We start from the raw sequence: 227500 nt of genomic DNA, 5'->3' as shown, positions 1-227500 counted from the left end.
GGGTGGTGACGGTCTGGAATGCACTGCCTGGGAGGTTGGTGGAGGCGGGTTGCCTCACATCCTTTAAAAAGTACCTGGATGAGCACTTGGCACGTCATAACATTCAAGGCTATGGGCTATGGTAAATGGGATTAGGTAGGTAGGTCAGATGTTTCTCACGTGTCGGTGCAGACTTGATGGGCTGAAGGGCCTCCTCTGCACTGTGAGATTCTGTGATTCACTGCTCTGTATTTCCTGCTTCTTTGTCAGTATTTGCAGGGGGTCCCTGGGGAGTGTCAGTATTTACAGGGTGTCCCCGGGGAGTGTGTCAGTATTTACAGGGGGTCCCCGGGGTGTGTGTCTGTATTTACAGGGGGATCCCCGGGGTGTGTGTCAGTATTTACAGGGGGTCCCCGGGGGAGTGTGTCAGTATTTACAGGGGGTCCCCGGGGTGTGTGTCAGTATTTACAGGGGGTCCCCGGGGTGTGTGTCAGTATTTACAGGGGGTCCCCGGGGTGTGTGTCAGTATTTACAGGGGGTCCCCGGGGTGTGTGTCAGTATTTACAGGGGGTCCCCGGGGTGTGTGTCAGTATTTACAGGGTGTCCCCGGGGAGTGTGTCTGTATTTACAGGGGGTCCCCGGGGTGTGTGTCTGTATTTACAGGGGGATCCCCGGGGAGTGTGTCTGTATTTACAATGGGTCCCCGGGGAGTGTGTCTGTATTTACAGGGGGTCCCCGGGGAGTGTGTCTGTATTTACAGGGGGTCCCCGGGGTGTGTGTCTGTATTTACAGGAGATTCCCGGGGTGTGTGTCAGTATTTACAGGGGGTCCCCGGGGAGTGTGTGTCTGTATTTACAGGGGGTTCCTGGGGTGTGTGTCAGTATTTACAGGGGGTTCCCGGGGAGTGTGTCAGTATTTACAGGGGGTCCCCGGGGAGTGTGTCAGTATTTACAGGGGGTTCCTGGGGTGTGTGTCAGTATTTACAGGGGGTTCCTGGGGTGTGTGTCAGTATTTACAGGGGGTCCCCGGGGAGTGTGTCAGTATTTACAAGGGGTTCCTGGGGTGTGTGTCAGTATTTACAGGGGGTCCCCGGGGAGTGTGTCAGTATTTACAGGGGGTTCCTGGGGTGTGTGTCAGTATTTACAGGGTGTTCCCCAACAGAAGGTTTCAAAAAGCTATTACCTGATGCTATTTGCTGGTGATTCCTGTGAGAATATATACAGTTAAGAAATAAGTTTCAACAAGCCCCATAATTAAATGGTGACATGGTCATTCAGTGCTTGTTGTTCCTGTGACAGGGATCGACAGTCTGTGATTACTTGCACACGTTGAACATTATTAAATCCTTCCTTCTTCATTCTTGGAAAAACTGTAACTGGCAGGCCTATTAATTTAAAGAAATATTTAGATTGTGTTTGGATATCTTAATTAGCAAGAATACACAAACAGCGCAGGGTATTTTATTCCAATGCATTCCTGGCTGGCCTCCCACAGTTTAACATTCAGCAAACTTATACTCACCAAACCTCTGCTCTCTGTATTCTAACCCATACAAGTCCTGTTGACCCATCAACCCTGCACTTGCTGACCTGCACCAGCTCCCAGCTGAGCAGCACCTCGATTTTTAAAATTCTCCTCTGTGTTTTCAAGTCCCTCTGTGCCCTCGCCCCCCTCCCTATCCCTGTAATCTTCTGCAGCCCCAGCACCTTCTGAGATCCCTGCGCTCCCCTGATTCTGACCTCTTGAACATCCCCCAGTTTCCATCGCTCCACCATTGGCGGCTGTGCCTTCAGCTGCCTGGGGCCCTAAGCTCAGGACTTCCCTCCCTTAATCTCTTCACCTCTCTTTCCTCTTTTAAGTCGCTCCTTAAAACCCGCCCCTTTGACCAAGCTTTTGGTCACTGCCCTAATATCTCCTTATGTGGCTTGGAGTCAAATTTTGTCTGATAAGCAGCTGTGAAGCACCTTGGGATGCTTAACGACATTAAAGTCGCTATATAAATGCAAATGTTGTTGTACTGAACATGGTTTCTATCTCAGTGGTCGTCATGTGAAGCTGCAACAAGGGTTTCAGGGACAGTATTCAAACCCTTACTGATATAGAATGTAGAATGATACAGCACAGAATGAGGCCATTCAGGCCCCCTTGTCAATGCCAGCTCTTTAAAAGAGCTATCCCATTGATCCAACTCCCCCCTGACTTTTCCACATAAACTGCATTTTTATAAAAGAAGTTTTCAGAAACAGAGTGGTCTTTTTACATTTTTATTCCATTTAATTGGTAATTAATTCTGTGGATGCCTAGCCCAAGTCAGGATTGGTGAGAATCGTAATCTGCAGGATTCACACTTCAGCGTGGGGACCCCAGTGGGTTTCTAATACATTGTCTTAACCACTTGGCCCTCACAACGCATGATGTTGTATTACAGATCACTCAGGGAGCCCAAGCTGCTGTGGTAAAGCGCATGTTATAGTCCAGAGCAATGGTTAGGGCTGGTAGAGGCTCCGACTTTCGTTCCCATCTTTCCTGGCCGACCAGGAATCTCTCCTGCTCTTACCGCCTGCCGCTGGCGTGTGCTGGAAGGATTTACAAGTTGATGTTTAACCTGTTTGGCCACTTTATGAGCGCACTTTCCTTGGCCATCGAGTCCTGGGAGGGACTTAGACCCAGAGCTCCTGGTTCAGAGGCACAGACACTGCTCCACAAGACCCTAGAGTGGATTTTTTTTTAGAATAAGTGAGTGAGTAAGTCTTCGGCTGATCCGGACGTGGTAATACAATTGTTATGGCCTGAATTTTACATGCGCGATTGACGGGCCTGGGAGTGGCCGGGAAACGGACCCCTGGTTGCGATTGGCCCCTGGCCGCGGTTCCACACCAGCTGACCAATTTACGGTCAGCCAGCGTGAATCGCGCGCTGAAATGTTCGGCGCTGCCGGGGTGGGCGGTGGGAGGTGGGAAGAGGGTGGGCAATGACATCACCGTGGGCGAGGGTGAGCGCTCCCGAGAGAGCTCGCTGAAGGCAGACAGCTGCCTCAGGGAGCTGCGGACCTGCCAACGACGAAATAAAGGTGTAAAAAGCTGCAAGGAAACGTCCATACATCACCACCAAGCACCTGAGAGCGTACCTCATAGAAACGCTGTCCGCAGATTATTTATTTTAATTTTAATTTCCTAACGGAGATTTCATCCCCGCTCTTGGTTGAGGTTTGATGAGAAATGTAAAGGCGGCCTGGCAAGATTCGCCCGTCTGCCGTCTGTAAGGTGGACGGGCCACGAAAGATCGGAGATAATTGCGCCTGTTAATTTGGGCTTAATTGCCCGGTTAATTGTCGATGGACACGCTTCCAGCTTCTGCCCACACCCGTTGAGTGAAATATTGTGTGTGCGCGCGATGACATCAGGGCCTTCACCCGAAATCTCGCGTGAATTTACACCTGATCGGGTCAGGTGCGCACCCTCCTGTGGAAGGTAAAATTCTGCCCATTCTGTTACCAGGTTAATAAACTTGTAACCCATTAGAATGTGACTTCATCTCCCACCAGGGCAGTTTGTGAATCTGATTTCAGTTTCTTTTTTAAAATTTGGAGTTATGAATCTAGTCTTGGTAAAAGTGACCGTGAAGCTGTAGGATCATCACCTGGTTCACTAATGTCCTTTGGGGAAGGAAATCTGCCATCCTTACCTGGTCTGGCCTAAGTGTGACTCCAATCCCATATCAGCGCAATTAATTTTTAACTGCCCTCTGAAGTGAGCTAGCAAGACGCTCGCTTGCATCAAATTTCCACAAAGAATGCAGTGGTTCAAGAAGGCAGCTCACCACCTTCTCAGGGTACCTAGGGAAGGGGCAACAAACGCTGGTCTTGCCAGCGATGCTCTTATCCTATAAATGAATGGAAGAGAATGGTCATGCTCTACTTAATACGAATCATTCAGGCTACAGTGGTGTTTTGCTGTCTCTCTTGTTGATTTTGTGTGACCTGCTATTTTTAATTTCATTGCTGAAGGGAGGGCACAATACCAGCTTGAAGCATTCTCAAACACTTTCACCCACCAAAACTTCAAACCCTTTGTTTAAAAAGGGGCCAAGTGGGATGTCAGAGCCCATGAGAGAAGTGACAGTTTTTTTTAGAAGAAGTGCTTAATCAAAACAATCTGGTTGGAAGTCCTGTGAAGTACTCATATCCAGCAGAAGCTGCGTGCTGTAAATGACACAGCCGATTTGGAATAGAAGATTTCGGACAAGATGCCCCAAGACAAATGAGCATAAAGAGTTTAGAGAGAATAGGGAATTGGGAATTTTCAGAGCCAGCGAGACACGTGCAGGGCTCGTTTTGTGACCTGGTGCATTAGTTAGTATAAGTTGGGCTCGCCACATTTTTATCTCCACAATGGAATGAGGAGAAATGTAAAGAGGTTCCCGATTGACTAGTGCACGAATTACACTATTACACAAAGTTTACTCTCCCAGAGAGGGAAAGAAAGAAAGGCTGACATTTAAGTTATCACCTTTCATGGCATCATGATTCCCCAAAGTGCTTTACAGCCAATGAAAGCCTTCACAGCTGCAGTCACTGTTCGTGCTGTGGGAAACGTGCAACCAATTTGCACAGAGCAAGCTCCCACAAACTGCATTGTGACAATCTATTTTTGGTTGAGGGATAAACATTGGACAGGACACCAGGGAGAATTCCCTTCTGTTCTACAAGCTGATGCAGTGAAACATTCTACGTCCACCTCAGGGGGCACATAGGACCTTGGTTTTACATCTTATCTGCAAGACAGCACCTCTGACAGTGCAGCAGTCCCTTAGCACTGCACTGGCAGTGTCAGCCTCAATTATGCTCTTAAACCACTGCAGTGTGACTTGAACTCACAACCTTCTGACTCAAAGACTAGAGTGCTACCCACTGTGCCACAGACAGAAGACTCAGTTTTATATTTGTAAACCTCACTCTGTAACAGCATGGGTAGAATTTCCCCCCCCCCATTGTGTTGGGGTTGGGGGGGGGGGCGGTTGTGTGGGGACAGGCAGCTTCCTCAATAGGCTTAATTAGTTCATTAATGGCCTTAAGAAGCCTTTGACTGTTTGGTGGTGGTTCAGCCAAGTTGGCTGTGTGCCCGCTGAACTGAAAGTCTGAATGACGCGCGGTGACTTCGGGACACACGCCCGACATCACCCCGCGTCATTTTACACCTCGGCGAACAGGCCCCGCCCCCGCTCGCCGAGCCGAAGATTCAGCCCCATCTGTATCTGCTTCACATTTTGTGTTGCGTGTGCTTGTTTTATGCTAACATGAGTTGCCATGTGTTTTCAGTTTGCGGAGGATTGCTTGGGGGCAAGTTATTATGGACAAGTTACAATGTGCCCTTGGATTTGATGTGGTTTGGTTTTCACATTCTGTTCACACACAGAATCACTGGGGAGCGAAGCTGCTGAACTGATCATGGTTCTGTAGCTGGACGAATAATCCAGAGCTTGTGAATTCAAAACAAAAACAGAATTACCTGGAAAAACTCAGCAAGTCTGGCAGCATCGGCGGAGAAGAAATCAGTTAACGTTTCGAGCCTTCATGGCCCTTCGGCAGAACCTGGTTTTTCCAGGTAATTCTGTTTTTGTTTTGGATTTCCAGCATCCGCAGTAGCTTTTAGCTTTTTGTTTTTATCTTTGTGAATTCAAATCCCACTTTGAAAATTTGAATTCAATTTTCAAGTTCTGGAAATACAATTCAGGGCTTGGTAAAAGTGACTGATTTTTTTTTTGAAAAATATACTTTATTCATAAAATATCTGGAAAAACATTCCAAACCATTTCAAAATCACCATCACAAAAGTACAATCAGATTCAACTTTTACACATGGATCACAAGGTGCATCAATACAATCAATGAATATTACAATCATTTCAAATGGTCAATGCAGACAATCAGACAATGGGATTGGAGTTATCAACATACATCATGTTGCACTCTGAGGTGCTTCAATACAATTATAATACAATTATTATTCACTGCATATATTCATTTTGAGCTGTACAGCCCGAGGGGTCTATACAATTCCCAGTCCCTAGGTGCACTGTGGCAGAAAGGTCTTAGACAGCGACCTTTCCCCATTGCGCCTTTGCGGCGGCTGCCCCAAGCTTTAGTGCGTCCCTCAGCATGTAGTCCTGGACCTTGGAATGTGCCAGTCTGCAACACTCGGCCGGGGACAACTCTTTGCGCTGGAAGACCAACAAGTTTCGGGCAGACCAAAGAGCGTCTTTCACCGAGTTGATGATCCTCCAGCTGCAGTTGATGTTTGTCTCGGTGTGTGTCCCTGGGAACAGCCCGTAGAGCACAGAGTCCTGTGTCACAGAACTGCTCGGGATGAACCTCGACAGAAACCACTGCATCTCTCTCCAGACCTTTGCAAAGGCACAATCCACAAGGAGCTGAACAACGGTCTCTTCCCCACCACAGCCACCTCGAGGGCAACGTGCAGAGGGAGTGAGACTCCTGGCGTGTTGGAAGGATCTGACGGGGAGAGCCTTTCTCACCACCAGCCAAGATACATCTTGGTGCTTGTTGGAAAGTTCTGGGAATGAGGCATTCTGCCAAATGACTTTGACAGTCTGCTCGGGGAACCATCCCACAGGATCCACCCTCTCCTTTTCCCTCAGGGCCTCTAAGATGTTACGTGCCGACCACTGCCTGATGGACTTGTGGTCAAAGGTGTTTCTCTGCATAAATTTTTCCACCAGGGACAGGTGGTACGGCACGGTCCAACTACTTGGAGTGTTCCTCGGCAGCGTGGCCAGACCCATCCTTCGCAACACCGGGGACAGGTAGAACCTCAGCACGTAGTGACACTTGGTGTTTGCGTACCGAGGGTCTACGCACAGCTTGATGCAGCCACACACAAAGGTGGCCATCAGTATGAGGGCGATGTTGGGCACGTTTTTTCCCCCTTTATCCAGAGGCTTGTACATCGCGACCCTGCGAACATGATCCATTTTTGACCTCCAGATAAAGCGAAAGATGGCTCGGGTGATCGCCATCGCGCCAGACCTGTGCCACGTACAGCAACAGCGAGAGTGCCTCACTCCTGATGACCAGGTTCTTACCCGCAATGGAGAGGGAGCATCGCTCCCACATGCCCAGTTTCCTTTTCACCATAGACACTCGCTCCTTCCAGTTTCTAACGCATGCCCCGGTCCCTCCGAACCATATCCCCAGCACCTTCAGGCCGTCAGCCCTGACAGTGAAGGGGACAAAGGATCGGTCAGCCCAGTTCCCAAAGAACATGGCCTCGCTCTTCCCAGGATTTACCTTGGCTCCCGAGACCAGTTCGATGTGGATCAGTCTGCGCACCGACAGCGGATCCGAGCAGAAGACGGCGACATCGTCCATGTACAGGGAGGCTTTGACCTGAGTGCCTCCACTGCCTGGGATCGTCACTCCTCTTATGCCTGGATCCTTCCTGATGGACTCAGCAAAGGGTTCTATGCAACACACAAACAGGACAGGGGAGAGAGGGCAGCCCTGCCTGACTCCAGATTTAATAGGAAAGCTATCTGATTCCCAACCATTGATTGAGACTGCGCTACTGATGTTAGTGTAGAGCAGTTGGATCCATTTGTGAATTCCCTCCCCAAACCCCATTTTGGAGAGCACATCCACCATGTAGGTGTGCGATATTCTGTCAAAGGCCTTCTCCTGATCCAGGCTGATGAGGCAGGTGTCCACACCCCTGTCCTGTACATAGGCAATCGTATCCCTGAGCAGCGCCAGGCTGTCAGAGATCTTCCTGCCCGGCACAGTGCAGGTCTGGTCAGGGTGGATCACCAATTCCAGAGCGGACTTGACCCGATTGGCGATGACCTTGGACAGAATCTTATAGTCCACGTTCAACAGTGAAATGGGTCGCCAATTTCTAATTTCCTCCCTTTCCTCCCTCCGCTTGTAGATGAGGGTGATGATGACTTTCCTCATGGATTCTGACATGCTGCCGGCCAGAAACATACTCTCGTACACTTCTAGCAGGTCTGGGCCCATCCAGTCCCACAGAGCCGAATACAACTCCGCCGGCAAGCCGTCGCTTCCGGGAGTTTTACTCTTCGCGAAGGACTCAAGGGCCTTAGTCAGTTTGTCAGGAGTTAGCGGTTTGTCCAGGCTCTCCCGTGTACTGCCGTCTAAGACCTCTGTGATAGAGGACAGGAAGGACTGGGAGGCCGTGCTGTCTGTGGACTTCACGTCATACAATCCGGCATAAAAGGATTTGCTGATCCTCAAAATGTCGGACTGCGATGACTTTACTGAGCCGTCTTCTTCCTTCAGGCTGCTGATCAGAGCTCTCTCTCTGTACCTTTTGGAAGAAGAAACGTGAGCACGTCTCATCCTGCTCCACGGAGCGGACTCTGGAACGGAAGATGATCTTGGAGGTCTCCGAGGCAAAGAGCGAGGCTTGCTGGCTCTTCACCTCTTGGAGTTCCTCCTTGACATCGACCCCCATCGACTGCAGCCGGAGCAGATTCTGCATGTTTTTCTGGAATCGGGACATTTCCCTCTGTTCCTTTCTAGCTTTCTGGGTGCCTTTGAGGATGAAAAACCTCTTGATGTTTCCCTTGATCACTTCCCACCAGTGTGTCAGGGACTCAAAGAGGGGTTTCACGGTTCTCCAACCTTTGTAATCCCTCTTGAGCTCCTCAATGTTCTCTGGGGTCAGCAGTTGCACGTTTAGCTTCCATGCCCCCCTGCCCACCCTCTGGTCTTCCTCTAAGTGACAGTCAGCCAGTAGGAGGCAGTGGTCAGAGAAGAACACTGGCTTGACGTCGGTGGATCTGACTGTGAACACACGGGACACAAACAGGAAGTCTATCCTGGAACGGATGGACCCGTCTGGCCGCGACCAGGTGTATCTACGCTGCGCTCCGTCTGCAGGGTTGCTGAAGACGTCGCGCAGCTTGGCATCCTTAACTGTTTCCATCAGGGATCTGGATGTAGCGTCCAATCTGCTGTCGGCCCTGCCGGATCGTCCAGCCGCATCGATGATGCAGTTGAAGTCACCGCCCAGAATGACCGGCCTGGAGGTCGCCAGCAGCAGTGGGAGCTGCTGAAAAACCTCCAGCCGCTCGCCCTTTTGTGCCGGGGCGTACACGTTAATTAACCGGAGTGGAGCATTCTTGTACATTACGTCTGCTACGAGGAGGCGCCCGCCCACCACCTCCTTAACCTCGGAGACGGTGAAGTTGCCTCCCCGCAGCAGAATACCCAGGCCGGAGAAACGAGAGTTGTTTCCGCCCGACCAGATCGATGGCCCGTGGGACCACCATGGTGACCATTGCCTGTAGGAGCTGAGGTGCGGTATCGCACACTCCTGCAGAAACAACAGGTCAGCTTTGACCTTGGCAAGGTAGTCCAAGGTCGCAACACATCGCGTAGTAGATTTAATGCTACGCATATTTATGGATACAATCTTTACACCCATTTTAAAGCATTTAGTCTCTTACCAAACCTGTTGCCTCTGAGAGTCCCAGACCTTTGGTCTGCTCCTGCATACACATAGTGTTCACAAATTGCCTCACTTTGGATGGGCTGAGGAAACTGTCCTGAACCTCCCCATTGGAGATGTTCTGCTCAGGTGGCATCTGGGGGTTCGTGCAGAGGACGGTATTTGAAATGTCCTCTGTTGGAGAAGCATCTCCAATCCTCTCCCCCTCTGGGGCATTGCTGCTCCCGGCTTCCCGGAGCTGGGGTGTGCTGAGTGCCTCACTGCTCCCAGATTCCTGGAGCTGGGGTGTGCTGAGTGCCTCACTGCTCCCAGATTCCTGGGGCTGGGGTGCGCTGGCCTCATCGGGTTGTGGGCAAAGTTGGGGTGCGCTGGTCTCCTCATTGTCTCCAATGTTCTGGACCTCGGGTGTCTCATCCTCCAAGTCCCTAGATCTTTGCCGCTTCTTCTGTAGGTGCTGCCCTGGCCCTTCTTCATCTGAAGAACAGCTGCCCTTGTCATCCGTGTTGGATGGGAGACGCCTCTTGCCACTTGACTGGGAAGTGGCTTGGTCCCTTCTTAGTCCCTTCTTCCTTTTGGCTTTCTTCACCAGCTGCCACTCCCCCTGCTGATTTTCCGCTGCTTCCTCCTCCTCCATTGATTCACTCTCCTGAGGAGTGGGAGGTTCAGGGGGCAGTGCTGTTGACTGGCTGTCTGTTGCCTCAATCTTTTCCTCCACCTTGTCTCTCTCTGTGTCCTCCTTTGTCCCGTTGTTCACACTGGGGGCCATGGTGGTTGGAGTGTTGCAAGTGTCCTTGGTAGTAGTGACACGAAGCATTTCCTCTGCTTCCCCCTCGTTGGCTTTGGCTGCCTGTGCGTAAGTGAGGCAGCGTTTGGGGCAGGTCCTGTAGAGGTGACCTGCCTCGCCACACAGGTTGCAGCACTTAGTATGTTTGCAGTCCTTTGTCTGGTGCCCTTCCTGTTTGCAGTTCTTGCAGAGGGAGGCGCTGCAGTTGGCTGCCACATGACCAGACTTGCTGCATGAGCAACAAAATTTGGGTTGCCCAGCATAGACAAGGTAGCCACGGCTTCCCCCGATAGCGAAGCTGGAAGGAGGGTGGAAGATGGCTCCCTTACCATCGGTCTTGAATGTGACCTTAACCTGGCGTTTGCATGTCCAAATCCCGAAGGCGTCTCTAACCTCGGTGCATCTCCCAACCTTGTCGACGTACCTGGCGAGGAAGGTGAACACGTCGGCGACAGGGACGTAGGCGTTGTAGAGATGCACAGTCACCACACGGTCCCATTGCAACTGCAGAGCAAAGAGCGACTCCACCGTCAGGATCTTCGTCTCCGGCTGGTCTCTCTTCTCCTCGAACACCTTCAGGAACTTGACGCAAGCAGCCACACGCTTGAAAGTCACATCGAAATATCCAGCGCTGGGGAAGTCTTGCAGGGAGTAGATCTCCACTTCGAATCCACACGCCTTCAACAGGATCCGCTTGATGAGGAAGGCCCGATCCATGGGTGCTCCTCCTTCGCTGTCCTTCACCCTCACCCGGACGGTGTTAGGTACCCCATGGTGTGGGGCTCGACTGGTTATAGCCATCGCTTCACGACTACGCTTGATCTTAGCCAAAAGGCTGAGAAGTGACTGATAGTCATAGTTCACTAATGGCCCTTTAGGGGAGGAAATCTACTGTCCTTATCCGGTCTGGGCCTGTGTATGTCCCCAGACCCACCACAATGTGCAATTGACTCTCAAATACCATTTGTGGCAGCCTCGCTCAGTTATACCAAACAGGAATAAAACCCTCCGCCACCCTCTTAAAGATAACCAGGGATGGGCAATAATATCAGCCTTACCGCTGATGCCACATGCCAGGGATGAATTTAAATAATGTAACTTTACAGATAAGCTACAGCCATCTCTTGGATCGGGAAACTCACTTCTCTGGGTCACATCTGCTGTAATATAACTGTAACTGTAACTGCAGCTGCAGCAAAACAAGCTCAGGAGGTTTTTAAAAACTTTATTTTGCGCGGTAAGTGTTATGAGCGGAGGGTCCTGTCAGCCATTTTGAGTTTGTTGATGGTGACAGGGCAGGTATAAGAAGCCACCTTGCAGAGTTTGACTTGCTTGGCGCTGTTTAACTTCACACCTCTCTAAATAAGGGCAATTGGATCAATATTTGAAGGGGGGCATTTTTGCAGAGCTCTGGGGGAGGGGAAAGGGCAGGGGGGATAGTCGGATAGCTCTTCCACAGAGCCGACATGGGCGCGATGGGCCGAATTGCCCCCCTTCTGTGCTGTACCATTGAATGTTTCTACAACCCTATCGCTAGATCTATCCCTGGAAGTCTCAACGCATGAATTCCCACCTCTGAAAGCCCTGCCCAACTCTCCTGCCATTGGTCACCTGACATGTCCATCATGATCATGCCCCACTTTCCCCCTGGCCAACTAGAAGGCAAACTGACACTTGAAGGCGAAAACCTCACCTAATTCCTGACTTGTTAGTCAAGGCGGCCTTTTGCACCCCATCTCCAACATGTCTCTAACTAATTAACTAAAATATTCAGAGAAATTGGAAACAAAATAAAAGCCCACACCATTTATTTTAATGCCTTGATGAACCTGAAGATTAACCTTCAGTTCCCAGAGAATACAGACCAATCTTGGAGAGCTAGCAAGGAGAGCTCTAAGTGCCAAATCAGCCCCATTTTATTTTAGGTAGTGCGTGAATACAATCACTACACCAGACTAAATACCCCACATCCGAATGGCTCAAAGCCAGAGAATTTATTTTAAGCGGCAATGACTCTCACACAATTGACCTCCTCGTGTCTGGAATTCCAAACAGACTTGTGGCTTTCTTAATAAATAAATAAATAAATCCTCATTACTAATCCTTGATATATTTAATTTCAATCCCTGAGCCAGGCAGAATTCAAGGATATGGAGGCGTAAGCACGCTGTGTGCTCCTTTAATTTGATTTAATTCATTGGTGGGTCAAGTAACTTGTTCAGCTTTGCTCCGCTCAGATGTAAGACGGGACATTGTGAATTCGAGGTCTCCTCATAATCTGGGCTGACACCCCAGTGCAGTACTGAGGGAGTGCTGCACTCTCAGAGGTGCCCCCTCTCAGATGAGACGTTAAATTGAGGTCCCATCTGCCCCATTAGGTGGGTGTTAAAGATCCCATGGCACTATTTCAATGAAGAGCTGGGAAGATCTCCCCAGTGCCCCCAGGCCCACATTTAGCACTCAACCAGCTGAAAGTCACTCAAATACAGATCGCCTGACCATTTATCTCATTGTTGTTCATGGCCGCTTGCTGTGCACAAGTTGGTTGCCCGCAAAACCTTTCAACATTAGCGAAAGCTTGTATTTATATTGCACTGTTAACAGAACAAGATGTCCATGACGATTTACTGGAGTCTTATCAGACAAAAAAATTGATAGAAGATATATGAACATACAAAACAGGAGCAGGAGTAGGCTATTCGGCCCCTCGAGCCTGCTCCGCCATTCAATAAGATCGTGGCTGATCTGTTTGTGTTTCGATTTCCACATCCCCATCTAACCCCGATATCCGTTGATTCTCTTGCCTAACAAGAATCTATCCGCCTCTGCCTTAAAAATATTCAATGACTTCACCACCTTCTGAGGCAGAGAGTTCCAAAGTCGCACAAACCTCAGAGAAAAAAATTCTCCTCATCTCTGTCCTAAAAGGGTGACCCCTAATTTTAAAACAATGCCCCCTAGTTCTGGACTCACCCACAAGAGGAAACATCCTTTCCACATCCATCTTGTCAAGGCCGTTCAGGATCTTATACACTTCAATCAAATCACCCCTCACTCTCCTAAACTCCAGTGGAAACAAACCCAGTCTGTCCAACCTTTCCTCATAAGACAACCCACTCATTCTAGGTATCAATCTAGTAAACCTCCTCTGAACCGCCTCCAACGCATTTACATCCTTCCTTAAATAAGGAGACCAGAGCTGCACACAGTTTTGGACAGTTCAGGGCAGATGACAAAATGCTTGGCTAAAGAGGTAGGTTTAAGGAGGCCTTATAGGAGAAGAGAGAGGTAGAGAATTGGAGAGGTTTAGGGAGAGAATTTCAGAGCTTGGGGCCTTGGCAGCTCAAGACATGGCCGGAAATTGTAACTGGGCATGTGCATGCGACCAAAATTAGAGGAGTGCAGATATCTTGGAGGGTTGTGGGGCTGGGAGAGATGACAGAGGTGGGGAGGTGGAGGCCAAAAGTACTCCATGAGACAGTGCCACATTCTGAGGGGCTGGAGGGCGCTGAGGAAATGCGTGTTCTCGGTTCCTTTCTCTTTCTTTGATGGTGGATTACTGGTTGCACCATTCCATCTGGCAGAGCTGTTGATACTGAGCACATGTCAGGTAAATTGAGACAGAGAAAATCAGCTTGAAGATCTTCACCAGGCCACTCTCGTGTGTAACATGGGTGGCAGCAGGTGAGCTGAGGTGGCAGTGGGAGGGGGTGGGGTTGAAGGGGGACGTGAACTCAGGCAATGCTACAAAATGGAAGCCCAGTATTTGATGGGGCGGACACGAGGTCAGAAGCTCATTTCCGGATTAAATCCGACACCGAGGATGTGAACAGCTTCAGACTATTGCCAGGGACAGGGATGGAGTCGGTAGCTAGGGAATGGAGCACGTGGCTGGGTCTGAACACGTTGGCTTTGATCTTCCCAATATTTATTAGTTGGAAAAAAATTTCTGCTCATCCAGAACTGAATGTTTGACAAATAATCTGACAAATCAAGGGCAGTGGGAGAGAGCTGGTAGACTTCACTCTGTGTCGTGCTCTTGGATTCCCTACTGGAATTGTCTGAACAAGGCACAGGGGAGGGTACCCAAATGTTAGGGAGAGATTAAGAAAATGCGTGACACTGGGTGTGTTTAGCATCAAAACCACTCACACATCCTGTAAATATCTTTCATTTGCCTCATTATGATTCCTATTACATCATTTTAACATCTATTCAAGTTATTTAGCAACCAACCCCCCAAGTCCTGCACTGGAGCGTCCGCCTGGATTTCAAACTCAAGTCTCTTCGAGTGGGATTTGAACCCGCGACCACCTGACTCAGCGGTGAGAGTGCTGTCCCCTGAGCCGCGGCCGAAGCTGGTCGACCGTGTGTGGAATGGTAAGTTGTGTGCCAGCAGCAAGGAGCTGAAAACAAAAGCTGGAATAAGCCGCTGAGCAGAGTGAGTCAGTGCAGCTGTAGCCAGTGAAGTTTTACCAGCTCCACACGGAGAGAACCACAAGAGAAAGATTCTGTTCCGGGTGACATCAGCAGAGTCAGCTCTGAGACACAGTCTGGAAGCCAGACTGACAACGTGGATTTCCAAACATCCTCAGCTCTTGTAGCAGCCCCAGGATGTGGTGGAACCCAGCTGACAGCTTGAGTGACAGAAAGATCCCATTTGCTTCTCTGTCCCGGCCAATCTTCCCTCCTCCTCACTGGCTTGCATTTCTATAGCACCTCTGGTGGCCTCAGGATGTCCCGAGCAGCTCTAAAGCCAATGAAGTACTTTGTGAGGCAGAGTCGCTGTTGTAACGTAGGAAACACAGCACACAGCAAGCTCCCACAAACAGCAATGTGATAATGGACAGGTCAGTTTGTCAGGTCTCCCAGTTTTTGGATGGGGGTTTAATATTGGCCAGGGCACTGGGGGGGAACCCACTGCTCTTCTTCCAAACAAATGGAACCTTTTTTACGTCCACCTGGGAGGGCAGACGGTGCCTTGGTTTAACATCTCATCTGAAAGACTGCACCTCTGACAATGCAGTGTTCCCTCAGTGCTGCATTGGAATGTCAGCCTGGATTATGTCCAAGAGCCTCTGGAGTTGCGCTTGAATCCACAACCTTTCAAACTGAGAGGTGGGAACACTCCCCACACCAGTCAACCAAATCCCTCCTTCCTTCCAGTATCTCACCCAGCCGCCCATTGCCAAGCAAGTTTACTCAGGAGGGTTCCACTGACGTGTAGGGTTGCCAACTCTGATTGGACACATGCCTGGAGGTTTAATCACATGACCTTGTGCCTCCAACCCAACCCACCCACTCAAATATCCTTGTTCAATATTTTTATAACTTAATAAACAAAATTTATCAAAGAAAATCGGCAAAAACACAAAAATATTTTTAAAGCCCCTTTGGCATTTCTTCTAGTTGTGCCTGGGAGATCGCAGAATCTTTACAGAGCAGAAGGAGGCCATTTGGCCCATCGAGTCTGCACTGGCTGTCTGAAAGACCATTCCACCTAGTCCCACTCCCCTGCCTTATCCCCGTAACCTTGCACATTCTCTCTTTTCAGGTAGCAATCCAATTCCCTTTTGAATACCTCGATTGAACCTGCCTCCACCACCCTCTCAGGAAGTTCGTTCCAGACTCCAACCACCCTCTGGGTGATAAAACTTTTCCTCACGTCACTTCTACTCCTTTTGTCAATTACTTTGAATCTGTGTCCTCTCGTTCCTGATGCTCTCTCGAGTGGGAACAGTTTCTCACTATTTACCCTGTCCATACCTCCCAGGATCTTGAATACCTCTATCAAGTCTCCTCTCAGATCTTCTTTTCTCTAAGGAAAATAGTCCTAACCTCTCCAATCTACCCTAATAGCTACCGTTATTTATCCTGGAAATCATTCTTGTGAATCTCCTCTGCACTTATCCCTGTATTTATTAATCTTCAACATCTGGAGACTCCAGGGCGTTCCTGGAGGAGTTGGCAACTCAACAGCTGAGTCCAACCCTATGGCAGTGTCTACCCAATAGGACAGAGATTGAACCTGTATGTCCCCGTCAGTGATCACCGTAACCGACTGGCCATTAGCTTATTAACAACAACAACAACTTATATTTATATAGGATCTTTAATGTCATGTAACATCCCAAGATACTTTGCAAGGGCATTATATAACAAGGGTTGAATTTGCTGCCAATGGGGAATGAGCAGTTGTACCTATGTGATGCCATTGCGAGAGATTGGTTCCATTTGCCGGTGATGTCCGTGTACACCAAACTCCTGATTTCACTGCTTCTCAGCAGTACTATTGTACTTGCAGCCATTCACATTTAAGTTGTCTAAACTTGGTTCAAAAGTTCATACAATTCCCTTATGGGATTCTAATTTTAATCTGATTCTCCACAGCAGTGCAGTAGCAAGCTGCCCTCTTATGCATCATAGGAAGCTGATAAAGAAAATGCAAACAAAGACAGAACGCAATGTTATTTCCCCCACACACAAACTCCAAAATGCCTCATTTTCTTTCTCACTAAACGTGATAATAAGATCGAGTTGATAATTTAAGGTTGGATAGTTGTCCGAAGTTGGTGACAATGTGAAAAATGGATTATTCCAGAAAGTGATGAAGTTCTGGCGTAACTAGATTGTGAAGCAGTGCTCGGAGGTTTGTGTGGCACTGCACTACTCTCCTTCTGCTACGTATGCAGTTGCATTGAGAGTTTCTATCTCTTCAGTATTCAAAAGGGAAATAAGGCATAAAAAGTGGTATATAAGGTGGTTTGGGAGCTGGACTGGTTTCTATGTATATATGGCAAAGTACAGATTTAATCACCCTGATACAGAATGTGCAAATACTCAGAATACGCAATAAATCCACACTGTGTCTCCTGTACTATGAGTATTAACCAAAGCCACACACTGGGGCGCAGCATCATTGGTTTTCTGCACATGCACGGGCATGTATCGGCGGCCATCTTTGTGGCCAACTTGGGTTGGCAGGAGACACAGCGTTAAACAAAATGTGACTCTGAGCCACAAACGGAGGTACAAAAGCTTGGCCAAAGCGGTTGGTTTTATGGAGTGTATTAAAGGAGGAAAGCAGGGTAGCGAAGTGAGAGGTGTAGTGAGGGAGTTCCAGAGCTTGGGCCCAGGCAACTGAAGGCACGGCTGCCAATAGTGGAGCAACTCAAACTGGGGGATGCTCAAAAGGCCAGAATTAGAGGGGCGCAGATATCTGGGTGGGTTGTGGGGCTGGGGGAGATTACAGAGATAGGGAGGGGCGAGGCCATGAAGGGATTTAAAAACAAGGATGAGAATTTTAAAATCAAAGCGTTGCTTGATCAGAAGCCAATGTGGGCCAGCGAGCACAGGGGTGATAGGGAACTGGACTTAATGTGAGTTAAGATACACGCAGTGCAGTGTTTCGAATGACTTAAGTTTACAGAGGGTAGAATGTGGGCAACCAGCCAGAAGTGTGTTGGAATAGTGAAGTCTACAGGTAACAGAGGCATGAATGAGGGTTTCAGCAGGTGAGCTGAGATGGGTGAAGTTAGGAGATGTGATGGAGGTGGAAATCGGCCATCTTAGCAATGGCGTGAATATACGGTCGGTAGCTCATCTCAGAATCTAATGTGACACCAAGATTCCGAAAGACTGGTTTAAGCTCAGACTGTTACCAGGGAGAGGGTTAACCAGCTCATCACAGGACCCAGCTATTAGTCCATCGACTGTCCATTTTAGGTAATGGGATTGCCACTCAAATTAGACCTGTGAGAAAAGAGAAAGTGAAGGGGATTTAGCAACCGTAGTGTCTTTAACATTCCTCCTAGAGAGTGGGAGGTGTTATACTTCACTCGTACAGCACAAGAAATAAATTATAATGAAACCTTCATTGTGCCTCAGCTTGAGATGGGTATATTTTGGGGTTTACTGTGTACCGCCTATTGTCAATAACACCCTTTACCTTCAGTGAATAAACTAGAGCAATAGTTACCGCGTAAACTGTTTGCAAGGTGTCGAAACTATCACAGGCTGAATGTTGTCCGTTAGCTAACACTTGTTTGACTGAATCCACTTTCTGAGGAAGCCATTTAAACTGACACCTCCATGTTATTTTTAACTCCTGAAATTGTTAAGAGCTGGGCAGCCAGTCATGGGAGAGAATGCGATAAGGTGGGAATGGGTTCAACACCTTTCACCAGCATTACTCTATCTGTCTGCTGACGGGATCTCCCTGACAAGACTAACCTTCATAGCACAGCTGGCACCTTTTTTTCTAGATTGCTCATCCTATGATTTGATCGGGAAATAACCAGGAATAAGGGAAGTTGGGAATTTCAGAGTCGGGGTGTCACTGGATTGGATGGCTTTCACCTCACCACCCTCTCCAATGTCAAGTGGCGTCAGAGTGGAAGAATTCAATCGGAGATTCAGCCAGTCCGGGAGGTAACCCAGGCTGCATCTGATCGGAGTGGGCTTCTGCGCGTGGGCCTGAATGGATGCTGGGTGTTTGAGAAAGAAAGTCTTGCATTTCTATAGTGCCTTTCACAACCTCAGGATGTCCCAAAGTGCCAGTGAAGTACTTAAGGCGTGTAGTTACTGTTGTAATGTAGGAAACACGGCAGCTAATTTGTGCACAGCAAGATCCCGCAAATTGCAATGTGATAATGAACAGATAATCTGCTTTAGTGATGTTGACTGAGGGATAAATCATTGGCCAAAATAGTGCAATGGGATATTTTACTTTCTCCCATTCACTGAGTCATAACTGATACTTAAACTTGCATTGTGAGTGCAAAACTAGAAACTACAGAACAACAGGAATAGTCTTATTCTGAAATAGTAATGATATGGAATCTGGCCAGAGGAGCATTTGTTATCATTGTGACACTAACTCCTTTAAAATGTATCTCACAGGGCTATAACCATGAAAATTGACACACACACATGCATTCTCACACACACACTCGCATTCTCACATAAACACTCAGACACACACACACACACACACACACACTCATACACACACATTCTCACGCACACATTTTTACATAAATACACACACATTCTCACACACACACATTCTTACACAAACACACATTCTCACACACACACACTCACTCATTCACTCTCAAACACACACACCCACACACTCAAATACACTCTCATAAGAACATAAGAAATAGGAACAGGAGTAGACCATTCGGCCCCTCGAGCCTGCTCTGCCATTCAATACGATCATGGCTGATCTTCTTGTGTTTCGATTTCCACATTCCCACCTAACCCCGATATCCTTTGATTCCCTTGCCTAACAAGAATTTATCTACCTCTGCCTTAAAAATATTCAATGGCCCCACCTCCACCAGCTTCTGAGGCAGAGAGTTCCAAAGTCGCACAACCTTCAGAGAGGAAAAAAATCTCCTCATCTCTGTCCCAGAAGGGTGACCCCTAATTATAAAACAGTGCCCCTAGTTCTGGACTCACCCACAAGAGGAAACATCCTTTCCACGTCCACCTTGTCAAGACCGTTCAGGATCTTATATACTTCAATCAAATCACCCCTCACTCTCCTAAACTCCAGTGGAAACAAGCCCAGTCTGTCCAACCTTTCCTCATAAGACAACCCACTCATTCCAGGTATCAATCTAGTAAACCTCCTCTGAACCACCTCCAATGCATTTACATCCTTCCTTAAATAAAGAGACCAAAACTGCGCACAACATTCGGGGTGCGGCCTCACCAATGCCCTGTATAACTGAAGCATAACATTCTTACTTTTATGTTCAATCCTTCTTGTAATAAAGGATAGCATTCCATTAGCCTTCTTACTCACTCAGTCACTCACTCACACATGCACACACTCATACACACATTCACTCACACATACACACACAAGACACATGAACACAAGATATAGGAGCAGGAGTGGACCACACGGCCCATTGAGCCTGCTCCACTATTCACAATGATCATGGCTGATCTTGGGCTTCAACTCCATTTTCCCGCCCGCTCCCCATATCCCTTAATTCTCTGAGAGACCAAAAATCTGTCTACCCTGGCCTTAAATGTATTCAACGATGGAGCACCCACCACCCTCTGGGGTAGAGAATTCCAAAGATTCACAACCCTTTGAGTGAGAAATTTCTCCTTATCTCTGTCCTAAAAGATTGACCCCTTATCCTGAGACTGAGGCCCCGTGTTTTAGATTCCACAATCTCTGAGCGTCTACCCTATCAAGCCCCTTTCAAGATCTTGAATGTTTCAATGAGATCACCTTTCATTCTTCTAAACTCTAGACAGTATAAACCCAGTTTACTCAGCCCCTCATCACAGGACAGCCCCCTTATCCCAGGGACCAATCTAGTGAACCTTCACTGTACTGCTTTCAATGCAAATATATCCTTCCTTAAGTGTGGAGACCAAAATTGCACACAGTATTCCAGATGTGGCCTCACCAAAACCCTGCACAACTGTAGCAAGGCTTCTTTATTCTTGTACTCGAATCCCCTTGCAATAAAGGCCAACATGTCATTTGCCTTCCTAATCGCTTGCTGCACCTGCATGCTAACTTTCTGTGTTTCTTCTATGGACACACCCAAATCTCTTGGAACATCAACCCTTACAACACACAAATACACTCACTCAAACACTCACTCACTAACTCACACACTCACACATTCACTCACTCGGACACACACTCACTCACTCACTCACTCACACACACTCACTCGCACACACATTCACTCACTCAAACACTCACTCACTCACTCACACACACATTCACTCACTCGCACACACTCACTCACTCACACATTCACTCACTCGGACACACACTCACTCACTCACACACACACTCACACATTCACTCAGGCACACAGTCACACTCACACTCACTACACACATTCATTCACTCACTCACTCACTCACTCACTCACTCACTCACTCACTCACTCACTCACTCACTCACTCACTCACTCACACATTCACTCATTCGCATACACACTCACTCACTCACTCACTCACTCACACATTCTCACTCACTCGCACACACACTCACTCACTCATTCACACATTCACTCACTCGCACACACTCATTCACTCACTCACTCACACATTCACTCACTCGCACACACTCACTCACTCACTCACTCACACATTCACTCACTCGCACACACTCACTCACTCACTCACTCAGGCACACAGTCACACAGTCACACTCACACTCACTACACACATTCACTCACACATTCACTCACTCACTCACACACAGACACCCACGCACACTCACAAACTCACTCACACACATTCACTCACTCAAACAGACACACACGCTCACACACTGACACACACATTCACTCACTCACTCACTCTTACACCTGTATTATGTGTTCAAACATAGAAAAATTTACCATACAGAAAGAGGCCATTCAACCCGTCTGTACTCGTCAAAAAGAGTAATCCAGCCCAATCCGCTCTGCAGCCCTTGGTCATGTGACTTTCGACACTTCCGGTGCAGATTCACAAATCTGATTCAATGCGCGTCTCTGCCTCTAGCACTCATTCAGAAAGAGTTCCCCAGGTCCCTGCTACCCTCTGGGTGAAAAGATTTCTAATCTAATCCTCCCACCAATGACTTTAAATCTATGCCCCTTACCTCTCTGGTGCAGGAAATAGGCCTGACTCTATCCAAGGATCCTCAGAATTGTATTCACCTCAATTAAATTTCTCCTCGCCTCAAAAAAAAACAACCCCAGCCTATCCAACCCTTCCTCATAGCTAAAATTCTTCATTCCTGGCAACATCCTCGTAGATCTCCTCTGTACCCTCTCGAATACAATCACCTTCTTTGCATAATGTGGTGACTAGAACTGTATCAAAGGAAAGTATCACTCATGACATTTACTGATACTTGGAGGATCTATATGAAGGAAATCATTGAACTGAAAATGAAACAGCGCTGTTGGAGATGCTGCCCTTCAGATGAAACATTAAACTGAGGCCCTGCCTGCCCTCTCAGGTCGATGTAAAAGATCCAGTGGCGACACCAGGTTGAAGAAGAGCAGGGGATTTCTCATTGCGATGTCCTGACCAATATTTATCCCTCAATCAACATCACCAAAGCAGATTGTCTGGCCATTTTCACATTGCTGTTTGTGGGATCTTGCTGTGTGTAAATTGGCCGCTGTGTTTCCTACATTACAACAGTGACTACACATAAAAAGTACTTCACTGGGTGTGAAGCACTTTGGGATGTCTTGAGGATGTGAAAAGCGCTGTAGAAACGCAAATCTTCCTTTCGTTCCAGCTGAATGAAAAGGTTATAAAATTTGATTCCTCCGCCCAGTAGCTGTATCACTGGTGTGTCTGTGTGTTGTCAAGTTAATCTTCCAACTCTGACTAACGTGCAAATCACTGCAATGTGTCTTGCCAGCTGTTGGTAGCTTAAAGAGACAGGGACAGATCCCACCTGAACAGCCTGTCATCACACTGTGTCCTTGACATCTCACAATAGGGAGCAGAATTCTTCACGTTAAATCAGGCATCATTTCAGCTGGGTGAGTGCTTGAAGATGGCAGAAGTAGAACATTTATTCCAGACTCATTCAATCGCTGGACAAGTTAATCCATTAGTCCCGCTAATCTGTACCCTGTGTGGACGAGCCAGTCCATTAGTGACCCTGGGTATCACACTCGTTAGGGTCAGTTTACTGCTTAAACCGCTTATTTAAGATTCTTGGAGGGTAAACGCAGATGTGGAGCCCCTGAGTGACGGCTTGTGGATAAGCAAGTCCATTAATAAACCCCAAAGTGACAGTGCCCCTGGTTAAAGAGTCCCATCACTGAGCTGGCTACAGGTGACAGGGTCTCCAGATAAGATTGCTCTTCACCCTAGGTGTCAACCCAGGAAATATAAAGTCATTGAGTTATTTAGAGCACAGAAGGCCAATTAGCCCATCGAGCCCATTACTTCAAAGTATCGATTGATGGAGGACAACGTCACTCACAACTGATGTGGCAAAGACAAAACCTCTGTGGGTCAGCCTGCCAGATCTCCCATTAGTAGCTAGACCTCAATGGAAAGCTGGATCAGGGAATTTGTCAAAGATCTGTTCTCTAAGCTGCTGTCCCTTTGACTAGAGTCCTGTGCTGAGGGCTCAGTGTTGCTGAATTTACTGTTTGTTTTAAGGGAAGAAAGCCTTGCATTTATAGAACACCATTCATGACCTCTGGATGTGCCTTATCGCTTCCTGTCCAATGGAGAATTGTTGAAATGTAGTCACTGCCGGAGTGTAGGGAACAGTGAGATAGATACAAACTGAACTTGAGAGATAGAATAGGGCCCAGATCCATAAAGATGTGTGCGGTCATTGTCCTGTTACACCTCTTTATACCCTGGTGACCATATTCTTAAGGTGTTATTAATATCTGTTAGGATACATTTACTATTATGCCTGTCGGAGCACCGATTTCATTCAGCTGATCCTCCTCAGCCTGTCTCACTGAGGGCAGCAATCTGGATGTTGTACTGAACCAGCCCTCTACCAACCAGAGCAGCTCTTCCCTCAGCTCTGTCCACTGTGGTGCTGTCCATGAGGGTGTGTACGTTCCATGCACCGATCGTGGACCAGCGTCAACCTCACTTTCTTTTTTGAGGTTGACTTACTAATACCTGCCAGGCTGCAGCCTGCGGGCCAGGGAGGTGAAGCAGGCGATGCTGAGGGCCATTTCCAGCCATTTCCTCATGCTGGGGAGTTTGAACAGTGCGGCCCTGTAAAGGGCTTGCTCATTCGCTCGTGGGCTGCTGAGTTCTGCTTCTGCTTCCTCCCCGCGTAAAACCACCCTCTGGGCCTCAGCTGCCTGTGTGCAGGTTCATGGCAGCAGCTTCAAGCACCTGCTGCTACATCGCTCACGTAACTGGTGGTGGGGTGAGAGGGTTGTCCACGGGCCTTGCCCCCATCGACTTAATCGAGTCAGTGTTGGGAAGGCGGTCCCCACCCACCACCTTCCCCAACCCCCCTCAACCTCCGGCCTGATTAAATGCACCCCCTCCCTCCGCCCTGCCACCAAACCCTGGCAAGGGGAGGGAATTACCTTCTGCCCAGTGAGTGGTAGAAGTTTGGAATTCTCTTCTGCGAAGGGAAATTGACAATAGATCAATTGTTAATTTTAAATTTGAGACTGATAGATTTTTCCTGATCAAAGGGACAAGGCGGGAATGTGGAGTGAGATCACAGATCAGCCATACGAACATACGAACAAGGAGCAGGAGAAGGCCATTCGGCCCCTCGAGCCTGCTCCGCCATTTAATAAGGTCATGGCTGATCTGACAGTAACCTCAAATCTGCATCCCACCTACCCCCGATAACCTTTCACCCCCTTGTTAATCAAGAATCTATCCACCTCTGCCCTAAAAATATTCAAAGACTCTGCTTCCACCACCTTTTTAGGAAGAGAGTTCCAAACACTCACCGCCCTCTGAGAAAACATTTTGCCTCATCTCTGTTTTTAAGTGGGCGACCCCTTACATTTAAACAGTGAAAATGATCTCATTGGATGGTGGAAACACCACCACCTGGAAGTTCCCCTCCAAGTCACTCACCATCCTGACTTGGAAATATATCACTGTTCCTTCACTGTCACTGAGTCAAAATCCTGGAACTCCCTTCCTAACAGCACTGTGGGTGTACCTACACCACATGGACTGCAGCAGCTCAAGAAGGCGGCTCACCACCACCTTCTCAAGGGGCAACTAGGGATGGGCAATAAATGCTGGCCCAGCCAGTGACGCCCACATCCCGTGAATGAATAAAAAAATAGGCTCAAGGGGCTGAATGGCTTCTTCCTGTTCCTGCTTCCGAAGTGGCTCTCCTGTTATCCTGACTGGAGTTAGCAATTCGTGTCAAATAACTCCTTGGAGGTGAGACAAATCTGGAGAATCCTGAGAGGTGGGAGGGTGGGCTGCAGAAACACAAGGCCCCTCTTTCTCTGGAGTGATATCAGAATGATCTAAAAATAAGAAGGCCAAAAATGAAAACAACATCCCAAAGACAGACACCACCAACATTGCCTTATCAGAGTGTCAGTAATAATGATGTATTAGTGCTGCCAATTTACTGATACAGTGAATACACAAATCACACACAGCCTACAGGCTCATGCTGTTGGTGTCTGTTGCTGCTGCTTGTGGTGTTTTGTCTAGGTCGAACTGTGTTATGAAGTATAGGCCATAGCTCCTCTGCAGGATTTAATTAAGCGCAGATTGGTCTCTGTGAGCATCAGTCTTGTTTCCAAACAAATGCTGACCCTTGCGATATGGGCAGCCAGGGTGAAACCATGCTTCATCATTATGCTTTGAGGATCCAGCCTCACCATCTTGTCTTGCACTTAATCAAACATTTCTTGTAGTTTAAACGTCCGGTTCAAACACTGTCCTAGACCTGGACCAATTGACCCCACTATAAATAATTTCCAGAAAGCTGCAGGCAATTGAAGCGACAATTCTTTCCTGACTCGGACACCAGACAAGGATAGTACTATCACGTTAATTATCCCAGGAGCGCTATCTCTGAGTCACAAGGACATGAGTTTAAGCCCACTGCAGACTTGGGAGCATAATCTAGACTGTCGGAGGGTCAGTACTGAGGGAGTGCTGCACTGTCAGAGGGTCAGTACTGAGGGAGTGCTGCACTGTCAGAGGGTCAGTACTGAGGGAGTGCTCCTGTGTTGGAGGGTCAGTACTGAGGGAGTGCTGCTGTGTCGGAGGGTCAGTACTGAAGGAGTGCTGCACTGTCAGAGGGTCAGTACTGAGGGAGTGCTGCACTGTCAGAGGGTCAGTACTGAGGGAGTGCTGCACTGTTGGAGGGTCAGTACTGAGGGAGTGCTGCACTGTCAGAGAGTCAGTACTGAGGGAGTGCTGCACTGTCAGAGGGTCAGTACTGAGGGAGTGCTGCACTGTCAGAGGGTCAGTACTGAGGGAGTGCTGCACTGTCAGAGGAGCAGTACTGAGGGAGTGCTGCACTGTCAGAGGGTCAGTACTGAGGGAGTGCTGCACTGTCAGAGGGTCAGTACTGAGGGAGTGCTGCTGTGTTGGAGGGTCAGTACTGAGGGAGTGCTGCTGTGTCGGAGGGTCAGTACTGAGGGAGTGCGGCACTTCGGAGAAGAAGACGAGGGTGGAAAATCCTCAGTTTTCTGGTCAGTATTTATCCCCTGACCAGCTTCACTAAAACAGCTTACCTAGTCATTCCCTGTCTGTGGGAGCTTGCTATGCACAAATTGTCTGCTGCGTTTCCTACATTACAACAGTGATTAAACTTCAAGAAGTACCTGCATTGGCTGTAAAACGCTTTATGATGTCCTGTGTGTGTGTGGAAGAGCAGAAAGGCTGAATGAGTAGCTGAGAGGGATAAGTTGATGTGCGCTGAGTCCAGTCTGGGTCAGCACAGGGAGAACCTTGTGGCAATCTGGGCTGAGTGATCTGGGTATGTTTGTGCTCCAGTCTAGCTGCCGTTATAAGTGAACATTTGCTCATCTTTCTTTCCCAAACTCCACGATAAAGTTTCCTGGATAGCCAATGAGTTATCAATCACGCTTTCTGGTGACAACGCTTATTTGTCTTGGTTCTGTAAACAAACTCCCGGGCTGTTTGCTTCGCACCTTTTAGAACCGAAGCGATGAACGTTTCAGATTAAAATTTTGGGAGATTAAAGGGATGGGGGCAGTTGGTGGGGAATTAACACTCGTTTTACCTCACACCTCGATTTTCCTTCCCACTGACTTTGTTCAGTGGCACCTCTCCAAGGTCAAATGTCACACCAACTTCCCTTTTGGGATAAAGCAAAATACTGTCCTGTAACCTTATCTGTTACAAGCTGAGTTGAAACTTTTCAGATCCTGTTATGCTTTGAGATTTTCTCTCTCTCTGTGTCTGTCTCTCCCTCTCTCTGTTCCTCTGTATCTGTCCCTGCCTTTCTGTCTATTTGTCTCTTTCTGTTTTTCTCTTTCTAGCTCTCTCTGTTTCTCTATCTGTATGTCTCTGCCTCTTTCTCTCCCTCTCTTGCGCTCTCTCTGTCTGTCTCACTCTCTCCCTCTCTTTGTCCAATTTGCCCTCTCTGTGTCTCTCTCTGTCTCTCTCTCTGTCTGTCTGTCTCTGCCTCTTTCTCTCCCTCTGTGGTGCTCTCTCTGTCTGTCTCTGTCTCTCTCTCCCTCTCTCTGTCCGTCTCACCCTCTCTCCCATCTCTCTCCCTTCCATGCCCGTGTTTTCCTGGCCTTTCGATTTGAGTTCAGGTATTTGAAGCAATGGGTTAGAGAGGTTGCAATGAGTGGGGAAAAGGGAACAGTTGTCCTTACTCTGAAGCACTGGTTCAGAGGTTTGAGTGAGAGTGGGCTCTTGCTTTTATTTTGCTTGCGCAGTTGTATACTTGTGTTGCTCAGAAAGCCATAATGAGCCATTCTCCAAACCACTGTAACTCTCTCAATAACGTTACAGAGTTTGTGTAGCAGTAAATTAACCTGGTGACTGACTGGTAGCAGAATTACACACAATGCTTGAATTTGGGCTATTAATGTGACTGAAAACACATAGAACCAGAAGCATCGCACAGCGCAGAAGGAGGCTATTCTTACCCATCGTGTCTGTGCTGGCTCTTTGGAAGAGCTATCCAATTACCCCCACTCCTCGTCTCTTTGCAAATCTTTTCCATTTCCAGTAGGAAGAAAGATTGGATCATTTTTTTTTACTGTCTGGTCCAGCAGCCTGTTTTCGAAAGCCTCATCCCTGATACTTCCACAACACATTAAATAAAAGCGTGAAGTGAAAATGAAAACAAACACACAATTTGCTTTAACTCCTCGATGATCTTCCGCCTGGGTCTTTGCTCTCAGCGAGGCCAATTCCCAGAGGCTCCAGGGAATTCCAGGCGGTTTGCTGACCCTCTACCCGGGGTGGGTTCATCACCCAACATCTGCTGGTTTTGGCGGCAGAGTATTGCACTGACGGTCTTGTGTCTCACGTTATCACTGGAACAGCCTTGGAGTGCCAGACTGAGACAAGATGCAACAGCGCCAGAACCAGGCTGGTATTTCTGAACTGTCCCATTGGATGTGCATAAATATTGAACCTTCTAACACAAGCTGTAATGTATTATTTAGCCTGATGTGTTTACATTCAAGTGGGGAAATGTGATCACAGAATTGTTACAGCACAGAGGGAGGCCATTCAGCCCATCGTTTCTGCACCAGCTCTCCGAATTCACTTAGCGCTATACCCCTCCTCCCACCCTGCTTCTCCCTGAAGACCCACATGCTCTTCCTTTTCAAATAATCATCCAATTCCCTCTTGAATGCCTCAACTGAATCTGCCTCCACCGCACTCTCAGGCAGCGCACGCCACTCGCGGGGTAAAAAAAAAAAGCTTATCCTTCAAAGATAAGCATCCATAATTATTTAAGGAAAATAATTGACCTCGAACTAAGCTTTTACCTCCTGGGTTATTGCGTGCTGCTCTGATCCTCGTTCTGACTGGCTAGCAGGAATATTGGTTCCAAAATTGACAACGGTGCAACTAAAGAAAATATCATAGAATGAAGTAGCTGAGAAGGAGGCCATTCAGCCCATTTGGCCTGTGCCGGCTCTCTTTGAAAGACCTGTCCAATTAGCCCTACCCCCACCACCCCCACCCTGTTCTTTCCCCATAGTCCTGCAAATTCTGCCACTAAACTAAATGTTTGCCACCATGTTTGTTTCAACATCCTTGTGGTAGATTTTTTATTGTGCGGCTCAAATTGTTCCAGCCGCGTGGACGACCACTGAGAGGGTCGTGGGGCTGGAGCAGGGCAGGTAACATTGTGCCGTGTCTCACTGGCAGTCTTAGTTTGCTGTCAGTTCCTGGTTTAGGTGACATAAAGTGAACCACATCTTTCTATTGGGCCTAATACAGGTGCTTAAAGCGCGATCCCTCAATCATTACACAAACCTGAGGGTACCCATGAGGACGTCACCATGTGTGTATAGTCATACAAAGATCTAAAGGGACTGCGCATTTCAATAAATCACCCGCAACACTTCCAAGGAACAACTAAGAGGGTATGTCGCTTCCAAACATTTCTATAGCACTTTTCACAACCTCAGGACGTTCCAAAGTGCTTTCCACCCAATGAAGTTTATTTTGAACCATTGTAATGTAGGAAATGTAGTAGCTGATTTGCGCATAGCAAATTCCCACAAACAGATAATGTTGTGTATTTATCCAGGACAAAGCAGCCCGCTTGACTGGCACCCCATCCACCACCATCAACATTCACTCCCTCCACCACTGACGCACAGTGGCAGCAGTGTGTGTACCATCTACAAGATGCACTGAAGCAACTCACCAAGGCTCCTTCAACAGCACCTTCCAAACCCATGACCACTACCATCAGGACAAGGACAGCAGACAGATGGGAACAGCACCACCTGGAAGGTCCCCTTCAAGCCACTCACCATCCTCACTTGGAAATATATCGGCCGTTCCTTCACTGTCGCTGGGTCAACATCCTAGAACTCTCTCCCTAACAGCACTGTGGGTGTACCTACACCACATGGACTGCAGCGGTTCAAGAACACAGCTCACCACCACCTTCTCAAGGGCAACTAGGGATGGACAACAAATGCTGGCCTAGCCAGTGAAGCCCACATCCCATGAAAGGATAAATTTAAAAACAAGCTGGTTGAGGGATAAGTATTGTCTTCAGGGAGAACTCTCTCCACAGTCATGCCCTGGAATCTTTTAAATCTACCTGAGAGGGCAGATAGGGCCTTGGCTTAATGTCTTATCTGCAAGATGGCAACTCTGACAGTGCAGCACTCCCTCAGTACTGAGTGACTGCAGTGTCAGTCTAGAATTTATGCTCAAGTCTCTGGAGTGGTACTTGAACCCTGAACAATCTGACTCAGAGGGAAGAATGCTACCCACTGAGGAATAGTGACACCAGCCCAGCTCCATTCTGGACTAGTGTCTGTGCTGAGTTTGTTGGTGAGAGGTAGCAGTCATGGTGGAACAATTAACCTCAGCATCTCCAAGGGGAAAGTGAAAGGCGCTATTAAAATGCACGTTCTTTCTTTCCTTTAAAGTCGTGTTACCAAAGAGAAATGAATGCCATTCCTATAATTGCTGTATGTGGGATCTTGTTTGACTAATATGGCTGCTTATTTACATAGTAAGGTTTGATGACTGTGAACACTTCTGGCCGCAGTATTACACGAAGGATATCGAGGTGCAGCATGGATTTACACAGTAATATCACTGCAGAACTGGGAGGCTAGTCATAAAAGACTGAACAGGCTGGGGCTGCTCAACCTGGGAAAAGAGAAGGCTGAAAGGTGACCTGACTCTTTAAGCTCTTTAAGATTATAGAGTTACAGATCCTTACAGCACAGAAGGAAGCCATTCAGCCCATCGTGTCTGTGCTGCCTCTTTGGAAAAGCTGTCATGCTTAGCCCTGTATTTCTATCTGGAACCCTCATCCTCAAGTTCGTGTGCAACACCCTTTTCAAATTATTTGTGGAATCCGCGTCCACCACCTTTTCAGACGGAATTTTCTAGATCACACTATGAAAGGGGTTTGACTGGGTATCTGCAGAGAAGATGTTTTCACTTGTGGGCAAGACCAGAACTAGGGGCCATATATATAAGGTAGTCAGGAAGAAATCCAATGAGGATTCGGGAGAGAATTCTTTCCCCAGAGAGTGGTGAGAATGTGGAGCTCGTTACCACAGGGATTGGCTGAGGCCAATAGCATAGATACATTTAAGGGGAAGCTGGATAAACACATACGGGAGAAAGGGATAGAAGGATGTGGTGATGGGATGAGATGAAGGGGGGCTGCCAAGAGGCTCATGTGGAGCCTAAATGCCAGCATGGAGCAGGCTGAATGGCCTTTTGTGTTGTAAGCTTTGTGTAACAGTCCTCCAGCATTTGCAGCTCATTCAGACGTTACAGAGAGTTGTGATAGTGGGATGTAACAGTAATAGTGCACCTCACAAACAGTCCATAGTTTGAACTCAGGTGTCGGAGGTGAGAGGTGAGCACATTCACTCCCAACACCAACCCAAAAATCGAGAAAATGGTCAAAAAAAACGGTTATTGGCTGCAACTGCTCTGAGTGCTTGGGGTTTGGATATTCCACAATCCCAGGCAGCGATTGGTGGGACACGGGCCACTCAGAACTTGTGGGATTGATTCCAATGTTTTCTGAATTGCAATGAAACACATAACATGTGGGTTCTCCAGCTGCACAGGCCCATGTGTCTCAGAGCCAGGAGGAGGTTTATGTAGTGCAGTTCATCACCAAAACGCTAGAGGCATTTACACACTTTGTGCTGAGTCCGATAATGGTGAGCCTTTGACTGCTTAATATGGTCCGATAGCCCTGATTGATGAGGAGCGAGCGAGAGAATGTGTGTGAGAGAGAGAGAGACAGAGAGAGAGAGAATGTGAGAGAGAGAGAGAGAGAGAAAGAGAGAAATGAGACTGACAATAAGAGAGAAAGAGAGAATAAGAGAGAATGTGCAGGAAAGAGAAAGAACGTGAGAGAGAAAAGGTAAGAGGGATTTTAGAGAATGTGAAAGTGAGAATGAAAGCAAATGAGAGAGAGAATTAGAGGGTGAGAAGAGGAATGCGAGAGTGAGAGGGAATGAGAGAGGGATTGAGGGTGAATGTGAGAGCATGAGAGAGAGAATGTGAGTGAAAATGGAAGAGAATGAGAGAGGGGGAATGTGAATGGGAAGATGAGGAGAGTGAGAGAGAAAGTGAGAGAGAGATTGAGAGAGAGTGTGTTTTTGTGTGTGTGAGGGAGAGGGAGTGAAGGATGTTAAGCTACAGATCTGAAAGTGTAAAAAAGCAGAAGTTGACAAGCCTGTCAGCAATTGGCAGAGATTCAAAATGAGAGGAAAGCAGTGAAATAAAAAGGAATTCAACGTAATCTCTGACTGTGCTCTGCTTTTATTAAATCAGCTGGGTACAGAACAGTTCACAGAGCTATGTAATTTATTCTAATTGCCTCCAGTGACTTTGCTGTTCGCTACAACATAAGGATCACCGAGCTGCAGTCGGCAGCTTCTGAACAGAGACTCTGGACTCTGAGATTCTTCACGTCCAAAGGAAACTCAGTTTTCACTGGTGGATTATCAAAAGGAAGCTGAAAGGTGGACAGAAGCAGATAAGGACGAGAGGGGGGGGGGTGGGGTGGGGGGGTTGGGGGGGTGGGGGGTGGGTGGGGGGCTGCTGGTCTGCTCCATGTGTTGGAGGTCAGATGTAAGCAGTGTTTTTTTTTTGTAAGATGATCCCTGTGCAACTGGGGTATCAGACATCCTTAGCATAGTGGCGCACGCATTCCTATCAAAGTCTTTTGGACGTCTCCCTCCAGCCTGAACTTAACGCTGTGTTCTTCAGTCAGGATTCAGTGAGGAGTACACAGTCTAGAGCTTGGTACGTTAGCTGAAGGAGCTGTAAACTACAACAGACTGAGAAACAGCTGAGTGCTTTCATTGAGGATTGGTGCTGAAGTGAGTGAGACACTTTCTGAGAGAGAGAGAGAGGGGAGAGACTTCCACTTGTTCAATCTTCTTTATTTTAGAAGAAATTTGTTTTAATCACCTGCGCTGTCTAACTCAAAATTACTATTGGCTGTAGTCGCTGAGCTGAAGTAGTTGCCCATTGCTTCCTGAATTTTATTAGTTTGCACTGAGAAGTTTGAAGAGGAAAGCTAAAGGAAGGAGTGACAGAGAGGCGGAGAGGGAATGTGGGCAATGGATTCTCTCTCAGTGGCTCTGCTGTGTGCTGCCCTGGTTCATGCTGGCTGTAGCGGTCAATCGAGAGGGATGGAGGGAGGCCACAGGAGGCTCAGCAGGGTCCAGAACGGGGCGTGCAGCTACACTTTCGTCCTGCCCGAGCCCGAGGGGGGCTGCCGTGGGTCTCCCGAGCAGCACAGCAGCAATTCCCTGCAGCGGGATGCGCCTCAGGAAGATCAAGAGTGGCCCTCGCAGAAGCTGCAGCAGCTGGAGAGCAGGTCGGACAACAATACGCAGTGGCTGCGGAAGGTAAGATCTTGTTCTGTATTGTCGGTGCCTCAGCCTCCTGCTGTCAGCGCTTCGACTCACACTGGGTACCAGGCCACGTAGAGCCTGTCGCGAGCATCCATCTTGGCCAACGATGGAAGAACTCGCGTCAGTAGTCATGCCTTTGTTATCTCCACACTTGACTGTTCCAACGCTTTCCTGGCCAGATTCCAATCGTCACTCTTCATAAACCTCAGTTTATCTAAAATTCTGCTGCCCTGTCCTAACTTGCAGCCTGACCTGTTCATCCATCGCCCCCCTCTGTGCTCGTTGACCTACATTGGGCTGACAATGCCTCAACTTCAAAATCCTCATCCCTGTTTGCAAACTCTTCCATGGTCTCATTGACTCCCTATCTCTGTAATCCCCCTCCAGCCTTGCAATCATCTGAAATATCTGTGCTCCTCTAATTCTGGCCTCTTGCTCATCCTCGGTTTTAATTGCTCCGCCATTGGCGGCCGTGCCTTCAGCTGCCTGGGCTCTAAGCTCTGGAATTCCCTCCCTAAACCTCTCCACCTCCCTCTCCTCCTTTAAGACACTCCTTAAAACCTACCTCTTTGACCAAGGTTTTGGTCACCTGTCCTCATATCCCCTTATGTAACTTGGTGCCAATGGTTTGTTTGATAATGTCCCTGTGAAGCACCTTGGACTGTTTTGCTATGTTAAAGGTGCTACATAAATACAATTTGCTGTTGTTGTGTTGGATGATCATCATACGGTTAGCACAAAGCAATCTCCGGTGAGATGGATGTGACAGCTCGACCCACACCCCCACCCCACAGCGACCCCCCAGAGTGGTTTTGAACTTTGACACTTTTGATCAGCTTAGTTGAGTTTTAAATCTTGCTGGTAAATAGATAGGAGTTGAGGTTAACCCACACTGGAGTTGTACTCAATGATACCATCAGCCTGGTGAACCTTGACAAGATTTGCTGATGTTAGTCAGAAGCTCACTAGCTCCTGCTGCATTTACAATCCTGCAATTGTTCAGCGCATTCTTACAGCTGATCTAATAGAGATGTGTTGTTATGAGAGCTGTTCGCAAACCAACTCTGCTGTATGATTGTATAGGCTGCGTATATTTTATATGCTGCGTATATTTTATATGCTGCGTATATTTTATAGGCTGCGTATATTTTATAAGCTGGGTATATTTTATACGCTGGGTATATTTTATACGCTGCGTATATTTTATACGCTGGGTATATTTTATAGGCTGCGTTTATTTTATACGCTGGGTATATTTTATACGCTGGGTATATTTTATACGCTGCGTATATTTTATACGCTGGGTATATTTTATACGCTGGGTATATTTTATACGCTGCGTATATTTTATAGGCTGCGTATATTTTATATGCTGGGTATATTTTATACGCTGGGTATATTTTATACGCTGCGTATATTTTATAGGCTGCGTATATTTTATATGCTGGGTATATTTTATAGGCTGCGTATATTTTATATGCTGGGTATATTTTATAGGCTGGGTATATTTTATATGCTGGGTATATTTTATAGGCTGCGTATATTTTATATGCTGGGTATATTTTATAGGCTGCGTATATTTTATATGCTGGGTATATTTTATACGCTGGGTATATTTTATATATGGGGTGGGATTTTTTGCCGGTGGGATTTTATGGTCTCACTGAGGTCAATGGGCTTTTGAACGGCTCGCTGCATTTTATAGCCCCCACCCCCACCGCGATGGGGCTGTAAAAACTCCGCCCCTGGTGTGTGTGTTTTTTTTTTAGACGCTGCTCGTACTTTTCATAAATGTACCGTTTCTATTTGATGACCCATGGGGCACCATTTCACCCTTGTTGGGTGGGCTCAGCGGGGGTCGGTCAGGAAGCTGGTGGGCCAATTAGGGCCCGTTTGGTGTGAAAGGTCAGTGGCAGAGCTCGGCGCTGCCTGTGCGGGCGGGCGGGGGAGGGGGAGGGGGAGGGGGAGGAGGGGCCAGCGGGGTGAGAGCGAACTTCACACTTCAGGATCTCCCCGAGGCACGGAAGCTGCCCCAGGAAGATGAAGAGCGTTTAAAAAAAAAAATACGGACATGAAAAAGGTAATAAACCACGTCCCCGGCATGTGACTCTGTCACGTGAACAAGGGGTATGTGGTTCATTAAATTTTAAAACTTTTATTTTATTTGTGTTTGCTTTCTCGAAACCTCACCCCGCCCGTGGATGAGGCTCCCAAAAAAATTCACAGGCTGCTTGGCCTTTTCGCCCGCTGGCCAACCGTGAGGTTGGACGGGCAGCGAAAAGTTTAACTGAATTGATTCTTTAATGGCCTTAACGGGCCTTTTCATTGCCGGTGGGAGAGCTGGTGACTCCGGCACATGCCCACCGACTGAACTATTGCGCTACTGCACGTTGATGTCGGGAAGCTCGCCCGATGTCATTTTATGCTCGAGCGGGTCGGACCCGCGCCCACCCACCGAGCTAAAAACTTTGGCCACGAAGTTGTGGCTTGTTAGATTGCGAATGTCGGGATGTTATGGTTTACGAAGGAATGTGGCTTAAATAACTCGCACAGGTTCTGAATTGTGTTCCACTGATATCCTGAAGCAGGGTCCTTTGAGTTGGCTGCGCAGGTTAAAGCAGGCGGTCGTTTTGACCTTGGGCTAGAATGGAACGCAGCGAGTGGTTAGGGTCTGGAATGCTCAGCCTGACAGTGTGGTGGAGTCAGGGTCAATCGTGGCTTTCCATAAGGAGTTGGATAAACATCTGAAGGGAAGAGTCATTGGAGGGCCTGTGAGGAAAGGTGGGAGAGTGGGATTAGCTGAGTTACTCTTGCAGAGACCCGGCACAGATACAATGGGCCAAATGGCCTCCTCCTGTGCTGTATCTGTTCTAGGATTCTATAGCTGGAGCGATAGCAACTCATCAGCTCTGCTTGACATCTCATTTCAGTCATTGCAATGGGAATAAAGTCGGGGAGAGATGTAAAAATGAGAGCAACAATTTGCTACGGATCAGATCACACAATCACACAAAGTCAAAATTCACCCCATGACGGTTCAGTTTGATTTGTAAAAATTGTGGTTTAATTGCCATGTGCAGGTTGTGTCGAATGTTCAGTCTGTATTCTGTATTTAGTCCATGTTTACCTGGGTTAAGGGGAAGCCTTTCCTTAATACACAGGTGTTTAACAGCTGTCATTCACCCGGCCTGCACAAATCGATTTTGCTCAGTGGTAGTAAACGCACCTAAAGCCCAGAGCTGCACCATGGCGAAAGCATTGCGAGTGTTTAGAACAGACAGAGAGAAGCTCAGTCTCCAACAGTCGCCTTTCAATCTGGCCTCTCTTCAGTCCATTAGAGGGAAAGGCCGCTCTATGTATAAACAAGTCTGTAAACATGGGGCCAGATCCAACACTCTGATCATAGCAAGCAACAGAACCTAGCGACACCGTTACACACTCGTGACTGAATGGATACAGGTCCTGATTGTTCCATTTTTTTGGAAGCGATGAAGGGGTTACCCCCCACAGCGGTCTTCTGTTTGCAGCTGGGGACTGTATGAATACATAAACCATCGTTAGAAACAGTGCGAAGCTTTGAGGGTGGGGGGGTGCGGGGGGTGGGGGCGGCAAGTCGCATTCTTCAAATGCTTTTGTACAGAAGAAGCAGAGCAGAATCCTCAGTATCTGTTGCCTTGGTGAGCCCTCGCAATAGACTGTGGGGCAAGCGGCAAGCTTTTGTGTTAACTTACTTTGAGTTCTAGAAGTGTTAATGTAGCATCAACAAAGAGTTACGCGTCATTTCTCTGTCAGTGTTCCATTGCTCTGTGTAATGCAGCGTCTGTAACTGAAAATGCGCTGCTTTGGGTCACCCTAACTTTGGGCACTAGTTTGAAATGGAATGATACAGAACTGGTTGTCCATCGTGCACACACCTCTTCCCAAGCTCCCTCACTCCGTTAACCGAAAGCTAACTAACTTCCACTGCTTTAATTTTTTTGTAGTTTTGCACTTGGAAATAAGTAAAGCCAGAATAATGATTCAAACTGGCTGAGCCTCTCTTCTGCCTTGTACTGTCCAAAGCCAACACCATCCCATTCCTCTCACTCAAAATAAAACTCCAGCCAGTGTCTGACTCAGCCCCTGTCACTCCGAACCTCCAATCAAGCTGCACAAGCCTCCAGTGTTCATGGTACTGCTCATATTCTGTACTGTACAGATAGAGGCATTGGAGATGGTGGAATAGAAGTTTATAAGGAAGATGCCAGAACTGGAAAGACTGAACACGTGGAGCTTTATTTTCTAGAAAAGTGAAGACTGAGGACTGACCCGATAGATAATCTTAAAGATTATGAAGGTGGTTTGATAGGTTAGATGTGGAGATGTTTCCACTCGTGGGGGTCAAGGCGCGATTCATATAAGATAGTGACTAATAAATCCAATGGGGAATTCCGGAGAAACTTCTTTACCCAGCGAGCGGTGAGAATGTGGAAGTCACTCCCACAGGAAGAGGTGAGAAATGAATAACACTGATGTACTTAAGGGGGAGGCTGGATAAACACATGAGAAAGAAATGAACAGAAGGATTTGCTGATAGGGTGAGATGAAAGGGGGTGGGGGGGGCGGGGGGGTGGGGGGGGTGGGGGGGGTTGGGAGGAGGCTTGTGTGCAGCATAAACAGCTGAATGGCCTCTTTCTGTGCAGCACGTTTTATACAATTCTTTGTAATGCCACGTTTCACAAAGTGTGAAAAAACTGGCGCTACCCATCGCAGCGAAAAATTAGCCCTTATTGGCTGGTGTCTGAGACTGAAGCCCTGACTGTGTTAATTCAGACCTTAAACCCCCTCCCAAACCAGGGCAGCGTGGGGCCTGGCTGATTCCTTTACTCCCAGTGCTTATCTGCCCCTCCCCCTCTTGTCAGTTGCCCACCTCGAGCTGGTGGGAAGTGGCAACTGGGTGGGGGTGGGGGGAGGGGTGAGTTCAGGATGAAGGAAGGGACCCCGTAGCCTCAGCTAAATCCCTGGGCAGGACAGGGAGAGAGAAAGCAGGTCATTACAGACCTGCCAGTTCAGTGTCGGCACTGGAGAAGGTTCTGGAAAGCATGGGTGAGCAGTCGGACAAGTAGGAGTTGATCAGAGAGTCGGCATGGATTGTGAAGGGTAGGTAGTTTCTGACTAAATGAGATGAATATTTCTGAAGATGTCATTACCATAGTGGTAGGGGAGTGTGTATGGATGCTGTCTATACAGACTTCCAAAAGGCACAGGATAAAGTTGCACACAAGTGATTATTGGAAAAAATAAAATGCAACGGAATTGGAAGTAACCTTGTAACATGTGTTGGTAATTGGTAGGAGACAGAGGACAGTGATAAAGGGAATTTATTCTGATTAATGGGATGTGAGGAGTGGTTTTCCCCAGGGATCTGTGCAGACATCTCCGTTTTTTACCATATATGTTAATGACTTGGATAAAGAAATCAAGAGTTCCTTATCCAAGTATACAGATGACACTAAGTAGTTTGGAGCAGAAAGTTGCAAAGGGACATAGACAGACTGAAAGGGAGTAATTATGCCGTTGGGCGATTCTAAGCAATATTATCATCCCTAATTGTCCTTTACATTAAATTAGCTGCATTGCCTGGGCAAATCTGTGACAGATGAAGTTCAGAGTGGACAAGTGCGGAATCATCCACTAGGGATCCAAGAGAGACAAATTGGAATATTGCCTTTCTTGTGAGAGAGGGTCAAAGACATGGAGGAGCAAAGAGATTTGGGTGTCCTCGTGTTGTAACTTCCATGGTTATGGATAAAGAGCAGGAAAGTGGGATTAAGCTGGATAGCTCCTTTTTTTTTGCCTGGCACAGACTAGATGGGCCAAATGGCCTCTTTCTGTACTGTAAATTTTAAAAAATTTTATTTTCAAGTACACGTCACTTACAGCTGGTGCACAAGGACACCAAATAAATGGAATTTCGGCCTTTGCCCGGAGGAAACTGAAATACCAAGTGGAGGAATTGATGCTTCATTTAAACAGAGTCCTGGTCAGACTCCATCTGGAGTAAACTGGTTTCAGCTTCGGGCCCCACACCCCAGGAAGGTGATATTGGTCTTGGAGTGGGTGCAGCGCAGATTCACCACAATGATACCAGATCTGAAAGGGTTAAATTATAAGGAGAGGTTGCATAGACATGGGTAGCATTCATCTGAGTTTAGAGGATTGAGTAATGATCTAGTTGAAGGTGTTTAAAACGTTAATTTGATTCAATAAGAGCGAGAAACTATGTCCCCTGGTTAAGGTACATAGAACAAGACAGCAAAGCCCCTTAAAATTAGAGCCAGTCTGTTTAAGATTAAAATAAGGTAGCATTTCTTCACACAAAAATTATTTGAAATCTGGAACTTTCTGTGTGTGTGTATGTGCGTGCGTATATCTACGTGTGTGTGTGTGTGTGAGCCTGTGAGTGTGTATGTGTGTGTGTGTGAGCCTGTGAGTGTGTATATGTGTGTGTGAGCCTGTGAGTGTGTATGTGTGTGTGTGTGAGCCTGTGAGTGTGTATATGCATGTGTATGTGTGTGTGTGTGAGCCTGTGCATGTGTATATGTGTGTGTGTGAGCCTGTGAGTGTGTATATGTGTGTGTGTGAGCCTGTGAGTGTGTATATGTGTGTGTACACTTTAAGAATAATTTGAGCCAGTTCTCTTTAATAACTATCGGAGCTTAGGGAGTTCCTGTGCAGTTACTCTTCCAGTTCATTGCTGCCTGCTTATGGCAGGTGCTTTTTTTCAGCGCGAGATCATATCCCTTTGGTAAGATTGTTCAACGTTTATGTCTTATTGAAGCTGCACATTCCTGTTAGACACAGAAGGTGAGATGGAAAAGCTCAGGATGGGATCAGCTACCTGTTAAAGGTGGGACAGTAAGATACAGAACTTCCTGTTGGACTAAACCTAGTCTGATTGCTGTACCCACATCTCAAATACTCTTAAATCAAATCTTTCCCACCTTTGACATTGCTGCAGTTCTCCCACTTCATCTCTGGGGGTTGTAATGTGAGGCTTTTTAAAATCATACATTCCAACAGCAAATAGAGTTTTACAGTGGAGGAATAGACCAGTCCTAAATGATCCAAATTGTTTTATACTGCTGGGACTGAATCCTGCTGCAGTTTTAACGATACACAGTATTATTAAAGTAGGAATGAGCCAGCGAGTTCAGGGGATGAAGAGATACACAGTGAGCTGTGAATCTCCAGAACTTGTTGTTTGATTTACACCACTCCGCCATTAACTTCACACAAACAGCCTCTCACCCTCAGCATCCCCAAAACTTTTAAGAACTTGCTGGTTTCGCATGTTAATTGCCCACTAAACTCACTGCAGAAAGTTAGCGCTGGTAATTAACAGCATAAGCACCCTTTAACAATCGGATCATTGTTAATGCAATGCCAATCAACCTCTCCGGCCCAGAAAGAGAGCAATTTAAACTTTTCAGTCACGTTCCCTCAAATAGTGAATTGTTAGAGATTTTAAAAATGTGAATTTTTAATTTTTTTTCTTACTTTGCCTTTCTCTCTTTCCTCTCTCTCTTAATCCAATCTCTCTTTCCCTCTCTTTATTTCTCTTTCTGTACCTATTTTGATTCTAATTCACTTGATTTCCTTCTCTATCATCCCTCTGTTTCTTTCTCTTAATTTAAGATTCCTTAAATCTCATCGGTTAAGAAAACAGGCCATTGGTCCCATTGTCCACTGGTGTCCCAGATGCCCCAGTGCCCGTCTTCATATCGTTGTGAGTTCACACTCCCAGCAAGTTACAGGGCGAGAGGTCTTTGTGCTGAAGGGTTAGGGTTGGTGTAAATAACAGGGCATGTTGTGAGATTCTCCACACCAGCCTTGGAAGCAGTAAGAACTCAAACAGATTCTGAATTTGGTTGATCAGTTTATAACTCCACATTTTCCTGATATCTATCACTGGGCTGGCGTTCCCCATTCCCCAGGATGAGACACAGTGAACCCTTCCTTCCGTGTGTTTCTGTATTGCCTCGTCACTGTGAGTAGTGGCTGAGTTGTTGCAAAGATCAAAGAATCCAGGTATTGTTGAAGATCTGAATTAAGAATGCACGGCTGGTGTGGTCAGCGTCTGTAAAAAAGGTGGGTCGGTTAATGTTTCTGGTGGGAATTCTCATCCGTGTTCACACTTGTGGTTGGTGCCAGTCATTATGGCACAGAAGGAGGCCATTTAGCCCATCAAGTTAATTTCAGCTCTCTGTAGGACAATCCAGTCAGTCCCATTCCCCCGCTCCATCCACATAGCCCTACAACTTTATTTCCTTCGAGTGCCTATCCAATTACCTTTTGAAATCATTCACCATCTCCGCTTCTACCACCCTCGTGGGCAGCAAGTTCCAGGTCAATACCACCAGCTGCTTAAAAAGGTTCTTCCTTACATTCACCCTTGCAAGTCTTACAATACAAGTAAAAAAAATGAGTAAAATGAATCTTAAGACTGAAAAGCATGCAGGCAGCTGATAGTCCTGTGAGTGTGTCTGAGTGTGAGTGTGAGGGAGTCAGTGTGCATGTGTCTGAGTGTGAGTGTGAGGGAGTCAGTGTGCATGTGTCTGAGTGTGAGTGTGAGGGAGTCAGTGTGCATGTGTCTGAGTGTGAGTGTGAGGGAGTCAGTGTGCATGTGTCTGAGTGTGAGTGTGAGGGAGTCAGTGTGCATGTGTCTGAGTGTGAGTGTGAAGGAGTCAGTGTGCATGTGTCTGAGTGTGAGTGTGAGGGAGTCAGTGTGCATGTGTCTGAGTGTGAGTGTGAGTGAGTCAGTGTGCATGTGTCTGAGTGTGAGTGTGAGGGAGTCAGTGTGCATGTGTCTGAGTGTGAGTGTGAGTGAGTCAGTGTGCATGTGTCTGAGTGTGAGTGTGAGGGAGTCAGTGTGCATGTGTCTGAATGTGAGTCTGTGTGAGTCAGTGTGCATGCGCCTGAATATGAGTGTGTGTGAGTTAGTGTGAATGTGTCTGAGTGTGAGTGTGTGTGAGTCACTGTGCATGTGTCTGAATGTGAGTGTGCGTGAGTCAATGTGCATGTGTCTGAGTGTGAGTGTGCGTGAGTCAGTGTGAATGTGTCTGAGTGTGAGTGTGCGTGAGTCAGTGTGCTTGTGTCTGAGTGTGCGTGAGTCAGTGTGAATGTGTCTGAGTGTGAGTGTGCGTGAGTCAGTGTGCATGTGTCTGAGTGTGTGTGTGCGTGAGTAGGTGTGCATGTGTCTGAGTGTGAGTGTGCGTGAGTCAGTGTGCATGTGTCTGAGTGTGAGTGTACGTGAGTCAATGTGCATGTGTCTGAGTGTGAGTGAGTCAGTGTGCATGTGTCTGAGTGTGTGTGAGTGAGTCAGTGTGTATATGTCTGAATATGAGTCTGTGTGAGTCAGTGTGCATGTATCTGAATGTGAGTGTGCGTGAGTCAATGTGGAGGTGTCTGGGTGTGTGAATGAGTCAGTGTGAATGTGTCTGAGTGTGAGTGTACGTGAGTCAGTGTGCATGTGTCTGAGCGTGAGTCTGCGTGAGTCACTGTGCATGTGTCTGAGTGTGTGTTTGTCAATGTGAATGTGTCTGAGTGTGAGTGTGCATAAGTCAGTGTGCATGTGTCTGAGTGTGTGTGCGTGAGTCAGTGTGAATGTGTCTGAATATGAGTGTGCGTGAGTCAGTGTGCATGTGTCTGAGTGTGAGTGTGCGTGAGTCAGTGTGCATGTGTCTGAGTGTGAGTGTGCGTGAGTCAGTGTGCATGTGTCTGAGTGTGAGTGTGCGTGAATGTGTCTGAATATGAGTGTGCATGAGTCAGTGTGCATGTGTCTGAGTGAGTGCGTGTGACTCAGTGTGAATGTGTCTGAGTGTGAGTGTGCGTGGGTCTGTGTGAATGTGTCTGAATGTGAATGTGCGTGAGTCAGTGTGCATGTGTCTGAGTGTGCGTGAATGTGTCTGAATATGAGTGTGCATGAGTCAGTGTGCATGTGTCTGAGTGAGTGTGCGTGAGTCAGTGTGAATGTGTCTGAATATGAGTGTGCATGAGTCAGTGTGCATGTGTCTGAGTGAGTGTGCGTGAGTCAGTGTGAATGTGTCTGAATATGAGTGTGCATGAGTCAGTGTGCATGTGTCTGAGTGTGCGTGAGTCAGTGTGCATGTGTCTGAGTGTGCGTGAGTCAGTGTGCATGTGTCTGAGTGTGAGTGTGCATGAGTCAGTGTGCATGTGTCTGAGTGTGTGTGAGTTAGTGTGCATGTGTCTGAGTGTGAGTGTGCATGAGTCAGTGTGCATGTGTCTGAGTGTGAGTGAGTCAGCGTGCATGTGTCTGAGTGTGAGTGTGCATAAGTCAGTGTGAATGTGTCTGAATGTGAGTGCCTGAGTCAGTGTGCATGTGTCTGAGTGTGAGTGTGCGTGAGTCACTGTGCATGTGTCTGAGTGTGTGAGTCAGTGTGAATGTGCCTGAGTGTGCGTGTGCATGAGTCAGTGTGAATGTGTCTGAATGTGAGTGTGCATGAATCAGTGTGCATGTGTCTGAGTGTGAGTGTGCATGAATCAGTGTGAATGTGTCTGAATGAGTGTGCATGAATCAGTGTGCATGTGTCTGAGTGTGAGTGTGTCAGTGTGAATATGTCTGAATGTGAGTGTGCATGAATCAGTGTGCATGTGTCTGAGTGTGAGTGTGCATGAATCAGTGTGCATGTGTCTGAGTGTGAGTGTGCATGAGTCAGTGTGAATGTGTCTGAATGTGAGTGTGCATGAATCAGTGTGCATGTGTCTGAATGTGAGTGTGCATGAATCAGTGTGCATGTGTCTGAATGTGAGTGTGCATGAATCAGTGTGCATGTGTCTGAGTGTGAGTGTGCATGAGTCAGTGTGAATGTGTCTGAATGTGAGTGTGCATGAATCAGTGTGCATGTGTCTGAGTGTGAGTGTGAGTGAGTCAGTGTGCATGTATCTGAGTGTGAGTGTGAGGGAGTCAGTGTGCATGTGTCTGAGTGTGAGTGTGAGGGAGTCAGTGTGCATGTATCTAAGTGTGAGTGTGAGTGAGTCAGTGTGAATGTGTCTGAATGTGAGTGTGCATGAATCAGTGTGCATGTGTCTGAGTGTGAGTGTGAGGGAGTCAGTGTGCATGTGTCTGAGTGTGAGTGTGAGGGAGTCAGTGTGCATGTGTCTGAGTGTGAGTGTGAGGGAGTCAGTGTGCATGTGTCTGAGTGTGAGTGTGAGGGAGTCAGTGTGCATGTGTCTGAATGTGAGTGTGAGGGAGTCAGTGTGCATGTATCTAAGTGTGAGTGTGAGTGAGTCAGTGTGCATGTATCTGAGTGTGAGTGTGAGGGAGTCAGTGTGCATGTATCTAAGTGTGAGTGTGAGTGAGTCAGTGTGCATGTATCTGAGTGTGAGTGTGAGGGAGTCAGTGTGCATGTATCTGAGTGTGAGTGTGAGGGAGTCAGTGTGCATGTATCTAAGTGTGAGTGTGAGTGAGTCAGTGTGCATGTATCTGAGTGTGAGTGTGAGGGAGTCAGTGTGCATGTATCTAAGTGTGAGTGCGAGTGTCTGACCTGGATCAGTAGGTCAGGATCCAGAACACATGGAGCCAAAGCCCACCTGGAACTTGCAGGGTTGTGGAAGAAGAGCTGGAGAAGTGAGACTAATTGGATCGTTCTTTCAGTAAGCTGGTACAGCCATAATGGGCCAAATGCTATCCTCCCGTGCTGTATGATTGTATGAATTTGAATGAATTGGAATATTTGATGGATGGACCATCATGTGTTACTGATTAGGCCCGTGTTCCAGCTCTTTGAAACATTGCACATTTATTAGTGAGCGGGATCTTCACTTGTTCCCTGAACCTCTTCACTTGAGGAATAACGGAGTTCTGTGAGAGGTTACCCGTTAAGCAGAGGGACAGCTCACATACAGACCAGAGCTGTCAGTAAAGGTGGAGGAACTGTGCAGGAATAGATATGTCCAATAAATATCCTACTGATTGTTGGCACAGGGTGAAATTCTTCCTGTCATTAATTTTAAACTAGCATTGAGTGTGCACAAAACAGAATCAGCAACAGGTTCTCAGCCAGTCCCATACAACCATAGAAAAGTTACAGCACAGAAGGAGACCATTCGGCCCATCTTGTCCATGCCAGCCCGAAGACACCCAGGTGCCCTTTCTAATCCCACCTTCCTGCACTCGGCCCATAGCCCTGCAGCTTACAGCACTTTAGGTGCAGATCCAGGTACTTTTTCAAAGAGTTTAAAGTTTCTGCCTCTACCACCAACTTGGGCAGCGAATTCCAGACACCCACTACCCTCTGCATAAAAAAGTTCTTCCTCATGTCCCCCCTACACCTTCTGCCACTCACCTTGAATCTATGTCCCCTGGTTCTAGAATTCTCCATCGAGGGAAACAATTTTATCCTGTCCACTCTGTCTATTCCCCTCATAATTTTGTCAATCAAGTCACCTCTCAGCCTTCTTTGTTCCAGGGAAAATAACCCCAACCTATCCAATCTCTCCTCATAGCTACACTTTCTTTCCCCTTTTTACCCCTTACTTTCTCTCAGCCAGCCAAATCAGAAGTGTAATTTTACTTGGATTCGTTGATGAGTTGTGAGGGATTTGTGGTATATTTTGCCACATAAATTAAAATAACAAGATGCCACTTGCACTTCAGTCGGAAGAGGATTTGCACCGTGGTTTGACAGATATTTCAGATTCTGTGTTAGAAGTTTACAAAGAAAGAATCACAGGTTGGTGGTGATTTTGGAAGGGTAGGAAATGTTGTGCTCTTGCTACGTCTTATGGGTAGCTCTCTCATGTCTGGGTAAAAGATTGTAGGCTTAAGACCCACTGCAAGACTTGTGCACAAATATCCAGGCTGACACTCCCAGTGCGGTACTGAGGGAGGGCTGCACTGCCAGAAGTGCAGTCTTTCAGGTGAGATGTTAAACTGAGGTCCCGTCTGCCATCTTGAGTAGATGTGAAATATGCTATGGGCCTGTTTCAAAGAACAGCAGGGGTGGTCTCCCTGGGGTACTGACTGATATTTATCCCACGGCTGAAAAACTTGATCTAATCCTTTATCACATTGCTGATTAGTGGGAGCTTGCTGTGCACAAACTGGCTGCTGCCTTTCCCATATGACAGTAGTGACTACACTTCAGAAATATGAAAGTGAAGTGCTGGGGCTGCTGTGTCAGGGCGCGCACCTGACCCGAATGGACGTGGAGATAGTGTGAGATGATACCAGGCAAGCGTCCCGACGTCACCGTGCACTCGCGCGATATTTCGCTTGGCAAGCGCGTGGGGAGGTCGGAAGCATACCCGCCGACAGTTAAGCGGGCGAGAAGCCCGTTAATGATGCAATTAGCAGCGATTTCACGTGGCCCCGTCCACGTTGACGGTTGGCGGATGGACCATTCTCCCAGGCGGCATTCACGCATTTGCTCAAACCTCGATCCGGGGAGGGATGAAATCTCCGTGGGGAAATAAAGAAGAGATATCGGTGGGGGTGGGTGGGGGCTGTTTTTTTTTTTATGAGGTATTGCTTTCAGCTGCTTGATTGTGCTGTTTGGAGATATCGTGCAGCATTTTTTGACGTTTCCTTTAGCCTGTGGAGGGTCTGCAGCTCTCCCTGGGGCAGCCGCAGGGGCCTTCAGGGGGCTCTCTCGAAGAGCTCACCCCAGCACCCTCAGCTATGTCGGCGCCCACCCTCTCCCAGCCCCACCACGCCCACCAGGGTTACAACGCATTTCCCATGTATCTATGAATAGCAGAAATGTTTTTAACATCCTGTCTCATTCCAAGCAAGCAGACAGACTAGTTTCACTTTTAGCAAATAAATTAAATATAAGAACGCAGAATAGAAATTGCAAATAATTTGGCTGTATTGACTCACCACATTCACATTCTGTTATCAGCCATTTTTGCACCTTGACATTAACTAGTTCAGTAATTAAATCATGCACTTTCCATTGACTACTCAAGGAATATGCTGACTCCGGGTTGATTGTCGCAATTTCAATTATTCTTATCACAAACTGCTTAATAAGCCGCAGAATTGGTGACCTGGGGAGTGATCCGTGTAGTATGGTCAGGATCATCGGAGGCATCCTCGATGGAAGGAAATGCAGTTTGTATCTTAAAAACATTCAATACTCTGGAAATTGTCACTGTAGGAGCTGGAATGGTTAAAAAAATGATTTGCTCTTTATATAAAAGCGACCACTCTCCTACAACAATAGAATCACAATAGTTCGATAAGGCACCAGCACAGTGTCAAAACCATGGAACTGCCATCTCACAGGGCTTAAATATAAGCCACATGAGACATTAAACTGAGACCCTGTCTGCCTCTCAGTGTGTAAAAGATCCCGTGGTACCAAATGGGAGAAGAGTGGGGGGAGTGTCCTGGCCAGCATTCGTCCCTCAGTCAACATCACTCAAAACAGATTATTTGGCCATTTATCATGTTGCTCTTTGTGGGGGCTTGCTGTGCGCAAATTGGCTGCCACGTTTCCTACATTGCAGCAGTGACTACACTTAATGCAGAAGCACTTCATTGGCTGTGACACCCTGAGGTTGTGAAAAACACTATAAAAATGCCAGTTTTTTTTCATAGTTGTGGAAAGTTAACCACCAACAATTCCAGAACAATACATTTAGCACAACATCCTCCAGGGAGTCATTAGCAAACGATCCCAGTGGATTGAAGCCTAAACAAAGCTGACTGATCGCTGAGCAGACAGATGAGTTTAAAAGGGTAATACCCATGATGAATTGTACAGCTTGGCAGTTTCAGCAAGGACTCTGGAACTGTAATTTCTGATGGAATTGTGTTCATCAACCAGAAATGCCAAACTTTCGTTGAACCGGAAACATTTCCGATTTCGACTCGGTCTCCAGTTATTGCACTATCCTGGTTACGTGATCCATTCTTGGCATCAAATAGGTCCGTGTGGGCCTGGGACCTGGCATGTGCACAGTGACATTTTGAAAATTAGCATTTTGGAGGCTATGGGGTTGGGTTGACACTGCACAGGCCAATTTCCTTGTTACTGAGTTAATCATCTGGGGCCTAGGTTGCCCCTTGTGGGTCCATGTCTTGTGTCAGCTTGTGTTATTATTGGACAATGAGCACAGCCAATAGCTGTATGGTTGGTCAACCATCACAATCCAATTCAGCTACATTTGGAGTTAATTCATGATTAACTACCTTACTAATTTTTGCAGAATATTTAGACTGCCTCTTCCTAGGCCATGAGGGTGTGGAATTATTTGCTTCTTAGCTTTCAAAGTGCCCCCCCCTTGAAAATGTTTAAGAGGAGAATGCTATGGGTCAGGGTGTGCCTCATATTAACACGTGATTGTCATGACCTGATGCACAATCACTGCCAGGTTGTGTGAATGATCACACCTCCTGCTCATGTGACTCTTATTTCCTATAAACTGAGATTGATGGATTTTTTGTGAGCTGAGGTATTCAGGGTTACAGAACGGAGGTGTGTAGATGACGTTAAGACACAGATAGTCTGTGATCTAACTGAATGATGGAACAGGCTCGAGGGGCTGAATAGGAACATACACAGGAGCAGGAGGGGAACAAACAACTTTCTCCACCATTCAATATGATCATGGCTGACCCTTTGCCTCAACCCCACTTTCCCATCTTCTTGCCATATCCCTTCATCACCTGAAAGATCAAAAATCTATCGATCCTAACCTTGAATATACTCAATGGCCTCCTCATGTTCCCATGTTCATGTACAATCCAAACCCCCCAGACTCTCAGTGACCTCCCTTACGAGACTGCCAGAACGAAGGAAAGCACTTGCATTTATATAGCATCTTTCATGACTCAGGCCATCCCAAAATGTTTGGAGCCAGTGAAGTAGTACTCTTGCAGTGTAGTCATTGTTGTAATGTAAGAAACATGGCAGCCCATTTACACATAGCAAGATCCCACAAACAGCAGAGAGATAAATGATCAGACAATCTGTTGGTTGGTGAATAAATAGCAATCCTGTTTTGAAAATGAACCAAGAGGTTCTTGCAGGTATCTTGGGCCAACGCCTCACCCTCAACTTCCATCATTTCTAAATATAAGCACTATGCTCCTAACCCAAGAAATGAAGATTGGTGCTTTCATTTCCATTACAGTTTCACAATTTTATTCCATCGAGGCAGCTCCAAATGTAATGCAGCTCCTGATTTACAGGAAGTTGACTCCGTGAAGATCTCAATCTGTCAGTTCTTCACAGGTTTTCGAAGTGGCCCAGAAAGGAAATCTCTTTGTGTGATCCCAGCACTTTTGGAGATGAAGAATTGCCATCATTGCAATATAATTCAACTCATTGTACAAATGCTGAGGAGTGAAGATAAGCATCAAAGTCTGTTTAAGCTGCAACTGAAGAAGGTTCAGTAGTCCCACACATCCCGGGAGGCCTGGATGACATGCCAACTACATGACAAATCCAAGGTCATTTGGAGTCATGTGTTCTGCTGGAATGTGGAAATTTCTAGCCCCTTTAGCAGACAATCTGCTTCAGACTCTTGATGAACAATGATGACAAGAGGAGCGAGTGGGACGTGATTAAACCTTTGAGGCTGCTGTGGGCTTGCTACAAGTTTCTGGAAAGAGAATTAACTGTCTAGTCAATTAACCCTTTCCAACTCCAAAGAACGAAACAGTCCTTTGAATGCAACAACAATAATTTGCCTTTATATTGCACCTTTAGCCTAGCAGACCACCCCAAGGTGCTTCACAGGTGCATTATCAAAAAGGAAAATTGACGCTGAGCCACACTGAGGAGTTATTAGGACAGGTGATCAAAATCTTGGTCAAAGAGGTAGGTTTTAAGGAGTGTCTTAAAGGAGGAAAGTGAGATAGAGAGGTGGAGAGATTTACGGAGGGAATTCCAGAGCTTGGGGCCTAGGCAGCTGAAGGCACGGCCACCAGTTGTGAAATGAGTAAAATTGGGAATGCTCAATGGACAAAGACCTGACATAAAGCCACATCTAAAAGGCGCTAGAAACTGCAGCCCAATTGGTTCTACTGGTTTAACTGATAATGTAGAAGTAACAATTAATCCTGGAACATTACAGGGTGATGTGTTCCAATTGTTTCCATATGACTCTCATGGATTGAATGAGGGGGGAGTTAATTAATCTCAATTTTAACCTTCCATTTCTCTTCAAGTGATGAGTTCTGTTGTCTTCTTCCAGCTCCCCAAACTAGAAGAGCATAGATTTCTCGGAGGGTTGTGGGGCTGGAGGAGATTACAGAGACAGAGAGGGATGAGGCCATGGAAGGATTGGAAAACAAGGATGAGAACTTTAAAATCCAGGAATCCTCCAGCGCTTATTTTGCTTGTTAAATTTTAGAAAGATATTTTCTAAAAAAATGAAACTCGTGTGCTGCCATTTCCAAATCCAGCAATTTAATTGAGGGGTGTTGGGATCAGGGGAACGAATGACCTCAGTTTCAGTTGTCTTTCGCAGGTTTAGTCAATCCACATTCCACCGTGTGTGAGAATACTGGAAACCATCCCAGGAACAGAAACAGAGAACATAGTTTACATGCAACACTTCAATGCAGTTTATTCTTATACAAGTACTGGATCCTCACTGCAAAAGACAAAAGTGCAGCCAAAACATTGTAGCTGAAAGAAGGCAACAGAACTCATCACTTGAAGAGAAATGGAAGGTTAAAATTGAGATTAATTAACTCCCCCCTCATTCAATCCATGAGAGTCATTTGGAAACAATTGGAACACATCACCCTGTAATGTTCCAGGATTAATTGTTATTGCTACATTATCAGTTAAACCAGTAGAACCAATTGGGCTGCAGTTTCTAGCGTCTTTTAGATGTGGCTTTATGTCAGGTCTTTGCCCATTTGAATATATTTGCCAAGGCTCGATGGGATGAACTCTGATCTGAGATAGTTCCTGGACTGGTCATTGTCAGGATAATAGCTGATTGTGGTAGTGGACTCCGGTATTAGATACTATACGGTACTCTGTACTAAATATGGGGGTCACCTGACCTGGGGTTGAAGGTCAGATAGCACATGTTGGAGCCTGTCTTGATACAGTTCAGATACTGCGGATATGTGTACATGTTAGGAAAATGTGTTATCAATAAAGTTAGCTCGGCTACAATGCTGATGGCCTGTGTGCATCATTACAAAAAGGAACAAGACAGTCATGACCTGAGTGTTGCCCGCAGACCACCAGCTGTGCCTCAAGGCTGGGGTTTCACACTGATTTGACGTGTGGTAACCCCCCCCGTCCGCATCTATGTGGTGTGTGTGATTCACGTCTCAAGCTGTGAAACACTGGCGCTGAGAAACGGCAGGATGCTTTCTTCCTGGTCGCACACTCAATGATAATGAGAATTGGATAGTTGCCTGAAGCAAAAAAAAAAAATAAATTGCAGGACTACAGGGAAAAGACTTAGGGCGGAATCTTCCCGCAAAGTGCAGTAGCGGGCGGGAAATCAGTCATTTTACCTGCCAGCCACATTGGCGGGTTTTCGCGCCGTATCACCCCATTCCCGCCTCATTAATTATGCAGCGACAGGAAACGTCTCGCTGGGTGGGTGGCCTCCGATTTGCCCGCCACGCCATTACCTCGCTGCTTCCTCACGCCGGGCGCCATGTTTAAACTTCAGCCGCGTGCACACTTCTCAATACTTGCAGCCCAGGACAGCTCCGGTGAAAACATGGCCCCCAAAAGCCATGAAAAGTGCAGCCCCCCAGTTCATTAACACATCCCTGGGACACCTTCTGGACACCGTGGAGGCTCGCTGTAATGTCCCCTACCCCCGCTCTGGCCACAGGAGGCCCATCAGTCTCACCACTCCGGCTTGAGAGGCGCTGGCAGAGGTGGTCAGTGCCAACGCTGCACACAAGAGGTCGGCCATTCAGTGCAGAAAACGGATGAATGATCCCATCCTTTCCACCAGGGTAAGGTGACCATCTCATCACTCTAAACTCACACACTCACAAGGCCATCACACATTCACTGGCATCTCACTCACTGCCAACTCAAGGGACATCACCACTCTCTCTCTCACACACACCCTCACATCTCCATCTGGCCTCATCTCCTCTGGAGACTGCCTCCTCAGCCCTCACCATCTTGAGGCCACTTGCACAGATGAACATGTGCCCCCCACACACACCCTGGGATACACCCCCTTCCTCAATCTAACCCTCGCCCTGCAGCCTCTTCCCTTGCCTGAGGCCACTTCTCCCCCCTACCCCAAGCAAGCTCTAGCCCTGCAGCCATTGAAAAGCCAGCCCTGTCTTACCCACAGGTCTGGTAGGCAGAGACCTGCCCGTGAGCCCCCCCTAAAAGTGATATGGTGCTGCCTGTGAAGCCTGGCGCTGATGACTACGAGTGCTGCCCAAAGCAAGGTGGGTAAACCAACCTCAAAGTCCCGTGTGAAGTGCAGCTCACCGGGTGCACGTTGCTTATGTACAGTTGTGAAAGATGTTGGCGTGCAGTCACACCAATGTGCCCGGATGATCTAGCGTGGGGGGGATAATTCCAGCGAGCAGGGCTAAAGTATTGAAATTAGGTTCCCAACTTGTGGTGGTGGGAAACGCGGCCTCGCCATTGGCTGGTGGAGCGGACAATCACAAACTGCTTTCACGATGGCGTGGAACTGAACTTTGGCCATCTCATCATATTGTCCCCCTGCCCGCCACGATGCCAACAGGGCCAGAAAACCCCACTCTTAAAGTGGAAAGTGAGCAATAGTTGTGGTGGAATATTAGTGTATTGTGGAACTCAGCCTGATTCCCTGCCTCCTTAGGATGGGATCTAGCTGGACGCTCCCAAAGCCCATTTAGACTGGGAAATTCGGGGCCATCACGCTCGAAAAGGCCTTTTCTTCCATATCAGTTCTGCACGAGTCTTCAGTATGAATTTTTGTTAAGTTTTGACATTTTGATGGTGTTTAGTTATTTAAAAATGTTTCTCTGGTGCTCGACAGAGTCATGCTCAAATTATTATTGGATTTTGTAGTACCACGTATAGGCTAATTCACCAGTGATGTCAATGGAGTATCAACATTGGAAAATTGAATTGTGTGCAAATTCCAACATGAATCCAATCTGTTCCCAAAGGGGCCAGGTTAGGTTAAAATCAGGACTTTTGTGTTTAAATTGGAAAATTCACCCAAGACCGTGTTAAGAGTGTCTCTCGTGCCCTGGCGTTCTTGAATGTCAGTTTCCAGTTTAATCCTCCCTTCCAACTTACCTTGTTCAGTAACCATGCAACAATTAAGCACTGATATTTTGAATTAAACGTTGACACCATCACTTGGAGAGTACGCAAGGTGTAGCGAGTAGAAGGACATCATGCTTGGCACAGTAGTGAGAGGCCTGTGAACCTTTAGAATCTTCTACCCCAGAAAGCAGTGAACACTCAGTCATTGAGTGTGTTCAAGACGGAGATCGATAGATTCCTGGGCACTAACGGATTAGGTGGGAAAGGGGGTTGAGGTAGAGGTTCAACCATGATCTTATTGGATGGCAAATCAGGCTCAAAGGGCTGAATGGCCTCCTCCGGCTCCTATTTCTTATGTTCTCATGTACAAAATCTAAAAACAAATATGCAACTTAATGTGATAGTGTTTAACTGAAAACCTGCAACTACAAATACAAAGCCACTGTTGAAACCCAAATTGTATTTTAAAGGAAGAATCCTTACCCCCCAAAAAGTGGTACAGCAACCAGTGTTAACGATTATTGGACTTGCTTAAACTTCAAGTATTCTGAAGGACTCTAATATAACTGGGTGAAATTATTTAATTTGAACATGTTGATGTTGCTTTTCTCTGCGGAGACCTGGGCCGTAAAATCAAAACTTGTAACAGTGAAACGCAGACCTACGGGTGGGTTTAATCTACAGGGATTGTGAACACATGCAGCATTTGGATCATTTACAAGTCCAGCTGGGAGTCAGTGCTCACTATAAACTCGGAGTGAGTGTGTTCACTATGTCAGTGCCAAACGAATGGGATAATGTACAGTTTTGTACAGAAATCTGTGAATCATCTCACAATGGAAGTGTCAAATGCCAATCCTCACACTTCTGACATAGCAGAGGCTGCTGTAATGTGTGGTTACAGAAATGTTAAGAAAAAAATCTCATAAAAAAGAAGACTTGCATTTCTATAGCACCTGTCATCATCTCAGGACATCACAGAGCACATTACAGGTTGTATATTTTTTTTTCGTTTATTCATTCACAGGATTTGGGTGTCTTTAGCAAGACCAACATTTATTGCCGATCCCTAGTTGCCCTTGAGAAGGTGATGGTGAGCTGCCTTCTTGAACCACTGCAGTCCATGTGGTGTAGATACACCCACAGTGCTGTTAGGAAGGGAGTTCCAGGATTTTGACCCAGCGACAGTGAAGGAACAGAGATATATTCCCAAGTCAGGATGGTGAGTGGCTTGGAGGGGAACTTCCAGGTGGTGGTGTTCCCATCTATCTGCTGCCCTTGTCCTTCTAGATGGTAGTGGTCGTGGGTTTGGAAGGTGCTGTCTAAGGAGCCTTGGTGAATTCCTGCAGTGCATCTTGTAGATGGTCCACACACTGCTGTTACTGTGCGTCGGTGGTGGAGGGAGAGAATGTTTAAGGTGGTGGATGTGGTGCCAATCAAGTGGGCTGCTTTGTCCTGGATGATGTCAAGCTTCTTGAGTGTTGTGGGAGCTGCACTCATCCAGGCAGGTGGGGAGTATTCCATCACACTCCTGACTTGTGTATTGTAGATGGTGGACAGGCTTTGGGGAGTCAGGAGGTGAATTACTTACCGCAAGATTCCCAGCCTCTGACCTGCTCTTGTAGCCACAGTGTTTATATGAAGTAGTTTTGAAGTATAGCTACTGTCAGGTTCGCCAGCGGCCACCTGGGGGGTGGGGGGAGGGGTCCTCTCTCGCTATCAGGAACTCTGTGTTTGATCAAGAGGTCCAGCACTGGGCAAAGGCTGGCTGCTGAAAGCCACCCTGCTGTTTTTGCATCTGGCCCCTCTCCCACCCCCTCCCACTCCCCCTCCCCCCCCATCACACTTTCACTCACCTGTGGCCTGGGATCCCTCCACCCTTCTGGGCCTCAGGCGAATGGAGTGCCGGCAGCAGCCACCGGCGGCGCTAGCGGCAACGACAAGGCTGCCGGCCTCTTATTGGCTGGCTGCTCCCGATGGGCGGGAGTTCTGTTGGCAGGAACGACGGGGAATCACGGGGAAGGGCTGACAGCAGCCGATTAAATGCCTGAAGGGCACTTGATTCCATCGGGCCTTCCCCACGGGAATGACGGGGGTCCCCTGCTGGTTCTCCGAGCGGTGGGCGAGACCCCAGTCCGCCTGATAGACTCCCGGCAGTGAGTTCGACTGTTCCTCAGGACTCTACACCTAGAATCGTTGAATCCTACAGCACTGAAGGAGGTCATTCAGCCCATCGAGCCCATGTCAACCCTTTAAAAGAACAATCCAATTAGCTCCGCTCCCCTCAACTTACCCTCTATTTTTATTTGCAGTGCCCTGGATGATGTATTTGAGTGTGTGGCCCTTTCAATTTTTTTTCTGTGGCTGTGCATGCTGAGTAATTTAAAGGGCCTCGCTTGTTTGCAGCTTGTACATGCCTGTGCAGCTGAAGAGGAACATTGCTCTCCACATTCCTTCCCCAGAGTCCTGCAAAGTTTCTCTCCTTCAAGTATTTATCCAATTCCCTTTTGAAAGTTCCTGTTGAATCTGTTTCCTCCGCCCTTTCCCGATCACAACAACTCACTGCGTAAAATAAAAAATCTCCTCATCTCTCCTCTAGTTCTTTTGCCAATTTCCTTAAATCTGTGTCCTCTGGTTACCAATGTTCCTGTCCGTGGAAACAGTTTTTCCCCATTTACCCTAGCAAAATGCCTCATAATTTTGAACAGCTCTATTAAATCTCCCCTTTAACCTTCTCTGCTCAAAAGAGAACAATCCCAGCTATTCCAGTCTCTCCACATGAACTGAAATCTCTCGTCCCTGGTCCCATTCTGGTAAGTCTCCCCTGCTTCCTATCCAAGGATTAATGGTGTCCAGAATTGGACACCATCCTCCATTTTAGAAAGGTTTAGCATAATTTCCTTAGTTATACTCTGTGCTTCTATCTATATAGCCTAGGATCCTGTCTGCTCCACGGTAGACATTCTGTAGGATTGATGTGTTTGATTCTTGTTGAGGAATGTCACCCCTAAAAGAACCTTGTTTAGTCATCAATACAAAATAAAGCACAGAACGTAAGGGACAAATCCTATGTTGGAACCGTTAAAGCCGCAGTCTGATTGTGAAGTCTTGTGGTTTTGATCCAGATGCTGAATAATTTTTTATATCTGAGCTTCCATGCATTGGATTGTAAAGGAAAGAAAATACTCCCAGCAAAGAGCCCCTAGAGGTCAAGTTTAAGAAAACATTCACCAGACAAAATACAGACCATGTGGGGAGATTGCCATCATGGGACACGGATGTCTTTACAAACATTGTCGTCCAGTTTGGTAGCTTGGTGCAGAGTGAGAGTGTGAAAACCTTGCACTTCATTTTATTGATGCAATGATGTACCCAGAAGAGAAAAGATATTATTTGCTTAGTGCAACCTTTACATTGACTATAAGCTGCCGGGCAGCCAGAGGAATTGACTTGTGCAAACACGTTATATTTATAGGGTGGCAAATGTCTAGTGTGGATTACAACAGAGCCACGAGTGTATTACTGTTAGTGATGTGAGACCCTGGAGAAGCCGCCTAGGTAACTGTTATTGGCCAAATAAAACAATGCTGCTTGTATCAAGTGAACAAATGAACATTTTGCTCAGATTAATGTTACAGTTAATGTTTGAATCTATGAGTGTTATCTCGTCTACTCATAAATTGAACATATTTATGACTGGATTGGGTTTGTGTCAAATGCAAAGGATCTGAAAACATAATAGAGGCCATTTATCAGGGCTGCTTAACGGTGAGTGAACCAAACACTAAACTTTCAAACCTCTCTGCTGATGTGTAGTGTTGCCATTAATTATTTTTGTCATAGTGCACTGCTCGTTACAGTGGGATTTAAAACCCTTCCTAGAGGTTTTATCACTTGACCCCTTGCTTGTACGCCTCACACTTCCCTCCATTGGCCCAACGTGTTTCATCCTCGCAGTGTTCCACCTCCCCGTGGTATTAGGATTAATCAGGAAATTAACAATCTCCTCTATTTCTAATTGGACGGTCCCTCAGTTAACAGTTTCTTTTATCCTCAACCTACAATCATTTTATCATTGGAAAATGGAAGTGTAAAATAAAATTAAAACCTTTATTTAATCCCCGCTATGATTTTTTTTTTCTCCTGGGATTTTTCTTGTAGCAGCGTCTGGGAGGTTTAATCCTTCATTCCTGAAGACACCAGGACGATGCTGGAGGGTTGGCAACCCCTATTCTGAGTGTTCGGAGCTTTGCCAGCTTTTATCAATCATAAAATGGTCCTTTACACAATGACGGGAGCTTTTATCAGCCTCAGTGAATGTGGTAGCTTCCCATGCTGGCTTAACCCCGTGACAAATGGTACCAGTTTAGCGATACATCCAGGATTTAAACAGAACTCGGATGTGATTTTCTCGAACAGTTATTGTTCAAAAGGCAAAAATTCAGGAAATGAGAGGTGGGAGTAACCAGGCGGCCGAGATTTTCCCTTTTGTGAAAGAGAATTTAAGAGTACAAACCTCTTGCCATTGTTTTATTGAGCAAATCGAACATGCCTTGATATTGTGCCTGACGCAATGCCCCAAAGCCCTTTACACCCAAAGAGCTACTCTAGTGAGGTTGGGAAACCCACTACTCAATGCCATCAGCCATTGACATCAAGATAGTGACCAGCTAATCAGTTTTAACTATGTTAGTCGAGGGATAACTCTTGGCCAGGACGCTGGGAGAACTCTCCTGCTCTTCTTTTCCAACCCAGACCAATGGAGTGAAAGGCTCCTCCCTTTTTTGTTACACTAAGCCAGAAAGAAAGACTTGCATTTCTATAGCACCTTTCACTACCTCAGGATGTCCAAAAGCGTTTTACAGCCAGTGATGGCCCTTTGAAGTGTATTCACTGCTATGATGTGGCGATTTCTTACGTCCACTTGAGAGCGCAGGTGGGGCTTCGGTTTAACTTCTCGCTCGAAAGACAGCACCTTTGGCAGCGCAGCACCTCCCCAGTACTGCACTGGAGTATTGGCTCAGATTTTGTGTTCAAGTCCTGGAGTGGGACTTGAACCCACAAATGTCTGATATAGAAGCAGGAGTGCTGCCTGTTGAGTCACGTGACGCTCTACCCAGCCTCTTGTTTACTTTTGGAGGAACACAGCTTTGCTGAATAACTCTGAGCCAATGAAAATGTTCCCATCTTTCCCAATAAGCACAACAAAACAAAGGTTTCTGTTTTATATCAGTCAGTCCTCATTATGATATTTGACATGATTACTTTTGGCAGCGACTCTCTTTTCGTTTAGAAAGGGGAAAGTTTAGGATCATTTATCAGCCCAAATATTTCTCATTTGTTGAGTTGGGCTCCTAAATATCCAGCGTTCAGTAAAAGATGTTGTGATCGAGTATCAGTGACAAACATTCGGGATAGGAACCGATTCAGGGAGGGTGACTACAAAACAATCAGCCATCCCTAAAAATACTAAATGGATTAAATATTCATCAAATGGGCTTGTGAAAATATAGAAAGGTAAGATTTAGGAGAAGGCGTAGACCATTCAGGCCTTTCAGACTCCTCTGCCATTCTATCAGACCCACTTTCCTGTCTGCCCTACACCCGCCCCCTCATTACCCTTGACTCCTTTGTCTACCAAAAATCTAGCAAACACAGCCTTCAATAAATTCAATGACCCAGCTACCACTGCTTTCTGGTACAATGAGATGTGGGCATAAAATGGCGCTTGGAGCACTGAAAATTCCGGCGCTATAGAGCTGAGTTTTAGTGGGTTTGACAGTTAGACGATGAGAGGTTGTTTCCCGTGGCTGGAGAGTCTAGAACTAGGGGTCATAGTTTCAGGATAAGGGAGTTATACTCCAGAAAGTCAGTTGGTGAAGGATAGAACAGGAGCCAATCTTTACACACTTTTCATAAACATTTAACTACAGAGTTGCATATTACAAGCATATACCTCCTAACCAACCACCACAGTTTCAGTCTGTGTCCATCACCTGCATGCAATTAAGAATCTTTTACCAAAGAGGATGACCATTTAGGACTGAGATAGGGAGAAATTTCTTCACTCAGAGGATTGTGAAGCTTTGGAATTCTCTAGCCCAGGGAACTGGAATTTTCAGCTGTTGATTATGTTCAAGACTGAAATCAATAATTTTGGACTTGAAGAGAATCAAGGGATCTGGGGATTGGGAGGGAAAGTGGAGTTGATGTTGAAGATCTTTTTGAATGGAGGAGCAGTTATGAAGTGTTGAATAGCCAACTCCTGCTCCTATTTCGTATGCCTTGTGTTAACACGTTGGTTTGAACTTCCCTGAAATCTGTGCTAATGTATGTTTTTTACCTGGTGGCCTTTGCCTTTGAACTCTCTACCCCAGAGGGTTGTGGATGCTCCATCGTTGAATACATTTAAAGCTGGGATAGACACCTGGTCTTGCAGGGAATTAAGGGATATGGGGAGTGGGCGGGAAAATGGAGTTGAAGCCCAAGGTCAGCCATGATCGTACTGAATGTTGGAGTGTGGTCTACTCCTGCTCCTATTTCTTGTGTTCGTTTTGACCTATGACAGGAAAAGAGTGCAGAGTGATCTTTCAGTGAGAAGGTTACCTTGGAGTAGAAAATTACTGCTGAAACACTGACTCTGCAATCTCTAACGCTACGTTGACCATCTGGGCGTGCGTTTGGGTTGGGGGGTGCAGTAAGTAGGGAGGGTGGCTGTTTCGAATCTCAGTAATTAGGAATGTGCTATCCCACAGGAGGAAATTTCCCAGAATTGTCACTACATCTTAGACAGGATTCAGCAGGATAGGGCTTCTCAGGGGCTGGGAACTTAGCACGAAAACCCTGGGTAACATCAGTGAAAAGCAATTATGTTAAAATCTCATCCTTAGTCAATTAGGTTGGTTATTTCTACCTATCGAACGCAGTTTGACCGATTGCCTTTTGTAAAACTTTTTAGTCATGATCTCTCATAACACTTGGTCAATAGAACAACAAACTTTTTTTCTGGCAGAACATTTGTTTTAAGTCAGACAATAAAGTTATCGGTACCTGAAGATTCCTGATTAGATTTCTCCAACTCATAATGTTCGAACTCATAATAACCATAGTTTTCTGTGGTTGTCTTGTAAAAAATATCAACTGGCCTTTCAAATCGTAAATGTGCTGTCATTTCTCCTTCACAATAAACTCAGAAGTTGTGTGACATCACGCCATGACTTTTATCCCTGTTGTACCATTTTAAAGGAAGACTTGCATTTATTTAGCACCTTTCATGACTTCAGGATGCTTCAAAGCACTTTACAGCTGATGAAGTGCTTTCGAAGTGCAGTCACGTAGTTATGTAGGAAACACAGCAACCAATTTGTGCACAGCAAGCTCCCACAAAGAGCAATGTGATAAATGACCAGATAATCTGTTTTTACTGATGTCTGTTAATGGATTAGTTCTACCCAGGGCCTCAGGGACAACTCCCCAACGCCTCTTTGAAGTGTGAGGTTTGGAAGGTGTTGTTGAAAGTGGACATCACGTGATTTTTGGTCAACACATTATGAAGAGGTTAAGGTGTCCAGCCCACGTACGTGGTGAGCGATGGGAGTTTTGTTGAAATACTATTCATTTACTCCAGCAGTAAGCGTGGCATCAGCTGATGTAGCCGCTAGATATGGCAGATATCCTATCTGTTTCCTGTATTTCACTGAGAGTGCAGGATTTTCCTCTCCAGTTCCAGCAAAGTTATGATGACAGGCTAGAAACAGTTCCCAGGAAATTCCGCACCCATGTGCTGCCTCCAAAACTAACATTTAAAGGAATGGATGTCTGTAGATATCCCTGTTCCGGCTTGTGAGCTTGTTGGATCACTTGGGTGAGGAAAATTGATGGGAAGGATCACAGTCCCATAAGGGAGCTGTCCCCACTTCGTGTCTGTTAAATGAATCGAGGAAATAGGAGCAGGAGGAGGGCCATTCAGTCCCTCAAGCCTCCCCAGCCATTCAGTAAAATCATGGCTAATCTTCTATCCAAACTCCGCCTTCCTGCACTATCCCTGAATCTGACTTAAAAGGTATATTGTACCCAGCTATTAGATGCTTTGACATATGGACTATAAGCAAGAGTTTTGGCAGAAGAGCCTTTTCTCTGTTTATGTACAACTTGTACTCTGGTTTCTGTCAAGTAAACATTAGCAAAGTGGCCGTTATTCATATCCTCTGGCATGCTCAACTCTGTAGAACAGAAAGACAGTCTGCACTACTTCTCAGATGTTCGGGTAAACAGTCAGCAATCACAAGACAGTTCTACACACAGGGGCTGTTAGAAGGGGTTGACAATGGACTATAGCACTTGGACTATGCAGTTGTGATGGTAAAGGTAGGTATTGCACCACAAGGCTGGTGCAGACACGATGGGCTGAATGGCCTCCTCCTGTGCCATTCAAATTCTGTGATTGTGTGATAGTGAGGCTGTCTAAGCCCACTGTCTCCTTCTCTTAGCCATTGATGGCTGTATCCCTTCAATTTGTCGGACCATTTTCCTGTATTTTGTTCCATTCGTTCTCAGGATGCCAGTGTCACTGGCAGTGCCAGCATTTATTGCCCATCCTTGGTTGTATTGATTGTATGGCTTGCAAGGCCAGTTCATTGCTATGGGTCCGGGGTCACACTTAGGTCAGACTAGGTAAGGATGTCAGGTTTCCCTCCCTAAAGGGATAGGTTTTTGTGACAAATCCAATAACATCATGTTCACTTTTACTGTTAATATTTTCAGCATTTCGAAACTGAATTTTATAATCTCAAAGCGCCATGGTGGATTCCACTCACTTACTCCGGTTTCATTGATTACTGATCCAGTAATGTAACCCCTGCACTACCATATCCATCTAATGTCGCTCAGAAATCAAAGAGATTTTAAACCTTTGCTTTGACATTTAAAGAACCAACAGTGGTCCAAGCTGTAATTACATCACCATGTTCTTTATTGTGAACTAGCCATCAACACAATTAGTGCATCACAGAAAAATGCTGCAAGGATAATGAGCTAAAGTATTCTAATTCATTAATGGGTCTCCTCTTGTATCTTTCAAACAGTTTACACTATGGCCACCATGAATAATGTTCTCCAGGTTGCGAGGGTTCAGAATATTGAGAGTAATCAACCCTCTGTTTATTTACCTTTGCGTAGTGAAACCTGATGTCAGAAAAATGTTGAGTAAGTGTTTGGAAATCACAGCTTCTCTTGAAGACAGGACAAGTGGGATTACGTCATTGATGATTGTGTTTTAAGTGTTTTAAATGATGTCTTTCGGCATTTCTCCAAGCAGTTTGTGCTTTATGACTGCTCAGATAAAACTAGTCTGTCAGCAGAAGGAATCTTTCTCTTGTCAGCAATTGGATTTCAGATTCCCGTTCCTTTTCCATTCACATCCCCATTTAATTTTCGATTGATTTCAAGCAGACTTCCCGATCGATACTATCAGTTTCCCACATGAAGTGGAAGGTTAAAATCAACCCAGAGTGTAATATCAAGACCTTTCAGTCCTAGTTCAACTTTATAGCTTTACTTTTTTTTCTAATATCACCCTTAGCCTTTTGAAAGTTACGCAAAAACCTTTCACTAAGCTGGTTTTTCTCTGTCTGCCTCCTATCCATTTAACAGGCCATACATTAACTATTGATATGGTTGCATAGTGGAAGTGGTGGAAAAAAAGATCTTGCATTTCCATAGCACCTTTCACAACCTCAGGATGTCCCGCCCAAACTGCTTCACAGCAAATGGCATATTTTTGTAATGTAGTCAGCGTTGAAATGTAGGAAATGCAATTTTCACACAGCAAGATCCCACACACAAACAGCGTTTTAATAAAGACCACATTATCTGTTTAAGTGTTGGGGGATAAATGTCAGCCAGGGAGAACTCCCCCACTCTACTTTAAAATGGGATTTACTGTGGGGCGTTTTGGGTCCATTCGAGAGGGCAGGCTACATGGGCCTCAGTTTAACATCACATTTGAGAGATGTCACCTCTGACAGTGCAGTGCTCCTTCAGTAATGCACCGGGAATGCACTCAAAGAGCGGGGTTTGAACACTCAACCATCAGAGATGAGAGTGCTACTAACCGAGCCACAGCTGGCACCCAGTGGGAGTGTATGTTGAGAACGTGAGATGATTGTACAGCAAGCGAATCTTCCTTTTATCAACCCCTACTTTCTGCAGCCAATAAATTGTTTTCTGCTGAGCTTTCACCAGCCAGATCATTCATGCTAATACAGGGAAACCTGCAGCTGCCACATTCAAAGCACAGCACATGGGAATAAATTTCTAATTATATATGTATGTCGTCACTTCAGCGATCAAGCAAAACAACACAAGTTGGGACCAAAGGCTCAGATCTCGCCAATTCAAAAGCTACTTAACAAATCTTTTCTTCAGAAGAACAGTGTAATTATAACATTTCATCTGCAATTAGGAGATTGTTTTCTATAAAGATGTCAAGGACTTGCCAACAATAATGAGTTTCTGATTGAGTGTTACTGTTTACTGAATAATTTGCTCAGAAAGGCCTTTCCACAGACGTATTAACTCAATATAAGAAATGTCTCTCACACTGGCCTTAATTAACTTGGCTACATCACAGAAGGTAAAGTAGTCTTGGAATGAGAAGGAGTGGCCTGATTGGTTCACATTCAAAGAAAGTTATTTTGTGAAATTGTCCACTGACTCTTTGAAGCTTTCCAACATAACTCATAGGATGGAGGATTAGCAAAAGCCTATTCATCAGCCTGAGAAAACTGTGACGCAGCTGTTTGTATATGGGATTTACAGCACAGAAACAGGCCATTCGTCCAAACTGCTCCATGCTGGTGTATAATGGCACTATTTCTGAAACCATAAGCCATCTTGAAAGGGCTAGTGAAATGAAACTGATTGTAAATGAGAGAAGGAATGTGTTCTTCTAGAGCAGCTTTCACAACCTCTGGACGTCCCAAAGTGCTTCACAGCCAATGAAGTGCTCTAGAATTGTAGTCACTACAAATGCGACAGTCAATTTGTGCACAGCAAGATCCCACCAACAGCAATGTGCTAGTGACCGATTAGATGATTTTTCGGTGTTGGATGAGGCATAAATATTGGCCAGGGTGTGAGGGAAAAGCTTCCTTGCTCCTCTTCAGATAACGCCATGGATCGTTTACATCTACCTGAGAGAGGAGACAGGGCCTCGGTTTAATGTCTCATCTGGAAGAGGGCACCCCTGACAGTGCAGCACTCCCTTAAATGTCGGCCCTTGATTATGGACATAATTCGCTGAATGGGAGAGCTGCTAATTCAAAGGCACATAGCATACCCACTGAGCCACAGGTGACACTTAGCACTCCTCAAGGTGTTGTGGACGCTGGGGGTCAGCTTGAAGACTGAGATTGATCGCTCCCTGTATCAAGGGATATGGAACAAAGGAGAGTAAATAGACCAAATGTACAGATCATCCATGATCTACTAGATTGTTAGAGCTGGATTGAGGGGCTGAATCTCCTTCTGTTCCTCATATTTTCATTTGATGTCCCAAAGCACACTCTCTGTGGAGAGATATTTGGTTTTCCTTTAGCTACGAGTTTAATTAAACTATTGAGCTTAAGTTTTCCCGAAATAGATTTTCTTGTGTTGGAGTTGGTATTAGTTTATTTACCACTAGCCCTTTGATATTCTCCAGTGAATTACACCCAAAGCTGGTTTCTTCTCATTTGAGGGTGTGAATTCCTTGGAGCTGTGTGTATAACCACACTGTGAGTGTTCTTTCTTTGTTTGTTTGGTGATGAAGTCATAAACGCATTTATTTAGAACAGGCTAGAAATCACAAATCTTCACGGGCTGTTTACAGTGCCACTGTGCAAAATCAGCAGCAGAACTCTCAACCTCAATATTGTCTAAAACTTAACTTCTTAGGGCATGTGAACCCATTTGCATAGTGCTTTCTACCTTAAAACCACAGGTGTGTTCTTCCCGACCCTCTGGATCCTCAAGCAAAGAACAATTTCTTTGCTGGTAAGACCGGCAGGTTAGATGTGATTGGGTCATGAGAGCTTTAGCTGTGGTATACCACAATGTCAGAGGCTGACATCCTCCTCTGGCATTAGCCATGGGTTCACCATTTACAGATGTAGACCATTTCTTGACGCCAGATGTTGAGGTAGATTTTCAACTTCTGTCCTAATTCTTTCATGGGATGTGGACATCACTGGCTGGGCCAGCATTTATTGCCCATTCCTCATTGCCCTTGAGAAGGTGGCGGTGAGCTGCCTTCTTGAACCGCTGCAGTCTATGTGGTGTAGGTACACCCACAGTGCTGTTAGGGAGGGAGTTCCAGGATTTTGACCCAGCGGCAGTGAAGGAACGGTGATATATTTCCAAGTCAGGATGGAGGGAACTTCCAGGTGGTGGGTGTTCCCATGCATCTGCTGCTTTTGTTCTTTTGGGTGGTAGATGTCATGGGTTTGGAAGGTGCTCGCAGGTGATTGGAGAGTGATTATATTGTGATGCGCGAGGCATCAGGACAGTGTGGAACAGGCTGGATGGGCTGGTGTGTTTTGTCTTGTACATTCTCTGCACTTTTGTTAAGAACCTTACATTAAAACAGCTTGGCCCAATTAACAGCCTAAAGTTCACATAACAGTGAAGCCAGCAAATAAAACCCTGACTGTAAGATGACTCGTAGTTTAAACTATTTGAGTTTTGACAATGCGCAAGTGTGCCTTCACTTATAGACGTTAAAAATTCCTGTCACCACCGGTCCTGTGTTGCTATATGCTGTCTTTATGATTGATTAAGATATTGCAGACTGATCCTAGAAGATTGACAGGGCCAGCTCTCTACGTGTGCTCTTCATAAACAATGACCTCTTTGGGAACGAGTATTTTTTTGGCCAGAAGGATTGCATACCTTCGCAATATCTTTTTACCTTCTTGCTTTTTTGTTGATGGAGAATGGCAGTTTCAAAACATTATCTGCATCATCTCCTGACTAGTTAGTGACCCTACCCAATGCTGGCTCAAAATTGCATTGGGCCCTTTAAGGTCAAAAGATCTTGATTGGGTTGGGTTGGTGAGGTACACAGCGTAGATTTTGTCGTGCTATCGCCCTGCTCCCACCCGACAGTGAGGATGAAAGCCATCCCCATGCTAGGGATAGGCAGACACATGGCTGATATAGTTTAATGCGGAAAGGAGTGAAGTGATGCACTTTTGGAGGAATAACATTGAGTGACAGTATAATATGAATGGTGATATTTTGAGTGGGGGGTGATGTGCAACAGCAGAGGGACCATAAGGGTGGTGCATGTTCACAAATCCTTGAAGATGGTAGGGTAATATAATAAGGCAGTTAAAGTGTATGGGATACTTGGCTTTTTAAGTAGGGACATTGAATAGAAAAACACGATAGTCATGCCAAACCTTTACAAACCATTGGTTATGCTTCGGTTGGATAATTGTATTCAATTCTGGAGAGCTATTTAATTCTGTACCTACCTCACATGGACTGCAGTGGTTCAAGAAGGCAGCTCACCACCACCTTCTCAAGGGGCAACTAGGGATGGGCAATATATGTTGGCCTAGCCAACCACGCTCACATCCAATGAAAGAATAAAATATATATTCTGGGCACTACACTTTAGGAACGATGTCAAGGCCTTGGAGAGAGGGTGTGGAAATTTATTAGAATCGATCAGGATGAGGGACTTCAGTCAATGTGGAGAGATTGGAGAAGCTGGGATTGTTCTCCTCGGAGCAGGGAAGGAGAAAGGGAGATTTAACGGGTCTGTTCAAAATCATGAAGGATTAACATAGAGCAAGCAGGGAGAAACTTTCCTCTGGAAGTGGTCCATGCAATTGACAAAAGAATTAGAGGGCAAATGAAAAGAATTTCATTTTCACACAGCATGTTGTTGTGATCTGGAATGAGTGGTAGAAGCAGATCCAATAATAAATTTCAGAAGGAATTGGATACAGATTTGGAAAGGAAAAATATGCAGGGCATTGAGGAAAGAGCAGGGGAATAGGAATAATTGAATAGCTCTTTCAGAGAGTTGGCAAAGGCACAATGGGCCAAATGGCCTCTTTCTGTGCTGTACAATTCAATGGATAGGGTCAGGGGCGGGGGAGTGGTGTGGTGTCTGGAGCATGGTCAGTTTCCGATCTTTCTGCATTTCAGTGGAAATAGACACAGGTCTGTGACTATAACAGCTGACAGATCCACAGAGCCACTATTAGACAAGCAGCTCACCAAGGCTCCTTCGACAGCACCTTCCAAACTCGCGACCTCTGCCACCTAGAAGGGTAAGGGCAGCAGAAAATTTAAAGAGCCATTGACTTTTAACAGCCCGTGACAGTGCCCGCTGGTGTCGGGGCTGGAAAATCCTGCCTGTAATGTCACAAAATGAGGTGGCCAACTGGAGCACAGCAAGATCCCACATGCGGCACATGTGGGAAAGGGACGGTCCGGGGGGATGGGGGTAATTTTAACTCAGCTCAAATGTTGCGAAAGTGAGGTGATCTCATTGGCTGCCTGTTTCTACTTTGAACAATACTTAAAACAGGGTGGCCAATCAGATTGTGTAATGTTTCCACTGGGCAAGCTAACTTAAAAGGACCCCACCTCCCTCCTCAGATAACCCTGATGTTGATGGAAGAATACACCTTGGCCGGAACACCGGGTGAACGCTCCTCGCCTTTGAAATTGTGGCACTGGGATCTTTTACGTCCGCCTGAGCGGACAGGCAGGGTCTCGGTTTAACATCTCATCGCAAGACGGCACCTCTGTTAATGCTGCACCCCCTCAACACTGCACTGAAACATCAGCCTAGATTTTGTGCTCAAGTCTCTGGGCTGAGACTTAAACCCACAACATCCTGGCTCGGAGAGTGCTACTGACTGAGCTACAGTTGACACTACAAGTGGTACCTCCCTTTACTTTGGTCACAGCTGATTATGGACAAATGATGAGTGGACAGTGTGGGAATGTATGAAGCAATGGGAAAATCTTTGCAGCCTTGATATAAAAACAAGATATGCGCAGAACAATCATATTCTACAGAATTTATTGAATTTCACGTAAGAAACACAGAATTTCCATCTTGTCACGCAATCCAAATTTTTCCATTCTGTGTCAGCTGACCAAAACCACAAAGACGACCCCCGGGAAGTAAAGAAAGCCTAGAGCAGGCTGAAAACTGTCACTTTTGATCAGATCACTGACACTGGAGGTTGTGTATTGTTATTGCTGGCTCCCAGCTCCTGGCTCACCTGAGCAGTGAGGACTGGGGCATATTAAACTCCTGGTGGATTGTGAAGAACAGACAGGGTAACAAGCGTGAGTGCAGTCACTGGGTGCTCGAAAAGGTTTCAGAGGCTCCCAGGGCCCCACTTGTACAGTTGCCGTGTTGCATTCCCATGGTCTAAGGTTTGAGTGCTGGTGTTCGATTTCCAACTGAAACAAAATAGGCTCCAGCTCCAGCTGATTAGGAGTGTGGGGATGTAAAGGAGTGAGTGAGAAAGGTTGGGGGGGGGTGGGAGAGGGACGGAGGGAGAAATGGTGGGAGATGGAACAGGGCCTCAGTTTAATATCTCATTAAATAGATGACACCCCTCCCTCACTACTGCACTGGAGTGTCAGCCTAGTCTTTTGGATTCAATTCCCAGGAGTGCGAACTTGAACCAATGACCTTCTGACCCAGTGATGAGAGTGTGACCCATGGAATCATATTAACACTGCTATCTATGTTAACCATGCAGTGCATTGAGAGGTCGTCTCACCAAGTACTGCATCGGAAGGGGCATCAGAAGAGGGAGAGGAACCTGGAATAAGCATCTGATGGAAGGGCCCCTGCCTGTCCCATGTAAGAGGGCGAGACATTAATATCTACCCTTTCACAGCAGACGGAGTCACAGAAAGTTGCCCTTGGGTAGTCAAGCCAAGAATTGGGAGACCAAATGAGGCAGAACTGAACATTCCTCAGGTCTAATCTGCTGAAGTGACAGCACATCCAGTTTGGGTGAGGACGCGGGTGAGTGGGGTTAAATAGCAAACATCAAAAATCGGTCATTAAAATGACAACAGGATTTCTGTTATCTTCATATTGATGCATCTTTAAAATTTGGGAGTTCTGTTAGTTTTTGATGCCCCTGACCTTGCTCCCTTTCAATCATTGATTCAGTCATTGTTCATTTTTTACCCCTTCGTAAGATTTAAACTTCGGTTAACACTAAGAATGTTGTGCGCCTTTTGATCTCTGCTTTAAGTGCAGAAAGTTCTTCAGTGTTATTGCGATCATTTGGAAACACAGGCTAGAGAAATGGACCAGCGGAGACGGATTTGTAATTTACTGGGTATTAGTTAGCACGGACTGATTCCGAACTTTAAACTCTTTTGAGCGTGTTAATTAAACGAGTAAACTAATGAGCCGCCCCTTAAAGGTGGATACATAGCTTTATAACGTGCGTGCCTATTTCAGAGTTTTGTGGAGTCCCTCTGTTTCTGAGACTGAGCTCAATCAGTGTAATTGATGCTCAGTGACCTGAGCTTTCTGGCCATGGGGTGCATCGTGATTTACAATGGTTTGGAGCAGGGCTGCCGATTCATTGTCAACTGTCTTTGCACTGTCAGGTGAAATTAAAATCTCTAGTGTCAGAGGATGAATGTTTTAATTCATAACTTACTTCTCAAAATAACAGTGTTCAGTGCAGATGGATATTCACATAGTAATAAGGAGTATGGTAACAGTTATAAGAGACAATAATTAAACTTAACCGCAGGACCTACGGTCAAATCTAATGTGTATTTTACCGGAGATTCCACACGTTGACGCCATCTGACCATTGAATTCTAAGCACTTTGCCCCAGCAAGTACTCTTTTGTATCCTTTCCCCCTCCCCCAATCCTGGTGCATTTTATTATTACCAAGTAACTTTTGCATGTTAATCACTTCAGTTTTACACATCCTGTTTGATCTGCTAGTCAAATACTCAGGCTGAAGATAGTTACAGAAATTCCTTTGCACACTCCTGTGTGGGTGTTATATTTCTGTCAGGGTATGTTGGCATGCCTTTCCAAGGTGGCCTTTGCATATTGAGTTATTTGTGTATCAGTTGAGTCACCTTGAACTTTACAGACACCTGACCCTCATAACATTCTCAGCTCTCTCCTGTGTCCCTCTGAAATTAAACTACATAATGCCAGTCCAGCTACACATCCACTCGCATCTACCAGCCTCCTAGGATCTTGTTGCAGGATCTGTCCATGCCAATGTGATAAGAAAACTTACCAATCAGACCAGTTACAATTGAAAAGTTCCTGGACACAGTTAAATGGACAGACTGAGAAATCAGTAGCGGTCCCATTTGATTAACCCATCGTGAAGAACAGTCTGATCAGGTTGTTCAATCACGAGTTCATCACCCATAAAAGGGAATCGGCCACTAATAGTTTGTAATTAGTCAATTGTTGAGTTTAATTGAGGTTGTTTGAGCTGAAACATACCAGAGAATGCAAATACAGTCGACATAGAATCATAGAATGATACAGCACAGAAGGAGGCCTTACAGCCCATCATGTCTGTACTGGCTCTTTGAATGAGCTATCCAATTAGTCCCACTGCCCCTGCTCTTCCGCCAAAATCATACAAACATAGAATGGTTACTGCACAGAAGGAGGACATTCAGCCCATCATCTCAGTGCTGGTTCTCTGCAAGAGCAACTCAGCTAGTCTCACTCTCCACCCTTTCCCATAGCCCTGCAGGTGCCAATCCAATTCCCTTTTGAAAGCCATGGCTAAACCTCTCCAGCCATAAGATCATAAGACCGTAAGATGTAGGAGCAGAAGTAGGCCATTCGGTTCATTGAGTCTGCTCTGCAATTCAATGATACCATGGCTGATCTGATAATCTTCAACTCCACTTTCCTGCCTTTTCCCCATTACCCTTGATTCCCTTACTGATTAAAAATCTGTCTATCTCAGCTTCGAATGTACTTAATGACCCAGCCTCTACAGCCCCCTGCGGTAAAGAATTCCACAGATTCACTACCCTCTGAGAGAAGAAATTCCTCCTCATCTCTGTTTTAAATGGGCGACCCCTTACTCTGAGATTATGCCCTCTGGTCCTAGACTCTCCCACAAGGGGAAACAACCTCTCAGCATCTACCCTGTCAAGCCTCCTAAGAATCTTTTATGTTTCAATAAGGTCGCCTCTCATTCTTCTAAACTCCACTGAGTACAGGCCCAACCTACTCAACCTCTCCTCATAAGAAAATCCCTCCATACCCGGAATCAACCTAGTGAACCTTCTCTGGACTGCCTCCAATGCCAGTATATCTTTCCTTAGATAAGGGGACCAAAACTGTTCACAACATTCTAGGTGTGGTCTAACTAGTGCCTTGTATAGTTTTAGCAAGACTTCCCTATTTTTATACTCCATTCCTTTTGCAATAAAGGCCAACATTCCATTTGTCTTTCCTATTACCTGCTGAACTTGTATGTTAGCTTTTGGTGATTCATGCACAAGGACCCCAAATCCCTCTGTGCTGCAGCCTCCTGCAGTCTTTCTCCATTTAAATAATATTCAGCTCCTCTATTCTTCCTGCCAAAGTGCATAACCTCACATTTTCCCACATTATATTCCTTCAGCCAAGTTTTTGCCCACTCATTTAACCTGTCTATATCTCTCTGTAGACTCTTTGTGTCATCCTCACCACTTGCCTTCCCACCTATTTTTGTGTCATCCATAAACTTGGCGATAGTACATTCACTTCCCTCATCCAAGTCATTAATATGTATTGTAAATAATTGAGACCCCAACACTGATCCCTGTGGCACTCCACTAGTTACAGGTTGCCATCCTCAAAATGCCCTCCTTATCCCAACTCTGTTTTCTATTAGTTAGCCAATCCTCCATCCCTGCTAATATACTACCCCTAATGCCATGGGCTCTTATTAAGTTGCCTTATTGTGCGGTACCTTATCGAATGCCTTTTGGAAATCCAAATATATTACATCTATTGGTTCCCCTTTATCTATCCTGCTTGTTACCTCCTCAAAGAATTTTAACAAATTTGTCAGGCATGATTTCCCCTTTGTTAAGCCATGCTGACTCTGCTTGATTATATTATGTATTTCTAAATGCTCTGCTATTACATCCTTTATAATAGACGCTAACATTTTCCGAGCGACAGATGTTCAGCTAACTGGCCTATAGTTACTTATTTTTTGTCTCCCTCCCTTTTTGAATAACATTACATTGGCCGTTCTCCAATCCTCTGGGACTTTTCCAGAATCTAAGGATTCTTGGAAGATTGCTACCAGTGCATCCGCTCTCTCTGTACCTGTTTCCTTTAATATCCTAGGATGCAACCCATCAGGTCCAGGGGATTTATCGGCCTTTAGCCCCATTAGTTCCCCTAGTATTTGTTTCTCTAGTGATAGTTGTTGTATTTATTTTCTCCCCCTCTTTTGCCCCTTGATTATGTAGTATTGGAGTGCTATTAGTGTCTTCTACTGTGAAAACTGATGCAAAGCATGTAATCCTCTGCCATTTCTTGGTTCCGCATTCTTATTTCCCCAGCCTCATTCTCTAAGGGGCCTATGTTCACTTGGCCTCTCTCTTCCTTTTTATATATTTAAAGATGCTCTTACCGTCCGTTTTTATATTACTGGCTAGTTTACCTACAAAGTTTATTTTTTCCCTCTTTATTGCTTTTTTGGTCATCTGTGCGTTCCAGATCCTATAACCACTCGCTGTGTAAATAAATTCTTCCTCATGCATGTCCCCATCACTTCTTTTGCCAATCACCTTAAATCTGTGTCCTCTGGTTCTCCATCCTTCCACCAATGGGAACAGCATGTGCAGTTCTGATTGTGAATCTTACTGTTTCTTCCCAAGAGGTTCATAGACAGGCCGGTGGAATGGATGGAGAAGTGGCAAATGAAATTTAATGCAGAGAGTTGGGAAGTGATTCATTTTGATATGAAGAATGAGGAGAGACAATATAAAATAAAGGACACAATTCTGAAGGGGGTGCGGGAGCACACGGACCTGAGTGTAAACGTGCATAAATTGTTGGACGTGTCAGGACAGGCTGAGAAAGTGGTTAGAGTAGACCGGATCCTGGGCATTATCAATAGGGGCGTAGAATACAAAAGCAAGGAGGTTACATTAAACCTGTAGAAAACACTGGTTCGGCCTCAACTGGAGTATTGTGTCCAGTTCCGGGCACCGTATTTTAGGAAGGATGTGAAGGCTTTAGAGAGAAGGCAGAAAAGATTCACGAGAATGGTTCTAGGGATGAGGGACTTCAGTTTTGTGAACATATCGGAGAAGCTGGGTTTGTTCTCCTTGGAGAAGAGAAGTGTTACCTGAGAGTCTAGCACATGGGCTGGACGAAGTTATAAAACAGGGAAATTTTATCCCACTGGTATCAAATCTTTATAAACATGAATGGAAAAGCTTAACTTAGAGGAATGAACTATTTACATTAGATATTCACGGCCAACACTCCAGATCCTCCAGGGGACTGTCCAGAGCTTAACTCCTGTTCTCGAATCAGCCGGGCAGTGGGATTCAATCGGTGGAGCTCCTATTGCTAATTTCCTGTGACCACATGACCCAGATCACCCTGTCTCCCAAACATGAAGGGCAATGTCCTGTCCTTGTGGCCTCTCGAACTCAGGGGTGCTGTCCAGTTGGTCTGCCTAGGACTCCAGCAGATGTTCAGCTGCTTCACTGCTGCTTTCTGACTCTCCAGCCAACGTCAGAGGCTCGGTCTGCCCTAGTCATCGCCTTGGCCCTTCCATGCTGTGATTCACCGGTTCCAGATGTCTGCTCCTGCTCCTTGCTGCTGCACTCACTTTCTCTCTCTCTCTCTCTGCACAAGGCTTCTGGCTCCACCCTTTCTTCAGCTCGTGCTCTGGGTTCAGGCTCCACCCCCCCAGCTCGTGCTCTGGGTTCAGGCTCCACCCCCCCAGCTCGTGCTCTGGGTTCAGGCTCCACCCCCCCAGCTCACGCTCTGGGTTCAGACTCCACCCCCCCAGCTCGCGCTCTGGGTTCAGACTCCACCCCCCCCAGCTCGTGCTCTGGGTTCAGACTCCACCCCACCCAGCTCGCGCTCTGGGTTCAGACTCCACCCCACCCAGCTCGCGCTCTGGGTTCAGACTCCACCCCCCCAGCTCACGCTCTGGGTTCAGACTCCACCCCACCCAGCTCGCGCTCTGGGTTCAGGCTCCACCCCCCCAGCTCACGCTCTGGGTTCAGGCTCCACCCCCCCAGCTCGCGCTCTGGGTTCAGGCTCCACCCCACCCAGCTCGCGCTCTGGGTTCAGACTCCACCCCCCCAGCTCGCGCTCTGGGTTCAGGCTCCATCCCCCCCCAGCTCACGCTCTGGGTTCAGGCTCCGCCCGAGCCTGCCATGGACTTCATCTCATGTCCCAAGTGCCGACTGATTCCTCTGCCCAGTGTCCTCCTCAGCCAACAACCTCTGCTGGCGGGTACCCAGTACCCCACAGAGAATGCCCCGCAGCGGGCAGGGCCTTGCAACCAGCCTTCTCCGACATGGGAAGTCAGGATGCTGAGGTCCCACTCACCTCCCCAGAAGACTGAGAGGAGATTTGATCGGGGCGTTCAAAACGATGAGAGGCCTGGACAGAGTAGATACAGAGAAACTGTTCCTATTGGCAGAAGGATCGAGAACCAGAGGAGGCAGAGGATTCAACAGCGACACGAGGAAAAGTTTCTTCACACAGCGAGTGGTTAGGATCTGGGGTGCACGGCCTTAGTGTGTGGTAGAGGCAGGTTCAATCGTGGCTTTCAAAAGGGAATTGGATCATTATCTGAAGAGAAATAAATTGCAGGGCTACGGGCTAAAAGCGAGGGAGTGGCACTAGGTGAGTTGTTCTTACAGAGAGCCAGCACAGACACAGCGGGCTGAATGGCCTCCTCCTGTGCTGTGACCATTCTACAATTCTATCTTTGTGTGGAACAGGCTGCCAACTTGTATGGTCAATTCTGATTCGCCGAGCTCCTTCAATGAAAAGCTGCTCCTGTTTCTGACTGGGACAGACACAGCCCCACACAAGGTAACTTTGCAAAGCTCTGTTTCTGGCGCAGAGACTCACCAAGTTCCTAAATTGTTGCAAGCGCATCCCTAGCACAGCTCGTGTTGCCGGTGAGGGTGCTCGGGAGCAGATCCTCGCAAAATTGCTCCGGCACTGTACTTGTTAACTTTTTTTTACGCTCACCCTCTTGGATCATCTGGAAAGTATTTCATATATTATATATATATTCCTTTCAGCGCATGAGTAATTTGAGACATGACGTGTGGAGAGGGGACTGTGTCCCGGGAGGAACAAATGATTTTAGACGTATGGTTCCCAAACCTCTCGAGCACTGTGGGGGGGGGCGGGGTTTCCTCACCTCATGTCTGGGTCCGTTGTAGGCTCATTGATAGCGATTGAGCTCTGTGATTGGTCAGTAACTCCATTACCATTGTTGTACCATGGGATTAGCAGGTTGGCGGAAGGTTAACTAGATGGGACCTTTTCATCTAGTGGTTGCCAGGTGAAGCAATGTTAGTTTTAGCTTGTTGGAATGGCTGGAGCATCGTGTTAGGTAGGGGAGTTCTCAATGGGCGCAAGGGCTGCTCCAGATAATTGCAGCAGGGGGTATTGCAGATGGAAACTACACAAGTTGGGAAACTGAGAACGTCAGTATGTGGATTTGAATTGAAATAGTGTATACCCCGAGGAGCATCAACAAGCAATTCTCTTAAATTAATAATAACTTATGGCACACAATTTGTATATTATTTTTACAGCTTGAATCTCATTTATTATCCATTAAATGACAAATCAGGCTGTCCTACACATGTCATAAAGATAGGTTGTGATGTTTGAAATTAATCTTCTAAAATAAGTGCAGCTTCTAGAGCCTCCCTGCTATGCTTCCTGCAGCTGGGGTTAGTCTCAAACCATTTATTTTCTTCAGTATAAGTAGATCTATAAATCTGATCAGGTTAATCACAAGAGCTTTCAAACTAGATTCCTCAAGGGTTTTTGTTTTGAAAAATGGTGGGAGGTGGAGTTGGTTAAAGTGATATTTGTTCTTTTGAAGTGGAGGCAATAAATTAACATACTGCAGACAGCTCAAGGCTCACAACTTCGGGAAAATCAATTTGATTTAGTGAAACGAAAGGAGAAAGCAAGAACTAATTTCATTTTCCACTATCCTTCAAAGGTAGAGTGAAACATTGAGTAAAATGGGTCGGACAGAAAGTGAGCCATTAACTCACAGCGAGGCAATACTTAATCTATCTAATAAAGTATATAATGTACAGATGGTGACGTGGTGGTAATGTCATGGGACTAGTAACCCAGGGGCCCAATTTAATGCTTTGGGCACGTGGGTTCAAATCCCACCATGGCAGCTGGTGAAAATTAAATTCAATTAATTCATCATTTCAAGTAATAACTCTGGAATTGAAAGCTATTCTCAGTCACGGTGACCGTTGTGGCATCGATTGTCATAAAAACCCACCTGGCTCACTGATGCCCTTTAAGGAAAGAAATTTGCCATCCTCACCTGGTCTGGCCTACATGTGACTCCAGACCCACAGCCATGTGGTTGACTCTTAAGCTAAATGGCCAAGCAAGCCACTCCTTCGCAACGGTGATTAGGGGATGGGCAACAAATGCTGGCTTTGCCAGCGATGCCAGCATCCATCCCATGAGAGAATTCTTAAAAACTACTTAAACAGGAAATATTCACAGGGCTACAGGGAAAAGAAATGTGACTAATTGGATATCTCCTTCACAAATCTGGAACAGGCATGATGGGCCGAATGGGCTTCTCCTGTACTGTATGATTTTACATCAACCATAAGAATATTCTTGGAACTAATAATTACTTACTTGTGATGGCTGTTTTTGCAAGTTTTGAAGCCAAGAATGCTTGCATACTTTGTAGGGCACAAACGCCAATTGGCTCTCTGTTTTTAAGAGATGTATTTTATGACTTTGAGGCTGATGTTCAAAGCAGAAATGCCTGATCAAGTTGCACATACTTAATTTGTAATGGTTAAATAAGTTATCCAGCCTTGATCAAGGGATGTTAGATTCACTGTAATTTGCAAACCTCCTGCATATCTCGTGTTACTGATTAGGGACTGAGTTTTTTTTGCAGTTTTCCACAGAAAGCATTGAAGGAACAATGATGCACTATGTGACTTCATGCTGCTTTAAGACCAAGATTGATGGATTTTTGTTCGCCAATGGTATTAAGGGATATGGACCAAAGGTGGGCGTATGGAGTTAAGTCACATATCAGCCATGATTTCATAGAACGACAGAACAGATCTGAGGGGCAGAATGGCCACCTCCTGTGCCTATTGCGTGAATTTTACACTCTCCCTGGGGGAAGGATGGCAAGCAGGGGTTGAAGGCATATATTTTGGCATCAGGCCAGCAGCACTGTGCCCATTGCCAGCCATCCCAACCCTGCCCCTGTGGGTATTTTACTCCTGGCAGGGTAGGGGTCCACCCATGGGGTAATTGAGGCCCTTAAGTGGCCAATTAATGGCAACTTAAGGGAGTCCTCCTGCTGCCGCTGGGATTTTATCCACAGTGGGAGATGGCCACACCTGGTTACCAAGCTGCCAAGTAAAATCCAACAAGCCTTGGTACCAGGCTGGGTGGGGGTGGTGTGCCTCCTTAATGGGCACCCCATGCCTATTGGAGCACCCCACCTCCATAACATGTGAACCACCCCAACCCTGTGTTCGCCCCTTGTCCTTTCCAACCATTACCCCCCTACCCTCCTTGCCTGGCCCCAGCGAGACCCCAGATTCGCCTTATATCCTGGCTCCAACACTGAACGCCTTCCTCTCAGCCCCGCTGCAGTTCTAGCAGTGGCCACCGCTCCAGGTGGTGCTCCTGGGGCACGAGAGCTGCTGACCTTCCAATTGCCTGCCGGCTCTCTGAGGCAGGGCTTCCTCTCGGACGTCCCACCTCTAACCAATTAAAGGGCCGGCAGCCGTTTAATGGCTGTGTGGAGAGTCGACTAAGTGGAGGCAGGCTTGCTTCTGACCACCTCCTCCTTTGTTCCTATGTAACTGTGATTAAGAAGCATTGGATGGTAAAATCACATAAGGCTGTTTGTTATGCAGCGCTGCTTTAATATGAAGTAGGTTATGATAAGGTGCAGCTTCTGATGAATGCTTGGCGTGTTTTTGATGGTAAAGTACTCTGCTTCAGTGGCAGCTGAAGGTTGGTAACTGTTGTAAAGTATGAAGTCCATGATGGACCAATTAGTGTCCTCGATATTTGTTCTCTGTGCTCCTCCTGGGATGATCAGAGTGAACTGTTTTGCCAAATGACGCAAATGGAATTATTCTTATTCAAATGCACATGAAAGAGGAATTTCTGGCCATCATTGAGGAATTTGCATCTTGTTTTCCTGTGTTTAGATTCAAGAAAGACAAATTGGAATATTTACCTAATAGTGACGCTAGGAGCTGTGGAGGAGTTTGGAACATTATTCAAGGTGTTTAAGATGATTAGAGGTTTCATAAGGCAGTTAGAGAGAAACAATTTCCTCAGCTTGGGGGCGTCTAGAACAAGGGAGCAGAACCTTAAAATCAGAGCCAGGCCGTTCGTTGATGATGTCAGGAAGTACTTCACACAAAGGGGAGTGGAAATTTGGAACTCTCTCAAAGAGCTATGGAGGTGGGGTGGGGGTGGGGGTGGGGGTGTTGAGGGGTGGGGGAATTGAATTTCAAATGCTAAAATTGATACCTGTTAATTAGCTAAGGATAAAACAGGATATGAAGCAAAGGTGGGTAAATTAAGTTGGGAGACAGATTAGACATGATCTAACTAAATGGCAGAACAGGTGCGAGGGGCTGAATGGCCTCCTCCTGATGTTATTATGCCATGAAATCCATTGATCTTTGTGTTCCTTGGTGATAAATTAGCAGTCTGTGGAGATTGTAACATTTGAGGTACAGGATGCTCCAATGCTTGTTACATTGGTTCCTGTCTAGTAACAAGGGTGGGACCCTCTGAGAGTGTTTTGATAAGTCACCAGGTCAGTTCAAGTGTCAGTGAACAACTCTTCTTGAGGCAGTCCATTTGAGGCAATCTGCCAGTCAACAAGTGCCACAAAGACAAAAGGGACAGAAACAGGTCCCAGTTAAGTTAAAGGAGCAGAGAAACAGGCTCCTACGTAAAGAAAGAGCTGCAAGGAGTAGACTTTAAGCAAAGAGGGCCATTGGGGCAAAGGTTCCCCTTTGGAGCAGTGGTGTTCCACTTGGCACAGCTATAGATCTGAAAGTGTACTTGTAAGCTAGTGCTTGAGTTACTGGGGAATCCAGGGAGAAGGAATCTCGGAAGGTGAGATTGAAACCCTGTAAGGTGGGCTATTGTTAAAGCCGTCCAAGTGGGAGAGATGTTTGGAGATGTTTAGTGGGGGTGGCGGGGTGTTGGGGTGGGGTGGGGTGGGGGGGTGGGGGGGCAGGGGGTGGGGTGGGGGGGTGTTGTGGGGGGGGTGGTTGGCTGGCGGGGAGTGGCGGGAGGGTTTGGCTGAGTGGGGGGGACAGAGTACATGGTCTGAAATTGTTGAACTCAATGTTGAGCCCAGAAGTCTGTAAAGTGCCTAACTGAACGATGAGGTGCTGTTCCTGGAGTTTTCATTCGAACACTGCAACAGGCTGAGGAGAGAGAGTTCGGTGTGAGAGCAAGGTGGAGGCTTAAAGAGGCAGGAAACTGGAAGCTCAGGGTCCTGTTTGCAGACTGAATGGAGGTGTTCTAACTGCAAAGGAGGAGACTAAGTCGAGCATTGGTAACTGGGTGTCAATAGGTGTCTAAACAAAATGTGCAAAAAACATATAAGCACTATCTATAAGTTAAACATTTCTCTGAATGCACCTTCCCATCCAGCATGTGAAAGATAACCTCGAAAGGACACTTCACAGAGGTCACTTTGACAGTCTTTATAACACCCAACGCATAACTGGTGAATGACAGAATTCTAAGTGAGTTGGGATTGTGCTGATGTGTCAAAACAAATTGCAGACCTCCATGAAGTATTCTGACACGTACAGTGTGCAATTCTTTTGAAATTATTCTGAATATACATTTGGACAGATTAATGGGAGTGCCATATGGCAATGTAACTACTTTGCTGTGACATCATCAAGATGGAAATATGTTTTTTATTTTATCATGCTCGGATGAATGGAACAAATGATGATAAAGATCAGCTGAACATGTTATGATTCCTTTCCCTTCAGAGGTATCAAATGGCAATTTGGAACCGGCCCAAACATTTCAGAAAGAAATGTGAGTGAGGCAGACACCCCCGCCCACCCTGACCTCCCTCCCCGACCCCCCCAACACCAGGACCGTTTTCCAATTAGATTCACCAGTTAATGTTAATAAAGCTGATCCCATCCCTACCGCGCTCTTGTGTGAGGGTAATAGATGTTAGTGTTCCATAGAAAATAAAATAATTGATGTGAGGAGAGCCATTTCAGCACAGTGCACTCTAGAGTTCATTAATAGACAGGCCCGTAATCTAACTCCAAGTGCCAGACTCATTTGAGGTATCTGAGCGTTGTACCAATACCTGCTCTTGAATAGGGCCAAATATCACTCAGGCTTTCATCGACATAGCTATTTATCCTGTATTCACACACAAGAAATCCAAAGGTGAATGTAAGGCAGTTATTTAAACCTTGACACTATGACCTAGAATAACAACATGTAAATGTTTAACACATTGCATGAAGATCCTGTCCCTGTTATTTTAATGGAGAGCTTGGTCTACCTACTTCAAATGAGTTTTAAATGGCGGGGGATGGATTTCATGCCACCAGTCCAACTCCCTGCACCCTCCCTAACTTTATCCCCACCATTGCTGCTCATGCCCTGCCCCCCACTTAGTACAGCTGCTCTGTCACCCTGTTCTCAATGAATATCATTGGTTCCTGATTCCTCCAAAACCTCAGATTTAAAGCCAGGGACTGCATCTTTCTGTATCTCCGTAGCTTTGCCCCATCCTGGTCTCTGCAGTCTTCTCCGATCCTATATTTCAAATCCACAACCCTCTGATCCAGCATCTCCCCTCCCTCCACCCCACTCCCAACAATATTAAAAGAGCTTAGTGAGTCTATGGCAGTCCCTCCCTTCAGAAACGTCGTGCCTCTCCCAATCGATCTCTCCTCCTTGGGAAACATCCTCACCAGCACAACTCACTGACCAAGCCTTTGACCACTTCTCCTATTTCCTCCTTTGCTGGCTCCATGTTTCTTCTGCACTCAACTCTCAGCGGGATGGGGTTTTCTGACACTCAAGATGCCTCACAAATATAAATTGTTGTGATCATTTCATGGGGTAATTGCAAAGCTCATATAATTTGTTGAGGGCAATTTGATACAATAACAATAAATACCTCTGTGAAGATCACCAGCCATCTCATGGCCAGTGAAAGACAGAAAGAGAGCTTTACATGTGCTGAAGTGTAGTCATTACGTTGTAATGTAGGAAACACAGCAGCCAATTAGCGCACAGCAAGCTCCCGCAACATCAATTTGCTAATAACAGGATCATATATTTTGTTTATTGATGTTGATTGAGGGATAAATTGGCCAGGAAAGCGGGGAGAACTCCCCCTGTTTCTCTTTAAGGATCCTTCACATCCACTTGGAAGGGCAGACAGGGCCTCGGCTTAATGTCTCATTTGAAAGACAGCACCTCCGACAGCGCAGCACTCCCTCAGCGCTGCACTGCACTGTCCGGCTAGAATATGTTCTAATGGCCTGAATTTCACACTCCCCTGCCAGCGGGTTTTTAGGCGGAGGGTGGGGAGTGTGAAATAGAATGAATGAGCTTCCTGCTGGGGTTCCCGTCCTCCCTGACCTCTCAGCGGTTTCACACTGGGGTGGGTGGGGCCTTGGACAGGCCGCCCACCCTTTCCCCAATTGAGGCCCTTAAGCGGCTAATAATTGACCAATGAAGGGCTGTTTCCTGCCCAGCCTCAATTTTTAGGCTGGTGGGAGGATTCCCCGGGTGTGGGTGAAACCCAACAATGGTCGGGTTTAGTCCTTGGGCGGGACGTTGGGTAGGGGGGTGGGGTTGGGTGGTTTGTGCCTCCATTGCTCCGGACTTCTAACTTTGGGCGCATTCTCCTTAGAGTCCAATGGTTGCTAGAACTCTCTCCCTGCCCCTAGCCTCTCCCCTGACATCCCAATCCCCCCACTATCCACCCCCCCACCACCTCCCCCCAGGCCTTCCTTACCCTCCCTGCCCTGAGACCTCGAAAACCCACCTTTCCATGCGCACCCGGGACTTTGGCTTCGTGGACTTCATGAACTTCCACTTCCGTCCACTGCATCGGTCGCCTCTGTCGCTGCAGGGACTAGACAGCCAATCAGATTGGCCGGCCGCTCTCTGAGGTGGGACATCCTCCCAAGTGAGGGGCGGAAGTCTCGCCGATTAACACTCATTGGAGTGTGAAATGGCTGCGGGGTGGGCAGTGTCATTGGGTGTGCTCCCCGCCAACTCTTCCGATGGTGGGACGGGAAACCCCACCATCTAAAATATCCTGGCCAATGCCTCCAGAGTGAGACTTAAGCTAAGAGTCTCTGATTCTGAGGCGAGAATTATGTCGTCCATTGAGTCATGGTTGATGAGTGGGGAGTCTGTTTAGTTTTGGGGAATGTCTCCAGGTTGTATTACCCGGGTGTTTTGGGATCTATTCACTGCTATTGATTGAATGCAGACCAACGCCAGATGGTGAATCATGATCGGACGCCTTTATTTAGGTGGAAAAATACATTCTGGGGAGAGAGCGGATTTGCTGCAGCCAACAACAGCTGGAATAAGTTACCACTTGGGTTTATTTTTAGAAGCTATTCCTTGCCTTTTTGGGTTTACCCCATGGGAAAGATCCAAACGGTTGGAATCTTCCTGCCTGGGTGTGGTTACAAGTTGCCTTTATATAGCACCTTTAACATGGGAAAAGGACAGGAGCGTTATCAGATAAAACCTGACCCCGAGCCACATAAGGAGACATTAGGACAAGCGACCCAAACCTCAGTCATAGAGTTGGGTTTTTAAGGAGTGTCTTAAAGGAGGAGAGAGAGGTGGACAGAATTCCAGAGCCTAGGGCCCAGGCAGCTGGAGGCACAGTTTCCAGTGCTGGAGCGATTCACCAGATTTGGCACCTGGGTTGAGAGGGTTGTCCTACTGTGACAGGTTGGAAAAATTGGGCCCGTATTCTCTGGAGTTTACGACAATGAGAGGTGATCTCATTTAAACTGAAAGGGGCTTCACTGGATAGGCAGAGAGAGGTTGCCTCCTCGGGCACACAATCTCAGGATAAGGGCTCGATGATTGAGGAGTGAGATGAGGAGAAATTTCTTCACTTCAGAGGGTTGTGAATCTTTGGAATTCTCCACCCCCGGAATATGTTTAAGGCTGGGATAGGTTTTTAGTCTCTCAGGAAATCGAGGGATGTGGGGAATAGGTGGGAAAGTGGGCCTGAGCCTGAGGTAGAAGGTCACACATGATCGTACTGGGTGGCGGAGCAGGCTCACGGGCCTATAGTTTTCTTCTGCTCCCGTTTCTTATGTTTTTATGTCATGATTGAAATTGTGGATGCGTAAGAGGCCAGAATTGGAGGAGCGCAGAAACCCCGGAGTGTTGTAGGGTTGGGGGGTTACAGAGATCAGGAATGACCAGCCAATAGTCTCTGGCCTGGCCCATCCTGAACTGCCTCATGGGCAGCAACAGGAAGAAGAAATACGGCCTTAGGCACCTGTCCACATGGAGAGTTGCTCTTGTCTCACTGGCATTCAAATCACTGACATCAGATTTCAGAATATTTATCTAAAGTAGTGGTTCGTGTCTGAATGTCAGACTTGAGACGTATATTTAATTTACAGAATTTAGGAATATTTAATCTACACTCAGCAGCTGAATTATGAAGGAAGTCAAGGACTGGACTTCAAAAGGATTTTTGTTTTGGGCTGCAAAGGATTTTGGGAAGTCCTAAGGTCATGAAGGGTGCTGCATCCATCAAAGGGACTTTTCTCTTTGCTAAATCGAAGAGGCCCCAAAATTCCTTAATCAGCAAAATACCCCAAGAAAATATGTGGGTGATGAATATCCCAGGAACACGAGGAGTTCAAAACCCCCTGGGAGATAAATCTTTCTCCCCAGCGCTGGGGTATCAGAGTTTGGGAGGGACAGAAACCGGAATCACAAAACTGGGTTCTGTTCGCTTGTGGTTTTCTGCTGCTCTCTTTCCACGGGTGGGAAATCGCCATCGAATCCGAGCCGGTAAATATTTCTGCCTGGCCGGCTTCAACTGCCCTTGTGCTGAGTGACAGGATCCACCCTGGGACTGAGACTGCGAGGCCAGTGGCTGTGGAGAGTAGCCAGTGTTGGGCCACCCATTCATTCAGAGCTGACCACGTCAATGTATTTGTTATAAAAGCAGAAAGTGCTGGAGAAACTCAGCAGGTCTGGCAGCCTCTGTGGAGAGAGAAACAGAGTTAACGTTTCGAGTCCGTATGACTCTTCTTCAGAGCACAGTTCAGCTGGTAACTCGGTTTCTCTCTCCACAGACACTGCCAGGACCTGCTGAGGTTTTCCAGCATTTTCCACTTTTATTTCAGATTTCCAGCATCCGCAGTTTTTTGCTGTTATTATCAATGTACTTGTTGCTTCTGTTGGGACATCCCGGCAGGATGGGGGATGAGATTGGTCTGGGGCAGGAGCTGGAAACCTGCAATAGGATTGGAATTGAAGACAATGGAATTGGCGCTCAGGCAGGCTGTAGAATTGGTGTAGGATGCTCCAACTCCACTCCATTCCTGTCGAGGTCTGATTGTGACTCACCCTTGACCACTGCCTCCCAGATAGCTCGGCGAGGCATCGCAGACAGTTTCCCTATCTGAACAAGACTCACACGGGCTTGAAAACGTTAACTCTATTTCTTTCTCTACAGATGCTGCCAGGACCTGCTGAGTTTTTCTCGCATTTTCTGGTTTTGTTTCTGAAAACATGCATTTCTGATTAATTCCTGCTTCTATGGTTTGACCTGGACTCTGAGCGTGAGTGAGGAAACAGTCAGAGATTGTTCCCTGTGGAGCTGAAGGTTTAAGAAGTTTGTGAGTTATGGTGTTTCGTATTTCATTTTCCATCCCAAGACTCAGCATGTTTCCCTGGAAAATCCACATAGACCCCTGCCTTTCACATGCTGCCACCCTTGAATACCAACCTTGATCTGTGTTAAGCACTATCCTCCTTTGAGACCACATCTATTCCCCCTCACAGCAGCTCTTGGTAGCTGTTGAAAAGGTTTGTGCTGTTCGCAGATGTTTGTGCCTCTGTTTGAAGCCACTGTAAATGGTGATTAATGTGCACAGGCTTTCACTTTCTTGTTTCTTTTTGGGGTCTTCCTGTGCATTTGGAAAATGGCAAAAAAAAAACAGTACTGTTTCTTCTGCGCCAGCGAGCAAAAGTGATTGATGGATTCTGGCAGCACAAGACTGGAAAATTGAGAATTAACTCTGACCACAGACAGTGCTGGTTCCACTTTCCCTGCCAGCTGTTTGAAGACCCTGGTCGGTTTACCTCCTTCAGCTTGGAATTTATACTGGATGCGGTGATCCTCATCGATTGGTCAGAACAAGCCTGTGACTCAGTGGCTGTTCGGCCACTGAGACCGATGCTGAGCCATGGAGGTGTGAATGGCCTCCCTAGCAGCGCAAGATTAGGACAGCCATGATTGAAATGACTGCCGCTGCTGAACATCTAACCAGGCATTTCGCTCCAGGTGACGATATAACCTGCTGGGCACTGGTAATGTTCACCCTCCAAGATCCGGAACTCCCGATTTGCTTACATTAGGACAGAGCTGTAAATGGTTAAAAAGAACTTTCATTTGTACACCCCCATTTACCATCACAAACCAAAGTGCTTTAGTACTTTTGGAAGTGTAGCCACTGTTGTAATGTAGGAACCACAGCAGCCAATTTGCACACAGCAAGATCCCACAAACAACAATGTAATAACGACCAGGTAACCTGTTTCCCGCGATGTTGGATGAAGGATGGATATTGACTCCAGTACACTGGGGTGAACTCACTCCCTGCTCTTCTTCCAATAATGCCTTGTTCATACAATAATGGTCTTGTACATCCATGTAAGAGATCAGACAGGGACAAGGTTTAAGGTCACATAAGGAAAATAGCACTGGTGGCTGTGCAGCACTCCCTCAGTACTGGCCCTCTGACAGTGCAGCGCTCACTCAGGACTGACCCTTGAACAGTGCAACTCCCTCAGTACTGACCCTCCTACAGTGCAGCACTCCCTCTATACTGACCCTCTGACATTGCAGCACTCCCTCTATACTGACCTTCCAACAGTGCAGTGCTCCCTCAGTACTGATCCTTTGACAGTGCAGCACTCCCCCAGTATTGACCCTCCGACAATGCAGGATGCTCTTCAGCACTGACCCTCCAACAGTGCAGCATTCCCTTAGTATTGACCCTCTGACAGTGCAGCATTCCCTTAGTATTGACCCTCTGACAATGCAGCACTCCCTCAGTACTGACCCTCCGACAGTGCAGCATTCCCTCAGTACTAACCTTCCGGCAGTGCAGAACTCCCTCAGTACTGACCCTCGGACAGTGCAGCACTCCCTCAGTACTGACCCTCCGACAGTGCGGCGCTCCCTCAGTACTGACCCTCCGACAGTGCAGCACTCCCTCAGTACTGACCCTCTGACAGTGCCGCACTCCCTCAGTACTGACCCTCTGACAGTGCCGCACTCCCTCAGTACCATTTTAAAATTTTTCTTCGCAGTTAATATTGTTTTGAAGCAACAATCCAAAGCAGTGACCATTGGGAGCTGAATCACTTGCAGATCAAATGAGTTGTTTAAAATTTCAATGAAAATAAAGTTGCAGCAACAAGGAATGCTGCCAAGAGCCCAGAAGTGGCTCAGCCTGTGGCAGAGAAAGACCTGGACTGTGCTGAATGGCAGTGGAAGAGAAGGAAGAACAACAGAAGCAGGAGTGGCAGGAGCATAATGACGATATAGTGTACAACCACAGTGAGAAGGAAGAGCAACAGACCATACATCAGGACGAGAAGACTCGAATCAGCCCCAGGGGCGAATGAGAATGCACGAGGGAACATGACGGTGCATAAGGCATGCAAGTGTGCACGAGGAACCACGAGGATGCACAAGGGAATATGAGGACGCATGAGGGAACATGAGGATACACAAGGGAACATGAGGGAACACAAGGATACACGAGGGAACATGAGGCTACACAAGGGAACATGAGGAAACACAAGGATACACGAGGGAACACGAGGATACACAAGGGAACATGAGGCTACACAAGGGAACATGAGGGAACACAAGGATACACGAGGGAACACGAGGATACACAAGGGAACATGATGGCTACACAAGGGAACATGAGGGAACACAAGGATACACGAGGGAACACGAGGATACACAAGGGAACATGAGGCTACACAAGGGAACACGAGGCTACACAAGGGAACACGAGGCTACACAAGGGAACACGAGGATGCACGAGGGTACACAAGGGAACACGAGGGAACACGAGGATGCACAAGGGAACACGAGGATGCACAAGGGAACACGAGGATGCACGAGGGTACACGAGGGAACACAAGGATGCACAAGGGAACATGAGGGAACATGAGGATGCGCAAGGGAACACGAGGATGCGCAAGGGAACATGAGGATGCACAAGGGAACACGAGGAACCACGAGGGAACATGAGGATGCACAAGGGGAACACGAGGGAACACGAGGATGCACAAGGGAACACGAGGATGCACAAGGGAACATGAGGGAACACAAGGATGCACAATGGAGCACGAGGGAACAAGAGGAAGCACGAGGGAACATGAGGATGCACAAGGGAACACGAGGATGCACAAGGGAACATGAAGGAACATGAGGATGCATGAGGGAACACAAGGATGCACAAGGGAACGCGAGGATGCACAAGGGAACACGAGGATGCACAAGGATGCACGAGGGAACACAAGGATGCACAAGGGTACATGAGGGAACACGAGGATGCACAAGGGAACACGAGGATGCACAAGCGAACACAAGGGAACACGAGGGAACACAAGGATGCACAAGGGAACACGAGGGAACGTGAGGATGCATGAAGGAACAGGAGGAGGCATAAGGGGACACAAAGATGCACGAGGGAATGAGAGGGAACACAAAAATGTGGAAGAAGGGAGAAAAATAACGTGAGGCAACAGAAAAAAACAGAAGTAAACTGACCTCAAGGTGGGAAAAAGAGAGATGAGGCTGATCTAAATGAGGCTTCAGTTCATAACTCTGCACAAAGTGATTTAATCGATTCCAGTGCTACTCCGGAGTTAAAGAGAGGAAACAGTGTAGATTTTTGGTTACAGCCTTTTGAATTGGGGAAGAGGTGGGAATGGAATAATGAGGAGTAAAGCCCCTCGCCTGGCTGACCAGCAAAGTGTTTTTAAAGTCGAGCTGACGTACACTTTCCTGCATCATAACCTGCAGCGTCTCCCTGCCTTTGACCCTCTGCTGTGTGAGGACATGTTTGAAACATGAAATAGCTTGATCACCGGGGATTAGAAATGGATATGAAACGTGCACCGGAATTGTAGTTAGTGAAATGTTAAAATGAACGGGCAGGATTTTTGGGTCATTGGGACGGTGGGCAGGTCCCGGGAGCGACCGGGAGAAAGCCCGCTGCCCGCGATCGGTCCCTGGCCACAATTTCACGCCGGCTGGCCAAGTAGTGGGCTTGCCTGCGTGAAAGGCTCAGCGCTGCTAGGGTGGGGGCGGGAGGAGGGTGAGTGCAAAAGTCTACGCACGCTCGGGGGAGCACGCACTGGGAGCTGCCTCAGAGCTGAACAAATTTCAAATCAAAAACAAAGACCTTTAAAATCTGAAAATAAAATGTCCCAGCGAGGAACTAACCCACAATAACATGAACAGAATAAAAACTCTGCCCAAAGTATTTATATTTATTTTTTGTTTAATTGTGGAAACCTCATCCCGCCCGTGGATGACGTTTGCTAAGAAATCAAAAAGCCGCCTGGCTGATTCGCCCGCCCGCCAACCGTGAGGTCGGATGGGCAGCGAAAAATAGGTTTAAATTAATTGATTAAAGGTGCTTAATAGGCCTCTTAATTGTTGGCGGGCGCACGGCTGACTCTCGCATGCGCCCGCCAACCGAAATACTGCGCAAGTGTGCGATGGCGTTGGGACCTCGCCCGATGTTGTTGTGTACTATTTTACGCCCGATCGGGTTGGGCATGTGCCTGCCTGTAAAGATCCTGCCCTATGTTGCAAAATGATTTACTGGTGGGTGCTTCAGGTGATTGGTTTATTTGTCAAAAGCTGCACCATGTAGAGTGGGTAAAAAACCAATAGTCACCTGACTCGAGTTGTTCTTAAGTTCCTCCAATATGAATCCCAGCGCCATACTTGATTAACAGCTACACACATACCTAATTCTTTCAGTCAAAGCTATTCACATCTAATCATTTTTGATTCCATCTTTAACACTTGATGCTAATCTATTAACAGAAATGCTACCCAGAGCAATGTTTCATTTCGATGATATCAGCCCTGAATTCAAGACTTCTTTTGCTAGACCAATTTTGAATGCTTTTGATTTTCCCTATTTGCTTCTTCAAAAACACTGGGGTAAATCTTCAGGAACTTGTGTTTCTGGAGTTGCACTCCATAGCTGTATGGATCAGAGAGTTGGAGCTCAGTGAATCTGGTTTACAACAATCTGTCATGTGGGATCTGAGGCGTCAAAGATGCTCATCGTACTTAGCAGAGGGAGCGCAATGCAGTAGTCATGGAGCAGATGGAGAGGCTGCCACTGGACTCAGTACAAGAGAAATTGATGGGGGAGGTGGGGGAAGGGGGGGCCTGTCATTGGATAGAGATTTGTTGCATTAGCTCACCTTTTCCGACTGTTGTAATGAACTGTTAGATATTCAGGTGTTTCACAAGAATTTCCCGACACTTGATTCATCTGTCCTGACATGAGGGCAACATCACCCTTTTGGCAACGTGATATATTTTGACTTGGCACCAAATCAGAGGCTTTTTCTACTATTCACACAGGTGTGGTAAATGATAATATCAATTGCTGCCTGAATTTAATCTACTCATCGCCCACTAAGGGGGTTCTCAAGGTGTTCTGCAGACTGAGGATCGGTTTATATGATGCAATGGAGAGTAGCTCGTGCCATTGCCTGCTTGCTATTTGTAATGGTTGCTGTTAAAGCCACACTTACACAGGAATAAACACATTACACAGAATTATCCTATTGTTCTTTGGGTACACAGAGTGGACAGTGACAAACCAGGAACACTTAACCACACCCTGAAATCCCCCCAACCACCCCATTAAACCTGCCCCTCCTTTTCTCTTGGTGAACAGTATGGGGCAAGATATTTTGTCAATTTTTATTCGAAATGTGCTCTTGTGAAGCATCTAGGGATGTTTAATTATATTAAAGGTGCTACATAAATACGGTCTCTTTCTTCTCCTTTAAGACGTGCCTTAGAATGGCTCTTGTTAACCAAGCTTTTAGTTACCTTTCCTAATATCTTCTTACCCAACTCTATCTATTCATAACAAAAACAAAAATACCTGGAAAAACTCAGCAGGTCTGGCAGCATCTGCGGAGAGGAGCACAGTTAACGTTTCGAGTCCGTATGACTTTTCAACAGTCATTCGGACTCGAAACATTAACTGTGTTCCTCTCCGCAGATGCTGCCAGACCTGCTGAGTTTTTCCAGGTATTTTTGTTTTTGTTTTGGATTTCCAGCATCCGCAGTTTTTTGCTTTTATCTATCTATTCTTAGATCATTAATGCTTCAGTGGAGTGTCTTGTCTACAATAATGGCATTATGTAAATTTATTGTTTTTTTTTATCCTTTCAAGTGGGTGGCACTGGCTAGGCCAGCATTTGTTGCCAGTAGGTGGTGTTGAGCTGCCTTCTTAAACACAACTGAGCAGCTTGCTTGGCCATTTCAGAGGGCAGCTAAGAGTCAACCACAGCTTTTTCCCAGGGTGGAAGAGTCAATTACTAGGGGACATAGATTTAAGGCGAGAGGAGAAAACTATAGAGGAGATGTGCGGGGCGAGTTTTTTACGCAGAGGGTAGTGAGTGTCTGGAATTCGCTGCCAGAGGAGGTGGTGGAAGCAGGTACAATAGTGGTGTTTAAGAGGCAGCTTGACAAATACATGAATAGGATGGGAATAGAGGGATATGGACACCGGAAGTGCAAAATGTTTTAGTTGACGGGCAATATGATGGGCGCAGGCTTGGAGGAGGGCCGAAGGGCCTGTTCTGTACTTTTCTTTGTTCACATGGCTGTGGGTCTGGAGTCACATGTAGGCCAGACCAGGTAAGGACAGCAGATTTCCTTCCCTAAAGGACATTAGTGAACCAGATGGATTTTTAAAATGATCAATGATCGTTTCATGGTCACTGTTACTGGGACAGGCTTTATACTTTAGATTTATTAACTGAATTTAAATTCCACCAGTTGCTGTGGTGGGATTTATTAACCCATGTCCCCAGAGCATTAGCTTGGCTCTCTGGATTACTTGTCTAGTGACATTACCATACCACCATCATCACCCCCTACTCCTCAACCCCCACCTATGGCACCTCCCCATGCCCATGCAGAAGATGCGACACCTGCCCCTTCACTTCCTCTCTCCTCACCGCCCAAGGGCCCAAACACTCCTTTCAAGTGAAGCAGCATTTCACTTGCATTTCCCCTAACTTAGTCTACTGCATTCGTTGCTCCCAATGCGGTCTCCTCTACATTGGAGAGACCAAACGCAAACTGGGCGACTGCTTTGCAGAACACCTGCAGTCTGTCCGTAAGAAAGACCCAAACCTCCCTGTCACTTGCCATTTTAACACTCCACCCTGCTCTCTTGTCCTTGGCTTGCTGCATTGTTCCAGTGAAGCCTAATGCAAACTGGAGGAACAGCACCTCATCTTCCAACTAGGCACTTTACAGCCTTCCGGACTGAATATTGAATTCAACAACTTTAGATCTTAAACTCCCTCCCCCATCCCCACCCCCTTTCCATTTCTTCCCCCTCCCTTTTGTTTTTTCCAATAATTTATATAGATTTTTCTTTTCCCACCTATTTCCATTATTTTTAAATCTATAACTGTAATACCCTGTCAGTCTGTCCACCCCACCCCCACTAGAGCTGTACCTTGAGTGCCCTGCCATCCATTCTTAATTAGCATATTCGTTTAGATAATATCACCACCTTCAACACCTCTTTGTTCCTTTTGTCTGTGACATCTTTTGATTATCTGCTCCTATCATTGCTTGCTTGTCCCTACAACCACCCCCCCACAACTTCTCTCCCCCCGCCCCCCACCTTAAACCAGCTTATATTTCACCCCTCTCCTAACTTTACTCAGTTCTGCTGAAGGGTCATGAGGACTCGAAACGTCAACTCTTTTCTTCTCCGCCGATGCTGCCAGACCTGCTGAGTTTTTCCAGGTAATTCTGTTTCTGTTTTGGTTTTCCAGCATCCGCAGTAGTTTTTTGTTTTTACCATCATTACCCCCACTGTTCTGCAATGTGTATTTAATTGCAATAAATAAGAAAAAGTAACTTGCATTTCTATCTATGCTACCTTTCACAACCATACAATGAAATATTTTTGCAGCATAGTCACTTTTTTAATGTAGGAAACATAACAGCCAATTTGCACACAGCCAGCTCCCACAAAAATCCAAGTGATAATGACCAGATAATATGTTTCAGTGATGTTAATTGAGGGACAAATGTTGGCCCAGGACACCAGGGAGAGCTCATCAGCTTGTATTACTGTATTATCAGCCAAGATTTTGCATTCAAGTCTCTGGAGTGAGACATGAACCCATAACTTGCTAACTCAGAGGTAAGTGCACTACCCACTGGGCCACATCTAACACATAACAAATCTGGAACACTACAGATTCCTGCAACTTTCCCACAATTTCCAGCCTTCAAAAACTTGGGTTTAACTTATTGAAGTAATAAAGTGGTGGTGGCGTGTTACAGTTCATTCAGAGTCCAAGTTGATGTGGTAACATGCACTCCTTACATGCATGTTGTGGTCTGGAGCTATGGATAGTAATAGTGGAGGCTCCAACATTCTTTCCATCATACTCAACCTGCTTGGCTGGGTTATGAACACACTGCCCTTGGCCATTAAGACCTAGAGCGGGACTTAAACCCAGAGCTTCTGGCTCAGAGGCAGGAATGCTACTCACTGCACCACAAGCCATCCCTCAGTAATCACGTACTTATCCACAATTACCCCTAAAAGGGGCATTGTCTGCCTCCTCAGTTGTATATATAAAAACAGAGCAATGCTTAGCGAACATGCTGACTCTGGTGCCTAGCGCTCTGCCTCAGGATCATAGGCTCTGAAATGCAGCATAGGGAGTGCACTGTAAATAGGCATGATGCAGCTAGAGAGAAAGCTGTCAGAGTTAGTGCAACTACAAGTGGGGGGAGGGGTTGGACCTGACTTGTGACATAAACCTGTTATGTAGAAATTCCTTGGGTTAGACATGAGTATTTCCTTTTTCACAAAGGTGAATGATCCATGACTGTATAGGAGGAAGGTCTTCATGGCCATTTCCTGTCCTGCTTATATGATCATAGTCAGGGGTGTGGTCCCCTTCTAGGATTTTGTTCATCTGGCCATCCTTCCTGTTTGAGTTTATAGACATGCTATTCATCAATGTGAGGCACCACACTGAGCCTGATACTGTGCACCCAACATCTATATACTGTAGTTGCACTGTACAGCAGAAGTGGGGTGGTGGGGTTGGGGGGTGGTGCAGTCATTGGATGGAGGTGAGGAGCAGTGACCCAGGTTGATTTTCCTCCTCTTGAACCCAGAGAACCAGGTGTAACATCTCTAACGCCATCCAAACATGTAACTCAAAAACCAAACTGTGCTCTTATTGGTGAATCTGTCTCCTGTCCACATTTGAATCTCCTGAACCTCGAGAGGCGGTGTGATAAAATGTTTTCCGTGTGCTTGTCAAACCCCAGGAAGGTGGTGAGGACAATAGGTGTAAATTAGCTGGAATGAAGTTGAACAATTGACACAAACCCAACACATTCCAGCTCTGTGGGGAGGGGGTTTGATTCAAATTGATACTTGGATGTAGTTAAAATTAAGTCAAACTTGCGACTGAAGTTAAAATGCTTCATGTCTTTGCTGAACTGTGGCACATTCCCATGGTCCAGGACTCGTGCTGAGGGACGCACTAAAGCTCAGGGCAGATACCGCAAACGGCGCAATGGGGAAAGGAGACTGAGGCCTTTCAGCCATTGTACAACCAGGGGCTGGAAATGGTGTAAAATTCCCCGGGTTTTATGGTCGACACGTAATAAATATTGTAAATATGACCTGTAATTGGAAATGCAGTGAGTGACAAAGGCCGGAATTTTACGTGCCACGATTGGACGAGCAGCCGAGCCGAACCAGCGCGAAATCGCGCGAGAAAATGCCGGGAGGGCGCCCAGATGTAATAGCGATGCCACACCATACCACGGTGTGCGGGCACGCACAGGAGATGGAAGCATGCCGGTCAACAGTCAAAGTTCCAATTAAGCCAATGAAAGCCCCTATTGACCGGGATTGTTACTGGCCCGTGTGCTCTTACTCTTCTCGCATGGGCCAATCGGCCAGGCAGTCTTCACGTTTTTGCTTCATTCTCGGTCCAGGGTGGGATAAAACGCCCGGAAGATTTTTGAAGGTTGAGGAGTTATATGAGTACTGCTGTCGGTTGTTTGCAGTTGCATTAGAGATCGTCTGTGGCAATTTTTGTGTGCAAATATCCTTTGAACAATACTGTAGTTCCCTGAGGCAGCTCCACAGCAGTTGTCAGCCTACAGGGAGCTCATAATAAGCCGCCTATCTGCACCCCCACTTGTCTCGGCAACTCCCCCTCTTCCCGCCACCCACCCCTCCCTCCCAGCAGTGCGGAGCCTCTCTCAGCCCGCGTTTCACACTGGCCACCAGTTCATCGGCTAGCATGTGTAAAATTGCACATTTGCAGCCGGAAGCACATATCACATCCACTTCCGGACCCGCCGATCGCGTGTGCATGACCAGTGCAAAATTCAGGCCACAGAGTATTGGAAGAAACTGATTTGGTTTGAAGGTTTTGTAATGTCAACTTTGGATGGTCATTATAAATTTTATGAATAAAGTATATTTTTGGAAAAAAGAGTCATTTCATTAGTTGAGTAGCACATGATGGCATTATCATCGCTGAATCCCCCACTATCAATATCCTGGGGTTACCATTGACCAGAAACTGAACTGGACTAGCCATATAAATGCTGTGGCTACAAGAGCAGGTCAGAGGCTGGGAATCCTGCAGAGAGTAACTCACCTCCTGACTCCCCAAAGCCTGTCCACCATCTACAAGACACGAGTCAGGAGTGTGATGGAATAGTCCCCACTTGCCTGGATGAGTGCAGCTCCTACAACACTCAAGAAGCTTGACACCATCCAGGACAAAGCAGTCCGCTAGACTGGCACCCCTTCCACAAACATTCACTCCCTCCACCACTGACGCACAGTAGCAGCAGTGTGTGTACCATCTACAAGATGCACTGCAGGAACTCACCAAGACTCCTTCGACAGCACCTTCCAAAACCACGACTGCTACCATCTAGAAAGACAAGGGCAGCAGATACATGGGAAACCACCACCTGGAAGTTCCTCTCCAAGTCACTGACCATCCTGACTTGGAAATATATCGGCCGTTCCTTCACCGTCGCTGGGTCAAAATCCTGGAACTCCCTCCCTAACAGCACTGTGGGTGTACCTACACCACATGGACTGCAGCGGTTCAAGAAGGCAGCTCACTACCACCTTCTCAAGGGCAACTAGGGATGGGCAATAAATGCTGGCCCAACCAGCGAAGCCCACATTCCAGAAATGAATGCAAAAATACTTACTGGGCTGAGATGGTTAAATTATGAGGGCAGGCGGTGTAAATTTGCCTTTTATTTGCTTGAGTTTGATGATTGAGGGGTGATCTGATCGAGGTCTTAAAAATGTTTAAATGATTTGATGGGGGAGATAAAGAGAAACTATTTCTTAGGTTGGGAGGGGGGAGGCTGGTGGGGTGAAGTCCAGAACAAAGGGGCAGAACCTTAAGGCTAGAGCCAGGCCGTTCAGGGATGATGTCAGGAAGCACGTCACACAAAGGGGAGTGGGAAGCTGGAACTCTCTCCCCGCTAAAAGCTGCTGATTCTGGGGTCAGCTGGTACTTTCAAGACCGAGATGGATAGATTGTCGGGTTAGGGGATCGAGGGATGTGGAGTAAAGGCAGGTCAATGGAGCTGAGGTGAAGATCAGTCATGATCTAAGTTACAGAGCAGGCCATCAGGGTTGAATGAACAACTCCTACTCATGTGTCTTCACAATGAAAACGTTATGTGGCGGTCCAGGTGTTGTCACTGCCAGTATGGAAGAGAACAACTCTTTAATTGCGAGTCGAATCTTCAATCTTTCTCCTCACTGCTTACACTCCAACTATTTCCTTCATTCTGTTTCTTTTCCTTCTACATATACACACAGCTGTGGAAAATAAAACAAAGATTTAGTCAAACCATTCTCTGTGGCAAAGAACTGCAGAGTAAATGTTGGACTCAGAAGTATTATTATACAATAATGTAATCTTAATAAGTACATCTCAAAGCTGCCAAACAAAATGAGAAATTGACCTCACTGAGTGTAGATTTAAAACTTCCATTAAAAAACGTTGACAGTAAGACACACTAAAACTGATTGTTATGTCTTTCAAACCGGAATAGTGATTGAGATGGTAATAAGTTATAGACAGGCAAGTCCCCAGGACACCTGAATCAATTCCCCCCGACAGCCTCAGTGCTGAAAGACATATTCCAGCTCGTATTTTTAACAACTCGGTGTTAATAAAATGTGTTGTCTTCGTTATTTAACTCTTTAAAATAGCTTCGCGTTTCTTTAAATAATTTTTTAAAAAGAAATGTGGGATATGCTGAAAATCAACTGACCACCTGTTAATACTGTGGAGGAAAATTTGATGCCAGTTGAATGTTTAAATTGGTCCAAAGGATGGTTCCATTTTAAAGGTTTGGGGTTTTGCGTTTGGGTTTAGTTCGGGGTTTTGAGTTCTGTTTTTAAGTTTGAGGTTTTGGGTTTGGGATCTGGGGGTTGGGGGTTTTGGGGTTTTGAGTTTGGGTTTTTGAGTTTGGGTTTTGGGGTTTAGAGGTTTGAGTTTAGGTTTTGAGTTTGGGGTCTGTGGGTTTGGGTTTTGGGGTTTAGAGGTTTGAGTTTAGGTTTTGAGTTTGGGGTCTGGGGGTTTGGGTTTTGGGGTTTGGAGGTTTGAGTTTAGGTTTTGAGTTTGGGGTCTGGGGGTTTGAGTTTTGGGGTTTAGAGGTTTGAGTTTAGGTTTTGAGTTTGGGGTCTGGGGGTTTGGGTTTTGGGGTTTGGAGGTTTGAGTTTAGGTTTGGTGTCTGGGGGTCTGGGGGTCTGGGGGGTTGGGGGTTTGAGGTCTGGGGGGTTTGGGGTTTTTTGGTTTGGGTTTAGGGTCTGGGGTTTTTGGGTTTTTGGGGTGTTGTGGTTTGAATTTTTGGGTTTTCGGATTTTGGGGTCAAGGGGTTTAGGTTTTTGGGGTCAGGGGTTTTGGGTTTAGGGTCTGGGGGTTTGTGTTTTTGGGTTTTGGGTTTAGGGCTTGGGGGTTTGTGTTTTTGGGGTCAGGGAGTTTGAGTTTAGGGTCTGGGGGTTTTGTGGTTTTGGGATTTGGGTTTAGGGCTTGGGGGTTTGGGTTTTTGGGGTCAGGGGTTTTGATTAGGGTCTGAGGGTTTGGGTTTTTGGGTTTTGGGTTTAGGGTTTTTGGGTTTTGGGGGTTTGGTTTTTGGGTTTTGGGGTTTTGGGGTTTGGGTTTTTGGGTTTTGGGTTTAGGGTCTGGGGGTTTGGGTTTTTGGGTTTTGGGTTTAGGGTCTGGGGGTTTGGGTTTTTGGGTTTTGGGTTTAGGGTCTGGGGGTTTGGGTTTTTGGGTTTTGGGTTTAGGGTCTGGGGGTTTGGGTTTTTAGGGTATGGGTTTTGGATAGCAGTGCTAACTGCCAAAAATTGACTGTAACCCTCAGGACAAAGAGGGAAGGGGATAATGGGAGGGGTGACAGAGGACTGGCAGTCATCCTTAGGAGTACAGTGGAACCAGGTGGTACCATCTGGCTCCTAGGTCCTATTCTGTGACGGGAGAAGCTGAGCGCAGGAATCCCAGTGCAACACAGGGTCCTCAAATAATCCCTTCATTAACAGATGCAAAAAGTGATTGGCAAAGGCACCTGAAAAATGACTCCACCCAATGTGAGGCCAGACATATTTAAGTTGTCTGGGAGCAGAGGACATACTCTCCCAAAATTGGACCTTTATCTCTGATCAGGAAACTGGCAGAAAACAGTCTCAAAACTGACGACTGTATCATTTTTTGACTAATCCTTCATAAATCTTTTGGGTAAACATTTAGCAATCACAGTGCTATAATTGGAGTACTGTGTCCAATTCCGGGCACTGCATTTAGGGAAGAATGTCAGAGCTTTGGAGAGGGTGCAGAGGAGATTTACTGTCTTGGTCCCAGGGGTGAGGGACTTCAGTTAATGTGGAGAGATTGGAGAAGCTGGGATTGTTCTCCTTAGAGCAGAGAAGATTTAAGGGAAATTTGAAAGAGGTCTTCAAAATGATTGGTTTTGATCTAGTAAATAAGGAGAAGCTGTTTCCAGGGTTGGTAACCAGAGGACACAGGTTTAAGATAATTGGCAAAAGAGCCAGAAGGGGAGCTGCAGAGAATTTTTTTAGTTTTACACAGCGAGTTGCTGTGATCTGGAATGAGCCGCCTGAAAGCGTGGTCAAAGCAGATTCAATAATAACTTTCAAAAGGGAATTGGATAAATACTTGAAAAGGAACAATTTGCAGGGTAATTGGAAAAGAGCAGAGGATTGGGATTAATTGCAATAATCTAATTGAATGGTGGGACAGGCTTGAGGGCTGAATATCTTATTCCAATTCCTGTGTGATATAAGTGCTATATATACAAATGCAAAAATGTCCAGTTAGGCATCCCCTCACCATGGGTTCTGGCTTTATCAACATGTTGGCATAGCATGAGGGGTCAGACTGCCAATGAAAGACAGAGTTTGGGTCTCTCAGGGAATCAATGGATAGGGGGAATGCGTGAGGAGATGGAGTTGAGGTCAAAAATCAGCCATGATCTTATTGAATGGTGGAGCAGGTGCTTGGGCTGTATGACCTACTCCTGCTCCTATTTCTTTTGTTCCTTGTGCTCTTGCATTATTCTTGATTCTGTCGGAAGATTGTGGGTTCAAGTTCCACTCCAGAGATCTGAGCACAAAATCCAGGCCCTGAAAGAGTGCTGTCAAACATTAAACTAAGGCCCTCTCAGCTGGATGTAGAAGATCCCATGGCTCTAGTTTGGACAAGAGCAGAGGAGTTCTCCTAACCAATATTTATCTCTCAACTAACATCACCAAAAATACAGTTGATTATTGTTGCTGTGTTTCCTACTTTACACCAATGACTACTTCAAAAAAACATAATTGGCTGTAAAACACTTTGGGACATCCCCAGATTGTGAAAAGAGTTATAAAGATCATTGACCGGAAATGTTAACACTGTTTCTCTATAGATATACTAGTCTTTTGCTTTGGGTGGGGTTTGGTGGAGAGGTCCCTAGTACCTGGAAATGTCTCCACCATCAAACACCTTCAGGAGAGAAGGGAGAGAGGAAGAAGATGAAATGGAATCTCCAGCCACAAGTCTTTAGATCCACTTAGAAGTATACTGTGTTCTCATAACTTTAGCCAATGACGTTTTAGTAGGATAGATTTTAGTAACCATCTGATAGAAATGAAAGTTTCTCAGGAACTATTGATTCAGTTCAACAGTTAAATATCTTCAATGCTAGAACCTGTTTGTATCCGTCACTTCACCCCTGATATCTGAAACCTGAGCTCGACTCAGGGACGAGTCATATTGGAGGCACAGTTACGATTAACCCAAGACTGCAGTAAATGTCATAAAACATTAACAATTATCGAGTTCAGAGGCATGGAAAAGCACTAGACTCCTACCTCCGTCTCGTTTTATGGCTGATCCATCAATGTCATCAAACACACTCCCCAGTCATTAATATGACTGAGCTACAAGCTGTCGTTGTAAACTTGGCATGCTCCAGGTGAGGTGTATCACAATGATTGCTCATTAACTGTCAAATCCAGGAGTGGAATTGGAGATGAGATAAAGGCTCAGTTAAGGTGGATTTCATTCAGCTCCTTTCCGCTAATTCTGGGGCCTCGTTCTTTCACTTGCACATTTGCAATTTCCTAATTTCAATCATTTGGATCGAATCAGTGCCAACTAAAATCAGCTAGAGGAAGACTGTGATTAGCTTAAACCATGCGAAAATAATCAATCTTCCAGGTTAGAAATTGGCCCAAAATTACATGGCCAGCGCAAAAGAGATTAATTATGTAAGGAGCTAGGATTTGTACAGCTGCTGGACAAATGCAAAAAAAAAACTTATTTGAAAAAGGATTCCATGGAATAAAACCAAAGAAAGGTTAGAGTTTAATTTTCTAACCCGTTTTTAAACGACCCAGTTATCTCATTTCTAAAGTTCCTTGACAAGTTTAAATATTTTATTGAGAAACTTGAGTGATTTACTGTTGTTAATGTTTACTTTCCATCAGCAACCATCTGTCTAAATTTACGATTAGGATTCAAATAGCACGCAATCATTACCTATTTGTTCCAATGTCGCTTTAACCCAGTTCAACCTAAATTGGAATAGAGACCTTGAGAAGGGAGTTGGATAAATTCCCTGAAGGAGAAAGAAATTTCAGGGATGTGGGGAAGGAGCAGGGGGGGGTGGGACTAATTGGATTGGTCTTGGGAAGGGTTGGAACAGACTTAATAGGCTGAATGGCCTCTTTCTGTGCTGTACTATTGCATGGTTCTAATGCATTGTGTATTCTGAGCTAGAACATTAAGCATGTAGAAATTAAACATGCCTGAGGTAGTCTCTGAACGCAGTGTGTTTCCTTACTGGGTCTTGTTGATAATAAATCTGCGCTGGCTCATATTCATGGTCGGATGTAGGAACCTTTTGCCTCTGACTGATATTAACATTGGGCTCGACGGGAACCCAGGAACAGGAGGAGGCCATTCAGCCTTTTGAAACTGTTCCGCCCTTCAGTTAGATCATGGTTGATCTGTATTCTAACTCCTTTCACCTGTCTTTGCTCCATGTCCCTTCATAGACTTACTCAACAGCTATATATCAATATCAGCCTTGCAAATTCCAAGTGATCTCACATCCACAGTCTTTTGCGGGAGAGAGTTCCAAATTTTCATTATGACCTCGTGTTCTAAATTCCCAAGCCAGGGGAAATATTATCTCAGCATCTAACCTTCCAATGGAGAGATGACCTCTCATTCTTCTAAACTCCAGAGTGGACCAGCCCCGAATGGCCTCCTCCTGCACTGTAAAGATATTGTGGTAGATTGTTGCCTTTTGCATTCAAAGGGCAGAGCATCAGCCGGGCACAGAATAATGTGCAAGGCCCAGACCCACGTTGGACTCAACCCAGCTATTTGTTCCTCATCTTTGTTTTAAATTGAAGGCAAACCTGATGGACCCTGTTAGGTGTTTGTGATGCCTCTGCCCGAACCTCTCTCTCTGCGCTGGGTCCAGGTCAGGCCTTGTGCCCTGGTATTGAAGACAATAATCAGCCCCCCTCTGAATTTGACACAGGTGATTGAGGGATAGCCAGGCAGCCAGGAACTGTCAGAGGAATTGGTTATATCCAATCTATAGTGGAAAGGCAGTGAGTCTGATTAACAGGAGCATCCTAGGCTGAAGGTTTACCAGGCCATTTAGAACAAAGCTGGGGCTAGGGGTGGAGACTGCGGGAAGGCAGGGTGTGGTGTACCAATCGTCTTCCAGCCATTGAACCATCTTTGCAGCAGCAGGGAGGGTGAGGGGCCACCCTCCCATCCAGGGGCCAATTGAGTCACCAAAGTGGCCAATTAAGGTCTCTTCCCACTTCTACTGGCAGTTAACCAGTGGAGGGGGAGCCCCCAGCCATGTGGGGAACCGCCAGGTAAACCCTGAGGGCCACCCAGAAGGCTCTGGGGGTGGGAAGTGCCCTTCCATTCAACCACTCTTCAGTCCACAGAGGGCCTCCTCCTGATGACATTGCCAGACCCTGTAGCTAAGGCATCGCTTGGCCTCACCAATCCCCCTCCCACTCTCACTGGGGCCTGCCTGATTGGCCTCAGTGCCCCCAGGCCCCGCTTACCTGGTGGGTGAGGGCTCACGCTCACCAATGCACCTTCCTCCTACAGGTGTTCCCAGCAATGGCCACTGACCCCCAGTGGCGCTGCTGAGCTGCCAGTCCTCTGATTGGCTGGAAACTCTTGGGGGCGGGACACTGCTCTTAATAGGACCAGCAGCTCCGACCAATTAGGTGATTAACGAGATGTGGCCCTGAGTCACACTGAAATGCAAAGAGGAGTTGCATCACCACACCTCAGATCCAGTTCATCACTAATTTCAGCCCCAATAATTTCTGGTTGATCTCACGAATGTTTTGTTATTTGTGCTTTATGAACCATACCAATTTGAATTAAATAAATTATTAATTAATTAATAATATCACTGGAGGTCATAGATTCAAAATCATTGGAAAAGGTCAAATAGGGAGATGAAGAGGAATGTTTTCACTCAGAGAGTTATCGGGATCGTGTTATAACCCGGTTAGGGACCAGTAGCTTTTAGTTTAAGGTAGACAAAGTTTGAAATCCCAGCTACCCACTAGGAGAATAAAACCACGAGATGCCATGGTTTTAAACAAACAAAATAAACTTTACTATATAGAGCCAGAAAAGTAAAATAATTTACAATATCTATCTTTTTTTTTATTGATGCACGGGATGTGGGTGTCGCTGGCTGGGCCAACATTTATTGCCCATCCCTAATTGCCCTTGAGAACGTGGTGGTGAGCTGCCTTCTAGAACCGCTGCAGTCCATGTGGTGTAGGTACACCCACAGTGCTGTTAGGGAGGGAGTTCCATGAGATTCACAAAGCTGCACTCCCATCTCTAATACCAGCACAATTCCAGCTCTTTCACAAACTGCTAGCTTCGCTAAGCTGGCACTGCCCCAGGATTTCTCCAAACTCCAGTTGCCTGGCTGTACTGAGCTATAAATGCCTTCCAGGGTTTCTTCTGAGCCCTAACCCTTTCCAGCATGGAACCAATGACCTTCTGCCATTCTCGTAGATCCCCAGGACTTCTCTGAGCCCTAACTGTCTGGAGCCTGCTAACAGCTCCCAAGCTTCCCTGTGATCTGCAAACCGCATGAGGTCTAAACTACAACTAACCTCCCCCCCGTCTCCCAGCAAACACACAGATAAATCGAAACCAGGGAACCTTTTTAAGCTTCACCCATCTCCACGAGGACGTAGCCTTTCAGAGTTCACAGGATGCTTTTAAACTAATCTAGTTCTAACTCCCCAAACAAAACATCTCTCTGGATTGAGTTTATTTGTAAGCAGCGTAGACACTGCATCTCCAGTTCTCCAGCCTAGTAAGCCCACCTGTTATTTTAGGGTCTTACCTTTCTAGCTGTTAACGTCACATCAACATGGCCCCAACCTACTAAATGTAATAAACTCCAAGCTGCTTTAGTTGCATTTATCCCATTTTCTACTGTTAAACTTTAATCTTCCCAGAACTAAAAAAATTACCTCTAAAATATTAACATGAACCATGAGCCAAATATTCATCACAATCTGGAATGTTCAACTTGAAAAGTTGGTGGAAGCTGATCACATAAATCATTTCAAAACCTTGTTGGACCATGAATGAGGATGAGAAACTGACAGAGTGACAGACAAAAAGCGGGCCTAAGGAGGACTACTCGTTCAATGAGCTAGCACAGGTAGAATGGGATGAATGGCCTCCTCCTGCACTGTGAGTTTCTGTGATCCGATATATTGTGCATTGTTCCATTCAGTGCCTGTCGCAGCGACACTCTGATCACTTACTCCCTCCCACTGAGCTTCTCAATTATGTGGCAGTATGTCCCTTTCTAACGTTCAGACACTTCCTTGTTTAAAAACATCCCAACACATGTTTTATGGAGAATTTTGGTATTTTACAGGTTGTTCAACTCAAATATAAGATCTGGGGAGGAAGGTAAAAACTTTGCCAGGATTACAGTGCATTCCTGTCTCTTTCAAGACTAGCTCAACCCAGTAATCCCCTCTTTTGTGTGTGAGAGAGATGGGGGAGAGAGAGGGAGACAGGGAGAGAGGGACAGAGAGAGAGAGACAGAGAGAGAGAGAGGAGAGAGGAATACAGAGAGAGAGAGAGAGACAGGCAGAGAGAGCGACAGAGAGAAATGGAAAAAGTGAGAGCGAGAGAGACAAAGAGAGGGATAGAGATAGAGAGAGACAGAGAGAGATAGAATGATTATGCCTGTGCTCACTCTCTGACAATATTATTCCCCTCATCACACTCCCCTCTCCGGTAGAGTTATTCACCTCATCACATTCCCCTCTCCGGTAGAGTTATTCACCTCATCACATTCCCCTCTCCGATAGAGGTATTCACCTCATCACATTCCCCTCTCTTTTCTGGATTCAGTCTCTGCTCTTTTCTGGGCTAATATTCAACGTTGTGAGAGCCCAGTGCATAAGACAATCTCCCAAATGCTTCATTCTCTTGATGCTGGTCTGAAACTTATGTCAAAAGGAAATCTGGAATACAAACAGAAAATGCTGGGAATGCTCAGCAAGTCCGGCTGCTTTTGTGGGAAGAGAAACAGAGTTAACGTTTCAGGTCGACGACATTTCATCAGGACTAGGAAAAGTTTGAAATGTGACAGCTCCAAAGCAAGCACGGAGGCAGGAAAAGGGGAAGTGGTGGGGGGGAAGTAAGTACAAATGGGAAGATCGTGATCCTGTGGAAGACAGGAGAGATTAAATGACGAAAGGGATGATGGTGCAAGGCAAAAGGAGATGGTAGTGGGACAGATAAAGAAACAAGATGGTTCTAGGGGGGATGTAAATGACGATAGGAGAATCATTAACAACAGCTGTTGGTCTTTAGATTGTGAAAGGTGCTATATAAATGCAAGTTCTGTCTTATCTTTTATTCTGTTGGTAGTTTATGGGACATTGAAGGTTCTCTGAAGTCTAAGTTAATAAGTTTAGTTTCATCCTCGGGGCTGAATATCTTTTTCTATGAAGGCCGGGCTTCGACAGGACAACTGCTGACCCCCACATTGCATCTGTAACATGCACCTTTCAAACTCCAACATGAAACCTCCCTGAAAAATCAGGCTGCTTGTTTTGAAGAATGTTTGTTAATGTGTGCGCCAGAAGGAACTCAAAATCATTTGACACAAGCTGGGATTTGCGAAGAGAGAAAAAAAGGAATGAAAGGAAGCATTTATATCTTTGAAAGAAACAGGAGCGATTAAGAGAAAGTGATGACATTACTTTTCAGCTTGATATGTTTATTGGAGAAATAACACACAGTCAGCCAAACACACCTCATCTCACCATCGGCACCCCCCATGGGTCCTCTGAATCAGGCAGTAAAAACAGTTGTGGCTTCCTCCCGTTCGCTAATTGTTTTTTAACATATATATATATAACCTCGCCAATTCTCACTCGTCTTTTCCAGGATTCACTGGGGTAGGTTTTCACTTTGTGCCAATGTGACCCAGCAGGTCACAAGAATAAAACCACCTCCCTCAACCCTGACTCTCCGCTGCCGTTCGGTTCCATTGGTGAACGGCCCCACTAAAACAGCTACTGCCCGGGGGGTGGGTGCGGGAGTGATCTGAGAGTGCCATGCCGTCATTGCCAATCCTGCCCTCAGCTGGTATCACACCCGAGCATTTCACACAGAACCCAGATCGCCGCCCATACTATCACTTCCCGACCCTCTTTGCCACAGGTGCGATGCCGGAGGGCCGGTAAAGTTGTACCGTTGCTTCAGAAGGAATAGCCTGAGTAAACACAGGGCAGTCAACTTAATCTTAGCGGTGGGCAGATTATTGGAGGACGTTCTGACAATCCGATAAATCGTCACTCAGAGGGGCACAGATTCATCAAGAACAGTCGGCATGGATTTGTTAAGGGGAGGTTGCATCGGACTAAACAGAAAATGCTGGAAAAAACTCGGCAGGTCTGGCAGCGCCTGCGGAGAGAGAAACAGAGTTAACGTTTCGAGTCCGTATGACCCTTCAGGTCTCGAAACGTTAACTCTGTTTCTCTCTCCACAGATGCTGCCAGACCTGCTGAGTTTTTTCCCCCAGCATTTCCTGTTTTTGTTTCAGGTTTCCAGCATCTGCAGTATTTTGCTTTTATGCTTGCATCTGACTAACTTTATTGAATTTTTTTGGAGAAGATAAGAAGGTGGGTTGATGAGGGGATGATGAGGGGTTGATGAGGGGTTGATGAGGGTAGCATGTTCAATGTAATCATTTGGATTTTAGCAAGGTTTTTTGACAAGGTCCCACAATGCAAACTGGCCAGGGAAGTAAAAGCCCATGGGATCTAAGGGCAAGTGGCTAGTTGGATCCAAAATTGCCTTAGTGGCAGGAAGCAAAAGATTGTGGTGGACGGGTATTTTCTTGACTACAAGGCTGTTTCCAGTGGGGCTCCACAGGGCACAGTACTGGGTCTTTTATACTTACACAGGGGGCATGATTAAGAAGTTTGCAGATGATCCAGAAATTGACCATGTGCTTGATAATGAAGAAGAAATCTGTGGAGTGCAGGAAGATATCAATGGATTGGTCAGATGGGCAGAAAAATGGCAGTTGGAGAAATGTGAGGTGGTGTGTTTGATGAGGACAAACAAGGCAAGGGAATACTCAATAAATGGGAGGATACTGCCAAGTGTAGAGGAACAGAGTGCATGTGTCCAGGTACTGAGAGCTGTAGAGGAACAGAGTGCATGTGTCCAGGTACTGAGAGCTGTAGAGGAACAGAGTGCATATCTACAGATACTGAGAACTGCAGAGGAATAGAGTGCACGTGGAGGGATACTGAGAACTGTAGAGGAATAGAGTGCACGTGGAGGGATACTGAGAACTGTAGAGGAACAGAGCGCATATCTACAGATCCCTGAAGGCAGCGGGACAGGTACCATCCTTGCTTTAATAGCTGCCGCATAGAATATAAGAGCAGGGAAATTATGCTGGAACCATATAAAACATTAGTTAGACCACAGCTAGAGTACTGTGTACAGTTCTGGTCATCACATTGCAAGACGGCTATGATAGCATTAGAGGGTACAGAGGAGATTTACGAGGATGTTGCCAGGAATGGAGAATTTTAGTGATGAAGAAAGGTTGGATAGGCTGGGATTGTTTTCTTTGGAACAGAGGAGGCTGAGAGGAAATCTAATTGGGGAATTTAAAATTAAGGATCCTGGATAGGTAGGACCTATCTCCCTTATCAGAGAAGTCAATAACCAAGGGCATAAGTTTCAAGGGAAAAGCAGAAGGAATAGGGGGGAGTTAAGGAGAAATTGTTTTTCACTCTGTGGGTGGTGTGATCTGGAACTCACTGGGCAGGATTTTACCGTCAGTGAGCAGGGGGCGGGGCCCACCCGCTGACACATAAAATGACATTGGGTGGAACCCCTGACGTCACCCCGCCCCATATAAATTTTCAGGAAAGCGGGGGCTCAGCAAAATCAGATGCAGGCCCACCGACCTATCAATGGCCACTTGAGGCCATAGACAGGGTCAATTATACAATTAAAGGACCTGCCCGTCCAACCTTAAGGTCAGGAGCCCCGGCGGGGAATAGAGAAAACAGGAAACCTCATCCAGCGGCGGGATGAGGCTTCATGTAGGGTTTTAAAAATTGTAATGAAGTTTTGTTGGAAATTATGAACATGTCCCAACTCATGTGACATTGTCACATGAGGGGACATGTCAGAGAAATTACTTTTCTATTTTTAATATTTTTAAAAGTTGAGGCGATCTCCCTGAGGCAGCACTTAGCCTCAGGGAGATGAATGCGCTCTCTCGTGCGCATGCTGAGTGCTACGCAGTGCGTTTTACGCTGGGCTGGCCCGTGTAAAATGGCAGCGCGCAGCTGATCGCGGGTGGTGATCGTGGGTGGCAATCGGCTCTGTGCCCGCTCCCAAACAGCCTGCCTGCCATAGGAAAAATTCACCCCCCCCTGCGTATCTATGGGTGGAATAATGTCGGGGAGAGAGGGGGGGATCCTTTTCCCTTTTTGGAGGTTGATTTGGGATACTTTATACCGAAGAAACACACTAAAACTATTCTATAAATAGATACCAGGTTTGTTAGGTTCTTTGGGCAGAATTTTACACCCCCATTTCGGTGGGGACAGGGCCATTATAAACCCCGTTGACCACAGCGGGAAGGTAAAATCCTGCCCTTTATGTCCTGTGTCTTATCTGACTATTTACTGAGGACCAGCTTAGGGAACAACAAGATCAGAGCCAGTGAAAGAGAAACTCAATAACTGGATTGGTCGATTGTGCAGTTGCTGCTGGTCCCTGATTGGGAATTGCCAGTTTTTGCAGGGATTGGTTGATTTTGATCAGGAGTGTGTGCCGTGCCAATGCAGCAGCGATTCACTGGAGCTCATCAATAGTGTTGGTTAAGCCAGTGGCCTTTCAAGCTACAGGCCCATATGATTAGCCTGTAGTGAGGTGTGCACAAGGATTCTAGTTGTATGTTAGATTCGATTGCGCTAGCCTTGTTGACATAACATTCTCTCTGGATTTGATTGAATTATCGAATTGTTGAAGATTGAACATAGGGGCTTAGATTGAATTCTACATCCAGAATCACACACAGCCACGATGCTGATCTTTGTGTTTAACCAATTCATAAAGTGTGAACATGTATACAATGATTAGTCAGTCAATCACTTAAAGTTCTTGTCTGAAAATATGCAGTGTCTAATCCACACAACAGGCAAATGAATTCCTTAAGTGAAGTGACATTCTTCCTCTTAACTTCTTTTCCGTGTCATGGTAGAAGGAACTCACATTTATAAAGCAGCTTTAATAACCTCACAGCCTCAAAGCCAATGAAATGCTTTCCAGTGAAAGAAGGCTGTTTTCCAGAGGCAAGTTGCTGCTTTTAAATGTGTGAGCTGCCCCTCCTGTGGGCAGTGGGGTTTAGTTTTATCTTGTCTACAGGCATTTCATTCAGTGTCAGTTGTAGCTCAGTGGGCAGCACTCTCACCTCTGAAGCAGAAGGTGTGGATTCAAGTCCCACTCCAGAGACTTCAGCCTAAAAATCCAGACCGATGCTCCCAGTGCAGTGCTGAGGGAGTGCTGCACAGTCAGAGGCCCCCTGTCTTTCAGATGAGACGTTAAATGGAGCCTTTCTCTGCCCTCTCAGGTGGATGTCAAAGATCCAACGGTTGCTATTTTGGAGAAGAGTGGGGAGGTGTGGGGGAATTCCTCCCAGCGGCCTGGCCAATGTTTATCCCTCAATCTACATCATAGCAACTGATGACCTGCCATGGCTGTTTGTGGGATCTTGCTGTCAACAATCGGGTAGCCACACTCTCTATGGCAACAGTGACTACACTTCAAAAAATACTTCATTGGCTGTAAAGCGCTTTAGGATGTCCTGAGGCAGTGAAAGGCGCTATAGAAATGCAAGTTGGGCCTGAACCTCCTGGTCGGCATGCGGGGGCTGGCCCTGCTCGCCGACGTGTAAAATGGCACGTGGTGACGTCAGGCGTGTGTCATTCCGATCTTCAGTTCGGCGGGCGGGCACCAGAGTCGGCTGTGCACCCGCCGGACTGTCAAAGGCCTGTTAAGGCCATTTAAATAGCAATTAAAATAATAAACTGAGCTGCCCATCCAACCTTAAGGTTGTGGGGGGGTGGGGAGGGGAGGCGAAGAGCCCAGGCGACCTTCGCATTTATCGGGAAACCTCATCCACGGGGCGGGATGAGGTTTCACGAAGGTTTTTAAACTTTAATAAAATTTTTAAATAAAATTCATAGACATGTCCCAGCGTCGCATAAGGGGACATGTCCGAATAATTTTTAAAAGTCTTTTATTGATTTTTTGAGAATGAAATTAAACTCCCTGAGGCGGCTCTGTGCCTCGGGGAGATTTCTGCGCTCCTCCATGCGCAGGCCCCGATTCAGCCTCCTCCCCACCTCCGCCCGCACAGGGAGCGCTCAGCGCTTCTGGGTGCGTGTCATGCCGGGCGGGCCTTAATTGGCCCCGCCCACCGTAAAATGGCGGCGCGCCGCCGATTGTGGGTGGCGATCGGCTACACGCCCGCTCCCGCTCAGCCCCCTCTCTGACGGGGAGAAAATCCTCCCCCCTTGACGTTGCTTGATGTACGTTGTCCAGCGATCGCGCTGGGGTTATTACAGGCAGGGCCCTGGCTCGTTTAGATCTCTAAAAGCTTTTAAAATGACTTTGTTGCAGCTGGAGAATTACATTCAGGAGAGCATGAAGGCGGAGATGGTTCAGATCCAGCAACACGCCGTTCAGAATCACACCGCTACCATTTTGGAAATTGGCACAAGTTTGCTGAGTCAGTCCGCAGAGCAAACACGCCGACTCACAGAGGTGGAAACCCAGGTAAGAGACCCCGTGGGGGTGGCTGGGGGTGGGGTGTGGGTGCAGGGTGGAGGATCAGTCGGCTTCTGCAAGGGGCGCAACAGACAGCCTCATGTTTAAACTGGCCCAGAGTAACACACACACAGTGTCTCCAGCACCTCATTCCAAATTAAATAAAAGCCTTTGAAAAACATTTACTGGCAGGATCACAATACTGAGTGATTCTTGTAAATATGTCTCTGGTATCTTTATCTGGTTACAGCATGTTTTAAGAATTTTGTTTAAATTGGTTTGCAAGAGTGATCAGCCCCATTGGCATGGAAACAAAGATGAAGAAAATGTCAATAAATAGTTTAAGATTGCGGTGATTCTGAAGCCTTTTCCAGTCTTTGTGTCAGTGTCTGTTACTCATCACATTTAGTCGCTTATTTTTGAACTCACACTCACACACCTCACAAACCCACACACACACTCACACCTCACAAACCCACACACACACTCACACACCTCACAAACCCACACACACACTCACACCTCACAAACCCACACACACACTCACACACCTCACAAACCCACACACACACTCACACCTCACAAACCCACACACACACTCACACACCTCACAAACCCACACACACACTCACACACCTCATAAACCCACACACACACTCACACACCTCACAAACCCACACACACACTCACACCTCACAAACCCACACACACACTCACACACCTCACAAACCCACACACACACTCACACACCTCACAAACCCACACACACACTCACACACCTCACAAACCCACACACACACTCACACCTCACAAACCCACACACACACTCACACACCTCACAAACCCACACACACACTCACACACCTCACAAACCCACACACACACTCACACACACACTCACTCACACTTACAAACACACCTCACACACACACACACTCACACACCTCACACACACTCACACACCTCATATTCACACCTCACACACACACACACTCACTCACACACATACTCTCACACACACTCACTCACACTTACAAACACACCTCACACACACTTATACTCACCCACCGCATACTCACACCTCACACACACTCTCACACTCACACTCACTCACACACACACTCACACTTACAAACACACCTCACACACACTCACTCACACTCACACACACACTCACACACCTCACACACACTCACTCACACTCACACACACACTCACACACCTCACACACACTCACTCACACTCACACACACACACACCTCACACATACTCACTCACACTCACACACACACACACACACACTCACACACACTCACTCACACTTACAAACACACCTCACACACACTTATGCCCACACACCTCACACACACACTCACACCCTCACACTCACACACACAATCACTCACACTTACAAACACATCTCACACACTTATACCCACACACCTCACACACACGCTCACACACCTCACACTCACACACTCACACCTCACACACTCACACACCTCACACTCAAAACACACACAGACACACACATGCTCACGCTCACACACTCACACGCACACTCATTCACAACCTCACACTCACACACACTCGCATACACACTCACAGACACACACATATACAGTTGCACACACCCTTGCACACATACGTAAACACGCACACAGGCACACACACATGCCCTCATACACTCACAGACACACAGATTTGTACACGCACACACACACATACAAACACACAGAAACTCACATGCAAACAGTCTCACACACACACACACATCCGTGCATAGTACACAAGCACTTGCACACACAAACTCACTCACACTCACACATGCACACACATAAACACTCACGTGCAAACACACACACACACACCCACACACGTACGTGCATACATACACAAGCACTCACACACACAGACACACACAAACACATTCATACACTCACACATACACACGCCCACACACACTCACACATACACACGTCCACACACACTCACACATACACACGCCCACACACACTCACACATACACACGCCCACACACACTCACACATACACACGTTCACACACATACACACGCCCACACACACTCACACATACACACGCCCACACACACTCACACATACACACGCCCACACACACTCACACATACACACGCCCACACACACTCACACATACACATGCCCACACACACTCACACATACACATGCCCACACACACTCACACATACACACGTCCACACACACTCACACATACACACGCCCACACACACTCACACATACACACGCCCACACACACTCACACATACACACGCCCACACACACTCACACACACACATGCCGTCCCAGCGAGACTTACCAATCAGCTGTTAGTACCCCGGGCTGGTGGGTGTTCCCCATGAGCCACGAATGTGAACACTGGCCGGCACAGGGAAAAATGGAACAATCTGTCCCTTCCTGCTGCTGACACCCATTCCCTTTTACAATAGGGGTCATTGGGCAGCAAGTAGGAGTAGGGGCCCTAACCCAGAGACACCGAGATTAACCCCCACAGTGTCACACCTGGCTAAGACTTGGTAATGCTGTGATGAGTAAGGATAGTAAAAGACATGGAGCCAAGGCAGGTAGATGCAGCAAAGATGCAGATCAACCATGAACTAATTGAATGCCAGAGCAGACTCGAGGGGCTGAATGGCCTTCCCCTGTTCCTGTGTTCCTTGATCAGTTGTCTCAATATTAGAACAGGAATAAATCTCTCCCCTTCCTGGTCCAACTGATGTGAACTACACTAGATAACTCAACGAACAGCAAGACAAAACATTTGGGATCTTGCTGTGTTCTTTGTTTGCTTCAGCTGAATAATTACTTTTATCTGTTTCTGTGAATTAATCACTCATTTTAGAGAGAAAACATATATTTCATGAGAATAATGATTTATAAACGTACATTTAGGTCTTGAACCAAACCTCAAGGCTCGAAATTCAACTTTTGGAAAATTCCTTGTTTACATACAAGTTGGAGAAACAACTCCTTCTTCAGACCAATGAGATCTACAGGTTACATGATAAGAACAGGTAGGTTCAGTTTATTAGATTATATCATTAACATTCCACTGCCTCAATGATAGGGACTAAGCTACTATACAAGGTTCTCACTCTTGCAACAAAGAGCTGAGGTGGGGGTGGGGGTGGGGGGAATCTCACCCTGGGCTGTAGCACAAGAGGGATGATAGCCAATCAGCAGCCCCTGATAATTGGGCAGGCTCCTGATTCGCTAACGCGAGTTTTGCTTTCCCGCCAGGAAAGGCTTCACTCTTCAGATCGAGTGATTGGCAATTGTTTTCTCTGTGAAAAGCCCCGATTTCTTCATCAGAAATTGTTGAGTTGTCTTTGTACAGACCAGGCGATGATTGTGGTCGGTACAGATGGGGCAGGTAGAACTGCCATTGTCAGCTTCCCCTAAAACAAAATATATCCGATATCCGTCTATGTTTTTGCAACTCAGTCTGCAGCAGCTGCCAAAGCACATAGTTAGGACCAATGTTCCCCCTCATTTGTTCTATGGAGTGCACGGAGATTTATTTAAGTGTGTGGGCCCTTTAAATTTTTTTGCATGCCCATGCATGGTAACTTGAGGGGACGGACCTGCACGGGACTTGCCCAGGGTCTGTCGGGTCCCTGCAGAGATGCACAGCTTGCCAGGGACATTAGTTGGGGCTGGAGTGTCGTAAATCTGACCTCATTAGCCATTCAGGAGAAGACAATAGAAGAGAAAAGGCTTCCATTGGATTAGTGGCCTTCACAAACTTCAGGCAGCCCAAAGCATCTGACAGCCAATGAAATACTTTGGAAGTGTAGTCACTATTGTAATGTAGGAAATGCAACAGCCAATTTGTACACAGCAAGATCCCAAAATGAGCAATGTGATCATGTCCAGGTCTTTTGTTTATAGGTATGGGTATGGGATGAATACTGGTGCAGGACAGCAGGGAGAATCTCTCCTTCCCTTTTTCATTAGCACCATGGAATCTTCTACATCCACCTCAGACAGGATCTCAGTTTTACAAATCATCTGAAAGACAGGACCTCTGACTGTACAGCACCCCTTCAGTGCTGCACTGGGAGTGTCGGCTTGGATTTGGGGGTTGAGTTTTTGGAGTGGAACTTGAACCCAGAACCTTCTGAGTCAGAGGAGAACATGCCACCCCCTGAGCCAGGATGGGAAATGCAGTCAGTGGGTAATAAGTGAACCAAGAAAATATAAGGTATGACAAGAGTCCAAGCACCTTTAGTATAGGACATTCAAAGAGTTGACACATTGAAGACTATGGAGAATTTTACTTGGGTATGGGATTGTCCAAGGGGTAATAAACTGGCAACATTATTGGCTATGAACCAGCTATGACATCATTCCCACCAGCACTAACCGGGGTGGTGGGGTTGGTTGTGGTGGGGGGTAGTAGGGGTGCTGCTGGGTGAGATTTCTGTTTCAGTCAGTGTGTTACTTCCCTACGCACACCAGATTCCACCAGTTAAAATCAACCAGTGGTTATATTTTTAGTAGAACCATAGGATCGTAGAACCTTATCACAATGAAGGAGGCCATTCAGCCCATCGTGCCTGTTTTGGCTCTTTGAAAGAGCTGTCTAGTTGCTTCGACTCTCCCTGCTCTTCCCCCCATAGTTCCGTAAATTTTCGCCTTCAAGTATTTATTCCTTTATGAAGATTCTATTGAGTCTCCTTCCGCCACCCTTTCGGGCAATGCATTCCAGATCACTGTGTAATTTTATTTCCCCCTCATCTCTCCCACTAGCTCTCTCGGCAATCACCTTAAATCTGTGTCCTCTGGTCTCCAAACAATCCTTGATCATTTTCAAGAGTTAATGAGATTGGTTAAACAGAATGATGTTGTGTTGCTGGTTTTACATTTCTCCTGGGGGCACTGAGGGAGGGCAAGGGAATTTTCAACCAGTGGTTTTAGAGAAATGGGGCTGGGTGAAGCAGCTTTGGACTGGAAGGCTACTGTGGTTCAGTCTAACTGTGAGTCCAGCTGATTGCTAAACCGACATAGTAAAATTATTTGATTCTGTGGAGATTCAGCTCAAAATGACAAACCTTGACCGTCACTTGCGGAATAGACCCATTGAAGAACCCAGGCCTTTTCAATTCCTTTGTGGCCTGTGTAAGAAGAAGCTCAATGTACAGGCGAGGGAGAAAGGAATAGAAGGATATTCTGATAGGATTGAGATGAAGTGGGGTGGGAGGAGCATCAACACCCCCCAGCATGGACCAGTTGGGCTGAATGGACTGTTTCTCTGCCGGAAATTCTACGTAACTTGTTTCTTTGCATGGGCAGCTCACATTTCCCACCGAAGCACAAATTCCAATGTTTGAAAGTAAAGGAAAAATAAATCTGAACTGAATGACTTGAAGGGAAAACTTTAGCTGGGGCTGAGGCAGTTTTTATTTCTAGAATCCACATGTATAACTCTCCGAATGTTTGATGCTATTAATCAATCTGTGCTTTAAGTTAATGAACACTTCACAAGGGTAACAACACAGGAATGTTTGGCAACAGCACTGTAATATTTCTACTTCCTTAGCGAGTGCCCTCTGGTTACTTCTGTATTAAATACTCGGGACAGAACATCATAACCCCAGCGTGAGTGTGAAGGGAACTGTTTTACAAAGTTATGGCAGTGGTGGAGTTGGACGGGAGTTGGGGCGGGGTGGTGGGGTGGAGGGAAGGGGCGGTGGTGGTGGGGGAAGCAGGAGAGGGAGGAGGTCAGAGAGGTGGGGTTCCCTGGTCTGAGGTGTGAAGCTGATCATTGTTCCTGTTCCAGTGAATGGCTGGGGGAAAGGAGAGCAGAGTTGTGTCACATTCTAGACTTCAGCGGGAGGAGAAACACTTTAATGAAAAATTACCTTCTGAAAATCCCAGTCTTTTGAAAAATTACTCCTTAGTTTCCTCAAAGAAGGAAATATGATATTTCTTAATTAAAGTTGGTTCGCATCCAAGATCACTTAAGCATGTTAGGGCATTATTTTGACAGATGAGAGCTATGCTTACTAATGTCATTTCTAAATTCTGGATTGCTATCAACTTTAAGATGCATTGTTGCTGCAGTATTCAATGTAGCTCTGGAACTTGCCCTGTCCAGCCCTAGTTTTCTTTATCCCCAATGATATATGACTAAAACATATAAAAAAAAGAATGCAGTCACTGAGCATTTAATAGATTTCCCTGCATTTAAAGAAAGACTTACATTTCTCTCCAGCACCTATCACCACCTCAGGAAGTCTCAGGGTGCCGGGCAACGAATGAAATGCTTCTTTGAGCTGTGGTCACTGTTGTAATGTAGGAAATGCGGCAGCCAATTTGCGCACAGCAAGCTCCCACAAACAGCAAGGTGATAATGACCGGGTAATCTGTTTTAGAGATGATGGTAGTTGGCAAGATGCATTGGAGATAAAGTATCTGACAATTTGGTTTCTTTGGAGAGATGGAGGAAGAAGGGAAGTTGCTTGACAACCATATCATGCTGATGTCACATACAAAAAATGCAGGGTTTCATCATGTTGCATGTTTCCATGTTAAGTACATATTTGTTTACAGATAAAGTAAACATATTGCTTTTTGGATGTTTATATGTAGCAAAATTATAGCCCTTTAATAGAAATTCTTCTGCCTCAAGAGCCGACAATTGAAGTGTTAGCTAAAGTTGTTTTCTGGTACAGCCTAGAACAGATTCTTAAAATATTTTTTGAAGAACGACAATGGTTTTGGCAATTACTGTTTTCAATTTAATTCTGTGGCTTATTTTTTAAAACTGTTCAGCCTCTTCAAAAGCTGTGAAGTTCCTGCCGCTCGTTACAGGCTCTTGATCAACTATCTGTGCACTTCCCCTCATTACTTAACGAAGTGTTAGCATAGTGGTATTGTCATTGGACTAGTATCCCAGAGCCTTAGAGTAATGCACTGGGGACCTGGGTTCAAATCCCACCATGGCAGATGGTGAAATTTCAATTCAATCCTTACATGTGACTCCAGACCTGCAGCAATGTGGTTGAGTTGAAATGGCCTAGCAAGTCACTCAGTTCTCAAAGGCAATTAGGGATGGGCATGTTGGCATCCAATGAATGAATTTAAAAAAAATGTCAATCAGAGGGTTGTGGGTTCATGTCCCACTCCTGGAAACCAAGAACTGTGATTGTACTCAAAAAGGGTTGCAATCTGTGACTGTTGATAACTCGAAAGAGTATCCCTGAGAACAGGCTCTTGATCAACTCAGTGAGGACTCCACATTATTGGTTCTCAATCAACCGTCAGTGCAACCGCTCAGTTTAGACTCTCCATTAACTATCAATGCAGACCACTCATTGCAGGCTCTCTTTCTTTCCCATCAGCCATTGTTCAGATATGGAATTGGGAAATAAGCAGCATTTTTCCCTCTCCATGTACCAATTTTAAACACAGATGGAACCGATTTTTGGATCTGTTGGCTCTCTCCACATCTGCTGTGCAATGGAAGTGTTAATTTAAACACTGAGGTGGTGAGATAATGCACTTTGTTTCTCTATTGCTCAATGTTCATCCAGGGTCAGATTACAATTTCTCATGGCTCCTGGTCCCAGTCCTAATAAAATACAATCCTTGATTGAAATTCACGGAGAACCAGGTCTGCACATTACATTAATAATGTAAATCATACCACAATATATTACACTTAAGGAAAACATATTTGCCTTGGGCAATGGAATTAACTCATCCTGGCTACCACTGAGTTACCAGTCAGTTAACTCAACCTGGTTACCACTGCCAGTAAATTGGGTGGGTTGAAAATTGTGCAAATTAATCTTTGTGCTCAATATACCAGTCAGCTCACATGTCACCAGTAACTTGCCGTGAATTCCAAAATCTTAAATCTGCCCTATTGTAAATTGTGCATTCATTCAGATGGAAAACTTCATAGTAGCTCCATGTAATCAGCACTGAAATGTTGGAGGTGCCGTCTTTCAGATGAAACGTTAAACTGAGGCTCCATCTGCTCTCGCGACTAAGACCTCTCATGACCACCGTTTCGAAGGAGAGCAGGGGAGTTCTCCCCAGTGCCCTGGCCAATATTTATCCCTTAACCAGCATCACTAAAGCAGGTTATCTGCTCATTATCACATTGCTGCTTGTGGGATCATGGCTGAGCACAAATTGGCTGCTGAGCTCCCTACAACAGTGGCTACACTTGAAAAATTATTTTATTGGATGTAAAGGGCTTCGGGGACTCTGGCGGTGGTGAAAGGTGCTATACAAATGCAATTCTTTCTTTCTTTCTTTCAATCCTCCCAACCCTCACTCCCTCAGCCTTCTGGAGCAGAAACTGCTGGAAATGGAAGGCCGGCATAAAGACGAGATCGAGGCGCTGAGGCAAGAGAAGAGCAGCCTCCAGGAGCTGGTCCTCCGCCAGAGCCGCATCATCGATGAGCTGGAGGCAAGACTGAGCCGAGCCACTGTCAACAACACCAGCTGGCAGAGACAACAACGAGAGCTGACAGACATGGTGCAGGATCTCCTCAAACTGGTCTCACAAGGAGGAGGTGAGAGACGGGTCTAAAGAATCACTCATAAAAGCAAATGATTCCTCCAAAGGAGGAGTCAAGAGATTTTCGGATAGCAATGCCCAAATCAACCTGGTAGAATGGAACCTCCTTCGCCTTATGTCTGTGGAAGAGTCAGACAGGCAAGGATAATCCCAGAACGGTGAGGTTAGAAGCTGTCAGGAGGGGGTCAACAGGCTGGGGAGATAGATAGTGAGAGGGGGGCGTGGGATTTTCCGGCCCTGCCAGTGGCGGCCATTGTCGCGAGTGGGACTGGAAAATTGGCTTGTGGCCGCTCTCCAAATTTTCCCATCCCACAGGCGACGATGCCCACGGCTGGCAGGACCGGAAAATCCCGACCAGTGTTTCTACACGTGGGAAGATTAAGACTAGAGCCCCATCAATATACAATAGTCACCAAAGAAATCCAATCGGGATTCAGGAGAAACTGCTTTACCCAGAGAGTGGGTAAAGTGAACGTGGAACTCACTCCCACAGGGAGCTGTTGAGGTGAATGGAGTAGATACACTTAAGGGGAAGCTAGATAAACTAATGAGGGAGAAAGGAATGGAGGGTTACAATGACAGAAGGATGGGAGGAGGCTTGAATAAAGCATAAATAACAGCATGGACCATTTGGGCTGAATGGCCTATTTCTGTGCTGTGTATCTTATGTAATCCTAAAACAATTCCTCCATTTGTTTTTTTATTCAAATTACTCGCTATTCCTGTCTTCACAGCTCACAACATTCCCAGCCAAAAGACAAAGGCAGTTGGCTCCATTTTGAGAGCTCTGCTAATTCCTCTCTACTACCTATAGGGAATAAACAAGTGCAGCCTGGTTTCCTGAACTTGGCTTGTCCTTTGGAGCTTCACCTTGATGTGGAGAATTGTGACATCCCTTCCACTCTGAACATTAAGGTAAACTCTGCAAGAACTGAGAAAGTTCTGTGGGAAGCACTTTGAGGTATTACTCTACTGATGTGCATCCAATGTGCACTTCTATAGTGCCCATCACAGACAATGAAGTAACTTTTAAAGTGTAGTCACTGTTGTAATGTAGGAAACGTGGCAGCCAATTTGCACACAGAAAGCTCCCACAAACACCAGTGTGATGATGGCCAGATAATCTGTTTTAGTGAGGTTGGTTGAAAGATACAGAGGATAACTCCCCTGCTCTTCTTTGAAATAGTGGTTACATCCACCCAAGAAGACAGGTGGGGCCTCAACATAATTTCTCACCTGCAAAATGACACCTCCAACAGTTCCACATTCCCTCAGTACTGACCCTTTGACAGTGCAACACTCCTTCAGTACTGACCCTCCAACAGTGCAGCACTCCCTCAGTACTGACTCTCTGACAGTGCAGCACTCCCTCAGTGCTGACCCTCCGACAGTGCAGCTCTCCCTCAGTACTGACACTCTGACAGTGCGGCACTCCCTCAGTACTGACCCTCTGACAGTGCGGCACTCCCTCAGTACTGACACTCTGACAGTGCAGCACTCCCTCAGTATTGACCCTCCGACAGTGCAGCGCTCCCTCAGTACTGACCCTCCGACAGTGCAGCACTCCCTTAGTACTGACCCTCCGACAGTGCAGCACTCCCTCAGTACTGACCCTCCGACAGTGCAGCGCTCCCTCAGTACTGACACTCTGACAGTGCAGTGCTCCATCAGTCCTGCGTTGGGGAGTGTCAGACCAGATGTTGTGAGGTGTGTATGACTCAGAGCTCACAGTGTTACTCATGGAGCCTTGATCGACAACTGAGTGTCTGCATTCTCAGCTGATCTCAATAAAGAAATCCCCCTTACTCATGTCATCCTCCCATGCTCAGCACAAAACCTCAGTTGCCCTGCCAGCTCCAAAGCAGTAGCATTAACAGATTTAACACACACAAAGTGCTGACCATCCAGCTAGGTCAAGTTGGTAACGCTCTTGCCCCTGAAGCCGAATGTTGTTGGTTTGAGCCCCGCTCCAGCGACTTGAACAAAAATATCCCAGGCTGACAATTTCAGTGCAATACCGAGGGAGTGCTGCACTATCGGTGGTGCTGCTTTGCTGATGAGATGTTAGGCCTTGTCCTGCTGTCTCAGGTGGGTGTAAAAGATCCCATGGCACTGTTTCAAAGAAGAGCAGGAGAGATCTTGACGTTGCCCTAGCCAATTTTTATCCCTCAACCGATATCACGGAGAAATAAATTATTTGGCCATTTTCACATTGTGGTTAGTGGGAGCTTTCTTCCTTGTGGCTTTTAGCATGGGGATGGAATCGCACACATGAACCCTACTGCCTCTTGTAGCTGAGTGGAAATCTGGAGCATTGTCTCAAAGCTGCTGAGAGGGCATCAGGTGGCAAGGTCTCCCTGGCACTTTGTTCCGACAACGTGTGGCACCAACTCACAGATCTGACTTGTAATTCTGAAAAATAAATGATTATGTCAGAGTGATTTTCACGGTGGTTTTTAATCCAGTCAGCCCCTCCTCTGGTGGTGACGTGCTACCTCATTACAGCTAGAGCTGTCAATATGGGGAAAATATTAGGGGTGAAGTGTTTGGATCAAAGTAGGGTTGCTAGCTGTGGGGAGGTTTCATCACATGACCTCCTGCCTCCAACTATCCCCCCTACACACTCCTGCCAATTAGCTTTGCAACTCATCCATCCTCGGGGTCCCACCTTCCCCATGCCAATCGGAAAGCAAACAAAATCTTCATAATGGGATTGGATGATTCTTGTCAGTCAAGCAGAATTTTTCTCCGTTTCCAATTTCTTTACAGTTAATGTTATGTTAATTATATTAAGAGACACAGGCGAATGGCATTGTTTAATTAAGTATCTAGAGCACTTATAAAGAGAGACTGCTGGGGCCCTGGGGTTGGTAGGTAGGAGGCAGATATATGTAATGCTGCATTCTGTAAATAAACCTACTGCCAAGAAAAGTATTCGTGTCTAGTTTCATACTTCACCAACTGGCTTGGGATCGAGTTAACGTTTACAACAAATAAACAAAAATATCCAAAGAAAATTTAAAACAACCATTAATTTTTTGAACAACCTGTGATTTCCACCCACCCCCCCACCCCCCCTCCGCCCCCAACCAGGTCTGCAGTGGCCTGGAGATTAATTTTTCAGTTTCTGGAGACTCTGGAGTGGCAATCCCTAGATCAATGTCTGGCTCAGAATTACAAACCCTTTAAACACTACTTTTGTCTCGCTGACAAAATCCTCTCTCTCATCTTCTAGTTTCCTGCTGATGAATAGTTTGTAACCTGCAGTCCAGGAACCATTCATTTAATCTCTCCGATTGCAGTGTCTGGTCTTTTTTTTTTGATGCGTTCTGTAATATTTTGTGTCTTTTTGTTGTCTGTCAGATCTCAGTCCTAATGAAGGGTTTATATCAGAAATTTTATTTCCCTTTTCACTGTGGGTTTTTCTACCTGTTTTATTTTCCCAGAATGGGCTAAATGAAAGATGGGTGAACAATTCAATCGAAGATGAGTACCCAGTGAGTGATGGTTACCTATTCTCTGGATCTCCTCACCACTCTTAATGCCTCAGTCAAATTGCTGAATTGTATTTGGGTGTTGCTTTAAGAACAAAGTGTTTTCCTCACATTCCAGGAAGTCTCCCAACTATGGATTCAGTGCAGCTGACACGATCCAATGATCAAAGTGATGGCTATAACACAGTTTGCTTTGTAACCTGGGTGGCAGGCTTAGGGCACAGAGCTGGCAGGGTAACATGAACCGCTTCTGATCTCTGCCTATCCCAGTGCAGATTTGTGAAGGCTAGAGCATTGATGACAGACGGAGCTGAGCATCCTCCTGCATGTCATCTTGCACCTGCTTTGGTTCCACTCTAAGGTCATCGGGTGATGCGCTGACCCCTGAGCCCACGCACCTGGACCGTCTCGGGAATGTTTTCAAAGGTCTCGCCTTTGCAGCCATGCAACCGCGACAGGCAATCCCAGAGCAGGGAAAAGGTTTACCCGCTGGGCTTTGCCAGCTTTTCCATTCTCCGAAGGATATTTGGAGGGAAACAGTTGCCCTGTCAATTAAACTCATCGATCCCCCTCCCCGTGATCCCTCCCCCAACCCGTGTCATTTGAAATCACGAGGAGACAACAAAATGAAGGGAAAATCTGTGGCCAATTTTACAGATAGAACCTTCCTCATTTCCTACAGCAATCAGACTACTTCATGAAGATTCTGACTATCCATGATAACTCAACAGGGTGACTACACACTGTAAAACTGTAGACAATTAGAACATAAAATGTAAGAAATAGGAGATGGAGTCAGCCAATTGGCCCCTCGAGCCTGCTCCGCCATTCAACTACATCATGGCTATTATTATTTCAACTCCACTTTCTCATCCTATTCCCTATCCATTGATTCCCTGTTTGTACCAAAAACGTTATCAGCCTCAGCCTTGGATATCCTCCCCAACCCTCTGGGGTAGAGACTTCCAAAGATTCACAACCCTCCGCGTGAAAAGATTCCTCCTCATCTCTGTTCTGTGAGCCCTTATTCTAAGGTTGTGATCCCATGTTCTAAATTCCCAGGCCAGGGGAAAGAGTTTCACAGCCTCTACCCTGCCAAGCCCCTTAGGAAGCTTATGTGTTTAAATCAGATTGCCCTCATTCTCCTAAACTCCAGGGAATATAGGCCGAGCCGATTCAATCTCTCCTCATAGGACAACCCCCTCATTGAGAAATTAAGGTCCAGGCCTTCTGGTCTCCGAATCGTTGGAGACCTAACGTATGACTCAAGATGTGCATTGGGACCCTGTAGAAGTCCTGAAGCACTGACCTCCCTGGGAATTGCCCAGGAAGTTTCAACTTCCGATGGGCAATTCCCCTGCTCCCCGGGACCCTCCACCAATGTCTTCGATTCTGAGTTAGAGTTGGAGACTTGGGACTGTTTCGATGTACTTACCTGGATAATTACCCAGGAAATGTTAGACAGATTAAAACCTAGTCTAACTCCTGGGTAACTCCAGAACAGACCCCCAATCACTCACACTGACTACCCCCATCCCACCGAATACCCCCAGGCCCATGGATATCCCCCCAACACCCTTCCGACCACTTCACTACCTCCCCCTCGACCTAACCCAATTACTACTCCATCCATCTGCCACACTACCCACCTCTCACTTCATCCACCTGCTACCTCACCCACCAGCCACCCTACCCCCTGCTACCCTACCCACTTACCATCTCACCCACCTGCCGCCTCATCCACCTACCCACCCTACCAACCTGCCCTTTCACTTTTTCACCCAGTGTCATTAACATTAACACTGGACATTTACAGCTAGTGCTGTAAAAACGGAGTGTGTCTTGTCTTCCCCCAACTCTACAACTCGCCGAGGCACGCTGCGCTCTGCATTTCTGGGGATGCTGGGCTCTGGAGACTCAGCAAGAAAAGCACAGCAGCACCGAGGCAGGGCAAAGTTCGAGTGGAGTGGTAATCCAACCATGATTGCTGTTCCGGGGAAAATCTGAGCCCATATTACATGGGATACGTGGCTCAGAAACAGGCCATTCAGCCCAACCAGTCCATGCTGGTGTTTATGCTCCAATGGAGCCTCCCCCATTTTTCCTCATTTAAATCTAGCATCGTGACCCTCTATTACCTTCTCCTTCATATACTTGTCTAGCTTCCCCTTGAATTGTATCTAACCATTTACTTCAACCATTCCCTGTGGGAGCGAGTTCCACATTCTTACCCCTCTCTAGGTAAAGAAGTTTCTCCTGAATTCCCTGTTGGATTTCCTGGTGACCATCTTATATTGATGGCCTCTAGTTATGCTCTTCCCCACAAGAGAAAACACTCTCTCTGTCTCCACTCTATCAAAGCCTTCCATTATTTTAAAGACCTCTATTAGGTCACCCCTTCAGCCTTTTTCAAGAGAGAAGAGCCCCAGCCCCATCAATCCTTTCCTGGTCTGTAAACCCACACATTTCTGATATCATCCTCATAAATCTTCTCTGCACCCTCTCCAGTGCCTTGTTATAATATGGTGATCAGAACTGCACATAGCACTCAAAATGTGGTCTAACCAAAGTTTGATACAGGTTTAGTATAACTTCCCTAATTTTCAATTCTGTCCCTCTAGAAATAAAACCTGGTGCTTGGTTTGCTTTTTTACTAATGGTCTTGCTAAGCTCTGAAGCAACTTTTAGTGATTGGTGTATTTGTACTCTGGGATCCTTTCATCCCTCTACCCCACCTAGACTTGCACCTTTCAAGTAATAAGTCTGGTGAACCTTCATTGTACTCCCTCAAAGGCTAGTGTATTCTTCTAAGGTAAGGAAACAACTGTGGAGCACTTTGGGAGTTTTGCCACATCCAAGGTGCTATATAACTACAAGTTCTTGTTGTTGCTATTGTCTCAACTGACTTGATTGTTACATTCCAGAAAGCCAGTTGGTAAAGGATAGAACTGGAGCCAATCTTCTCACATTATTATAAGCATTTATTTACAGTATTGCACCTTACAAGCATACGCCTCCTAACCCAACAACCACAGTTTCAGTCTGTGTCTATTTATTCCCAGTTAATGCCCAGCCCCTGTATACAATTAAACACAATTAATATATGATCAAAATCTGTAAAGCTTGCTCCCTCCAGCAAGGAATGGAGAAGGCTGGTCCTGGATTTTATTTGTGGGGTGAATTTTTTTTGGAAACAACGTTTGCGCGAGGTTTTAGCGTCTCTTTATCACTTAAATATTTGAAGCCTATGATACAAAGGGAATTCTCTTCTGTATTTGTCCTGGGGTGACACTCACAGAGACTGCTTCCTGCTGCATCATTACACCAAAACCACTAAACTAAAACAGGTGACCTGGTTATTATTACATGCTATTTGTGTACAAATTGGCCGCTGCATTTTCCACGTTACAACAGTGTCTACACTTCAAAAGTGCTTCATTGGCTGTAAAGCGCGTTGGGATGTTTTGAGGTTCTGAAAGGCGTACAGGAATACAAATTTATCTTTTCTATGGATAATCCCTGTAGACCATTCCTTGTTTTCTTAAATACAAGCTAACGGATTAATAATGGTGTTGTTCATATCTTAAATACAGCAGCTGGAATCATTCCCCATCTGAGTGGAATCGTGTATGATTTGATTGACAGGCTGATCATTGAGAACTGTAGTCCTGTTGGGAGGCTAATTTGGAGGAAACGTTTTCTAAAAAAAAATCCACATTAAATAACATCACTCAACATGGGAGTAGAGTTGCCTGCATTGTAATAACAACAGGAAGTTCAGTACATGATGTTGACTCAAACATGGACGAGTCACAGAATAGATCACATCAGTGTGATGAAATGCGATTAGAGAGAAGCCACATTCCTATAAGACTTGACATAGCAATATCCTTGGTTAAAGAAGTTCCAAAGTCAACCACAGTATTTTTGTGTATACTTAAAGTGATGTGTTATTTAAAATAACAGAAGATACAAAGGTTCTATGTTGCATCAACGTGGGCAGGAGTGTTCACCAATTCAGTAAAGGAACAGATGTGAAGATATACCCAAAGCCAGCAAGAGACAAGGGAAAGGAGGGATGAGGAAATTGCAGGAGAAGGAGCCTTAAAGGTTAAGGAATAGACTCGGAGGAAAATGGAGAGATAACAGAGACAACAATGAGAGAGAATAAGTGTGAACCACACTGGGGAAGAATGGAAGACAAGCAGAAAAGTCACGAAGGAGAGGTGGCGAGGGTAAGAACGCAGTCATGGGGAGAAAGGGGGAAAGTCAACCTGAAACGTTGGGGTTGGAGTGGGGGCAGAGGTGGAGGAGGGGTTAGGGGAGGCACTTTGGCTGCCCCTTTAACACCCAGCCCCATCAGACAGGCTGTAAATGGGCACACAGGACACCCACCTGAAACAGGCACGAGTTCGCTGGGCCTGGGAAGGAGAATCGCTCGCTGGGTAGGAACGTGCATATTTAAAAATTATTCTGGGGGCTATTTGATGGCAGAAAATTGGTGGTTACAGACCGGCCACTCGCTGTACATCTATTGTACACCCACTGTACGCTCAATATACATCCAAGGTACACCTAATGTACATCCAAGATACATCTGCTGTACACCTACTGTATGTCCAATGTATGCTCACTGTACACCAATTGTGTTCCTGCTGTAATCCTGTTGTACACCTGTTGACTTCAGTGTAAAGGAGAATGGGCTGGGTTGTTTAATGGCTGGTCGATGTACCCTCACTTGTTTTAAGCCTCTATCAAAGTTGGATTAATCTCCCTCCACCATTCACAGTTACTGACCACACGGTAAACAGAAATCTGAATTATGCTAATTATATTTGATATGCAAATTCAAATCCACTTGCTAAAAGTAACACCCCCCCTCCCCCACCCCGCCTCAGTAGGAAACAAATATCCTTTCTTTGCAGTGAGGCTCAGTGTTGCCCTGTTGTATTAGACAGCCACACACCACGTCTCCTTTGCTGTCACACTTACTAAATGTTCCCTCTCTTAAAGTGGCCATCCCTATCAATTAACATCATTCCATATGCAATTATTATTTCCAGATGTTGAGATCTGTGAAAAAACAAGGGGAATAATGATTGGCAAGGACTAGGTGGGGGGTGGGGGGGGATGGGGGGGTGGGGGATGGTGAAATCCCACTTCATGTTATACAATAACCACAGCCCTTTCTGTTTGTTAGTCTTTCTAATAACTCTGCTTTGAAGCACTTTCGAGGTTCAGTTCTGCCAGTTAGTCTGAGAGTGCCAATAACTGCACTAATTGTATTGGACAGTTTCTTGCCAAATCCCATTGCGCTGATGGATCAGTTAAGATTAGGAACACATAAGGAATGTCTTATGTGATCAGAAAAAGATACCATTGCCTTTTCCTTCCTTATCTTTCTACCGAGAACAGACATTAAGTAAATTGTTTATTTTTCAATTAAGCTGAATGGAGAGAGCAGACTTTGCAAATAGATATTTTTAAAATAAACTCTTGAACAGTATGTTTTTACTGTTCTCTCAACTGAGGAGTTTATAATCACTTCACTCTCATCCTGTACACGGCTAATTTCTCTGACCTCCTTTCAAAATAGCCTAAATCCATTTACAAGTCCCATTGGATTCTATAAGAGTGGAATCCACACAGGATTTCGTACAGCAAATTGTAGCTCCCTTGGGAATTCTGTTACATTATATAGCATCGACTAAATTTTTCAGGACAATTTAACAGTCAAATTCCACAGAAAATGTCAAAATTCAATTGATCCAACACGCAGTCACTGGAAAGACAGGGACACCTCAGTGGCTCCCTGCAGATCTGGAACGCAGTGAATCATTTTATCGGTATTGCCCTAATCAATATGGTTTGGTCTCATGAGCAAGCAATTCAATTCAAATACAAACATTCCATTAATGCATTTTGAATACAGATGATCAAACCAATCCAATAAAGTAAAATGAAGGGAAATAACTGACAAAAACAAAAGAGAGACCAACTTTAATCAGAACACAACACCATGCTCTATGGTTATGGGCTGTCTGTAAATGACCCTTAAACTCTTCCTCTCTAATTCTTCAGCTCATGACAAACTGCCAAAACATTATTAAACCAATGCAATAACCAGATGCAGGCCATTCATCTTAGGATAATCAAATAAAAAGAATAATTCATAACTTGGAAAACAAAGAAAGAAAAAATAAAGAACTTACATTGATGTAACACCTTTCACGGCCTCAGGACACTCCAAAGTGTTGAACAGTCAATTAAATACTTTTTGAAGTCGTCACTGTAGAATACAGGAAATGCAACAGACAATTTGTACACAGCAAAGTCCCACAAATGGCATTGTGATAATCTACAGTTAATCTGTTTTTATTGATGTTGATTGCGGGATAAATATTGGCCAGGACTCCAGGGAGAACTCCCCCCTGCTCTCCTTTAAAATAGTGTGTATCTTTTACATTTATGTGAAAGGGCAGACAGGATGTTGTTTTAATGTCCTAGCCACGAGAAGGTACCTCTGACAATGTCGTACTTTAGCTCTAGAGGGCTTGGAAATCAAAGCAGCTTAGTCAACATTTGAGTATTTACATGGACAGAACACTAGGCAAAGTTGGTAAAGTCAGAGGGGCAAACCCCTTCACCTACTGCAGTATGGTACAACTCATCAGTGCTCCAGGATTCCGACACACCACATTCTGTATTTCCTCTCCTTTCCAGACCTGTGAGAGCCTTGGATGATCAGTCTCACCTCTTCTCTCCCCAGCTCCAATGAAAGGCACCAGAGAGGAGAAATTGTTCCGGGACTGTGCAGAAGCCTATCAGAGCGGCCACAACATGAGTGGGGTCTACACCATTCGCCTCAACGACATGACAGAGCCTAAGAAGGTGAGATCCTCATGGTAGAACCGGGAAGGAGAGGAGAGGGCAGGGGAGTCACGCCAGGGCTGGGCAGGGGTTAGTGGTGAGGGCAGAATGGCAGCAACAGGCAGTGTTAATGTGGAGACCAGAATAACTTTCCTGCTACTCCGAGCGACACTGCTCAGGCATGCTATAAAAACTCACCCTTGTGTTCTTATTACACCAGTCTCCAGCTACCCCTTTAAAGTTATTCAGCTGTCGAAACCAAACAAGACACCATTCTCAACGTGCGTGTGACAATCTCCGATGGGTTTTTCATCCATTATGGTGAAGGATCCTGAAAGCGACATTGGATTCCCATTGGATTCCTCCCTGTATGTTTCAACTGGGCCAGCGATAGCCCAAGCAGCCTCCAGGTTTGGTTCAATGGCTCCTCCATGTGGGTTGCCACATTCCCTGCACAAACCCCAGCTCCTCAGTACCTCCATCTCACCTGTCAACTGTGGGAGAGGACAGGAGGACAGTATTGGCCGGCGGGGGCGGGGGGGGCGTTGTGAGGAGGGCTGGGGGCACTCCAGTCTCATCTTGATGCCGCATCCTCTCACTGGGTCATAACCTTAACTGGGTACACCAGAAGCTGAGCCAACCATGGTGACATGTTCCTGCCAACCGTTGTGTGATTTTCAATGTTGGGAGTCAAGTGTTCTCAGGTTTGTCATGTCTGGGGTAAAAAAATGAAAAGTCTTTCTTCTCTGTGTTGTTCTGTACAGCCTTAACCTCTGGTGACTTGTCCCATTACATGACATAGTGCAGAGTCAAAATCAATTTATACTGGCCAGCAATCGGACTCCCAAACTCACTCACATACACACCACACAGACACACACATGGACACACACACAGACACACACATGGACATACACACGGACACATACAGACACACACACAGGCACACACACGGATATACACACAGACACACACACGGACACAAACACAGACACACACACACGGACACACACATGGACACACACACACACACACACAGGCTTTGAAACCTGAGAGGCAGAGTTACAGACATTGTACGTGGGCCAAGATTAAATCAACCAGAAACTAGTTCATGTGTTCATTTTCCTTCTTCAATTAAGAAGCAATTATTTCATTTATTGGTCAATTCCTGCATTTTGGAACAAATTCTTCAGAACATACATTAGCCTGAAAGTCACAAATAATTGTTGAAATTGATAAATGCACTCATCAACCCTTTGCAAGCTGAAAAGGATATTTTCGAAATGCCCTATTACTTTTCTAAGTGATGAATTAGCTAAATGCTGGTGATTTCCACATCATTTGAGTAATGGCCTTTTAGTTTAATTCCATTGCTATAAATTGAATTTTCAGTTTGAAGTCATGCTCCCAAGTTTTGCAAAGGTTTAGCATCTTTGCCTTTCTGTGCTCCTCCAAATTCGGCTCTTGCGCAACCCCCACGCTCTTCGCTCCACCATTGGGCCTTCTGCTGCCAAAGTCCTAAACTCTCCCACTCTCCCACCTCCTTTAAGATGCTCCTTAAAACCTATCTCTTTTTCTTTATTGGGATGTGGGGGTTGCTGGCAAGGCCAGCATTTGTTACCCATCCTTAATTGCCCCTCAGCCGAATGGCTATTTCAGAGTCAACCACATGGCTGTGGGTCTGGAGTCACATGTAGGCCAGACCGGGTAAGGATGGCAGATTTCCTTCCTTCCCTAAAGGACATTAGTGAACCAGAGGGGCTTTTACAACAATGAGGTCACCATTACTGAGTCTAGCTTTTAATTCCAGATTTTATTGATTGAATTTAAATTCCACCAGCTGCTTTGGTGGGATTTGGACCCCTGTCCCCAGGGCATTAGCCCAGGCCTCTGGTTTATACACCCAGTGACGTTACCACTATGCCTCTGTCACCACAACCACCTCTTTGACCAAACTTTTGGTCATCTGTCCTAATTTCTCCTTACGAGACTGGATGTTAATTATTGTTTGATAATGCTCCTATGAAGCATCTTGGGATGTTTTACTTCATTAAAGGTGCTATATAAATGCAATTTCTTGTTGTAGCCATTGCCTTTGTCATGATTAGCCCAAAGCCCGCATAAGCCCAGTTAAATTTTTGGAAGTTAAATTGATGAACAGTTTATTTTGGGCCTCTGACTAGCCTACCGCACAGCGCTGATATTATATTGATGTAATTAGGGGAGGACGATTTTAACCTTACCCAGCAGAAGCTGGTGAATGGGAATATAAACGCCCTCAGGTTACTTTCCTCTCCACTTGACGTTGACGGGGAGGATAACGGCCTTCACACTGGACACCAGGAGCCTCACCGCCCTGTTTCTATGGGCAATGCGGCCATCACCATTTTGAAAGGGGGCCTAACCACGCATCGTGTGTCCAATGCACTGCCTGATTCAAGTGATCGCCCCCCTTTCAATTGGGGCCCTGTGTTGTAAGTAGGGCCTTGATCTCCATTTGGGTCAAAGCCTGCACCACTCTCACTTCGACCACCCCCACGGGTGGTGAAACTGAAGAAGCCCAGGGACAGGGTTTTTGGGTTGGCGATCAGCCCCGTAAGGTTGGACGGACCATGAAAAATCGGGGACAATTGGAACTTTAATGGGCTTAGTTGCACTCTTAATTGTCAGCGGGTGCACTACCGACTTTTGCGTCTGCCCGCCGACCGGACTATCGCGTGAGAATGGGACGAAGTTGGGACGCTCGCCCGATGTCATCGCGCGTTATTTTACGCTCGAGCGGGTTGGGCATGTGCCCACGTGCTGAGCTGCCCCAGAAAAAGCAAGTCTTGAATTATTATTGTGGATCCTTGGGGAGCAGGGCTGAACCTCAGAAAGAGTCGCTGTAAAAATGCCAGAGATCGTGACGTCAGAGGGTTCTGATTTTGGGCCTGTGTGTTTAGGAGGAGCAGGAGCATCATCCAGGCCTCAAGGAAACCAGCAGCCAAGCCTGACCAGAGTAATCCCCTCTCTCCTCCCCGACTCCTCCTCAACTCCCTTCGCCTTCCCCTCCCCTTGGCTCTAAGCCTCCCGCCTCCCTTCCCCTACACCTCCCCTCTCCTACCCAACCCTCCACCTCCCCCGCACCCTCCCCTACCACTCCCCTCCCCCCTTCCAACCCCGACACCTCCTCTCCTTCTTCCCCTGCACCCTCACTTCCCCTCTCTCCCACAAGACACTCTCAGATGCCCCCCCGCTCCCCCTTTCACCACCTACCTGTCAGTGAATGGCCAAGAGCTGTCCAATCATTGGCAACCTCTCTTCACCTTTTTCCCAGGCTTCCTGCTAGCAAAGCAAGGAATTAAAATACCACAGGCCTGAAATTTAGGCCTCAAGTCCCCTCTCCCCTCACCCACTCGAAGCTTCACTCTGGGTTAAAACTGCTTCTTAATATCAGGAAGAAATGTGCAAATTTGTAAATGGGTAAAATGAGGTTGAGAATTCCCTGTCTGATGGAACAGGTCACAATGCGATTCTGCATCAGCCTCTCCCAGCCTCACATCACTGATCTTAATTTCAGCACTTTATTTCACCATCGTTTGCACTGATTCAGATCATAAGATATAAATGTAAAAATAATGGGTGTCTGGGAGAGAGTAATATGTAATTTAGTCCTGTGACTGGGCCAAGTTTCACACTCCTGGTGTGTGATGTAATTTGACCATCTTAAACTCAGAGTACTCACACCGAATCAGCATTGACTCTCAATAGAATTATGTCTGATGGAATAATATTATCAACACTTATTAAACTTCCTTGAGTCCAGGACAGGCTGTTAACCTTGCATTAACCTTTCGCTCGCTGCTGTGAGTTCCCTCCAACAATGATACCACGAGGACTTTGTGACAGTTCTGGCTTTTTACCATGACCACAGTCATGTGTTAATAGTAAAAAAATACCTGCTGCCACCTTGATATGGGAGACTGGGCTGGTTGATTCAGAAATCTTTGATGTTCACATGTTTAAATCATGTGGCAGAAAAAAGTACAGAGTACAGTTGTCTTAAAATCCCTCCATGGCCTCGCCCCTTTCTATCTCTGTAATCTCCTCCAGCCCCCACAACCCTGCCAGATATCTGCACTCCTCTAACTCTGGCTTCTTGAGCATCCCCGATTTTAATCCCTCCACCATTGGTGGCCGTGCCTTCAGCTGCCAAGGCGCTGAGCTCTACAATTCCCTCTCTAGCCCTCTCCACCTGCCTGCCTCCCTCTCTCTGCCCCTTCAAACCTCTCCTTTTGACCAAGGGATGGAAAGTCCGAGGATTCCAATAGACCCAAAACTCTTGCTCCTTCTGGTCCTCATACAGAAACCTAAAAATGTTCATGAAAGCTCCTGGCCCACAGTGCCCTCCTGATAGACGGGGGGATGGGGGTGGGGAGGTGGGGGTGGGGAGTGGGGGAGTGTGGAGGGTAGGGGGGGTGGTGAGATGTCTCCCTGCCAACTCACTATCCAACTCAAGCCTCAGACTATGAACAGCCTGGGTCCTGATAGCACCTGTGTATTTAAAGAAGGACCTAGTTGCCCTGTTGTGGGTCTCTACCCCTTGCCCGCTCCAGTGAGTTACAATCAGGATCTGGTGGGAAGACAATTGGATTGGGGTTTTGGGCAGGGGGTCATTTTAACTGCAGAGCCTTTCAACATACACCCTGCACCCCTCTCCCTTACCCACCTCCCACCAGCAGAGAGGGAGTTAAGATCATGGGCTGGGAGATGTGTTTAATTCTCCAGCACTGACATCCATCACCTTGATGCTAACGAGCTGAGTCTCTGGAGGCTCTTATTGCTTTGTAAGTACCTGTCAACATTGAGTGATGGGTTTAGCTTGAGTCTGAAGCCAACTTCTCAGCTTAAATGACCTGTGTGAAAGTCACTGTACAAATACATCAGCAGGACATCAATGTTAAATTGTCATGGGGATATTTTGAGAATGATTTGTTCTTAAGCCTCTCTAGTTTAACCTCTTCCACTTTCCAAAGTAAAACACGCTAATAAAGTGATGCTTTATTGCAGAAAGTTGCTTTTCAATGATAAGGACAAATGATGGGGAGAATTCTTAGTTATCAGGTCTACCTACACAATTACACTGAGCCAAGTTCTCCCAACCCCCTGCCGAGAGGTTCAATGGCAGGCAGGGGGAGGGGAATTTGGCAGGAGGCCAAAAAATTGGTTCCATGCTGGTGTGAAACGATGCTGCCCGCCCCACCAGACCGGGATTCCCGCTAATGGGATGGAGATGAGGGCCCGACCGGCATCTTGCCCCCCCCACCCCCACGCTGGATTCTCCGCGACACCAGCGAGAAAACTCACCGATCCAGGACACATCTGGACCAACGCGGCGCGCAAAAGCCGGGACTTAACCTTGAGGGCCCCGGGGCAGTTCGCGGACATCCGAAGAGAAGAAGATGGAGGCCTCCAGCTCCTGGACCCTGGAGCAACACCTGCATCGCCGGGCGGAGCCTCATCCACACGGCTCCCCCGGCAAAGCAGCTTCCAGGAGGCGGGACCTCGCTCAGGCTTCGGGCCTTCCTCCAGGGATGTCGCCATGGGTTCGGACATTCACCCGGGGATTTCTCCATGGGTTCAGACCCTGGCGCTGCAGGGTGTGAGGCAGCAGGAGGTACTGTTGGGCAGTGATGGAGTGTTGTGGTGGGGGAGGGGGGGTCAGTGGGGTTAAAGAAGGCTAGGAGGACTGCAGATGTAGTGGGGTGTGGGGGCCTGGTTGGTGTTTGAGGGTCCAGGAAGGGGTTTCACCAAGGTGTAGCGATGCGGTACAGAGAACAAATGGGGGAGGTTGGGAAAGGGCCATGTTGGTTTCCGGTGGGGTGGGGGGAATGTCCAGGTGAAGGGACTCGCAGGGACGGGTCAGTGGAATCAACTGCGGACTCCTGGGGAGGTGAACTCAGGGTGAGCATGGTAGGAGGGAATGGTCAATGTTAGAGGGAGCAGGCAGAGCTGGTAGGGTGGGAGGTGTGAGGGTGCGACAGTGTCGTGTGAAGGGGCGGTGAGGGTCGTTCAACGGGACTTGGAGGTAGACATGGGCTTGGGGGGTGGGCAGGGGGAGGTCGGCAAGTAAATGTGTCCGGAAGTGGATAGGAAGGGAATGTGCATTTTCACCTGGGCATTCTCAAAGGAAGAGTTCGGATTGGAGGGTGACAGTGGGGAGGTCAAAGGTAATGCTGAGGGTGGTCAATGGTGATGGGGGAAAAGGTGTGGGTGACTGGGGGAGGGCAAATGAAGCCGGAACGTGGAAAATTAGTGACAACCACCATGCTGGTGAAATCGAAATAAGCAGCGCCTGGTGTTAGAACGACCGAGATTCTGCATGGGGATCGGGTCAGTGGGTGGGCGGAGATGCAGGTCACCTCAACTGGACAACTGAAAGGGAAGCCCAGCAGGCAGCAGTCACCATGCTGGAGACCTGGGATATGAGTTTGCTGGAAAGATCAGCGTGCGTTGGAGAGTGCTAGGACATGCCACACACCCTTCTCCCAGCAGACACTGGGGGGGGTCGTCTGTGTGCAGAAGAGGTGCTTGTGGGGCCAGTGATGGGGTGGAGGGCGTTCGCTAAGCCTCAAGAACTATGCTGAAAAAACACAGTAGACATTACAGCAGTGAAAGTGATTATATTTACAGTGGTTAGACTTGTGATAATGATTTATTCACCCATGCAATCAGTTGTGATCAAAATTTCTATATTTTTCATGGACTACCCCTTCTCCTAGGTACTCCCCCAATATCTGCAGCAGGGCTGGAGGTGGCCTGCTGACTAATTTGCCCTGTTTCCTTGGATGACTTTGGTGGCCATCCTCTGGAGAGCTGATCTTCCTCTATCTGTCCTGCTGTGGGCCAGCTGCTCCCTCTGTGCTCACAGAGGATGAGGCTGAAGGGGTCACAGGCAAAGGGGATTCAGAAGGTCCAGACAGCCTCTGTGATTCCTGAGCGATGGCCCAGGGGTGTCCAGCTGCTGGTTCTCCTCCCTTAGGGTGCCCAAAGGCCCTGGCCTGACTCCTCGAGGGGAAGGGGCACCTGGAGGGAGGTCAAGGTGCCCTGTCCCCCTTTGGCTTGCCAACTGCAACAGCTTCCCCATGGCTACAGCGATAGAATGAAGGTCTTCATGCATCTCCGGCAGAAACTGGGCATTCTGTTGGACCAGGTTCTCCATGAAGTCCACCAGCCTCCCCATGGAGACCTTGGTGCGCTCACTGGTCGGCACCACTACATCAGAGGACAGGCAGATGCACTCCTCTGACTCACGTGCCACTCTGATGAGGTCTTCCAACAGCTCTGTGTGATCTTCACCCGCCTCTTGCTGGCTCTCCATCATTAGTTGGAAGGCCGAATCCAGAGGCCCATCATCGGACTTGGACCTTGTGGATGCCCCTTCCCCAGCACTCCTCCGAGTGTTGGTGAGCTCGGCTGACCCTGTTTCCTCGCTGTGGACACATGTCTGCGCAATGACCACCAGATTGTGAGACCCTTCCTAAGCTTGAACTAATGCCCACTGAGGTGTGTGTCTCTGTGCTGGTGGAGAATGCAGGTATCTGCTGTGATGCCTCTACAGGTGCACATCTCCCCTCTTCCCCTCTCTCCTGGCTCCTTTCTGGGCTCAGGCTCCTGCTGAGGCCTGACAGGGAGTCCTCATCCTCAGGCCTTGGCCACTTCCTGGTGGCACCTGTAAGTGAGAGAGGAGAGAGCGAGTGGCAGAATGAGGTGCCTCCAATATGGAGGCACATTTGACCCTCAGGTATCTATCTATAAGACGGATGGATTCTTATTCTGGGTGAACGCCCAAGTTCATGGTCTGCATCACCAACTGCCCAGTCCCACTCCACGCCTGCCAACTGAGCTGCCCTGACCTCAAACTCCATGAGGAGCCTCAGATGTGGGCACCCTACCCGGCCCCACCAACTCCACAGTCTCCTCCCATTCCCTATGGTTGTGCCTCATCTTCTCCTGCTCAAAGACAACAGAAAAGATGTTTTAGAGAAGCTGTGTGTTGCATCCATTTGTAAATTATATTTCAACGTTCAATTCTCATTCTTCCACTCTTAATGTTGGCCATGTTGTGTGGCATGGTATTAATGTGCTGAAGGGTTGTGGGCCAGCTCCCCCCAGAGCGCTCATTCCATTCACATGCAAGGCTCAGGCAGGCCTCTGATTTGTGGAGGTTGCTGGTGCCCCCTGTGCCTGAGTCCATTTCCCCCCCCACCCCCCCACTTCCATCCAATGATCCCTGTATGTGGAAGGGTAAAGAAGGCACAGTGGTGACCCCGCTGCAGAGTGGATGCACTGCAGTGGGTCTGTGGGGCACAACTACACCGTTGCCACTGAGACTCTTGTACCCTTACATATGGGATTGGCACCCCATCCACAAACAATCACTCCCTACACCACCGACGCACAGTAGCAGCAGTGTGTACCGATGCACTGCCGCAACTCGCCAAGGCTCCTTCAACAGCACCTTCCAAACCCACGACCACTACCATCTAGAAGGACAAGGGCAGCAGATAGATGGGGACACCAGCACCTGGAAGTTCCCCTCCAAGCCACTCACCATCCTGATTTGGAAATATATCACCGTTCCTTCACTGTCGCGGGTCAAAATCCTGGAACTCCCTCCCTAACAGCACTGTGGGTGTACCTACACCACATGGACTGCAGCGGTTCAAGAAGGCAGCTCACCACCACCTTCTCAAGGGCAACTTGGGCTGGGCAATAAATGCTGGCCTAGCCAGTGACACCCACATCCTGTGAATGAATTTTTTCTTTACTTACCCTGGGGGAGTGAATGAGGTCGTGCATTCTTTTGTGACATTGTCATTGAGTGATAGAGTCATACAGCACAGAAACAGGCCCTTCGGCCCATCGTGTCCATGCCGGCCAACAAGCACCAATCTATTCTAATCCCACTTTCCAGCACTTGGCCCATAGCCCTGTATGCTATGGCATTTCAAGTACTCATCTAAATACCTGTTAAATGTTGTGAGGCTTCCTACCTCTACCACCCCCTCAGACAGTGTGTTCCAGATTCCAGCCACCCTCTGGGTGAAAACATTTTTCCTCAAATCCCCTCTAAACCTCCTGCCCCTTACCTTAAATCTATGGCCCCCCTTATTGACACCTCCGCCAAGGGGAAATGTTTCTTCCTAACTACCCTCTCTATGCCCCTCCTAATTTTATATACCTCTATAAGGTCCCCCCTCAGCATTCTCTGTTCTAAGGAACACAACTCTAGCCTATCCAGTCTCTCTTCATAGCCCAGGAAACATCCTGGTGAATCTCCTCTGCATCCTCTCCAGTGCAATCACATCCTTCCTTAGTGTGGTGGCCAGAACTGCACAAAGTACTATAGCTGTGGCCTAACTAGCGTTTTATACAGCTCCAACATAACCTTCCTGCTCTTATATTCTATGCCTCGGCTAATATAGGCAAGTATATACCTTCTTAACCATCTTATCTACCTGTGCCGCTGCCTTCAGGGATCCATGGACATGTACATCAAGGTCTCTCTGATCCTCTGTACTTCCTAGGGTCCTACCATTCATTGTGTATTCCCTTGTCATGTTAGTCCTCCCAAAATGCATCACCTCACACTTCTCAGGATTAAATTCCATTTGCCACTGTTCTGCCCATCTTACCAGCCCATCTATATCGTCCTGTAATCTAAGGCTTTCCTCCTCACTATTTACGACACCACTAATTTTCGTGTCAACTGCGAACAGACTGATCATACCTCCTATATTCACGTCTAAATCATTAATGTACACTACAAACAGCAAGGGTCCCAGCATCAATCCCTGCGGTACACCACTCGTCACAGGCTTCCAATCGCAAAAACAACCTTCGACCATCACCCTCTGCCTCCTACCACTAAGCCAATTTTGGATCCAATTTGCCAAATTGCCCTGGATCCCATGGGCTCTTACCTTCTTGACTATTCTCCCATGCGGGACCTTGTCAAAAGCCTTACTGAAGTCCATGTAGATTACATCAATTGCCCTACCTCATCTACACTAGTCACCTCCTCGAAATATTCAATCAAATTTGTTATCCATGATCTCCTTCTGACAAAGCCATGCTGACTACCCTTGATTAATCCCGGCCTCTCCAATTAGAGATTAATTCTGTCCCTCAGAATTTTTTCCAATAGTTTCCCTCCCACTGATGTTAGACTCACTGGCCTGTAATTACTTGGTTTATCCCTACTACCCCTCCTGACTAACGGTACCACATTCACTGTCCTCCAGTCCTCTGGCACCTCTCCTGTGGCCAGAGAGGATTTGAAAATTAGTGTCAGAGCCCCTGCAATCTCCTGCCTTGCCTCACATAGCAGCCTGGGATACTTCTCACTGAGCCTGGGAATTTATCCACTTTTAAGCCCACTAATACCTCCTCCCTTTCAATGCTAATTTGTTCAAGTATATCACAGTCCCCCTCCATGATTTCTACACCTACATTGTTCTTCTCCATAGTGAACACAGCCGAAAAATAATCATTTAAAATCTCACCTACGTCCTCCGGCTCCACACACAGATTGCCACTTTGGTCCCTAATGGGCCCTACTCTTTCCCTGGTTATCCTCTTGCCCTTAATATATTTTCCTTTTTCATGCCCCCTCTTCGCTCTCCTAATTACTTTTTTAAGTAACTCCCCTACACTTTCTATATTCCTCTAGGCTTCTGCTGCTTTCAGTCCTCTGTATCTGCCATAGTCTCCTTTTTTCCCCTTATCCAATCCTCTGTATCCCTTGACATCCAGGGTCCCCTGGACTTGTTGGTCCTATTGCCCACCTGCTCTGGACAGCCTGGGCACTGATGGCATCGGCCATGTGTGCCCGTGCAGGGCTGGTGTCCCTGCTCAGCCTCCTCCTCCCATCAGCCGGGTACAGAATATTCCTCCAGACCTTGACATGGTCCAGGAGGACGCGCAGGGAGGTGTCACTGAACTTTGGCGCTGGACCTTCACTGACCCTTCCAGACACCTCCGTAGTTTCTTTAGACAGCGGATGCCTGGGGACCTTTTAAATATGGCGCCAGGGTATGACGGTGAGGTGCGCACCATCTGGCCTGCCCTGCTGCACAAGATGTCGGCTGCATAATCAATGACCCTGGGGCTGGAAGATTCCGCGAGATTTCCTGTCGGCCTTCGCAGAGGGAAACACTCCCATCTCCGCTCTCCGCCGTGGGACTTAGTCCCCGATGGGAGAACTCTGCGCAGAGTACCTACAGCACTGTAACAGGCCATTCCGCCCATCTAGTCTATGTTGATGTTTTTGCTCCACATGAGCCACCTACCACCCCCTCTTCGTCTCACCCTATCAGCAAATCCTTCTATTCCTTTCTCCCTTATGTTTATCCAGCTTCCCCTTAAATGTATATATATTGTCCACCTTAATAACATTACCGTGTCATTTTGACATGTTTAAATGTTGATTGGCTGGGATTGCTCTGGTCAATATCACTGCACAAACTGACTGAATCATTCACCCAGCTCTCTCTCTCTCTCTCTCCCTCCTTCTCTCTATCTCTCTCTTGGAGCCGGGTCTCACTGCTCAGTCTGTTTCTCCGCAGGTGTACTGTAACATGGAGACAGCAGGAGGTGGTTGGATGGTCATACAGCACAGAGGAGATGGCAGTGTGGATTTTCATCGAACCTGGAAAGAGTATAAAATGGTGAGTGAGACCTTTCAGCCAATGCACTTGGTGTGGAGAGTTAGGCTGAAAGGAGAATCTGTGACTGATGAGAAAAACTGAATTGACTGCAACTTAATAATTGCAACTTTAAATCCAAAACATTGGTTCTGGAGAATCGTCAATGCTTTGCCATGGGTAATTCTTTATTAAGAACCAGAAGGACAGGAAGAGGTCATTCAGTCCCTATAGCTTGTTTTGCTATTCAATTAGCTTATGGCTGATCTTTATCTTAACTCTATCTTAACTCTATCTGTGATTCTGTGATTCTGTGATTAACTCTATCCACCCACTTTGGTTCTGTAACCCTTACTTGGCAGCTGTGCCTCCAGCTGCCCTAAGTTCTGGGATTCCCTCATTAAATCTCTCCTCCTTTATTTCCCTCTCTCCTCCGCTTTTAAGATGCTTCTTAAAACCTGCTTCTCTGACCCAACTTTTGGTCACCTGTCCTCGCATCTCTTTGTGTGGCTTGATGTAAAATTTTGTTTCAGAATGCTCCTGTGAAGCATCATGGGACATTCTACTATGTTAAAGGTGCTATATAAATGCAAGTTACCTTTGCTGTGGAGAGAATTCCAGATTTCCACTCCCCTTTGTGTGGAGAAGTGCTTCCTGATGTCACCCCTGAACAGCCTGGCTCGAATTTTAACGTTATTCCTCCTTGTTCCAGACTCACCCCAACAGAGGAAATAGTTTCCCTCTATCTACTCTATCAAATCCTTTTTATCATCTTAAATTATCCCTTAATCTTCTATACTCAAGGGAATACAACATACGAAACCTGTCCTCATATTTTAACCCTTTTATAGCCCCTTTATCATTCTAGTGAATCTAGTGAACCTGCACTACACCCTCTCCAAGGCCAGTATGTCCTTCCTGAGGGGTACTGTCCAGATTTGAACACACTATTGAAGTGAGGTCTAACCAGAGCTCTGCACAATTGCAGCATAATTTCCACCCCTTAATATGCCAAGCGCCCAATGCCACCTCCCAGAATCCATAGCCTTTCGGGAGGAAAGAACTCCAGGTTTTGACGACTCCTTGTTGGGATGAGGAGGAGGGAGAATTGGGTTTTGGGTACTCCTTAGCCAGTGAGATCAGATCTGCAATAGATTGCACTGCTTCCTTGTCAATAAAGGGTTAAAACAGAAACAACACTTTGAGCTGAATGAAAGCTCAAGAGTTACAATGGGACTGAGCACAAACCCCATCAGAACTTATCCAAAATTCCACAGTTACTGCTTGATATTCAGTTGCAATGGTCCACACTCAATGGGCGAATAAAATTCAATTATATTCTGGAATGCTGTGCTTAAGTCTCAGGCTTTCTTGTAATCCTATAAAGTATTTGGAATATTTAACCACAAATTGATAACAGATTTTTTTTTAACTCTGATTATCCAAAGAATCAAAACACTATTTTGTTCGATTTTCACTTTGGCCTTAACCACCTGTGGGGTTAGGCAGATGGTGGAAGGACACAAGATGGTGCCCATCATGCGGCCATGAAGCCCGACATTCATTCCGTTACTCTCACTCCACCGTAATAGAGTGAGGTTTCTCCTGCCTGAGTCAGCCTGAGAGTTCGAACCCCACTCCAGACAGTCCCAGCCAGTGGAGACCGGAGGTCTGGAGGATGGGAATTCCAGGTCAAAGTCCAGTGGGATCCTCATGCTGGTGGGTGGGCCACCCCCTCATCATACAGATTGTAAGAGACAGTTGAGTCGTCCGACTATAAGTGATGAGTGCTGGGGTAAAGATGGCGACAGCCCATGGAAGGAATGTTCGCGTTATGGTGAGTCAGAGTGTTCATCAACCTGAGGATCATGCTATTCCCCAAGGGAAGAGCTGAAGACACTACGACAATGTCAATGACATCTTGTCAAGGTGCTATTAGCCCGTGAATCCTTCCAATTTTCACACTTCAAGGGAAGAGCACAAAGACACGAAAACAACAATGAAAATGTATTACGACACTCGGATGGGCTGTTTACCAGCACCTTTCTGGCTGAATAAACCCTGTGTTAGGCAGCTTGCAAGGCTGAAGCTTCGAGATGAGATTTTTCAGTTGCTATGTACATCGTATAAGTCCACCTGGTGTATAAGACGACCCCATTTTACCAGCCCCAAAATATTTTTGCATATTCTTGGCATATAAGCCAACCTGCCCCCCTCCTCCGCTCCACTTTTCAGCCGCAAAATGCTGTACTCACATTAGTAGTCGGCCTCAATTTTTCAGCCCACAAGTTGGATGTTTTACTCACTGGTACCGTCTAACAGAACGCGAGGGATGTAGCGAGCGCTACGGGCTGTATTGCAAAGATGACCAGCAATTTATGACGCGCCTACACTTTGTGTCACAACCACACCGACCATTCACTTTTATACTTGACCCCCTTTTTTTTGCGGGGATTTTTTTCGAGGCTTCAAATGGTCGACTTAATGCTTAATGACATCTACAGTAGGTGCCACAGAGGAACCTAGCCATATGGAAACAGGCATCCTCAGTGCCTGGTTGTAGGTGAAACCAGATGAGGAAGAGTGGGATCATTCCCAAAGACTTTCTTGAGATGCACTTGAGCAATATTACAGTGACTGCGTCACTTGATACCCTTCTCCATTTTAATGATTGCACCATAGAGACTGCCTTAATCTATATCTAAATTGCTTGCTTTATTTGGGTTAATGTTAGTCATGGTAAAATCTTGGCAAGTTTATTCATTAAACACAGGAAAGGAAATGATATGTAATTTCACAAAAATGATACATTTGTTGCTTTAGTTTCAAAGATTGGCGAGTTTTCGTCAATGCTAATGTTAGGAGGCAGAGCATGCTTTGGCTCAATGTTGTTAACTTGTGTCATCTTTAAACAGAATCTCATTGTGTCTCTGCTTCACTTCAGATTTTCAAAGCACTGATTTATGGGACATTGCTAAGTTTTTTTATTATTCATTCATGGGATGTGGGCTTCGCTGGCTGGGCCAGCATTTATTGCCCATCCCTAGATGCCCCTTGAGAAGGTGGTGGTGAGCTGCCTTCTTGAACCGTTGCAGTCCATGTGGTGTAGGTACACCCACAGTGCTGTTAGGGAGGGAGTTCCAGGATTTTGGCCCAGTGACAGTGAAGGAACGGTGATATATTTCCAAGTCAGGATGGTGAGTGGCTTGGAGGGGAACTTCCAGGTGGTGGTGTTCCCATCTATCTGCTGCCTTCGTCCTTCTACATCATAGAAGTTGTGGGTTTGGAAGTGTCGAAGGAGCCTTGGTGAGTTGCTGCAGTGCATCTTCTAGATGGTACACACTGCTGCTACTGTGCGTCAGTGGTGGAGGAAGTGAATGTTTAAGGTGGTGGATGGGGTCCCAATCATGCGGGCTGCTTTGTCCTGGATGGTGTCAAACTTCTTGAGCGTTTTTGGAGCTGCACTCATCCTGACTTGTGCCTTGTAGATGGTGGACAGCTTTTGGGGAATCAGGAGGTGAGTTACTCTCTGCAGAATTCCTAGCTCCTGACCTGCTCTTGTAGCCACAGTGTCTATATGGCTAGTCCAGTTCAGTTTCTGGTCAATGGTAACCCCCAGGATGTTGATAGTCTCCGAGTCTTCTTTCAACAAATGAAGAATTAAGACAACCCATTTCTACCACTGATCCCATATCCAATGAATTGGGCACTGCTTCATTTCTATAACAAATTCCCCTAGGAATATAAGAAGAATGTGGGAACAGGAGGAGGCCATTCAGCCCATCCAGCCTCTTCTAGCATTCAGTTTTATCATGACTGATCTGTACCTTAACTCCATTTACCTGCCTTGATTTCATATCCCTTCATACCCTTGCCCAACAAAAATCTATCAATCTCAATTTGAACTTTTCAGTTGAACCCTCCCCATGACCCCACCCTCATCAGCTTTTTGGGGGAGAGAGTTCCCTATTTCCACTTCAGTTTGTGTGAAGAAATGCTTCCTGGCATCACACCTGAATGGCCTGGCTTGAATTTTAAGGTTCTGCCCCCTGGTTCTGACCCCCTTGCCACCAGAGGAAATAGTTTCTCTCTATCTACCCTATCAAATCCTTTAATCATTTTAAAAACCTCCATTAGATACTCCCTTAATCTACTACAAGGAAGGGAATACTTAATGCAACCTGCCCTATTTTACGTTGCCTGGATGTTAGGCTGACTCATACCCTTACCGTGTGGATACAATGTGGGGAGGAGGTTACCACACTGCTACCATTAGATCCAACCTCCCCATTGGGTGTCAGAGCCTGGATCTCTGGTGTCCACTCACTGGGACTGTCTGGAGCATGGCCCAAAATTATCCAGCTCAGAGATGAAATGCTCACTGAAGGAAGGGTTAGCTTGAGGCTGGGGGTGGGACACAAGAAAACCCAGAGAGAAATAAAAATACTCTCCCTTCCTGTGCCACCTCCAACCCTCTCTCCTCTTCCTGACTGGCTTGGGGCCTTGTCTGAGGGGCAATGACCAATTCCCTCACTGCAGGCCTCAGGTTGAGATTACAGTCAGGCCCCAATGATGTCATGGGTCTCTGATGTCATGTGACTCCAATGACATCATGTGGTCTTGGTGATGTCACAATGTTATAATGACATCACAGAGCACTCCAAAGAGGTCACAAAGTCTCAATTCATCCTAGGACCCTGGTGATGTCACAGGGTGATGTATTGGGATCCAATGATACAATGATGTCTCGATGATGTCATCAGGCCTCAATTATATGACAGGATGTGGATTATGACATTGGGGCTCTGATGATGTCATCTGCATATTTAAAGAAAGTCCCCATTGCCACCCCACTATTTAAAGTAAGTCCCCACCCTGCAGGTGTGCCTCTGGCCTGCTCAAAAGAACAGATGAAATGGTGACACACGAGGAGGCAGTCAGATTGAACTGGAGTAATTCAGACCAGGCAGGTTGACTGCTAGCCAACCTGGTTTGTGACAGGAGCTGGGAGAGGGTTAAAGTCCCCCTTGTCCCCACCCCAGAATCTCACCACAAGCTCGGATTTTGAAAAGTTCTGCGGTCCCCTCTCTTGTACAATTCCTGTTTATTGAACTTATCATGTACAGTTTGACACATCTGAAACCATAAAACTGTTCCAAGTTGGCAATTTACAGCAATGTCGAGTTGAACTCTGTAAGATAAAGAACGGAATAAACACTAAGAGGTCTATTTAACCAATGTTGTATTTTTATAGTTACTCTGATTCCCTGAAGCAATGTCTGAGCTTGATCTATTTATGCTAATTAGTTCCCATGCACTGCATTATTTTTCACCCACACAATTATGGTTAACCGCCCAGAATTGAGTTTAATGCCGTTGTTGTATTGCTATGGCTCTCATTTTTTGTTTACTTTTCTCTCACTTTTGCATCAGAACTCCTCCATATCTGATCTCTTTTGAATCCAGTCCCCACTCTCATTGCCCCACCATCGGATGCTGTGCAGACCCTACACTCTGGAATTTCCTCCCTTGTCCTCTTCTCCTCTCCACATCCCTGTCCTCCTTTCAGACCCTCCTTAAAACATTCCTCTTTCATCCAGCTTTGCTCATCCCTCCTGATGTCACCTTGTTGGTTTGGTATCTGTCTTTGTCTAATGACCTCTTTGTACAGCTCCTTGGAGTAATTCTTCAACATTAACATTGCAACAAGATTTTGCCACCTTTCACCCTGTTACGATCCCAGCTGACGTTAATACTGGATAAATCAGATCCCAGAGTGAAACCTGGCTTGATAGATCCTAAATTTTATTGTTTTTTTTTAGAAACGTGGAGGAAAGTTACTGAATAAATTCACAGGAGTCTGCTGATGAACTTTTAACACACAGAATAAAACATTTATTAAACAAGAAAAATGAACTGTATTACACCAGACAAAAGGTTGGAAAGATCTCAATACAAACACAAAGAAAATGATTCAAATATTTGTTATTCCTTCACCCCAGCTTTATCTTTACAGACACATCTGTTATGACCTCAGCCAGTCCTAATTGCTGGGCAAACCAAACCCCAGAGGGAAACTTGGCTTACGGGCCAAATCCTTTTTTTTATATTCTGAAAATGAGAAGCAAATGTCCTGATCAAAGCAGTAAGAGATCCAGTAACACTTTTGGGTTTTTTTTTAATTAAAAGTAAAAGTTTTATTAACAAAAATAAAAGAAAACTTGAGCACACAAGAGTACAGTTACACGATTAAGGTTAGTCTTACAAAACATTCCCAAAAAAATTCTACTTGATCAAACCCGCAAGTAAACACTTTCCAGGCAACTCTCCCTTATAGACGTCTAACTATGAAATCCAGTAATATTATCCAAGGCAAACTGCTGTAGCTTCAATAAAGGCATAACACATGACCTCCATCCTCTCCCACTCTGTAGTGGAATCTACTTCAGATTAAAACTGCCTGTTGCTGCCCAAGACCTTTCTGGCTTGACTGGGTGGTTGATTCAAACTACATCCTCTCCCAGCCTAGAGCTTCAGCTCAATGAGCTCCCAATTCAGCTCCAACTGTATCCCTAGGTCCAGCTCCACAGTAGCTCTAAAATATTTTTTCCCTTCATCTCAAGTATCATTGTTTTCACACCTCTTTGACACTCAAACCCTTCCAAATATAAAATCTTTCATGCCTCTCTCCTGTCTTTGCTTTTGGGTCAATAAAATAGAATATTCCCCCTTCTATTTACCTATGGAGCTCCTGCAAGATGCAAACATATCTCTTGACACCTCTGATTCCCCTTTGATATTCAAACAAACTCTTCACTTTCTAAAAATGCAAATGTTAGATCTAACCTATTTACTTGTACTTCAACCTAACACCTCTCTCATGTTTTAACCCCCCCAGATAACTTGACTCCTATCAATCTCTGTCCTGTAAATTAAAGCGCACACACACATACACACACACACAGGCACACCCCCAGCCTTCTTTACACAGGATAGCACCACATTCCCCAAAAATATTTTAAAAAATAACTTCTATTCTCACACATATAAATTTGGAAAGATAAAACAGTTTACCATATCTATCGTATACTCTAATATTCAGGGTAAGTATGCGGTACATGAGAACCAACTGGTGAACTGTGGTCAGACACACCACACTCCAAAGTAAATGACAGATGCGACCAAAGCAGATTCTATGGATTTCTCAATAACCCACCCAGATACTTGTTACATTGTGAACCAACCGGTCTCACTGAAACTGTCTTTCTCACGAGGGTTTCCAGTCTCCACATTTGAAGAACTCGCCCTGGAATTCTCTCCAAACATCGCTGCCACTCAGGCAGCTACAACAAGGACTCACCTCCAGGGTTTCAATCTCACCTTCCGAGATTCCTTTCTACAGATCACCATGTACACTCAAGCTTCATCTTCCAAGCACATTTTCAGACCTTTGGCCATGCCAAGCAGAACACCACTGCTCCAAAAGGGTACCTTTGCCCTCACAGGACATAATCACCAACCTTTGGCTGCTCTCTTTGGCCTTCAGGGCTTCTCTCGAACCCACTTTGCTTCGTCTGCTCCCCACAGTTCTCTCTCTCTTTAATTCGGAGCCAATTGCTTAGTTCCTTTCTCTCAACTTTGTTTAACAGGATCTATTTCTGATCTCCATCCTTGTCCCTTACCTAGTGCTGTCTTCTTGGATCTGGTTCTGTCCCACTCCCTTGTTTGGGACCTTCTCCTTTGTTTGGGACCTCTCCCTATCCCCTCCCCGCGTCCTGATCCTTGGGACACCTTCTCTGCAATGGAGCTCCTCTTCAGGCCGCCTGGCCTGCACTTTCGCGCTGTTTCACTTTTCATCTTCTTTTCTTCCTGCCCGGGCGCGCAGGGCCGGTTCCCAACCTGAAGAATGTAAAGATGGACGAATTGAGCATGTGCAGTCCTTACCCGGCTGGCGCATGCTCACAAGTCCTGAGGCCCGATGGGGACTGTAGTTCCCGAACTAGGACTCCGATTTAAAATTAAGATAAGTTCTTTTCCCCCCCTTTTTTCATTCCATCACACAACCTACTGGGATTGTTCTCCTTCGAGACGTTTAAGGGAGGTACATTCAATAGAGGTATTCAAAGCTACGCAGGGCTTTGATTGAGTAGATAGGGCAAAACTGTTTCCGATGGCAGGAGGGTCCATAACCAGATTTATGAGAATTAGCAAAGGAACCAGGTGGGGATGTGGGGAGAATCACTTTTACACAGCGAGTTGTTGTGATCTGGAGGTTGCTGCCTGATAGGGCGGGGGAAGCAGGAATAGGACATTTCAAAAGGGAACTGGATAAATACTTGAACAGGAAAATTATGTAGGGCTAAGGGAAAAGAGCAGGGGGAGTGGGATTATATTGATAGCACTTTCAAAGAGCTGGTGCAGACATGAAGGGCCGAATGGCCTCCCATCAGTGCTGTATGATTATTTGGTTCTATACTTGATGGCCAGATTTTATTCGACACACAATTACTTAAACAGGAAATGTTGGAATTTCACACCAGGTCGGTCAGAATCCAAAAGAGAAAAGCTTTTCGACAGAATCCGGCACTAGAACTCAATTCCAATGTTTCTTTTTCTTGTTTCGGATTTCCAGTATTCAGTTAGTCTTTATTTTTTGTAATCAAAGGAATCTTGTTTGGAGCCTGGACTGCCTTCCGCTGCCAACATGTAGCAGGAAACGCCACATCCACAGCCCCTGTTCAACAAAACTCTCCACCAGCACCAGCTTTGTGAAATTCACACAATCACACAATTGTAATGACACAGGAGGAGGCCATTCGGCCCATTGTGTCTGCACCGGCTCTCCAAATGAGCATCATGACTCAGTGCCATTGCCCTGCCTTTTCCCTGTACCCCTGCACATTGTTTCTATTCAAATAATCATCTAATCCCCTCTTCAATGCCTCGATTGAACCTGCCTCCACCACACTTCCAGGCAATGCATTCCAGACCCGAACCACTCGCTGTGTGAAAAAGCTTTCGAAATTGTTTATGTATTTGCAAACAATGCACTTTTGTGTTTTTTGTTGATATAGCTAAATACTTCCCTGAATGTTGGAGCTGATGTACACTAACTACTTGTTACCCTCTGTCGGTAGGGTTTTGGGAATCCATCTGGAGAACACTGGCTAGGCAATGAGATCATCTTTCTTCATACAAACCAGCGACAGTACTCACTGAGAATTGATCTGAGAGACTGGGAGGGAAACCAGGCCTATTCCTTCTATGAGAAGATTCAGGTGGCAAGTGAAAAGCAAAACTACAGGTAGGGAATGTTTCTGAATCTCTACTGGCCTTGGCATTTTAGCTGCTTTCCCCAGCCTCGGAGGAGCCACTGGATAAAGAAAGGCCCAAAATTCATCAGTTCACCTTCTCCCATCCTGGTGGTCACAAGATGCAATGATAATGGACTGATTGACCAATCACAGTGATTAATCTCTATCAGCGAGTTTACAACAGAGCCAGACATCAGGTGAAGAAAACCCCCAGTGGTGGAGAGATTTGGGAACCATAGGCCCAAAGTCACCTGTTCCTCCTGGGACACACCCCACTCACCACACATCATGTCTCCAATTACTTATGTACTGGATCCCAAAATATTGTTTTCTGAAAGAGATCTATTGAATTTGCATTTGAATGAATTCATTAGATCAATCGGTTTGATTTGATAGAAGAAAGATCTGAACACTAATAAAAGATAGACGCATTTTTGATCTCTCTGTGGGAGGGTCATGATCCCCAGCTGAGGTTACCCCTGGACAAGCCTGATCCCAGGGTGGATCCCAGCTTGATAGATCCTAACTTTTATTTGTTTGTTTAGATATGTGGAGAGTGGCTACTGAACAGAATCACCGGAATCAGCTGATGAACTTTTAACAAAAGAATAAAACATTTATTAAACAAGAAAAGATTAACTTTATTACAATACTACTTCACCCACAGCTATACCTTTACAGATATATACAGATTTGTAAGGATAATACAAGTTACAAAAGCTTTCTCATCCTCTAATGTCCATAGTAAGTACACTGTCCATATAAATCTATGGCGCCCTGTGGTCAGACACACCAGACTCTGAAACCAAGTGACAGATGCCACCCCAACCAGATGCTATGGATCTCTTCTCACCTCCCCCCAGACATGTCACACCATGAGCCAACCAATCTCACTGAACTCCGTCCTTCACATGAGGGTTGCCTTGGAATCTTCTCCCAAACCAACGCTTTCCCTCAGACGCCTTCCGCAAGGGTTCATCTCCAGGGTTTCAAACTCTTCTTTCGATGTTCCTCCCCCCCTGGGTCACCACATGCATTCCAGCTGTCTTCCATGCACCTTCTTTGACCGACTCAGCCATCAGCAGTACCCCACTGTGTCACATGCCCATTGCAAAGAGTTACAGACCTTCAACCAACACTTTGGACCTTCTTGCCTCTTGCAAGCTGTTCTTGCTTTAAATCTGCCTTCTGCAGCTTTTGTCTCTTTACATCTGAAGCTTGGAGTCTTTCTCTCACTCTTAACTTCATTAACAGGACCTTTTCCAGGTTCCTGTCCTTCCTTTGACTAGAAGGTGGTCTTTGGACTTTCCCCTCTTCCACTCCCCTGGGTTTTTGTGGTTTTCCTCAGTTTGGGACTGGCTATCTGTCCCCTTTCGTCCAGTCTCTCTGGCAGCTACTTTCAACCAACATTAGCTTGGAGCTGGCTATCTGCCCCCTTTAAGTAGCTTCTGTTTGGCAGCTGTCTTCCAAACCAGCTAAACTCCAACAGCTTCCAAAACAAACTGCTGTTTCTCCTCTGTGTGTGTCTGTGGGACTGACCTGCCTCTCTGGGCCCCTGTTACTAGGTAACAGCCCAATTCTTCTACTTTTGTCAGCATCTGTGGAGAGAAAGACAGAGTTAATGTTTCGAGTCTGTATGACTCAGAAGAAGAGTCATACGGACTCGAAACGTTAACTCTGTTTTTCTCTCCGCAGATGCTGTCAGACCTGCTGAGTTTTTCCAGCATTTTTTGTTTTTGTTTCAGATGTCCAGCATCCGCAGAATTTTGCCTTTATCTTCTACCCTTGTGTTTGCTTAACTTCTTAAGCCGTAAACTCCCATTAGAAATGCAAGCACCTTTTTAAAGTGAAACTAAAACTCCATTTGAACTTTCTTGACACGTAGATACAGAAATACAAATCAAACTTAAACTTTAAAGCTAAAACTCATCCCTAACACCCAAAAATACAAATATAACTCACTTAAACTGTCCCTAATTCCTAACAGGGAGTCAAGGGAGATGGGGAGCAGGCAGGAAAGTGCGGTTGAAGCAGATCAGCCATGATCGTATTGAATGGCGGGGCAGGCTCGAGGGGCTGAATGTCCTACTCCTGCTCCTATTTCTCATGATCTTATTTTTTGTCACTTGGTGATGCTGATACAATCTCTGTTAATACAATTGCTTGCCAATCAGCCATGTTTGGTTACAGAGTTCTGCTCACTACACTTCTGTACTGTCACCGCATGAATATATGGCTCAGTTTTTCACATTCTTAGACAACACTACAGTGCAGTAGAGATTTGTGTACTTTTCCAAGGGGTGGCTAGAAGGCTAGCAAATCCCCTCGGTACCTCTGATGGTCAAGGGCATGGTGTTGTTAGCATAACAATATTCTAGTCTGAGATTTACAAATCCGTTCGAGTGGAGCACAAATGACAAGATTGGTTCCGAGTCACTCAAATCACAGTTTAAATCAAACAGACAAAGCCATAACTCGACTTCAAGGCCTGAGTTTTTCAGAAGGCCCCACAGCCAATCATGCTCGAGTGCGTGTTCATTGGCTGCAGGCGGGACTTCCGCCCCTCGCTTGGGAGGAAGTCCAGCCTTAGGGAGAGCTGCCGGTTAATCTGATTGGCTGACAGCTCTCCAGCCCCTGCAGCGACAAGAGTGGAGTGAAGAGGAGCTTCAGGAAGAGGCTGGGGTGGGGAGGGAGGTCTAGCAGCCACTGGACCTTAAGTGGTGGGGGGGCGCCTGCAGTCAGAAGGGGACTTCTCCCCCCACCCCTTCCCATCCGGGATCTAAGGCCGTTCTTTATCGGGCTTCCCACCGGCAAGGAAATCCTCCCGCCAGCCTAAAAATTGAGGCTGGGCAGGAAATGGCCCTTAAGGGCCTCAACTGGGGCAAGGGCAGGTGTCCCGTCTGAGGCCTCGCCTGCCCCATTGTCAAATCGCTGTGAGGTCAGGGCAGGTTGGAATCCTGTTCCTTCAATGTCACCATTCCCCTCCCCGCCTAAAAACCCACCGGCGGGGGAGCGTGAAATTCAGGCCCAAGAGTTTTATTGACTTGTTGTAGATGCCTGTTATTGACTGACAAAATTAAACCCAGTAATTGTAAGCCAGTTAGTAAGGGTGAAACATTTTCCAAACTTCATCATTGGTAAGATCCTGGCCCGCACCCCCCTGAACCATCCCCGTCCGGTCGCTGAGGAGATCCTTCCAGAATCCCAGTGTGGCTTCCGACCATCCCGGGGTTCTGCGGACATGGTCTTTGTGGCTAGACAGACCCAGGAAAAATGATGGGAGCAAAATCAAGAATTGTTCCTCCCCTTCATTGACCTGACCAAAGCGTTTGATGCTTTAAATCGTGAAGCTTTATGGATCGTCCTCCAGCACTTTGGTTGGCGTTAAAGTTTGTCACCGTCCTGAGACTCCTGCAGGACAACATGGCCGCCACCATCCCGAGGATGAGCGGAGGGTCTGAAACTGACACCTTTCACATCCAGACTGGGATCCAGACCTCTGATCGCCCCACCTTGTTCACCATTTACCTAACTGTCATAGTCCACCTCATCCGGAATGACCTACCACCTGGTGTCAGCATTTAGTATCGTCTGGACAGGAAACTCTTCAACCTTGGTCACTTCCAGGCAAAAGCAAAACTCACCACCATGGACATCCATGACCTTCAGTTTGCGGGTGAGTGCTGCGTGATGGCTCACTCTGTACAGGACATGCAAAGGATGCTTTACCTCTTCAACACCTCGTATAAGAGGCTTGGCCTGTCCTTAAACATCACCAAGATGAAGGTCCTTCACCAGCCTTCCCCGGGCAGGTGAGCATCCCCTGCACCATCCACGTAGATGGGGTGGCTCTGAAGTATGTGCAGCACTTCCCTTACCTCAGCAGCCACCTCTGCCAAGGGACTACCATCGCTGAGGAAGCCCAACACCGGGTCAACCATACCTTCTGCCTTCTTCAAGCTGCGCCAATGTGTCTTTGACAACAGGGAACTTTGCAAGTCAACCAAGTTGACCACCCTCCTCTACTGCAGTGAAACATGGACTGTCCACCGACACCACATTGAGATCCTTGAGAGCTTCCATCAGTGGTGCTTGCGTCGAATCCTGGGGATCCAATGGCAGGACTGCTGGACTAACGCGAGCGCCCTCCACGAGGCTGCGTCTACCAGCATTGAAGCTCTGCTCCTGTGGAACTAACTCCGATGGACAGGACATTGCATCCAGATGCCTGAAAACCGCCTCCCTCGGCAGATCCCCTTCTCACAGCTCTCCGTGGGCCAACGCTCAAGGAGCGGCCAAAGGAAAAGGTATAAGGATAAGCTCAAGGTCGCCCTAAAGCACGGAGACATTAACACCGCTGACTGGGAGGAGAATGCTGCCGATTGCTCGGCATGGCACCGCCTGGTCCATCAAGACACAAGCCACGTTGAGGCTCAGCGGCTCGACAGTGAGGCGGAGCAGCAGCAGCAGAGGAAGGAGAAGGAAACCAACCCAGGGTAGCGAGTTCCACTCCCCTGCGCAACAGCATGCCCCCACTGTGGAAGAACACGTGGATCCAGAATTGGGCTCCTCAGTCATGTGAAGCCTCACCAAGCCTGACGGGCGTCATCCTCGATTCTGAGGGTCCACCGCTGATGAGTTGTTGACTTGCAGCAGATACCTGTTATTGATTGATAAAATTAAATCCTCTAATCATAAGCCAGTTAGTAAGAATTAAACATTTTTCCAAACTCACTTCCATATATTTTGACCTTGTTTTTTGCCCTACTCCTTTGGTTATGTAGGGTAAGTTTTAGTGGCACCTCTGATCTAAATAGACAGGGAATTATGGACAGCAGTCCTGCAATTTCCTGCTACATGCTCACACTGAATTGGGTTCTGCGCTAAGAGCCTGCAAAGGTAGAATTGGCCTTATATTAAAATTCTGAGATAAGAATCAGGTTAGTTCAGAGTTCAGGTAACAAAGCAGGAATTTCACATCTTCAAAGCCCAAATGCAAAGTCTAATACCAAGGTGAGAAATTCATGATGACAGTTGGGCTGTTTCAATAAGAAAGTCACAATATCTTACCTATTCATGCCTGCAGTGAAGTGTCATTGTCCATTTCATACCTCTAAGAATCTCATTCCTGTGTTCAAATCCCACTGTGGCCTCACTCTTCCCTATCTCTGTAATTGCCTCCAGCCCTAAAACCCTCTGAGATATCTACGTTTGTCTAATTCTGGCCCCTTGAGCGTCCACGATTTTAATCACTGCAATATTGTAGGGTGTGCCTTCAGCTCCCAGCACCCTAAACTCTGGGATTCTGTCCCTAACCCTCTCTCTCCTCCTTTAAAGTTGCTCCTTAAAACCTATTGTGTTGACCATGTTTTAGTCACCTGACCTAATATCTCCTCATGTGGCTTGGCCAAATTTAGTTGGATTGCTCTCCAGTGAAGCACCTTGGAATGTTTTATTTGGTTAAAGGTACCATGTGAATGCAGATTGTTGTTGTGATATGACTTTCATTGAAAACTCGCTATGTGAGTGAATGACACAGCCAGATAATCATTCACTGCTTAGCACCCCAGAAAGTTATCCCTGCGAGTACTCACACCGCCAATTTCCATATCTTGTCACATCAATGTGTTGGATTGTCCATGAAATAGAAACAAAACTCATGAAAGTGATCGCATTGATTCAATTAGCATCACGTTGACTGCAATAGAGGCAAAAAAACATTGTTGCTATGCTTGATCCAAGGTTTCACTAATGAGCTGCAAGACATTGGCCAGACCATTGGAGTGACATGTACAATAAAATCGAAGTGTTTGACAGCTGTAATTCCCTGGACATATCATTGAGGCTCGATCCAGTTGAGTGACATATCAGATAGGAGCAAGCATTACAAATTTTTCTGTTAATAAATACAGCCTGGCAACCACTTCCAAAATCCTCAAGCCCAATTACTGCAGAAAGATAAATTATCACTGGTTTTTTTTGGGCGAAGAAGTGATCTGCGAAAGTTGGAAAGGGGAAACATTGCCAAGATATTAGAAAGGATGTAGAGTTTTATATATTAATCACAGGAAGGAATAGGGTTTGGCTCCAGAGCCAGATTCTGTTTTATTCTTCTATCCTGGGGGCAGACAATTGGCAGACCAGAGTTTGAACCAAGACATCTGGTATTTTTCTTTTGACCACTCAGCCTTCTTGTAGCATTTGGTAGATACAAGTCTTTGCAGAGCGTAATTTCACACTTTCTATCTTATTGCTCTTACTATGGGTTTCAAATGGCTCGAGTACTTGTAAAAGTCTTTAAGCGTGCGCAAGTGGTCACTGCAATGAGAATTCCATGCGTTTAAGAACTTGTCGATAAACACCAAAGTAAGCCTGTTATAATACAGAATGATATTAGAGAGCTGGCATACTGCCTCTTGGTTTGCTGAGTTACATCATGATGTGAGAGTGCCCCTTCTTCCTTTTGTTTGTAGGCAACATATTAAACATCTTATGGGGCAGAGCTTCTGCTGTGGTGCAGTCAACGATCTGGTTCCAAATTGAAGTCAAAATTCCGCTAGTTTCCTCGATTGAATGTTTTGTCCGAGTTGCTGCACAGACTTATCTGCATTTCACCCAACGCAAACTCCCCCAGGAACCAGGCCAACCCACAGCAGTGATTTGCAATGTAATTGGTTATTTACCTTGTGCATTAAAAAATAATTATTTATATATTTAAGAATGGTACCTTTGGTGCAGGTTTATTATTGTGGCGGAAAGCGGGTTTAGCACAAAACTAAGCATTTTTAAACCAAGTGCCTCTAGTCCACCGCCTGTGAGTAACCCGATTTTAAATCACTGACAATAATTATTAAAACTATACAGGAACATTGACTAATTTTGTTGGTGGACGGTAATCAGGTTCTTAATAAATTAAGTACTTGTTTGTATTTAAAAACTTTTAAAATGTGCCTATTTGTGCCCTCGCACTTGAAAAAAGGTTTAATTTTTGAGCCCCTTCACAGTCCCACAAATGTGCACAATTAGTGGTAAATCATCATGGTGATTCATTGGATCTGGGGCCTTGGCCAGTTTTGTGGCTGGTGCCTGCTTCCAGGGCAATGTCCTTTAAACAAGTGCAAAAGATTGCGGTAAGTCGGTACCTGTGTTTGAAATTCCAAAATGTTTTGAGTTGGTTTGGCCGATTTTGGGCAGATTGTGTTGATAAAATCCAGCAGAATCCAACAGACACACACATCAGGTCCTTATGTCTGCACGGACTCCCTGTCAGTGTCCTGCAGAGGTGCTGAATTCTTTCTGTTTCTCTTCACACTTTTCCAGAGGTACAAACTTTGAACTGAGGGAATCCTGTCCGTGTGTGAAGGTCTTTTAACAGGTTTTCTTTTTCCCTGTGAATGTTTCTCACCTCATCTCGAACTCTGTCATCAAGCAGGGTCTCTTTGAGTTTCTTCTGCTCTTCTTCCAAGTTTTGGCTTAAGACAGGCTGCGTTTCTTCAGCTTGTTGAGTCCTTACACACTCCTTTCTCAAAACAGGAACACTTCCAGCTTCCTTTTGGAATCTCAGTGGCCACTCAAGGTTGATTTCCCTTTTCCAATTTCACCCTAGAAGGCTTGGTCCTCTGCCTCTCAATACCAACACTGGTACCTTTGCCAGTTGGCTCCCATAATTGACAGATACTCTGCTTGTGCCTTTTACTTGAATGTCTTCACCTGTATAAGTTTTGGGCTTGGCAGCTGTTTCTTCTAAACTTAATTAATGTTCACCATTATTCAGATATCTGAAGGTATGTTCCCCAGTTACTGTAGTGGAAGTTCCCGTGTCCACTTCCATTCTAACAGGTTTGCCATTTACTTTCACTGTGACAAATATTGGTTCTCTCTCTCCAACTTTCAGATTAAACAATGAGTAAATGTCTGAATTTGTTGTTTCAGGTTCTTTGACATTGTAGACTTCATTGGGCTTCTTCTTTTGTTTACAAGCCTGTTTGAATCTTTCCTTACACTGCCTCATTATATGTCTATTTCTGTGAGAATAATAGCATTTGATTTTTTTTAAACTGTAAATCGCTAAAAGACTGCCTGCTTCCACCCCTATTAAAATTATTCTTTGATGCCACTGCCAAGTTATTTTTCTTTATTCTTTGGCTAGCGGGGGCTGTTTCCTGCTTCTCGGCAGAGTCCTGCATTTTCCCTCTATTTTCGGCTGGGGTTTCCTGCCTGAGGTGGAGGATGGCATCATTTTGCACAGCCTATATGGCTTTTGAATCTCTTACAGCGCTTTCCATGGCCAACACTATCGCTAGTACCTTCCTGAAATCCAGATTCACTTCAGACAATAATCTTTTCTGAATACTGAATACCTCACTCACACCACACACTAAACAATCTCTGAGCGTGTCATTTAGAGTCGCACCGAACTCACAATGTTCCATTAGCTGCTTCAGATTCAACACATAGAATGCAATTGTCTCACCCGAGACACTATTTCGTGAATTAAACCTGAACCTCTGCATCGTGACTGAGGGCTTGGGTTGAAAATGACCCTTCACGAGGTCCACCAATTCATCGAAATATTTCAAATCTGGGGCACTAGGGGTCGTGAAACTTCGAATCAGGCTGTAGATTTTGCCCCCACAAGTACTCAAGAGGCTCGCTCGCCTCTTCTCTTCCCCCGTAATCTTGTTCACTTGAAAAAAAGAACGTGAGATGTTCTATGTAATGAGACCAATTGTCTGTGGCTAGCTCAAAAGGATCAATTCTCCAAAATTGTGACATTTTGAGGGGGGAGGGGGTAGCTTCTTTGATTCTAACAGAGCTTGCTACATACAATCACTGGGTGAGGTACAGTGCTGATTTCTGTCTAACTTGATTTCTTCTGTTCAACCCTGTTTTATCCTTATCGCCAGTTTGTTGTAAGGGTAGCTGAGTTGCTCTATTGTTAGAGTTGATCAGCAGACACTCCTTGGGTGGAAACATTATGTTTATTTACAATGTACGCAGCAGCAACTCGATGTCTGCTTTCCACTCCAACTTTATTTCTACACTGACTGCTGAGGTAGCCCGCGCTCCTCTCCTATTGGTTACTACAGATCATGTGTCTTCCCTAACAAGTATTATTCTTAAAGGTACATTACACACTAAATATAAGCATAATGACTACAGTAGCACTCCCACCTTTGAATCAGGGGGCTGTACAAGTTCTAATCTAGAGTCTAGAGTACAACATCTAGGCTGACACTCCCAGTGCAATACTAAGGGAGTGCTGAACTGTCAGAGGTGCTGTCTTTTGGATGAGGCATTAAACTGAGGCCCTGTCTGCCTTCTTAGGTGGATGTAACACATCCCATGACACTATTTTGAAAAAGGGCAGGATGGCTCACCCCGGTGCCCTAGCCAATAGTTATCACTCAACCATCATTAGGATAGATTATCTGGTCACTATCTTATTGCTGTTTGTGGGATCTTGCTCTGCACAAGTTAATTGCCCTGCAGTAAAACAGTGAGTACTTTTCAAAAGTTCTTCATTGGCTGTAAAGTGTTCGGAATGATGTGAAGGGTGCCACAATCTTTCATTTTGTCAACTTTGACACAGCTTTATATTTGAAAAATGTACATTCTGTGGAGATTTTATAGGCAGGATATTGAGGTCGGCGAGCGGGGGACAGGGCCCACTTGCCGATGTGTAAAATGACGAGGGATGACATTGGGCGGAACTCCCGACTTCACCTCGCGTTATTTCCATTATCAGGTCGGTGGGGGTGCAGCCGAATCAGCTGTGCACCCGCCGACCTGTCAACGGCCAATTGAGGCCATTTAAAAAGTAATTGCAGTAGTTAAAGGACCTGTCTGTCCAATCTTAAGGTTGGCGGACAGGCCGGGAACCCTGGCGGGCTTCAGAAAAAGCATGAAACCTCATCCACGGGCGGGATGAGGTTTCATGTAGGATTTTAAAAATTTAATAAAGGTTTGATTAAAAGTGATGGACATGTCCCAACTCATGTGACAGTGTGGGGACATGGCAGGGAAATTTTACTTTTCTGTATTTACCATTTTTGAATTTGGCGCCGATCTCCCTGAGGCAGCACTTAGCCTCAGGGAGATGAGTGTGCTCTTCTGCGCGCATGCGTGAAAGAGCGCACTCCCGGCTCAGGGAATCCTCCCCCACGCCCGCGCAGGGAGTGCATAGCGCTTCCTGGCGGACGTCCTTGATTGACCCGCCCACGTAAAATGGCGGCACGTCCCCGATCGGGGGTGCCGATTGGAGGCGCGCCTGCATGCACTCGCTCCTGAACATCCCCTCCGACGGGGGGATAATCTGCCCTATAGGTAGATGTAATGTTTTTGGCTCTGCTCAGTAATGTTAATTTTGTTGCGCTCGAGGTTTGCTGTCATCCCCATTCCAATTTTGGAACAAAACTCAAAATGGCAGCTGCTTAGGAAACAGCCTTCATGCTAAAGAAATGCACAGAGCTCAAACTCTCGGCTTATTTAACTTCATTCATTAAGAGGTCTTTGCTGTCAAAGGGATTTGGAGGAATTAATGAAAAGCTCTCACCTTGTTGTACAGGAGAAGGGTCTCTGCCCAATTTTCTTCATCACTTTTATGGAGAAATCATTTCTGAATTAGTTTTCAGGGATGAGGTTCAATGGTTCAAACACAGTCAGCAGCTCCTACATTGACAATTTTTCCTTCATTCATGCACGGGATGTGGGCATTGCTGATAAGGGCAGCATCTGCTGCGTATCCCTGCCCTTGAGAAGGTGGTGGTGAGCTGCCTTCTTGAACCGCTGCAGTCCCTGTGGTGTAGGTACACCCACAGTGCTGTTAGGGAGGGAGTTCCAGGATTTTGACCCAGTGACATTGAGGGAACGGTGATATATTTCCATGTCAGGATAGTGTTTAGAATTTTAACAAATTCTGAAACACGTTCAGTACTTACGCAGTCCGTGTTTGCATGCAGCAAGACCTGGACAACATCCCCATGATTTCACTGAATGGTGGAACAGGCTTAGGGGGTCTGAAAACCACGTCTTGTTCCTATGTTCCTGACATCATTGGCAGGACACATCCAGGTTGGTTGGATTTGCAAGTGAGCTTGTTTCTGAGCCTGCAGCTCAGAAATCTTTTGCCCTGTAACTTGCTGGGAATGTGAGCTCATAATGGCGCACCCAGGGCAACAGTGAGGGCAACAGCAAGGGCAATGGGGAGGGCAATGGGGAACCTGGGACATCAGCAAACGATGGCACCGACCGTCTGTCTCCTTAACCAATGAGATTTAACAATTGAGAAAGAAACAGAGGAATGATGGAGAAGCAGATTGGGTGAATTAGAATCAAATCAGGGATAGAAAATGAAATAAAGAGAGGGAAAGAAAGATTGGATTTAGGGAGAGTGTGTAAAGAGAGAAAGTAAAAATAAGTAAAACATTTCAAAATGTAAAGCTAGAGATTTTAAAATCTTTAGGACGAATTAACTACCTGCAGCAATGAGATTGAACAGTTTAAATTGCCCTCTTTCTGGGCCAGAGAGGTTGATTGACATTGTATTCACAACTACCATGTGGTTAAAAGGTACTTACACCATTAAATTATCAGCTTTAATTTTCTGTGTGAGCTTCGGGCAATTAATGTGTAACTGCTGCAAGTTCTGAAAAATAACAGGGACACTGAGGGCGAGTGACTGTTCGTGTGAAGTTAATGGTGGAGTTGTGTAGATCAACCAACGAGTTCTGGAGATTCACAGCTCACAGCGTATCTGTTCATCTCCTGAACTTGCTGGCTCATTTGTGTTTTAATAATGACACGCATCATTAACACTCCTCTTTTTATTAAAGCAAGAATCGGCCCATTGTGCTATGAATAAGGTGATAGTTCCAGTGAAAGCTTGGCACGATCACCCAAGTATTTTTAAGCCTCGCATTCTTCAACAGAAAGCAAAAAACATGTTTGTTCAATTTGCTCGATCTCACTGCGGCGCTCCTATTTATCTCATAAAAAATGAAAAATACCGCGAAAAGCAAAATAAAAGTGGCGATAACCTCCTCATGGCCGTCATGTTTTAAAAGCACACAAAGGTCAGATAAAAGGTAACATGGTCCGGTCAGTGTGGCACCAGGCATGGTGGTGCAGCCCTCCTTTGAAGTGGTTTTCACTTTCTCAATGAACCATTTGATTGTGCAGGATTCTTTATCAGACACAATTGACACTGAGGGAGTTGAAATATGTTTGGATAGTCTGATTGTATATTTTGTCAGAAGCCTTAGTCCCACATATCTCGTTTTGGCGCATGTTGTTTTTGTGGGGTGCGGGATTTTTACGAAGGGACTGAGCACAATTAGCCATTAAAAAGAAATGATTTTTTTAATGTGAACGAAACAGTAACTCTGTGGTTGCCTGGCATAGCCGGGCAAGTTACAGCTCCTCTCTGCGTGTGCTAAGCGGTTGATTACAATGATGTCTCACTCCCATGTTGTGCTTTGAAGCTGATGGTTTTGTGATACATCAGCATTACAAACTTATATGCTCTTGAAGACTGCTGCTTGACCTGTGAGTCCAAGAACCCAGGGTCAAACACTAGACAGCAAAGGACAGGAGTTAGCCACATATGTGTAGGAGCTACACTTTGTAGAACTTTAATTAAACTTTAAAACTGATCGTGTGAGGGGCACCATATTAGATTAAAAAACATTTTTTTAAGTTGTTTTCTCCCTATTGTGTTGTGCATAGTATACAGTTGAGGGAGAAAGGAGATAAATCCGCTCCCAGGTTTCCCAGAAACCAGCCTTGGGGAGGCACACAAGAGTGACCTGAGAATAACAGCCTCTTGGGTCTATCCCTTCACTCTGCAAAGGAAGGACCAGCCAATCAACACTTGACACTTGGCCAAAAGTCGTGCAGGAGATCGGCATCTTTTGCCTGCAGGATTGTTCTGTAATTTTAATGGAGCTCTTTCACAATCTCATACATGTTGGCATAGTATTTCCCTATCTCCTCCCCCCACCCTGCCCCCCCATCATACCGCTGCACCCCTATCCTCCACTTCCCTCCTCTCCTCTCCTCTCTTCTCTCCTCTCCTCTCCTCTCCTCTCCTCTTCTCTCCTCTCCTCTCCTCTCCTCTTCTCTCCTCTCCTCTCCTCCTCCCCTATTCTTCTTCACTCCATCTTTCCCCTTTTCTGCTCTCCTTTCCTTCCCCAGCCTGGCTCTGTTCATCTCCCTCTCTCTATTTCAGTGTACCCAAAGTCCCACATTTATTCATGACAGCCCCATGTGTGATACCATTGGAGATCAGCCCGTCATTGAAAAATAGACGCATAAAGTACTTCTCAAATAATTTTGATACAGTTAAAAGTTGCAGGAGTCAGAAATGTGAAAGAATAAAAAATCTTAATCCTTTTAAGAGCAGATTTTTCATTTTCAAGGTGGCAATATTACTGATTTGAGATGTTTCTCTCACATTAATTATCCTTTCTGACCCCATTGTGAATTTTGTTAATATTCCTGGTGGGTTGCTGTTTGAGAGTAACCCTTTCCTCCCCAGAGGCACTAATTGGGCAAAGGATGAGGACTGACTGTGACCGGCAGTGGTGCCTCTACAGTCAAATAGAATCAGAGGCTCTTGAGTTAAAGTACAGAAGGGTGACAGGTATAGCCAAACCCAGTAAGATTATCAGAGAGATAAGGCTGGAGGCGAGAGATAGCTGGACAAAAAATAGGAACTACCGTAGATAAAGCAACATTTTAGTCCATATAAGGATGCAATTGCAGAACAAAGAGAGACTGGATTATGCATTGATTTTAACAAAATGTAACAGGATAACAAATACTTCCATTTATCTGCAACACCTTTGCAATGAATGACTCCTGCACCTCTGACCTTACCCAGTAGAGGAGCTGCCTATTCTGAGAAATGTTGATATTTCAAAGCTTGATAAATGACCGTCTCTCTCTCTCTAAATTCTGATCGTGGGGGTTGTGTAGGTTTAGAATATTTGTTTGAAGTAAAGCACTAGTTTAATTCCCATTTCAAACTTATTGATAGTCACACGAACAGCGGTTAAGTTATTTATTAAGTGACATAAGTTGATTTTACCAATATGAACAGTTATTAGGTGACTAGTCTATCCTTTTCTTGATTTTCCCACAGTCTGTCTGTTATTTGGAGCTAGGTGAGTTACAGCTGCAGTAAATACAATGCACACAGAGCAGAGTCAATATTGAGCATTAGATTCCAGCAACACAAAGGACAGAAAAGCCACAAATCTTCATTCCTGGGAAATATCCTACCACTACTGGACTATTCCCTTTGGTTACTGGGGTGCCAAAGGGCTACAGCATCATTATTTGCTTTTTGATGATTCAAATCTGGCACAACCTTCATCCTCACAGCTTTTAAAAAAGGCATTCATAAATAATAGGGTCCCTTTCTCCCTCATTTTTCACGAGTCACTCAGTGGTTGGCACTCATACCCCCGAGTCAGAAGCTTCGAGTCCCAGAGTTTGAGCACATAATCGAGGCTGACATTCCCAGTGCGGTACTGAGGGAATGCTGCAACGCCAGAGGTGCCATCTTTCGAGAGAGACTTTAAACCAAGGCCTTGTTTTCCCTTCTCAGGTGGATGTAGAAGATCCCATGTCACTATGTGCAGAAGTTATCTCTCCTGTCGTGGTCAATACTTATCCCTCAATCAACACGACTAAAAACTCATTATCTGGACATCATTGCATTTCCTCCAATGAAGCCATTGTTTCCGGCCCCCACCACAAACTCTATTCCCTCATCAATGACTCCATCTCTCTCCCTGCCTGAGGCTGAGAAACTCTGTCTGCAAATCTTGGCATCATTTTTGACCTTGAGAAGTGCTTCCGACCATATAGTTGTGCTATCTCTAAGAACATCCATTTCCAACTCAATAATGTCTCCTGGCTTGCATTTGCCTCAGCTGATCTGCTGCTGAAGTCCTCATTCATGCCTTTGTTACCTCTAGACTTGACTGTTCTATGGCTCCCCTGGCTGGCCGCCCACCTTCTACCCTTCTGTAAACTTGAGTTCATCCAAAACTCTGCTGCTCATGTCCTAACTGAGACCAAGACCTGTTCATCTGTCACCCCTGTACTTACTGATCTACATTGCCTCCCGGTCAAGCAACGCCTCGATTTTAAAATTCTCATCCCTGTTTTCAAATCCTTCCATGGCCTCACCCCTCCCTATCTCTGTAATCTCCTCCAGCCCCCACAACCCTCTGAGATATCTGCATTCTAATCCTGGCCCCTTTAGCATCCCTGAGTTTAATCGCTCCACCATTGGCGGCTATTCCTTTCACTGCCTGGGCCCTAAGCTCTGGAATTCCCTCTCTAAACCTCTTTACTCTTTAAACCTCTTTAAGATGCTCCTTTTAACCCTAAATCTTTGACCAGTTTAATCATCTGCCCTTAGGTAGGTTGGTGTCAGATATTGTTTAATAATCGCTCCTGTGAAGTATCTTGGGACATTTTGCAATGTTAAGGGCGCTATATAAATGTAAGTTGTTGCCATTTTTTTTTTGCTGTTTGTGGGATCTTGCTATGCACACATCGGTTGCCACATTTCCTACATTACAACAGGGACTACACTTCAAAAGCATATTTCATTGGCTGGAAAATGCTTTGAGATGCCCCAAGGTGCTGGGGGAAACAAATTCCTTCTTCTTTCAGCTTTATTGAACGGCTAATCCCAGGAGATGAGAGATTGCCAGCTTCTCATTCCCATTACCTCTTAGACAAAAGATGCTCGTGCATCCTACTCTTCCCTTGGCACCTTAAGAGATTGAGGTTTATGTTGTGGCCTCCCCCAGGCAGGTCTCTCCTCGAGGTTTTGTTGGTGCAGTGATCGCACTGATCTTTGCTGTGGAATCTGTTGAAACCTGTAACTTTAGCTCAGTTAGTGTGTGCGCGCGTCTGATTCCGCTACATGTAATAAATTTCCAGCCAGTTTTCTGAATCTTAACTAGCTGTAGTTTCGATCCGGTGTGTGCAACACTGTCTGTGAAAACACATCTATTTACTTTCAATGTGATAGTAAATGTTCTTGTTTTCTAGAAACTTCCTCATTCATTCCATTCATGCCTGAAGACTGACAATTTAAAACCAACAATCTCCTAATTCCTCCCCCTCATCTTCCTCCTTAACCTTGCCCTGGTTCATCTCTGGCGTGATGATGGGTGCCACTCCCGTCTCTATTTCAAAGGCGGCTGTTTGAAACACTCTACTCCCCAAAGACATTTCCTTTGACGATGAATGTTCGCTCTTTCTTTCAAATGATTGTTTTCCTGAGAAACTGGCCTCTCTCTATCCTTTAATGTTCGGTGATATTGCTCGCCCTCCTTTCCTAAGTAGCAGAAATCTGTCCTCCACAGAAATTCCTGTCCTTGGCCCATTAAGATTTGACCCGAAACTTTCATACTGGCTTCTCTTAATTTCTTTGATCGTTTCATTATTATTGTCATTGGTTTGTCTGTTTATTTGTTTGTCACAATCAGTAACCGGTGTGGGTAATATTTAAAATGAATTGTGTGCCTGCACATACATGTAGACAGTACGCTGTTTGATGGTGCATACATGTTAACAGTTAGCTCTAATCGATGAATCTGTAGCCAGCTTGATGCACTTTACTTGTGGTTCATCTCTTCCTTGCTCTTTATTTTCTGTTATAATCAAAGAAAAAAAATAAAGACTTGCATTTCTGTAGCGCCTTTCGTGACCCCAACGCGCTTCACAGCCCGATGAAGTACTTTTGAAACGTAGCCACTGCTATAATGTAGGAAACACGGCAGCCAATTTGAGCACAGCAAGATCCCACAAACAGCAATGAGAGAATGACCAGAACATGTTTATTTAGTGATGTGGATTGTAGAATAAATGTTGACTAGGGGACACCGAGGAGAATTACTCTGCCCTTCTGTGGATTAGTGCCATGGGCTCTTTTGCATCCACCTGAGAGGGCAGATTGGCCCTTGGTTTAATACCTCACCCGAGAGACAGCACCTCTGACACTGCAGCACTCCCCCAGTATACAACGTCTCTTTTCATATTCCGCTCTATCTCTTGCCTTTGTTCAGGCAGCACAGCTGGGTTGGCCATGCAGGTGATTCAGAGTGAAGGGGTTTGATTCAAAATGAAAGGTTCTAACCTTTTTAGCTGATCAAGTACAACATTTCAATGGGCAACTGGTGTGCAATGTGTTGAGAGTCACGTTGCGGCTGACACAGTGTATTAAATGGAACAAGTTTCAATTCAAGCTCCTCCACCCACACCAGCTGCCTCCCAGTCTGATCAGTCACTGTCAGCTTCTGGCTTTGGTCCCCAGGTTACTTTAACTAGCAGGGAGCACTGGGACCTGCAGTTAGCGGGGGTTTAACAAGTGACTCAGGCAAGCACTGCTTTGTGTCAACTTGACTTTGTTTGGTGTACTGGAGAGTGGCAGGTCACGAGCTATGTGTTGCCATTATCACCTGTCTTAGTTACAGATAATGGGACTTGTTCTGGCTGTTCTAATAAGACTTGACAGATTCCTTTCTTTCCAGCAGTTTTATGTTTCCCTGGGAACATTGAAATTAAAGACTCGGATATTCACCCTGGTCCCACCAGTCAGGTGGCCATTAAGAAACAAGAACCAAGTCCTGGTCACTGTCTCATATTGGTTCCCAATCCAGCAACACATCACTTTTAAAACTCCCATACAAGAGCAAATTTTAGAATTAAAATCCTTGTTTTCAAATCCGTCCATTGCCTCACCCCCTCCCTATCTATAATCTCTTCCGGTTCTACAACTCCCCGAGACCTACGCCCTAACCTGGCCTCTTCTACGTTCCCCAGTTTCCATTGCTCCACCATGGTGGCTGTGCCTTCAGCTGTCTGGACTCTAAGCACTGGATATCCCTCCCTAAACCTCCCCCCCGTCCTCCACTAAGTGACAGATTGCATGAGAGGATTTGAACTGATGATCTCTGCATTGCTAGTTCCATAGCATTAACCACAACGCAGCCTCATCCCAGTGCCTAGGATTGACTCTCGATTGCCCTCTGGTGGCTGAGCAGTTGTGTCAAAACCGCGACAAGCAATCACCACATGGACCGCAGTGGTTCAAATAGACAGCTCACCACCAACTTCTCCAGGGGCAATTGGAATGGGCAATAAATGCTGGTCTTGCCAGCGACGCCCACATCCTGTGAATGAAGGCAGATGTAGGGAGGGATGGAGTCGCGCAGCATCTTTTATGGCCTGTAGCTCTTGGTTTAACTGTTCTGACCATTGTATATGATCAAGTACTCATGCAGACCTCTTATTCTCATCTTCACTGGAAAGAGCAATTATCACTGTTTACAGAGGAGTTGGTGCCAGTGTCAGGAGAGAAAATTAGAATCAGAACTATTCCAATGCGGGAATGACAACTTGTCAAGAATTCTGAATGATGTTAACAACAAGTTTATTGGGAGATAAATAGTCCTCATCTTCGTTTGTTAGCTTGCCAAAAAATGGTTGTGGTTTTTAGTACGTGGGTAAACCACTAAAGATCCCTAATTACACTTCAAACTCCATCCAGTCTGTTACTCCCTCCACCCTGATTTCTCGTTCTTTACACAAGGCTGTTATTTTTCTTTCCCTGTTGATTCTTGACAGGCACAGAGGAAAAAACAAATCATTTATTAACTCTCGTTCAGGAGGGACAGTTTACAAACTGGCACAGAATCCTTCTGTCTGATGCCAGCCTGGACCCAATGCCAAATGTGTGTGTAGGAGGGTTGATCAGTAAATTCATGGATGACACGAAAATTGGTGGGGTGGTAAATAGTGAGGAGGAAAGCCTTAGATTACAGGAGGATATAGACGAGCTGGTCAGATAGGGCTGATCAGTGGCAAATGGAATTTAATTCGGATACAGTAAATGGCAGAATCCTTAAGTGCATTGACGGGCAGAGGGATCTGGGTGTACAGGTCCACAGGTCACTGAAAGTGGCAACGCAGGTGGATAAGGTAGTCAGGAAGGCATATGGCATGCTTGCCTTCATTGGCAGGGGTATTGAATATAAAAGCTGGGAAGTCATGCTGCAGCTGTATAGGACCTTGGTTAGGCCACACTTGGAATATTGCGTGCAATTCTGGTCGCCACATTACCAGAAGGATATGGAGGCGTTGGAGAGGGTGCAGAGGAGGTTTACCAGGATGCTGCCTGGTCTGGAGGTTATTAGCTATGAGGAGAGGTTGGAGAAACTCGGATTGTTCTCACTAGAGCGACGGAGATTGAGGGGCGACTTGAAAGAAGTTTACAGAATTATGAGTGGCATGGACAGAGTAGATAGTCAGAAGCTTTTTCCCAGGGTGGAAGAGTCAATTACTAGGGGACATAGATTTAAGGTGAGAGGAGAAAACTATAGAGGAGGTGTCCGGGGCAGGTATTTTACGCAGTGGGTAGTGAGTGTCTGGAATTCACTGCCAGAGGAGGTGGTGGAAACAGGTACGATAGTGGTGTTTAAGAGGCAGCTTGACAAATACATGAATAGGATGGGAATAGAGGGATACGGACCCCGGAAGTGCAAAATGTTTTAGTTGATGGGCAATATGATCGGCGCAGGCTTGGAGGGCCGAAGGGCCTGTTCCTGTGCTGTACTTTTCTTTGTTCTTTGTTCTTATAAGTGTGAGGTGATGCACTTGGGCAGGACAAACAAGGCACCGGAATACATGATGAATGGTAGGACCCTGGGAAGTGCTGAGCATCAGAGGGTGTGCATGTCCACCAGTCCCTTAAGATAGTGGGACAGGTAGATAAGTTGGGTAAGAAGGCATATGGGATACTTGCCTTTATTACCGAGGCATAGAATATAAGAGCAGGGAGGTTATGCTGGAACTGTATAAAACGCTGGTTAGGCCACAACTAGAGTATTGCGTGCAGTTCTGGAATCTGCATTCTAGGAAGGATGTGATTGCAATAGAGAGAGTGCAGAGGAGATTTACCAGGATGTTGCCTGGGCTGGAGAGTTTTAGTTATGAGGAGAGACTGGATAGACTGGGGTTATTTTCCCTGGAGCAGAGGAGATTGAGGGGGGACATAATTGAGGTGTATAAAATTATGAGGGGCATAGATAGGGTAGACAGGAAGGAACTTATCCCCTTGGTGGTGGGATCAATAACCAGGGGGCATAGACTTAAGGTAAGGGGCAGGAGGTTTAGAGGGGATGTGAGGAAGAATTTTTTCACCCAGAGGGTGGTGGGAATCTGGAACTCACTGCCTGAAAGGGTGGTAGAGACAGAAACCCTCATAACACTTCAGAAGTATTTGGATGTGCACTTGCGATGCCATGGCAGACAAGGCTATGGACCTAGTGCTGGAAAATGGGATTAGAATAGTTAGGTACTTGTTTGACCAGCGCAGACATGATGGGCCGAGGGCCTTTTTCTGTGCTGTAGACCTCTATGGCTCTATGACTCTATGACTAAGCTTCCTTCTCTTCAAATGTAGAGGGGGAGCACGTGCTATAAAAATGGGTTGTGTCATAGTAAAAAATGTTGCATTGTAAGGTGAAACTAAAGCGAAAAGACAAACCAGGAACAACCTGAGAATAGGCAGGAATATCGAAAGAGCTTCAAACAAGTCTTTTTCTTTCTATTTCTGAAGTTTAGGTGTCAGACATGGCTCAGTGGCTAGCACGGACAGAGACATGCGAGCAAAGATCCAAGCTGACACTCTCAGAGCATCACTGAGGGAGTGCTGCACTGTCAGATGGGAAATTAAACTAAGGCCTTGTCTCTCCTCCCAGGTAGCTATAAAAGATTCCCTGGCTCTATTTCGACAAAGAGCAGGGGAGTTCTCCCTGATGGCCTGACCGATATTTACCCTTCAACCGACATCACTGAAAAGATTACTGGTCATTATCACATTGCTGTTTGTGGGATCTTGCTGTGTGCAATTTGGCTGCTGTGTTTCCGACATTGCAACAGTGACTACACTTCAAAGTACCTCATTGGCTGTAAAGCACTTTGGGACTTTCTGAGGTTGAGAAAGGTGCTATAGAAATGCAAATTATTCTTTCCTCTTCCTCTTTTGCTCTTTCTCTCCTTTCTCTCTTTCTCTTGTTTTAATCCCTTTCTCCGAAAGCTGACAGTACACCATTGTATATTTTATGTGACTGGCTGAGAGCGATATAATTCAGCCTTCTCTCACTCTGGTTTCTCCCAGGCTCTTCCTGAAAGGGTACAGTGGGACAGCGGGCAAGCAGAGCAGTTTGGTTTTGCACGGAGCAGATTTCAGCACCAAAGACCTGGATCACGACAAGTGCATCTGCAAGTGTGCCCAGATGTTAACAGGAGGTAAGGGGGTAGACGTCAGCCACTACTGATGTAGCGTTAATTGCAATTGTTTTGTGTTAATCGCCACACCTGGGCCTAGGCATTGAGCAGAGTTTTCAACATTGGATTGACACTTAGTTAAGAATAAACTGCAGCATCTGGCACAGACTTAGCCTGATGTTCAAAGTCAGGTCTTAGGTACATAGACTGGGCTTGTATAAGTTGCATAGATTGGGCTTGTATATGTTACATAGACTTACCTATAATATTCCCTTAAATGTAGAGGACTGAGGCATCATCTAATAGGAGGTGTTTAAAATGATTAAAGGATTTGATTGGGTAGTTTAGAGAAAATCTATTTACTCTGATGGGGTGGGTTGGAGGCCAGGACAAAGGGGCAGAAACATGCAGCTATGGGTTGGAGTCATGTATAGGCCCAGACTGGATGAGAACAGCAGATTTCCTTCCCTAAAGGGCACGAATGAACCAGCTGAACAATTCAATAGCTTCCTGGTCACTTTTACTGGGATCAGTTTTGCGTTAACAGATTTTTAAACCGAATTTAAATTCTGAAACTGAAGACGATGTAATCTGAATTCACTTTCTCTGGATCTTTGAGTAACATAAGCACCAGCACTCTATTGCAACAATATGGAAACAGAAAGACTATGTGGGGGACAGTTGTGTGTGTCTCAAGGGTAACTTGCGACCACAGAAAGGGGTTGAGGAAAATATCTTAAGGTGCTTTCAAAAGGAAACTAGATGAGTACATGAGAGAAGAGGGGTTAGAAAGATAAGCTGAAAGGCTGGGGTGAGGCAGATAGAACGAAAGGAGGCCCATGTGGAGTATAAATGCCATCTTAGACTAATTGGGTTGAATGGCCTGTTTCTGTGCTGAGGTTATACGATATAATGCAATGTAGAGACAATGTCTCCATTTTTAAAAGAAGCATCACAGTTAATTGCAAAACAATATCCAGTGATAAAAGCAAAATACTGCGGATGCTGGAAATCTGAAACAAAAACAAAAATACCTGGAAAAACTCAGCAGGTCTGACAGCATCTGCGGAGAGGAGCACAGTTAACGTTTCGAGTCCGTATGACTCTTCATCAGACTCTTCACCCAGTGGATGTATGTTCCAATTTCATTCTGGTAGAATGTAAATTTGAAAGTAATCAATTTAGCACAGCAGCATAACCTAAATGTGGCATCATTTATCATTGTGATGTAGGTTTTCATAGAACATTCTCCACTGGTAAAATGCTGGCACTCAGGGTCTATAATTGTACGTGTGGGCGATTAAGGGGAACTTCATGTAAACCGCTTCAGTTTGTCATGGGGTCTGGACAGATCCTCGAATCATTATAAATTAGAGGCAATGGTAAACCAAAAAAGAGATCGATGCAACTAATTTGGTTGAGGTAGAAGAAGCAGGAGAGGAGAAACAAGGGGTCGAATTTTTTGCCTGGGTGCGGAGGTGCATTTCGGCGCGGGTATGGCCACACTTTGATTTTATTTGGAGGAGATTATGGGTAGTGGTAATGTCACTGGACTAGTAATCCAGAGGCCCAGGCTAATGTTCCGGGGACATGGGTTCAAATCCCACCATGGCCGCTGGCCGAATTTGAATTCAATAAAATGAAATCTGGAATTAAATGCTAAGCTCATTGATTGTCATAAAAACCCACCTGGTTCACTAATACCCTTCAGGGAAGGAAATCTGTCAGCCTTACCTAGGCTGGCTACATGTGGCTCCAGGTCTACAGCAATGTGGTTGACTCTTAACTGCCCTTTGAAATGGCTTAGCAAGCCCCTCAGTTCAAGGGGCTGGGCAACAAAGGCTGGCCCTACCAGTGACACCCACAGCCCATGAAAGGATAAAGAAAAGAACATCTCAGCATTCATAGCCCTGTGCCATTTTTCCCCTGGTCTCTTTGTGAGTTGGGAATGCCTAGTGTGTAAAAAAACACACCTGCCTCCACCGGGGTCAGGTTTCCCATTTGAAATTGGGGATGAAAATTGGATTTCCTCCAGACACCATTTTTGTCTGGTGGCACAGGGCTTTGGAAGCCCTTTAAAAGCACATCAGGTTTGAGAGTTTGTGAAGAAAATGGAAAGCCTGCTGAGGAGTCTGGAACATTCTGCAAGGTAAGTGTAAAATGTTTTAACACCTTCAAATGCCACTGTTAGGTGCTATGTTGTAATGTGGTATGTTTTTAATGCAGTGATTCATCATAGGGATCTGTTCTACAAAGATAAGTTTACCTTTACACCAATCAGCATTATGCCATTGTTCATTTGCATTACAGTACTTTTCCAATGGATAAGGCACCATAATGTATTAAAAATGTAAAATAATTGTCCTCTGCTGTCATGTTTTTGTGCTCTGGTTTAATTGGACTGGCAGATCGGTTTTTAAAAACCCTGCTTCTTAAAATAGAAAGATGGTCTGCTGTTGCTTCTCCTCCATTTATTGACAGGCACTCTACTTTGAAATGGAAATGGACATCTGTTCTGTCAGTGGAGCTGGAAGCTTTAGTTATGACAGGTGTTCCGTTATGAATACGTGGCTGATTTTCAAAAGTATCAGCTTAGCAGGTTGTTTTATTGATTTGGGAACTGTTGAAACTTTTAGGAGGCTATAATAACAGATTATATCTTTGATGTGGTTTATAAACCTAATAGGTATTTAAAGCATTACAACATTATTTTCCCTTGGTCTTTTTTGGTCCAGTATCAATGATAGTGAGTTTAAATTCAGGGTGTTCTTAGATTGCTAGAGATTTAATGGTTTTCCAATGATTTTAAAATAGGTCCTGTTACTGTTACATGGCTCCTGAGAACTGTACATAGTGCATATTGAGTGAATGGCTATGGAGGATACATGGGGGGCATAGAGGTGGCACGGGGAATATGAAGTGGTATGATTGGCATGAAGTGCCATGGGGATGGGTGGTGGAGGTGTGAGGGGTGAGGTTGAGGGAACCTTTAAATGATGTTGAGAGCTGGGCTGTTGTATTAGAGAACCGAGGCAGGCCTTCCATCTGGCCTGCTTCCACACTCACACTCCTTGCGTACTCCACTGTGGCTTGCAAAATGCACTGCAAATCTGACCCCTGTGTGAAACGACAAAATTCCGTAATGCCACATATGGATCAGATGTACATATTCTGAGCCACAAAAGTGCACAGGTCAGATTTTCCTGAGCCCAGACAAAAATTCGACCCAAGGTGCGTAGGCTCTTGGGGAAGACAAACACTGTCAGATAGAATTGTTCAGAAAGACAATGGGTCAAACAGGGTGGAAATAGAAAGCAGACTCAGCAGGTTTAGAGTGCATGTGTGCAAATAACATAGAGAGTGACAAATAATATTTGCAACCAGGAATCCTTGAATGTGGCAGGACAAGTGGATAAAGCTGTTCAAAATACATTTGGGATCCTTAATTTTATAAAGCACAGATAACAAAATCAAGTATGTTACGCTAAATCCTTTATAAATCACTTAGTGCGCCCTTTAGGATGGCTGTCAAACCATTGGAGAGGATACAGGGATATTTACTAGAATGGGACCAGGGGTGAGGGATTTGAGTTATGTGGGGAGACTGGAGAAGCTGTGGCTGTTCTCCTGAGAGCAAAGAAGGTTAAGGGAAAATTAAATAAATGTGTTCAAAATCACGAGGGGGTTGAATGAAATAGATAGGGAGAAAATGTTTGAGGTGGAAGGAGAATCGGTAACCAGAGAGACACAGATTTAGAATCATTGGAGGTGAGGAGATATATTTTTTGACACAGCGAGTTGTTGTGATCTGGAAGGCGCTGCCTGAAAGGGCGGTGGAAGCAGATTCAATAATAACTTTCAAAAGGGGAATTGAATAAATACTTGAAGGAAAATGATTTGCAGGGACTAGGGGGGAAGAGCAAGGTGAATGGGGCTAATTGGAGAGCTCTTTCAAAGAGCCAGCACAGGCACGATGGGCTGAATGGCCTCCAACTGTGCTGTGTGAATCTCTGACTGTTACGTGCCGCTAACCCATGCAGCCCGGCTGTTACTTTTCTAATCTGTGCTTTTGCAGGCTGGTGGTTTGATGCTTGTGGACCTTCGAATCTGAACGGGATATATTACTCCGCGGGACAGAAGCTGGGGAAGCTGAACGGCATAAAGTGGCATTACTTCAAAGGCCCGAGTTATTCCTTACGCACTGTGACCATGATGATACGGCCTTCGGGTTTCTGAACTAAACTGCTCAAACCAAACCCGATTTACTAACCTGAAACTAGATCGGGACAATTCCAGGAGCCACCTTCCTCCAGAACCCTCCTCTCTCTCCATCACCAAGGATTTGAAATAGTGAAGAATTTTGACTTGCTGCACTCCACTTCCCAGCATGGCCACTCCCACATTGACCCTTCCTGATTCTTGTACACTCGTTGATTTGCCTTTTCTGCGGTTTGCAGGTTTGGTGCTAATAAGGGGAGGAAGAGGGGGGAAAAACTTTTTCATGTATGAATTAATGCAGGACTGCTGAGTATTAGCGCCATTAGTGCCGGGACTTTGGAACTCCTGCCATGTCTCACAGAACCTCGTTGACGGACCTGCTGGTGGCTGGGCTCCTCCCCCACTTTGCTTAGGCACGGAAGAAGGTTCTTTTCCAGAAGTTCCTTTTGAAAGGCAGGAGAAGTGTGTGAGGTGCAGGGTGGGGTGTGGGGGGTGGGGGTGGGAGGGAGTGGGGGGGTGTATGGGGATTGGAGGGGAGTGGGCAAGATGCGAAGGAGCAAAGATGCATCCACCAGCACTTTCAAGAAATGGCTTATTGCCATGACAGCCAAAAGTAAACTCACAACCAGAATGCAGGAGCTGTGGGACCCAGTCATGGTGCTTATTAGCGGTGTGTATGACATGTTTGTGATAAAGGTCAGGCTGCAGTGCATCTTCACGGTTCGAAATGGGACAAGGACGCTAAGGGACAGATTTGAACTAAGTTTATCTGAAAAGGAGAAAGGGAACGTTTTATAAACTTGATGATGCCAATTCACTCAAGTGTCTCATTAACACATCTGTACAAGGCTTACTCAGGCAGCATGTGCATTGTGATGAATGGGTTTTCTGCGATTTTTAATGTTACCATGCCAATATTTGCCTTTGTTTTCCTCTTCATTTGACAGCTTTTTGAAAGCAACAACAGCCCTACTTCTTCCTGGTTTGTTTTTGACACCGAAAGACTCATTAGTTGAATGAGCAACGCGCTGAGATTTAAATATGAGCAGGATATCTCAACACAGTGCCTACCTTCCCCGCCACTAGAACTCAAACCCACTCAGAACATAACAGAATTACATCAAGCAAAGTCAGAAATACATTGGCTTCAGTTTGCACCAGGTCTCCTCCCTGGGGGGGTAGGGGACGTTGGGAGAAACCCACCCCTCCTGCAAGAAACAGTATGAATGTCCACTAGCACAGTATCCCTGGGAGATCCGCCCAATCCCCATCAGCCTGACAGCAGAAATCCTGAAATTCCAGGCTCTTATCTTATACAGTGTGTTTGTTGAGGTGGATACGGATGAAGCAGGGGAACTCGATTCCGTTTAGTTTATCTCTCCGGGAAGACCCATTTGGTTTTGCTTCCACTTTGCCAATCCACACACCAACAGACAATAGTCAGGAAATTACCAACTGGTTTATCAAACTTGTCCCAGTACACCAGGATGGCCAGAGCATCTGGATTAGACACTTCCATCATCCTATCTCCCCATCATAGCCATGTAATCTCCTGACAGGTGTACAAAAGCAGAGAACTATCAGCAAGTTATAGTTTCTATGAAGTGTTTCCCATCATCAATCTTCAATTTGCCTCCTTATCCCAGATCATAACCACCACCCCAGTTATTTCAGACTCTTCTATTGCTGATGATTTTGCTATTTGCCATTCACACCTCCTCAAGTCTCATCTTCTATTTCTTTCCTTGTCCCATTACCATCCCCTATCATCTTGCATCATCATCCCTTTGTTACTTTATCTCTTCCGCCTTCCACCCTATCACAGACCTCCCCTTTTAGGTATATAGGAATGGGAGGAGGCCATTGAGCCCATCCAGCCTGTTCCACCGCCGATCAATGAGATCATGTCTGATTTGCGACCTCACTCCATATCCTTTTGCCCCACATCCCTTAATACTTTGGGTTAACAAAAATCTATTAATCCCAGATGTAAAATTAACAATTGATCTTGCATCAATTGCAGTTTGTTGAAGAGAGGTGCAAACTTCTACCACCCTTTGTGTGTAAAAGTGTTTCCTAATTTCACTTCTGAAAGGTCTGGCTCTAATTTTTAGACTCTGCCCCCTAGTCCTAGACCCCTCAACCAGTAGAAATTGTTCCTCTCTATCGACCCATTCAGTTCCCCTTAATATCATGAAAGGTTTGATAAAATCAGCCCTTCATCTTCTAAATTCCAGGGAATACAATCCTAGTTTGTTTAATCTCTCCTCTTAATTTAACCCTTGAAGTCCAGGTATCATTCTGGTAAAATCCACACCGCACTCCCTCCACGGTCAATATACCCTTCCCAAGGTGTGATGTCCAGAACTGCTCATAGTAACTCCAAGTGTAGTCTAACCAGGGCTTTGTATAGCTGAAGCATGATATAGAACATTGCAATAACCGAGCATTTTGTTATACTGCCCTCTCTGTTGCCCTCCCTGTTGGGAATGTGTAAATAAAGTTAGTTCAATAATGGCTGCCTTCAGTTGAGTATGTGTTAGCCTTACTCAGTACAATACGCAACAGAAAGATTTGACACTCCAGTGTCAGCCATGGAAATTAATGAAGAAACTCACAAGGATGCGGTGCTCAGTAAAGTGCTTAATTCTGCATGAATGGCTAGGCTAAAGAGTGTAATGATGAGAAATTGCAGGTATATTTCAATGCCAGTTTTGCATAAAGATATGTGACTTAGGGACTTTATGTGTTCTCCTTCCAAGGTAGCAGGCACAGCTGCAGGTGTATCAATGATGAAAGTAAGTTGTGAATCTCCAATTTACATTTCTACTGTGGGTGCTGGAACACTATCTTCAGCTCTATTACTCTCATCTTTTAGGTGCTATTTTTCTTGCTCCCTGATTGAATATGACTCTTGATCCTCCTGCTCGATAACATCAACTTCTGTTTCCATATCTATCATATGCTTTTTCAAGGATTTCCAGTCTCCTGAACTAGCTTTAGATCTATAATGACCTCAACCTTATGCATGCTATGACCTGGTGCCTTACCACTACCCGGGGGCATTACTGTTTTCCCTACTTTTGAATGTTGTCTGGATCTGACAGACTTTCCCACAGACATAGCAGTTTGACTGGGAGTGGGGGCATGAAAATAGCTGGTGGCTACCATGGCAATGGTAGCATCCAAATTTCTGATTCTGACACTGTGAACTTGGCTGCCGTGGTGTGGATCTCACTGAAATCCAGTGGATCTCCTCTGCTGGCTCAGGAAAAGAACTCCCTTGAAATTTGCAACTATCTCTTTCTGCCATTTCTATTGCTGTGGCCTCATTGCTGGCTTTCTTCCAAGCCAGTTTATTGCCTTTACTCAAAAGTTTGGCCTGGATTGTATTGATCTTTAGTGCCCCTACAAACATGACTCTAAGGTCAAAGTTTGCACCATTCCCACAGTGACGAGAGAGTTTCTTTAACTCGAGAATGTATTCTGCAACAGTCTCACTTGGCAACTGCTTCCTTTCATGGAATTCAACCCTCAGTGTAATCTCATTCTTAGTCATGCCATAATATGAATCCAGATTTCATTAATTTCAGAATAGTCCATAGTACCGAAGTCTCTTGGGCGATTGGTTTGACACCATCTCAAAAGTATCTAGCCCCATAATGGTGAGGAAAACATTTACGTTATTCTCATCTCCTATTTCATTTGCCTTCAGCCAAATATGTAACCTTCATCTGTAATTACACCAGTCCTCCTTATTAGGGGTGAATTTCTCCATTGTCCCCAATTACGTCTTCAATGCCATTTTTTAATTACGTACCATGCTGAGTTATTGTGCAGCTGAACACAAGGTACAAATGGAGCAATCTTTCAAACTTCCTCAAAATTAGCCGTAGGAGCTCCAAAATGCGTGCCAAAATATCCCTCAGTCCTTAGGTTCTTAAATAAAGTGTAAAAAAAAACTTCCATCCTGTCCCCATTGTTATCTTTCTGATGTGTATTGCACTATGACTAACAACTGCAGACAGGCATACTTGAACAAACTTTATTTACTCCTCCCCAACAGAGAGGGCAGCAGAGAGCGTAGTAAAACAAAATTCTCAGCTCTTGCAATATTCTACCCCTTTCTTCCCTCCTTTCTCCTGCCTTGTTTAAAACCTTTTACAACTCTTAACTTTTCCAAAACAAAAACAGAATTACCTGGAAAAATTCAGCAGGTCTGGCAGCATCGGTGGAGAAGAAAAGAGTCAACGTTTCGAGTCCTCACGACCCTTCAACAGAACTGAGTATAGTTAGGTGAAGGGTGAAATATAAGCTGGTTTAAGGTTGGGTGGGGGGGGGGGGGTGGAGAGAGAAGTTGAGGGGGGGGGGTGCTGGTTGTAGGGACAAGCAAGCAGTGATAGGAGCAGATAATCAAAAGATGTTACAGACAAAAGGATCAAAGAGGTGTTGAAGGTGGTGATATTATCTAAGAAAATGTGCTAATTAAGAATGGATGGCAGGACACTCAAGGTACAGCTCTAGTGGGGGTGGGGTGGAAAGACTGACAAGGTATTAGTTGTAGATTTTAAAATAATGGAAATAGGTGGGAAAAGAAAAATCTATATAAATTATTGAAAAAAACAAAAGGGAGGGGGAAGAAACGGGGTGGGGATGGGGGGAGGGGGAGTTTAAGATCTAAAGTTGTTGAATTCAATATTCAGCCCGGAAGGCTGTAAAGTGCCTAGTCGGAAGATGAGGTGCTGTTCCTCCAGTTTGCGTTGGGCTTCACTGGAACAATGCAGCAAGCCAAGGACAGACATGTGGGCAAGAGAACAGGGTGGAGTGTTAAAATGGCAAGCGACAGGGAGGTTTGGGTCTTTCTTGCAGACAGACCGCAGGTGTTCCGCAAAACGGTCGCCCAGTTTGCGTTTGGTCTCTCCAATGTAGAGGAGACCGCTTTGGGAGCAACGAATGCAGTAGACTAAGTTAGGGGAAATGCAAGTGAAATGCTGCTTCACTTGAAAGGAGTGTTTGGGCTTTTCCAGTTCTGATGAAAGGTCATCAAGCTGAAACTACTTCTCTACCCAGTGAGGCTGCCTGACCTGCTGAGTGTTTCCAGCATTTTCTGTTTTCTTTATCTCAATTTGCCTTCAGTGATTTGGTTTCCTGCTCTACTCCTGAAGGAATGCTTTGAAGTAGGTCATCATCTTTGTACAATTATAGACTTGCATAGGCTAGAAGTTTACCTCTCAGTCATTAATCAGGAAAGGCAGCATTTATTGCCTATCCCTAGTTGCCCTTGAGAAAGTGGTGGTGAGCTGCCTTCTTGAACCACTGCAGCTACACCCACAGTGCTATTAGGGAGGGAGTTCCAGGATTTTGACCCAGCGACAGTGAAGCAACGATGATATATTTCCAAGTCAGGATGGTGAGTGACTCGGAGGGGAACTTCCAGGCGGTGGTGTTCCCATGCATCTGCTGCCCTTGTTCTACTAGATTACTAGTACTACCTATTAGTAGAGGTCGCAAGTTTGGGAGGTGCTGTCCGAGGAGCCTTGGTGAATTGCTGCAGTGCATCTTGTCAATGTATACACTGCTGCCACTGTGCGTCGGTGGTGGAGGGAGTGAATGGTTAAGGTGGTGGAGGGAGTGCCAGTCTCATCATTTCCTTATTGTTTCCATATCACGCAGCCCTCTGGTTCTATGAATGAGCTTTGAGCCTCTTTGCCAACCCACCTCTGGGGTTTTTATAGGAGTTGATTGAACCTCTCCCAGCCCCAACCTGACGAGAATGGTGTGGGGGGAGGAGGCGGAGTAGGGGGAGAAACTGAGATGAATTTCTGTCTCTGGCTGAGATCAACCACTCAAAACAGGTCAAGGGAAAGCCCCGGAAGACAATAAACTCACCCACAAAGCAACTGGGCAAATTCTGGTCATTTTCTAGCTAGTAAATAATTAGTTTGGCACAAAACTATATTCACTTGTTGGTATATTGAAAATGACTAATAAGGAATTCACAATGATATATTACTAATTTTCCGATGCACAATTCCTTGTGTACTTTTCATTTGTCTATTAATTGTAGCTTGGCTTGGACTGATCGAGTCTAAGAAAGACAATGCCATATCTTACTCAGCAGATGCACGCTGCAGTTCCAATATGGTTGTAGGTTGTGTGAGTGGAAAACATGCAGAGATAACCAGCACAGGAAACCAGTGAGCCTCGTCTCTTAACAGAAACTGGTCCCGGTATCAGACAATGGAAAGAATTCTGGCTGAAAGCGAACACAAAACGATCCTGGGACATCCCTGGTGATGGTACTCACTGCAGCCACTGTGCATCAAGGAGGGAGAGAGTGAATGTTTAAGATGGCGGATGGAGTGCCCATCAAGTAGATTGCTTTGTCTTGGATGGCGTCTTGCAGTTTTTATGATGTACTGTGAAGCACCTTTTGAATAGCACTGCAGCAATCAGTTTCCAAAGAATCAGGCTGAAACTATGAAGGGCTATTTCCAAAACGTGACATGTTTATAAATTCCTTGTTTCTTTGTTTCTCTCTCTCCTCCATCTCGCTGTCAACTGCTTGACAAACACCAATGTAAATGGCTCTTATTTCATCATTTGGACTATAATGCAGATTGAAAAGTGATACTAAAAGTATTTACCTGTGCAGCCCTGAGAAATGTTAATCTACATTGCTCTATAAACAGAACATTAGAATGTGCGTATTCTGGGTTCCAGTATCAGAGTAATTTGTGACATGTTGTCAGTGTGGTTTGTCTGTGAGGGCCTATAATTCCTAAAGCTCTCCACCAATGGGGGGGTTTTCCTCACCTCATGCCTGGGTCCATTGTAGGCTCATTGATAGAGATTGAGCTCTGTGATTGGTCAATAACTCCATTATCGTTGTATCATGTGGGGATGGGAGAAGTTGAACTCAATGAACTTTGGTCTCTTTTCATCCAGAAGTTCCTATGTTCCCATCTCGTAGGAATGAAGTATGTTGACAACGCCGAGGGAGTTCGGTATTTGTTTTGTTCTGGCAGACCGCTTTTTAAAAGTAAAAATATTCTTTGCACGTGCATATTACATAGAGATTTTCTAATAAACAATTGAAAACAGTGTGGTGATATTTTGTCATCTCTGGCACACTTGCTAAAGGTAACACAAGCTACATAAAATTCGACATATTATTTGACTGAGACTTGGCTTTTTCATGTTCAAATATTGTGATTGGAATACTCCCCTGTTAAGATCATTTTTGCTTGCTTAGATGTAACCAACCAGTGAGAGCAAAAATAAACCAATCTAGAATTTTGTATTTTAATTACTGTTAGACAATGAGGTTCTACGTGTCCATTTTGGAGTTGGGAGCCAGGAATAGAACACTTTTCTACTTAGGACATTCGCAGTGTCAAATGCTCCCGGCTAATTAATTTAAGACTGGACAGGTGGCGTCAAATTCTCCTGAATGCTGGACTGGCCTGGGTGTTAGATTTCCCACATCAATCATCCTCAAACTGCAAACTGAGATAACCTATATGAACAGTTCCAAAAAACCAGACTTGTATTCCTATAGCATCTTTCATAACTTCAGGATGTCCCAAAGTGCCTTACAACCAATGAGGTACTTTCTGAAGTGCAGTCGCTGTTGTAAATGTAGCAGCCAAGTTGTGCACGGCAAGATCCTACAGACAGCACTGTCGTAATGACCAGCTAATCTGTTTCTCTGATGTTGAATCAGGAATCAATATTGGCCCAGGACACTGAGGCAACCTCCCCCTGTCCTCCTTCAAAATAGTGCCATGGAGCCTTTTACGTTGAACTGGGAGCGCAGACTGGGCCTCGGTTTAATCTCTGACAGTGCAGCATTCCCTCAGTACCGCGTTGCAGTGCCAGCCTGGATTTTTGAGTTTAAGTGTCTAGTGCTGCACTCCTATAAACTTGAGGTCATCCAAACTCTGCTGTCCATTTCCTAACTTGCTCCAAATCCCATTCACCCCCCTGTTCTCACGCATCTACACTGGCTCCTGGTTGCATCTAAATTTTAAATTCTCATCTTTGTTTTCAAATCCTTCCATGGCCTCGCCCCTCCCTGTCACTTCCTCCAGCCCCACAACCCTCTGAAATCTCTGCACTCCTCTAATTCTGGCCTCTTGCGCATCCTCGATTTTAATTTTTCCACCACTGGTGGCCGTGCCTTCAGCTGCCTGGGCCCCAAGTCCCTGAACTCCTTCCCTAAACCTCTCCAGCTCTCTCTTCTCCTTTAAGTCACTCCTTTAAACCTACCTCTTTGACCAAGCTTTTGGTCATCTGTCCTAGTATCTCCTTGTGTGGCGCAGGGTCAAACTTTGTTTTATAACACTCTTGTGAAGCGCCTTGGACATTTTACTACATTAAAGGGGCTATATAAATGTAAGTTGTTGTTGTTGGTTGTAAACATTGGTGTTCCTATCTAGATTTCCTTCCTTGCAGAGTGGGTTGTGGACTCACTTGGAGCTCTGCTGTGGCAGATTGTTTAGGCCTCTCTACCCACAGTCATTCCCCATCACCAACTGGGATAGAACATAAAACGCGATTATCTATACCTTTTCAGATTGCCCAAGTCCTCTGCCATGGCTCAGTGGGTAGCACTCTCTCCTTAGATTCAGATATATGTGGGTTCAAGACCTGCCCCAGGCTGATATTTCAAGGCTGTGTTGAGGGAGTGCTACCTTTCAGATGCAATGTTAAGTTGAGGCTCTGTCTGTCTCTCAGGTGGATGTAAACAATCCCATGGACATTAGTTTGAAGAAGAGCAGGGGAGTTCTCCCCTGTGTCCTAGCCAATATTTATCCCTCAATCAACAAATTAATTTGTCATTAACTCATTGCTATTTGTGGGAGCTTGCTGTGCACAAATTGGCTGCTACAATCCCTACATTACAACAGTGACCACACTTCAAAAAGTACTTCATTGTCTGTAAAGTGCTCTGGGATGTCCTGAGGTGGTGAAGGGGGTGAGATAAATGCAGGTTCTTTCTCTCTTTATAGGTGAGTTTGAGCCACAAGGTTGACCTAAGTTGAGTGTAAGGCTGATCTGTCAATGCCATCTATAGCCAGCTGCAGAAATCGAGCTTCCTGCCAACAATTTCACGGTGACATCAAAGTCCTTTGATGATGACACGGGGTGAAGGAAATGGTGAAGCGTTGGTACAGGGCGGGCTCTGCTGTGGTTATGGTTTCAGCTTGGTGCCAAGGAAACATGCCAGGAGCCTTCACTCATCGACTATGATTGGTGTTACTAGTCTTTGAATGTGCTCTTACAGTAATTGTTTACAGTGTGTTTTTTAAAACCCAAGATGAGTCAACTTCTGGCAGTTTTCCTTCATTCTATTGCCCGGAAGAAAGATCTAGAAGCTGAGTCAGGCTGGATTGGGCAGTTGCTGGGACATTTCCCTCCCCCCGCCGCCTCACTGCAGGAAGCAGCAGGTAAATAAAATCAAAGCAGGATTATTGACTAGCCCACTGTAGACAGGTAGAAATCAAATCCAGCTGGGGTTAAATTATGCTGGAGTGACCTTGTCTGTTCAAACATCCCTAGAGGAGGATGTGGAATGTGGAATGTTGGTGCAAATGTGCTGATGGGATTGGCTATCACACTGTCCAGTGCGGAGCTGACCCACGTTGACCAGCATGATTGATGTGTCTGTGCTGAAGACCCGTTTGTCCATTACTTGCCCACTGTTCTCGCTGACCTACATTGACTGCCAGTCCGGCAACCCTTCGAATTAAAAATTCTCACCCTTGCTTTCTATTCCCTCCATGGTTTCCTCCAGCCATACAACCCTCCAAGACCTCTGCATAATTGGCTGCCATGATTCCTACACTGCGATAGTAACTGCACTACCACTTATACTTATATAGCTTCTTTAATGTAATAAAACACTCCAAAGTGCTTCACAGGTGCATGAGAAAACAAAATTTGACACTGAGCAATGTAAAGAGATATTACAGCAGATAACATAAAGCTTCATGAGAGCTAGGTTATAAGGAGCATCTTAAAGGAGGAGGGAGAGGTGGACGGGTTTAGAGAGGGAATTTGAGAGCTTTGGGCCCGGGCAGCTGAAGGCACAGCTGCTAATGGTGGAACCATTAAAATCGTGGATGCTCGAGAGGCCAGGATCAGAGGAGAGTGGATCGCAGAGTGTTGCAGGGTTGGAGGAGATTACAGAGATAGAAGGGGCGAAGCCATGAAGGAATTTGAAAACAAGGATAAGAATTTTAAAAATCGAAGCATTAAGACCAGGAGTCAATGTAGGCCAGTGAACACAGTGACCAGGGCGGGGTTATGGGTGAATGGGACTTGGTGTGAGTTAGGACATGGGGCAACAGAGTTTTGGATAAAATCAAGTTTAAGGAGTTCATATATGTGTCCACGCCTCAGATAGCAGCATAAATATTATATATATATTTCGACTTCTGTGTACCTAAACGATGTCTAAGGCTCCCCATGCATAGCATGGATTATTTCCAGCATTTTAGAACCTGTTAAGAGGCTTTTGACCTATCTGAATTCTTCTAGTGGAAATTGATCTCCAGAGTAGCATGACCCAGACTCATTGCCAATTACTCCACACCCCCTCCCACCTTATTTTCTTTCCTTTGGCCAGCCCTCCACTGATTTCTGATGTTCAATTCTTACCTATTTCTTTCAAGAAGTCTTCTCTTGCTTTTCAATGAACTAACATTCGTGCCACACAAGTGCCAGGCAATGACCATCTCCAACAAGTGAGAACCTAACCATTGCCCCTTGACATTCAATGGCATTACCATCACTGAATCCCCCACTATCAACATCCTGGGGGGTTACCATTGACCAGAAACTGAACTGGACTAGCCATATAAATACTGTGGCTACAAGAGCAGACCAGAGGCTAGGGATCGTGTGGTGAGTATCTCATCTCCCAACTTCCCTAAGCCTGTCCATCATCTACAAGGCACAAGTCAGGAGTGTGATGGAATACTCCCCACTTGCCTGGATGAGTGTAGCTCCATCAACACTCAAGAAGCTTGACACCATCCAGGACAAAGCAGGAATTCACCAAGGCTCCTTCAACAGCACCTTCCTAATCCATGACCTCTACCACCTGGAAGGAAAAGGGCAGCAGATAGATGGGAACACCACCACCTGGATGTTCCCCTCCAAGTCACTCACCATCCTGACTTGGAAATATATCATCGTTCCTTCACTGTCACTGGGCCTAAATCCTGGAATTCCCTAACAGCACTTTGGGTGTACCTACACTACATGGACTGCAGCGGTTCCAGAAGGTAGCTCACCATCACCTTCTCAAGGACAATCAGGGATTGGCAATAAATGCTGGCCCAGCCAGTGACACCCACATCCTGTGAAATAATTTGCATAAACTGCTTCTGAAGGAGCATTCCATCTGAAAAATTAACCTCTCTCTCTCTCCGCCAGCTGCATCGTTCACCTGATGGGCACCACATATGATCTGGAGGTAGGTGTTTCTAAGACATTGGCTAAAATTAGAGCCAGGCCTTTCGCTGTGAAGATAGGAAACACTTCTGAGATTAATTTATGTTAACCAAAGGTATTAAAGGATGGGACAAAGGCGGGTATATGGAGTTATATGGAGCCACAGGACAGCCATGATCTCATTGAATGACAGAACAGGCTCGGGGAGGGGGTTGCTGAATGGCCTCCTCATGTTATCCCTATTTTCCTATGATCCTACATGTTACACAATAAAGAGTGGACAATATATTGTTTGTGCTATCAACCCGCAGTCCCAGTGTCGAGTTAGCAGGTCTATTTTTTGTTTTCCAAGTACAGTACAATTGCCAATTCTGTCTCTTTATAAATCTGCCGAGTAATTGGAGAATGTCATATCTACTGCTGACCCCGTCTGCCTAATGTATCTCTACATGTCAACATCATGACTGCTCAGAGTGCAAAAGAAAATATAGTAAGAGGCCTATGTTCTCGCTAGGACTTAGCCAAGAGTTTGCCAAAAAAACACTTTGTTAATTAAATGAAAGCAGAAGTCTGTCCACTTGCATAGTTAACAATTCTGGGATCACATTGTTTTTGAGGAGCAGTAATTCAGCAAACACATAATAATTCTCTCACAGATGTAATGCAATACCGATGGGATGGTGGAATAACACTCAACACTCAAACACTCACAATTAATTACTTTTTGTTGATACTACTTGAAATAATTGGCGGTATTCCACTGTGGAAAACCTGTTAAAAGGGGATTCTCCCCAAACCCCCGACCCCAGTTGCGACTGACTGCGACAAAGAGGGAAAATCGGAGAATGCTTTTGGAAAAACCGCATCTGAAACATCAGCTTGTTTTGCTCCACCGGATACTCATCGAACCTTCTGCAAATTTCCAGCAGTCTCAACTCTTAACTTCAGGTTTCCAGCATTAATTTCATTTTATTTTTCATTCCTCACCGGGGAGAATAAATTATATTAAAAACGCAGAAGCAGCTTTTAAATCAAAGGTGGTTCAACTACAAATGTCAGAGTGTACCCAGGGTAGGGGGGCCAAGCCTGTCATTAACATGAGATGGGGAATATACCTGTGTTTTCTTTCTCTGTTAGTTAACGAGCCACCGATGAATCTGCATTCTCAAAATGACCCATTTTAAAGCAGCACCTCCTGTAACTTCACCACATCTGTTTAATTTGGGAATAAACATAGACATTGTTCAATTTTTTGTTAAAAGGGCAACTTAGAAAAGAAAGTACTTGCATTTCTATAGCACCTTTCACAGCCTCAGGACATCCCAAAGGGCTTTACAACAAATGAACCGATTTTGAAGCACAGTCACTGTTAGAATATAGGGAATACAGCAGCCGATTTGTGCACAGCAAGATCCCACAAACAGCAATGTGGTGATGGCCAGATAATCTATTTTCGCAATGTTGGTTGAGGGAAAAATATTGACCAGGACACTGGGGAGCACTCCCCCTGTTCTTCAGAATACTGGCGTAAAATATTTTACACTCACACAAGAGCTCAGTTTGACATCTCATCTGAAAGACGGCACCTCTGACAGTGCAGCACTCCCTCAGTCCGGCTCTGGGAGTGTCAGCCTAGGTTTATGCACTCAAATATATGGAGTGGGATTTGATTCCACGACCCTCTAACTCAGAGGCAGAGTGTTACTCACCGAAGCACAGCTGACACTTTGAGCTCATTTCGAGGTAACGAATCCTGCAGTAACATAATTTGCATAAATTATGAACACTATGTAATCAGTCCAGCGTTCCTAGGAAATATTTCCTGCTCAGTTTTTGAAGCTAATAAATCCTGCCTTAAATACTCTGATTTCTTCCTCCATTTTGAATATCCAACCTTGCAGAAGGAAATGCCAGTCAAATACCCAAACAGCGTCGCATCACAGAGTTTATATTTTAATTCTCTGTCACTTGTTCTCTCACTCACTTGCACTCTCTCTCAGTCACTCTCTTTCTATCTCTCACTCACTCTCTCCTGGTTACCCTCACTCACGCTCTCTTTCACTCTCTTGCTTGCTCTCAATTCTCTCGCTCAATCTTTCTCTTTCTCATTTTCTATCTCTTGCTCGCTCCCTCTCTGTCTCTTACTCAGTCTCTCGATCACATTCGCGCTCTCACTCTCGCTGCCTCTTACCCACTCTCTGCCTTTCTCTCTCTCTCTCTCTTTCTTGCTCACTTTCTCTCTCTCCTTCTGCTTCACACTCTTGCTTTTTCTCTCTCACTCTCTTGCTCACTTTCTTTCTCCCTATCTCTCTCGCTTCCCCTTTCTCTCTCTCACTCTCTCGTGCTCACTCTGTCTCTCACCCACTCACGCTCTCTCCCTTGCTCACTCAACCTCCTTCTGTCATTCACTCTCTCTCTCTCTCTCTCTTTCCTTCACACTCGCCCTCTCTGCTGCTGTCCACCTGGTTCCTCTGGTGGGTTTAACATAGGGTGGCAACTACCTCCCGAGTTGTTGCAAAAATAGCATTGTGGCACCAGGGACAACATGAGGTCCTGACTTTCATACTTCAGTCAGGCCCTGGGGAATGGAGGTCAAACAGTGCAGGAACAATGGGGCAGATCCTGGACCTTTTCAATGACACTGAAGGGTGTTGGATTTAATTGTGAGGTAACCTTGCCTTTAAGTGTAAACTGGAGACTGTCTCTTTAATAGAAGGCGCAATCTTTCCAATTTCAATCCCAACAGCCATATGTCTTGAGTTACCCCACCCCCTTCGCACCCTATCCCGCTCCACATCCCCTAGCTCCCCCACCTCACCCACGGCCACCCCCACCTCCCTCCCCACCCTCCCACCCACCCCAGCACCACTCACCCTCCCTGGGTGGTCTTCAGCTCGGAATGTGATCTTTGTTTATTGCAGTTTAACAGACTGTCAGCCCAGCTTATAAGTCAGTCGACACCCCATTACTTTAACCTGCACAGTATCCTGATTAATATCAGGCCAGTAACACGTGTGGAGCAATTCCTTGTCCATGTTTCCATACGGCTCACGTGCTTTCCCGCATCTGGGACTTGAGCAACATCCAAGAGATGCTCGACTCAGTCATTACCCGGAATTATTTGATATCGATTTATCCCTGGGGTGTAGTCGCTCTGCCCCCAGCCCCAACTCCAAAGCAATCATCCTGTCCCCACCCCCATCCTGTCCCCACTCCCATCCTGTCAGTCCGGAATGTGTGATACTTTAGGCTCTGAGTTGCCAACTCTGCTTGGATGTATTCCTGGAGGTTTTTGTCACATGACCTCTTTCCACTGCCTGCCCCCCCACCCACCCCAGGCTCCCACCATTGGTTGCCTGACACGACCAACACTGCAGCACCCCCACCTCCCCACAGCCAATCATAGGGCAAGCAGACTCTTTTGTTTACAGGATTGGCTGATTCTCAGCCAAACAACTTTTCGTTTTATTGCTGAAAAGAGAGACATGTTGTTGAAGCTTTTCATCTTGCGCTCATCAGGACAGATGCCAGAATACCAAATTTCAAACCATCACAACAATTTATACCGCAGGGGAAAAGGGTGCTGATTGGTTGGCAAGTTGACTGATTGTCTGAGGCGCTGCCATGAAGAAGGCAGTGGGGAATTATAGGCTCCCCAAGTTCCCGGGTAATTCAAATAAAGGAGGAAGGCTTGGACATATTCCTTTTCTTTGCAGAGAAAGGGTCCCTGTGTATGAATATATGTGAGTTCTAGCAAGTGTAAAGGAGCCATGTTATAACCCAACTGATTATCTTAAATTGGTTGTTAGTGTAGTTATTAGTTAAAAGTTAACCCCACAGCCCTGCTATGGAACCATAAATGTGGAAACTGGGATTCAGGGAGGTGTCATTCAGAAGTGGAGTTGAAAACGCCCCATGATCACCCTTAAGCCGATGATATCTCAGGCCAGAGCTGAGTTGTTTGCTTTCCGGCTTAGAGCTCATTGAACTATCCCATCCCTTGTTTTCTTTAAATGCATAAGCCATTCAGGCTTAAGATTTAGGGAAGCTTCCCACACACTGGGTAATGTTCTCACCTGAGTCACAAGGTTGTGGGTTCAAGTTCCAACTCCAGAGACTTGAGCACAGAAATCGGAGCTAACACTCTGAGTGCATTACTGAGGGACACCTGCCCTGTCAGAAGTGTCGTCCTTCGAATGGCACATTAAACCGAGGCCTTTCCTGTGCTCCGAGGTGGTCACAAAAGATCCCATGGCACTATTTTGAAGAAGGGTAGGGGAGATCTCCCTGGTTTCCTGGCCAATATTTATTCCTCAATAAACATCACTAAAAATCAGGTTATCTAGTCATTATTACATTGCTGTTTGTGGGAGCTTGTTGTGCACAGATTGACTACTGCTCTTCACACATAACAAAAGTGACCACCCTTCAACAAGTACATCATGGGACCTTGGTTTAACAGCGCACTGGATTGTTGGCACCTCCGACAGTGCAGCTCTCCCTCAGTACTGCACCGGGAGAACACATTCTCAAGTTTCTGGAGTGCGACTTGATCACCTGACTCAAAGGTGAGAGTGCTACCCACTGAGCAATGTCTTGTCCAGCCAATCGGCCCTTATATGAACATACGGACATATGAACTAGGACTAGGAGTAAGTCATTCGGCCCCTCAAACCTGCTCCACCTTTCAATAAGATTATGGCTGATCTGATTGTAGCCTCAACTCCACATTCCCACCTAGCCCCTATAACCTTTCACCCCCTTACTTATCAAGAGTCTATCTACCTCTGCCTTAAAAAAAGACTCTGCTTCCACTGCTTTTGAGGAAGAGAGTTCCAAACACTCACAACTCCCCGAGAGATAAAATTTCTCTTCATCTCTGTTTTAAATGAGCGACCCCTTATTTTTAAACAGTGACCCCTAGTTCTAGATTCTCCCACAGGAGGAAACATCCTCTCCACGTCCACCCTGTCAAGACCCCTCAGGATCTTATATATTTCAATCAAGTCACCTCTTACTTTTCTAAACTCCAATGGATATAAGCCTAATCTGTCCAACCTTTCCTCATAAGACAACCCACCCATTCCAGGTATTATCTAGTAAACCTTCTCCGAACTGCTTCCGACACATTTATGCCCTTCCTTAAATAAGATGACCAATACTGTCCACAGTATTCCAGATGTGGTCTCATCAATGCCCTGTACAACTGAAGCATAACCTCCCTACTTTTGTATTCAATTCCCCTCATAATAAAGGATAACATTCTATTAGCTTTCCTAATAACTTGTTGTATCTGCATACTAACCTTTTGTGATTCATGAGCTGGGACACCCAGATCCCTCTACATCTCAGAGCTCTGCCATCTCCCCCCATTTAGATAATATGCTTCTTTTTTATTCTTCCTGCCAAAATGGACAATTTCAGATTTTCTCACATTATACTCCATTTTCCAGGTCTTTGCGCACGCACTTAACCTGCTTATATCCCTTTGCAGCCTCCTTTTTTCTTTTTGACAAATTACTTTCCTATCTTTGTGTCATCGGCAAATTTAACAACTTCAGTCCCTTCATCCAGATCATTTATATAAATTGTAAAAAACTGAGGCCCCAGCACTGATTCCTGTGGCACACCACTTGTTATGTCTTGCCAACCTGAACATGACTCATTTACGCCTATTTTCTGTTTCCTGTTAGCTAGCCGATCTTCTACCCATGCCAATATGTTACCCCCTATATCATGAGCTTTTATTTTCCGCAATAACCTTTGATGTGGCACCTTATCAAATGCCTTCTGGAAATCTAAGTAAAGTGCATCCACCAGTTTCCCTTTATCCACAGCACATGTGACTACTTCAAAGAACTCCAATAAATTGGTTAAACATGATTTCCCTTTCACAAAACCATGTTGACTTTGCCTGATTACCTTGAATTTTTCCAAGTGCCCTGCTATAACATCCTTGATAATAGCTTCTAACATTTTCCCTATGACAGATGTTAAGCTAACTGACCTATAGTTTCCTGCTTTCTGTCTCCCTCCTTTTATCAACAAAGGAGTTACATTTGCTATTTTCCAATCTAAGGAAACCTTTCCGAATCTAGAGAATTTTGGAAAATTAAAGCCAACACGTTAACTATCTCACTAGCCACTTCTTTTAAGACCCTAGGATGAAGTCCATCAGGACTTGGGGACTTGTCAGCCCACAGTTACAACAACTTGTTCAGTACCACTTCTCTGGTGATTGTAATTTTCTTGTGTTCTTGGTTCCATCGTCATGGCAACTCAACATCTCTGGATATAGAGTTTTCAGGCAGGATGGGGAGGGGAATAAAAAAGGTGGGGGTGTAGCATTATTGGTTAAAGAATCAATTACAGTAGTGAAGAGGGATGATACACTAAATGAAGCATCAAATGAGGCCATATAGATCGAGCTCAGGAATACAAAAGGGGCAGGGACACTGCTAGGAGTGTATTATAGACCCCCAAATAATGAGAGGGAGATAGAAGAGCAAATATGAAGACAGGTTTCTGAGTGCAAAAACAAGAGGCAATAAACGTTGGGGACTTCAACTGCCCTAACATCAACTGGGATACGAACAGTGTGAAGGGCACAGAGGGCACAAAATTCTTAAGCTGTGTCCAAGAGAACTTTATTAACCAAGCATGACAAGCCCAATGAGAGGAGGTGCAATTCTAGATTTAGTCTTAGGAAATGAAGCTGGGCAAGGGATGAAGTAGCAGTGGGGGACCATGTTGGAGATAGTGACCATAACACAGTTAGATTTAGCATCATTATGGAAAAGGACAAAAATAGAACAGGGGTAAAAGCTCTAAGTTGGGGGAAGACAAATTTTACAAAGCTGAGAGGTGAGCTGGCGAGAGTGGACTGGATACAGCTATTAGCTGTGTCGAATCAGTGGAGGCATTCAAAGGCGAGATTCTATGGGCACAGTATAGACATGGGCCCACAAAGAAAAAGGGTGGTGATGCCAAATCTAGAGACCCCTGGTTATCCAGAAGCATACAGGCCAAGATAAAGCAGAAAAAGAAAGCTTATGACAGTCACAAAAGATTTAATTTTGTAGAAAGTCTAGAGGAGTATAGAAAGTATAGAGGGGTGAAGTATAAAACAAAGAGAGGATACGAAAAAATGTTGGCAGGTAAAATCAAAGAAAATCTCAAAATGTTTTACCAGTACATTAAGAGCAAGAGAGTAACTAAGGAAAAGGTAGGGCCTATCAGAGATGTACATGGTAACTTGTGCGTTGATGCAGATGATGTGGGCAGGGTTCTCAATGAGTACTTTGTCTCTGTCTTCACTAAGGAGGGGGATGATGCAGGCATTGTAGTTAAAGAGGAGTGTGAAATATTAGATACAATCAGCATAGTGAGAGAAGAAGTACTGGAAGGACTGGCATCCTTCTTGGTGGATAAGTCACCAGGGCCAATTGGATTGTATCCCAGGCTGTTTAAGAAAGCCAGGAAGGAAATAATGGATCCTCTGAGGATAATTTTCCAATCCTCACTAGGTACAAGCGAGGCCTCAGAGGATTGGAGGTCTGCGAATGTTGTACCATTATTTAAAAAGGGTGTGAGAGATAGGCCAGAAAATTATAGGCCGGTCAGTCTGACCTCGGTGGTGGGCAAATTATTGGACGCAAGTCTGAGAGACAGGATAAACTGTCACTTAGAAAGGCACGGATTAATCAGGGATAGTCAGCATGGTTTTGTTAGGGGAAGATCGTGTTTAACTTAATAGAATTTTTTGAGGAAGTAACAAGGAGGATTGATGAGGGTAGTGTAGTGGATGTTTTCTACATGGATTTCAGTAAGGCATTTGACAAGGTCCCACATGGCAGACTGGTCAGAAAAGTGAGATCCCAGGGGATACAGGGGAAGGTGGCAAGTTGGATCCAAAATTGGCTCAGTGACAGGAACTAAAGGGTAATGGTTGATGGATGTTTTTGCAAATGGAAAACGGTTTCCAGTGGTGTTCCACAGGGCTCAGTGATGAGCCCCTTGCTGTTTGTCGTAATGACTTAGACTTAAATGTGGGAGGCATGATTGGGAAATTTGCAGATGACACAAAAATTGGCCACGCAGTTGACAGTGAAGAGGATAACTGTTGACTCCAAAATGATATCAATGATTTGGTTGAGTGGGCGGAGAAGTGGCAAATGGAATTCAATCCAGAAAAGTGTGAGGTAATGCATTTGGGGAGGGCAAACAAAGCAAGGGAATACTCAATAAACAGGAAGTTGAGGAAGCCAAAGACCTAGGAGTGCATGTCCACAGGTCCCTGAAGGCTGGCAGAACTGGTGGATACGGTGGTAAAGAAAGCATATGGAATGCTTTCCTTTATTGGGTGAGGTATTGAATACAAAAGCAAGATGTTATGAAGGAACTGTACAAAACACTGGTTAAGCCACAGCTGGAATTCTGTGTACAGTTCTGGTCACCACATTATAGGAAGGACATAATTGTTTTGGAGAGAGTGCAGAGGAGATTTACAGGAATGTTGCCAGAGCTTGAAAATTGCAGCTATGATAAGAGTAGGCTAGGGTTTCCTTAGAACAGAGGAGGCTAAGGGTTGATCTAATTGAAGTGTAAAAAATTATGGGGGGCCTAGATAGGGCAGACAGGAAGTACTTGTTTCACCCAGCTGAGGGGTCAATTACCAGGGGGCATAGATTTAAGGTGACTGGTAGAAGGATTGGACGGGACCTGAGGAAAAGCTTTTTCACCCAGCTGGAATTCACTGCCTAAGTTGGTGGTTGAGGCTGAAACGCTCAACTCATTTAAAAGGTACCTGGATCTGCATCTGAAGTGCTGTAACCTGCAAGGCTACAGACCAGGGGCTGGGAAGTGGAATTCAAATGAGCGGCTAGTTTTTTTTCTCTTTTTGACCAGGGCTGAATGGCCTCTTTCTGCACTGTAACTTTTCTGTGGTTCAATGGTTCTATTAACCGCAGGGAGTTTTGAAGGGATTCTGGAGCTTCTATTGACGATGTGCAGTGGACTGTGACCTGTCCAAATCTGTTAGATGACTGCCTTGGTGCTATCACAACAGACCAAGAGCAGGAGGCTGAGGGGAGGCTTGCAATGCTGCAGTGAATGAGTGTGCAACAAAGTGGGACCAGGCTGAGTCCTGATGAAGGCATTGCCATCAAGTGAATCTAGGCAGCTGACATGAGGAATTATCTCACATCAGATAGTGGTGAAAGGACAGTGTGTGGGGTTAGGACCTTTCCATAGCTCAGATTCCAAGGGTCTGATCGGAGCTCAATATGAGTTGCTATGGATAAAAAGGAAAATGTTCTAAGTCCGGAACATAATGCTGGAAATTTCTGTCAACATCTCTCATGAGAAAAGGTAAGTTTTCAGTTTTTGGGTGTGTGTCCTTCATCAGAACTGCAACACTGACTCAGGTACTGTTCCTGGAGTTCATTTCTGACACTTCCTGTGACCAAACCTTTTATTTCTTTGGTCATGAAAATTTCTGCTGCCTGTGTCCTAACTCACCCAAAGTCCCTTTCATCCATCACCTCTGGGCTCCATGGCGTCACCTCTCCCTATCTCTGCAACGTCCTCCAGCCCTACAATCCTCTGAGATCTCTGCACTCCTCCAATTCTGACCTCCAAAGCATCCCCAATTTTAAATACCCCACCATTGCAGCTGTGCCGTCCGCTGTCTAGGCCCAAAGCCCTGGAATTCCGCCCTCCCCCCCCCAACAAACCTCTCCACCTCTCTGTCTCTCTCTCTCCTCCTTTCAGATACTCGTTAAAACCTAATTCTCTGACCAAGCTTTTGGTCACCTCTGCTAATGCCTCCTTATGTGGCTCAATAGTGTCAAATTTTGTTTGATAATGGCCCTGTGAAGTGCCTGGGGTATTTGTTAAAGGTGATATATAAATGTGCATTATTGTTGATGAAGTGGATACTCTGCATATTTCAGGCAGTAACGATACCAATAACTGCAAGTACTCTCCTGGAGTAGACAGTATTGGTCTTTGAGGCCATGTCAGTCAAGGCTTCTACTGTTGTGAACCCGAGTATCCACATTAATATGTCTCAACATGGGCTAACTGAGCTACTCTTTTTGTCCACCACCCCATTTATTGGTTCACTTTATGAAGTAAACTTTGAAAAGAAGAAGGTCAAAGTCCAGAACTTGTATATTACTGAAAATATATTATATTATTTACTATCTATATTAATGACTTGGAGGAGGGGGCAGAGTGTAATGTATCCAAATTTGCTGACGATACAAAAATAGGTGGGAGGACATGTTGTGATGAGGACATAAGGAATCTGCAAGGGGATATAGACAGGTTGAGTGAGTGGATAAAAACTTGGCAGATGCAGTTTAATGTAGGAAAGTGTGAGGTCATGCCCTTTGGTAGGAAGAATCAAAAGGCAGACTATTATTTAAATGGAAAGGGACTCCAAAAAGATGCAGCACAGAGGGATCTGGGTGTTCTCGTGCATGAAACACAAAAAGTTAGCATGCAGGTGCAGGAAATAATTAAGTAGGCAAATGGAATTTTGGCCTGTATTACTAGGGGGTTGGAGTTTAAGTCTTGTTACAACTGTGTAGGGTGTTGGTGAGGTTGCACCTGGGGTACTGTGTACAGTTTTGGTCCCCGTATTTAAGAAAGGATATACTGGCATTGGAGACAGTTCAAAAGATATTCACTAGGATGATTCCTGGGATGAAGGGGTTGACTTATCAAGAACGGCTAAACAGGTTAGACCTTTATTCATTAGAGTTTAGAAGAATGAGGGGTGATCTTATTGAAATGTACAAGATTCTGAGGAGGCTAGACAGGGTAGATGTTGAGAAGATGTTTCCATGAGTGGGGGAATCTTGAACTAGGGGAGATAGTTACAGAATAATGGGGCACTTATTTATAACTGAGATGCGAAGGAACTTCTTTCAGAGGCTAGTGAATGTCTGGAATTCTCAATATAAATATTGTGGCTACAAGAGCAGGTCAGAGTCTAGGAATTCTGCAATGAGGAACTCTGCTCCTGACTCCCCAAAGCATGTACACCCAACTACAATGTACATGTCAGGAGTGTGATGGAATACTCCCCACTTGCCTGGGTGAGTGCATCTCCAACAACACTCAAGAAGCTTAACACCGTCCAGGACAAAGCAGCCCACTTGATTTGCACCCCATCCATAAATATTCACTCCCTCCACCATCGACGCACAGTAGCAGCAGTGTGGACCATCTACAAGATGCACTGCAGGAATTCACCAAGGCTCCTTCTACAGCACCTTACAAACCCACACCCACTACCATCTAGAAGGACAAGGGCAGCAGATAGATGGGAACACCACCACCTGGAAGTTCCCCTCCAAGCCATTCATCATCCTGACTTGGAAATATATCGCCGTTCCTTCACTGTCGCTGGATCAAAATCCTGGAACTCCCTCCCTAACAGCACCATGGGTGTACCTACACCTGCAGCAGGTTCAAGAAGGCAGCTCACCGCCACCTTCTCAAGGGCAATTAAGGATGGGCAATAAATGCTGGCCCAGCCAGCGACACCCACATCCCATGAATGATTTTTAAAAAGTCTCTCTTTTTTAAATACCCCTGAGGAACAATAACAGCACGTAAAGGGATAATAGGACAGATGGTTGAAAGCTCAGGGTGTTATGGGGCTGGAAATTTTGTTTTTTGGCAAATTTTGCTTTATAACGCTTCGGTGAAGTTTTAGAACATTAAAAGCACTGTATAAATACAAGGAATTGAAGAATTGATCTGAATCTTTACTTCCTGCTCTCCTATTCTCCCTGTTTCTCCATCTCCACCTCCCCTTTCTCTCCCCTCATCTCCCGCATCTCTCCTTTTAGCCTCCAGTGAAGGACGGTCACTGTGTTTATCTTCAACGTGCTGGCCAAAGCCTTGCTTAAGAATGCCAGTGTTTGGACATTTTATAAATGCAAAATCTGTGTTTTTGTAAAGTTGAGATTCCTTTAGCTGGGCATCCTTAGAAAGCTGATGTAACACTGCTGATCAACTCCCTGTACTCTCCCTCAGAGCAGGAACTTTCTTCTGATCTCAGACTATCTTTGGGATCTGAGAATTATTTAAGTGCAAATAAATACCTCAGCTACATGGACATTGTTCCAATGTGTATCCAGGCAGTGAGTGTTGACAGAATGTTACAACATGCTGGGATCAAGTGAGTCTCATTCTGTCTTCATACCCCCATGCAAACTGATCGTAAATTAGAGTTGGAATCCTTGAGAGGAGGGATACACAGAAACTATTTGCTCTGTGCGTTGGGGACCTAATCTTGGAATTAGAGCCAGGTCATTTGAGTGCAATATCGGGAAGCATTTTTCACACAAAGTGGGGTGGAAATCTGGAATTCTCTACCTCAAAAGTCTTTGGATGTTGGGATAATAGATCATTTTTTTTTACATAAGGAGAAAGGGAGGGTAAGCTGAGTTGAGGGGCAGTTCAGTCATGATCTAATTGTCTGGTTAACCAACTTGAGGGGCTGAATAGTCTCCGCCTGCTCCAACGTTGTCTCTGGAGCCCAAGTGCCCTTAAACCAATTATTAGGAGCCCTACAGTTCAGCTTACACAGTATCGAGCAGGCATCGATCTGGGCAGTCCCCTGATTAATGTGACTTCATTCCCATGGGCAAACAGAGGCAGGGGAGACCTGAAATCACCAATGCAATAATAAGCTTTAAGGAACTGACCATTTCATGATGGTAACATTTAAATACAATGGTTTGAAATCTGAAGTAAAGTTCCTCAAATGTATAATTCCATGTGCAGAAAGCTTGAGAAGATTGGCAATACTTTGACATTAAACCTCTGTTACTCTATTTAAGCCCCTCTTTGGACACTTGAGCACACATTCCAAGCTGACACTCGCAGTGCAGTACTGAGGGAGTGCTGCACTGTCAGAGGGTCAATACTGAGGTAGTGCTGCATTGTCGGAGGGTCAGTACTGAGGTAGTGCTGCACTGTCAGAGGGTCAATACTGAGGGTGTGCTGCACTGCCGGAGGGTCAGTACTGAGGGAGTGCTGCACTGTCGGAGGGTCAGTACTGAGGTAGTGCTGCACTGTCGGAGGGTCAGTACTGAGGTAGTGCTGCACTGTCGGAGGGTCAATACTGAGGGAGTGCTGCACTGTCAGAGGGTCAGTACTGAGGGAGTGCTGCACTGCCGGAAGGCGAGTACTGAGGGACTGCTGCACTGCCGGAAGGTGAGTACTGAGGGAGTGCTGCACTGTCAAAGGTGCTTTTTTTCTTATGAGACGCTAAACTGAGGCCACATCTAGCCTCTAGGGTTAAAAGGTCCCATGGCACTATTTTGAAGGAGAACAGGGGAGTTCTCCCCCCGGGTGTCCCGGTCAATATTTGTCTCCCGATCAGGACTGCAAACACAGATGGTTTGGTTATTACAGCTGTTTGTGGGGTCTTGCTGTGTGAAAACTGGCTGCTGTGTTTCCTACATTAAACAGTGAATACAGTTCAAAAATACTTCATTGGCTGGAAGTGCTTTGGGATATCCTGTTGTGGTGAAAGGTGCTATAGAAATGCAAGTCTTTATTTCTTTGATTTAAGTGTATTTCTGAGTAACACTGACATTGAAAGATGAGGTATACAGGAAGTCTTCTTGTACCAAAGCTGAAGATCCTAAAGAGCGTAAACAAGTAGAAATTCATCCTTATTATTAATTCCAGATGTATAACTCAGATGAAACAGAGATTACAATGCCAGCAGAGACCCCCTATCGGCCCAGAAAGACTTGGCTTCAGGGGTTTTTTCTGCTAGGAGCCCCACATTTGTATGTGGGAGGGCAAGAGCTTTCCACTCAGCTGTGCAGCTCACTGTGGTTCAATAGTCAGCCAACACTCTAAACTGGGATCTCCTTGGGGGTGTGGGGATTGAGGTGTGTGGGAGGTGAGGTGACCATGAGAGTGGGTTTGGGGGATAGGTTGTGAGTTTGGGGTGGGGTTGGTGGATGGCTGGTGGGGTGTGGGTGGATGTGGGATTGGGGGTGGAGGTGGATGTGGGATTGGGGGTGGGGGTGGAGGTTGGGGGTCAGTGGGCGTGTGGGTATGGGGGTGGAGGTGAGAGTGTGGGGGGTCAGTGGGGATGTTGGGGTTATGGGTGGGGGTCGTCAGTGGGAGTTAGGGGTGGGGGTGAGAGTAGTGGGGTCAGTGGGGATGTGGGGGTTATGGGTGGGGGGGTCAGTGGGAGTTAGGGGCGGGGGTGAGAGTGTTGGGGTCAGTGGGAATGTGGGGGTTATGGGTGGGGGGATCAGTGGAAGTTAGGGGTGGGACTGAGGGTGTGGGGGGACAGTGGGGATGTGGGGGTTATGGGTTGGGTGGGGGGTCAGTGGAAGCTAGGGGTGGGGATGAGAGTGGTGGCGTCAGTGGGGATGTGGGGGTTATGGGTGGGGGGGGTCAGTGGGAGTTACGGGTGGGGGTGAGAGTGGGGGTGTTTGTGTGGGGGTGAGAGTGGGGTGTCAGTGGGGGTGTGGGTATGGGGGTTGGGGGTGGAGGTGAGAGTGTGGGGGGCCAGTGGGGATGTGGGGGTTATGGGTGGGGGGGTCAGTGGGAGTTAGGGGCGGGGGTGAGAGTGGGGGTGTTTGTGTGGGGGTGAGAGTGGGGTGTCAGTGGGGGTGTGGGTATAAGGATTGGGGGTGAGAGTTGGTGGGGGGGGGGAAGTAAGATGCCTCCACTAGTCTTGACATGACAGGAAAAATGTGATCCAGAGAGTTTGTGAGGTCCCAAACATGAATGGCAGTTGCCAGGGTGAGATTGAGATGTGAGCGAGAAGTGGAGAGGGCTGTGGGGTTGGGGGGAGGTGGATGAGGGGAGTGAGAGTGTGAGGCATGGGTGAGGAGCATGGGGAGTGGGTGAGGGGTGGCTGAGGGGTTGAGAGGGCTATTGAGGGAGTGAGGTGTGGAGTGAGAGACTAAAGGGCTTGTGAGGGGGTGAGGGTGGGTGAGGGGGCAAGGTGGGTGAGAGGTTAAGGAGCAGGTGAAGGGGTGAGGGATGGGTGAGGGGCTAAGGGGCATGTGAGGGAGTGAGGTGGGTGAGGGAATGAGGTGTGGGTGAAAGGCTAAGGGGCAGGTGAGGGGTTGAGGCGGGTGAGGGAGTGAAGTGGGTGAGGGGCTAGCGGGCAGGTGAGGGAGTGAGGGGTGGGTGAGAGGACGAGGTGGGTGAAGGGGTGAGAGGTGGGTGAAAGTCTAAGGGGTAGGTGAGGGGTTGAGGAGTGGGTGAGGGGGTGAGAGGTGGGTGGAAGTCTAAGGGGCAGGTGAAGGGTTGAGGAGTGGGTGAGGGGGTGATGTGGGTGAGGGGGTGAGAGGTGGGTGAAAGTCTAAGGGGCAAGTGAGGGGTTGAGGCGTGGGTGATGGGGTGAGGTGGGTGAGGGGGTGAGGGGTGTGTAAAGGGCAGTTGGAACCCTCCAAAAAGCCACAAACTGTGAAGAGCAGAGGAGAAACCAGTGAGAATGTGATAATGGTTTGAACACGGACTCCGAGGAAAATTCTGCTTCATCTTGGTGCCAACAGTATTTCTCATTCCCGTTGACATTCATCTCCTTTTTACAAATATAAAACATGTGTAAACATTTCAAACACCATGATAAGTATGTAACACAAAGCTTGCAAAACATAAAACAATGAACTGCTTAGCAGAGGATTTTGTCTTTAGCTTGATTCCTGGACATCTCAGATCTCTGCATACTTCCACAGGGAACGTCTGAGTATTTGTCGAAATTAGTGTGGAAATAACTCAGTGAGGATTGGATTCGTTATGTGTTTCAGGAAAATGTAAGAGCTTAGACCCTGGATCCAAGAAGCAAGGACTAGGAAAAGTCTCCCGTAAGGATTGGAGAAAGCAGATGGGATTGTATATCAGTATAATATATCCCACTAACACACACACAGCTGTGTAAAGAACACATTCCTGTTAATAAGAACATCATTCTTTATATAACCACTTTAACACAAGATGGGGCTACTCAATGAATTCTTCAACTGTAGCGAAAATACAACTGGCGCCCTTGCCGGCTGCCCCACCTCCAAACCCTGCCACCTCGTTCTTATCGGAACAGCAAAAAAAGTTATTTCCTGCCTGAATTCCTGGAACAATGTAGAATCATTGAACAAACATAGGAACAGAAGGAGGCCATTCAGCCCCTTGAGCCTGTCCCACCCGTCATTGAGATCACAGCTGATCCATGACCTATACCATAGACGTTTGTCCCATATCTTTTAATACCTTTGGCTGACAAAAATCTATCATCTCAGATTTAAGACCAACAATTGATCCAGCATCAATTGCTGTTTGTGAAAGAGAGTTCCGAACTTCTACCCCCACCGTTGTATGTGGAAGTTTTTCCTAATTTTACTCCTGAAGTGTCTGGCTCTACTTTCTAGACTCTGCCCCTTGGTCATAGACTCCCCAACCATCAGAAATACTCGCTCTCTATCTACCCTATTTGTTAAAATCTTGAAAACTTTGACCAAATCATGCAATAATCTTCTAAACTCCAGGAAATACAAGTTTGTTTAGTCTCTCCTCGTAGCTTAACACTTGGAGTCCAGGTATTGTGCTAGCAAACTTTATAAATCCTCAATATGTACAGCACAGAACGAGGCCATTCAGCCCATCATGTCTGCAGTGGCTTCAATCAAAGATCAATCCAAATAGTCCCACTCTTCCCTGCTCTTTCCCCATAGTCCAACACATTTTTCCTCCTTTAAATATTTATGTCCCATTCCCTTTTGAAAGCTCCTATTGCTGCTGTACCCATGGAGGCTTAGCCTAGGAACATAGGATCAGGAGGAGGCCACTCAGATCCTTGAGCCTGTTGTCCCCTCCCTTACCCCCCTTTGCTAGCCCACGTTGCGCTTTCCGCTGACTCCAAGAGGGAGAGTTTGTCTAATTCTGCCATTGAGATCTGGGAGTTAGAATCTTCCAGGCCCAGCGATGTGGAGGGGCAGACATTTCCCTGTCGGCCTTTCCACCCCCCACAACAGCATCAATCTTTAAAATCCCCACTGATTCAAAGTTCACACCACAGATAACACAACAGATGCAATAAGTCTGATTATAGAGATTAGAGTGATATTAGTTAATATTCCCCACATTTCTGAAGCTCAACTGTACATAATTTAAAGTGTATCGTGACTGGGCTGGAATGATAAGGTGATAAATCCGGCCCAGGGGACTTGTGTTGTCAACTTACAATCTAAGACTTGGATAAAGCAGAAAAGTAAAGCTTAAAGTAGACATAAAATAGAAGCAATTAACTGCGAAACTGATCCAAGGTTCATAGATTATAAATGAATGAACTGGCTGTGCCCTGCTCTGCCTTCTGAACTCGCATTCTTGAAAAATGTCATATCCAGTATCTCATTTGAGAGACATCAAGCAGTCATCAGTCATCATCAGCAGGATGACCAAGAGGCAAGAATGATTCACCAGAGATACAGCTCTTCACACTTGTGTCTTCAGGGTCCATTTCCTGAGCACTTTAGACTTTGCACATTAACCCCTTTCCATTTCCCTTCCTGTCATTGGCAATAGCTCCACACAGCAGTCCACAGCTTAACTTTCCCCAGCAATGATTGTCGTGATCTCAGAGTCTTGGGCACTGTTGCAACAACAACTTGAATTTATATAGCCCCTTTAACCTTGTAAAACGTCCCAAGGTGTTTCACCGGAGTGAGTGCGAAACAAAATCTAATGTTGTATCAGATAAGGCGATATTAGGACAGGAGATCAAGAGCTTGGTCTTAAGGAGAATCTTAAAGGAGGAGAGGCTTAGGGATGGAATTCCAGAGCTCAGGGCCCAGGCAGCTGAAGGCACGGCCACCAACGGTAGAGCGATGGGAATTGGGGGGATGCACAAGAGGCCAGAGTTAGAGGAGTGAAGATATCTTAGAGGGGCTGGAGGAGGTAAGAGAGATAGGGAGGGGCAAGGTCATGGAGGGATTTGAAAATAGTGGTGAGAATTTTAGAATCAAGGCGTTGCTGGACCCACAGCCACTTCAGTGTCAAGTTGGGGTTAATTTTAACCAAACCTGTCCAGCAAGATAATGGCACGATCAAATTTACTATTTGCTTTACCAGCTTCAAATATTAGTTTTCTATTAATTAGATAATCTGTTCTAATGATGTTGTTTGAAGGATAAATATTGGCTAGGACATTTCAATGAAGACCTGATTCTCTTCTGCCAATAGTGCCATGGGATCTTTTACATCTGAGTGGGCACACAGGGCCTTGGTTTAAAATCTCATCTGAAAGACAGCACCTCCGACAGTGCCGAACTCCCTCAGTACTGCACCAGGAGGGTCAGCCTGGATTTTGTGCTGAAGTTTCTGGAGTGGAACTTAGATTGACAATCTTCTGACTCAGAGGAGAGAGTGCTAGTCATTAAGCTGGACAACTGAGAAGTCAGTTACTCTCCAAGGAGACAGTCACCCCTGCAATTGTACACTCACTGGTCATTAATAAAGCATGACTGACCAAAGCTAAGGAGAAGGTTGCCATAATGCACAACACAAACTGACCATTAGACATGGTAGAACAATTCCTAGGCAAGAGAAGGCTGAGGGAGTGACCTGATAGGTTGTTAAGATTATGAAATGATTCAATAGGGTAAATGTGGGGAAGATGTTTCCACATGTGGGGGAGACCAGAACCAGGGAGCATAAATACAAGTTAGTCACTAATAAATCCAATCGGGAATTCAGGAGAAAATTTTTACCCAGAGAGCGGTGAGAATGTGGAACTCGCTACCATAGGGAGTGGTTAAGGTGAATAGTGTCGATGCATTTAAGAGGAAACTAGATAAACTCAAGAGGGAGATAGAAGGATGTGCTGATAGGGTGAGATGAAATAGGGGCTGCAGGATCATAAACTGGGACTAGCATGTCCCAGTTGGGTGGAAAGGCCTGTTTCTGTGCTGTGTTTTATATGTAATTTCATGAAACTAATTAATTCTCTGTGTGAGGGATCCACAAACCTCGACTCCATTGATGAAATGATTGTCCTTTTTAACTACACACCATAGAAAATTGCTGTGACACTTTTATATACACTCTGGTCGATGATGAAGAAGCTTGTGGTGACTGGTTTGAATTAGAGCTTCCATGGGTCAGATAAAGGGACACCAATCTCTGACAAGTCAATGTTTAACAAGTAAATTGAGCTGCTCTCGTTGAGGAGGCAATGCACAGGGTTAAAGTTCATTGTGCTAGACAGTGAATGTCTCTTTTACTCCAAGCTTAGTGTAAGATGTCTGACACTGGAACAAAACGTAGAAGTGGTATTATTTAGTTAACCCGCTTCTGCTCCCTAATGAACAGTCCATTGAAGAACAGTAAATGTTGAGTTAATGTGGAATGTTATGTGGCAGGGGCTGGAATGTGTGGTCACACAGTTGCAGAAAGTAAACTGAGCAAGGTTACAATGCAAGTGGGACCCGGCCTGATTGCGAACCTTCTACCCTCTCATTACAAGATGGCAAATGATTGGCACCAAAGTTGGTCCTTTATTGAGGCTGACATTCACATCGTTAAAGTCCCAGAAAGCTAGGTGGAACTTTCTCACCACTTTGGCCAATGACGGAAAACTGCTGAGAGGTATTTATGGCGAAAAAGTTCAATCAAAAAAAAACCAAACTCTACTGTCAGCAAAAGTGACCATGAAGCTATTGGATTGTCATGAAAGCACAATTGCTTCATTGATGTATTTTAGGAAAGAAAATCTGCCACTCTTCCCCACTCTAGGCTTTTACGTGACTCCAGTTCCCACACCAACGGGGTTGACTCTTAACTGCCCTCTGAGATGTCTTAGTGTGTATCAAACTCCAGCCATCAGAACAAGATAAAGGTCTACCACCATCTCCACAGGGAAACTAGCAAGAATAGGGAATGGTTGTGGAGTTATGGATCACATAAGGAGGATATTTGGCCCATTTACTTATAAACGATCTGTCCAATCAACCTCCCCACAGCCTCGTTCTTCCCCTATTATTTAATGTTACTAAAAGACGCAAACTGCATTGTTGTATCTCTGATCAGTGCCTCCTGAGGGTGGCTGCTCCTCACTGGCTGTATCAGACCAGGAAGGGGATAGAGGGAGAAGGGAGTCTTGGAGGGACAAAGGAAAGATAGGTGTCAATCGTGGCTCTGTACTATCCCGTCTGAGTCAGAAGGTTATAGATTCCCTTGAGCACCTAATCCAGGCTGACACTCCCGTGCAGTACTGAGGGAGCACTGCACTGTCAGAAGTGCCATTTCTCAGATGAGACGTTAATCCGAGGCCCCCTCTCCCCTCTCGGTGGATGCAAAAGGTCCCATGGCACTATTTCAAGAAGTGCAGGGGAGCCATCCGTGTTGTCCTGGCCAATATTTATGCCTCAATCAATATCACAAAAAGAGATTGGTTATAACTCCATTGCGGCTGGTGGGATCTTGCTGTGTTTTGTTGGCTGCCGTGTTTCTTACATCACAACAGTGACTACACTCATTGGCTGTAAAGCGCTTTGGGATGTCTTGGTCGTGAAGTGTTCTATATAAATGCAAGTTTTTCCTTTGGAAGTCTTTTAAGGGACTTGTATTTATGTAGCACCTTTCACAACTTCAGGACACCCCAGAACGTTTTACAGCCAAGGAGGTATTTTTGAAGTGTAGTCACAGTTGTAATGCGGGGAAACCAACTAATAAAAACAAATAAAACTTCCTTGAATATCCTGTAGTTACGATCACTCCAGTGTCCCTTAACTTAATTCATTTTTGTTGGCATTGGGGTTGTAGCAACAGACGATGTGTTGACGCGGCTGAACATTCCTCCACAGCACGTTACTGATTTGGCCTGTGTTAAATTAAGCGATGCAGTTAATTATTTCTGAATAATTACAATAAGAGTGCAGCCAGTAAAATGAAGCATGTTTGAAATGTGATACTTTGTAGTGGGTATTTGTTGCTCAGCTTGTTCTCTGTTACAACTCAAACTACTTGCAGGTCAATGTAAACATTTGGGCAGGTCACATTATCAGATCCTGGGAGGCCGAGTGAATATCTGACTGGGCAAAATAAATGACAACACTGAACTTCTTTGATATGTTGGTATTTCCTTAATCAGCCAGGGATTTTGTATCTGGAACTGCTGTAAAAATAATCCAGTTATTCTTTCAGAAAGAACTTGTCAAACGCAACACCCCATGTCGCACTGCGTTTACAATAGAACTCTTTAGCTCGTGAGATTCTTTGCACCATTTCCAGTGTCGATATAAGTAGAGTCCAAATGTCAAAATATGTCACCAGATGAGGGAGGGCTGGCGTGACATGTTGTTGTAAAACAGAATTGGTCTGATACAGCCAGTGAGAAGCAGCATCCTCAGGAGGCACTGATCAGAGATACAACAATGCTGGGGTTTGCGTCTTTTGGTAACAGTAAAAAATAATAGGGAAAAACCGAGGCTGTGGTGAGGTTGATTGGACAGATCGTTTATAACTAAATGGGCCAAATATCCTCCTTATGTGATCTATAACTCCACAACTCTACTAAAGGAGTTTAAGAGTTTGAGGTTGAATAACTGTGTACGGTTGTTAACCCAATAAACTAGCTTAGTCAAGAATGTGTCGAGGTTCACATTCGTTAACAGAAACAAATCACGTTTATATTTTAATGTTTAGAAATTCTACCCTCTGTAAACTTGAGGCCATCCAGAATTCTGCTGACAGTCCTTTAACTCAAGCAAGTCGCATTCTCCTCTGCGTTTACTGGTCTGCATTGGCTCTCAGTCTGGCAATACCTTGATCTTCTAAAATCCTCATCTTTGTTTTCAAATCCCCCCCCCATGTCTTCGCCCCTCTCTTTCTCTGTAACCTCCTCCAATACCCACAAACTGCTGAGATATCTGCACTCCTCTAATTCTGGCCTCTTGAGCATCCTCGATTTTAATCGCTCCACCATTGGCGGCTGTGCCTTCAGCTGCCCCTGGGGCCCTAAGCTCCGGGATTCCCTCCCTAAACCCCTCCGCCCTCTCTACCTCACTTTCCTTCTGTAAAACGCTCCTCAAAACCTACCTCCTTGGGCAGGCTTTTGGTCATCTGTCCTGGTATCTCCTTACCGCGCCTGGATTGGTATCATACTTTGCCTTCTAGTGCTCCAGCGAAACACCTTCATTACGTAAAGGCGTTATATAAATATAAGTTGTTGTTGTAGATGAATGCCCGAAGGTGCCATGAAAAGCAGACAAAGCATTTGAAGCCCAAGAGAAACGAGGTATCAGGTTGGGCCTTTGCTGGGAGAACAGGCCTGCTCCCCATCTGCTATCCTTGGGGAAACAAACCCCGAATATAGAGGGCAGGTCACCTGATCAACGTTGCTAAATATGAGCCAAGGCCTTAAACAGATGCCCCCCCATGCTTCACCCTCCCCCCACCCCCTACCAACTTGGAAAACAATTAGCATCTGGAGGTAAAATTAATGAAGAAAAAAACCTGGAAGATTGGTCTGTTTGAATTGCAGTCAAAACTGGATGTTTAAACACAGGAACAACACAATACCTTATTTGATACACATATAGGCTTTCTTTGATGTACAGAGTAAAGCTGTTTTTATCTGGAAAAGTACAGATGTTGTCTTTGAACGAGATAACAAAGTGAATTTTGTTGGCTGTAGTTATTTTGTAAGATTTTACTGGTTTCATTTATTGAGATTGATAATAAAAATCCAGCAGATGTTCTTTCCTTTATGGAGCTCGATACCGATGTTAAACAGCCAAGGTACAGGGGGCTTGTACATGTCACAAACTGACAGAAAACAGCGGCACATAGAAACCACAAGACGTGCCAGGGTTATACTGTCTGCCAGGTTTCGGCACAGTGTAAACAGAGGTAAAAGACCGTACCCACAATCAGAGACAGGGGAAAACGATAGTGGGGAGAGATCAGAGACACCGTTGGCTTTCACAGCTGAGCTCTGTCCCGTTTAGCAGTCCGGATTTGTACTGCTTAAAGACCACAATGACTATTCTGTGGCAGGGAATGGTGACACATGCACCAAGATACAGTCAGAAGGTTCCTCAAGTCTGTTTAATGTGAGGGATTCTGACTTTCAGTAATTCATTGGCATTTGACGACTCTTTTTTTGCCAATTTGCGTGCTATTAGTGACATAATCCCTTGAGATGGCTTTCCTATGATGTAAACCTTTAAGAGATTAGGGCCTGATATGAAGGCTTATGCTCACTAACCCTTTCCCATTGTTCAAATGTCAGAACTCCTACCCTGAGCAGCGATGTAAAAACAGCGGTAAAGAAAAACGCTTTTCCATGTCCTATCTTGATCCAAAATCTGATTAAGTGAAGTCAGCAGTCACTTTGCAGCTCTGTCCGTCAATCTGCACTAGAGGCACTGGACTCATTCATTTTAAAATCCTCATCCTGGTGTACAAACCCCCCTCATGGCCTTGCCCTCCCTAGCCCCGTAATCTCCTATGGCCTCACATCCCTGCACTCCTCCAATTCAGGACTTTGGAGCAGCTCCGATTTTAATGGCTCCATCACTGGTGGCCACGTCTTCAGCTGCCTGGGCCCCAAGCTCTGGTGTTCCCTCCCTAACCCCGGGACCCCTCTCTTCCTCTTCCTCCTCTTTTAAAATGTCCCTTAAAAAACCAAGCTCCTTGCGCTGTCACTTGTCCTCATATCTCCCCATGTGGTTTAGTGTCAAACCTTGGTCTGAATGCTCCTGTGAGACACCTTGGAGTATGTTAAAGGTGCTATATAAATACAAGTTGTTGTTGAAACCTTACACCTTATTTTCTGTCTTGGGTTTTGGTGTTCACAGCGCTTTGCTGAAATAGGCACCGCGTTATCGGCCAAACCAGCCTGGTAAAGATATTGAGAGGGAAACAGGGAACTAAACTGTGATATTCTGTACCTCATCAGCATAATACACTTGGGTTAAAATTTTTAGCTCAGCGGGCGGGCGCGCGCCCCACCTGACCGTGTGTAACATGACACGAGATGACATTGGGTGAGTGCCCCAGCGTCATCACGCACTCTCGCGATATTTCAGTCAGTGGGCACGCACCGGAGTTGGCAGCCCCCCCGTCAACAATTAAAAGGCCTATTAAGGCCATGAGAAAGTTAATTAAAAGAAATTTTTCTCTGCCCGTCCAACCTTACGGTGGGCGGGGCAGGCGAAAAGGCCAAGCGGCCTTTGCATTTTTTTGGAAACCTCATCCTGGCCGTGGATGAGGTTTCCAAAACCAAATAAAAATAAGATAAGAACTTTAATTTTCTCATTAATAACATGTCCCTGCTCATGTGACAGAGTCACACGGGGGGTGGGGACATGTTTCATTTGCGTTTTTATTGTTTTTATTATTATTTTTTTCATATCTCTCCCTCTCCCTGAGGCAGCTCTGTGTGAAATTCTGCCCTTGGTATTAAACGGAACTTGGAAACACCACACATTCCCCGTCGCTCATCCCTGATTTAACTACACATCGTTTCTAGGAAGGGTGGGCAGAGTTTTTCGGCCCCATTGCAGCTGGCGGGAGGGGGGCGGGGCGGGGGCCAGAAAATGCGACGAGTCAGTCAAGCCTCCATTGACTTTGGCGGGACTGTAAAATCCCACCAACAGGAGGGGCTGTACAATTCAGCCCTCTAGCTGGAAAGCGCAGATTCGGCCCCTCCAATTGCACCTAATGCCTCAGCTGCCAGCACTCATTACCCAGGTAGGGTCACCAACTGTGATTAAACGTATTCCTGAAGGTTTCATCATGTGACTTGCCCCCACGCTCCTGCCGTTAGTCGGCCAACACATCCATCTCCCTGATGTGCGTTCTTCCTACGCCAATTGGAAAGCAAAAAGACCCACGGCCCAATTGGATGATGCTTACTGTCAGCCTTTCCCCCCATTTTCAATATTCTTATGTCTGATAAAGAGAAATGTTCAAAGAAAATGACCAAAAAAACACCCAATCTATTTTAATGCCCCGATGATTTTTCCCCGGGGTTGCACACACAGCAGTGTCCTGGAGATTGATCTTCAATTCCTGGAGACTCCAGGCCAATCCTGGAGGGTTGGCAACCCTACATCCAGGTCCTAAAAGTCCATTAGGAACATAGGAAGAGGGGGAGGCCATTCGGCCACTTGAGCCTGTTCTATTCAATGAGATCATGACTGATCTATGGCCTAACTCCACATACTCAGCTTTGCCCCACCTTTGTTAACCTTCCAAACTTTCATGTGTAGAAGTGTTTCCTGATTTCACTCCTGAAAGGTCTGGCTCTCATTTTTAGACTCTGACCCCCTAGTCCTCTCCTCCCCCAACCGGCAGAAATAGTTTCGCTCTATCGACCCTCTCAGTTCCCCTTATTATTTTGAAAACTTCTATCAAATCACCCCTTAATCTTCTAAATACCGGGAAATACAGCCTTAGTTTGTTTAATCTCTTCTTGTAACTTAACCCTTGGAGTCCAGGTGTCATTTTGATAAACTGACACTGTGCCCCCTCCAAGAGCAATAAAGCCTTCCTAAGGGTTAATGCTCAGAACGGACACTGTGCTCCCTCCAAGAGCAATAAAGCCTTCCTAAGGGTTAATGCTCAGAACGGACACTGTGCTCCCTCCAAGAGCAATAAAGCCTTCCTAAGGGTTAATGCCCAGAGCTGCTCACCGTCACTCCAGGGCCAGAATTTTTCACTAAGTGGGTGGGCACGTGCCTGACCCGCTTGAGTGTAAAGTAGCACACGATGACTTCGGGACGCTGACGCGGTATTTCTGTCAGCGGGTACACGCTAAACTGGGAAGTGTGCCCGCCTACAATTAAGAAGGTTATTCAGCCCATTAACGGTGAAATTTCCTGGGATTTTTCACTGCCTGTGCAACGTTCCATTTGGCGGACGGGCCAATCGACCAGGTGGCCTTTGCATTTTTCAAGAAACCTCATCCAAGGAGGTTTCCACTATTAAATTTAAAAATTTAAAATCTACGTACAGAACCTTTGTAATGTCTATGCTCAGGTGACCGCTTGTGTTGCGTAGACAGCTTTTTTTCCGGATTTAAAAATCTTTATTTAGTGCTTTTGAACTCTTCAGCTCCCTGAGGTAGCTCTCTGCGTTCTGGGAGCTTTCTGCGAGCGCTCCTTCCCCCACCCACCCACCCTGTGCCCACACTGGCTTCAGCACTCGCCCTCCTCCCAGCCCCATCCCGGCAGCGCCGATCCCAGCAGCGTGCGCGTGCTTCAAGCTGGCTGACCATTAACCAGCCAGCCAGCATGAAATGGTAATCGGGAGCCGTTGACTGGCAGCGGGTCCATTCCTCGGCTGCTCCTGGGCCCACCAATCGTGCCCTCATGCCAACCTAATAACCCTGCCCGGAGAATGGTTAATCCGGTAACAGGTTGAGTTTCTGTGCTGTTCCGGCTGTGTCAGGTGGGACTGGGTCACACTTGGTAACAGGCAGCAAATTGCTGAAAATGAAGCGCATTCAGGCTTTAGTCATGTCAAATGACCACATTAATAGCATCCATTCTAAAAGAGAAACATTCTGCTGGAGGACACAATCATGATTTATCTCCCCCTTTTTTTCCATTTGATGCCACAGGAGCTGCTCACACCTCAGTTGGAAAGTTAATCATCGTGATTCAACATTCCTTCGAACAAGCATTGTCCAAATCATCTCATAAAAACACTGAGCTGCGGAGGGAAACCCACATTGAGAGGAATTTGATTGGCCAGGAAATCACTGAGGTTGAACCTATTGCCTCCTGGTGGATGGGGTTTGTTTCGTTGGTTTGCAAGAAGGAAATAAAAAGACAACGGGCGGAATGTTCCAGTTTTGCACCGGTGGCCGGTGGGTTCCGCAGCGCGTATCCCGCTGCTCGGAATGCTGGGAAATCCCGGCCGATTCGGCACTTGGGAGCTCGTTAATTATGCGCAGGCCAGTGTCTCACCGAATTACCCGGCAGGTCAGGAGCTGACTTACCTGCCCTGCCATTACCTGGCGGGGTCAACGGTCCGGGCGCCATATTTAAATGCCACTGGAACACACACGTCTCACCGTCTCCAGCCCGGCTGCCCCCAGCACACAGATATCGGAGATGTCTGCGTCGCGCTTCAGCCATGATGCCCCTCCAGGCCTCGATAGGCGTGCGGGCACATACACTTTACCCCAGGGACAGCTCCAGGAGGCACACCAGCCTCGCCCCCTCCACACCAGCCTCGCACCCTCCACACCAGCCTCGCCCCCTCCACACCAACCTCACCCCCTCCACACCAGCCTCGCCCCCTCCACACCAGCCTCACCCTCTCCACACCAGCCTCGCCCCCTCCACACCAGCCTCACCCCCTCCACACCAACCTCACCCCCTCCACACCAACCTCGCCCCCTCCACACCAACCTCACCCCCTCCACACCAGCCTCGCCCCCCTCCACACCAGCCTCACCCCCCTCCACACCAACCTCACCCCCTCCACTCCAACCTCACCCCCTCCACACCAGCCTCACCCCCTCCACACCAACCTCGCCCACTCCATACCAGCCTCACCCCCTCCACAGCAACCTCACCCCCTCCACACCAACCTCACCCCCCTCCACACCAACCTCACCCCCTCCACACCAGCCTCACCCCCTCCACACCAGCCTCGCCCCCTCCACACCAGCCTCGCCCCCTCCACACCAACCTCACCTGCTCCACACCAACCTCACCCCCTCCACACCAACCTCACCCCCTCCACACCAACCTCACCCCCTCCACACCAGCCTCGCCCCCCTCCACACCAGCCTCGCCCATCCACACCAGCCTAGCCCCCTCCACACCAACCTCACCTGCTCCACACCAGCCTAGCCCCCTCCACACCAACCTCACCTGCTCCACACCAGCCTAGCCCATCCAAACCAGCCTCGCCCCCTCCACACCAACCTCACCCCCTCCACACCAGCCTCACCCCCCTCCACACCAACCTCACCCCCCTCCACACCAACCTCACACCCTCCACACCAGCCTCACCCCCTCCACACCAGCCTCACCCCCTCCACCCCAACCTCGCCCCCTCCAGCCGGGCCTCGCCCCCTCCACACCAACCTCACCCCCTCCACACCAGCCTCACACCCTCCACACCAGCCTCGCCCCCTCCACACCAACCTCACCCCCTCCACACCAACCTCACCCCCTCCACACCAGCCTCACCCCCTCCACACCAACCTTGCCCCCTCCACACCAACCTCACCCCCTCCACACCAGCCTCGCCCCCTCCGCACCAACCTCACCCCCTCCACACCAACCTCGCCCCCTCCACACCAGCCTCACCCCCCTCCACACCAGCACGCCCCCTCCACACCAACCTCACCCCCTCCACACCAACCTCACCCCCTCCACACCAACCTCACCCCTCCACACCAGCCTCACCCCTCCACATCAGCCTCACCTCCACCACACCAGCCTCACCCCCTCCACACCAGCCTCACCCCTCCACACCAGCCTCACCCCCTCCACACCAACCTCACCCCCTCCACACCAACCTCACCCCCTCCACACCAACCTCACCCCTCCACACCAGCCTCACCCCTCCACACCAGCCTCACCCCCTCCACACCAACCTTGCCCCCTCCACACCAACCTCACCCCTCCACACCAACCTCACCCCTCCACACCAGCCTCGCCCCTCCAGCCGGGCAGGCTGCTGCAGAGGGGGTCAGTGTGGCTGGGCCACCGCACCTGAAACGCTATCCAGTGTAGGAAGAGGGTAAATAATCTCATCCACTCCACCAGGGCAACTCATCCTTCAACTCCCTCCAATATCAAACTCTCATCGTGGCATTGTGCCCTCAGAGGGCTACTCCCTTCAGGGACCTCACACAACCATTCCTGGGGGACACATATCACCAGTGATTGTCACTTGGAATCTTTCCCATCAGCACCATCCCATCTACCACACTGCCCACTCTCCATCCCCGGCCCCTTCTCGGGAGGGCTCACCACACACGGGGGCCATGCATCTTTCCCAATCTCTGCTCCGTCCCTTCCCATCACCTGCCCTTCTTTTGTCTTCATCCAGGCCAAGCTTGACCACAACAGAAGGGAAAGATCCCAGGCTGGTGGAGGGACAGGCCCCATGGAATTCGAGGAGGATGCAGCCAAGATCTCTGGGAAGGACAGGGATGGCTCTTGTGGGGAAGGGGAGATCAGATTGTCACAGCAACCCAGTACGGATCCCACCCCCCATCAGGTCATCACACCCTGACAATCAGGGTGAGTGACACATGGTCTTAGCTTCCTCATTCTCATCAACTAAAACTCCAATCTCAGTCTTATAGGTACCAACAGATCAAGGCCCACAAGGGTGCCCACCATAAGTCCGAGCCCCCAGACCACGTCCAAAGAGGAGGCTGAGGAAGAACCATCACGGCGCTCACCCACGTCCTCCACCAACGCAGAGACACACACCTCACTGAGGCATAGTTCTAGATTAGGCTCAGGTTCACCTACTGGGGAACACCTCACTGACCCGTCCCCGCAGCAGCCGGAGGCAGGGACAGCCCAGGTCTCTGGCACTCGGAGGACTGCTGGAGACCAGCCACCCGCTCAGTCCGAGTCAGATGATGAGCCTCTGCAAGCAGCCGCCAACTCAGTGCTAGAGATGCAACGACAGGCGATGGGACATCAGGCAGAGATTTGGCAGTCACTCAGCAGACTAGAGCAAAGAGTGGAGGAGTCCGTCCATTTTCTGCCTGATATTGTGATGCCAACATGCTAGTGCCTCAAGATCACCATCAGAAGGCTGGTGACCACCATGGACACCTTGATCCAGCAGGTTTTGCCAGATTTGCACTCAGCCCTGCTCTCCATGCCCACACACCCTGGTATGCACCACCACGATGTAGGTGATGGAGGAGCAGGCACCTTGACCTCCCCCCAGGTGCACCTTCTCCAGGAGGAGTCAGGGAGGGGCCCTCGGGTGCCCACAGGGAGGATGAGTGTCAGATGGACATCCTGGGGGCCTTCTCCTCTCAGGACACTCCATGGGTGTCCAGCTGCTCAGGCTGAGGAGGGATCATCTGCCCCTGAGCAGGAGACCTTCCAGGCCTCGGGCCACCAGAGGAAGTCCGCCAAGGTCATCGCAGACATCAGGACATAGCAGTCAGCAGGCTGCCTCCACCTCTGCTGCTGATGTCGGGGCTGCACCCAGGCGCAGTGGTAGGGTTAGGAAAATGAAGAAATTTTGAAATCACTTTTGGGTCACGGGTGTGATACCACTGTAAAAAAATTGCATTTTTGCAAATACATTCAATGTTTATGTGAATGGCTTGGTCAACTGAAGGCGTTGTGATTTTGTACATTGGAATCCTCCTACTTCGAGGTTTAGCCATCCTCCCACTCAGTGATATTCCCCATCTTTGAGATTAATTTCATGTAATGTCAACCTCAGTGAAGATAGTCTCCGCACCCTTGTGTGATGTCAGGGAGATGTGTTAAAACCTTTATTAGAAGTGTGTGATTTATGCGCTTCTAACACTTCTTCCCCATGGGAGACCATTGTGTGAGGGCAACTCAGCAGCTCTGATTGGTTAGCGGCAGTTGTGTGTCCTAAGTGGTAGTGGCAAAAGACAAAACATGGAGGGGAGGAGGAGATCCCTAGCCATGTCCTCATTACACTGTCTTCGTCTCACTGTCTTCATCTCCCTGTGCGCTGGATGTAATTACATGGCGGGGGCTGCTTCTAGTCACTTCTCGCAATTGCTCTGGTTGTTGAGTGCACTCTCACTTCCCAGAGCGAGTGTATACAGAGGGCATGGTGGGACCTGTGTGGAGATCATGGCCTGGTGAATCATGAGGCCAGAAGGTGCAAGAGTCAATGCTGGACTCGTTCTCGAATCAATTGGTTGGAAATCCCTTGAATGGCATTGAGGGGCAGTAGGAGTGTGACCACCTCCCCTTGCCTTCAGTTTACTCCTCCTGGAATCTGGCTGTGATTAAAGTGTCACGGGCACGTCTCCCACATCTTGCTTCCTCTATGGCATCGTTGCCTTCAAACTGACCCTCATCACCCCTCTTGAGGTTCCTGGCCCTCTTGACCTTTATCCTCCAAACAGCTCTCATCCTGCTTCATTTCACCCTCTGGCAAGGGGTCACCTCTTTGCAGCGCCAGGTTGTGAAGGGCGTAGTGCACAACGGTGATGTATAAAAACCCTATCAGGAAGTGCGCCACCTGAGTGGTCCAAACATCCGAAGCGCATCTTCAGAATCCCAATGGTTTGCTCTGTTGGGGTGCTGGTGGAGCTGTGAGCAATATTGTACCTCTCCTCAGAATGACTCGGAGGGCAACACACCGGTGTCATCAGCCAGCCTTTCAGTGGATACCCCTTATCCCCAAGCAACCATCCCTGCAAATATCCAGGCTCTTTGAAAATCTCAGACACCTGGGAGTGACTCAGGGTGTGTGAGTCATGGCAACTCCCAGGATACCTGGCAGAAGCCGTGTGAGGAGAGATTAGGCCTGTAGTCACTGGAGTTTAGAAGGATGAGAGGACATCTCATTGAAACATATAAATTTCTGACAGGGATGGACAGACTGGGTGCAGGGACGATGTTTCCTCTGGTTGGGGGGGTCTAGGACAAGGGGACACAGTCTCAGGATACGGGGTAGGCCATTTAGGACTGAGATGAGGAGAAACTTCTTCACTCAGAAGGTGGTGAACCTGTGGAATTCTCTACCACAGAGGGCTGTGGAGGCCAAATCACTGAATATATTTAAGAAAGAAATAGATAGATTTCTGGACTCTAAAGGCATCAAGGGGCATGGGGAGAGAGCGGGAGTACGGTGTTGAGATAGAGGATCCGCTATGATCATATTGAATGGTGGAGCAGGCTCGAAGGGCCGAATGACCTACTCCTGCTCCTATTTTCTATGTTGCTATATTTTGTGCTTCTGATGATCACACACTAGTCGTACTGTATGAGAAGAAGTGTAGCACATTTACGTGTATTAGAAGCTACATATATTAGTACACAGGACCCTAATTTTCTTAGACAGAAAGAACATATACACACATTACACCTGTTTCAGCTAAACAAAATAAGTGACAGCCATTTGCTGTCTCATTCCTCAGGACAATGCCTTGGCCAATCAGGGTCAAGCTGCCTGGTTTAAATTTCAAACAATGCTTGGCAGTTAACTATCAGTCACCATCACTGGTGCATCCCACATGGTAACGCCTCTACCAATCAGAGTCCACTTGCCGACCAGTCAGCACTCTCTTTTCATACAGTATAAATTGTTGTAATGAAATAAAAGGAAGACCTGCATTTATGTAGCACCTTTCACAATATCCCAAAGTGCTTTACAGCCAGTTTGTGCAGAGCGAGTTCCCACAAACAGCAATGTGAAAATAACCACATGATGTGCGAGGGACAAATATTGGTCAAGACACCAGGGAGAGCTCCCCTGCTCATCTTCAAAATAGTGTCATGGTATCTTTTACACCCGTCTGCGAGGGTGGATGGGGCCTCGGTTTAATATCTCAACTGAGAGATGGCACCTCTGGCAGTGCAGCACTCCCTCGGTACCTCATTGGGAGGGTCAGCCTAAATTTTGCGCTCAAATCTCTGGAGTGGGACTGTGAACCCACAACCTTCTGACTCAGAGGCAAGAGTTCTATCCACTGAGTCTTTAATAAGCCTTGTCAAAATATATTCTAATCTGTTTTTAAAGGGAATAATACATTAATTTAAAAGAATGCCATCGAGATATGAAATAGAAACCACCAATCTCACTTTCGATGCATCATTTCGTGATGAGTCACCGCTCAGGATTTGGAAGGACAAAGACAGACCTTTAGTAAATAAGCATTTTGAAAAGACAGCAGCAAGTGCCCTGAGTGGTGTTAGTGTCAACAACCATCTCCTAAACCCACACAGCACACTTAACCTACATTTCAAGACCAACTGACCTGTGCAAATGGCTTTTTCCTAAGGTATGATCCACATTTGATCTTAAGATTAACAACCCAACTCGAAAAGGTAAATACCTCCTGTTCAAAAAGAGATGCTTTCCCATCCCGATGCAGGCTCTTTCAAAATATCTTTGTACAATCTCTGCATCCATCTTTCTGCTGAGACAATAAACCTAAACCCTGTCTGCTCTGTCAGGTGGACGTAAAAGATCCCATGGGCACTATTACGAAGAAAAGCAAGTGAGTTCTCTCCGGTGTCTTGACCAATATTTATCCCTCAAACAGCATCACAAAAACAGATAATCTGGTCATTATCACATTGTTGTTTGTGGGAGCTTCCTGTGCACAAATTGGCTGCCCTGTTTCACACATTGCAACAGTGACTACACTTCAGAAGTACTGAATTATCAAGCTCTTTGGGACACCCTGAGGTCATGAAAGGTCAAGAACTTTCTTTGCATTGAAAAGTTTCTCTTGATCAGTCCCCCTATTGATTGTTTGAATGTTTAGAATAAATTTTGTGTGGGGTCACTACTGTTTTCAACAGCGTGAAGGTGAAGTGTTATTACTGGCCGATATCATTGTCACCATCTACTATACTGTATCTTTAGAGCTCCTCATTCATGTTCAGTCAAAACTGTCAATTGTCAATTGTCTATTTCCCTAGGATATCCACTCCACCTGGTACCAAATCAAAACATACAACCCTTGAGTAGAGAGGGCAGTGAAATGGATCAAAAGAGATATATTCACAAACTCAACAATACAAGCCAAAACAGTGGCACAGAAATGGAATTCCACCTCAGAGCATCGGACAATCTCAGGTCAAGGGAAGGGCAGCCCTTCATAACATGCAATTCCCTCTTCATTCTTCTAAAGACACACCTTGACCCTCAGGGTCAGGAAGATGATTTGACTCCTCCATATCTGACACACTGGCTGAAATCTTGTGCTGTTGCTGGTGGTCAGCTTGGAGGAAGGAAGGACATTTACTTAGCTGGGATGGTGGTGTAGCAGAACCCCACCAACTTCAGAATTAAGTTCAGGGCTGGAAGGCGCATGGTTGACCTTCTCGTCTCACTGCCTATTGAGGACCTGAAGTGGCTAATTAATGACCACTTTTTTTGTTCTTTCATGGGATGTGGGTGTCACTGGCAAGGCCAGCATTTGTTGCCCATCCCTAATTGCCCTTGAACTGAGTGGCTTGCTGGGCCATTTCAGAGGGTATTTAAGAGTCAACCACATTGCTGTGGGTCTGGAGTCAGATGTAGGTCAGACTGGGTAATGATGGCAGATTTCCTTCCCAAAAGGGTATTAGTGAACCAGGTGGGATTTTATATCAAGCAATGATGGTTTCATGGTCACCATCGCTGAGACTAGCTTTATATCCCAGTTTTTTTATTAATTGAATTTAAATTCACCAGCTTCCATTGTGGGATTTGAACCCATGTCTCCAGAGCAATAGCTTGGGCCTCTGGATTACTAGTCCAGTGACATTACCACTAAACCACTGACACCCCCACTTAAGGGCTTCACCCCACCACCACTGGTATTAACCCAGCTGCAGGTGGGTCTATTGCCATGTGGTGTGCATAACAGGTAAAGCTGTGGGGCTAACTTATCATCTCCGTAGGGCCCCTCAATCAAAGGCACCCAGTGCCTGATTGAGGGACTGGACATGGGGAGAGGGTGGGGGGTCTGCTGAAAGCCAACCCCCTACCCTTGCTGCTGACCTCCCTTCAACCCCTCTCCCTGCAACCTCCACCCCGTGATACCCTGCTCCCCCCAACACCCCCCACCACCACCCATTACTTACCCTGTGATCCTGGGACTCCAGTACCTGTCCTTCCGGCAGCAGCCACAGCCGCCCCAGTGGCGCTGCTGAGCACAAGTGCTGTCAGCCTCCGACTGGCGGGCAGCTCTTGGTGGGCAAGGCTTTTGCCCCCCCAGGGTCTTGATTCCAGGGGAATGCCTGCCATTGGCCTCGCCACTGCCTGACTGGCGCATGGTTCGCTGTGCCTTCTGGAAAAGAGGCAGCTGGGGTCTCTGGTTGGCACTCTAACTGGCAGGCAAGACCCCCGACACCTGAACAAGATTCCGCCCATTGTCCACTCTCAAGGTTAGGAGTTAAATAAGATTAGGGTCTGTTTTGTGACGTGGAGAGTGCAATGTTTGTGAGAGTTTGAGTTAAGATTCTCTGGGCACATCCTGGTTGTGTTTCTCAACACATAGCAAGGGAAGGAAATCTGTCCAGGAGACAAATCCCCTGGATTTATATTTGATGTGTTTGCTGACAGGAAATATGTTTTCCCATTAGATTAGTGTAAATTTGGTCCTTTTGTACTTTGGGACCTAGGCATTTGAACCGTTAAAGTTCTCCACAAGATTTACACCTGGGTAGGACATTGGGTTGCCATCTCTGATTGGATGCTTTCCTGAATGTTTCATCACATGACCTCCTGCCTCTAACCACCCCAACCCCCACCCTCCCACTGTGGGTTGCCAGATATCGCCATCCTCGTGGTTCCCCGCCTTCCCACAGCCAATCAGAAAGCAAATAGACCCTCTTCCTCCACTGGATGACTCTTGACTGCCAGCCCCCCCTACTCTCATTTTTTTGTATCACTCCGAGAACAGGTTAGTTCAAAGAAACCGAGAAAGAGACAATTTGTTTTAAACCCTCGGTGGGTTTTTCTCTTGAAGTACCTCAGCACTGTCCAAGGTTAATCTCCAATTCCTGACACTTCAAGGACAATCCCTGCCGCGCGCAGATTGGCTGCCGGGGTGCTTGTGTCATAACAGTGACGGCACCAACACCGACAACAAAACCCCTCAAAGCCCTGAAAGGTATTACAGAAATGCAGCGCCTTTTTAACTGTGGGACCAGAGAACATCAGAAACCATCAAACAACAGAATTCCCTGGTTAACCGGGCTTCCTGCTGGATGAGTTGGAGACCAGGATCACAGAATCACAGAATCACACAGTGCAGAAGAGGCCCTTCGGCCCATCGAGTCTGCACCGACACGTGAGAAACACCTGACCTGCCTACCTAATCCCATTGACCAGCACTTGGCCCATAGCCTTGAATGTTATGACGTGCCAAGTGCTCATCCAAGTACTTTTTAAAGGATGTGAGGCTAACCCGCCTACACCACCCTCCCAGGCAGCGCATTCCAGACTGTCACCACCCACTGGGTAAAAAAGGTTTTTCCTCACATCCCTCCTCAACCTCCTGCCCCTCACCTTGAACTTATGTCCCCTCGTGACTGACCCTTCAACTAAGGGGAACAGCTGCTCCCTATCCACCCTGTCCATGCCCCTCATAATCTTGTACACCTCGATCAGGTCGCCCCTCAGTCTTCTCTGCTCCAACAAAAACAACCCAAGTCTATCCAACCTCTCTTCATAACTTAAATGTTTCATCCCAGGCAACATCCTGGTGGATCTCCTCTGCACCCCCTCCAGTGCAATCACATCTGATTCTATCCTTGGATTCGGACGCCTCCCCTTCCCAAGCCTTCAAAAGAATTATTTGGCATTTATTTGAAGGATCGTTATTTGCTCCAGAGAATGTGATAAAGGGGAGTTGGCATTTTAACTCCGTCAGCACTGGGCTTGAAGACTGCTTCTCGCTTTAATGAGGTGTTTTTAGTTCTCAAACTGATGCACCAAACAGCTGCTGTGTAGTTACAAGCGACAGAATTTTTAATGATTCTACATTTAAATCATAATTACATCAATTGATGGAGCCAAAAGGCAGTTAAAAACAAACATTGAAATATAAACTGTGAGCAGGGTCAAAGCATTAGACACATTCTGTGCCAATTAAAAGCAAATCTGTTAAAATCACAGACCCGACGAGTGACGCAGTGAGAGAGGAATGTTCTGCTCGTTGTTAATGGTGAATGGCAGTCACCCTGTTCCTCACTTATCCCCATCTCCTCTCCATCGCCAGGAATTCCACCTCTGTACCATTGCCCATCTCTGGCACACCTCAGCTCACCTGCGGCTGAAGATCTCATCCTTATCTCCGGACTCAACTATTCCAATGCTCTCCCAGCCAACCTCCGTCTTCTGCCACCCCCTCTCTCATAAAATTCAACTCATCCAACGCTCTGCCGTCGTCCGTATCCCAACTCTCGCCAAATCCTATTCACCCGTCCGCCATTTGAATCTTTCCAGCAGTGGTGGCCATGCCTTCAGGTACCTGGGCCCTAGTCTCTGGAATGCCCTCCCTAAACCTCTCCGCCTCTCACTCCTCCTTTAAGATGTCGGTGATGACCAATCTTTTGGTCACCTGTCCCTCATATCTCCCTATGTGCCTTGGCGTTAAGTTTAAATTGATAATACCTTTGGAAAGCGCCTTGAGCTGTTTATATAAACCCAAGTTGCTGTTTAAATTGAGTTCGTTAAATTTTAAATTGAGCTGCTCCAAAAATCAATCTAGCGGCCAACTTAATTCCTGGCGATTATTCAGAAAGATCTTTGGAAGGCCTTTTCCGTGAGGTTTCGGGTTCTCCGCGGCGCTTTCTGAAGATGAGCTAATCACTTCACAGCTTCAACAGTGAAATTTGCACCAATCCAGGGCTACATTAAATGGAAATTCCTGCCCTTGCCCCGGAGTCCCTGCTTGTGAAGGAATATGCTTAACCCTGTTCTCTCTCTCTCTTATCTCCATTAAGCAGATGACTCATATTATTTGAGGCAGTGCTTGCTCTGAGTTCACTGATTAGGCTACAGTCTGCAGACTGGCTAATCCAGCAGAGGAAACACCTAAATCACCCGGCAAGGAGACAGAACTGCTCAGTGAGCTGACAGCAAATGGGGCCATTGATCAGTTAAGGAAAACTCACTATGATGTTGCCCACCCACCATCAGACTGTGCTAAAACTCGTACCAAACACTGTATCGAGGTAACACTCAGTCAATGGTCCCCAGTGTTGATCTGGATAAGGAATTAACTCTGACCTCTGACCCTTGTTTCAAGAAACTTCAACTCACCCAGTAGCGACAGCGTCTTCTCCCGAGAGCCCTGAGCTGGGTCGGTCAGTTTCATTTTGCCTCACACACCGAGAAGCTCGACAGTTGCTTGGTGTGACAGTAATGACACGCTTTGTTCCTGCATTAGAGATTCAGTGGGTAGGTAGCGCTCTCACCTCTCAGTCAGGAGGCTGTGGGTTCAAAGTCCCATCCCAGAGGCTGAATGACGAAAATCCAGACTGGCCTTCTCAGTGTACTACCGAGGGAGTGCTGCCCTGACAGAGGTGCCGGCATTTGGATGAGGTGTTAACCTGAGGCCTCCATCTTTCCTCTCAGGTAGGTAGGAGAGATCCCATAACCACTGTTTTGGAGAAGAGCAGGGGAGCTCTTCCTGGTGTCCTGGCCAATATTTATCCTTCCATCAACATCGCAAAAATGGAAAACAACAAGTACATAATGGCTTTGGGGATCCTTAGGATGTGAATGGTGATATATAAATGCAATGCTTTGTTTTCTTATTTCTCTATCACCTCCTCCAGTATGACACTGTTCCTTGGCCATAACCACACCACTGTCTCTCACCACTGCCTGAGGTTGAACTAGACTGTTTGCAATTTTGGTTTCCTCTGCGCTCATCTTCCGACAACGTATCTGCTCCGTCACCCCCTGGATTGCTCTATTCCGATACTCTCCTGTCTTGCACGTTCTGTGAATCAGCTCATCCAAAGTTCTGTGTTTGCTGTTATGAGGCAACAGACGATATGCACCAGGTGGATCAAATCCACGAGGGAAACTAGATCACACGGTCACAATGGTTTCGCAATTTGTATTTTATTTCGAGATGCCTGCCCTGAATTCAGTAGTAGTAAGTCTACCACGACTTCAGAGCTTTTTAGAAAACTAAATTAAACATTTATTAACAAAAGAAAAGATTTTAAGCACACGCATAGGTCTACAAATTACTACTATAATAACTCCTAAAACCCCTAATTAATCTGGCTTCCAATTACACCCCCGTTAAGGCAACAGCAAAAACAAATAGGTTTAAACAGACCCAGGCAAGTCAACACAACACCCTGGACAGTAGAATTCAAAGTGGCTTTTCCCAGCTTCAGTTTCAGGTTGGATGCACAAATACTGGAGGCTTTTCACACTTCTGGTAGATCTTACAATGCCTTCCTGACACACAACCTCTTCTCCTTTGTACGTGTTTCTCCCTTT

At 46.2% G+C, this 227500-nt stretch overlaps 1 protein-coding gene across 1 annotated transcript; it reads left to right on the top strand.

Moving 5' to 3' along the window:
- Nucleotides 1-32498: 32498 nt before the first annotated feature.
- LOC144679446 (angiopoietin-1-like) lies at nt 32499-177329 on the top strand. The gene is made up of 9 exons (XM_078539830.1): nt 32499-33308; nt 111227-111382; nt 114322-114443; nt 119728-119960; nt 130229-130350; nt 141939-142040; nt 151154-151320; nt 172539-172669; nt 176724-177329. Exons 1-9 carry the CDS (start codon nt 33009-33011, stop codon nt 176882-176884), a joined length of 1494 nt encoding a protein of 497 aa, XP_078395956.1. The 5' UTR covers nt 32499-33008; the 3' UTR covers nt 176885-177329.
- The last annotated feature ends 50171 nt before the right edge of the window (nt 177330-227500 follow it).

Source organism: Cetorhinus maximus, chromosome 4, assembly GCF_964194155.1.
Source record: "Cetorhinus maximus chromosome 4, sCetMax3.hap1.1, whole genome shotgun sequence".
Classification (NCBI taxonomy): Eukaryota; Metazoa; Chordata; class Chondrichthyes; order Lamniformes; family Cetorhinidae; genus Cetorhinus; species Cetorhinus maximus.
This window is presented reverse-complemented; position numbering and strand designations above follow the sequence as displayed.

Excerpts from the sequence above, each read along its gene's own strand:
- LOC144679446 (XM_078539830.1), top strand. The coding sequence starts at position 33,009 with ATGTGGGCAATGGATTCTCTCTCAGTGGCTCTGCTGTGTGCTGCCCTG. Across the intron at positions 111,383-114,321 it reads TCACAGAGGTGGAAACCCAG|GTCTTGAACCAAACCTCAAG; the intron begins GTAAGAGACCCC and ends ACGTACATTTAG. Across the intron at positions 151,321-172,538 it reads AGTGAAAAGCAAAACTACAG|GCTCTTCCTGAAAGGGTACA; the intron begins GTAGGGAATGTT and ends GGTTTCTCCCAG.